This window comes from Echiichthys vipera (genome assembly GCF_963691815.1).
Source record: "Echiichthys vipera genome assembly, chromosome: 16".
Lineage (NCBI taxonomy): Eukaryota > Metazoa > Chordata > Actinopteri > Perciformes > Trachinidae > Echiichthys > Echiichthys vipera.
In genome coordinates, this window is record NC_139841.1 from 22923553 (window position 1) to 23153086 (window position 229534).

The 229534-nt window shown below is 39.9% G+C and overlaps 1 protein-coding gene across 1 annotated transcript; it reads right to left on the minus strand.

Moving 5' to 3' along the window:
- Positions 1-20302: 20302 nt before the first annotated feature.
- Positions 20303-121835, minus strand: lamc3 (laminin, gamma 3). Its single transcript, XM_083930420.1, has 28 exons — positions 121354-121835; positions 113965-114269; positions 94858-94988; positions 90506-90672; positions 79251-79439; positions 78098-78215; positions 73982-74080; positions 72997-73133; positions 71908-72027; positions 62534-62732; positions 50650-50759; positions 47935-48162; positions 36872-37060; positions 36321-36566; positions 34930-35083; positions 34702-34844; positions 34351-34529; positions 31438-31618; positions 30090-30334; positions 28836-28912; positions 28385-28519; positions 26230-26449; positions 25576-25722; positions 24668-24770; positions 23100-23302; positions 22625-22765; positions 22419-22518; positions 20303-21950 (listed from the first exon to the last, which is right to left on the minus strand). Exons 1-28 carry the CDS (start codon positions 121739-121741, stop codon positions 21688-21690), a joined length of 4917 nt encoding a protein of 1638 aa, XP_083786546.1. The 5' UTR covers positions 121742-121835; the 3' UTR covers positions 20303-21687.
- Positions 121836-229534: the final 107699 nt, after the last annotated feature.

Consider the following 229534-nt stretch of genomic DNA (forward strand, 5'->3'; position numbering starts at 1 on the left):
ACCCCTTTGTGGGACTAATAAAGGAACATCTTATCTTGAATATTTTCTGGTTTTTGGAGAAAACAAAACATTTGAGGACATCTACATTTTTAACAACGAATTGATTAATGAAGAAAATAAGTGACAGATCAATTATTGATAAATAATTTGGGCTTTTCAAAAAGAACATTACTATAACGTATACACTACTGTAGTGTCTAGATGTAGTATCTCTACATAATAATATAACTTATTTTGAAGGCGGAAGCATCCAAATTCCGGTATCAGAGACCGTGCAGCTCATGGTGCAACTATCCAATACTATCCCCATCGGTGGATGATGCTCTCGGAGTAAACTGGACGTTTCTTACTCACGCTCGCCATCACGTGGCAGGACAGGAGACTGCAGCGAGGGTGTGATTCAGACAATACCGACAGTACTGGACACACAGGACAAATCAGCCGCCAACAGAGGCTAATTCAGATGAATTAAAGGCATTTCAGCGTGCAGAAAACGCATTTCCAAACCATAAAAGTAAGGCAGTTATATAGCTCATGACCATTCTCCAACAAAATGTGACGATCGACTTTAAACATCTCTTTGAGCCTATTTTCCAAGCAGTAAATGTCTTGTGAACACTGTAATGTGATGCCATGCTCAGCAAAACTGAAATTCATCATCATATTGCATGCATCTATCCACATTATCTATGTCCAAACCATTTATTTGTCTGCTTATGCCTGGGTCTGAAATTATAAGACCCATGCTTCAGAAGAAGCTTTATGCCTCTCATAAAGACCCAATTGGCTCATACACCAAACAGGTTTAGGGATTCATTTTGTTTTCTGGATGGAGGGCGTTTAAACCTTTTTGGGGGTGATTTCATGACTACAGGACCATAAAAACCCTCCTGCCTGTTCACAAAGCATAGTCTACGGACTTCTACCGTAAAGTGCATAAAAGCCATTGATAGGCATATAAACAAAAGCTTCAATTTGGATAATTAGTCTTTTAATACCATGTGTTTTAATCATGATTAGCCAATAGCAGTTAAATATTGTCTCCTGTGTGTATTTAAGCCTTATTTATCTCAGCAAAAATGAAATGTAACACACTGCCAGTGACATGACAACATTACTCCTATGTAATTATGAATTATATATTACTTATTTTTGTTCTCTCCAAGCCATATATTATTTGGACGTGTTTGAAATGATTGATTGATTAGTTTGATGATGATGATGATGTCACACTGAAGTTGACCTTTAATCTTTTGGATATAAAAATGTCATCATTTCACTTCATCTCATCATTTTTATCCTCTTAGACATTTATGTGAATACTTTTCCCTTAGTAGTTCTTGAATTATGGCCAAAAACACATTTGGTGTTAATAGCCACTTGAGCCAAGTGTCAAATTTGTAGTAAATCCCTCGTGGGATATCATGATCCCGAAAATGGGATTGGCGTACTATAAAAAGACACGGGAATCTAATTTTTTTATAATATGGGACCTTAATACTTTTGTTTTTATTACAGATTTGCATAGGCCACTATGTTAGCAGGTATATGAAGGGTATGTCACCATAGTCAGAAAAATCAGTATAATGTATAATTGGCCTGTACTGTATTTGCACACATGTAAAAAGTCTGCTATAGGGGCTAAAGTTTAATAAGTTTGTTTTATATGTATGCATATTATTGTTATGTATGACCAGTTTTCTGCTCTGATCGTCTTGGGTATACTTACTGCCCAAATGTGAGTTTCATGAGTGTAACGGTCTGTGAATTCAAATGTACATCATGCTCTGCATCGTTTCGATATTTGTGTTCATAAATATCCTACAGCTTATAAAGAAGGTTTTCAAATATTGGTAAGTAATAATAAGTTATCTGTCCATTCCAATCCATTCAGCATCCTCTAAACTTCTGAATTGACATCATAAGGCATCATAATCGACCCACTAGGAGTTTAAATATCATCAATAACCCCCAAAACACTAAAATATTGTCCAAATCAGCCAAGCAATTGCTAAAATATTGTTCAGGCGATTATGCTAACTATTGTTAATAATGCAAATTATGCAGATTGCCCAAAATATGCACCATATGGGGACCCATACTGGACATTTCCAACATAACACTTTGGGGGTACTTATATACTGATAGTTCTGGGTTTGCAAGGGCTCTGTAGGCTGGCAAATACACTGTACACACAAAGTGTGGAACTGCAAAATACTTGATAGGCGATGTGATTTAATGTTGCTGTTGTTGCTGATGATTTTGTACAGTTTACAGTTGTACAGTCTTGTAATTGTGTTTTTATAATAGCGTTACATTTTTTTTAAACAGAAATGTTATTCTATCTACTGCCCACAGGCTACAAATGTAAATTAGTTGATGGCACAGCTAGAAAGCTGTGCACTGCCGTTGTCAAATAAAAATAAAAAATGCATAAATAAATAACTGCAGATAATGTATTCACAACAGGGGGAGGATAATCAGTAGGCTTTAAACACTAAACACACAAACAGAAGAAACCACTTCGTGATAAACAAAAGACACAAAAAGATGCTTCATGCATAACAACACATTATACGTTGTTATCATGAAATGATGTGTTGTCTGAGTGTGACTTTTAGCTTTTCTCAGTGTCATTAAGCATCCGCTGCACTAAAGATGTGTCTAGGGGCCCTTTTTTCCTAATGGGGCTTTCAGCTCCAGTGTCTCTGGGGGTGTCGTGTTCATTAATTGTTTAATAATGCAGATATCGTGTAAGCCTCTGAGAGTGCAACAGTGAGCTTTTCTCTCCTGTTAGCCGTTTTCAGATAAGCTTGACTTGCGGCTGCTAATTCACAGTTTCGGCATACATGTTATATTTTTTTAAGGCAACACATTTAGAAGTGCTGCAGTCTCACCTGATTCATTAAATGACAATGATTTACATATAGTAATTCAGGAGGAGCGATGTTAGAACCGCACGTACCAAGAGCACAATTCAAATTGCACATCTTCAAACACAGAGACAGGGTTTTTCTATAAACTGCTTTACTTCTGTGGATACTTGCGCAGAATATGAAGGTAGCTGAGGGCAAGGTCTTTATCAGGGGGCAGCACATCTCTGGATTTATTTATTCACAACAAAACAGACCCTGCTTTAGAAAAATATTGCACAATCAGAAGTCATATGTCTGTATGCAACACCTGTATGTGATTATGAAGACATTTTCCATTCACATCCCACCTTTTATACTGTCAGAGAACAGGCACAGAGTTGTATCTTGGCACCGTAGATGCACCAAAATATACAGAATTTACATAAATGACTAAACGTGTTTTGCATGTTTTATAGAGTGCACTTGAAAGCCAGGTTATTCACTTTACAACACTGCACTTAGTTTTTATCACAGGAGACATTTTCTATACTCACCATTCAGACGTATATGAAATCATCTCTCTATATAACAGCAAAAGAGATATATTATTAGACTCAACTATCTGCTATCTTTTTTTTTTTTACATTCATTAATTCAGTGCTTGATCATAAGGCTGCTGGTTTTAAATAAATCATGACACTGGCAAGACCACAGTCTGGTACTAAATTGAACCGACAGCAAAACACTTTCAAATTATAATGTGTTCCCCTCCCCGTGATTTTCAAGCTATCTAGGATAATATTTGGATGTGGATGTTCAGAAGTAGGTGGCCTGTGTTTTCTCCTTGAATGTTTTGTGGTACATGTTGCTGACAGTTGGACTTGTAGAAAAAGTCACTGTACCATTCTACGTATTCTTTATTTTTGATTTTTCTCTACTGAAAAAGAAAGGTTGATCTAAATGAGACTTGGTTTGCCCAAAAGTAAGATTTGCCAGTCGTCGACCAGTTAGATCTACTTGCTTTCTCCCAATGACACATGACTTCTAATCAGGATTCTAGTATGTAGCCTAGCGTGTTCACATTGGGAACAGTATGCACACTAACTACAGTAGAGTTGTGTGTAGATAGTGTGTTGTTGGACTTTATTCTCCTACAATGCACTTCACAATTCCACAGCTGTAGAAAAAACACAATAAATCAAGGTTGGTGCTGAGACAGCTCCAGACCGATTGATTGGCATAGCAGCTCTGTGAGGCTGTACTTAGCTAAATGACAGTGACAGACCGCACAACTCTTAAACAGCAGCAGCAGTGGGCTGCAGAATGCACAGACAGCTGTTACACTGAAAACACAACAAACAAGCTTTAATTATTGACCCTTTTATATAACATGCGTGAAAGACAGGCATGCATGCACAATGCCTAATTGGTTTCATAGATAAATATTAACGCTGCCCCTCAAAAAAATATGAGCCATTCTTTTGATGACTTCTGGAAAGGAACGGAGCCATGAGAGCCGGCTCCCATCAAAGAGCCGTAAATCCCATCACTAGTAGAGAGTCAGTAGAATGACAATGCTAGCATGCTGATGTACAGCAGGTATAATCTTTACCGTCACCAGCTCTTTAGCATCTTAGTAAGCTAAAGTTGGCAAATTAGCTTAAAAAACTAAAGTGTACTGTTTTAGTAAATTAAAGACTTTTTTATTGGATATTAAAATGTATATTTGAGATCAAAATGTTAAAGATTCAGCTCGAATAAATGTGCTTTGTGTGTGTGAATACCACAGACAAAGTAGGACATCAAGTATGTGGGGCTTATTACGTGGGGACTTGACTTGAGAACCAGAGGGTCACCAGTTCAAGTCACGTCCGGATCAAGTGCCTAGTGTGGACTGATAGCTGGAGAGGTGTCAGATCGTCTCCTGGGCACTGCCAAAGTGCCCTTAAGCAAGGCAAACCCCCAACTCAATTCATTTGTATAATTCCTATTTGTGCATGTGTGTATTTCAGACCCATTTTATTTGTAACAGTAGAAAAAAATAGTTTCCCCATTAGAAACTAATAAAGATATGCTTTCCTTCTTTATTTATTTATTTATTTCATAGAGAACTGGGTTGTTTCAGGTCTTTGTTCAGTTTAGGACTTAGATATTTCACTTGCCACATTTCACAGTGATGAGGTACACATGCCTCTTGTTGTTGTTCTCTGAAAGTCCCCTGAGATCCCCAGGTCAGCAGTGAACATCTGGTGGTTCAAAGAGTTAACAGAGTAACATGGGGTGGGGGCCACAGAGAAAGGGCTGCAGCAGTGGGCTTTTGTTTCAGTGCAAGAGCCCGTTTTGAAAGCTAATTGTCCTTGACAGGCATTTGGGGGTCTGCCGTTTGGTGTTACACAGGTTTAGGACAATCCGACTTAGTGAGCTGACAAAAGGAAATGAGGACCGGCTGCATGTATGACAGTAAAAATGAGTATCCAGGCACCTGTACTGAAGGAGATTTGAATTCAGAATCACTGGATGAAAAATGGGGTCATGAGCGAATTAGGTCAAAGGTTAAAGGGTAATTGCTTCCTTGGAGGGTGTCAAACTTCTCCTCAAAGTTGGATTCCTGTCGGTGAACAGAACACAGGGAAGTGAAAAGGTTTAATCAGAATCTAAAGAAAGTGAGAGGAAGGAATCTGGTGGAGGAAATGAGACGTGAATGGAAGGGGAGGGTTGTAACCACGCACAGAAGAGGCTAAACAGTATATAGCATTTAGACAAGAAGACCAAGACAAGCTGGTAAAGTGAAAACAAAATATGGCAACAAGACAATTTAGATAAGACAATAAATTAATCAAAGCAAAAATACAGAACCTGTGAACTGTGAATTTGTTATTTGGCAATTATACCTTCATCAGAGCATAAACAAAATACCCCAGTCAGGCATATCAAGTCTCAGTGACCCGCGGGCAATTTGATACAATTTATGTGTCTTTTTAGGGGGGTAAATACTGAGAGTCAAACACACCACATGGGGGCAGCATTGATTCACACTGCTGTTGCCTCACTGACAGTGAAGCCATTTATATATTACATGCAGTACATCATTTCAAAAGCAGAAGGTAAAGGGAAACAGTCACTAAAATCGCAACACATGTTAAAAGCCCAGCAACCAAAAGTCAGTAAAAAATAAACCATGATAACACAGAAGAAAACAGAAAAAAAACAGAAAACGATGTTGATCATACGTCCACCAACAACAACCTAAACTGAACTGAAGTAAGAAGATGGAGCTCGCCTCTCGCAAGAGCCGAGACCAACGCTGGCGAGGCCTTGTCGGAGGGATGCGCTACCTGGGGCTTAAGCGAATTGAGCTCCGCCATTTCTCTGGTATTTGAAAGCAGGCCTTATGTTTGTTTCCCTAATTGTCAGGTTAGGAGTAGTAATAATGTGGTTTCAGTTCAGAGTTCCCAGTCAGAAAAGTTGGAAATTCCCAGAGCCGAGCTCTCAATCCACCCTTGCTGCGCCCGGCATCAACAGTAGTTAAAGCTGTAGGAACACAGTGTTTATTCTCCCTTCTGTCTTATTTGTGTCTCATTAAATAATCATACACACCGTACTGTCCATCTCAAATCATCTGTGGACATGTTGCTACAGCGTTTGTGAGCACAACATACAGCATTATTCATTGTGTAACAAAACTACAGTTCATCATAGGGAGTATGAAGGCCAGCTGAGGCTGCAGTAGGCTTCCAGTCTCTTCAGCATAATACTTGATGGAGTAAAAGACTTAGTTCACTAAGTTTCCTGCTGAGCTGCTGAGCTTACAATGATTAATGTCAGAAAATACAGCTAAATTCTTTTCCAAATCACATCTGAAAATCCACATCAAGTCTACCACAATATTAGAGATTGAACAGAGGAGGAAAAACACCTACTCTTGCTGGCATGCACTGAACCCGTGTATTTAAAAGATTAGTTTCAACTTCACTTCAAGGGCCTCGATGATAATGTAGGCCACGTCCCCCTCACTTCTAAATAGCTTTTGATCTTCAAGCACAGCTTTCAAATTGATAACTAAAGGAAAACTGACTGGTCTAATTTCTCAACAGAGGTAGGGTAAATACAAAACAGATAATTAGGCTAATGTTCTTAATCTCACATCATTGATAATTAACAATCATTTTCATTAAGTTGTTCACTATCAGTAAACAACGCAGGAAATGAGCAAAGAGGCCTCACTGTTTGATTAGATGGCAATTAACTTCTAAACAATGACTGATGCACTGCGTTAAAGTGACTATCAGTGGTACCAATATTCATTAATTTATATATTTTGATTGGATTATGTTATCATTTTACAGCATGAAATTATGATAATCTAAGTTGTTATATTGTTGCCACTTATTAAACTGAGCTGACAGACTGAAATATTTCAACAACTATTGGACGAGTGGCCATAAAATGAATGAAACAGGTGAATTTAATGGATCCCAGTTTCTAAATTCTTTGGACTTTGGCAAAATTTAATTTTGTCTAACACTTTGGATCAAGATCAAATGCCTGGAGAACTGGCAATGCAACCAGCCCCAGCTTTATGTTTAGTGCTAATTAGCAAGCGCCGGCATGGAAAGGAATGCAAATTGAACTAAGATGGTGAATGTGGTTAACATTAAAACTACTAAACATCAGCAAGTGAGCACAGCCTCACTGAGCCATTAGTGTTGACTGATCCAACCTCTTAATTCTAACCATCCATCCATCCATCTGTCCATCCATCCATCCATCCATCCATATGTCCATCCATCCACTCTCTGACTGCTTGTTCATGTAATAGTAGCAATTGCAACAGCAGAGCAGCCCTGAAAACCCCACCGTCAGCTACTAAATAATTGTTTATTCTGCTTCACTCAAAATCATTTATCATGTCTCCATCTCTGCGTCAAAGAACTCATTTCAAATTTGTGGCAGAATGTGCTACATTCGACGTGTCTCCGTGGGTGTTCTTAACACACGGTAACAGTGGAAACGCCACCAAATATTTGATAAATGCAAGGCAATTTTTACTTTATCCAATTACACTCACACATTTATGAACATATTGAAAAATGAGGACCATATGTGAAGAAGCTGCAGCTGAACCCTGAGGTCTTCTTGTATGACTGAACCCTTCACCCTATCAAGCAAGTCAAATCAGCCACCCTCTGGAAGAATCTTATTTTATCCGCTTGCGTACGCAATCTGTGGGACACTTCCCAAAGCTTGTGAGTATCAAATTTAAGACTGACCTATAAATTGAGAGTTTTATTGTGTGCCTCAGCTCCTCGTGCAATAACCGCACTCCCATACAAAGCCTGTATTACTGCAGCCAGTGCCCTTAACTGAGGTCAGTCTTGTGATCCTTCTTACCATTCCTTGTGAATAAACCATCTTTTTGTCCAGTCGCTTCTTGAATTGCCTCCTTATCATGATGGAGCAGGTGTGTGTGCCTCAGTCACCTCAGGGGCAATGTTTTCAAGAACATGAGCTCCTGTTAGGGAGACCTGAGGCAAACTGGAATCAGGTGAGGAGTCGGTGAAGAAAATTGTGCCCAGAATAAATACACCAGGGCTGGGGACAGAGGCAAGTGACCCCTGTAGTTTAACAGTACACAGGGGCTAATTCGGCACCACTGCAGACAATACAACAACAACATTTCATGCTCAGATTAAACCTTCGACCTTGATTATTATTGATTATTTTGAATATACCATTAAGAAGTGAGCTGGCATAATTGCATGTGCTTGTATGAATTTATTCAAAAGTGGACAGGATGTAAAGCACACCAGAATGCCTTTCCAATGCATTCAAAAGAGAAAAAAGGTTAATGATGGCGGCGAAAACCTTGTTCTTATGCAGTTATTGTGAAGCTTGTTATTGTCAACAAGCATAGTCATACAAAGTGAAATAAGAGCTTTTATGTTGCTTTACCTATCTTATTATTCTTAGTGGACTATGCTGTATGTCCTCCATCCCACTCCATCTGAATCCAAACTTGAGGTAACTCAAATGATATCTCTTTATTGTTTCGCGCAGGTTGCTGCTAGCAGGTGCCGCGGGGACTCCACTGGCGTTGCTTAAAGAAGCAGTGTGTAGGATTTAGTGTCATCTAGTGGTTAGAAATTACAGCCAAGCGTATAGTAGAAGCTACAGTAGCCTTCAGGTACAGTCACGTTGCCTTTTTAATTCTCTTTTTTTCGCTTTTTTGGCGATGAGGGTTCCTTCTCCTGAGAAGCACGGATCGCTGAGCTCGTTCCTCAGTCTTCCACAGTCACTCTGGCTCTGAGCGAAAATATGTTTAGTCTTACCGGTACCACGTAGTGCTTTATGTCCCTCGTGGCCATTTATACATTTTTTTATGGACCGGAAGGAGCTTACCGTCCTATGTAAAACCAGATAATACATTATCCTCTCAGTAGGATAAGTCCGATTTTTGGCAGAGGTAATTGTACACCAATGAAGACTAATTTATGAATGAAGACGTTGATTTGAGGTAATAAATTACTTAAAACACAGTGTCCCTTTAAGTAGCCAGTAGCATGTGTGTTCAGTTCAGTTTCAACAGGGCTGTTAGAAATATTCTCGCACTTTATAGGTCTTGTTTAGAGCCACGATTTCAGTGTTTTTGAACTATTCATTTGACCACAGCTTACTGTAATCAGGGACGTATGCACGCCAGTAATGTGCAGTCAGGGGAGGCAGGTGAGGCTGTGCCTCCCCTGTCATCATGAGAGGAAAAAGAAAGGAAATAATAAAATAACACAATTATTAATATTTGTCCTCTGGACTATGATTTTGGTGTGGTTCTTAATGTATTTTGACCATTTTTATAGGGAAAATGGCAGAAAACTCAGTATTTCCTGCTTAAATAAACGGAGTCTCTTCGGAGACGAGAGGTGAGGCATGGACAGCCGAGCCTCCCTCCAGATTGCGCAATCACTCACAAACTGGATTGAGCGTGTGCAAATGCCGCGTGCTTGTTCCCATTTCTGTGTATGTTTCCAATATGATGGTTGAGGACACTTTTATGTATTAAAAGCATACGTCTTCTTTTCCATGGTGTTCAGTAATGTATTTTACGTGTGTGTGTAATATTTGCATCTTATTGATAAGACATAAATCCACAGGGGAAATGCTGCCTTGAGGCAGGCAGTACCTCTGCCTCAAGGAGGGCGGCGATAGTGAGCAGCCTGATAGCCTGCATCCAGCCAGGTTACAGTGAACTCTGACCTGTGTGCAAAAAGTAAACACAAGAAGTTTGCTGTGTGATGCTGTAGAGCTTAGCGACCAGCTGTAATTTCTCGCCCTGAAAATGGAGGATTTGATTTCTAAACTAAGACATTTTTCAAAGAAGAGCAAGAAGTCATTTACAAGTATAGGTAAGATATACTGCAATATACAGTGGCACTGGTGTTTTAAACTGGTTTTCAGCATCATATTCGCTCTTGTTCACTCCTATTCTCTCCTCCTATCCTATTGGCATCCAACTGTATGTTTGTAAATCTGACTTGTGAGTCAATGCCTCCCCAACCCCAACCCTCACTGCACGTCACTGATGCATGCGCTACATTCCTAAATGTTGCTAAGCTACGTAGCTGAATGATATCGAAACATATTACAGGAAAGGCAGCGACTTCCTGGTTGATCCAATCAGGAAAGGCAGCGACTTCCTGGTTGATCAATCAGGAAGTGTCAACAATGTCAGTGTCAACTAGGGGCAGGTTTCATAATAGAGCAGTTTGTCTAATTAAACCTATTTAAGGCCTGGTGCAAAAAAACATTCTAGTCTGTATGTTAAGGTCATATCTCCATGACAACACAAAGGGGGTGAACTTTTTTGGACCAGGCTAGTTTTATTTTATTGGAGGTTAAAGTTTATGAATAATTAGGGGCGTGGCCTATCTAGTGACAGCTAGCCTCTGACCTTAAGGTAAGAGGAAATGAGGCGGAGTTAAACAGACAAGATGGCGACTCCCATAGGCGAGTATGAGTGGATCAAGTTGAGAGAACGGACCTCGACAGAGACGCTACGTCCATTTTTTATACAGTTTATGGTACCACCAGTGGTACACATGCCACAGTTTGAGACTGGTAATGCACATGCACTGCTCAGGCGAGAAGTGTGGTCCGGCTCATATATCTTCAGCATGAATCATGAACTGAACTGTGAAAGACTTTTCACCCTAGACATGTAGCTAAGCCTTGAGAGTTTTTAGTGTGATATAATTTATGTAGATGTGTATATTTAAAGACCCATTTTTGGTAGATTCTCTTTTTTAAAACGAGTCAGCTGGAAACATTGAAAAGTCAGCCAGAGACACCATGGAGCTAGCATTAGTTTAATTAGCAATCTAGCTAGCGTTACAGCTAAAATCTGCTTCCTATTAGCATGAATTGGCTCCCTGCTCTACCAACACCTCAAATCATTATCATTTGCTATCTCATTTTCTTTACATGACACATAACAATACAATTAGCACATTCTGTGGTGACATCTTTGCTCGTTTACACTTTTGACTTATTGGAACAGTGTGCTCAACACTAAGCCTCTATACATTGACGGATTTGCAGATCTTGCACTCATTAAACACATTCAATAACGTCAAAAATATATTCTTATCAAGCTTAATACAAGGCTGCTGTTATTATTTGGCATGACAGGGGCAGTTACAGATCACAGGAAGCAGAGGATGGGCGAGGATGGATCCTTTGTTGACCAGACTCAGTAGTTGTCAGAAGACAACAATGGCTACCTGATTGGACAGGAGATTGGGTTTATAGAGCACTTATATCCGTGGAGAAGGACATATGCTGGGCTGGAGTGCAAAAATATGCAGCGTCTTGTCTCTTTTTCTCCCCCTCAGTGAATAATCTCCCCCCTCTCTTCCCACTCAGTAGTGAAGTCTGTTCCGGGAAGCTGAGTGGTTAGTGTCAGTGTCCAAGTGTCAGCGGTATACTTTCACTGTTTGAAGGTTGAGTGCATGTAGGGATTAGTGGGAAGAGGTGTTTGAAGTGGGTATTACCCTTTTTATTCACCTCATGTGTATCTTTTCTTTATTTGCCTGGAGTGTCCAAGCAGCTGGAGAGAGTGGCCTGTTGGGGCATAGCAGAGTGGAAGAGAAGAAGGCAATGTCAAAACTATTCATCCTGGCACCTTATTTCAACTGCATAATGAAATATACAAACAATTCAATTTCCACATTTGTAGTGTTTTGTATGTGCTGTATGAGAGGGTTTTATGTATTTGCTTTTAACTGGCATTATTGTTTTAACTTTTAACCCGTATTAGCCTGGGGCTGCCTCGTGGGAACAGCGGAAACAAGCTGCTAACAACACTCACATATTCTCAACTAAGTTAAAACTACTACTTTGTAAGCAAAATGTTATTGTTACTGTAACCGTTACACCCAACAGATATAGAGCAGCAGCGGCCATTTGTAATACTGTTTCTGGTGCATAGAAGTCCACAACACGCCTACACGTATGCCAATGCCAATAATTGACAGTGACTCCAAAAATTACAATACATACAAGAATGTTCTATTTAAAGTTGCAGTTGGCAACATCATATTCACTGAAACCGACACTAAGCTCCAATAGAACAACATAAATAGGGAAAAAAATTAGAAATTAGAAATTTTAGAAAGAAAAACGTGCACCGAGAGCTTGTTGTTTGTTTTGCAAAAAAACCTCATCCTGTCCACTCAGGGCAGGGCTGTGTGAGAGCTGACTGTCAGTCACAGTTCGTGCACACGCCACAGATCGCCCCTCCTCCCTCACGCATGTATCACAAGCCCACACCTCAAGCTAGGCATACGCTAAATGACGTTAGCAGTTGTAATCTATGAGTAAATTAGCCAGATTACCTCTGTGTAGTGTGTACTCCATGCCGTTTGATGAGAGAAGACACAGGCTCGTTAACAGGAATCTGGTGCACGTGCACTGACGAGCACTCGATCAGATCAGATCAGATCAGAAATACTTTAATAATCCCGGGGGAAATTATTTAACTGTGGGACAGAGTGGAATAGCTCTTTGGTATTGGGGGAGGGGCATGAGAGCTGTAAACATTCGATAATTGACTGAGTCAACTCTGCCAGACTTGCAGACTGCAGCTTTATTGCAGTTGTCAATGCAGTGGTCGTTTTAATCATACAGATGAAACACATAACCGTTATATTAAACATTGTGAAATCTTGCTTAAGGTTAAAAAAAGATCATGAATTGGCTTAAAATTAGTCAAGGACAAAACTACTTCATGGACGGAAATTGGTTAACTTAAAAATGTCACAGTTGACTTTCTGTTTCACACGGGACACAGACATATCTTGTGTGTGACCCATCACCCCAACCTAAATCCTGATGCGTAGTTTGCAGCACTAACTGCAAAGTGTGGCCATGACTCCTGCAACATGTTACAAAGAAGTTCGTCCTGCCTGAAACACATGAAAACAGCAAAAAAATGTAATTATTGCACTGGCACTTGTCTGCTTCTCGGTGATTTTCACATATAACTATGTCGCCTGTCAACAAACGTAAATATGGGACGCTATAAGCAGCTTGCACACTTGACCTATACAGCCATTTTTTGGACGAGGATGGTCTGAAATTCTAATATTCCTTCTGCTTTTAGCTCTGTTTTGGTCCCCACCAACTGTTTGACACTGATCAGGTAGTGTACAGTTGTTGTTTTTTTTTGCAGAAAACAACAAAAAAAAGCTGATGAAACTCTTGAGAGTGAACCAAAACAATGCTCTAAAAGAGGCACAAACACTTATACACAAATATTGATTATAGCTGCTTTTACAAAATGAACCAGTTGGGCTTTTGTCTCTTTAAGGCTCAGACCTTCACAGCTCTGCACAGGCAATGTTTTTTACCCGAGGGTGGAGTTATTGAGGCTATACAAGTTCCCCTGACAGCAATAGTCCAGCTAATAAACGTTAGATAATGTAAACTGCACTTACCTGTCCAGGAGAAAAACAACTTGGCTTCAGTTTTTATTCCCTCCGACTCTCTCAGGTTTCGTCCTCTCTCAACAAAACTTCAAAAGTGTATTGTTGTTTATGAGCTTACTCTGTCATTGACAATTTGCCAGGCCTTCTGGAGGTATTTGGGGACTCAAAACTGAATGCTGCACCATCATATTTTGCCTTACACACGACCAGTCCTTAGGATGGTTCACTCACGCTTTCTAAGGATGGTGATATTACAGTGCCCGAAAACTTCACTGCTCTTAGTATATAAAGCATATTTCGATTACAGTGTCAGTAAAAACTGTCCACAGATTATTTTTGATCAGTAAAAAACGGCATTCCTTTCATTGCCCTTGTTTTGACAGCCGTTCATTTGCATGGCTAGATATCACTTAAAAATAAAACATTTGTTTGAATGAACCCTTAAAAAGAAAAAAAATCCAGTCACGGTCCAGCCCTCAGTACAGCACTTTGAGCTCTCCTCAGGGTTTCTCATGACCTGCTGATGTCTTTGGATTCTGGAAATTGTGCCATTTTATTGTGTTTTACCGCTGTTGCCACCTTTCACACATTACTTTTTCCCCGCAGTGCCACAAGCATGTGTCATATTTTTCCTCTCATTTATAAGACAGATATATTTCTGTAAGAACTGAGAACACCACTCCTCATCATCATGTCACTGACTTTACACAGCTGTATAGCCTTATTTGCAACAGAATGATATTTAGAGAACATATCCTATTTTAATTGCCAAAAAGTTCCTATGACTAAAGTAGAGACTGCACTGTGTTTGGCAACTTACCTCTGCCCTCAAATGTAGATAACCATTTCTAGAAATCTTGGTGTCACGTTCCCATATCTCCTTTTTATGTTACTATCCTTAGACATTATTTCACTAAAGGCTTCATGCTGCAAATATTGAACATAGAATATTAGAGGTGTTACGATTCACCGAATGGCCCTATTATAAAGTTAGGAATCAGTTGACTGTCTATTCTGCACAGCATCTCCCCTCTGTGAGCGGAGTCCACTCCATTCTCATAAAAGGGAAACGTTGGCCTATAATGTTAGCGTAGCGTTAACCTTTGCTTGTGAGGAAGAACAGCATGGCCAACAGTGCACCATCAAATCTACAATCTCAACTTTAAAATTTAGATTCTATAAGAAGAAAGGAAAACTTGCCAAAAGTGTGGCCATTTGTGAGGTCTGAAGAACAGCGACAGTACGACAAATCTTGTGAGACGACCTGGTGAAAGCTGCGTGGGTGACAAGGATTATGTGAGTTCTAGTAATTTACAGCTAGCTCAAGCAACAACAGACAAGATAAAGACACAGATCTTAAGAACATTTTCTAAGTAAAGTATACACTTAAACTGACGTAAGGTAACTCAAATATGTTTTGCTGCAGCTGCTGCCCCCGAATCCACAGCAGGTTCTGTGGTGTCACTCCTGTCTGCTTCTACAAAGTGGCACTAACCATCATCTACTGTACGCAACACACTGACTATCGATGAGTACCTCATACAACCCCACTTCAAAATAGCCGAGCAGGTTCATGGCTGTTTACAGGTAAAGATGCAAACCTGCTTTCAATCATCAATCCTCATCACAGTCATTGGGACCCTTTAAACACATACTCCAAATCTACATACATATACATATGAATGTTGTAATTAGCCCACAACTATGCCTCATCTGCCCCCAGCAGGTGCTTGTGTTTTTACCTTTAAAACACATTTTTGAGCACAGAAGCTCCAACAGAGTTGGCTAAACCGTGACTAAATTACTAAAAAAAAAGCTGTGCCACCTCTGAGATTTCCTAAAGCTGCTATCACGCAAGTGAATCAAGTACAATTATATTTGCATGACTGCGTTCACAAATAACCCCTTTCCTTTGATATCCATGATATCCTTTTCATTTAGTGAAGTAACACCACAGAGCTGAAATGAATTTCATTTAAACTGATAAAACATCAAATGAGAAAATATGTGATAAGAGACAAAGAGCAGTGATATTTCTGTAATACAGACGCAAACTGCAAGGACTGTCTAGACATTATTATTTACCTTCTATCTGCCTGTATTAGTGGGTAATTATAACATAAAAACCTGCCACAATCTGATTCAGATTCACATTCAACTTGACAGCCCTCTAAGAGAATTTGTGTGCCTAAAAAAAGGTCAGCAAGTAGAGAAAATGTCATGTAATTGCCTTAAAAGATTCAATTTAATTAATTTGATGTGTGCTCCGTTGGGTTTAAAGACTTAGTTTTTCTTGTTTTATTTTGTTAATTAATTTTTAAGAAAAAAACTCCAGTCAAAACATTCCTTTATAACTGTAGGAAATACAAATGGATTTTTTCTTAGCTGAGTTTGTAAAAATCAGGACCTATATACATGCATTAAATGGAGATGTGTCAGAGGACAGGGGCCCTGATGATGAAGCGCCAAGCCAAGTCCATTTGAACTGAGCTGCTGCCACCCTGGCAAAATAACAAACCATCGTCTTTAAAGCAATACAAAGAGGATACTGCACGTGTGAGACGTCAGACTGAGCGGACTGGTGCACTATGCTCGCACCTCTAAGCCAACATGACCAAATATGGGTCACCTTTCTATCACAGGCTGGCTCTGTGCAGAGATGATCTCAGACTTTCTGGCACGATATTCACTTAGGTTGCCTTTATTGATTAGCCTGCCTTTGCTGTCACTCCTGTCTGAACTCACACATCTTCAGTCTCAGGTGATCGAGAGGATTTTGTTTTCTGTGTTTTTTCCTCCTGTGTGTCTGTGCTGCCATTCTCTCCTTTCCCCATCTACACACCTGCTCTGAATCAGCCTCATTGGTCATTCCTTGCTCCCAGTCAATCAGCTCCTTGCCAGATCTCCTGCCTTATCCCAGCATTCCCCTCACCTGAGTTCCTCCGCTCATCTCCCCACCATCTCCATCCCCCGGGCTGCGGTCAAATAGTCCAAAACAAATGGCCTCCTGTGTCTTTTACTAACAACTTTCTTTAACCCTCCTGTTGCCCTCAAATTTGACTAACACCATTTGGGGTCGATTTGACCGTTAAACAACTCGAAAATGATCATAATCAATTTGTTACTCAAGTTAAGTCGGGTACTTTATGTATTTATTTAACAAAATGAAATATATTACTGATCTTCAATTGCATCGAGGGATTTCCGTCTGTGTGTTTTAAAGTAAGATTATCAAATCGACCCAAAGGAACACCGGTGCGACAAGTACATGTACAATAAGAACAATAAAAATATACATATAATCGTGCCAATTTTAGTTTTTTATGAGTTATAGTAATTAGGAAAAGTCATAAATATAAAGCAAAAAAAAAAAAAAAAAAAAAGACATTATTTAGAGATTTTATACATTAAATGGGGTCAAATTGACCCTTAGGATAACAGGAGGGTTAATCTTGACGATAAATGTCATTAGTTCAAGGAGAAATATGAAGAAGAATTCCTAGGAACTTAGGAAAAGACCGAGTCCGATTGCATTTACACTCAGCTCCTTCATAATGTGATGGCAGATTTTATTGACGTAAATGTTCCAAACTACACTAAACTATGGACACACTTAACGCATGGAATTTCCTTATTATGGAGCGCTGAGCTGTAGTTTCTATTGTATGTAAGGTGTTATACAAATACAGTCTATTATTAGGTTGTCTGCCAATATGTATACACACAAATCCAAGTTAGTATTGTATGAAAGATAAGCGTACTGTAAAGTAGGCCTGTAAATCTACTGCATACATGTAGTAATATTGGATAAACGGATGCAGATTGGTGAAATAATGCACAATTAATGAGGAAAACATTAATTACACCCGCTGCTCCGCTGTATGCTTTTACGCTCCAGGAACAGTCACTTTAGTTCTATTTCACCTATCAAGTTTTTCAACAATTCTCAACAGGACTCTTGAATAAGACATACAACAGGACTTGAGGCATGAGATGTGATTTTAAATGAGGTTAAGATTATTTCATCATGCAAAATCCCTTCTCTTTATAGTTTCAACTTGAATGATTACACTTGTTGCAACACAGCATCAATGTTTAGTCTTTTCCCGCCACAGTCCAACTCCTTCATTAATTATATCATTAATGTAACAACTCAAATACACAGAATAATTATATTTAACAGAACAATATTCATGTTTTTTACACTTCTGTCACTTCGGTTCAAAGAGAACACGTATAGAAACATTTTAGCACAGATTTTGTGCAGCATATGTTTGTTACTCGTGGGTGAGCATGTGTTGAGCACAGATGCTCTCCATTATAACAGAAATTTAAGATTTTGTAGTACTTTGTAGCATTATGGCAATATGTAAGGGTTGTATGTGCTATACAAATAAAGTCTGATTGATTATGTACAAATCACAATGTGTTAATGACAAATGAAAAGTATTTATTTGCATATGTTTACATGATTTCAAAAGGTGAGTCACATGTACAGCACAAATCCCGGTATTTTGAACCTGTGCCGATATCTTTAAGTCTTTTGACATGTTTTTTTCCTCTTGTTATGAGCCTGTTTAATCCACGCTCCGCACTTACAGCATGCACACAGTCACATCCACTGTGTGATTGCTTGATCTTAAAGCGAATGAAAGGAATGAGGAAAAAAGCAGCTCTTGGATTCTATTTTTTTCTGACAGGGGGCATGGCAGGATTTGGGGTGGAAAATATATTTCAGGGGCACAGACACATTTAATTTCCTCTCCTGAAAACATTTGATGACTTGCTGTGAGGTGGGACGAGGGGCACAGTAAGGGGTGCGTCAGTAACTATCTTTGATGTTAAGAATTTGCACTTGTTTTCCCTGCTCAGAACACGTGCCTTCTGTGCTATTTTCTGTGGATTAACTAGCTTTTTGTGTTTATAACAGGTAATTTGACATTGATATGTTTTTCCTGGAAAAGGCACAATATTTTTCATTTTAGTAATCTATCCTCAGCACATTGCAGTGTGACTGCATTTTGACACACGGTGATGGGAATACGAAGGCAGATGCATCCTATTTCTGCTCATGTTGATTCCCTTTTATGGTCATGGGTTTTTTCACCGGGAGAAATAGAATTTTTATTGGCGGAAACAGACTTCAGGAAAGAGTTATACAAATAGAAAACTTTGTCAAAAGGATAGAGGAGGCAGTGTGCTACAAGGATTGATTCAAGAGATGCTATATTAGCTCTTCCATTAATGCATTTTACTACAATGTCTCCTTTTAACTGTTCATTCAACTCCTCAAAAAGTGTTGGTTCAATCAAAGCATAGCAACCACAACTAGTAGGAATAAGGCAGGTCTGTTAAAGTCTCACTTCAGGAAGCCGTTAAAGTATGTAAAACTACTCTTTGATTTTTGTTTTTCCCACATAAAGTAAAAAAATAAATAAAAAAAACTCAGAGAAGGCGCTGGAAGCATATCTACTCTTTCTCCTTCATTGAGAAATTCTGGATCTGGCTTTACCCTGCCCACGCCTGCCTACAGTATGCTTATTCTAGTTTGAGACTTTTTGGTGACTACATTGTAGCTTCTACCCGAGGCTGACTGGTAGGCTGGTAGCCGGATAGCTAAACATGGGAGAGATCCGGCCATAGGCCTACCTGTTTGAGCTGGCTTCAGACAGGAGGCAGCGGAGCTTCTTGGGCGAATTGTCGAGCCGCAGAGCCTTACAGGCGGCTGACTCACTGAGCCCTGCTGATTGATGGCCTGACACGGAGCCCGGGCTGCTCGCCCTCCACAACTATAGTTTTGGTGTTCACAAATATCAGATGTAAATGTTATCAGGTTAAAGCACATCTGCATACGAGACACACTTAATGCCAGGTGTAAATGTTCATTAGTTCACATCACTATATGCAGAAAACAATACAACAAGGTGTCAACAAAGATTTGATGTTGTAGACCCCATCAGGAAGAATCTTGCAGTATTCATTCAGTAAAAAGCATAAATCTTGTAATACGATAATGACTTCAAGGACGCCATTCTCTATCTCTATATTACCTCTCAACAGCCTTGAATCTGGGTTTAATTTAATTTTCATATGATAGTGACACTCATCTCTACTTAGCCGGCTGAAAATTGACTGAAAATTACTACTTTTAATTCCTTAAAATTTAGAGCTGCATTTTTCCACATAATGGATTTTTCCCCATAATGAATTTTCTCCTCTGTGATTATCTTGAACAGAGACACTGCTCTGTTTCACTGACCTTGTACAACATACAGCGCATCAGCATTAGATGTGTCAAAAAAAAAAATCAAATACTTTATACAAACTATTTAAGTAGAGTAAGCCTCTACAATGAATGTGTGAACCAATATCTGGCAGAGCATATTGTTGTGTTTAAAGTAATTATAGTTGTGCTATTGGAATTATTCAATTTTGAACTGGAAGTGTACCTCGAACGCGCATGCCCTATCTCCCCCAGTCCGGAAATTATTTTTATGATTATTTCAACACCATATGAACGCAGCACAAATGCCCTATCTTGCAATGTTAACGAAAGTGAAACGTAATTTGTGTTTCCACCTCGTGATTTAGATCCATGCCAAAATGTAATAGGTTCTTCCTCGGCCCATGCTACTCCTTTCCAACTAGTTTCAGGAAAATCAGGTCAGTAGCTTTTCTGTATCCTGCTGACAAACAGACAAACAAACCAGACAGAAAACTCCTAGGCGGAGGTTAAACAAGTTAACAACCTTCAAAAGTATTTTCAAAGGATTGAATACTTAATTTATTGTTTCTGTTTCATGAGAATTCTTTGAACCATCACCTGCAAACGAAAGCTTTTCATCAGTTTTGGGCAGCTCATTCATTTCCACTGTGCATGACACTGTTGTACAACAATGTCCATTAAAAATCAGAGACATTTTAATATGCAAAATGCCCCTTTCATGTATACTCTATTGTATAATGGTGTCTATGTGAAGGCCTTACATTCTTAAAACATAGTTAAAATTACTATAAGTAGACGTACATGTGTAACTGGGACACAAGGATGAGACCATTTGCTCATCTGATTCCTGATCAGTTATTCAGCTTTATAAAAACAGAAAAATGCGCATCTTTGATCATTTTGATAAACCATCACTTCATATGTCATATTCACAATACAAAGATTTTTCCCTTTTAAATTTTTGTCACCAGGAGCAGTGTGACCATGACCAAGTCCATGACCCCAAGACCAGGGAATTCCGACCATTTGATAGAGACATGGATAGAAAGAAAAACAGAGAGGTAGGCACCGTAACAATCCCAGACACAGGTTGGGTGCCATTGAAGCTTGACCTGAACCCCACTAAGGCCAAGGGGACTAATTGTTAATTAAGCCAAGCTGATGAAAAAGAGCTCAAGTGTAAATGGATGTGTCAGTCTGGAGGAGCACTCAGACACACCTCTTACCCCAACAAAGGAACATCAGCATTATTTTAAACTTGACAAGGCACTCCAGCAGTTCGGGATGTCTGGTTATTATTCATGGTGAAATTGAAGTTTGGATGTTGTTGGTAAAAAAAGAGAGTGGGAGAAAAAAAAATGAAGGAAAAAGAGATAAAGGAAGATTCAATATAATTCATGGGAGACAAGAGGAAAAGTCTTGGTGGCTTTTGGAACCCGTGTAAAACAGTGTATTGAGGTGGTAAAATAAATCGTACCTTGGGGCTAAAGGTGGGAAGACGAAAGAGTATGAAAGAATATAACTCACGTTTTGGAATCAGAATAAAAAAATGACCACAGCCCCTTTAATTAACAAAATCCTCCCAGACATTTCGGCTGTCTTATCAAATCCCTGTCATCTGCAGTATCTAGCCTTTACCTGCTCCTGTGGCCTGGGGGCAGGACTGAGGCAGGTTTAAAGCAATGTCCCTGAGACTGTCTCTCTCCTCCGTGATCTCCTGTAAATCCTGTTCAATGAGGGACATCTGGCTGTGTTGTTCCTTAGCGGCTGAATGCAGCTTCTGGATCTTCAAGCCCAGCGTCGGGCTCTCGACGCTCCCGCGAAGCATGCTCAGGCGGCGCGCAGTCTCGTCCAAGATCCGGTCAAAGCGCTCCAGCGGCACGTTCCCATCTGGTACGGACATGCAAGAGAAAGGAGACAGTGGTGTCAGAGGGTTTGTAGATCACAGTTTGTAAATGACATTCCTACATCAGTGATTCAAGTGGTGAATCAGCCATGACGACCTAATTACAGTGATGTGGTCATTATGCTCTCATATTCAGATGCATGACTTTGTAGTTAATTCTATAAATTGCACAGTAAATTATACAGGAACTAGGTTACAATGAATAGGTCAGATAATACGAGGTCAGGTCATACACAGCTGAATAACACTGAAATTTATCCACAAAGAAAATGCAGCAGTTATTCTTACATTAGCACAGAGATCAAATGCTGGGAAATATTTCCGTGTTAAATGAGGCATTAAAAAGCACATAACTCTTTAGTGATCTGACATTTAAGGTTTAATGAAAATTTATGAGTGCGGGTATGGAAGTCTAAAAAAGAGCCACAGTGATCTATAAGAGAGCGACTTACTTATCTTGCTGATAAGCTCGGTTAGTGTATCAGAATAGGCCTTTAACTGGAGCCTGGCTGCTTCCATGTCTTCCTTCACGCCGGTCAGAGACACTTCAGGCTGGAAATGAGAAGACACACTCTTGAGACGGTCTTCTAAGCTGCACACCGGAAGTACAGATCAATATGCATAGATTCTGCTGTTCAAATATGTCTGTGTTAGGTACCTCTGAAGTGATCTGGGAGTTGGCTGTGATAGTTTGCATCTCCTGCTCAGCCAGCTGTTGTAAAGCAGAGTCTATATGGGAGCTGAGGTGAGCAGATGCAGTCCTGGTATGCTTGGCCTGGGTCAGAATGGCTTTGGATTCCTGCACAAGAAGAAGAAAGAAAAAAATAAGTCCCAGAGGGGAAATTCAAATTTTCACTCTGTTATTATACACATTGCCCACAGGCCAAGAATATATTCGCATTCAAACGGACATACACATGCATTAAATGAAGAGATGTCAGAGTGAGGGAGCTGCCCATGGACAGATGCCCCAAGCATTTGGGAGTTCAGTGCCTTACTCAAGGGTAGCTCTGCTTTGTACATCATTTCATTGGGATCCATCCAAAATGTTATTGAGACATTTTCCAAAAAAAAAACAAAACTGTCAGCCTGGACCATTCTGTCACAAAGTGGTGGACCAACTGCACATCTACCTTTGCCACAGCATGCGCTGTTTGTTCTGCCTCCTTTGTGCTGTTCCTGGAGAGGCTAGAGTTTTCCAGAGCTGGTTTTAAAATGTTCTCAATCTGTGAAACCCTTTTCCTGACATCAGCTAGAACCTTTTCCTCCAGGGGTCTTTCCTTCTTCATTGCAGCCTTTGTCTGGGCCTGCCGACGGGGCCACTCTCTCACCATGTCTGAACGGAGAATAGGAAGAAAGCAGGTAGGCCGATCAAAAGCCCTGAAAACTTTCAACGGTTTCAAATTCAAAGTATTCTTTGATTAAATCATGTCATGACTAAATAAGCAATAATCTATTTTAAAGTTAGGAAAAATACATCCAGAGCATCAAATGTTGCTAAATCCTGATTGGTGCAAAGATTTATGGGACATATTATATATATTTCTGAGTCCTGCCCACTTTGAACCAGTGAGGTGTCATCACAAATACAGAAGTATTTCATGTTCATACCCTGTATTGCTGTTTATTCCACATCATAGTCTATATTTCATTCTGTATATACTCTGCACTCTGTCTAGTAAGAGGCTAAACTAAATTTCGTTGTCTCAGTCCCTGTGATGACAAAGTTGCATCTAATGTGGGATAAACAGTAATGTTCTAACTGGGGAAAATATTTGTATTTATAGGACCCTGTCATTCATCGTAAAAAAAGTCAAGATCGAGAAATTAGTTTTTTTTAGGGCCTTTAAGTCAGAATCAAGATTGCATTGAATTCTAAAAAAGTTTTTTTTAAGTACATCATTTTCTACTGGCTGGATTTTAAAGCCCCTTTCACACATGCACAGCAACCCTGATCTAGACATTACCCAGATGAGCTGTATGTGAGAATGCATGCAGTTTGCCCAAAACCAGAACATCCCAAACTTCCAAGGGTGAATAAGTAGAGGTGATTTATAGATGGCAACGGAAATGTCTAACTGGAGAGACAATAATATTTGAGGACTTTGTGAACTTCAAGAACTTCGCTGAAATCATCAGACAAAATCAAAGATAGGCGTGAGCCTCGGTTGTATATGACCAAATTACGACTTGGCCGCAGTGTAATCAGAGTCCTGTCCTGTCTCCAGAGTAAACAGAGTATTTCAGTGAGAACACATCTGACACAGAGCATCTCCGGTGTATGTCAACCTCGGAGAATGTCCGGACCTGATTTGTCGGACATTGTCCAGAGTTCATATGAGAAAACATTTTTATTTCCAATTTTTGTCCTCTGCTTGTTCCATGCTACTTTACTACTTCAATAAAAGTGTAGGGAAACAAAATCCCTTAAGATTCTGTTCACATATCATAAACAGCCAACCATGAAAACATTCCACTGCATTCAATACATGACAATAAGGTCAATATGTTACAAGGGCGATGACATATTTAATATAGCAATACTTCAGTGTGTAGCTCTTGTTTTCAGTCTCTGCACTTGACATTTCAATTTGAGTAGAATAATTCGGTTCAACAAAAACAACAATGCAAGACAGACAGTGAAGAGAGTAAAAAGAGACACAAGTTCGATAAATAATAAGATGGAAAGAAAGAGACTCACATTCTAGTTCTCTGTGCAGGGCGATGGCATCAGATTCCACCTCTTTCCCAGTCACCACGGATGATAAGGCCAAGACCTTTGCCCCTTGAGCCTGAACTTGCAGCTTGAAAAAGAGACACAGAGAAGGAAACGTGATCTCCGTGGAGCCAAGTGTATTCAAAGCTTGCAGAACAGATACTGAGGACAGTATTGAAACAGACTACAGCGATAACATACCGTGGAAATTCACACATCTCTGTCTGTTCTTTATGTGTGTAATTTGAGCATTACACTACAAACACGTTGTATATCCTGAACTTTATGCTACTGCAACCACATTTGGTGGACCTCTGTGGATATGATGTCTGAGTGGACATGACAAATTTGGTGCTATTTGGCCAATAGGTGGCGCTGTAGCAGCAGCATCTAACTATAAAAGAAGAAAATTGTTTGGCTGTGTGTGTATTAATGTTTGACTGTCCTTCGCATAGCTCAAGAACCGTTCATCCAATCGACTTAGCAGGCGTATTGCTGAGAACCCAAGGGAGAGCAGTGTCGAGTGTAATGTCAATTGTATGAGCGGTTCTTAAGAATGCAGCAGGCAGCGCTTTCATGAACCAAGCAATTGGCCTCTGAACGGGCACGCATTCTCAACAGTCACATGCTCAGAACATGCACACTCCCCGACAACACTGTGAGCAGCGACCGGCCTGATCTGAAAAGGCACTGCACTCGTTTCTTTCAAAACCACAAACCATGAAAATATGGCTGTGATAGAGGAAAGGTCAGAATTCATCCTCTGAAGGCCTTGAATGTCTGTATAAAAATGGATGTCAATACATCCATAGATCTGGAAGCTTGTCTATAGAAACCTTTGCATTAAGCATTAAAACTACACACAAACCACATGCTGTGGCAAATTTAGTCACCTCACTGATGACATCCTCCATCTTCAGTTTCTTATTGGCAGTATGTCTTAGGGGCTCCATCTCCTCCGTGATCTTACTGATGATACTGTCTTTGGTCTGAATTTGCCGGTCCAGTTGTTCTGTCTGTTTTTGCAGGTCCTCTCCCCGCTAAACAGGAAGCAGAAATACACAACTTTAATGCTTTCATTAAAACAATCTAGTTTTGCTTTCTCTCTCACTTAAGAAAAACATTCTGCCTTTAATCAGCCATGTACAGAGGACACATGAGCCTATTTATGTGTTATTTTACATAGGTTTGTCTTTTAAGAGATGCTGCAGTGGTTAATCACCCTCCTCTGGAACAACATGTACCCCCATGAGCAGCTAATCCTGCCAGAATCTTCTCTCATGTGCCTACTCAGTTTCCCCCTCTGCTTGCCAAATGTGAAATCAAGAAAAAAATGATGTAGACTTAACTGCTCACTCATCAAAAAAAGAGAGATACTTGTATCTCTATGTAAGCCTAGTTAAATGTCCCGGAATGGTTTCTTATATAATATATGCGACTATCAAACCGGCTCTAATTCAACTAAATGATTCACTCATGAGTTTATAATGTAACATAATAATGCTTCAAATTCCATTTTCCACCCCGCAGGTATGCTCCAAACTGACCTCTGTTGTATGGTTGGCTGGCTGTGTTTGGTTGAGCGTCGTTTGGTCAGACTCTGGTGGTAGGCTGGTATCTGTCGGAGCCAGCTGATGTAAGGATGATGTGATGTTACCCAGGACAAGCTTTAAACCAGCAGCTCCCACCTCCAGGTCCAGCTGTTTGGCTAGAGTTTCGTTCACCTGCGCTGTCAGTTCCCCCTTCTGCTGCTGCATTTGTGTTAATCTGAGATGGAAGAAGCACAGAAAGAAAGCAGAGAAAACGTTGTCAAACCTAACGTGCTGTTAAAGCCTTTCAAATAGCAGATGTCCTCTATTAATTAATTATGGTTAGGATGATTAAAAGAGATACTATGTCGCAGGCTCATGAGCTGAGATGAGAATTTCATATCTTTGGTGAGAAAAATGTTAAAAGCGTTGTGGTGGGCCACATTGAAATCAATCTAAATCTGGGACAATTCAGCTTGTTATAAATGAGCAAACAGCATTAAAAGATAAGGCAACATTGTGCGAAGCAAGCGTGAGGAATTCACAAAAATGCACAGTGCATTTGAATCATTGAAACTCCAAATGTTGAAATAGAAAACTTTTCAGCAACAAAAGTTTCAAAACAATTGGGACAGGGCGTTGCATCACCTCTTCTTTTAACAACACTCTGCAGGGGTTTGGGAACTGAGGATACCAATTTCTCTCATTTTCAAAGTGCAACGTTGTCCCATTCTTGCTTAATATAGGATTTCAGCTGCTCAAAAGTTTGGCGTCAACTTTGTTGCATTTTACATTTCATAATACACCAAACATTTTGAAAGTTGAAACTGCAGACCGGCCAGGTTAGCTCCTGGACTCTTTTATCACGGATCTATGCTGTTGTAATACGTGAATGTGGTTTGGCATTATCTCGCTGAAATTATCAAGGCATTAAGACTCATTTATACTCCCATTTCATGCATAAATAGAGACATACGCTATCAACGTTTTAATCGTCGCTGTCCTCGCGCTTTCATGCGTCCTTTTACATTGGAATTGACGTTGAGCAAAACATCCTCTAGAGGGTGTTGTTCGGATTCAAAAGTTACTCCAATAAAGTTTGAAAAAAGTTTATGACAGCAACAAACATGGCGGTGATGGAGGAGATAACGATCCTGCGTCGGAGGTAAAACGGATCCGCAAGCTTGCAGGATATGTGCAGAAATACGGACGAAGTGTACGGACAGACGGACATGTGATTGGACGAAGGCTTCGTCTGTATGTGTATCTAATGAAGAGCATGAATGAGCCTTTACCTGAAAAATACGTTGTCTACTCCAAGCTGGTGACTAAGACGTCTGTTCACGCTGCTACAGAATATAAAAGTTATGGTCGATTGTTCCTAAACATGAGTCATTTTAAGTGTTTGAACAAAGGTTTCTCAACTAAACTGCTAAAAATAGTGGTCTTATCTGAAGCCTGTGGCTGATTGAATACTTCTGTCATTTTTTCTGACTGGATAGCTGTCCTGTCTATACAATGCAGCTGATCTGCTTAAGTACCAACGCATGGGGACATATTTGTGGGAAATGCAATTTTATGCTGCCTATCTGTACATAAACCACTCAATTCACAATGTATGAAGTGACAGACAGACACACACACACACACACACACACACACACACACACACACACACACACTGTCATACAACAACGCTCCAAAGATTAACAGAACTCTCCTGAAGCAGGCAGACTTCTGTTAGAAGGGGGTAATCAATTTTGAGTTCCTCGCTTCTTGCTCTCATCATGGCCACCGGAGGACTTTTTGCATCATTCTGTCTAGCATTCGGGATAATCCTCAGAGCAATCACACGCTAGGAGATGCAGCGAGCGAGCGTGCAGCAAATCCAAGAAAGCAATATGCTTACATCGGAGAGAAGCTGTCCCCCTGTGGCTAAATGTCTTACTCCTAAACTCCAATGTGCTTTATAATGATTCTGTGAAGAAGAGGACCTTGAGCTGTAATGCAGGGATAGGTGCACTTTGTTACACACTGCAAAAGCACAATAATCTAGGGAGTCATGCAGCTTGTTGGGATTTTGCAATACAGGATGCTTTATGTGAATTGGAGACATTCTCTCTGCTTGTGCTTGTCTGGGTGGGCGTGTGTTTGGATTCGTTATTGTGCTCACTGCTCCGTTAGGTTCCTGATGTACTCCTCTGTGGAGTTGTCCTGCAGTAGATCCATCAGGAAACCGAAGGTCTGCTCTGAGGCTCTTACCGCCCTGCCGGCTATAGCCTCGATGTGGTCTGCCGTTTCTCTGTGACTACAAGCGATGAAAAAAAAGGGAAGACAGAAAAAGGGATTTAGTGAGTAACACAGAATAACAGCCCATTACAACTGCCCGAGGAGAGATGAAATGGATTTCAGCATCAACGACTTCCCCTGGCTCTCCAGTTAAGATTGCTGTAACTACCACATAATAATGCTGCATACTCTGAGCAGCCGAGGGCATCGATTCACTAGGGCCCGACTATAGTCAAAGTGACACAGAAGCTAAATGAAAGGAGGCAAGGAAAGATGAAAATACGCAAAATACTCGAGTGACCTTTTCTTATAATTACTCCATTGACCTCACTTACCTTTTCATTAGGGCAAGTGAGTCATTGACCATGATGTTCCATTTGTTGGGTCCTGACACCACCTCAAAGGGAATGATCTATGAAAAAGGTAGAGAGGGGAAGCAACATGCTGAGCAGGTCCAAGGGATAAAAAAGTCCCGGCTTGAAGAGACTTCAGACTGTTTTGACATGTTTAATTAAATCATGTGAACTTAGCACACTAGAGCTGAGTGGAGAGCTTTTCTTTAGATCCAGTGCTGTTTGCTTGGAGAATTTGGGATTTGTGTGAAAGCTGTTATTAAAATCTGGGCATGGATTTCTGAATATTTCAGATTTAAGTGTAGAGGTTCATTAGATTAGTTCTCGCCAAATTTAGATTGCTTTTCTGCACTGCAATCATGGGCAAGCCACAAAATCTCAGTCTGTGCTTTGCTTTAATGCTGCAAAAATAATGCAACGCATCAAGTGAAGATCTACACTTAAGTATATGCATTTAAAAAGGCTCAAAGCAGGGGCATATGGAGAAACATCCCTCTAAATAAATTAGCTGAAGTTTTGTCCAGATAAATGTAATGTGTATACAGCCAAATGCAGAATCCTTCCCCAAGTGACATTTAATTTGAGAAGATGCAAATAAAAATGGAAAACAACATCGCCAATTGACACCCTTGCATTTTTTCTTCATTTTGGGTGCTGGCTCTGCTTATTAATATAGAATTAAATTGCTGCTGCTTCAGGCTTACCCAAGTGATAAGGGCTACGGAGGTACAATATGTCTGCGCACACACACAGACACACACAATCAGAAATAGAGAGTTATATATATTGGCAAAACAAGCTCTCTCTCATCTCCCAGAACCTAAATAACACGCCAGCAGTAGCCGTAATAGATTTCTGCAAAGTGCCGCAGTGAGACAGCGAAAAGTTGTTAATTTTAGCGTCCATCAAACATCTTTTTTATTTTCCTTTGAAGGCAGGAATTTGCCTAGCAGAGGGAGGAGGGTGGTGGTGGAAGTGTGAGGGCTGGGTGAGAAATATTGTTTTGCTTTGGGGGATGTTTGCGGATCTATACAGAGCAGCTCCACCAAGAGCAGAAAACGGCAGTATCCCATAATAAGGACAAGAAAATCAATCACACACATGTTACATACAATATCCGCATGCTTGGGGACTGGACCACTTTCATTATAGCTACCTGGAGGTTTTTATGCAATCAAATACCTGGAATATAGAATAACTATGTGGAACATTAACACAATGTTGATGTTTGCTTACCATATTGTCCAGATCCAGTGTTGCCTGCTTTAGCTGTTTCTGAGATGCTCTGACCACGATCATAGTCTCTGTGAAGGTTTGACACACACCCTTGCTCCCTTCGTTCTTCCTCCTCTCCTTCCCCTCTTCCTCTGTCATGCTGACGCTGCAGTTCAAAGTCAATGTAATGCCATGCAGCTGAGCTAAGAGTGTGCCTGTGGAAGCTTCCAGCAAGGAAAATTGTTTTATGAAGGCCTCCCGTGCTTCTGAAAGAACACAAAGCAGATAAAACCACATTAAGTCCTTCACGGATTATTTAATCAAGACTATTATTCTTCTATCTCTTTACAGCTTGAATGCTGTATCTCCACACATCGCTCTCAGTTACTGTGTGGATTCATTCTCCTCCTTCCTGTCTGCCTGTTTATAGTTGGAAAAAACACAAAAAACAAATGGAATGCTGTTCACATGTTAACACTCTTGTCATTCACACTTTGTATGCAGTGGTGTTTCTAATCTGCAAAGCCTACGGGAGCTGAGTACAATTAGTATTATATGACTGGATGTTTAAATGCGTCATTTTCAGACTTCCTTTCCATGTCTCTTTGACTTTGTGTCATATAAAATGAAAGATAACAAGTGTATGTGAGCCCCAGTGTGTGCTGTCTAGCCTCTGTGTGCCCGCACAGTGAGCCTGTCGCTCCCACATACTCATTAAATCATTATTGGGCCACCCAGTGTTGTAAGGAGCATGGCTGGTAACTATATATGTGTGTGTATGTGTGTGTATGTTTGTGTTGGGAGGGGGGTTGTTAGACAACTGTTATCATGATTGCAACTATAATCATAATAAACCAGGGATTAGAGATGCACCGCCTGTCATATAAATAGGGATTAAGTTGGTCACACGGCGCCTTGTTCTATATTGTTATGATTTGTCTCCATTTGGCCTGTGCAGCTGAGCCTGTAAGCCCTTTCCCCTCCAAAGATAATGAGGATATATCAGCATTGTGTTAAAGTAATTGGGAGAGGTTTGTATTGTTGCCTGTTTCCTGATTTAATGCCTTTGTTGTGTTGTATCCATAACAGTGTCACACTGAGGAGACGCAGACAGAGCTACAGCATGTTTGCAGAACGCCGTGGGCGTTTCCGTATCAAATTTTTTCGCCATGCTTGCTGGTCTTGTATGTACTGATACGGCATACTATCATCTTACAGCCAAATGTGACACAATAGCCACAATGGCACATAAGCGAGCTTCACATTTTACATAGGGAGTGCTGCCAAGTGTCTCTTGCATGACCATGTAGGAAACATTAAAAGGAGTGACAGGCCAAGTGGAATTATCTTGGCTCCTGACTGCTGTTACCTTGGAAGGCCAGAAAATCCTCTAGAGCATTGGGTAGAGTATCCTCCCTCTGGTGATCATGCTCATAAAGCCTGGCCATGTGATACTTCAGCAGGTGGTGCTGCTTCCCAAATCTACCTCGGCAATCAAAGTGAGCCAGGAGCTTCTCCAAATCCTGCAGGCGAGTCCTCAGATTTTCTGCCTGTAATAGCACAGAGATTTATCACTGGCGGTGTCAATGAGAATACGGATTTTGCGAGACCAAAAAGAACACGGGGCTGCGAAAACAACAAAATATATATCCATCCTGATCTGTATTTATGTATTCAGACAAAGGGATTGAGATAGGACTTTGATTCTTGGTACACCGTGACATCAAAATGTAGTATTTCAACAAAGGCAATGAATAAATGAATATCAACAACTGGATAAAGACAGAACACGGTTTTCATATCCGCATCCACTCACACTGTAGCAAGTGGCCAAAGAAAAGCATTTCAGGAGATAACTGGATTAGACTTCTTCGAGAATGGAAGTCCAGGTCTGAAAATTGAATGAATGTGCTGTGACTACCACCACTTTGGTGACTTTGGAGGTTAATTGGTCCATACCTATAAAAATAGCCTCTAATCTTGCTGTGTTCACGCCTCTTTTTCGAATCAGGAGGAATATTGCACGTGTTGCACATGGGTTATGATGTATTCTGTGGTTGCGTGAATATCTGTGATTGTGTAACATTTTAGTTAGTAACCGAGGTGTTAATGAGCTCACATCTTCAGGCCAGTCATTTTAACACCAGATACAACATATTCTTTATAATTCTGCGCTCCACTGCCTTTGAACATTTACCTTATACCTTTCTTAATTTTGCTGTTATGCTGTTATTTAAAAAAAAAAAAAAATCTTTCCTGATCATCAATTTCTTGGTCTTTTTCAAACTTCCCCTCTTTGCAGCTGTTAGTCTTAAAGAGTAGAAAGATAGAGGTTGGGAGAGGCAGAAAATGAGAGCTGGGGGAGACTGAAGAGTAATTGAAGGTGTTCAGAGCGGTCAAGGCTTGGTATGTTCACTAAATTGCTAACACTGTGGAAATCACAGCATGCATTCACACAGGTACAAGGCTGTCCGGAGAGAACACTCAGCCACTTTAGCTGGAACAAGAATATGTACAGACAAAAGACAGAACATGTTGGTGGTATTGGATTGGCTTCAGGAGGAAAATCCAGGGACGAAGCACCTTTAGCATACAGACGTTGGCTTGCAGCAAATCTAAAGGGACAGAAAGAAGCTGCACAGGAGATCATTAGGGTAAATGTCTCTTTCTGTTTCACTGCACATCTACTGTTTACTTGCAATCTCTACAGATACAAAAGGAGCCATATGGCTGTCACGAGGGTCTACAAAGGCAGGATGTGCTTCGGGGGACTGTTCTATTTCAAGACCAAATTGCACCTCCTAATATAATAGCGAGAGCCAAAGACAGTGTGCAAAACATTTTTATGAATCTGTGCAGCAAACACACATTAATGTGAAAATGGAGAAAGATAATTCAAATAAAGATTCAAAGCAGGAGCATAAGTCCATTTACCCGCGTAATAGTGATAGTGACACTTGACTTGAATGCAGTATTTTGTAAAATGTTGCATTTCCCCCTCCTTACATATCAGCTGGAATTACTGTAATTTTACCCTACATCTATCTGACAGGTGTTTCTTGTGCCTTTGCATTCAAGGCTTACATCAGTGCTGAAAGTAATGCATCAATGAGTGGATCAGCAGAAAATGCGTATTTAATATCACTGTAAATTGAATATTGTTTTGAACCTTCGGCTCTGTAAACCTGTGAGGGCATTTTAGGTTTGGAAGCATGTTAATCAAATTTAGAAATAAATAATATAATAATAATAATCAGTGATGACATTTTCTTTTGCAATCCCAAAACATACTATAAGCTCAGAATGTGATACATTCCTACAGTCTCAGCACAGTTAGCTAGCACCACCTGTAACACAAAATAAAATGGCTATAATCACCATTCATATTAACAATGGATAACATGCATACTTGCATGTGAAAGGTGTTACGACTGATGAGCCTGCAGAGAATTGTTACCTTGCTCTGCAGCTCTCTTCAGCTGTCCAGAGCTTTTCAGCCTCTTTCAGCTTAGTGGTTTGGTTCACTCTCGCCACACTCGTTTAGCTGTTCTGGTTGCATCGGATGTTTTCAGCAAAGAAAACCTCTCAAAAAACCTTGCTCTATGCTCTGAACTTCTTAAAATACAAATGTTGTGATGTGTGGCTGTGGAGGCTTTGAAGTTGTTTTAGGCACCTTCTGCGAAATTGAGCTGAGCAACAAAAGTAGAGTAATGTAACTAAACATTTTTGTCGTTTACGTACTGTATGAAAGCAACTTGCTGTTGTCTGTATCTGCTGGATGTGTACATATGGTAACAAGTTCAACTTAAATCCTATATTGATATAATAAAGAAATTTGACTAAACCGGATTTTGATAGGCCTTGAATACTGATTATTATGAAACATTATCTTGGTCCCTACATGGATTACTTGTATGGCTATTGTATGTCATAGCTATGAAGTTATTACAACATTTCTGGAGGGAAATTAAACCTTAAACCTTAATCCTTTGCTGACATGGAGCCCTGGTGTCTCAGGACCTGGTGAAAATCCAGCCATGGATCATTGCCGAGATCCAAACAAACCGCCGCTCTGCAAAGTCTGCAAGACTTTTGTATTATGCACGGAGGAGAGGCAGTGTTTCTTTTTTCGCAATGGCAGACAGTTGACTCCATAATCACATGCATTTTCGTGTACAGATTTAACTTTCATGTGACGCCAAATAACTCCCTTGTCCCATAACACACTGATTTTAATCTAGTCACCCTACACACAAACAGTCACAAACAACCATAATCTCACCTGTTTCTTGATAAGACCATAGCAGACTGGACATTCCTCACACTGATGTGTTGCTCTGTTGTGGAAATAGTTCAACTCACATTTGTCACACTTATAACCCACGAAGCCCTGCCGACAGTGGCAGGTACCGTTACCGTGACACTGCATGGAAATGGAGCCCATGGGGTCACAGTTACAGGCTGGAAGAGGACAGAGGACAGGAGGATGAGAGCACATGAAAGACGAAGGGAGCAGAGGTAAACATTTACTGAGTTAAAATAGCCTTCATGTGTGATCTGTATTAGAGGCTGTGTTAGAGGATTGAAGGATGGCACACGGTGTAGTTGTGATGCCTGAAGTAAAGTCCTGTACCTCTGCAACCTCGTGACGAGAATCCAAAGAAGCCCACACGGCAAGAATCACACAGTCTCCCCTCCACTCCAGCACGACACACACACTGCCCTGTGATTGGCTGACATGCGCTGGATGACGAGCCAATTGGGTTACACTTGCACCTAAGGGAGGAAGATTCGGTTTGTAGACTCAGTTATTATATCTATTTCACAAATCCACCTCGAATTTCACAGGCGATCTCTATACCTCTCACATCCTACACCTGGTTGGAGGTTGAAGAAGCCAACTTCACAATAACTGCAATCCCGTCCGCTCACATGGTCAAGGCACTGACAATTTCCTGTCTGAGGGTGGCATTCATTTACATGCCCAGAGGTACCGCCAGGATTGCAGCTGCACGCTAGAGGAAAAACAATTTCATTTTTTAAAGCAAGGATGATATTACATTGGTAACCACTTAGATTCCAGCAATGTATCACCTTAGCATGGAGGACTTTTTTATTGATTTGATTCCAGAGGGCTTGAGGGAGAAATGGCAGACAATGACAGACAGCACCAGGGAGACTCGTGGATCTCTCCTTCACATTGTTCCGTATAAAAGTTCAACCCGGGGCAGACAGGTAGAACTTTAGTATTATAACAAAATCAGAGATTAACACTACATCTATTACTCTTTCAGTGTTTTATTCAATTAGACCTTTTTTAATTCTCCCAACCTTTTCTTAAAGGTATCAATGTGACTCACAGCCATTTGTTCACCCCATTTTCAGCTTTTGCCTTTCATGTCTCAAAAGTACTACACGTGTTGAATTTGAACTCCTGAATTTATGAGTAAAATCCATTTAAATGCACCATTTTCTGTGTCCCTTCAAAATCTAAACCCAAGGCCATGTAGTCTTTTAATGGAATTTGACTATTACATTACTTCCTATTGTGTGGTGAACAGAACAATCTGAATTCTAAAAGGCGCATTGATGGCATGTCATGCATGTCTTGAATAAGCTCTCAAGAACAGGTAAAAAAAAAAATGCTTTGCTTTGAATAAAGAAATTATAATAATAGTTCAGTTACTCTGTTGAAAGTTGTTAAAATCACAGCTACTCCTTATTCTTCATTGTTAAATCTTAACAATCTCATTTTACAGTTAATACTTGTATTTTGGGTGTCTAATAGAATATATTTACATGCTTTAACGCCCCAAAGATACATTATTTTTCTCATACTGTCTGTCTGAATATTCCTGTATTTACCCTGTGCCTGAAACTCTCCGTTTTAGCATCTATCTCATTCACCCTCCCGGAAAGCCCAGTCTGCTCTGACTGACTTGGGGAAAATTATGGTGCACCTTTAATTAGGTAGTTCTCTCTTGGACCGTAATTGGTCCAAGTAGTGATGTCACAACGTCATGCTTTATGTACACGATTTTAAGGGGAGCGTAGAGAAACTTTCCCCTTCAGCAGATGAATGTGAAAACAGCCTTCTAGTGTCAAACTTTGCACATACATCATTCTTCACAGTGAAGGTGAAACATTCAGGTGAACTCAGCACATGTTTAGAGAGGAATGGAGACAATCTCTCTCAATAAATAATTAATTGATTGACAAATGTTCCATCGCAGTCCCTTCCCAGTTACTCACACTTGCACTTCTGGCCAGCGGTCTTGTTCAGGGCATCACCGTAGAAACCCTGCTGGCAGCGCTGGCATTGGTCGCCCTCTGTGTGTCCCAGGCATTTCAGACATCGGCCAGTAATGTGGTCACATATTCCCACTGCGTTGAAGTCCACGTTGCCATTGCAGTCGCATCTCGCACAAGGCTGAGCTGCCCCGAATTGTCCCAGGGGGTCACCATAGTAACCATCTTCACACATCTGACAGCGCATCCCTACACAGGGGCAGAGGTGCAGGGATCGGGCAGGAATTAGAGAGATGAGCTGGACTTGAACACAGTTGGAAGTCATCCCCATGTCAGCTCAGACTGTTTTAATTAAATTTAAAAACCGACATCAGAAGTGCCTCCATCACAGGTGGCATTGATGAATGACATTCCCTGCAAATGAGCTTGCTTTAAAGCCAGTCTTTTCAGTATCAAGCTGGTGGAAATATTCTATCACTTTGTTGTTGACATGAAGCCCATTAATTATTGTGTGGTGCCAGAAATTATTTAACGTTGTTGGTGGTTCATCTCACCTGTCTGTCCTGTAGGGCAGTTGGTACAGACCACCTGTCCTGTCCCCGCAATTAAAGCACAGCTGGTACTGTCCGGGCAAGGGCAGGGCTGACAATCACCAGGCGTGCCAATCAAAGCGTTGCCGTAGTAACCATCCAGGCAGTGCTCACAGGTCATCCCAGTGGTGAAGTCTGAGCACTCACATACACCTGAAACAGACATGCACACCTGCTAAAATGCGTCATTGTTTTTTTTTACACTTTGGGTTTGACACAAATAGACCGCAGAGGGTGATGTTTTCTCCATCTCCAGCAGAGTGCGCTGTGTCTCTGACCACAACTGCAGCCAGTCCATGCAAATATTCCACTCCACAGGCAAAGCCGGTAAAAAAACATTCCCCACAGCCCACCACGGACAGCGGAAGACAACTAAATTCACCCTGACTATAATTGCTTTGGGAAATATAAGAGCCAAATGCAGTCTGAAAGACCTTCAAGAAGTAAAGCAATTCCCAAGCAAGTGGGAGAGATAACCAATTCTGTGATGTCCTTAAAAACAAACTGTTGTTTCGAAAGCCTTGGAAAAACAACTTGCAGCTTGAAAGCACTTTAAAGGATTCATTCATGTGCAACACTTGTCAATATACATACACACTTACATAAACCGAATCTCTTTATTGAGCAGATATTCAGCTTTCATCGCTCCATATTTTATATCCAGTAGGGTACAGACAGAGCTGAATGATATAACATGATAATCACAGAAAACATCCATAGCAGGGAAGAAACTGACATGTCTGATAGGACTGTATGACTGTGAAATAGCAAAAAGACTGAGAGTAAAACAACCCTGTCTCCTGCTGCAGTTCAGTGACCTGCAGTGGCTCTAACGTCACAGACTGAGATGATACGATGCACATACACCCTCCGAACCTCCCCCGTGCTGCTGAATTTGTGCAACGGCGACTTCTGAAATGAAACAGGGAAAATGTGACATAATACAATGCGACATTCTAATTTAATAAGTGACCGACTAAAGCTTACACAAAGTGTTGACATTCTTTAAGAACCGCAAAGGAAAAGCAGCTGCTGAGATGCTTACAAATTTTAATTCATCATAAGACCGCAATGAGCTGGCTTTCATCAAATTTGTATAAACATTTATGCAGTTTAAAATGTAACGAAATAATATCTGCTTTTGTTGCTGCAGGAAGATATTAAACATCTCTGCTGCACTGTTTGGTGTTTAATATTCACTGGGTGTCTGCATATCAGACGACTTACAATTATTTGAATGATTTTTAAATTTCAGAGCTTCTGAAATGACTTCGGCACGGGTTGATAACAATAATTGCGATGATTTTCTAGAGAACACCAATAAGATCTCGATGCATAGCAAATAATCTGCGGGTGTGAGATTTAACAGAGTCCTCATTAAAACCTCCCATCACTCCCTCATAGCCTACGGTGTGATTCACAGAGGAGCTCTTTGCTGTGCATTTTTAAATCAGCTCACACCACTGAATACTGGAGTAAAGAAATTCATGCCGCTAGTTATGGGGTCACTGCAGCTATTGCCTGCCATCACTAAATAAAGCCCTGTTAACTTCAGATCTGTAAGTCAAGTATATTAGATATGATATGGAAATAGCGGCTGCAAAAGCTGAAATGTTCACACTGCCATTTGGGTCAATAATTATCCGGTTGCCCGATGAAGTGTGGACTTCTGGGTAAAAATCATTAGTTCCTCGGTATGGTGAATAATGCATAACTTCCGAAGGATGTAATGCCAGTCATTTAAACAGAGTATTTAGCCATAATGATTGTTCCTTGCATAAAGTGAAAGTGAATCTTTCTTGAGTTTCACAAGGCATTACAATGACACTGATGGTGTGGGGTGTCAATCCCCAATGAGCCATAGCAAATTTAATGGCAGCAGAAATGTGCTGACTTTACTGAGTGTGAAGATGACTGAGCGTGATATGAGGCAGTAGAGCCACTGAGGTCCTCCTCAACACTATTATCATTCCATTGGCTCCGGTGAAAAGATAACGCCATGCATCACAAACTGTAGCTGAATGGCAGGCTTGCTCTTCACATGATAGTCCATACTCCTCGTCATGCTAATTATCATTACTTTGTAATGTCCCCGCAGAATCATTTTTATCAATGAATCAATGACTGCTCATTCAGCCGTAATGATTTGGGATTTCTGTGAAGTTCCCCAGTGGAGCTGCACACTTTGAATCCTTTGACAAATCCACACAATCCCCGCTATTCTGCTCTCGCCCTCTCACACTCACTGCACTTCAGTGCTCTGCTTTCTGCTTGAACTCGGCCTGTCTGTTTTGTGATGGCAAAGCAATATTTCTGTATGGGAAACAAGCGGTCTGGATTTTCTTTTCTGAAGAAGAGCCCTACATCATACACATATAACAAGAGCTCCTTTTCTACCAGTGCTCATTTTACCTGTACCTCATCCTTCCACTCAACATTGTACTCTACAGGCATACACACACACATCCAGGACTAATGCACTTCATTAAGGATGCCACTCGTGGAGAATAGGAATACATCAGAAAACGTCGTTGTATTATAGCCGCAGGGGCACTACAGAATGAATGAAAGATTGTCATCTTTACCATCAACCTTTTTCCACATCTCCCCTCATTGAATGTGTTTACACTTGTGCATCATTCAGTATTCCTCTCAAACAAAAGTGTAAAGAGCAGCTCTACCAAGGATAGTGGTTTTCCTTGTTTGCAGTAGCTTGTTGTGGCTTTTACACCAGACAGAGATAAAGGTAGGAAAGAAAATCTAAACAGAAATGGATTTTAAATAAGCATGTTTTTGTTTTGATGACGATAAGAGTCTGCCTCTTCTGTTATTACGTTCTTGCCCTCAAGATCTCATTTATTTACTGACCAAATTGAGTTTCTGAAGATCATTGCATGTCATTCTGCACCATCTTGGGAGGTCTCTCCCCCTGTGTGAGGTCTTTGATGACGTGTGAGCTCAGAATTACAAGTGAAACAAGTCACAAGTTCAGAGCAACATGTGGCAGCTAAAGTTGTTTGACTATTTAGGCTACTTTTTGTTGTTGCCCCGCAGTGACAAATGCCTTTCAAGTGGAAAGAAAGCAAAATTTCTCTAAACTAAGATGCACAACATGGATGGGATGTCACAGAAACATAAGCTTTTCAAGACCTCCACATTATCCAGGAGGCTTGTCCTCTTAGCCCTGTGGAACATTAAAAAGCTTCTGGCCAAGGAAATGTATTTACTAATGAATGCAGCTCTCTGTTTTAATGAAGGAGAGAAGGGAACCAAACAGAAAGAGAGAGACACAGAGAGAATGTGTCGGCAGCTCTGAGGCCTTGAGGGTAGAAGTTGGGGTAAATCTGCTGCGGGACTGTTTGATGGGGATGTTGCTCTCTAATTTAACACAGACATATTGCCAGTGCCTACTGCTGCTGCAGATGTGGCTCGTCAGTGGGATCTGAATGGTCGGACTGCTGCAGAGGAGAGAGGGAGGATGTTGAAGGCAAGAAGGAAGGGTTGTATATTCTGTCCACTTCCATACATAATGTACAAAATACGGATGACTGGGGAGATACGTTTTGTCATAGTAGGACTGTGGGAAATGAATGCATCAATTTCTATTTTGTGTACAGAGGCTGTCAGGCAAATTGTTATGTCCAAAGCCCCAAGGTATCAGGGAGGGGGACTCTAACAGCAGTGGTTGTAGCTCACGTCGTCTCGCTCTGGGTCACCTAGTTGTTATAGAGGAGTTGGATGAAGGATTCACTGTGTATTTTACTCCGATCTAATGTCAGTGTTTGAACATCCCTTTTATTCAGCTGATTTAACAATGAGACTTTCTCTGGCTTTCTCTCGCACTAGGTTTATCTTTCTACTCTTTTTAGCCAGGCTAGCGGATTGTAATGTCAGCTTGTCTGTCGGCCCACCAGTCTGATCCAGATTGAAATATGTCAACATCTAGCTGGATGAAGCCCTGAATTTGTCTGGACATTCATAGTCTCCAGATGATGAATCCTTTGGTGATCCGCTGGCTTTTCATCTAGTGGCACCTGTGAAATATCTCAATGGCAAAAACTTTGTACAGAGAAGAGGGTGCATCTTTATGACTTGGATGATCCCACAACTTTTCATCTAGTGTCATCATGAGGTTGACATTTGTGGTTTTGGTGAAATGATTCAACAACTACTGAATTGCCAAACAATCTAGGAGACATTTTTGTTACCAACATAATGAATACAAATGACTTCGATGATGCCCATGATCAGATCAAAATTTCACATTGTCCAATGTTAGTTTATGAAACACCGAAACACCCGCAAATTAATGAAAATCCAGTAGCCACAGATGTACAAATGTACATTATATATTATATATATGCCGAAGCACAGCCTCAAAGAGAGCATGACTGTAGGCTCTTTCTTAAATGTGTCTCTTGTGTAATACTTAATTGCGTGTGTCCCTTTAATTGTATCATTTTCTTTGCTTTTTGTAGCTTTCTGTGTAGAATACAGAAGGTAGTACAGTGTTCTTTTCTGGAGGTTTTCTTATCATATCTGCTGTTTTTAGACAGGGTAAAAGTAATCATTTGCATTCATTTTGGTGATGTACCAGGTTGGTTGTGCTATGTTTTACTTGTCTAAGCTAATTTCATCAAGGGGATGGTTGAAATCTTTTCAAATCAGTGATCTCTGACAGTGTGACTGCAGACCAAGGCAGGCAGACAGAGTGTGCATATTGTTTATCTTTCTGTTTATTTTGGTGTAAAATAAATGTGCTGGTTGTGAGGAGATAAGTGAAGCGTGCTGAATAGGATCAGCAGGAGAAATTACATAGTGAGATTCATTCTAACTGACTACATCTGTCTTTTTTGCTCTTTCTCACTTCCTTTTCCCCCTCACTGTCGCTCCTCATATCCCATCACGCTGATACGGGCCAGGCATCTCAGGGCTAAGCCTGTAACAAACGCAGCCCACCAGAGAGATTAGGGGGCAGAATAAGCCAGTGCTCGAGCCGGCTTCACTCTCTTTCAGTTTGTCAGCCTCAACTTTCTCCCATAGATTTCTCTAAATAATGACCTTAGAGAGCTGGAGATGGCATTTAAACAGGCATTTCGGAAATGCACGCCCTGGCTTACTCTGTCTCATTCTGAAGCAGCCCTTTGTTGGTAAACACTGACTCACAGTATCCTCCATTTTAACCTAGCAAAATGAGTATTGCAATGAGCAGTATGTTTGGTCATTTCTTCGTCCGTACCCTAATTGATGCAAGGAGACAGCTACTCTAGGTGATGGCCTTTATTAGGAACACTTCAATGTATTTTGCTGCAGGAGTCCCTGGCGGTCCGTTCCCCCTCACAAACCAAGAACAAAAAAAAAGCTTCTGTTTTCCTGACCTCCGCCACAAGACTGCAGTGGGTGTGACATTTAGCTATGCAAAACCATTGTGCATTATTCAGAAATTTGGCCCTGCACAAATGTCATAGTGAGAAACAAGCCTATGCTGTTATGAAACAGAACAGAGCAGGAGCAGAAAGACCTTATTTATTCTGGAGTTGCAGAGCCAATAAACATGCTGCATTCAGGTACTTGTGGTTAGCAGAATGCAGCTGGCCCTTCTTAATAGCCGCAAGATGATATGAGATATATTGGGGGAAAAAATTGTAAGTGAAGTCAATGCACTTTTAACCTAATTAATATGTGATTTCTCATTAATAATGTGTCGTTAATAAGGACAGGGGAAATTAATCAAATGATTCCCAGGGCTTGGTTACCTGGAAACCAGAAGAATCTGCAAGCTCATGTTTCATTTGCTCTGGCAGAAGCGTCTGTTGGTCCCCCCTCCATTTTGGACAGATTTCCAGCGGCATGTAACGTTTTCGGCCAGTCACTAATGCTTATCTAATATGGGGCGTGCTTAATGTGGTGACATGTACAGAAAGCCATAGAATGCTGCAGGGATGACGTATTTTTGTAGGCCGACCCGGAAGTTGCCGTTGCCCTGGGTTCCCTTGAAAACAAGTATTCTCTACAATAGCTTTTGTATCTACATTACATTATTAGGCCAGGATTGGATTATATCCTTTTGAAGACTTAAATTAGTATTTACACTGATATAAGAACATTTAACAACAATGTTCCCATGCTAAGATCAGCTAGTTAGCACTAAACACAAAGTACAGCCAAGGCAGATGGGAATGTCTGTACTAAATATCATGGCTATCCATCAAATACCTGAACCAAAGTGGTGGAACGGCCGATGGACAGACTTGAACCTTGAAACTTGAAATTATCTAGACATTAACAGACAGAGCTGTATGTGTGAACGCAAAAGTCTGATTGAGTCTTACCGGATCTCCACGTAAGCTTGATGACGTTAAGCTGTGTGCTGCATGTGTGGAAGAGAAACTCCGGACTATCTCCGTACCTGATTCTCATGACATGGTTCATATGTGAAAACAGCTTTGCATTCCCTTAAGTCACATAACCAAAAAGTTATGGTTCAAATCAAAGCAACAGAGGCTGAGATATCATGACTTTTAGCTTCAAAAACACTGCACTACGCGCGCACACACACACACACGCACACACACACACACACTTGCCAGCTTGACTAGATAGCATCTTTTTCAACAGACCCTCTATGTTTGGTAAATACCCACATCTTTCAAATTCCATGCCCCTGGTTTGTAACAGTGCTTAGCGCTTTGTGCTAAAAATGTGAAGTTCCCTCTCGAGCTTGAGTAAACGTCTTAGAATTGAGGAAGTTGTCTGCAGATGCCTGCAACAATTTTCACAGGAAAGCACTACTCCTCATGACTAGAAATTTGACTTGTCCCCTAATTATTTTGCAACTTTTCATTTTTCCTCAGGAGCAGAAAACAACATTGTTCTTCGAAGATGTAAGTGTGGTTCATAATGGAGGACTAACAAAGGTCTATTAGGAAGCAGGGCTAACAGAGGGGCTCTAATACAGCACCCTAATGCTCAATACTCAACAAAGACTACAGTGTCGGGAGCATCATGTGTTTCATTTGTTTAGGTGATTGATGAGCGCTCCCCTACAGTGTGGGCCGCAGAGAAAATTGAGTGTCTCCATTTTACCTATGCATTACAATCATCCCTTTTCTTCCTTAACACGCTCCCTCAAGCTTATAAATCATGGCTTCTCCACAATTTTATGGATGGTGTGAATGCAATTAACACATGCTGTTAATTGCATAGCGTACATACTGTATAGTAGCTTGTTCAAGCCAGTTCAACTACACAGATGTTTATATATATATATCTGAAGGACATATGTTGGACGTCATCAGCCCTGCAGCACAAGTACTCGGCAGAAATCGCAATTTGCTCCACAAATATTAACATTTCCAATCTGTTGTTTTTCGCGCTACTGCAAATACAACGGGCACGACTGAGAGAGTGTTAATAAATCATGATTATGAAGCACCATTGGCTGCAGTTTCCCTCAGCAGCCAGTGAATAAACGCCATCCCAGTTCTGTCTGGGCACACCCTGCGTGATGATACAAGTCGTTAGGTAATTATACAGCAATTAAGATTCTGATAGGAGAAACAGCAGGTTGGTACGCCCTCCTGGTGACAAATGATGAACAGGGTGTCTCTAATCAACTTACTTTGATAGTTCCCCTTGACCTGAACTTATAGATTTATGAAGAGCGTCTGCTGTTTGTTTGCTCTCCCCCCTTTTTTATTAAAGGCAAGCCAACTGGCTGTCAGAGGATGACATGCCATCATCCATTGGAAAAGGATAATTTTAACTAGCTTCCTGATTGTCACTTAATTCAATTCAACCCAAGAGATTCATGCCAAAGGACACAACACAAAAGAGTATTTTTGATGCATGACTCAAAGGACACTTCATGTTCCATATTTAACACGCATTGATCCAATATTTTTAAAACGTGTGCCTGTGTGTGTGTGTGTGTGTGTGTGTGTGTGTGTGTGTGTGTGTGTGTGTGTGTGTGTGTGTATAAGAAATCTGTGGAGGCTTGTCAGGTGTGAAATCTGTTGATATGCTAAATGCTGCTAAACTCCATCTTGCTTTGATGTCAGCTGTTACACTTGTGAGTTAAGAAATAATGACAATAATTTACTTTAAACAACTCTTTAAACTTTAATCTCTTCACTTTTTTGCTTTTGCATTCCGGTTGTTATTTTTGGCACTACATCAACATTAAATGACTTGACTTAACTTAATAACAGCATATGGAAAAAAAACAGAATGCTGGATACTATATATATACAAAGGAAATATGTAAGATGGCAAGAGATACAGGGAGTGGAAACTTGAGAGGAACCTGCACAGAAGGGAGTCAAGGACGCTAAAAACAAAGTCAAGGTGACAAGAGGAGAACAGGTGCAATCCTAGCTGAGAGGAAGAAGGAAGCCAGCGAGAGGCTGACTAGGGAGTCTGGGGAACAGGAAGAGTCAGAGAGAACAAGTGTGTGTGTGCGTGTGTGTGTGTGTGTGTGTGTGTGAGAGAGGGAGAGATAGAGAGAGATAAAGAGAGTCATCCTGATTGAGAAGAGACATAAGAGACAGGAAATCTGCAAGCAAATTAGACATCATTAGCCAAGAGGTGGCTAACAAGTCTAATTAGGGAGGAGGCAGGCAGGCAGTGATACCAGACTTGCTTCCAGACCTCAGACGTGCACAAACTCATATAAACACGCACGCACACATGCACGCACACAAACACACACACACACACACACACACACACACACACACACACACACACACACACACACACACACACACACACACACACACACACACACACACACACACACACACACACACACACACACACACACACACACACACACACACATACACTCGCAGCCAAAGCTTCAGGCATCTCCTAACTAGGTCAGATCTCTGATACTTTAAGTCTGAGGGTAGGGAGAGATAGAGAGGAAGAGAGATATTAAGGAAAGATAAAAGATAAAGGGTGGAACCTTGGATGGGAGAGTTGTCTGTTCTTGGTGCGATGGAGAGAATAGTTTAAAGCTGTGAGAATGAGATAGTGTAGAAAAGACTCGGGGAGAAAAAGAAAGAGCGTGTATATAGTAAATACTCCCAGATTGCACAGAGGCTGACTTGTTTACACACTCAACAGCTGCTGTTTAACTTCTGTCATTTACGGGACGATTCGTTAAGGATATGAATCTGAAAGAATACTGCAGCTGCTGTTATTATCGCCCATAAAAATGTCAGGTGTGTTAACACACTCCTAGTTTAGCTGTTATTATAAAGATTAGTTGTGTGAAATGAGGGTATTGCTGTATTAGTACAGCCATCAAGTTCTTAGTTTGAGTGATAGCTTGCCAATACACCTGAGGGATGACTGAGTTACATTCCCTTGAAGCGATGATGACTGAATGTCAACTCTGGGAAGACACAGAAAAATGCTTCAGTCGAACAGCCTTCATCTCTTTCTGTTCCCTCTGCTCTCTCAGAGGCACTGTGACAGAAAATATTGTCTCAACAACCTCTGATGATTCCTCATCTAATGTTACACTGACTGAGTGCTTCGTAAGAATGGCTTTGCTGCCTAACTATTAACCTGGATCAGTTTAATATTCTACAACATGCTTTTCTGTTAAACAATGAGCAAAGCTTGTCGCCACGGCCAATGGTAAAGGTATTAGCATCGAGCGCTGACTCATGGAAAGGTAGTTTTAAATTACTTCAGAAAAAAAAAATCAGTCTTATAATTATGATTAGATTTTTTCCTTTTACATACTGTTTGGAGCTACCACAAAGTAATAATCTAGAAGATTTTCATTATAATATACGTCTGTACAGTCACTATTTATTTGTATGATGATTGAGTTGGCCCATGGCCCACTGATGAAAGCTCTTTGCATTTGCGGTATCACAAACTAGTTGTGGTGAGATTCCCTTGGGATCAATCACAAGCAGTGCGGGGTTAGTGATTCAATTCCATCACACAGCAGTTGTTGCAAGTAAACTCTTACTATGGCCCAACATACAAAGAAAAGTCTGATGACTACACACTTGGAAAACAAGTGCAAATCCAAAGAAAAAGAAAAATATTCAACGGAAGAAGTAAAACTGCCAACTGACTGACGGCACACAGGCGACTCTGGTTGGATCTTTTCTAAGTGAGATCCCAGAACACACCTGCAATTACTGCTTATTGCCATAGGTGCTGCCAAAGTCAACATTCAAGATTGTTGTCTTTTGATGCACTAAAGAAAATGAAACATAATGATGCATCTAATTTACTTCCAATCTTAAAATAGTACTCCAGTGATAGTACTGAATACAGTAGTTTTGTACTTTCATGTAATTGGGGAACTTGCAAGAGACTGCAGATTGCAAAAATGATCAGAGTTGCTGCAGCAGAGTCTGAGAGATCCTAATATTGGTCAAGCTCCTACGCTTCCCAAAATTATGCCATACGGGACAGATGGGAAGTTCATATTTATATTCAAAACTGACCTATCCTGTCTTGTCAAACTCAGGTGAATCCCATAGGATTCCCGAAAAAATGTCATCTCCCACTGTACATGCCATGGAAAATGCTTCTCTCTTCCATTGTGGAATTTTTGAGAGCACCACAGAGTGGATAAGCGTGTTCACTCAGAAGACAGATTCAATAGTGGGCAGCAAATATAGTGCACTAAAGCAGTGTTTCCCCGCACATCTGCACCAATCAACAGACTGCATTGTTTCTAATTCCACCTTTTAGCATCGGATCAGTTTTCTAAGTACCTCAACAGAGGAGAAACGAAAAACACATTCTACAGCTGTTTTCACAGGTCTTTGAGGCACTCGCTGTGACTAGTCAATGAAATTGTAAAACTGGTAGAGTTCTCCTTTCAATATACAACGTCCCGCACTTCAGGCTTTTCTACGTGTGCCATTGAAACAGAAACAACGTTGATGGTTGTCAGTGAATTGGTGCTAACAGGATCATGCCTACAGATTTATCTTTATTTCAATAAAGTTGTTAACATACAAATATACTGTAAGTGTTTAACTTATTACCTGTCTCTGGATGACAGGTTCCATGCTGGTGGCAGTTGCATGGCACACATGCTGCGAGAGGCCCTCTGCCGGCATCTTCCCGAGTAAATCCTGGGGCGCACCGCTCGCAAAACTGGCCTGCAAAACCCGGGGGACACGAGCAAGATTCCACCCATGGGGCAGGAGAGTTGGCTGGACCAGAGGAGATGATAGCTGAGGTCATAGTTACTCCCGCAAGCTGCGATGTGTCTGGAGAGAAAGAAAGAGAAAAGATATGAAGAGCGTTTTGTCTTAAATCTGATGCTTATGAAAGGTAGGTATTAAACTTAATTGTTGCTTCAGAGACCTGTTGAAGTGTTTAGGGCACAAGTTTTTATTTTGGTGTATGTGTGAATGTGTGTGTGTGTGTGTGTGTGTGTGTGTCTGCCTGTCCGTCTGTCAGTCTGTCTGTCCCTGTTTGCATCTTGTGAAGCAGCAGGTTATTAGCATTTGTTGCAGTGTCGTCCCTCCCTGCCTGTCTCATTACAGGTTCTGGCCTGTGTTTACAGTTTACAGTCTGACACAAACACACACATACACACACACAGGCACACACAAGCACACAATAACAGATGAATCCACCCACGCATGCCTGAAAATGCCACACTTAATGCTCACTTGCACACACACACACACACACACACACACACAGACACAGACAGACACACACACACACACACACACACACACACACACACACACACACACATGCGCACGTCTGCGCCCACACATGTACACTCGTCATCCAGGGAATCTTTGATATAGCAAATTAATAAATCACTCCAGCATAGCAAGACAAGAAGAAAAGGAGACAGGAGACTCTGTGCAGGTATGTCAGACGTGCAGTTCCTGTGGGGTTTCGAGATCTCTCCCTCCTCTCATGAATAGTGATGGGGGCAGGCCATCCTGAACCGAATCCCTTTCACCCTAGACTCTCTAAACCACAGCCACAGAACACAAAATTACCTTTGTTCCTGGTCCAATACTGTATCTGCTCTCACTGAAGAAATGCGAGATGGATGGATACAATATGCTGTGCACGAATGACTACAGCTTTGTTGGATGAGAAATAAACCATGTGTGAATTGGTGGCTGCATAATGAGGTAAATCTGGGTGAAAGAACCAGAGGAGAGGATGGACCTCGACTTCTAACAAGTCATGATCCAGCCATTCCTTCAGCGGTGATGAAACCCAGTTCATTTGCACCTCTGAGGGATAATCAGTAGGCCTGTCCTATTCCCTCTCCATGACTTGCCTTAGCCTCCACCCTTTATTCTCCTCCACTATCTGAATTCCATTAGCTCATTCAATGGGGGGGAAATGTGCAATTAAAACAATATTCAGACACTGAGTCCTATATTTCAGTTAATTAAAACTTTTAATTCCAGGTAATGCTGCTCAAGTTCTTTCCATCAATCCTTACTATGAGAAACCGTGTCAGACAAGTCATAATTTCACGCCGATGTCAGCTGGGATCGGCTCCAGCCCCCCGCGACCCCGACAGGGACAAGCGGTTGAAGATGAATGAATGTATAGCTCACTATAGCCCTGCTCACTATGACAATTTAGGTCTCTTTAGGTACCTGTACATTAAGCCATTGATTTCTCTTGCAAGACTATGCTCGCTGTCAAAACTCAATTCCTGTGACTGCTGTCAAATTCCCTCTCTATAGTCGAAAGAAAGACAATTCTGTCATTAAAATAATACAATTCAATTACAAATACAATTAAAAGAGACTATCTGTGGTGCAGAGACACATTTAAAGACTAAAGAAGAATGTGAGAGGGAGAGAAGAGAATTGAGAAAACAGCTTTATGGGAATTTAAAGTTGGTTGCAAGGCCTACAGCAAAAAGGCACTTCTAACAGTGTTTGAGAAGGTGTTTGAAACCTAACACAAATCATTAACACAGATTCTCCCCTGTGATGTGCAGTAGATGCAGTGTAAACTGTGTGCTTGACTTTGTTTGCAGGTTCGCGTGGGAAAGAATTTGCATGACTGGGCTTCTGCACAAACTTCTGTGTCAGTCATTTTGCATGAGCAATTTCACGTGTAACTACACAAGAGTGTGTCACAACGCCTGCAATGAACAACTAATTAGATGGCATAAGTAAGTGTGAGGGAGATGTTGATTTTGGCCAGCTGTTCTATCTTCTTGGTGCTCTGATCATGTAATAACTCTAAGATCCTGCCTGTGCTTTGTAACTCAGACTATCCGACGGAGAGAGGGAGGAAGGACATGATAAAAATAAGAGGCGGATTTCGAGAACTAGTTACTAACTTTTGGGAATAAATGTCCTGTTTTTTTTTTTTTTTTTTTTTTGCTGAGCCAGATTTGGAACAGTTGAACTATTCCCTGAATACAAGCAGTGACATTGTTTGAGCAACTATCTTTGGTGCAGCTGCAGCTACTTTGTGCAGAGAATGTACTTTTAATTTCTCAAAATGTGAGGGTTCTGGAGTTTTTCTGTGGCAATTTTGCTGGTGTTATTTTTTAAATGGCCACGCATTCAACACATTTATCTGGAAAAAAATTGCTAATAATACATTGAGTATGTTAATACAATCTAAGTGCAGTGCACTATATATATATATATATATGAGACGCAGTAGTCAAGAGCAAAATAGAGCCTTAAATAATAGTGTTAATTGTGTTTTTAACACACACTGAGATAACGATAAGTAAAAACACTTACAATTCTGTCCTCCAGCATTGCTGATCCTGAGAGCTGTCAGGTTGTAGAGAAGTTGTTGGAACTCAAAGGCAGACAATGAAGGTTCAAATCTCATCTCACTTTCATGAAGCCTGTGAAATGAGAAGACAGAAAAAAACATCATTTACTGGGTGCTTGTGAAGTGCATTCAACTATTGAGCTGTGTGACAAAGTGGTGCAAATTTGTTTGTGGTTGATTTATCAACAACTGGAGTATCTTTTAGAGCAATCTCATTACTTATCTGTCCACAACTATGAAGATAAGAAATGCTGTTTCACACGTGCTTGACTTTTGATGGTAGGCTATATACGACACTACCCGCTGACACATGCAGTGTAAAGAAAAATTGAAATGTGCTGACTTCAACACATACTCAGGGTCTTGATCACTGAGCTTTGCCATCTGCTGAAGGATGTTCTGCAAAGCCAGGCTGCACAGCTAACATCTGCCTGTTTTACTCCAGGAATCATGCACTCTTCCATCTTGATGAGAGGTGCTGTGTCAGCTCCACACAGGCGATGTAGTGTTACAACATTTTCTACTAGTTTCGTGTGAGGTCCCAAAGGCGAGGAACAGCTGCGTGAAGGAACATATTCATATCATCTTTGTGTGCAGGTGTTGGAGACACAATTACAGGTAACATTTCCCAATAAATTGTATCTAACAATTAATAAGTATTTATAACTTTCTTAATTTCCAATAAGCCATTACTGTAAGTCTGCAGTTACAAATACAGGTGTTAATGAATGGATTTGAATCCAGGTGCTCTGCAGGTCTCTTACAGAGAGAGAAAGGGAAGGAGCCAAAGGGATTTTTCCCAAACAGGGTTTGCTATGCTGTTACACCGCTAGTGAGGCTTACATTTTTACAGACATTCACAGTACGCAAAGGAGGAACTCCAGACTTTTCCTTTAGCGTCACCATGAGGTTAGTACACCTCTAAACACTAAACTAAGGTGGTGAAAATGATAAATATTCTAAAACATCAGCGGGATATCGTTGTCATCGGTGGCATGCTGATGTTAGCATTTTGAGCTCAAAGCCTCACTGTGCCTAAGTGCCCAGGTATACTCAGTCAAAACTCGATCTTACAATGCATTTTCCGCATTGTTGGTTTCAGAAAGTTAACGGAACCCCACTCATCGAACGTTGGAAATTTGTTACCGGAGGGGTTTTCCAAAGCTATTTGACCTTCCACAAGCAGTTCTGTATTGGCCCTTATTCAAGTGAGGCCACATAGATTTGCTTGCATGGCTGTAGACTCTTAGTCTTGTTTAACTATTAATAAAGGCATTTGTTACAACTTATAAAACACACTTATAAAGGACACCTTATTTGAAAGTTGTACCCAATCATAATATATGAACCTTGTAGTCATAGGCAAAACCCCATAAAAGAAGTGCAAAACCTTCAGTTTGTTGACCATATCAGGCCAGTCAGGCCTTTTATGTGAGTGTTCGATGGCCTCTATTTTATTAGGTCAACTGTTCTCAGCACAACACTAACTCACTTTCAGATTTTTTTTTTTTTTGGTGCATGGCTTCAGTCTCAGCATTCACAGTTAAACTATGCACATCAGTGTTTGTGTGTGTGCATTCCTGGCTTGCCACACACACTCTCCATTAATGCAGCGGGTCCTTGTTCTTTGGCCTGACATGTAGGCACAGTAATAAAGAGAGGCAATTACAAACTGGGCCTCAAAGCCATGGTAATAGAGCTGGTCAGACAGAGATAAGCAGAGTGTGTATGAAAGTGAACAAACTCCCAGTCATGCTTTCCCTATGGAGCATCAGTGTCCCTTTTAATCAGCGCCAAGCAGAGCGCGGAGAGCCACACTGTAATTAAGCCTGCTCTGCTGAGGATGAGAGGAGATCATCAGGAGAGAAAAGCCCAAAAGAATACTGGACACACACACACACACACACACACACACACACACACCACACACACACCCTTAAAGAGAGCAGAGATAGGATACCAGGTGATAAAGACAGCAAGACATACTGTAATGTGTGAAGGATGGAGCAAGAGGAACAAAGAGATCATGAGGTACTGGAAAGATAAGTAAGCATGTAAGTGACTGTAAAATTGAAAAATACAAATGAGTTACTCAAATAGACCGTGTATGGGGACATGTTATTAGCATATTCTAATAGCATATTTTAATTGTGCCAATCTGCTTGTGTAAAAAACACATTTTAATTAGATTTTCTATTTACATCAAGAGAACATGTAAGACCTTGGACGCCTGCGTTCCGCCCACTGTTTAAGTCAAGTTATCAATGGCTCTGATCCTTATAAGCAAAAGTTAGTAATTGTGCCTGGTTATAACACCATTTTACATGTTGTTATGCCGTGACAAGCAACAAGCATTAATAAAAGTTTCTAATCCATTCTGAGGAAGAGATTGTAAAGAGTTCACTGAATAGTTGCCTGCCTTTTCCCCCTATTGTTAAATTGTTGAATTGTTGTATATTCATTTTTAGATTGCTTCGTCTATTTGTTTGTTTTTATATCTGTCTGTCATCATTATATGGGAAAACTACTGGACTGATTGACATGACACCTGGAAGACACCATCACATTTTGGAGCAGATCCGAATCATGGGACGGATACACAAATTATTTTTCACCTTCGATCACTTTGTTAGATAGGGTATTTCTAAATATATTCTTGTGGTGTTGCGTTATTTGGAAAAATGAGTTCCCCACTGGGGAACTTCACACTGCATTAACATTGTGACTTAGGCCATGCCAAGGCGGAGGTCTGCGCTCTTAAGTCTGCATATACAGTAGATAAGTAATAATTGTGGAATGCAATTATTCACATCAAATAATCAAACAGCCCTGGTTATCTCGGAAAAGATTATTGCAAATTCAAGTGATTTGTTTGTCAAGTAGGTTTTTGGTCTGGGACTCTAGGGGGTAAGTAAATCATTAATGAATCACAGGGTTAACACAGACACATAGTTATTCCCTGTTCCCTCTTACCTTGCTCAGTCACCTAAAGTATATTTTGGCAGCGAAAGAGCCTGCTTTCTGTTCAATATATTTGGCTGGCCCTGATCTCTGATCAAAGTCAGTGACTGTTGAAAACAGGATAGGAATGTGCTTGGTGCCAAATGGACCACATGTCTGAGCTACTACTAGGTATCTGCGGATTCCGGCAAATTGGCTCATACCTTTTGAAGGCATTCATGTGAGCAGTTTCTCAAACACTTGCCAGTGAATACAGTGAACAGCTGATCACTGTATGTATAATTTGTATCAGTCGATTGTAATATCCGACATCTGAGGGGTTCCTTATGTCATAAATACTGTGTTATGCTTACATGCTGCAGACATACACATACAGCTACAAGCCAGGCAATAAAACCTCCCCGCCTACTGGTTTCAAGGGAACAGAACGTGAATAGAGGGAACATCAGAGTGAGCCTTTCACCTCCTCCTCTCATCTATTCCCTGCACATGAATCCCAACAGTTCCATGGATTTTTTTTCCTTCATCTGATTTTGAAATCATTTTTGCACTAGGTAGGAACACATAGCCACTTAACTGGTTAACATATTTACAAGCTATGGATGCAGATGCTGTCAGGCAACATAAATGTGAAGTGTTTGTGTTTCTGCTCAAGGTTATTTATGCTTTCACAAGTGAAACACAAAAATTCCAATTTCCTAAACTTAATTATTTTTGACACATGTTGCATCAAATTGTTGCAAACAACACTGCCAGGTGGCCACTTGGATTGCTTGCACATTTTTTGCATGTGTTAGAGTGTGTGTGACAGAGAAAGGCAGAATGAAACAGAGGAGATATGAGGGAATAATATAGAGGATGTAGTGAAGTGCATCTGTGCGTGTACCTGAGAAGTGTAATGAGATCTGTGGAGAACTTCTCTAGAGAGGAACATTTAATGACAGTCTCTGTACCCCCAAGCTCCAGTGCATTTCAGAAAAGGATCCAAGGAGCTTCTTTAGCCAGGGCTTGTGGTGCTAAGGGCAAACTCATTACTAGTGCGCAGACACCAGAGATAGGCATGGAAATATTGGAATTGGACAGGAAGCTGTGTCCCAGTTCAGGGACCGGATCTTCCGATGAATCAAACAATGATGTGTCCTTCTTGACTTGAAGACCAGGCTGAACCTGTGCCTCTCCATGAAAAGATTATAATAAGATTACTCACAGGAACCAAAGTGTTAGGCCCAGTTCAGACCAAAGATTTGCAACGAGATGAGTTGAAACTTGAATGCAACTTGCAACTCTTCGTAACGTGCAGGTCTGCAACGTTCTGAAACCTTCCAGTTCACACCAGTGAGACGAGGCGAGACGATGCATCATCTCCATAGAAACGCCTCTATGTACTTCTGTTCTGACCTCTGATTTTTCAGGCTTTTTTTTCATAGCTGTATATAATTTCTAGCATTATAAAATTTAAATGAGGATGAAGATAGTGAAATACTTGCTACAGCTGCATTTCTAGTTGTGATCAAACGGCGAAAAAAATGTTTTATTTCCCTGATTCATTGCTTTGTTCTGGGTTACGGCGCTCGCTCTCCTTATTCATTGTATTGCTCGCTCAACCCACTCTCTCTCCATCTCTTTCTCTCTCTCTCTCTCTCTCACACACGCTCGTTGAGCCTCCATCCAAAACGGCCTTTTCCACCAACTGACAGCGACTTGACCAGCGGACTTTGCTAAGACTTAATTGGCTGTTGCAACAGGTGACGTGTCTTCTGTTCTAAAACTAGCTGCTGGCAATTTGACAAGCTGATTCACTGGCAACAACATCAGCCTGTTTAAGTCCAGACCAGACAGGTCAGTTAACAACGCTGCAACTTTCACCTGCACCTGCACCTGGTAAATAAAATGTAAAATTGTTACATTTTATATACAGTATAAGCCTGCACTCCATCAAACAGTTAACCGGTGCAAAACATATTGGGATTCTCAGGTCTGCAATGGATGTCCTCTAAATTTGCATTTTATGCAACATTTTGAGAAGCTGTATAAACCGGACATTCCTTGTCAGCCTAATATGGGTAGCTGGGCAGCTTCCACAACCCACAAACATGTGGGGCACTTGTTACTTTGCACAGCAGCTGGAGTTCCACGATATTATAAGATCAAAAAATCCATCTTGTCAGGCTTTAAGTAATGCATTTGTGTCATCAGTACCCTGTGAGGAGCTACTGGCAGCAACAGGCATAGTTTAAGTGTGTGTTACAACGCTGTTCGTTCAAAACAACTATGGCAGCTCCTAATGAGGTTAGCGTAGATGCAGCAATAGCAGCAATTACATAAGAACTGGAGAGTATTTCTTCATTGAAAGAAGAGCAAAGAATGGCACTAAAGGCTTTTCTCAATTGATCAAAATGTTTCTGATTTTCTCCCGACTGGCTTCAGTGAGAGATTGATATCATTCATCCAAATACCTGCCAGGTATTTTTTGAAAACACATGCCCTTTTCCAAACAGTCCCCAATGACAACTTCTGAGATCAGGCATGTTAGGTTAGGGAAGTGTCTGTAACAAATTTCATGGCAGTCCATCGTCAACGTCACGACAATTCTCCAAATAGTCTTGACAAAAATGGGGAACAAACTTATAACTAATGGATGAAAAAGTGTGCAAACTGACATTTACAAGCAGAATATCTGCATAAATAAACCATTTGCAGCGTAATGTGGGTTAAGCATAAGTGGGTTTTTTGTAAAGCACTTTGAGCTGAATTTTATGTTATGAAAGGTGCTCTTTACATAAAGTTTATTATTATTATTATTATTATGTACAGAGTCCAAGTGATATATTCCACACTAAAACCAGTCTACTGCAGCAAAAGACTGGAACAATCTGCAAAAAACACTAAAACTGGACAATTTTATCCTCAAGTCAGCTTTCAATGACACTATTATGAACATTCTCACTGATACACGCAGCTGTTTGCCGACCCACTAATATTCCCTAACCTTTGTCTGCTTGCTGCTTATTGTTATCCCATGCATATTATTGTTCTCTTGCTGCTACTGTTTTACTTTGCCTGTTTTGCCTTATTACTTGTGTATGCTACTCATGTTCTGTTGTTATATTGCTGTTGTCTACTAGATATTTGCCCGATGCTAGACTGCATGTCATTTATCTAATGCTTATTGTCGCATGTAATGCTTTGGTGTGACGGAAGTGGTGTCTGGAAATGTTTGGATGGGTCCTGCTGTCTTTTTTAACTTCCCTCAAGAGACTTTGCCTTTGCCAGGCTGCCACTAAAAATGTCGGGTTTGGTTAAGTAAAGGTTAAATAATATTTAAAAAAAAAACAGAGACAGGTTTATTCCATGATACTACCATCACCTTTCCAGCAACACACACTCTTTCCCATCACCTCATACTCCAGTTGAAGTGGGCATCTCTTGTTTTACCCACTGCACTAAAACCAATTTCATCAAGACTGACTCCCCCTTGTGAAATTCTGTTTTTCCACCACAGCCAACCGTACAAGTATATTGACTCCTGCCAATACTTCCAACAATTGTAGCTTGAGTCTAGACAACCAACTGCTGTGTGAGCCTGTCAAGGCAACCGCACCTGACCCTGCAGGTTTACACTTTTCCTCGCTGAGAATTCTGGACCAGTTTTTATTATTGCTTTAATCATCTTCCCCAACTAGCAAAGTACAACTCAGGGCGCACTCACACTGTCCATCCGTACCGTGCCCAAGCACGTTTCACGGCTAAAGTCTAGTTCATTTGACCAGTGTGAGCGCAACCGTACCAGGCCACAGCCCGTTTGGGAGAGGTGGGCTTTTGTAAAGCACGCTTGCACATGTACGAGCAATAGTGTGCACACGTGTATGAGCACAAGCATGAGGCCCACGGCTGTTCTGACATCATTTTATGTGCGCCTGTTCGGACATAGAAAAAAGAAGGCCGGACCATGCCTGGACATTTAAAACAATGGCGGTGAAAGGTTCACATTGGTGTGATGCGGAGGTGGAGTGTTTACTTCAGATTTGGTCAGATGACAATCACAAAGCCAAAAATGTTACCATGTTTTCTGCGCTGCTTTCCATCATGTGGCCAAAAGACAGCGCACTTTTGTAAACAAAGCGACACATGGCGATGACGTCAATCAATGCATGTGACGTGGTACGACGTGATGACGTATAGGCAGCAAGAAGCATTCACGCTGAGGCCCAGGTAGTGTGAGTACAAACTGGCCTGGGCCGCGGGGGGAGAGGGAGGAGGGACAAGTACCCTAAAGCAGGGGGCACAGTACGGATGGACAGTGTGAGTGTGCCCTCAGCCAGGCGGCTGTAACTTACTGCAGTCTTCTCAGTTTATTTTAAAAAACAACAACATATCACTCCTTTTTTTGGATTCCTTTCAAAAGCAGCCAGCTGCCCATTGTTATCAAGTGTGATCCCAGAAGTATGGAGGCTCTACGTGACTGTTTTAAGCTCATGGATTGAAAGACACCCTAAGCACACAGAGAGGACAATGCAGGGCTCCCTAGATGCATAACATGTCAATTTCCATGTGGACCCTTCAATGCCATTGATCGTGTTGCTGTTTTCTGCAGTTCTATTTTAACAAACCCTGTAAAACAAAGAAAAGGAAATCCCTAAAAATGAAGATGGCCTCCTGGGCTGGCTACAGGGAGGAAGTGAAGTCGGTCTGCGGGTGCTGAGGAGGAGAATTAAAAACAGAACACAGGGGCAGAATTGAAGACAAATTGCAACAAAACAGTGTGAAGGAGGTGCTAAGTGGGATGAGAAGGATTACTGGCTACAAGATGCTAGGCCAACTGGGGGAAGAGAACAAAAATAGAGTGAATGGCTTAAGTCTGTTTTTAACAGATTGAATGCAGAGACCGGGCCAGCTACACCCACTCCCCCACGCTGACGTGCCTAATGAGATTTCTCTACAACGATAGGATATATGATATGAGATGTGATTACACTCCTGCTTCCCCAAAGGCTATCACGGGGATCACCTCTGCAGCCCCAGCCCTCTGGATTGACCACTTTACCGTGAAGTCAGGGAGGAATTGAGGCCTGCAGGAGGTAGAGAGAAAACATGTTGCGAGGGCAATCAAGTGAAGTGTAATGTGAGATGAAAGAGCTGGTAGAAGATTCAAGCAGAAAAAAAGTGGTGGTGGAACAGTCCTCCATATAGGTGAGGGTCAATATCAACAACAAACTGGACTGGTCTGACAACACAGATGTTAAGAGCAGGCTGTTCCCTTTAGGAAGGAACGTCATGTTGTAGCGCAGTCAGCCAATCTTTTTGGTATGGCGGACACTACATCTTGACGAAAAAGGCTGATTTTGCCACTGGGTTGAAGACAATAGCTCAGCATAACTTGACATGTTTTCCATTCGGTTTTTAAACATCAATCACATGTAAGCTACAGTAGGTAACTTTGATAAAAATATGTTTTTGTCATATTTGCTGAAGCTGTCACTATGTCCTGACAGGAGCACACAAGACAGATAATCTGTGAAAAAATCAACCGCGTTCCTCTCCTTCCACCTGGTGCTCCTAATGGCATCGGTAAGGAAGAAGGAAAGCAACCAATCAGAGCCGAGGAGTCGTTAACGTAGTGTCAATGACTGCATGTGAACTTTGGTCAAATTTTAACAAATTAAATAATCTGTTTGATTCTGTTACTGCATTGCATATTTCTCTTGGCGAATGTTTATTAAAACAATTATTTATGTTTTTGTAGTGATATGAGGTGGTGTGTCTTATAGGTAACTCCTCTTTTCAACTACAGGAATCAGCTGCACCACGTCCACTGGTCAACTAAGAACTGACAAACAAACAACGAACAAAACCAAGAGTCACCCACCAGCCGACAGGCCAGAGCAAATTTTCTCATTTTACAGCTAAACAGTAACTGTTCTGAAAACATTTGAGGCAAGAAATATGCAATGCAGTAACAGAATTCTGATTTATATTTGATCAGCGCCGCCTAGTTTCGCAGTTTGCTCAGAGTTTACGAGCAGTCACTGATATTGCGTCAGAGACTCATTGACTCTGATTGGTTGGTTTCCTTTGGACGCGGTGAGATCTTGCAAATGCAATTAGGGGCTCTAGGATGAGGTAGAGGAACATGTTTCTTTCTGTCTCATGAGCAAATATAACAAAAACAAAAGTTATCTACCGAACCTTTAACCTAGAATTACAGCATATTGGGTCAGCTTGGAATAAGGTAAATAAACTAAAACAATTTCAGATGTCTCAACATGGATTTGTTTAGACAATGACATTAATATTCTCAGGGTCATATGCAGTAAAAATAAGATGCAAGCTGACAAAAAACCTCAGTCTGCTTTAGTCTCAGTTTGCAATTCAAGTAAATATATTGAATTTGTTTAATTAACTGCCTGCAACACATACAAACTATTACAACAGAAAACATGCACAGTAACGGCTACCAGTGATGTAAACGACATCAGGTCAGTGTGTGACAGAAACAGCCTGATTTTGATTGCTGCTCTCTTTGTTACAATATGTAACCTCTGATTGCTGCAGTATTTAAAGAGGTGTAGTTGCTCTAAAAACCACACCTAACAGCAACTTAATAATAATAAGATTTGTTAGGTCTCCTCACAAGCTACTGGTGAAAAAATAAAGCATTCATATGAAAATGCTCTGTGATTTTATATGTATATTCATATTTTTCTCTGCATATGCTACTTCAGTTTTATGAATGCGATCTGATTACTTTAATGTGCTTATACGTGTAGCTGGCATGGGAGGCTCCGGTATGCATTAGCGGGTGAAACCACTCAGACACTTAAAACTTCAACTGTTAACAGCAAAGTGCTGAGGTATGTCAGAGATGTTTAACTTTGTGAATAAATATGATACCAGAATATTAAATTCAAACAAAACTTTTCTAATAGATAAGAAACTCCCTGAGCCAAATCGTGGCATGAGGGCTGTAGTTACCCATGTTATACACATGGAGTGCATGCAGATGTCTGAACAGCCTGAAGGACACCCACTTTAACTACCTTTACCAACAAAAATGTACAGTTCTTATGATGAGACTGTGACTTCACACTTTTCTGTATCCACATTATGCACATTCCGTTGCAAAAATTGTGTTTAAACATATCCTGTGTACATACTTAGTCACAGTAAATATCTGGACAGGGTGACCTATGTTGCATTGATATTTTATTAGTTTCACTAATGCTCATACTTTCTTCATAATAATTTTCATATTTCTGACCATACAGGATTTTATTTCAAGTGGACTCAAGTGGAGTCAACTTTGAATGATGAAATATGACCACATTTTGGTATAATATTATTTCTGCATAAAATGTTACATTTCATTTGCTGGCTGTCTGTGGCTTCTCATATCCAATTTGGAGCCCTGGTGTTGGCAAATCAGGCTGGAAAGGGACCACTGACCGCACACTCCTACCTCCAGGCCACGGACCCACCCTACACTCCATACTCTGCATGCAGTCGTTATAATCCATTTAGCTCTCTTTTTCCTGCCATGGCCTGGTCATCCTTCCATCCGGACCCCCCTCCTCTGCCTCCAGGAGCCTACTAGTGGAGTGACCTCCCCACTCTCTCACACTCTTACTATATTTGTGGTCTGATGTGGAAGAATCCCGTATTTCTAATAATTACCTGTTTTAATCAATGTTAACGCCATGGCTCTGGAAGGTCAGTTCACCACTTTCATTAAGACTGAAATATCTTAACAACAACCTGATAGATTGCCATGGAGTTTGGTACAGACATGCATGGTCCCCAGAGGACAAGTCCTACAAGCTTTGGTGATTCATGATTTTATAACTAGAGACCATCAGCAGGTCAAAGCTTTCACTTATTCAGTGAAAAATCTCAATATCCAGTGGATGTCTGTACAAAATTTTGGTCCCCATGAAGCTTCAAGAAGGTTAACATTTGGGGTTTTGAGTGAAATGTCTCAACAACTACTGGATGGATTGCTATGAAATTTCATTACACACATTCACATCCCCCTAAGGATGAATTGCAATACCTTTGGTGATCCCTTCATGTTTCCTCCATCGCCATCACCAGTTTCAAATTTAAATTTGTCCAATACTTTTGCTTATGAACTATACCGGCAACGTATTAATTCCCATCAGCCTCAGCTTTGCGTTTAGTGCTAAAAAGCAAATGTTAGAATGCTAAGATGGTGGACATGATAAACATTATGCCTGCTTAACAACAGCATGTTACACTTGCATTGTCATTGTAAGCATGCGGCCTTTGGCATTTATCTCAAACAGCCACTACGTATGCACCATGAACAGTGTACCCTCTTGGTCTTGTTTAAAATTGTTGTCCTTTGTTCACGTCTATTCCATGATTATTTCAGGGTCATAATAAGTCAGATAAGTGTAAGTTTGAATGTTGCGCCCCCTTAGTATGATTTGTTTTGTACTTCTGTGCCATTTCACTGCTGCACACATTCCAAGTCACTCCGGTTAGACCATCTACTAAATATATAAAATAAAAAAATGGAAATGCATTGCTGCTGCTCTGTACCTGAGAGACAGCGCATTGGGGAGCTGGCTCATCACTACATTCATATCCCAACATGCTGCTGGGACTGTTACAGCGCAGTCAACTTAGGACATAGGTGTTCTGGATAGTGTGTACCCAGCGGACTCTATATATATTGTAACAAGGAACAAGTCAGGCAGCAGGGAGATGCACAGATGCAGAGGAAAATAAATCCCAACATCTTTTCTTATGCACACATACAGGGAAACACTTTGGTATTTTCCAGAGAGACTCAAGTTCAACATACAAAAAAATAAAAGAGCGTGCACAGACTAACAAACTGACAGCCCCATGCCTGCATCCCTGTACCTGACAATGAAGGAGTGCCGTGATGTGAGGCCGGGGTCATGGTCAAGCACGGCTCCGGGGGAAAGGTGAACAGACACGGTGACTCCAGAGCCTTGGAGGAGCAAGGTGACGTTGGTGGGGAGCAGCTCTGCCGTCTCAGAGGTGAATATGATGGAGAGGAGCTGGCCGTAGCTGAAGACGTGGTGACCCAGGAATTTCTCTAGTGGGCAGGCAGAGGTTAGATGGAGTTAGCTTTATCACTGAAATCTCTGCCAACTCTCTGTCATCTATGTAGTAAACACAGAGATGGATTGTTTTGTTTGTGAATGTATGCTGGGGAAGCTGATTTATTTTTGTGCAAAATTAGAAACATTCTGCCCGTTCCTATCTCGTTCAGTCTATGTGTGTGTGTGTGTGTGTGTGTGTGTGTGTGTGTGTACGTCAGGGCAGAGAGGTACACACTTTTTGAGCCGGCATGCAGCACTGCAGGAGTCTATGTCTAATTACGCACCCTCTCATCTTTGGCTCATTATAGCACATTAACAGGACTTCAAAGATCTAAGCCACCACTAGACATACCCCAACTCCATTACCAACCCCCCAAACTTGCTAAAGGAAAAAGTGGTACTTCTGATACATAAAAAATAGGCTGTCTTGTCGTCCTTCAATATGGAAATATGAAAAACACAAACAACACATGCTACTGTAGAACGTCTTGCACCAGTTATGCTCTAAAAATGTAAAATCATAGCAATTTTAGAAAAAAACAACACTTTGCTGCCATTCTCTACCAGCTCTGGGTGAGCGAGTGGGCAAAACTGACAGATTGCACGCTTGGTTGCCACCTTGTTTTTTAGCGTAATCGTGTGTGAAGTACATCCTGAGCTCTTCTGGGGGGTTGGAAGGGCTAGGGACTTGAGTGGGTGATTTTGCTTGTGAGGTACCTCTGCCGTCATTCAGAGCAATTCAACTGTCAGATCATTTAATATCTGCTCATCCGACAGTCCCTTTTTAACATCTCTGCCGGGACCTTCTGTATATCTACAGCCTACTCTCACCGTGTCATACGGCCACATTAATCAATATATTTACCTGGCCTGCGACACGTTTGCGGCCCTGTATCTTGACGTCCCCAAAATAAGGTCCCTGGGTTAGTCAGTAATGTTTTACTCAGTGATGTGTTAAAGTTATTAGTATAAGTAATAAGTTATTACTTAAGTTATTACTTTTTTAAGTACAAAGCGATTAAATTATTATTTCAATTAAGTCTAAACTGTTTTTTTCCTATTTAATCCTTTCATGTATTTCATGGTCTAATAAATAATGTTATTTGCTATACCAGTCACTTCATTTGGTTCATTATATTATTAAGTATTGCTGCTGTCTCTTTCCAGCTACTATTCCAGCTGCAGCAACATTGGCTTTTTGTTCAGCTCCAATATAAGGGACTTAAAGTTCAAGTGACACATTACAGTGTTTCTCTTCTTTCCAGCAAACTGAACACTTAAAAAATAAGAAACTCAGACTGAACTAACCGGTTAGCTTTTGAACAATTCAATTGTAATGACATGACAGTGTTATCTAGATTTATCGTTCAGCACTGTGGGGTCAGTATTTGTAGGAAATGAAAAACAGGTAGTGATGGAAGGGGAAATGCTTCAATTACTGTACATGACCAGTCAATAGCACTTACTGTTCTTCAGTCCAATAAGACATCATTCATGTGAATCTGACTTCAGGATCAATAGAAGTAGATTGTTACAGCCAATCAGGAGCATAGGAGCCGCTTTACAACCACCAATCATCACCAGTGAAGACAAAACACTCTCTCAAGTGAAATGAGCTACTACGTATTTCAGTGTAGTGTCAGAATCAATACATATTGATTACAAGAATAAGAAAGAAAAATCAGACAGTAAAGAAAGGAGGCCTAGATTAAATCCATCACCAATTAGACAGAAATGCCTTGAATGAGCCCTCTCACACCTAAACATCATAAAACAACCAATACGGGTGAGAGGTCTAACGATCAATATTCACTCCTGACTGAGTACAACAAGCCTACACTCACACCATTTCAAATTGCACTCAAATGCATAAATTACTCAAGTATTGAATAGAGTCTATTCAATACTACTATTCAAACACACTAAGGGCGCACTCACACTGTCCATCCGTACCGTGCCCAAACAGGTTCCACGGGTAAAGCCTAGTTTGTTTGACCAATGTGAGTGCAACCACACCGCGCCTAGCTGTGGCCAGCTGACGTTATTTTATGTGCGCCTGTTGGGACAATGCGCAGGCATTTAAAACAATGGCGGCGAAAGGTTTGCGTTGGTGTGAGGCAGAGGTGGAGTGTTTACTGCAGTTTTGGTCAGATGAAAATATTCAAAAACAGTCGACAAGACACACAAAAACTCTGAGGTCTATGGAAAGATTTGTAAAGAAAGCGACGCATCGCGATGACTTCAATCAATGCATGTGACGTGTTACGGCGTGATGACGTATAGGCAGGCAAGAAGCATTAGCGCGAGTCCCAAAAAGTATATGCTGTCTACAATTTTCATATGCACTATTTCAAAGTAGCTCCTAAAATGATTTTTACTAACATTATTGTTACAAGAGCTTGTACTGTGTCCCTTCAGCGCTACACAGCATATGGATTACATTTATTCATTTGACAAACGACAATTAAGGCGAATGATTAACAATCGCTGGGGTAGCGAGCAATGGTAGGCCTGACAAGGTAATATATATACGCCTTATCTTCAACCGACACCCTTTCGGTTATATAAGCTTGATATATACCAAAATAATGAAATTAAGTCATTCAAAAGTACATTTTTGCTGCAACATTTGCATGTTTTCAAAGAACTCTTCCTAGAGATCAACTTTCAACAAAATCAGTCAGTACAGTAAATAGTAAAGTTGGTGAATATGGAGAAGTTTTGTGTTTCCTAGCAAGTTATTGGGGGACATGTATTTTCTGACATTTTTAGTTTGCTACAAATTGTATTCCTTTTCTAAAACACACAGATGTCCTTCCAAGTGTTTAATTTTGCACATATTCTAGATAAGAACTAGTAACATTGGTAAGTATGTGAGTAAAAGTGTATAAGTGTCTTCTTGCTTAGCAAACGTTATATGGGGACACAGATTTTTTCAGACTTCGGCCAGCTCCCACAACACGCATCAGGTGCGAGGGGCCGTTTATCGCTGCTTGCAGCTTTAAGTTGGACAGATGTCCGTCCTCCACAGAGCTAGGTCAGTCTGACGTTCCTGCCTGTAATAGGTAAGGTTTTCGATGCCGCCGTACTCTACGGGGGAATTGTTGGGTCTATGTAAATCATAAATAAGTCATTGAGTGTGGTCTTTACCTAGTTTGTAAAGTGTCCTGAGATAACTTTGGTTATGATTTGGCACTATAAATAAAATGGAATTGAATTGAATTAAGTTGATTTATGTTTTATTTACACATAATCCTTGCACCCTCCACTACGAGGTGGTGTATACTTGCTGGTTTCTCGAGTCAGTCACTCAGACACACCGCATTCAATGCACTCAACAGAATAGCATACGACAGCAGATGAGCATTGTAGCATTAAGTTACTAAGTGAGAACAATCTCAGCAGAGCCACCATATTGGGGGAACAGAGAAGAGGCAATTACCTATATTTGGGGAATGACACACTGTAATAATGAGTAATATAAGAAACTCATGTTCACAGAAAATAAAAGTCAACAGATATTACTTTTAGAGTGATTAATAGGAAATATATACGGCACATTCCTTGCATAACGGTGGGTAATGAGCCCAGTAATACTGTTGTGTGACTAAGCTAATATTCTCTCCGAAAGTGCTCCCTTATGGTTGCGAGTGGTTATGTTTCAGATGTAGCTTGCTGGCCATTATTCTGCGGGGGTCTGGTTTACGTCAGTGTGGTTCCTGGGAGTTCTCTCTTTGTCTGCGAGGATAGAGGCACCGCAGAATAATTACTCATAACTGTAATAGAGCATCCAGGAATGGCCCCACTGTTGGGCCCCTCTCCAAAGCAATGAATCACTATAAAACACAATGAAAGGATTATTCATGTGTAAGTGTGATCTGCTGTCTGTGTATTGTCATGGATTTATATTCATTATTTTATCTCACTTGACAAATTGGGGAGAATTAAAAAGTTTTCGAAATTTCTAAATACCACAGCATGCCGACTGTGCACATGAGGATGTTTCTCTTCTCACAGTACTGAGATTCACAATCTTTTTTTAAGTAACATCCAGTGGTAAACAATTAGGCGATATGTTGATTAGTCACTCGATACACCCTGGACAGGACGCCAGTCTATCGCAGGGCACATAGAGACGAACAGAGACAGACAACCATTCACACCTACGGGCAATTTAGAGTCATCAGTTAACCTAACACATGTATGTCTTTGGACTGTGGGAGGAAACCAGAGAACCCGGAGAAAACCCACTCATACACGGGGAGAACATGCAAACCCCACACAGAAAGGCCTCAGCTGGGACGCGAACTTGGAACCTTCTTGCTCTGAAGCGACTGTGCTAACTACACCACCGTGTAGCCCAATCGTTAAGTTATTTAATAAAAAAATAGTTTGACATTTTTAATCTTTGCAGCCCTGGGTCAGTCCAAATATAGTATATGGTGCATGTTTTTCAATAAAAAGCTTAAAAAAATAAAGCTTCAACTTGTGCCACTTTACTTCCATTTTTTGTTTCTACGAGTCTGTCAGAATGATCTGAAGTTCGCTGACTGTGCTGCTCTTGACACTCTGCCAGGAACACATAAAGCCGCCATCACAACAAGTGATAGATCCTCCTATAACTTTTGGGGAATGGCGCGGGAGCTCACGATCAATCAGGGGGTTTAGACTTTGCTCCAACCAAATTAAATCAACTCAATTTCAATTAAATCACAGCTGCCTCACACAAACACAAGTCCTACTGAGGCCATAACATCGACCAGCATGCAGACAGTTTGAGGGCAAAGGTTGGATGGACAGACTTTAACTTTTAAACAGGTCCAACACTGTCAGGACACAGAGTCTAACACTCAACTGCACTGCCTGCAGGTGCAATTACGTGACCTGAAACCAAATAACATGAAGGAAGGAAGGGTCATTTATATTCAAGGGGAGTTTTAAAGCAATATACACCACATATGCATATGCGGACTGAGTCGCATACCCAGTGAATACATTTGTGCAGCCAAAAGTGATATATATATATATATATATATATATATGTACACACACATATATATTTCATTAGGTCCTTACAGCCATATTTCATATATATATTTATATATATATGAAATGGGACTTTCTGAAACAGACCATCCACGCAGTGATGGGTCAAGAGTGTTTGGAGGTGAAAATGGTAGGCAGGCTTTGAATTTCTCTCTTAAGCTCTGTTTTTTACTACTTCCGTTTGTTTTGTGTGTGTGTGCGACCAAGCACAACATCATGAATGAGAATGAAGAGGCTGCCTGAAAGATTCACTGTGTCAAGACAACAGAAGAAGCAGAGCTCTTGGAGAGATTGGGGAGGCAGTGGGATGCAGCGCATTTTCGTTCAGATGTGGTCAGACAACACTTCCTACGACAGAGTTTGTCTCAAACAGACTGAACTAATCTCCAATCCAGCCTCACTCAAGCACTCCTTCACCTTCTACATTAGTTGACTTTCACTTTTCTCTGTTTGTTCCCAGTTTTTGTTCTCTCTACTTCCTTTTTCTATCTCTCCACTCAATTTTCCGATCTCCCTTTCCCCATTTCCTCTCTGTTTTGTTTAAGTTTCTAGATGACAAGGCCACCAGACTTGGTTATATGCAGACCTGGGCGCAGGTAGTGCTCAGGTTGTGTGAGGCTGCAATTGCTGCTTGAATCAGAGTGACAGGTAGCCTGGAGCTGCTCTCATGAATTTTTGCTCTCCTTACTCATTCTTCCACTCCTCAACAAAGCCATATGCTGCTCTCGTGCCTTCCACTAGAGGGTGATTTTATTAATATTCTGTTTTTCCTTCTTTCTTTTCCTTTTCTCATCTCCATGCCGCTGCGGGCTTAGCAGGTTGGCTCGTGCAGCAGATATGAAAGGGATCAACATTGCAGGCTTCTCAACAGATGGCTGTAAGGACTCATGTTAGATGATGTCCCCTTCAGCATGAAATGCTGCTCAGCCAAGAGAGCCACAGTTACTGTCCAGCAGAATCAAGTGGTGACCACAGTTGTTGGGAAGCAGGTCAAAGCAACTGTTCAGGGAGGTACTTCATGTTTGTCTATGATAGTTCCTGGCAGCTGCGCTCAAGTGTTCAGTCTGTTGAGTCACTAGCGGGACTTGAACCCCGCCTGTGTCAACTGTCAAGCAGATGTCCAGGATCAGGGGGAGGAAGGCAAGTGCCCACATGCATAAACATTTACACATGTATTTATGACTTGGGCACTTGACATACTGGTATTTAAAGGAAAATAGGGGAGAGGAAGATTTGAGACGTTTACAGAAGATAAATATATCATACAGTGAAAAGAAGGAATTCTGATGTCCATAACATAACTCCTTTATCTCAGTCCATCGGAGCCTATATTGACTCTCGTTTTTGCCCGTCTCCGGTCACTCGGACAAATAGCGCCCCCTTCGCTGAGGCTCGGAAGCAGCTGCAAGATTGGCTAACTCCATTTCATCCAGTGCGGGCCTACAGTTGCTGTGCCACTATTGGCTGGTACAATGTTAACAGAACGTGACAGAAAGTCATTGTCAAAACCCTAAAAAAATTGTTCTGAACATTTATTCAGACTAAATAATTTTTTTATGGAAAAGCAATACTTTAATTTTCTACCCCTCAAAACACCCTGTGGGTTTTTAAAAAAATTTTTTTTTAAATATAGCTTGTAATAAAGATTCTTTCTTAATCAACCTTTTAGGAGGTTAGGGCTGTAAACTGAAAAAAAAAATCAGCATGTACCTGAATGGTGTAAACTGTAACTGCCTAGTATTAGTAGAAGATACCATAAAACCCATGTCCAAGTAAACTGGCGTTATTTGAAAATGCTCTTTTTGTTGCATTTAGGCCCTCTGCATGTAAATGCAGGGATTTTAGTTTGAAAAGGCTACCAAGCAAAAGAGCAACCACATTATGAAAATACTGTGGGACCCCTATATACAGAGGTTCGAATTAGACTTGTACCCTTTGCTGCATATCATCTCCCTCTCTCCCCTCTTTCACCAGAGACTGATGAGGTAAATGCTCTCTCTCCTTTATGATGCATTATGTAGGAAATGGTGGCTTGCCATTTCTGTCATAAGGCTTCACCTGCTCCCTTTTGCTGCTTCCCTCACTCTGTTGTCTCCTCCATTTGCAGCCTACTGTAAGCACCAAAAATTTGCATTACATAAAAAATGCATCGCATTTGAACTATTTGAACATTAAAAAACGTATCAGGGTTAATCATTTGCACAACTTATAAAGACTCTCCTGGAGCTATCAACAGCAATGATATCAAGTTTGGATGCTACAGTGTCACATGACAGGAGGCATAGGGCATCGCTTTCTGTCAATTTTACTTTTCTTTTGCGACTCTGGGTCACCCCATCTCTGTGTCCTAGGTGTGTCCTATCAAAGGTAATAAAAGTTTGGATATTATGGTGATTTAACTTAATTTAGTCCTTCCTCCAGAAGGACAGCTGCCAAAAAAGGACCGACTGGCTGTTGCTCTGGCAACTTTAGCCCGACAATGTGCGCGTCCTTTGTCCTGACTGAATTGGTCATTTCACAACTGGGGTAAATAAATGAAGAGGTGAATAAAGTGAAGGCATACTGTAAGTGTCACTTTGGACTGATTGTCATGAGGAATTCTGGAAACTCAAGTTAAATTATTTCATTTTATTTCATTTTCACGCCATCTCAAACTCTCCCTGTCTGGTTCAACAACTCCTTGTCAGGCACTTTTGAGAGAATATATGTGACGTCTTGTCCTCTGAAGTACAGGCAGATATTTCTGGAGCTGGTCGAGCTACGCATATCCAAAACACTCGTTCTGTCGGCAAATTCAATAAATAAAAAAAACCGGCTATGATTGAATCCTGTCCCTTGTGTGACAGCTGAAGCCCAAGACAAACTACGGTGACGAATACATTCACGGGAATCACAGAAATTGCATTTTGTATGTTCGACAGGGAGTTGTCACTCAGAATTATCTCATACTTTGGTGAAGAACACAGTGGAGGGATTTCAGCACAAATACACATTAAAAGTAAAAAGAGCCGAGACAGTGGCAAAGACAGAGAATTTCAGAGCTGCTTCCAAAGCCGCTGCCACTCTGGTCTAATCTTTAAAGTAACTGTACACATGCACAACTATGAAAAAAGCAAGAGAAAATGAGATCATTAATAGGGACGGCAAGGAAATAGATTTGTGCATTTATTATGTGGAGAAACAACATAAACAACCACTGGGCAAAGCAGATAAGCAGGCTGCCACAAAGCTGCTCTCGGCCAGTTGGGCCACTAATCTGTGTGTTGTGGCCTACAGAGACGTCACTATAGACCATTTGAAGAATATAGCAACTTTAAAAGACATTATGGGCATTTCTAATTACATATATGTATAGCACGCAAGTATTCCCTATGGACTAATGTACGTGCTCACAGCAGTCGAACACCCGTGACTTATGAATGCATTCATAATGACATTTTACAAATTATGCCTGACCACCAGGCTTTGTAACATCTCGCTGTAAGCATTTCATCTTTCTAAAAAAAGATGCCTCCAAATGGAGTCGTTCTCTGTGATCGCGGGTTCTGGGCATTAAACCTCCAGGATACGGAGTTAATGGGATTGCTCCTGTTTTGCTTCTGGCTGCATGGTGGCTGGGGGGGCTGCGAGTTGATGCCTAGAAACGACTTAGCGGAGACAAGAAGAAACCAAGCCAATTTTCACTTTGTTGCTTCTCCAGCATGGCCAAGACATCCAATTCCTTCAGGCCTTTGCTGCTGGGGCAGCTGATAGAAATGGGCCCTAAGTCCTGTAGCTGGGCCAGCTTATTCCCTTATCTTCTAATGGCTCTGATAACGGATTGGGGGAAATGGTGTCAGAATAACTGCTGCATAACCGCTGCCAAAGACCTTGATTAATCTCACTAAGGAACAACAGGAACAAGATATGGGTATTAAAGAAGCTCTACTAACACTATTATGATTTACATATTTTCTAGAAGAGCAACAGTCTTACTATCTAATAACAGTTATTATCTAATAACATTAATGCAAATAATACTGAAACAGCTTCTTGGGGACTGTAACCCACCCATTTGACCCAACCTGAGGTAACGATCTGTTCTCATGGATGAAAGTTCTATTATTTTCCGCTCAGACTCACCAGGGGCTTTGTAGAAGCCGATGTCTTCCTCGGTAAGAGGCAGCAGGTAGACTTCACCTTCCTTCCACAGCAGGGGGTACTCCTGCCCTCCAGAGAACTCTCCCAACCAGTCGTCCTGATCTGGAGATAAAAGACAACATTTCAAAACATGAATCATAACTATTCTCTGCATTAAAGAAAGTCTGAATATGTGTGTGTGTATATATATATATATATATATATATATATATATATATATATATATACTGTATATAGATAGATAGAAAGTAAAAACTAGTGATCACAAAGAGTTTAAACATTGGACTTCTTGAGGGAGATGTGTTCAGATCATTTTTCTATTAGTTTTTCTTTCTCTGTGATTAACAGAGAAAAAAAAAACACTGTACACGGTCATCCTAAGAACTCAACACACTGCGACTAAAACAAACGTGAAACGTGAAAATACAATGAACACAACCAAAGAGAGAAAACACAAGCAAATATTTAAATTAATAATATTTTCTATGAATCATTTTCAACATATGAATAATATATGAATCATGCAATCTGTCTTAACTGAAATAAATGTGTTAGCTTGTTTTCCAACACCATTGACAGGGATGATGCTTCAGTGCATTTTGTCTTTTTTTCTTTCACTATGCTGCAAATTAATTTATGTGTTTCTCACTTTGCCTTGAGTTTTATTTCCTTGCTGACTTTTGTCTAGATGCTGTACATCTGCTGTCAGATTGATAGAGACAATTTACCTTCTAATTAGTTTGTGTTTTGTTCATTTGTTTCTCAACTGCAAATGTGCCAGTTAGGCATGTGCTGTTTCACATGCCACATGTTAAAAAGGCCTCCTAAAAATAGAATAAAACAACATATCCAATACAGTTGATATACAGCAAGAGATATAGCAAGAAACAGTACAGCAAACACTCACCAATAATTAATAGCACAATAAAATAAACAGTAGTAAAGGGAAATGAAGAGGTTGCGGCTTCAGAGAGAACAAAATCAACATTGTTGGTCTTGCTAATTCTTGCGCGGTAACACCAACCCCAAAGCAACATACCTCATTAATGGCGGGTGAGTTTTCGACAATACCTTCAGTGAAGTCAGAAGTGATGTTGACAGCAGAATAGTGATTGGACGAGGAGCAGGCCAGCGAGTGGCCAAAGCAGAAGCAGGCTTGGCAGCCTGCTGGGTTTACTTGTTGTAGGTTGAAAAAGCCTGGCTTGCATCTGTTGGCACACACACACACACACACACAAATACCGTCACGCATAACAAAGTTATGAACTTCAGCATGCTGCACACGTGCCTCGTTGCAGCTATTTACCACCTCCTTGCTGTCATGTTGCTAATCTCTTTAAGTTGTTCTCGGTGCTGCAGTCGGGGTGCTGGTCGCTGCAAACCACAGTGTTATGGAAGAAGGGACCAAATAGAGCTGAGCTGCAAAGACCCTGAGCTCTGACCTACAGACACTAGCTGGCATATGGGTGGGACAGGAACACCGCTAAAAATCAGCCACTACACTAGTCACATTACACAGGAGAGGGGACTGTTCAACGAGCCGTGAAATCACCAAAAAAAGTCAACAAGCAGGGAGCACAGAATTATTCAATAGTTTGAGACCCGGGGCTGTGTGTATTGCTAATGTCACAGTGAGTTTATCCGTTTGATCCTATATCCCAGAGGAACAAAATACAAACAGACAGGGAGAAGCAGAGACTTGGTTATTGACCTGTTGTTCAGAAACATTCATGTTCACCGTCAAAATTAAGAACAGCCCCAAAACTTGGAGCGATTTCTAGGCAAATTTAATCTTCAGTATAATGCTGCACTGTAATGCACTTATATCTTAAACATTATATATTTAACAACACATATGTGTCCAATACTATTTAATCTAAGAGTGATCATGTCAATTGTCATTGTCAAAAATACTATATACTGTGCCTGTACAGGGATCTATAGTAAGTAAGGGCTTCAATTCTTCTATTGTGGAGGACTATAACAGTTGCCTTGGTAACCACAGGTCCTGTGCGCACGTATGTGACGCAAGCAACAAGCTTATAACAAAACACACCTGTCACAGCTCTGTCCCTCCACGTTTGGCTTGCAGTGACAACGTCCATCCAGAGGAGAGCAGTCATCCACACTCCCGCTGGGGTCACACTCACATGGCCTAGAAAACAAGTGACGGGAAAATGATAGATTTAAATCCACCAGACTTAACGGACACGTGTACATTGTTAAGAAAGAAGGAGCAATGATTTTAAAGACAAGGGCAATGATCTCCATAAGGATATTCTTTATTTATTTGCCCCTTCCATATCACAGATGGTCAGCTAACCTGAAAACAGTGGGGTGTCTTGCAGTTCCCTTCAACAACATGAATACTTGTCTCGGGACTTGAAGCTCAGTCTCCCTACTAAAAAGTCCATTCTGTGAAAGTGTTTTTTGTGATCACAAAATCATCACTGCTGTCATTCAAAAAAGCACAACAAGTGACCTTGTTATAAAACACCCACACTGAGATGCTTGATTTATTTCGCAATCCATCACAGACATGTAAAGGAGAAAGCACATGAGGTGTGTGGCTAGGCATTGACTTGGATGTAAAAAGGTGTTGATCACCTTCATTGATTGATTACTTTTGTTTGAAACTGTAACACATAATCTATTTTTTTAATGAGGCGCTATTACAAATAATTCAATTATCCCAAGGCAAGCCGTCTCTACTTGTTTCTGCTCCAGTGGTCTGAGTAATTCACACCTCAAGTGAACAGCCTGATGTTGCTGCATGAATGAGAGAAAGCAGCATTTGTGTGTGTGTGTGTGTGTGTGTGTGTGTGTGTGTATGCATGGTAACACGTGTGCATGCATCTATGTGCATTTCTAATAGAATTTTGTCTGTGAGAATACTCCTAAGTAAGGGTCAGCTCTAATATTACTGTGCACTTCTGAGTTATGAATTTGTTGTTTGCCAGATTCTGTGAACATTCAACAAAGGGAATAACTTTCAAGGGTTGTTAATCAATCACTTGCATTAACTGTTGTTAGCAGGCAGTGGAAACACAACAGTGGCATATTATAACTTGGTGAACACGGTAGCAGATAAACCGTTGCAGATGCATTGAAATGGTAGTTGATGAGGTGGGTGTACTACGAAGATGCACAGGTCACCGAGGAGAAAGTGGGTATATTCTCCTATATAGTCTGTGATTTTTTTTGGCTGATAGGTGGGTATACCATACCTGAGTATACCATCCACACACCACCTACATGGTCTATGGCAACAGCCTATTATGTGAAGACATGTACAACACCAGTACAGCAATGAAAACTTTGAAAGTCGTGTAGTGTGAACTTAGCTTAAGGGAAACTACAGAGTTGTTACACAGTCAGCTTTCAAGTCCCAAGAATAAATATAAAGGCGTTTGTCAAAATCTAAAACAAGATAGACAGCCAACTGTCTCTTGTCACAATATCCACTGTTACAGGTGTTGTAGAGAAATACTGTTAACACCAGTCATTGATATGCTGTTCAACACCATCACAGTTTAGCATTCTCTCTGCAGACAGACAGGGTCAGGGAGAGCTAGGATAGACTTCTTATGAATATAAATACTACAACATACTTCTCATATGCACACACACACACACACACACACACACACACACACACACACACACACACACACACACACACACACACACACACACACACACACACACACACACACACACACACACACACACACACACACACACACACACACACACGTATGCACCGTCATATACATTTAAATGCAGGCTCATTCGCATGCATATTTAGTGGGACAGCTCTCAGGTCAGAGAAAAGTTGCAATGTGTTTTTCATCATCAAAACGTATGCAGCGGGTCAGTGCATCTTCAAGCGGCAAGAAAGGACACAATACAAAAAAAAGACCACCCAGAGTGTGTGATTTTGCAAAGCTTCAGAGGTAAATCAGCCTCATATCTTATGAATGAAAGCGAGAAATCTTAAAATCAATTAATCCTGCTGAGCCCATTCTTGTAGCATACTGAAACAATTTAAATCAAGGCTAAAGGACAAATATAGAAAAACAATACTTCAGTAGATGCATTCATTTTGTTCTTATTTAGGGCGTCACCTATGTTAATGAGAACAATTATAATCAGCCATTAATCTGATAATTACGAGGTCCTTTTCCAATCAGTGATAAGCTTTTCTCTGCAAGAAAACACCAAACAATACATCTTTAAATAAATAGAACCACATACTGACTATTAAGCAGAACACTGGAATTAGCTTGTATTACTATGTTGAAATTAAAAATTACCTATAAATAACCTACCGATGAAAAGTTGCTAAGAATAAAAGAGAAAGGATTCTGTATGTTTGGGCCAATGAAACCATATTAACATGGGATAATGGTATGCAAACTACATTACACTAACCTTTCCAAGCTAAAGCATTATGCATTCAACTGTCTGTGGAGGAAAGCAGGGATGTTTTTGAGGCCAAGTTTGTCCTTGGGGTTGGCTACGGCTAAAGCGGTTCTCTAAAGTTTCTGAAGGAAGCAAGGCTGGATCCAGTCACCATGGTAACAGATGGAGGAGACCACATCGTCTCTGGCTATGTTTTTCAAACACATGGTCTTTTTCTCCTGCTCAGGACGGCTGGCTGACCAACAAAAGGGACCACGTGCAGGGAATTTTACACTTTCTAGGCTTGGGTGACACTGGATATTTGTCTTAACTTTTCAATTGGATTTTTTTTAAAACATTGAATTAGAGAGGAAATGGCATTGTTGAGAGGAAAGACACTAGATGAACAGAAGTATACCCTGAGTCTGCACTGCAAGAAATGCACATCCAACTTTATATAGTATATAGAAAATACATACGCCACAAGATCATGTCTAATGTCTTGGTTTAATTACTTTAAGTGTTTAATCACATGTAGTTCGGCTCCTCTCTGTCTTAACACAGGAACCTGCTGGACCTCTATACGTTAAGGGGAGACGAACTTAGTGTCAAAGTTACACAAACTTATAAAAAGATATATAAGATGTACAAGTTTTGAAGAAAAGTTTATAAGAACACACCCTTCACTTGTACAATTATTTATTTATATAAAAAAAATTGCTTTAAGTTACAATAGCTGACGTTTTTGGCCACTTGGGGGAGGATGTAAAGACTGACATACTATCGTCTTATAAAGCTGATATAGCAAACTTGTTAGCACATGGTTGCTTAATTACACATCAACCAGACATGCAACATTAACATTGATTTGTAGTCATGTATCAGGCAACTTGATGACTGAGTCCACTGTTATATCTTTGTTTAGCTTTAGTCCTGGTCTCCACCAACTCTTGAGCTAACTTATGGCTCTTTTTTAAGTATTCAAGAATGTTCACCAGCCGGTTGCTAAATGTGTCTGATATTCAGATCAGATTGTTTTCTGTGATCCAAGACAATATTATGGATTTTGATTCCTGAAATGCAGACAAACATTTAAGTTTGGAACCATAATGATTGATCCGATTGTGATAAAAAAAAAAATCAACACATTTAAGGTTATAAAAAATAAATAAAACCGTCCTACTGTCAAATAAGACATATGAAATGGACATGAACTCAAGTAAAGAGGTGATAATATTAATTAAAAAGTTCAATATATGTGTATGAAGACCAAAACAGGCAGAAGGCAGCGACGCAGCAGAATAAATATGATTGAAATATTTGTTGAAATCTTGATTAAACTGAATGTTGATGTTTTTCCCCAACAATCCATGTGGAAAATTACAGCACTCCGAGTTGGCTTGCTTTTTACAACGGTTGTTAGCAGTCTGATATTGTACGGCACATCCTGGTTCTCACTGATAAGAAGGTCACTAATTCACAGTGGTGTCACAGAGAAATGAGAACCCTCTTGTTTACGGCTGCTTTGTAGTTTGATAAATTCAGGCTTGGGGACGTTAGACGGTATGACTGCAAACGAGGAAGATTTATTAAACTCTGTGTCTGTGAGACCTGTTTATTTCTTTTAACCCCTTCTCTTTTTTAACAGACCTGCTCTTAACTTTTCTACAGGCATCTTTTCAATATTTGTTTTGTTTTTGTGACTTTTGTGTGTCAATATGTCTGTTTGTCATGTGTGTGTGGGTTAAGGACTATGCGTGTTGCTCACCTGCAGCCACCAGGGCCAAGCGAGTGAAAGCCAGCCCGACATGTGTCACACTTCTCCCCGGTCACGCCAACCCGACACACGCACCTTCCTTCTACATCGCACTGCAGACTCACTGAACCTGGGAGGGACAGCAGATGGATCAGCAGGAAGAAAAGAGAATGAAAATTGTACACAGGGAAAAAGAGGAAAAAAGGAAAACAGGGAGAAGTACGTATTTCCAAGTGAACACGGAAAAACCTTTACAAACCAAAAATGTTATTAATAAATGACATGCTATGGATCAATGTATCATTAATAATTGCTCATGATGGAGATAACGGAAACATGTTATTGAATTCTGCTCAGAAACCCAAGAGACGAGCTTGAAAGAGCAGGATATAACCTTGCAACACTGCTGTAGACAGACTGTAGCTTTAGTTAATGGAGAAAAAATATCTGCTGGGGTATTGTGGACATGAGAGTAAAGGAAGCCTGATGGACTCTGCTACAACCTTTCATCAATATAATGGGCTCCAACAACTCTGAGCAATCATCTTCCACTATCTCTGAATGTAGAGGAAAAGATTGCTGATGTATTCTTTCATTTCTTCCTCTCTTTACCCAGACAAAGGTGTAATTAAGAGCCCAAATATTTAATGTCCACCTAAAATTCCACTGTGTTTAACGAGCTCTGAGTCTCTCCATTGGTAACGTTCAGTGAGTCAACTGAATCAATTTACAAAAGCAGGGCAGAGTAAAGTCATGAATGTATTTAATGGTCATTTGGGAAGCTGAGGCGAGGATAAATCTGATGAGATGTGCAAGACATGAGACGAACAAGATTGTATGAATTATGAACCGCAAAAGACTCTTAGGCGAGTTTTAGCAGTTGGGGAGTCAATGGTCCAGAGTAATGTTATTAATGATTTAAAAACATTTGGCCATAAAATTTGCAACAATAAATCCTACGTATCCTCTTTGTCTGTAGCTAAATCTTGCTAATTGTGGTGCCTAATTGTGCCAATAAAGTATTCAAATTGAACTAGAATTACATTTTCCCATGCCAGAAAAAACAAAAATAGTGTGTAATGATATGATATGATATGCATGGATTATAATTTGTTTCTTTGAAGTTATTATCAAGCCAATTAAGGCTTTTGTATCAGCAGCTTACCATTAATATTGCAATTGCAGGGTAGGCAGGCTTCTTCAGCAGATTTCCTGAAGTGGTGCTCTCTGCAGCGCTCACAATGGGGCCCATCAGTGTTATCTCTGCAGCTCACGCAGCGCCCCCCACTGCTCGTGCTCCGGTACTGCTCCATGTCAAACACACACTCTTCTGACCTCCCACTGCAGTTACACTCTGCAGGCGAGGGAAAGGAAGCGAGAAAGAGAAAGAGCATGAGGTCAAGTGAGGAGAGACATGACGAAAGAGGAAAGAGCAATCACAGCGGAACAAGTGGGCAGAGGAGGCAACAAAGGTACAAAGATAGAAGACAGAAATAGAGGAGAGAGAAAAATGTGCTGGTATATGTGTGAGAGATTATGTGTTCTGGGATTGGATCATAATTTAGAGGCTCGCTGCTAATCTCATTTCACACAGGCCTAATGAGGAGCCAATCGGCTGTCAGGGGGCACTTAGATAACAGTAATTCATGTTTATACAAGAGCAAATTACTCAGCTGATAACACACCATCGCAGCTCTCATACCCCTCACATCAAATCCCTCCTTAGTTTACCAGTTACCCTGAGGGGGGATTTAGGTGAAATTGCCCATTTTATTATGAATCAAGCTCTCTGTTGTGCCGGCAATAACCATATGATTATTCCCTCCTGTTAATAAGGAGTCTCAGCAGTGTTCACCGTTATTCCAAAAATTACTTTTAGGTTACTCTCAAGCCCAACATGTCACAAACTTCTAAGGGATTTCATACTACTTTAAAAGTTCTTTGTTTCATTTGAGTTGAATTGTACATAATCATGAGAAAATGAGGGTTCACCATAACTTTAAACCTGCATTAATTGTTTTTTTTTGTTTTTTTTGCTACTACATGCTACAGTATAAACACACCATAGACCGGGATGTGTTGGCTCAGTGGTGGGATGAGGGGGTTAGCCTCAGAGGAACAAGACATGTCTCTCCCTTTGAAGTAGTGTAATTGAACTTTTTAAATGTTCACCTCTGCACTATTTTGTGTTTCATGCTGATATGTATGTCTGCAGTTCTAATTTGCATGTTTGAAATTTTGAACATTTTGTAATAGCATCGTGCTTAAATGTGCTACTCCAATGTGCATAAGAAGTTTCTTCTTCTTTCTTCTTAGCTGACTAGCTTAGAAGTTAGCCTATATTGAATCATGGCAGGTGCATAAAACCAGGACAGGACTTATGAAGTGCTGAATGTAGTCACCAAGCTAAGGTGCTAATGCTAAAGTTAATGTTGTTACTCCAAACTGTAGGCTGTTTGTTCATTAAACACAATGTTAAACATACAAACATACATCATGAATTCATGGCATCGAGAGTGAGGGAATCTCAGAAGTAACACTCACTGTTGCCTTAACCGGGAAGAGTGGAAACAAATTTTTCAGATCAAGGTTTGCAAGAAGAGACAGAAAGGGCCCTGAACTGAACATCTGCGCTGAGCACACCAGCCAAACAAAAAAGAAAACTTTGATACAACTTTAAGTCAAGAAAGTAAATGAAAAAAACTTTTGTTGACGAGTATAATAAATGAATATATTACTTTGTCTATGGGCAATACGTAATTCATTCATTTTTCAAGTAACTTGTCAAACACTGTTTGGGTTTATCTGGGCTCTTTGGCTTTAAAACAGCTGCCTTCTGCATCTGTAAACCATCCTGATGGGCAGCAAGAGTTATCCACATCAGTAAAGTTGGAGATGTAACACCAAAGCAATGAGATGAAAGATGCAAAAACACCTCCTACAGCTGAGGGGAACTGCAGACTCATGTGGTTCTCTGTAGATTTTTCACCACAGGCCATTCCCTTCACATTACACATGAAAACTTGTAAAACAAATATTGACTGATGCAGCTTTAAGCATATGTCCCCTAATTGTAGTCCTGATGGATGTAATGAAAAGATACCAAGGGAGTCTGTAGCCCTTGCACTACTAAAGCCCTATTCGGACAGGATTAGTTTAATTGGGGGACGTGAGGTAAAATAGTGTTACCTCAGGACATCTTCAATATAAATGGCTAGGTCGCACGGGATTAAGAAATCCCTTTATTCTACCAGAGGTGGGAGGGGCTACTCAATTTACACACAACGTCATCAACCTGTCGCCATGAAGCTTCCTGATATCACAAAATTAAGTAAACACAAAACTAAAGGACAGAATCGATTATCTTAAAAAAAAAAAAAAAGCCATAAAAGTGCTTTTTCAGGCGTCTCCATGCTCAAAAATATCTGAATACTACGCACTGAGAGGATATGATGGTACATCAACATATGTTTTACAGAGGGACTAGTTTTGCCTGAGGTATTTTTTCTACGTATCATGCTACGTTACAGAAAGTGAAAGTTACTTATATTACATTATTAAAATACATTCTCCAGAATAATTACTGACCGGCTGCATTCGGACAGGACTATAACATCTGGTAAAAATGATCGTACCCCAGGTTCCCACATTAAACTGATCCCATCCGAATAGGGCTTAAGAGTGGCCTGTTGAGACCCTTGTTATCACATCTGCAATCCCTCCACTCATGGGGCAACAGAATCTGACAAAAGCTGACACTCTACATAGAAAGTCGCTGCAGCATGACTCAGTTCTGTTTGGCACTGGTGAGCCACTAGCGCTCAAACACGACTAGGCGGCTCTACCTGTCAGCTCCCATCCACTCTGTCTTTTTCATGCCAGCTTGTGGTGCTGCCACTGCTGGTCAGGCTAGCTAATAGCCAAGTGGCAGTGCTGTCAACAGCCTTGGCCTCTGTTGCACTGCCTTTAGTGCGACATATTCATGGTGACTCTGACTATTTCTCATAAAATGTGATGTAATCCATAATGTATATTGTTCTACCAGGAGAATGTCTGATATTCTCATAAAGACAACATCAATTCTCTATCAATCTACTGACAAAACGTCAGGTCTTTCAAAAGCACGTCAAAGTGTCTTCATGTGTGAACCGAAGCGAGGAAAATGAGTTTGTTTAATTGTGGTCCTTCATCCACAAATGAGCTTCAGGGCAAATTGAACATCTGCTTTCCCATCCCTCTCAGCAAGTTCAAAAGTAGATGTTCTAATGCTTTAATTACTCACTGCACCTGTTTATTAAGCTTTTGTTTTAATGTTTATATTTGGTTATTTGGTTTGATTATCAGCACTGAGGAACAAGGTATGTGACATCATTTTTTGGGGGTAATTCCCAACTGTGGTTTATGACTCTGTATTATTTAATGATGCAACATTCTTTGATGTTGATGCCACATTGGCTTTGTCAAATTCTCGAATCATTACACATTATTATACTTAGGCTAAAATAAGTACTGTATGTTAAAATGCATGTTTGGTGCATCCAGGCAAAGAAGTGAACAATGAGTGTAGCAGAACAGTTTAAAGATGATGTATGTGGGATGAAGATTTGCCACAAGCAGTGCACACATACAGTATAGCAGAGGAAAACTGAGACAGAGCTAATCACTTAAAGATGTTTTTCAACATTTGCAAGACAAATACCTCTATAAAAGCTTCCACAGAACAATGTTTGGCCATCTTGACCACATTTAGGTCTGCCTGCCCACCCACAACCACCTCTTCCACATGCTCTCCTCAATCCTATCGTGGAGACCACACAGCCTGCACATCACAGCCACTGCGGAGGCTCCACACAAGTAAGGAGGAAGACTTACCTCCACTCTCAGTACAAATACAATAGTGCACAAAGGGCTTTTTCCTCTGATTGATTGAGCCACTTCCTTAAACACTATGCCTCACACATTTTTGGATGGGAAATCTACAGGATTACAATACAAAAACTTAAGAATACAACACTAAGGGGTATTTGGTGGTGACTTGCACCCTTCTCAGCCAAATCTATCTTTCTCAATTCCTTAGACCAAGGCACATGTGGTAGTTGTATTTCTTACCAGAGTGAACAGGTAAAGAAAATAAACTGTAATATGAATTTATACATAGCTTTACACAAGGTCTGGTGTGGTTTAAGGTTGATTTGTTTGTACACCAGAAAAGGTGTCCTGTATTGTCTCTGTGTGGAAAAGGGGACGGCTCAGTGCCTTTAGGGACTATGAGACAGAGGCGCTTACCTTTCTGGACAGGCCGGTCCTGCATCACTTCAGACTCCTGCTGAGGGCTTTCAAGGACTCCTGAATTTACATATCATGCCCATATAGGCTTGGACAGTGCCCTAATATTGCTCCTGGGGGCTTTATCTCATAAATATTAGCCTGGACACATAGTGAAAGCAATGTTCTTCTTCTGTATATAAAATACAGTCCCTGACAGTCCAGAATAAACTCTCACCGCAGTATGGTATAGTAGCACTCTGCAAAACCATTACAATCAAGTCATAGAAATGCAATATCAAGGTTGATTTAATCCTTTTGACAATCAGAATGGTGGTGGTTAACTCTTTCGTCATTATAATTATTATAAGATGCTCAGATGTAGTCTTTACTTCAGCTACTGTGATGCAAGACTTCCCACCAAACGGCACAACGGCATAGCAAAGATTATACAAATAAGTAAAACAAAATGTTGAACCAGGTTATGTCTATGTTTTATTCCCAGGCTGGAACATTAAGACCAAACTATGTTTTATGATTTTGTTATGAGGGCCAACAAAAAGTCTGGAATATTGGAAGTTTAATGGACAATGAAACCAGTTCCTGACTGGATTATAAAACTAAGCACTCTGCACCAGCCGTCTTTCAGCTGCAAGGCATGTTTTTTTGAGGCTAAAGGCTCCCCTGCATGAGAGGTGATGCAACTCACCATCGTATTGTCTCCTGCCCTTGATATGAATAATTTCTTAGTATTGTCGCAGAATGCACAGAGGGATCACAATCCCTGCAGCCACAATAACTTCTCATTTCTATATCTAATTTGCTGGATAAATGAGATGTCGGACTAGCCAAGAGAGCAGAACACCAGCAGTGATAAGAAACCAGTCTATGAGGAATCATGCTGCATAAATATCTGTACGACCTTTGGTGTACTGTTAGAGACAAATCAGACTTCTACCTAACCCACACAACACTGCTCCTGTTACCTTTGTGCGTAGTGTCGGTTAAGATATCAATGTCTGATAAGAGGTCTTACAAAAAAGCAGCATTTGCAAACAAGATATGCCCAGTTGCCTATCCCCATTGTTTACCCCACCAGAGGGCTCAAGTCTCTACTGTAAATTTAGGGCTGGGCAATATTGCCTAAATCTTCTTTAACGATTAAGGTAATTTCATATCTCAATAACAATACATATCATAAATATGATGTGATTTCTTGTAATTAAATAAATAAAGAGTCTGAGAAATAGCCACTTGGTAAAGCCTATATGTGAATGAAATACTTGACAAATGAAAAGTACCGAGTATTTTCTCATTTTTATTATTAATTTTGGTGCAAAATGTTCATAACTTGCAATGATCACAATGTAAAGCATCCGAAAATGATGTCAATTTTGCCGTAGATATTGCCATAACACAGTCTATTTGCTGTTTTTTACACATCACAATAGAAATATTATTCAAAAATAACTACATTTATAAACGGTATATAGACAGACATGTTTATATGGTTTTGATGATATTGATTAGAAAACTAAAATGACATTATTTTCAAACCATATTCCCTTAGGTATTTCAGATACACATTTTCGGAGAAGTTTGAGTCAATGTGGTGGATATTGAAAATTTAGTCAAAAATGATTGTGATTGTAGTAGCACATGTGCAACCGGATGTCTCGCCATATTATTATGTAAGAGTCCAAACAGCAACAGAGAAAGTGCTGCGCGAAAGTTGCATGCTGCCTGTTACTGCTCAAAATAATTTCCCCTATTAGTATTTCTGATTCTGATTCTGATTCAGAGTGACAAATAAGACAGGAACAATATGTAAGCAGTGTAAAAAGATATAGTGCCGACAGCACCGTAACACAATCACGTAACACGTAACACGTAACACAATCACGTAACACGTAACACGTAACACGTAACACGTAACACGTAACACGTAACACGTGAGCTAAACATAAACATTCTAAATGTGTCAAAGTTTGATTCCTGTTGCAGTGAATGTGAATGTTCAGAATAATTGCTGCTTATCAAATAAACGATCGATAACATGAAACAACTATTGATTAATGAATAACTTGATAATTTGCCTCCATACACTAGCTCAGTATCATAGTCATAGTCAGTTTTCTATTGTCCTTTATTACTAGCTAGCATATGAATTGACAAAGCAAAGCAAAAACAGAAGAAACCAAAACAAAAGTACAATCAGAGATTAAACCTGATTTTAAGATAAAATCTTCTACATATTTCACCATAGGAGTACTTCCAGGAGGCTTAGAGATGATACGTATCTGCAGCATTATGAGTGTACTATTGATATTCCAAAAAGAATGATCAGTCTCCCAGCTACAACTTTAGCCTTCAACCTCCAATCAGTGGCAAGAAAGGATTTAAAGTGTCTTCTTACGGGAACAGCCTCAGGCTAAACTGATGACAATATCAAACAAACAACAGAAATCACGAAGACGCGCAGAAACCTGCTCTGGCTACAAATGATTTCAGTCTCACAGGGCGAGAATCTTGATGATTATGACATTCCATTTCACCCCCGATACGCACACATAAACACACACACACACAACCAATCCTTCGCATATGTCTCCACACCTATTTTATGACCACAAAGCAAAAAAAAGCAAAAATAGGAATCTGCGGTCCAATATCAAGTTTTGATGAACAAACTCGACTGATAGTGAAATTCCCAACAAAATCACTCAGACATGTTCACATTAGATTGAAACAAATAGAACCCCTGAAGCTTACATTTACCACCTGCTACTACTATTTACACAATAGCAAAGATAGCTGTAATAAACACACATTGTCACCGCTGTTCATTGTTTCGCTCCTTGAAAGAAGTTCTAAAGCTGAAGCGGCCTGCTTAAAAAATATCCTAAAAGACTTTAACCAGACAATAACCCCAAATGACATGCAGCTTTATTTAGTGAGCAGGATACTGTCCATACTTTTACAATATTAGAGAGCCTGTTTTATCTAGAAAAGAGAATAAATGCATACAGAATAGAACAATGTGAAGGAACCATACTGCATACCTACTGAGGTAGGTGGGTATTATGTGATAGTGTGTAGGAAGACTACACTGATTTGCCTAATTGACCGAGCATTATACTCACATACTTAGTCAAGGGTCACCAGTGGGGTTACTTTAACGTGTTTGGTGCTTTTGCGCTACTATTTCAGGCATTCTGTTTGATCTACATTGTCAGTAACCTACCTACATTATTCCGTCTTGTTCCTGTTCATGCAGTACCTGTGAGAAATGTGAAGCTTGATTCATATCTTTTTATCACGCACATAACATACGTGTAACACTGTAATTGTCTCTGCCATCACCACCTACAACATGACAGCATATCATGTGCTATTACCTGCTTGTAGCCTGTGCAATTATATTCATATATGTTTCTTTTAAAACACTACGATGGGTGTAATTTTCTTATGCAATTATCCATCATGTGTATATACGCGTTAGTAAAATGTGCATATAAAGCTTTTTTTTTAAACTGTCTTGTTGCCTTTTTATTCGTCACTCATTCACTTCTTTCATTTGCTTATTTTGACTCTTGAGCTGCTACAAGTTAATTCCCCTGTTGTGGGATCAAAAGTATCTGATTTGCATTCATGTAAATATCCAAACACAAACTGCACTAACTGAGATTATCACACATCTAAAAAACTGTGTGCTGCAATTGGATTTCCCAGGATGTCAGTATGTGATATGAGGCTGCAAGTTATTTATTCAAAGTAAGTTAAGTATAGTAAGTTTCAATTCCTCACAGTCACAAGTCTGTTATAGTTTCCTTTTCCTGCTACACAATTATTTTGTTTATTTATTATAGTAGGATATTGTCAGCTTCTATCAGGGGCCATAGCAGTCCAACATAATTGTCCTGCACATGTTTTGACTTACCACCACCTTTCAAAACGTCTTGTTTGTGCCTGAATAAGTAGAGTCGGCGTGGCAGGTGCTGCCTCTTATTTGCATCATATACAGTACATAACTATATCTCTGTCAGGCGCTGAACTGGTTTTGAGTAAAAGGTTTGGAAGAATTGCTACTACGACAATTCAAGCACGTATAGTACTACTTTTTGTTCTGTGTACTTTATTGTATGTTTATCCACACTAATGAAGATCAACAAAATACGCAAATTAGCTTTGATTGTTTTGACTGAGGCTGTTGTTTCTCTTGGGCAGACTTGTCTTCTTTATGTTCCTGCATTCACTGTAGAAATGTGTGTCACGAACCAAAGTGTCAGAAATGGTAAATATTTTTGCAAAAAAGTATTACTAATTACTGATTTTCTCATTATATTATTTTTTCTAATTTATGATTAAGGGCCGCGTTATGAATCTAATAAACAAACAAAAAAAGATCCATAACAAAACATGTATGTGCAAACAGGTGCTACAGTAAACAAAGGCTGGTGGATACAAACACTATAGTTCATGTAAACAGCAAACAGAAACAGCACACGTATTAAATGTATTGAAGGTCAGCAAATTAATGCATGCTTTTAAAATAATGCCATACGTGACTTTCCTTTGCTCTTGAAAGTCAAAGATCATGTTCATTTGATTTAGCCTGCTTTATATATTATGAAAATGCACCTTATCCTCTCTACCTTGTTTCAGAGTAGTCTCAAATTGCATGCAGCAAAAGTCATCTCACACTGTAAAAGGTGCTGCTGCTGCTCCTCACACTTGATATCAGGTAGAAACAAATGGTCCTAGCACCCTCAAGCTTGTCATTAGCATGAAGACATATCTCCTGTAACTGGTAGAGGGGTGGGACCATCCCAACATAAAATGCCAAATGGGAAAAAGTGTAGTGCAGCTTTTAATCAATGCTAAATGTTTTATTATCCTTATTCTTGTTTCTTTAGTGGTTTAGGTGATACTTTGTTTCAGGGTGGCAGTGATATACCAGTATATCATATTTCATGGCATACTGTGAACCCATCGATGTTGTCTGTGGTCAAAACAATCATACTTAAAATAACTTTATGAGCGGGTTGAACTTTTGTTGTAATATTGCCATGCGGTTTAGCCACCAGCCACCAGCGTGAGCATGTAAGCTGGATGAACTATATATATAAATGTGGCTTCTACTGAATTAACATTTGTGTGTACGTACTGTGCTGCAAGTAGTTAATGCCCAAATGTGTGGCAGAAAAATAGCTTTATTACTATTACTGAGTATAATTCTGTGACATTGTGATTTACAATTACTTTCTGAGATATCCGCAGTGTCATCTGGTGTTTCCCATTGTATGTGATGATACTACATGATATGTTCTGAGACAGTTATCACACAGTGAACATCTCTTCGTTGCACAGTGATCACACTGTCTCGTGATCAACACCTTTCTTGTTGACATAATTGTCTAAAAAACTGTAACAGATTATGATCTTGTTCTGTCTTGCAAAATAAAAACTTAATTTCTGCTTTTAGACAACGCTTGTACGCTCGAATGTTTATATTTTACATTTTTAGTCTATTTAATTTCCTTGTTGCAAATTAGCTGATCACTATCACCAGCACATAAAACTGTACAAAGATAGTAATGGCTCCTGTTCCGGTGCCGGACAGTGATATATACAAAACTATGGCAAAATGAGTTTTGTGCGAGATAGAGATTAGTAATTATACTGTGCATTCATTATTATGTTTCCACATTATGTGTCTCTTTTATATAGTGTGTGTTTATTTATTATTAATATAACAAATTGATTAAGTTGGGTGCAGTACTCTATTCAAGACGCCATCTGCTCGGAACCAAGAGTAAGAGTAATTAAAACAAGCTTGCTGCTTAATAGAATTCAGCACACACACAAAAAAAAATACAATTTGTGAGCGACTCTCCTTTATGGTTTTTATCCCTCAGCCAATTACAATTCATCCTCAACAGCATTCAGTAAATGTGCAAAGTGTGATGAGGCAAAGCTGATAATACTCAAGCTAATTCATACATACTGAAGCTCTAAATGGGGGAAGCCTGCAAATATATGTGAATACAAACAATCATTGTGTATTCACACATATCCAAAGAAAACGGGAGCTGAAGGAGCAGCACACATCTTTTAAGAATACTTATAGCAATGTATTCAATTCAATTAAAAGTTAATTTCATTACTGTGTCTTTGCTTGAAACAGAGATGTGGTGGCAGACATGCACAGGCTTGTTAAAATGAGTCCTGAAGCGGCCGGGTTGGATTCTGGCCTGCGGCCCGTTGTTGCATGCTCCCTCTCTCTCTCTCTCTCCCATTTACACACACACACACACACACACACCGTACTGCAAGCGGGGCGACAGCCTTTCGTCAACACACTTTTACAGCGCCCAGAACTTTTTAAGCAGTGTTTTCTTTCATGTTACTTGTACATACAGGTATGTTGACATTGTGACTCATACGGGCCACCTTAAATCAAACTGCGACTATTCTGTATTTCTCTTCAGGAAGAATGGCGCACGGCTGTAAGACTGATCAGCTGATCACCGGCGATCAAAACCCATTCAGAGTGGTATGTCACCCCGGAGTCTCCAAATCCCTCTTTGGCCTTTTTTTTGTAATGGAAACACGGCGAGTGAACGGCCATTTGAAAGGATGGTTGAGTGGCCACATTTTACCTGAATGGAAACACCTTTTTTGTTACCAAGGATTTTCCGGAGATTCTCTTTATTCTCTTTCTTTGTCTATTTGTTGAAGTGCCTGGGTTATTTAAAAAAACAAAAACAATATGCTAGTACAGCAGTGGTATAGCCACAGCGGATATTCCATCAAATTCTAAACAATAACAAATATCAATATTTCAGAATAAATCAAGTATTAATCATTTGTTCTCTAATTTCCATTGTTGTTAAATGCTGTGTGAATGGTATGTAATAACATACCATTTAACTTCCATAATAAGAATCAGTGATTTTTGATTTCTACGAATACTTGATCGCTGGAAATCATTTTAAGATTTCTTTAAAGGTTGATGTAAGGTGGTGCACTGATGGATTTTATGGGACCTTTTGCTTGAACTTGTCTTGAACTGAACTCAACATTTCCCTTTGGAATTTGCAGTGGGCTGCAGTCTGTGGGCTTGTGACTGAGGAACAGAAGCAGGCTACTCACTCAAACACTCATTGGCAGAGTCCCCAGAGGCCCTGGCCCAGGGTCTGTCCTGGTAAAAGGGGTGACATCTCTGGCAGTCATCTCCCACTGTGTGATGTTGGCAGGAACATACCAGGCCCCGATGTTCCACCTCAACACACTCGCTGGCATGACCGTTACACTTACATCTGGGGGAAACACACATAGATTATGTAGAGGATGCAAGTACAACTTTTTACACACACACACACACACACACACACACACACAAACACACACACACACACACACACACACACACACACACACACACACACACACACACACACACACACACACACACACACACACACACACACACACACACACACACACACACACACACACACACACACACACACACACACACACTCTCCCTGCTTCTCCTCACTGACTCAAGTGTAGACTTTATTATGCACACAGTGAATGGAGTATAAGGCAGAGGAGGGGGGAAAGTGAGAAGGTATTTCCACCGTAAGGAGTTGTCACTTCCTATTATCTTTCACGGGCATAAACATGGCTTGAGATGAGGTGGGGTTTTCATTTCCCTTCAGCAACTGCACTCAACTGTGCACTCAGTGTTAATACGCTCACACTGTCCAAGAGCAACAGCAGCAAGCATGTATCAGAATCAGAATGGGTTTTATTGCAAAGTAGGTTTTCAGACACATGTAGAAATTGCCTTGGTGTTTGGTGCATTCAATAAATATATTAAAAGGAAATAAATACCATCAAACAGTCAAGAATATACTGCATATACCATTAACTATAAAGAAGATACCCTTACAATATTATAGAAATACTTTAACCCAATATGTCAAACAACTAGCTTTAGAATTGGAAATCTGTAGAGTTTTGTGGATGTAGAAAAATGTATTACCTTGAAGTATCTGTGAGTATAAGTGTGTGCACATTTGTGTTAACTGCTTACCTACATGCATGCTTTCTATCTCATTTTGTGCACATAATATTCAAAAAAGTGTATGTTTTATAACTTTCAAAAAGAAGATAAGTAAATAAACAGGAGTTAGTAGGTCTACTGTCATAACAAGATAACCAGTATCTGCTAATCTCCTTTCTCCCTGGTTTTGGAAAGCCTATCATTTCCTCCGAAGGATGGTGGCACAGTGGCAGCTACGCCCTCTTGGGTGTAATCTTTCCTGGCAGTGTTTTGTCAAGTGGCTGTGATAGGGGACGGGAACTCGTCACTGAGTGGCAGGCTCTGTCAAATTTAGCCAGCTGTCCCGGATCCAGACGTATGCTTGCCTGAGGCTCAGACCCAGTTATTTCTGTTGTCACTGAGACGACAATAACTCCAAAGTGCTTCCAATCCAAATATCGGATCATTCTGCTAGAGTAGACATGAGTTGCTCGGTTAAGTTATGAGGAAGGTAGTCTCCCATTGCCAGGCCATATTCCAGCATTCGAGTATTGTTTTTAAACAAACTGTTTAACTGCTTATTTAGCTGGCTACAGTACAGCATTGTAAAGTAGCTTCTATGTACTGGCTGCATGTGTTCACATTCTGGTATAGGTGAAAAAAAGGCTTTGGGCTGACAGACAATTGTTTTGGGTGGCACTTAGCCCCGGATGCAGAAACAGCACCCTTACGAAACAGATAGCGGAGATGGCAAAAGGGACCTGCCATACACTGCTGCATCAGGCATTATACCTGAGGTGACCTGAACTGTACAGGCAGCATATGTGCAGTTAAAAAAAATACAACGTTGAGTCCTCATGTAATAACAGAAAGCATTTTTCATATATCTGCACTGTTGACACCACAATTCTAGCACATTTACTGTATTTTTGTAGCAGTCAACCTTGGGTTATGGTTGCATTGATATTCTGTTTAAATCACAAGGAGTCTTTTAGAGCATCTGTGAGCAGCACTGGGCGACTTGGCAAGGTGTAGCACTGAGGTGTAAAGGCATGTGTACTCATACAGAAAGCACAAGGCTAACATGTTTTTCATGTGGGTCTCTCCCCCAGGTGTTGTGACATTGGTGGGCAATTTGCGCTGTCACTGCAGTGATCTTAAGTGTTTATGACATGTGTCAGATCAGATTTATATTCTGTCTGAAGGCTTCATCTCAACTACTTAATCGTCCACTTCTATCTGAAGTGCCAAAGTGGAGCCTGGTCCTTGGCACCACATCCTCTCTCATTATGTTGAGTAATAAACCCAAACAAGTACTAGCAGGATGGAAGATTATCTTAGTTTATTTTCATCCGATATCAACTTGACAGTGAGCAAGATGTTGTTTTTGTTAACAGCATTTCAGGACGAAGTGTTGATTGCTTGTCTTGCTTTGGACATAGTATCCATGTGTGACATAACCCCGTCAACCCTGAAAATGATTTTCATACACCACATGTGAGTGGTGAAAACTTTTATTTTGTAAACAAAAAAGAAAAGAAAAGAAGAAAAACAAGAGCAAAATGAGAGAACAGTAACAGTAACGATTGTGTCAGAAGAGAAGATTCAAACAATGTTTTCTAGGGCTGTAGGATTAAAAAATGGATAGAAAGTGTAGAGGCCTTTGCTTTGAATGACTTCAGCACACCTGCACCCACAGGACATTACTAGTCTCTCACACTGCTCTGGTTTGACCTTGGTCCATTCTTCTTGCAGTCTCTTCCACAGTTTAGTAACTGTAGTGGGTTTCTTAGTCAGTACTTTGTTGCCGAGGATTTTCCAGAGATTCTCTATGAGGTTGTTGTTTGTGTTCTGTCTTTCCCTAGCCTGATGCTGTCCATAATTTGTCCCATCAGACACAAATAAATTGAATTTTAGCAATGACTTTTCATTGTTTGGGGGATTGTTTCTGCAGCAGAAGTTGTGTGAAGCTACATGGCAGGCTGAATGTAAATGTTTATGTGAACCTCCTTCGGCAACATGCAATACCTTCACTACCATTGTCTTCCAATCAGTCTGCAGTTTTCATGTAAGACCATGCCCCCTGTCACACTGCAAAATGGGTTACACAGTTCCTTGAAGCTAAGATTATTGAAACAATTTGAAACAAACACAACAGCCAGCATAGTCCAAATCTAAACCCCATAGAGAATCTCTGGAAAATCCTTGGCAACAATGTAATGGCTAAGAAACCCACTACAGTTACTGAACTATGGAAGAGACTGCAAGAAGAATTGAGATCAAACCATTGTTTAAATATTCTCTTTTGACACAATGGTTACTGTTCTCTAAATTTTGCTCTGTGTTTTTTTCAACAAAATAAATGTTTTTGTTAAAGTTATTTGAAAATAAAAAAACATGCTAGTACAGCAGTGGTATAGCCATAGCTGCTATTCTATCAAAAGCTGAACAATAGAAAATAACAGTATTTCAGAATAAATCAAGTATTAATAATTTGTTCTCTAAATTTGATCACCAGTTTATATGCAGCTGAGATTCAAACGTAGGCCGGGATGTGTCACTAATGCGAAAGCCAATCAAAAGCTATAAAATTAATCTGAAGAGAGTGGACTTTGTCAATGCATAGAACGAAAAACACTGCAGATTTGTACCTGCTGCAACAGTGATGCTGGTATTGTTTGCTTTCATCCTGTGTTCACCTTGTGAGTGTGTGTGTCATCATGGCAAAATGTGGTCCTGGACACACCTGCTGTAGAGGAACTACCTCACAGGCGTATTTGAGTATTTTGCCAGATATATGTCTTTTGCCCTTTCGCTTTACGCACCTACCCTGATTTGACCTCACGGCTGGTGTGATCTCATTGCAAGATGATCTCTAGTATTGTATGTTTCACAGCAACTAACTATGTATTAGTGACTGCCAGCTACAAGCTAACAAACTAATGGAAAACATAAATAACATTAAATACACTTACCATTCTGATACGTCTGCTTTAGTCACCAATTTCAGTGAAAAACAGACTCCTCATATGACTAAAAACCATTACATTACCTTAACCAGTTGTTTCACAAGCCTTATTCTAACAGTATGTGAGATACAGGGCATAAACCCCGGGCTCAGGCCTGTGCTTTGTATTCCCACCCACCAAATCACCTCTACCTCCTCAGGCAGCAGTTGTATTTCCTTGAAAACATGTCTGGAAAAGCCAATTATTACTTTATAAATGCATTTTGTAAAATACAGGATTTGTGTTCCATTATGTGTGAGAAAGCTGGAAGCTCGTAATTCAAAATTATTTAAGCAAAAAAACACCACTAAGGAAAGACACACAAAGCTTTTGAGTTTTCATTAGTTTTGTGGCTCAGCCTCTCTAAAGTGATTATTTTTTTTACATTTCTGAAAGAGTGTTGGCTATGCAGTATTCTGGACGGCACATTTTCTGGTGTCTCTTACCTGCCCCCCACAGAGAAATCAGAGATGGCATAGAAGTACGAGCGCAACACTTTAGCGTCCTTGAAGAATTCGTCTCCAAAAGTGTTAAGTCTGTCCAAAGAGATGAGCAGGTCAGTGGCTGTCACCCATTCCTGGAAAAGAAAAAAAGGTAGGGAAGAAGGTAGAACCAACAGGGTGAAAGAGATGTTAGGAAATCACTTTTTGTTGTCATCCACTTTACTCAGTGTGTTGGCGGCTGCCACTCATGGGAGGTACAAGGAAGTAGACAGAAAGTTAGAAGGAAAAATAACACAAACTGGGCTTTAGTTGAGTGAGGCAAGAGGTGCAAGAATACAGCAAAAGTTGACAGCAAAGGAAAAATAGTTGAAATTGAGAGTTGGTGGATCAAGGAAAGGAGACAGGGGTGATGGTGTAACAGCAGGGGAGAGAGCAGATGTAATGGGGAAATAATGAGTGTGGTGAAGGAAACTGAACTAATGTCAGAAATAGGGGTGAAGACAGAAGGGGATTAATGGAGACAAAAGCCGAAATATGAAAAAAGAAAGAGAAAAACATGAGAGAAAAAAAAGACAACACTGCAGCACTACTTCAGCATAATGGATGCCGCGTGGCAAAGCTCCCATCCCTGATATGATTTAAGCTCCTCTGTTTGAGCCACTGCAAAGGTAAAGACAGGATGAAGCAAGAGTGGGAGAAGAAAGTGAAGAGGGATAACACAAACAGAAAAAAAAGCAAACTGGTAGTGCAACAGTGGGGTGGGAGATAAAAGTGAGGCCAGGTAAAGAGAGAATAAATGACATGAGGAATACCTTTCTTGTGAACAGAGACAACTTTAAAACAGAAAGTCGAATAGAAACTTTCTGTCCGTTGCTTGGCTGGTTAGGGACTCTGTGGCAGTCCTGAAAAAGCCTATAATGCTGTCCATTTTGAAGCTTCTCCCCCGAGGTATCTTTGAAGTATGGCAATGGGAGGGAAGTAGATGGTAACGGATGGGCCTCAGACTAAAAACATGTGTTATGAGTTCATTCGTTGATGCTTTTCTCTGACATTACAGCTTGTCTTTGTAGTGTTTAAGCCCATGGGATGCTGTAGCACCTACTAGATGGGACTGGGTTTTTCCTATTACTACTTATTAAGTAGTAAAAAGTACAAAATTGTGTATAAATAATCTACAGTATATAAATGACCTTGTTATCATTTGTAGTGTACCACAAGTGTACCATATATACCATACCATAGTTGGCAGGTAGTAGGTGTATCCTGGGCTAAAGGAGATGATAAAGGAAGTAATGAGGCACTTTTCCTTATCACTTAGACAATTCCACCAGCTCTTATCATGACTGCCACTTGAACACTTCCGGGTCATTTCACTCAGTTAAGCATAATACACTATTCGACCGCAGCCAAAGTCTTGTTTGGACGGATTTCCAAAGTCCTGTTTATGTTTTTGTAAAAGTTAAAGCTGCAACAACTGCATTTTCATGACATGATCACACTTAAAGCAACTTTCATGGATTATCCATCTCAAGTAAGTTTTAAATGTGTACAAGTTGAGTTTAATGCTGTAGAGAAGAGAGCAGACGTTATGCAGTTAGTTCAGGCTTGTAATGAAAAGACTTAAAAGCATGAGAACAGCAGGTATGGTCCTTTAAGGTACAGTGCCTCAGCAGAATCTATATGTACCTAATGAGCATTGAGACAATGTAACAACATTTTCAATTTTTAGCTTTTTAGTTTAACAAAAAAAAACAGTATTCTTCATTTAGCAAGTGTAAAAAGTGTCTTAATTGGGTTGCAGCAAGAAATTTAACAAGGATGACACTTCTGAGCCCTCTGAGGCTCTCTTCGCAGGTAGGCTACCTAATGTGATCTCTCCTAGCTTAAAATAACCTGAGCAGCACTGCAGTAAAAGTTTAGAATTAAGTTATCTTTAAAAAAACGACTTCTTAAGGGCTTTTTTTCTACTGTCAGCATGATCACCATCCTCCTGTTTCAAAGGAAAGGGTCTTGGGATTCAGACCACCTGCTTGGTCCATGCCTGCAGTCCCAGGAGACATACTGCTGGGGCATCAAGAGGTTATAGCCCCTTATTGGAACATCTGGTGTGAATGTGCTACACATGTGTTACTGGTTGATTCGGTTGTCTCTTTGCCTTGTCAGTAAAAAGAAGACTTTCTAGGGTAGAGTTAAGTGTCCTCAGCAATGTGCAATTAGTGACACAGCGCATAAAAATCTCTCACAGATCATTTTAAAGCGAGAAGACATTTGTTTTTCATTTTAACTTTTCCTAACATCTAAATTTTGACTTTTCTGTAGTTGTTAGTCATCCCACCTTCAGTGTTGCTTACCTTAAATGCCCTCTCACTTTACCCTATACCATGTTTCTTTATTTTTCATTCTCTCCCTCTGCCAGCCTTATCTTTGCACTCTCCAGCTCGAGTGCACTTTAGGATTTCCACACAGTTCTGTGCGTTAGCAGTCTATTGAGGGCTATAGAGCTGTTATTTTGTAGTAACCATAACTACAGTGTTGCAGAATTGAGTGCAGTTGGCTGGCGTGCTATTGTTCCGGCCCTTGCTTATCGACTTTGCCCCTGCTTGACATGTCTCTACTGGCTAATGGGGTTTGGAAGATACTGAATGACCCTGATGCACTGCAGTTGCTCATTCTATTTTTTTTACACTACCTGGAAATTATGTGATTTTCATCCATGCTTTATGAGAAGTGAGCTGTCAGGGTTGGAAAACGTAGCTGCAATGTAATAAAAAGGTTTGTTTCCATTAGGATTGACTACCCGGAGTGAGGCGGGTCTATCTCACCAAAACGCCCCTAATTTGCATGTGAGTCACTCAAGCGGCCGTTTGACCGGCCGTTATTTTACCCTGACCCAGAGCAGGGACGTTTTTCTCCCCTGAGAGAAGTCCGGTTGCTGATTGTATATAACTCTAAGCGAGATGTTATGTGTGGTAGTAAAGACGCCACAAAAACACAGCGAAGTAGAGAGTAGACACTTTGATCCAGCGGAGTAGTACAAAATTATTTGTGCGCGCGCATCTTTGCACTGGCTTGTTAAAATGAGTGCTGCAGCTGCCCGGTTGCTCCCTCTCTCTCTCTCCCATCTCTCTTACACGCACTCACGCACGCACCAACGCACGCACACATGCGCACAGACACACACAGACACACACACACACACACACACACACACACACACACACACACAGCAAGTGGGGTGTCAGCCTGTCTGTGTCAACACACCCTTTAACAGCGCATGGAATTTTTAAGGTGGAGAGTTTTCTTTCATGTAACTTGTACATAAGTTGACGTTTTGAATCATACGGCCTTAAATCAAACTGAAACTATTCTCTATGTCTCACTTGGAGAATGAACGACGCCACTGTAACAGTGATCAGCTGATTACCTGCCATCGAAATCGAAACCTATTCAGACTGAAACTTTCTGAGCGGCCAAATTTTACCCTTATGGAAACGCACCTAAACGAGGTAAGACGAGGTGGAGTAAGGTAGAGAAAAATGGAGGGGAAATAGATAATAATAATAATTAATGTTTAACTTTCCAATAGAGACAAGTGGTCAGAACAAAGCAAGAGAATACACAGTGAATAGGGAATGATATTCGCCCTGTCTGACTTGCTTACAAAGTACAAAGTTATCTTCAGCCGATCTACCTTGTCATACATGCTGTACTTGTCTAGTGCCAGGTTATGTAAGAGCCTGCTCTCCTGCCATGTGATGAGGAAAGTGCAGTGTTTATGTTATATACATTATTGCAACAGATGCTTTAGAATTTTCTGAAAAGTGGCAATTACACATATCTGCAGAGCGGTCCGCTCCACTGAACTTAAGCGAACAGTCGTCAGCTCTCTCTCTCTCTCTCTCTCCACTTTGAGGACAAGCAACTGCAACAGTGACAGCATGTCAATCACTCACAAAGTTATGACAACTGAATAAACAACAGCGTCGGTAGAGCACTTCAGCATTTCTTTATCATGACTAAAGTTTGCTTACTTTAGATGACAATAATGAATGTGAATCTGTTCTAAGTGCCCTCCACTTGGATATTTGTTGTATTTATGAAGTTGGTCTGTCTCTAAGAATAGAATAGAATAGAATAGACTGGCGTCCTGTCCTGGGTGTACCCGGCCTCACGCCCCATGTCAGCTGGGATCGGCTCCAGCCCCCAGCGACCCCGACAGGGACAAGCGGTTGAAGGTGAATGAATGAATGAGAATAGAATAGAAATACTTTATTGATCCCAAGCTGGGAAATTGCAGTGTAACAGCAACATTACACACAGACACATTAAAGCAGTAATATAAAAATACAGTATAAAAGATACCTAAAAATAAAATGTATAAACAAGCGGACTAATTGTAGAGCAAATGTAAACATATAATAATCTAAGGTGCAGTGGACAGATTGTATTGTTCTGAACAGTTTAAATGTTATTGTACAGTGTGATGGCATGTGGCAGGAAAGATTTCCTCTATCTGTCCCTTCAACGGCGTCTGTGTGAGAAGGTGCTCCGCTGTCTGACCACTGTGTGATGGAGAGGGTGTTGTTCATTGTCTATGATGGCTAACAGTTTGTTCAGCGTTCTCCTCTCCACCGCGGACTCAAAAGACTCCAGCCTGAGACCAAGTACAGAGCCAGCCTTCTTGATGATTTTGGTGAGTGAGTCTGTTGGTGTCACTGGCTCCGATGCTGCTGCCCCAGCCCACAGCAGCAAAGAAAATAGCAACAACCGAATGGTAGAAGACCTCCAACATCTTGCTGCACACGTTGAAGGATCTCAGCTTCCTCAGGGAAGAGTCTGCTCATCCCCTTCTTGTACACAGCCTCGGTGCTAGATTTCCAGTCCAGTCTGTTGTCGATCACCACTCTCAAGTATTTCTAGTCCTCCACCTCCTCCACCACGTCCCCCCTAATCCATAGTGGCTGTGAAGGCATCCTCTTCTTCCTGCCGAAGTCGATCACCATCTCTCTGGTTTTGCTGACGTTCAGCCTCAGGTGATTTTGTTCGGACCACTCTACAAAGTTGTCCACCAGTGTCCTGTACTCACCTTCATCCCCTCCCCTTACACACCCGACAACAGCTGAATCGTCAGAAAACTTCTGCAGGTGACTTGACTCAGTATTGTACTGAAAGTCACTGGTGTATAAGGTGAAGAGGAAGGGAGAAAGCACAGTTCCCTGTGGAGCTCCTGTATCACTGACCACCACATCAGACAGGACACTGCCCAGACGGACAAACTGTGACCCATGAGCAGAGGCTGAATGGTGTTAAAAGCACGGGTGAAATCAAAGAAAGTGATCCTCACAGTGCCTCCCCCACCATACAGATGCATATGGGCTCGTTGCAGCAGTTAGATGACAGCATCATCGACTCCTAAATGGGAAACAGCAGAGGTCACTGGTAATCCAGGGCTTGTTATTGGAGAAGCAGTGAGTCTGTGTCCACCTCTTCACTGTCCTGGTGTGCACAGGCTGCCTTCTCACAAGAGGGACATACTTTGGGGTCATCATGGCCATATTGTGGTCTATCCTGCCGAGGGGGGGAAGGGTTGTTGCATCATATGAGTCAATGGCATTAGCATATAATAAATCCAATGTTTTATTGTCTCTGGTGGGGCAGTCAACATACTGATGGAAATTATTTAAGGTGTTTTTTAGGGAGGTATGATTAAAATCACCTGTAATAACCATAAATGGATGTTCAGTTTGCAGTTTTGCAGTGGCGGAGCTGATAATGGATGTAGACAGTGATAACAATGGCGGACTCCCTCGGCAAATAATACGGAGGCATTCCCTCGGCCAGAAGTTCAATATCAGGGATACAGAGACGTTCCTTAACACAGACGTGTTCGGGATTGCACCAACTCTCACTCACATAAAGTGCAAGCCCACCACCCTTCTTCGTCCGACTTTTGGAACAGTCTCTGTCTCCATGAACGAAACAGTAACCGGGAACCTTGATGCAGGTTCGATGCAGTCCGGGATATGCGAGTGCAGCCAAATTTCACTGAAGCAAAATAAGCTACACTCACGGTACTCCCTCTGGGTCTTCACCAGCACTGAATGTTCATCCATCTTGTTCCCCAAAGACCTCGCATTTCCCATTATAATCTCTGGGACCGCTGGCTTATATCTTCTTCTTTTCTCCCTCTGTGTGTTTCCAGTCCTGCAGCCCCGGTGTCTCCTCTGTAAGAACTGAGGGACCACAGGTCTGTCTCCGGGCAGCAGCACAGGCTTACACAGCGCAATCAGCTGTTCACGCGTGTAAAAAATGCCCCCACTTCTACCGGCAAGGTTCTCTGTTACGAAAAAGTAAAAATAGTAACAATAACAAAACTTAGGCCAGCCATCGTCTCAACGCTTATGTACAGAATGTGATTAATTCGACAAAAGAAACGAAAAGACTGAACCAACAAATAGCAAAGTTAAAAAAAAAAAAAACACGACGGGAGCTGCTGTTACAAGCTATAAGAAGAAGAATAAAATAAAAAGGCTAGGGGAATATTTTTTTAAATGTGGTGAGATCTCAACTGAAATTCAATGTTTTTGATAAAAAACAAGGGAAGGACATAACGGACATGACCTGCTCTTTTGGTAAATTATTAAATGAGTGATTAGAACAAACCGAGGATCGTTAATGTTAAAATTCATGAGAAACAGTCCTCTACTAAAGAGGGCCATTTGAACGCTGGTACTGCAATGCTATTGTTTCCAACATCCAGCTTTCATTCTGCAACACACACACAGATGATAAGATGTTTTAAATGCGTTGTTAGCATTTTAAAGTTCTTACACACCATAATAGCAAATACTCTCCTCCATTTATCATAGGGTTTCGAGACCATTATCATATGGAAGAGTTATTAGTTATGCATGATAAAACAGTGCCAACTGTGTAAGGAAAAGCAGACATAGTTCCAAATATCATTTACCGCACTGAAAGGAAGCAGTTTCTTAGGGTTAATTAGTAGTCAGCCCATTACATACTATTTGTGCAAACCACAGCAAAAGCTTAATTAACTTTGATTCGTACTCCCTTGGAATTTGGGCTCACAATACTACAATGATGCTGACGTAGGGATAGGCTAAAGTGTTGGGAGTGGAAACGAGCCAGTCCTTTCCTTAAGACAATAACGGTCTAATGATCAAATGAGCAGGAACACATGCACACAGACATATATAAGGCTGCACACAGCAACGTTTTTGATGACAATAATCACAGTTTTCATTTCTGCTCAGGGGCTCATAACCTTCACCCTCACCTCTAAAGTATATCTTGTCCCTTTCCTCCCTCTCTGTCTTTACCTCTTTTTTCCTCTACATGATTGTGTCCTTCCCTTCTACGGTCTATAGTCTGTTTCCTTGAACTCTGAAACCTCTGGCTGCAGGCAGTGGCGGGAAAGAGAGTCCCCCATTCCAAAGTTAATAACTTTTTAATTTAATTGCTTAAGTTCACTGTGGCCTCAATATGTATTTTTCCCCTTTTACTCATTGTCATTCAGTGCTGGAGCTCCAATTTGCCACACGGCTTTCTAGAGAGAGAGAGAGAGAGAGAGAGAGAGAGAGAGAGAGAGAGAGAGAGAGAGAGAGAGAGGGTGGACTGGTGGCAGAAGAGACAGACAACCCGTTTTAATGGATGACTGAACAAATTAAATTAGAATTCAAAAAGCAGCTTTCATCTTCTGCGTGATTATTGAAAAAAGAGAGCTTTACAAACTTGACAACAGAGCTCCCTTTGAAGTAAGCCATTACTTTCGAGAAAACACCTAAATGCCGTGTTACAGGGTGAGTGTTGTTTATTGCAAATTAAACTGATTTGGCAATGAAGACACAACCCATGACTGGTCACTGGCATAACACAGAACACTGCTGTATATTTATGCAGATGTCATATACATGAGACAAAAACACCTGTGCATTTAAGTGTCACCAGATGGTTTTTCTTTTCAATGTAATTTTGTTTTGACCTCTCAAATTGACAAGGAGATATATTTTAACAGCAGCAGATGAAGCGTGTAAAACCTCTATGTTGAAACTATGCGCTACTCAGACTGAGGCACAAGCGTTAAATCTGCAAAGGGATTAAAATGCTAATAAAACAGACAGGATGCAATTCCTGTTTTAAGCCTCATGAAATATGCATGCTTCTCTATGACTCTATGAGCCATATGCAGAGGAAATGGCACACAGGGAGGAACAGGGATCATGTTATACTGTGTTGACGATCTGTATGTAAAGACTGGGATTTTAACCCCTGGCACAAATGGCCAATCTGTATCTCAGTGCAAGAAAAGCCATTATATAAAGAAGGGTCAATATGTCCACACTAGTAGCTGCCACTGAAGCAATATGTGTTTATTAGAGAAGTGGTATTTTTACAGAACCTAATTTAAAGGTATACTACGTAAAGTTTGCAAAAACACGGCATTCAGAGTCAGCCTCTCCACTCCCAGAGAGAGAGAAAGAATGAGAGAGACAGAGAGTGAGAGTAATAAATAATGATAAGAATCAAGACATTTTTCAGTACTATGTTCCCTTTGAAGGTCATGAAAATTTTTTTTTTTTATAATCCTCCAACACAGAATCTGAATAGCCTCAGACTACAATGGACTTACTCAACACTTTTATACTCATGCTACAATTGTGTGGCCTGTGCTGCAAAACTTCAGTCCACGTACAGTCCTGAAGCACTTGGGACAATTACAGTAATCACATGAACTGGATGGAAAAAACACATTCAGCCTGAGCAAAATCAGAGACTGGAGGTTTGTTTGTGTGATTACAATCACAACACTGGCATTTTTCCTACTTCTTTTCCGCTCGGGCAAGAGCTCTTTGAGGTTTGTTCATTCCCGGGAATAAAAGAGCTCAATCCCAGACACCTAACCGCAGAGAGCAGTGTATTGCAGACAAGAGAGAAGGTCAAGTCGTTATAGCAACAATATGAGGCCTTCACATTTGGCTCATCGAAAGTAGAAGTCTCATAAAAAGGTGCTAAATATTTGACACTTCTTAGGCTCCATTTACAACCATTATCCATACAAAACTTCAGCCAATATCACCTGTATGTACATAGCAATGTACTCATATCTACACAAGGTTTGAATGAATGAAGAGGCATATGAAGCTGAAGGACTTCTTTAGGGAGTGTGACTGACTCATACTAAAGATGGCAACAGTTGCACTTGATATGTGGACTAACATAAAAAAGACTAAGATTTACCAAAGACATATGGAGACTGTGACATAATTCAAGTATCATGATTGGGTTTTCTTGTTTTCCTGGAGGCAATATTTACCAGATTCACAAATGTAGTGTGCCCTGTTACTGTTTGCTAAATATTTCTCACTAAATGCGGAGAAGAGCTTAATCATGGGACAAATGAGAATTTTGACCAGCTGGTAGCACTAGAAATAGTCAGGGAATCATAAACTCAAAGAAGAAAGCTGGTATTGACAACATAGAAGAATTGCAGTAACTACGGAGGAACCTGTGCATCATGTTGACCCCTTACCCCCAACTGTTTAGGTGGGCTTCACCACTAATGCTCACTTAAGTTCGGCAGCAAAGGATCAGGTGGAGCGGGACCATATAACAGACTATATATATAGACACATATCTACTTCCTCCCACTTTACAAAGGTGAGGCCTTTATATCCTGGATTGGGTCGTTTGAGGACAGGACCATATTATTATGTTATTCCACAGTAGCAACCAATTGTGAGTCCAGCACAGCTATCAGTCATCAGTTTTTATAGCATCAAATAACTAATCAAAACCAAAGGGTATTAGAAAAATCAACACTTGTCTTGAACCACCGTAAGTATGATAAAACTACCTGTATTTGACATGTGCTTTGACTTTTTAGTTTGGCCCATACGCTAACATGGAACGAGGACAATGATTATGACCTTTACTGCAGCCAGCCACCAGGGGGGGATTGAGATGTTTTGGCTTCACTTTTTGGGAGCTGTCAAACTGTTCATCTTTATTTACAGGCTGTGGACAGGAACGACATGTCCAGGAAATCCCTGCAGCCAAAAATGCTGCATTCTAGAGCAGTGTATCTGGGATCAAGTGTACAGGTCTACATGGAAACATTCGTCTTGTTTGTTTCTGATATGCACTAATATATGTTTACGATCACCCTGGTGAAATACTGAAATCTATTTACACAACAGAAAAAATAAGCTGTTTTGATCTGTGCAAGGGATTCTATTTATTGTTCAAAACCAACAGCTGTTATATCGTTGCATGTACAGGACTTCACTCCCTGTAGCCTTCTGCTCCGTCCTTTTTATGCTGTCCATCTTATATTCAAGAAATTGTTGTGGAAATTGTATTTTCGAGTGCTGCTCTCCAACTCTCATATGGAGTTGCCCATTTTCTTCTTGTTTTTCAAGTATTTGTAGCTCAAGTGGGAACCAGTAGGTAACCATTAAAGAAGACAAGTAGGCCCCACCATGTTTGTTCTTTGATGTTTCACTGCATGGAAAATAATATTCTTTGTTTTTGCATCAAAGACGACAGCTGATGTGTTTTTGTCTTTGCTCACTAGAACCCATCTGTCCCATCACACTTAAAATAGCGGGGGAAAAGAGAGATTTAATGAAATAAATGGTGCAATTGATATGGTTTTTATTCTAATAGGAGAAGAAATACCAGTCAATTATGGGTCTTCTCATCTTGTTGTTTAAGAGGATAGCAGAGTGGGAAAGGTAGGGTGAAGGAGAAGCAGTGTTTGGCAGGTCTGTTGAGAGATTTGCCACCCAATCTATGTATTCTTGGCTTTTATTGATCCCCCACAGCTTTATAATCAGTGGGTCGATGCCATCCAGAGCATACTGAAATAAAGCCAACACCACCATTAGTAGCCAGGTTTTAATGTAACTAAGGCCTGCTTACTGAGAGAACAAACAACCACCAATATGTCTTTCTTTATATGGAAATAAACACATCTAAAAGGTTCAGCGGGTTAATGAGAAATAACAAGGTTTCCTGTGACAGATAAGGGGAGACAAGTTCCTTTTTATACACCAAATAGAAAATAAAGGAAAGACTTGGCTTGTATCTTTGTACATTGATTATAATTAACAGGAGAAATCACACGGTTAAGCATTTTTTAAAAAGTGGCATACCTGCAGACACAGCAACTCATTTAACAGTACGAATGAAAATGTCCTATTTTATTTAATTGAAAATTGCTGGTTAGAGTAAAATGCATTTCCTTCTATAATAAACAGCAAAAATAATGTTTGTGTTTACTTCAACTAAATTATGATGCAGTAGACTTAGTAGACACACCAAGTTGTTCAAAAATGTATTCTCTCGCTATGATTATTTAATGTGTAACAGCCGTTTCTGATAGGGGGTTTTGATAGTGATCTTAATTACTTTGCACACAGAATCATCAATTATTCAGCATCGTAATTCATGTAATCATATTTTACATTTGAGCTCGGGAAAGATCTGATGTCCTTAGATAGATTTTATTACATGATGTTTAGAATAGAATTAAGAAGAACTACCACCTTTTAAATAAAACAGAATTAGCAACAGGCGGATAACCAAGTTATTTTTCTACAGACTGAACACTGTTGGGCTTTCCCTGCACACCAATTAAAGTATTAATTCATTGATTTCTCCACCGTGCTGATCAGAGTGGTTCCAAATACGCAGAACAACAGGGATGATGACAGAGATGTTGACCGAGGAACAGACACCGAAATCAAAAGCGGCGGTTGCTGTTTCTCATTCAGAGAGTGAAAGCTGTGATGCTGTTAGCCCGGACAAGGGGAGACAGGGACAAGCTGGAGCTGCGGACCGACACACCTGGGAATCGAACTCTCCTAGATAAACAAACAGACTGAAGACTTTGCGGATGGGTCCTCTGAAGTGTAAACATTGAAAGCCGCTCAACAGACTGAGTCGTCAGGGTGTTTATTCGAACAGCATTGCCCATCTCAAAAGAACAAAAGGTCTGGTGTTTCTTTTAGATCCACTGAAAATTATCATTTGAAGTCAATGAAGTCTATTAAAATGTCTAACAGATATTAAGGTGCCTGTTTTTTTCTGTGAAAATGTTGTCAGATTTGTTTGGTACAATATATTTTATGCTAATGTATTGCCAAAGAGTAGTCCTACAATTGCAGTAGCAACTCCAACCACCAAGTCAAAAGTTCAGTGTTGGGGTCAACATGAACAGAATCCCTGTGAAAGTGTTTACATTTTTTGCAGGGTCAGTGCCCCCTTACGGTCGACTACAGAGTCTACAGATGTTAGCAGCTGTGCAAGACTGAATTTAGTGGTGCTTTGAACAACATGCTAACATCAACACGATGACATGCTCACCATTACAATGCCAGCATGCTGATGTTTAGCAGGTATATTGTTGACGATGCTGAGTGTCAATTTAGAATTTTAGCATGATAACATTTGGTAATTACCACTTTGAGTATAAGCTTTCTAATTCTGAGACAAAATGTTGGACCTGATGATGGTGCCAGGGAAAACTTAAAGGATCACTAGAGTTAATACAGTTCATCCTGAAGGGGACATGGACATATTCACTAAATTCCATGGTAGTCCATAACATAGCTGAGACTTAAGTTGAGATTTCACTTTAAAACAGTCTTTCCCAAAGTTAGGTCGCAGGCCCATTTTGATTAGGTTGCCAATCAATGCATAGCAATACTATACGATGTGAATCATTTTTCCTAATTACAATTTTGGTTTAAACTTTCTTTTTTGCTACACAAGTCAGAGTACACAGCTCAGATGCTGTGTGCAGGACAGTTTACCCCCTTCTTTCTCTCTCTTCCCCCTTGACCTGAGAAACGTGTTCACTCTCAGGCTGAGGTAACATTGAGTGTGACTTCTCTGTGATTCCTTCCCTCTTGGTCGCATGAATTCATGATGTATTTTTGTAAATTTGGGTCCTGGAGAGCTGCCAAATTTCTATTTTGGGTGTCAAGCTGAAAAAGTTTGGAAATCCCTGCTTGAAACCACAAGTGTCAACATCATGGTGTTGGTGCTAGATTAAAAGTCCTGGGATCCCTAAGGTCCTCCTGATACATCATCTATGAACTATTAATATCTGTGCAGATTTTGTGCAAATCCATCCAACAGTTGAAACGCTTATACCTATATTTCAGTCTGGACCAAAGTCCAACCAACATCCCGAAAGCAATGCCACTAGTGTGTATTAAATGCGTTTGCCATTTGTTGTGTGGAATATTAATCACATGTCAGTATATCAATATGCTAGGAATCTCTCATGTTGCACCTGGGGTGTGATAACACCTCAAAAGGAACAGTACAGAAATCAATGCTATTCTCAAGGCACCTAGCTCCATTACTACTAGTTTAATAATCCCATATTCACACCAAGTTTGACAAGAACTGAAGCCACATTCCTAAAAAAAACTTCACTAAAAAAGAACCTGCCGAGTGCTTCAGAGTGCAGCTCCAATCGGCCTATTTCACTTTAAAACATTTATGTTGCTATCAAAAGGTGAGACAATTAGAAATATGTCTCCTCTCAATAATTTCTATAGATCAAACAGGTTTCATCAGGAAGACGTCTATTCTCAAATATGTGGTGTCTGCTTATTATAGTTTCTGCTCCATCTACAACCACAGAGCCTGAAGAAAAAACTTTTGTCAGGATGCTTAAAACCTTTGACTGCTGCTGGAAGGCACAGTACAACACCTTATACCTAACAAAGTGATTGACTCTCATGATGAGACTGCACAAGAGAATAGTATAGAATAGACAAATAGCACAGAACACTGCACCTCACAAAGTGATTTACCCTTTATGAGCACACTGTATAACTTGCTGCTCAAAATGCCTTAAACCAAATATGCCCTCATCTTGTTTTACACTTTCCAGTGTACAGAATGTAATGGGATGAATTAAGTGTGTAGTGGGCAGAATTACATGCCACCTCCACTGAATTATGTGACAGCAGCAACATTTTTCCTTCGGCTTTTACTCTCTCTTTACTGCCTAGTTAAGGTTTGGGCAAGTTTGCTGATTTTTCTTTTTTTTTTTAAGCAAAAACGTCATAATAGCATAAAATGTGTTTCATCTTCCATGACTTGTAACTGAAACCAGGTCATTAAACATTATAAGGCAAATGTCCACCACCAGACTACAATACCTTTAATTCCTATCATGCTATAGTTAATTCTAGACTACCTGTTTCTACCCATTCCACCTTTACATAATCCTTACTCCTTTATTCATTAATCACACATAATCCTCTAATGGTGAGACTATGTATGTCTTTTGTTTGCTCTGTTCATGCATGGAGCATGTGTTTCCAACGCATAAACAGGCCCGGCTCGATCCAGTATGTCCTACAAACCTAGACTCCGGTTTGCTATTGTTCCAGCCTGCCAGAGTCCAGAATGATATAACAGATAGAGGGGCTGAAAGTGGTAGAAGACTAGTGTGAAGGGATTAATCATAAAAGGACAGTTTAATAATCTCTGAACTGGAAAACCAGGCTGCTGCTACCTTTTCTTGAAAGCATTATATAACTGCTCTCTTGCAAAAAATAATGTAGAACAGCCAGCTATAACTAAGCCACATAAATATGTTTTCCACTCACTCTCCTTTTTTTTTTTATTGTCCTAGCAAGACAGATAAGGGTAGCATCTCAGGACTTTCAGATCAGGAGCCAAACACAGCCCTGCGTGCAGATTCATCTTTTACGCGGCTGCATGTCGCCTTACTGACATTAACACAATGCACACAACCTGTAACAACGCTAAAGCTAATCCAGTGGTGCATTTCATTTCTATTTTCACTCGTAAATGCAAGAGTCCCTCACATTGCAGAGCTAAGGAGAAAATATCTTTATCCTGCTCCTCAGAGTGGCTTAGCTTGAGAGCTGATGTGGCTTCACTACTGCTGTCTTTCCAGCCTCCATCTTTTTCCCAGTTTAAAACGGGATCACTCTCGAGGAAAGCTGTCTCTTTCTACTCTGTGGGAGGTTTCAGAGATGTCACCCATTCAAAGTGCCGTGGTTGATTGGGGGTGGGGGTGTTTATGAGAAGACAGCATGTGTGTGTTAGGGAGGCAGGGTAGGGGATGTGTGCAGGCAAAGATGCCATATGTAGCCCTAAGGGCCCGTCAGCTACACCACACTTTTTAAATCATACATCTTAGGCAGGTTTAAGAGTGCAAATAAAACTGTAAAAATCAATAAATCCTTTATTCCTTTATTAAACTAAATATGATTTGTTTAAGGGAATGAATGAAATAAATATTCAAATGCACTCGCGATGGCAGACAAAAAGCTATCTATTTGCTCTTTGTCAGGCTCATTTTTGCTTCAGCAGTTTTTTATTGAACACTACATTCAGATATTTGAAACATATTTCAAAGCCGAGTTTCAAAACATTCAGTGAGCCGAGAGATATATTGGGATTGGGGTGTACTGTAGCTAAATCATCTCTAAATTGATTTATAACAGTCGTATACAGTAAACTGCAAATATACTGACAGGCGGAGCAACACACATCCTCCTCGAAGATTACCTCATTGTTACTTTATTAAGTTTTGGAAGGTAGCTTCTTTCTTTGGCAGCGGGTTATGGTTATGCAGGGATACACCACATATCCTCCACACATCCTCCAAAAGACACTCTTACTCTTCTTATTTAATGATGTGGAGGAGGACAGCTTCTTTTACAGAAGTGGTAGACTTACACTGCCAGAGCTATTTCCTCACAACATTTTAGTATAAAGGTCAGACAGGAGAGCATGTCTTAATTACTGTAGCTAACATGAGGGGGCAATGGCTGTGGACTGATCATCTCGGTATATAGTTCCAGAATTACGGAAGATTACTGTTTGAATATACATATCCACTACATGTTAAAAATGTCTTTACAGGAAATAAAAATAACAATAACAGATAGCACTACACTGTAAGGGACACTGGGAGGAAGCATAACACTCAGGCAGTGGGAGGCTGATATGCCCTGTCAAACAGGCTGTGGGGTGGTGGTGGGACGTCTACTAAAAAACTGTGACTTAGATTTGGAAAGGGTTCCATGCTTTATGCTGCTGCTGGTGTCATTTACATGTCATTTTACTGCATTATTGCTGTTGCCTCCTGTCTAATTTTAATTTTCTTTATACTTCACATTGTGAACTCTCTCACATTCCCTGGGCAATATTTTGCACATTTCAGCAGAAAACTCTGCAGATCTTTTATTTTTCAAACAGATCAATTGCACTTATTTTCCATTTTTCTTGACATTGGCGGTACTTGCTTTAAATTTATATCACCCTTAAATTGGTTTATTGGTAAATGGTAAATGGACTTGTACTTATAAAGCGCCTTTCTAATCTTCTGACTACTCAAGGCGCTTTCACAGTGTTTGTCACATTCACCCATTCATACAGACATTCACAAAGATAGCAGTGAACATCTACATACCATCTAATCTATTGAACCATTCACACCACATTTACACACCCATGCGCAGCACGGGGAGCAATTCTCGGTTCAGTGTTTTGCCCAAGGACACTTCGACATGTGGACCTGGGGAGGTGGATCGAACCGCCAATCTCACGAATGAAGGACGACCCACTCTGCCATTGAGCCACAGTCGCACCAACACACCAAGGCAAATTCCTTGTATGTGAAAACCTTCTTGGCAATAAACCTGATTGTGTTTTTCCCCCTTGACTTCATTTGAAATTGTACCACCTTTAAAATTATTTGTGTTCTTTCTGACTATATGGTCAGATATTAAGGTTGAACCAAAATAAATTTAATTTCAGCAGCTGTTTCAGAATAAATCTTCCTGTATACATCTGCATTTGATTGAGAATCTTCAGATTCTGCAGATTAATCCTCATCTAGTCATATTCACCAATTTAGATAGTGATTTCAAATACCAGTTTTCTTCCAAGATGGACAACGTTAATTTAATATCCTGATTCCTATCATCTCATTATGAATTGAGATATTATTACTGTATGTATCATCATGACATATTCTCCTTCAGAAGAAGGTCCTGTAGGAGGATCTCTGCTCTAATTAGATAACTTACTTGTCAGTAATTTGTTGTGACAAGGTTACTTTTAATGTATACTTGATTATAAATGACTATGAGTAATGCAGGAACCTGGATATACATTTATTCACACATGGCAGCTAAGGTTCTATAAATTTACTGGAGATCAAAATCAGAGAACAAAGTATTAATACTTGATTTATACTGAAATACTCTTATTTTGTATCGTTCAGAATTTGATAGAATATCCGTTGTGTCTAAACCTCTGCTGTCCTAGCATGTTTTTTTTAAATAAACAAGGCACTTCAACAAAAACCTTTATTTTGTGAAAAAAAGCAGTGAGCAAAATTAGAGAACACTTTCAGATACCTCCCAGTTATTGGTGTTAATGTGGCACTTGGTGACAATTTACTTAATTGTTTGACATGCCATATTTATCTGGCAGCTCTCCTGGTTACTTTGCAAGAAGGCAAGCCGTTCCTAGGATAATGAAACCCCGCGACAGCCGGTTGTCCAGATGAAGGCCAAAGGGATGATCCTCTCAGCCATTGCAAGAGAGGATGGTTGTTCCTAGTCTGTGATTTCAAGAATATTGAAACTTTACAGGGACACGGATTCATTTAACTCCCTCAAAAAGGCTGGTCGTCCTTGAGGTGCATGAGAAGGATGGAGGAGAGGATCATGCAAAGACTCAATGGGGAATCGGTTTAACACTGCAGCTGGAATTGCTTGCAGTTCAGTGCTGAACACGGCGAGGATCTGTCTCAGCACACAGTGTCTCGCCCTTTAAGACAATTTGGTCTGAAAGCCCATTCTGCAGTGACCAAACCATGTCAATTTATTTGTGCCTGATAGGAAACCTTTTTTTCGTCGTAGGACTGGGTAAAGACTGAACCCAAAGTGTGCAAAGAAGTCAGTTAAATTTGTGTCATGGTTTGGGGGATGTTTTCTGCAGGATGAGTTGGGCTACTTGTACAGCTACATGGCAGGGTGAATACAAACGTTTATGTGAACCTCCTACGGCAACATGCAATACCTTCACTCCAATTGTCTCCAAATCAGCTGCAATGTTCATGCAGTCACGCTGTAAAACAGGTTAAGCAGTTCCTTGAAGCTGAGAATATTGAAAAATTGTTCTCTAATTTTGCTCACTCAAAGGTTTTTGTAGGAGTGTCTTGGTTATTTAAAAAAGACATGCTAGTACAGCAGTGGTATAGCCACAGCGGATATATTTGATCAAATTCTGAACAGTAAAAACTAACTCAGAATCAATAAATATAAATATTTCAGAATAAATCAACTATTAATACTTTGTTCCCTAATTTCGACATTCACTGTATATATAAATGAAGAGAAAAGTATTTCATCAAAGTAGACATGCAGAGCAGATGCATGGATATATGCATGCATTCAGCCTTACAGCCCTGTCAAAGAGAAAGGAGTGGCTACAGTAAGTGCTTTATTTACTCATTTTTAGGCATGCTTTACTGTGCCCACCCTTCCCAGACTCTCCCCCAAGAGGCAGCCATTAATTCAGCACAGCGCTCTCAAAGCTTCATCAATGTTAATCAGAGCTAACATTAGATTCCCTTCAGCTGCTTTGAAAAAGGCTCAAAGGCAGGCATGTATGTGTGTATAGCTACGGTATGTTGGTTTGTGTAAAAGTGTACGCTTAAGGCGGTGGTCAGGAAACATTAGTTGCAAGGTGATGCTGTTAATAATAAAATAAGAATAATTTATTTTATTTATGGGCGCCTTTAACATCACTCAAGGTCACCTAACAGCAACCTATCTGTGTGATGAGAGCAGCACTTGTGTCTACAGGTAAATATAACCATTTTTGAATAAAGTTGTTCAACATCTAGCATCCGTTATGGATCGGAGGTTTTGAAATGTAATGCATCAAAACATTTGTATTTAAGTAACAATGTGTGTTAGTTGTGATCTGTCAGCAAAATATATTTAATTGGAGCAAATAAAAGCCATGTCAACCAAATAATATACAGATATAGAGAATAAAATATGCCCTCACCTGCAGCACCACACTTTGGTCAAAGTTGTATGCACTGGGACGTCCCTCCAGGGTGGAGAAAGCCACGTTTCCTCCAGTGAGGGGAGAAATATCACTAAACTCATCTGTACATAAAGCAGTCCTTTCATCATCTCCTGGGCGATTGAAAGCCTTAGCATCCTTCCCATAGGTCTTCTCACAAGAGGCGCTGTAATACTGGTAAGGCAACCAGGGCCCACCCTCCTCTGTGCGCTTGTAGATGGCGAAGCTCTCCGGCCGACTGGTGTAGAATTTCAATCGTATATAGGTTATCTCAAAAGCCTTCCCTGTGGACAACAGATATGATTAGCTTTGAATAGAATCATTGAAAGAATTACTGTTGGAACTAGATCCATTGTAGTTACACAGTTTGATCAGGGATGGTTATGTAAGAAACAAACACTGCGGGGTGATAGTTTAGGGCCCAGGAGCACAGGGGGAAAAAAAGACTTAATTGCATTATAGAAAGAAGGAAAACAATGGGGGATAGGCTTAATTTCCTGCGCTTCTCTGCAGGGTAAATGAATGTCATTCCTGCAGGAGTAGAAGAATACCCAGGATTATTTTCTCATTATCCGGATCTTAATGGGCCCCAGAAGTGAAACATAGGTCAAAGGGAAAGAGACAAAAACATATTTTTTTTCTTATAATAACTGCAGGAAAGAACAGGCCAATGAGTGCAATAGCACAGTGGAAATTTTCTTGCATTGTCAAATCATTGGTTAGAATAAAGTCTGATGCAACATTTGAGGTCTAACAGGAAAGCAACAGAACAATCAATAAAAAGGGGATTAGACAATCATTTAAAACATAATTAAACATATCGATTGAATGATACAGGTTATCTTTAGTGGTACATCAGTCATTTGTTGGCATGGGGAGAAACAAAGAGGAAGAGATACTTTGTAGATTTGTATTCCCCCCACAACACTGATTTGACTTCGAACTGTGCAAAAGGAAAATGGGATTTAGGGCACAATATCATCTAGAAAAGGATATGCAGCCAACGAGGAGATATACATAACCAAATTTCCATTTGAGTTGGTGTTGAGGGGGATTTAGCAGATCTGACTAAGTTGTGCTGAAATTGGTGTTGGATTGTAATTGAAGAAAGTTACTTCAGAAGATGCATAATAAGTGGATGAGTCACCAACGTAGGCCTAAGTTCTTGATTAAATGAGAGGAAAGGTAAGGTAAGACATTTTTGCATATCATTACATACTGCATCAGCTTTAATTAATAGGTGATTTTGAATCGTAATGTTTTTCTGCGTGGAAAATTGTGGGAAAGTGACTGATTTGCAAAATAGCTGTAATTTTCTTATTTGGTTTTGTCGGAAAAGTTGACATCTTCTTCCCTAATCTCAGAGCAAACAGAGAATCAATGCTTCCTTTTGATTGAGTGGTTGGTGTCATTTCCTCCCATTGTTTGCTCACTGTGCACACTTCAAACAATAATCTTGGAGCCATATCGGAAAAGCTTGCAGGGTAATACTTCTTGAATATGAACACACATTCAGAATCTGCCAAATGTTTACAGCTTTACAGGGGATTAACTGGGCAGACAAAAACTGAAGTCATATTGAGACCAGAGTGAGAAGTAACATGTTAAAACTCTCTTAACAGGCTTCTTCATTTCACTCTTGGGGATGTTTTTCGACATCATTAGCTACTAAGTCTCAGTCGCTCTGCACACTCATAGAGGGATGCCATCCACTGGTACTGCCATAATGACATCTGTTGCTTTCCTCTGCCAAGTCACATCAAGGCATCTCTGTCTCTTGTCTCTGCAACAATCTCTAATGGTATCTTTCCTTTAGGAGCCCTAGGATCATTTAGCTTTCATTTACTCCCTGCATGAGGTGAGCTCAGCCCTGCTGGGACTGAGGCAAAAACATAAAATGGGCAGAAGATGAAACGTTTGTTCAATATCCATGATAAAATGCAGACTAATTGCAAATGATATTTGTATGTTGTTATGCATAATGTTTAATGATTCGTGATTCATCCTCTTTCAGGAGTGCATACTTTATGTAGTCATTAGAGTTTATGTGGTCACAACAGAGGAGATTTTAGCAATTAAATCTCAACCAAGCAAAGTAACATATAACACAAAATATATAATTCACACATTTCTTTTCACAGTTTGGACAACTCAGTTTGAAGTAGAAGTCTCTCTTTGTTTTCCAAGCGACAGGTCTTCGAGCACTGAAGATTAATACACGTTTGGAAACCCAGTAAAACAGCCTGTCGTGACATAACAGTGTTGATCCAGAATCGTGTGGCAACACAAATCCAACCAAAGCTGTTCATGCTGCGTACAAGCACACTAATAAAATTACTATTTGGACACACGCTTGAAGAGCAAAGGCTGGGAGCTGCAGAAGTACAGGGTCTGACCCTACTCTAGTCATTAGTGACAACTTAACACAGCTGCTCATGTCTGCCCAGACTGAGACTAAACTCACCACAAGTACTGCACTCAGTGTTTACACTCCATTTACTCCAAGTCTGAGATTTTTTGTGATCAGCAAATACATGGGTGAGTAAACAATGAGTGGATTTACCTGGAATCATGCTGTGTTGCAAAGCTTATGAATGAAATAGAATAAGTAGCCTCTTTCAAAAAATTGTGTCTCATATGCATGCCAATAACCTGGCTTTGAGTGTCATGCCAACTGTGGCAGACTTTTATCATTGTTTTACATCCGAGACAGGATATTGCTTGTCTTTGACGACACTGAATGAGAACCAGCTGCAGGCATCAATGTGTGCTCTTAGAATGTGTGTGTTTGTCTGTATCTCACCGACTCTTTGTGGGAAAAAATCTGACCCCAATTCCTTACCAGCAAACCGCCCAGCCGCCGCCACCCCCCCCCTTCTTCCTCATTATGTTTTGTTTACTCCCCTTGAAGAAGCCCGACTCCCCTTCTTCTTTCTACTCTTCCACAGACCCACTCTGACCTGGCTGCAATATGTGTCCCAGCGTCCCACTGCTGTGTTTATCATCCCAGCATTTGCCTGTATTGCCTTCAGAGAAAGCTTGTTTTGTTTGGAGAGGCAAAGGAAAACAGTAATGTCGAAGACGCCCCCCACCAGCAACCCAGATGGATCACAGAGCTTTCATATGGACCAAAGGGAAGCCACACATCCCAATTTAGGGATATTCAATGACATAAAGTTGTGTATTATGAAAACAAAATCATCGAATATAGTACGATAATTCGTTCAGTCAGTATGACTAATTTTCATTTGTTTCGTTTCCATAAAGCAAAATTTAACTAGTTTTCAAGTATAAGTTGCCATAGTAACTGAGCTTAAAATGGGTTGAATTAACTTTACGAAACAGAATCAACTGAAAATGAGTCGGAAATAAAATAAGCCTGGCTTATTTGGTAAACTTATGGACCAGGCGCATCCAGGAAAAGAGGTTTAGGAGCAGAAGGAGCAAAGGTCAATTTAGTCAGAGGAAGACAGACGTGTGGGTGTTGGGACTGTTTGAAGAATAACAAACCTCCAGACAAGGCAGAACATAGCTCTGCAGCAGCAACAAGGAGGACTTTCGAAAATACCTATTCGGAGATTATAAACAACAAAGCCTCAAAACACAGCCAGACATCTACTTGCTATTGGAAATCAATTTTTTTTATTTGATGGAGGCACTTCGTGCTTTCAGAGTGGTATAACAGTTTGTCTATGGTCGAAGCTCTGACATTTTCTCTCATCATTTTGTCCCTGTCACTGGTGTCTATTTTTTTCTCGATTATAGGTAGTTATGGGGTCTATAAAATGTCAGACAAAAATTAAAAAATGTTGGTCTTTTCCCAAACACCCAAGATGATGTCCTTAAAAGTTTTATTTTGTCCAGTACTCAAGGATATTCAGTGTCCTGTCACGGAGAAATAAAGAGTTCCAGGGCACTCAGTGTCATGACTCAGCGTTACTAGGACACTTGAAGCAACTGAGCCATCATTTACGAAATTAGTTTCACCCGTTTCTCCTACTTTGACGAGGGAACATGTCTGCCTTTAAAAGGTTGTATTGCTAAAAGTCCAAACAAAGAACTTTTGTATAATGAACAGGTTATTCTAAACGTAGTAAAGTTGTAAACATCTCTCATCTCATCTCATCTTCAACCGCTTATCCCGGGTCGGGTCGCGGGGGCAGCAGCTTTAGCAGGGGACCCCAAACATCTCTTTCCCGGGCCACATTAACCGAAAAGGAAGTTGTAAACATAAACATTCTAAATGTGTCCAAGTTTGATTCCAGTTGCACTGAATGTTAATGACATTAGCTGACAGGAAGTTAACAAGGACCACCGCTGTTGCCTAGCAATAGAATTCCATTAAAAAGTCCCAAGCGAGAGAAAAGAAGAAATCTTGACCTTTGCGTATGTAATCAGTATTGTTATATTATTATTACCTTTTTTTTAAATAATAACGGACGTAGTGTCTTCTCATTTTATTTTTATGCCATGTTGTTTTAATATATTTTAAACCTTCTTATTGTATGTTTTAAGTTATTACTGATCTACATCTATCTGATGATGTTTTTAATTTTGAAGCACATTCAGTCTTTCCTGTCGATTAACTGTGAAATATGAGTAAATAAATACGCTTGATTTGATGCACACAGAGCAGAAAAGTCACTGCTGACTTCTCTTCATTTGTTAATAGACTTTGGACATTATCTTGATTATTATTTGCAGAGCCAGAGGAGAGTAAGCCAAAGAGAAGACCGATTAAACAACATGGGAAATGCTGATTGCAGCCTTTTACTGAGAATTAGTTAAATGAATAAGATGTAGTTTTTGCAAAAAAACAAACAAAAAAAAAAACATTAGTATTGACTTAGTATTCACTTAGTTCAATAATTAAGGGGAGAGCAATATTCTTCAAGGGGGCCCAAATTCCTGTGTACGCCCTTTCTAAGACCCTCCATTACACACACACATACAAACAGCTCAGCAAATAAATGAAGGAGGAAAAAGTAATTTCATAGAAAGGTTTGCAATAATTCTTTGTAACATTAATCGCCACAATTTAATTCAGTTAAAGTGACAAATGTGGTCTATTACTTTATTTCAGCAGTTTTTCACAGCATGGTAATGGGATAATGATGTTAATGGCTCAAGCTGGTCTCATAACATTTTGTGAAATTGGGAATGTCTTCAAATGCAAATATGTACGCAGTGTACAAAAAGCGAGTCAAATGCATTTGCTCAAAGAAAAAGAGTGTGTGAAGAAGGCAATCCTTACTAACACAGGGATAATGCAGTGTGGTAAAATTGGTGCATGGTTACATATTTGCGTTTTGCTGGTTCAGGTTCAGTTCCGAGTGAAATGAAGTTGAATTATTTGAAATTATGATTTTCACATTTTACCGTGACTAATCCTAACTCCAAACATTTTATCCTACCTGTTCTTACTGTAACCAAGCATTTACCCAGCCTGAACATATCTTCATACTTCAGCCTATAACCATAGTTGGTCCAGATATTATAACTCCAATGTTGGCAACTGTTAGTCAGGTTTTCAAGTGCTGAACAAAATCAAATCAAATTGAACTACTGCCTCAGAATCCTCTTCATGCTGGAGAAACGATATGTGTACATAAGTTGTGCCAACAACACATGCTGCAATTTGTCTTCAGGAGTTTGGCTTATTTTATTGAATCTCATAAGATATTGCAGTTATGATCCACTTATTTCCCCCGAATCATTAAGCCCTCCTTTCCACAGACTTAATCTGCAATGCATTTCTGCAATCTGTGCCTTCTACTGTATTATACGTTATGTCCATTAAAACCACTGCAAATGGAAAAGGCAAAAAAATAGGTACAATAGCTGCATATGTTCCTGAAAGGTTCTGGGCTACCAATTATGTGGCTGGTTTACACTAATCAGCATGGCAAGTTGTTTAGATGTTCCGCTGTAATGTGTTTCTTTTGGCAGCAAGTATTAACTACAGGCATTTGACTATGTTTCAAAAACCCCAAAAGCTAAATGTCGTGTCAAATGCATTTCTGAAGGATTTCTCTCCAAAAGTTCAGTGAAAACTTTCCCCAAAGTAAAGGGAACATTTGCCTAATTTCAAGTGACAGTAGACCTGCTGACCAAGTCCCTGGCTATGCAAAAATGACTCTGGCTGGGGGGAGGTTAATGAAATTTACCTCCCTGGAAACTAAGGGTATCTTTTGAATTCAAAATACAATTTATGTAAATGCCTTGCTAACTTCAGTTGGCCCTCTTCCCTTATCATAGGCTTATTCCTGCCCAACTTGAGACTTTTCTGCAGGTTATCAGGTACTTATTTCCTGGAATTTCTCAGAAAATATTAAGTGGCTTCTGTTTAATTTACAGTCAGTTGTACAGTATGTTTGCACAGTATATCCCTGGCATTAAAACAATGAATTGAGCCTGTGGTTAAAGATTAATGTTGAATTTGTTATGTTTTAAAAAGTTGAAATGTGAATTTCAAGCTAAAATAGTTATATAAAGGTTGATTTGTAGCCATGGCTTGATCCAAATTATGTTATGTCTATGAAGGCTATGTGTTGTGGCTGTATTCTAGTACAGTTAAATCATACCTTTAAAGCCCCATCAGCTTCAGATGTGACATTATTTTGGCAGACAGATCCGCATGGGTTAATCAGAAATACTGGGTGGTGATACGTGGGATGAATGACAGTAAACTTGGGCCAACACTAAACCATTAATCACTTACTATCCAGGCGTGTCAGAATCAAGTATGTGTCCTCCCCGGCTTCTATAAATCCAACCAAATTCTCAGACATGCCCTTGTGGCTATGTGCTCGCAAACACCAAATCTAATCCATGTCTGGGCCACAGATTTTTTTTTCTGAAGACAGCTCAGAGCTGCGACTGTGAGTAATACAAATCATGTGTTGTTATGCACAACTGTTTTGTATTACCGATTTCTCCATAAATGGGCCTGCAGTACACAAAGTAATGCATCAAAATACTTGCTTCGCAGAAAAGTGTAAAGGTGTTGAAATTCAACTCAACTGTGAGGTCACCTAGCATGCATTTATTTGAAATTCCATCACCAGACTCTTTAACACATGAAACCATCTTCATTCAGTTGAGCCCTAAATCTGTTACTGATATTCATAGTCCACTCTTGGACACAGCAAATGCAGTACATGTGAGAAGCTTTCTAGAACTTTTAAAATGAAATAGTTCATTCTATACAACATTATAGGGACAGAGACCATAATTTAACCCTGAACATACACATGCTTGACCTAGATCACTCAGCCTGGCCACAAACGACTCTGCAAGTTGAGGAAAAGTCAAACCGAAGAATTCTAGGGGTCAAACCGAACTAAGGATGTGCAGCTGTGCTCTTACCCAGGTGGAGCGTGAGGTTGACAGAATTGGGGTGCTGGATACCATAGTACATGGACTGACTCTGCCACCACGTGGACTCTTCATTCCTGTGGAAGTCTGAGAGGAGGCTGGCATTGTGGCTCAGGTCTGGATCTGATGCGTCACAGTAGTGGCATGAGCGCGTTGAGCCCGTCTGCATGCAGTAGTCCTCAGGTGGGGAACCGCACACATTTGATGTCACCACAGTGCGATTGAAGGCAACATTCTCAAACTTGGGCATGCAGCGGTTTGGGGCGCCCTCCTCATCAAAACAGCGATCCATTGCGGCCCAAACAAGAAGGTGGCAGTGTAGATGAAGAGAGAGTAGAAGGGCCAGGGGAAAAGAGCTCACAGCAAAGCATGTATCCATGATGTATCTAAAAGCAGTTCAAATTAACATTCACACTTCTCACACAAACGTTCACAGTCATACACTCTGATGCAAAGTTTCAAACTCATGAAAGCCCTGACTTGAGAGAAGTAATCCAACCACAGAAGATAAGTCCAGTCTGGGAGCTTTGTTTGACTACTCTCTCTGTTCGGTCACTAGTGAGCCTCCAACATATGTTCTCACTCTGTGGAGTGGAATGAAGTTTGTGCAGGAACTCCTCTCACCAGGGGCAGCAGGAGACAGACAGAGGAGGGACCGGGGTGGGGGCTGGAGGGTAGAACAATCCAAGAAACTTCTCCACCTGCTGGTCAACACAAGGATCACAACATTAGCTTCAGATGTAAAGCACACTTGGGTATGATAATCTCATTTGACAGGAAAAATACATTCTATAAAATCTTTAAATAATAGTGCTAGCGAGGATGTTGCACCGCTGGGCATTGGAGGAAGTAAGTACCACAGCACCTGCATATACCACTTACAGGAATGCACAATATCATCGATATGGTGATAAATGTACTTGGCAGTTGGCCCCTCAGCGGGATGTTCTGGTAAATGCTGACTGTAGTGATTCACCGTGCAGACTAGAGGTGCTAAAACTGTCTGGAATATTTCAGCAGGCACGGGTCATCTCCATAAAGGAATGTTGCTCATGGGAGTTCTGTGACCTAAAGGGACAATTTATTTATATAAATAGAGATGTGAGAGAGCTGCACTGCTTTTTCACCCAGACCCGCTCAAGGGCCAGCCACCTTGAAAAGTGAGAACTGGTTTGCATATTCCTGTAATTCATACAGATTGCTTCGGGTCCAATGACACTATCCACAGTGTTTGATAATTAGCTGAGATAAAAAGTGGTGAAACTGTGACTGGTAATTGTACGTCATCAACAATATGAACGGAAGTGGAAAAGCGATTAGGAAAGGTGGCAGTTAGGGTTAGGCATCAAAACAAATTAGTAAATGTGGTGATTTGGCTTTTTACTTCTGGGACATGAACGCCTGCCAGGACACGATCACCAGTCCCCCAGGTCCCCAAAGTCCTGTGTTTTGGGACCCATCCATCAACCCGAGCCAACCTCCCAATACAGAGTTTTCTACTGTATTTCTACTGTAATAAATACATGGATTATACATGAATTACAGTGAATTCCTCTTTGTAGTAATATGTACAAACAGGGAATGAGAACAGCCTGTCACCACTCATGTCCACATCTCCTCTTTGATAATTGGATCCCTATCTGCATGACCAACAGTTTTAATCAGCTGGTGATCAGCCAGACCAGTTTTGTCCAATCACATTTCTTTATTTGTCTTTGGGTGACAATGTGTGTATGCAGGACATACAGTATGTATATAATACGTAAAACAAAATACACAAGAAATGTTCAAATATATATGTATTATTTCAGAATACAGACACTCTGTAGTAAACCAGCCTGCTCTCACAGAAGGGTGAATGAATAGCACAACAATTTGTTAAGTAATTTCCCATGATATCACAAGGCTTTTTTATGCTTTTCACACGTTATTTTACTCAATGCCACCATGTTTTCAGCTGTAAACACATCCGTGTCAATATAACACACCCAGAAGTGAGAAGATGAGAAGACTATCAAGGTGGTTTTCCTGAGTGTGCTGGCTCCAAAAGTCTGTACAACTACAGTGTCAAAGTGAAATGACATTTCCCACAAGTGACACGTCCAACAAGTGATTGTGGAGTGCCACGACTAATCATATATAATGCTGTGCACTCTAATCCTCTTTCTATGAATGATTACTGTTGCTGAATCCCATTAGAAATCTGGCACAATCATCCCGAAAACCAATGAACATTAAAGTGACAGCGCAAATCAGCACTAGTACAATTTGAATGATAATTGGATCAATGTTGACAGGGGAGTGTTTGAAATGAAGAAGACGGAGAAATGGAAGAACAGCAAAAGAAAGTTCTATGAAGACAGATATAGACGGAGAGAGAGGCAGGTAGTGTGGACAGATGCATTTAGATGCTGTACATTTATGATCCCTGTGGGATTTACGGCAAAGTCTTCCCCATATCTCCCTGTGATTGCTTTGATTTATTGGGGCTCTATCAGTACTCAGGCAGGGACATTGTAAAAGGGACCACAGCAATTTGCAGTGAAATCCTTCTGCTGGCTTTGGATGAAAGCAAGCCTGGCATCAAATCTGTTTGTAATGGCTGATCCATATATGGATCTCCTTTATATGGATCAGCCATTACAAAATGAAGAATAATGAAGAATCTAATGCCTCAGCAAACAGACTTTTTATTCATCAAGCAAGTTCCTCATCGCACCACCTGTATGCCATGTGCAGTATGTGAGAACACAACTGTTGTATGGGATGACATTGTGTTTGAACAATATCCTGATGGAGAATTGTATGCGCTGAGCAAGGAAGGGAGGTATGGGGAAATGTTATTAAGCATCAGAAACTAGCAGTGCAGATTTTCTGGAGGGCAGCTGGAGATGAGTTGGCCTGTCCAGGTCTGTTGAATCAGGAGAGCACTGCAGAATTCATCTGCAGAGAGTAATGCTTTGGACATTACCTGTGACACCTCTGGGAATCAAATTCTTCAAAAAGAAAAATTCAGTCAACAGGCGGAGTCTTATTCTTGACTTCAAAATTGTGGCCAATATTTGGGTTGGCTGAATGAGCTCAGCATGGGGCCGGCCCAAACTAGAGGGAAAGGCTGCAAAGCACCTAAGGGAATACTATTGCCTGGGATCCCCTACTGTGTTTTGAGACGAGTCAACCTCTCGCTTTCCTGTGATACAGGGAAAGAAGATAGACCACACACTCTGAGCATGAGCTTGTCAAAAATCACTCTGCTGACTTCATACATATGAGTTTTCTTTGAAAGTCAGATGTCAAATAGCAGCTGCAGGATATAAATGCAGAAACATACATCTTATATACATACATACTGTAGCTGCACTTTTTCCTGACACAGTGGTGACACAGCTGGATCACCGAGGAGCTCATGGTTTTACTTTAGAAAACACTATTGTCATTTCCTTTTCAGAACAGAGAAGGCAGACATTATGATGAAGACTGATTCATCTCTGTGTTGGGCATTTAAGGAAACAAAATGTGTTTGCAGTCGTCCGCCTGGCTTGGGCCAGTTTGGCTATGATTTTTGTTTATCAGAGTAAAGCCAGCTCCTTTTGAATCCCTGCCTGAGCCGGTGATTAGTACAAAGTGCTTGACTGTCATGATGTTCTGGTACCAGTCTGTCTGCAACTGATAGTAATATGGGCAGAATATTAATTTCCAATACAGTTTTTAAATTACATTATTGTCTGTTTCAAATTTGAGACAGCATTCTTAGCATCCATCTGTTTGATCTGCTTTGACCCTTCGGTTTTATGCCATTTGTTTCCATTTGCACTCACATCTTTTTCCCCCAGCACCGTATCAACGTATCAACTCCACCTCCCCGATTCACAACTCCTTTAACCTGCGCATTTTACCTCTCATTCTGCCCCCCCTCCCTTTCAATGCCACAGATCCCTAAGCCCCTACATGTACCTACCCCTTTCACGCTGCAGATTGGTGCAGCTGTCTGTCAACATGTGAAGCTTGTTGCACTGAGACAAGCAGGTATGGCTTCCTTTTCATGATGACACAATGTCGTAGCGATGAGTTACGTTTTCAAACAGTGATTTGATGTCACAGCTGTCAGCGCTTCACTTAGCAATGCAGGAGGCAGCTGCCATATTCCCGCAGGGGGAGCCTTATCTGACAAACTAATGAGCGCTGCACAAAAAATTTCCTGCCATCACACACCGTTATGAAAGTCTTTTCGAGCCTGGGAAAAAAAACTGGATTACATTTATGAATAACAACTCTGTTTATACTCTTTAAAGTGTTATACACAAAGCTATAAATGCTCACATGCTCCTGACAAAAACAAGTGTTTGGACTCTCAAATATCAGATGGAATAATGCTCAGTTATGACTTGAAAGGTTCATTCTGGGTATTATGAGTGTTCTCAGAGAGTGTGTGTGTTACAGTTATTCTCATTTGCTTGAACACATCGGTCCATTCTGAGGGGATATTTTAAAAAGACCTAAACTAAAAGTTTCTGACCAAAATGCTACATTATATCTGCAAAAGGCTCTAACACTCAAAGCATTTTTAAGAAACAAAGGCAAATATTTGCATGAAACAACACTTGTGTTCAAATAAATGCAGTATTTTAAACAGTTATTACACAACATGGACAACAAAATTGCAGCGATCAACATGAACTGGTTCCACCTTAGTTTGATCTATATGCCTGTTTCTTTTTTGATTATTTACCCAGAGGCATGAATTGTATTATTTTCTCCAAAGATGATTTTACTAGAGATAACAAACCCTGCTGCATTCTATACATTTTACACATTTCTTTCACAATACCCTTTTGGAAATACTGTAAACTGTTTTCTTTCATTAATTGTGCCCATGAACTGCTGTTTCCATGTAAGACGTACAGTAACACATGAATTTATATGGTACAGCTTTTGTACTGCATTCTTTAATCACCAAAGAACCAATAACGAATTTCACCCAGACTAAAAAGAAGCTACTCAGAAAGTTATTTTTAAATTATTGTACCACGTCAGTCTTTTTGTCTTGACCACAATAGCCATATACCTGGTAACTACAGACAGAAAAGTTTAGTTCCCATCCTTTTCATCCTCAGAAATACTGAATACTGTGGATAAAATAAACATACGAGCAACCAATGAAAATGTATGAGTAGAAATATCTACAAAACAAAATAAAGGGGTAGAATACTCAGAACTTCATTTATAATTATGAAAAGAGTTTATACCATATGTGAATAGATGTTTTAACACAGTTGATTGCATGTTAACAGTTTTGAAAAAGGGTGCCAAAAATGCATAACACTAATAAATAATTTGCAAGTGAAGACTTCTGCTGTGCTGAGACGGTGATGATGAAGATCAAGTTGATCCCAGTGTCTTAGCATTCGAGAAAAAGTCTTAATGCAACACTTATAAAGTGTTAGTGGTTATAATAAGAATCCTTTTAAAAGTGCTGATGTGTTACTCTGTACAGTTGAAATTTTGCAACCAGTGTTTCTGTAGCTTTTCTCAACACTTGTATGCAGTGTTAAAGAGACCTCCACTGTGCTAATACTGTAGAGGTGTAAATGTATATAGCTCAAAAATCACATCCCTTAACAATCATGCAACCGTGCAAAAAAAAAAAACACAACACATTTTATTAATACATACACCACATACTGGTTTATTCTCACATTTTTGTGGTGCACAAGATCACCTGCAGAGTAAGTTAAACTGCCTGCAGACTAAAACACTAATGTAAATTAAGGGCCCACACCACACGACTGTTGTCAGTTCCGTCCTCGTTAGTGACAAGTTAAAATCGGCATGATCTACAGTGTTTTAGTATTTGTTGTTTGGAGCCAACAAATTAAACCACACACACATACCTGCATGATGATAAAGGTCAAAGACAGGAGTCAGCAGACACTGTGTTGAGACGGTATGGGAGAAAAAACAAAAAAACCTGTAACCAAACAATAGCAGACACACGTAGTCTGTTTGACTGTCTAGAGCTAGACTGCAGCTCTGATTACTATACGGATGTTGAAACATGTTTTATCAAATGACATAAGAAAAATAGTATGGTGAAGATAATGTATTCTGTGGTAAGGGGGGCGGGAGTAGGTAAACTTTTGCTTCTCCCGCTTTCCCTTTTGGACATGTGAATATTATGAAAATGCCCTTATCCTGTTTATAAGAAAACTGAATATGCGACCTGGATACTACTGCATGTATAAGATTTTTAAACTAAGATAATGTGTGATGATGACTGATCTAACTGACATGCCCGAAATAAACAAATAAATAAATGTACCTCATCTAGGTTGAGGTTTGATTCTATATCTCCAGCTCACCAGCTGGTGTATTTCAGCAATGGACCATCTTTAGCACTGATCCAACCAAAGTACCAGAGAGAGAAAGCTTGAATAAGCAGAAACTTCCACTTCATCAATTTTCAGAGCAACAAAGACTGCACTGTAACCTTTTCACAGTGAAAAATGTTCCCACTACAATAACATCACACAGTGTTCAGATAGCTCAGCTGGTAGAAAAATACCATTGCAGTCTAAAGATTGTGAGTTCAAATTGGCTTTTGATCGTTTGTGTTTCTCTTCTGTCAACCCTCAGAGGGCTGTTTCATAAGGTGCCTCGTAAAAAGGCTGTCTTGAATGATCAGACTGACACAACTAGACTGACTGGAGCCTGTGTTCGGGGGGTTGTCATTCCAAACTGGACAAAATTTCTCAAAAATTCTCTTCTTAAAGGAGATCTCTTAAAAAAATCAAACCATGCACTAAAACCCCGTAGTACAAAGGCAATCGAACCTGTATAATACCAGACACAGTTTAATAAAACTGTAAATTGAATTGAATTGAGGAACTTACAATACATTTAAAATACAGTAATATGGATCACATTCTAGTTAGTAATGCCTAATATCAGTTTCAAATACCAAAACTGTACAAAGTTGTTTTGCTCTGTTGTATTTGCCCAACATTATCTAGGTAATTTATTTTAATAGTCATATATACATTCCATTGTAGCTACTCATGGAGGATATGATATCTTCTCATATATGAATAGGTATGATGTGGACTGTGTGTCTGTGCTGCAAAGAAATGCTCCGGATAAAAGAAAAGAGCTGCATCTGCCAGTCAGGTTGTGCTCCAGTAGCCAGTGGGAATATTCACAACTCCCACATCAGGGTCACCACACCCAGCTGTTACTGGCCTTTACGGTCAGTTTACCACCATGAAACTACAGACCATGCAGGGCTTTAATCCACACTGTAATGTGCCAAATGACAGCAACATCAACATTACCAGGAGAGTGCATGCCTCTGGTCTGCATTCATCCACAAACAGGATTTATTTGCAGTAAAAAATAGCATCTTCACTGTCAACATTTGACTACAGTATGTGTAGAGTAAGAATAGCACATTTGCAGCCACAACTCCACCACACTAAATTAAATGTCTCGTCTTGTCACTTAAGCAAATGCAGAAAAACACACATTTTTCTTCTATCACTTTAATCCAGCTCTATGTTTCTCAAAAATGCCTAGTTCACTCCAAGATGATACATGAGTGTGTTAACATGGACATGAATATCCCATTTATGAGGCTTATTCTGGTCATGATAATGTTGAGGATATGGTGTTTACATGAGCAAATAGAAGTTATTTGTGTAGGTGCTGTTTTTACAGAAATAAACCAGCGACAGGAAGTATATAGTCTACATTTACTACCACTTCAAAACTTTACTGCTAATTTTTTCTCTGCTCTGATTGCCAACAACAGTTCAACCCCATACGAAACTACGTATCGAGCCAATCATGAAAGCTATTTTTTGCTGCTGCTGTAACGTCATATAGCTGAAGCCATGCCAGTGCAGGTGCTCAATAACTGTGCTAAGGTGTATACATGCAGTAGTATCCCGGTTTCTTTTGGAGTACTCCAGGTCGCATATTCTGTTTTCTCATAAACGGGATAAGGGCATTTCCAGGTTTCTGAAAATGGGATATGGCTATTTACATGATTAAACTCATAAATATATTGGATACTGAAACAACCCGATCATAAACGGGATATTCATGTCCATGTAAATGCACTCAATGACTCTGGTAACTTCATACAACAAACTACATTCTACAATTATAAGTTACTGTCCAGTTGTGGATGTCCATCCTTCTCTGTTCCATACTGGCTAACCTGCTGCTGTGAAATAATAAAACCTGGTGTTGGGCCATGGGTATACTTTAACAAAATGTGATGAACTAAAAGAGTGTCTAGAGTCCCATTGAATATGGCATGCTCATTATCCATTACTCCACAAACTTGAATACACTGCACCATCGAGCCTGTCATTTCAAAGACGGATCACCCATGATACGACCTTTACAAAGTATGACCTGTTAACAGAAGAAGTCCAGTATCACTGACTTTTAAAAATGACCTTATGTACAGTATAAGCCATTTAGATTGAAACTTACCAATCATCTGTTATCTCAGGTCTATACTATCCTCTTCCAGTACATTGCTTGCCAAATGGAACATTGCAGCATGAGCAGAGAAATGTATGCCGAACAACCCGGACAAAAGAGAAAAGAAGCACAAATAATTTAAAACTAAAGCTTTAACTAATGGATGAATGGACATTAAGTACGAGAACGGCGTTGTTTTGGCATCACACATAATGAATGTCTTTTACCAAGAGTACAGGGAATCAAAATTTGTTGACAGTTTAAGCACAATCACAATCATCTGTCATGTTCACTCTCAGCCAAAAAGTAAAAAAAAAAAAAGAAGATTTGATTTACAAAGAATTCATACATCAATATGATTTTTGATGTGGCCGTTCCAGTGAGTACAACACAGGAATCCTTTCAAGCTGTCACATTAAGTCCACGCTTCTGCTTCTTACCATGTGATGTGAACGTGAAAAAAACCCCAGCTGTAAGCCAAGTAAACAAATGTGGGGAATGCTAGGAAATGCTAAAAATTGACCATAATAACTGAGGCTTGATAAGAATTCCTTTAATGTTATTTTAAGAACTGGAACATGGGGGTGTATTTTTAATGTTTAGTGTTGGAGATACTTGTTAATTTGCTTTTTGGATTTGACTGGGGGTGACGGGGGTGATCCTTCGGGTGTGTAGGGATGAGCAGCGCTCGGATCAGCTTGATGGAGTGGTGGAACCCAGAGCGCTGTGGTGGATTCAAGTCACACAATTTCACACAGCCATTGTAACACAAATCAGAAAAGGACACAGTGTCATGCACTAGTGGACTTGGTGCCTCCATATTTGAAAAAAAAGCTGCAAAGGTTCTCTCTTGCATGCCCCTGGATACAATGTGATGAAGTGGTGCCCTTCCAGTGGAAAAAAACACGATGCAGTGTCATAGAGGCTGCCCTACATGCCCCAACGCTTGCAGCTGTGGCACTTTTTTTCATGTTTTTCCTACCTCTGCGCCTCAGGGCCCGCCACCTTTACAGGCACATCTTCATTTATACTATAAAGGGACCTTAATTTTTTTGTTAAAGGGGCAAAATAAGGTCGGTTGCACTACATTTGCAGGGCAGGTTTCAGGTTAATAAATGGATACGTGCAATGGATTACAATATTGGGTTTTAATTGGTCATCTCTATAAAAACACAGAGCAGATGGAGTTCAAACCGGCAACCTTCAGACCGTAAAACTCTACCAGCTGATCTATCTGCCTCTTTTTAACCAGATTTCAGTGTGGAAATGTTTCAGTGGGAAAAGGGTCTAGTCAACTCTCTCTCTCTCTCTGTTTTTTTTTATGGTTTAGCTGTGAGGATGATTCAATGGTGAAGGACATTGTGCTGGGTACCTGGAGAACTGGGATTGAATCCTGACTTCTGCCACGTAAGGTACTTTCCACAGGAGTGTGTTTGATGAATGTCTATGTGGTTTCATTTGTCCACTAAAAATTTCAAATGTTTGGCATTGATTTCAACTTGCAAATTTCCGAAATTACAACTTGTGATTTTTCCAACAAGCTAATTCATCAAGCCAGCTATCTTAGCAAGCCAGCTAGCTTGATGGGCCTTATAGTGGGATTAGAAGATCAGAAGTGCAATTTATAGTAATTTCCTGTATCTGCATCGCGCATGTTTCTCCACTGCCACGCCTCTTTGCAGCAGGTCCTGAGTGTATCGATTCCAGTTTTCCCTTTTTGTTTGAGATATGTTTCTGTCTTAGCAACAAACTTTTAAAAGATCTTCCGACACGTCAATTAGGGATGTGCGCTGTGTAAATACCTAATGTTAGCAAAATAACATATCAAGAAATTATGCATTCATAACTTTTCATCCATACACATGATGATCGCTATACTTTCAAACAAAGCTGTGCCCATTTAAGAGACTTGAAGTGAATACCATTTCACTCCACTAGCACAGCCTGAAATGTGCTATCTTTAGTATAGAGCATCTTTGTTCAACTGACTGCAGTTGATAGAGGGTCTGATCATGTAACTGTCACCTGTGTATTACATACGGGATTATACAGTAAACCTGCCTTATTAAGGCTTATAATGCATCATCTGTCTGCTTTTGTTGAAATGGGTTCATTTTAATGAATACCAATCCCTTAAAATATAAAGCCTTACAGCACACTTTCACTTTATGTGTAAAAGCTTCATTTGTACATTAAAGAGCGCAAATTCCATTTAAGATGCAAATTTGAGGTACTTAATGGATGAATTAATGAATTGAGGGTTTTAATTGTTATCTCCAAAGTTCAAGAGGCTTCTCCAACAATTTTATTCTGTCTTTTATTTCCAGCTAATCTAACCTCCCTTTATTTTTGGATTATCTGAATAATATAATACATTTTTAAGAGAAACAATACTATGAAAAGAACTAATCAAGAATCTCTACCAAACTTCTGCTGTTCCCTCATACTACACCAGACACTGTTTGAGCTAAACCTAATAAAAAGATGACATAATGCACAAAGTTTTCACTCAAAACTAAGCGATTTAACAAGTATTATTTTTCAGCTAGATCTTGAAAATAGACTCTGCCCACCTGTTTGATTTTTTGCCCTTATAAATAAATTTACTAACACGTCACTGAGTCCACTGAAACTCTTAATGTGCCTCTAATTGAATACTGATATCACTGATCGTAGAGTTTGAGAAAGATTAGTAATACAAAATGTATAGCCATAAACATAGGCTGCAATAGCACTGTGAGCTGTTGTACCTTAAATCTGAAAGTTCTGTATGTGGTTTCAGTGCAAAACCACCCACTGTCTTATTAAAATCCAGGACTCAGACCATATTGCCAGATGCAGTCTGAGTTTCTGTCTTGGGATAATGAACATTTTCAACCTATTATTCGGCTACCTTTGCAATTTGTGCAGTTTATGGCACAAAAAACAACTATTTATGATTTTTTTTCCCTCATTAACTGTCAGTCATTCCAGTTTTTTTTTACAGCACAACATTGCTCGGAAGCACATCTATGTAGTTAATAATCACACTGACGCTCTGTTACTTCAGCAATTTGAGATTTGGCTTGCTCCCCATTGTACAGAGTTTGACGGACGGCTGAAGGTGCGGGGAGACGGCAAGCCTCCACCAAAAGAAGAATGTGACTCCCTGTAACTCCAAACTCACTCTATACACATACACATTATTATACAGGTAATACTGCATTCAAGAATCTGTTTTGTTCGTTAGCTTCACTATGAGGATGAGACTTATCTGGAGAACTTGGGCTAATGTTGAACAAGTTGTTTATAGTCAGCAAATACTTTTCTATTGCTACTGCTGTTAAATAATACAGAATATGTGACATTTTTCAAGTAACTCACCGAACATGCTAGCGAATCTGAAATGACAGAAGATTGTGGACGTCAATGAGATAAAGGAGAAGTTGTGTTTAAAAACGATGACACAGGTTGACAATAACCAGCGTTATCTTTCATTTTAAATACACTACCTATCCTTTATATTTTGTGTGTCCTTTCTGACTCAAACAGTGCCTGGTCAGCTGGATGTATTTAATGAGCTATCTATAAGGCTTAAACCTCTGACTGGGCAGAATTTTAAGCTGGGTCATGGATGCAGAGCTCAATGGGATATATATTTAACTTATTCAGTCTAGTTTTGATTCACATGTTTGTACCTTCAACACTTTTGTTTTGTTCTTGTTTTTTTATAGTTATTTGACTAATGATTTAACAGGAATATTTTGTGGCTATCCAAATGTACACTGCAGAGGCCTTTTACCCTATTACTCTCTGACTACCCAATATAATTCAACCTACTTTGCTGCTCTATATAGTGTTAGTTCACACTGTATCTTCTTCCCAGGGTGATTTGTCAGCTTCCAAGGCTCATGAAAAAAAATTCGCCATTGCAGCACTGGGAACAGTGAAAAAACATATCGATTTAGAAACTGCTCTCCAAAAGCGTTTCGAAGTTTCATAAGAGCCGCAAACATGGTAATATGACACTTTTGCACTGGGGTGCCATCGAGGGGAGAATCATTTGAATGATTTAAGGTTCTGAGCCAGACAGGGGCCCTATAACAAACAAGGGATTGTAGATATTTATTGTGTCCCAGCTGTTGTCAAGCTATTGTCAGAGGCCCAGAATTTGCAGCTTTGCCCCTGCTTTTCCTTCTCCTTTTCTTTTTTTTTTTAAATGGACATCAGGGAAGGACACATTTTCTTATCCCTTTGTCCACTCGTCTTCTTGAAGCTTTTTATTTGTTACATCCCTGGGTTTAGTAATTAGTTGACTGTTGATTAAAAAAGGGCTTTAGAGAGAAAGGAGAGATCCGGCAATTACCCAGCATATTAATCCTCTTCAATGGCTTCATTAGAATGCTCCACGCACCCTGGTTTCAAGTTTTACATTTAAATTTGACTCTGAGATTTTTACACTGCAATTTGCACTTTTAATTTGTGCTTCCTATAATTGGACATAGCTGGTTTGTGCTTGAGTTGGTTTGTAAGTGGAGCCAATCTGCTCTTTTTGCGTGTGAATGACTGTGGGACCTCACAGGTTTGGAAAAGAGTGAAACAAACAACTTCTATGCGGCATACCAAGGCTCATTTTCCATATTCTTTATTTCCTCCCCTGCCTCAATATCCCTGTATTACTTCTCTTGAAAATAGCCCACCATTAGGGATATAAAGGCGTGTAGGAGTGCAAAGAAAAGTAAAGGATGGGGTAAGGGAGAAACTGAATTGTGGGTGGTTCATTTTCTATTCCATCATTTAAAGCTCCCTTGCAGACATTATTTATGACATACTAAAAACTCTGCTTGGAACAATGATTTGTGTTCGATTTGTGTAACCACTGTAACTCTTCTTTGGTCTGCATTGTGTTGTCGTGTGAGACACTGGACCGTCATTCACTTTGTTTTCTCTGTGGACTTTTATTGCCTAGTCAACAAACATGGAAACCCATAGGTCAGTCACGTTCAGTAGGCACATACATCTCTAGCTGGGGCACAATCCTTTCATAATGTACTGGCTCAGATTAATACATAATAAATGTGCATACAGTATGAGCAAAAATATGTATACTGTTATTATACTGGCAACAAAAAGCTCAAAGTTTAAAAGTCTTAAAATTACATCTGTTCCTTCTCCCCAGAATATACGAACATGCAAAAAATATTGTTATTTCACTGCACATTATACGCGCAATAAGACTCAAATGTGGCCTCAGATACAAAAACACTAAACAAGGTGAAAGCAACTGCCTTTCCTCTTCTTAAAAAATATTTCATCAGGACACTTTGGCACTTACAGCAGGAAAAAGCAAGAATTCAGATCATCATCATTATCAGCGTCATGCTTGAATGGTTACTTCAGGGCTGGCTCCAAAATTAGTCTTTCCCCATAGACCCCTATGTTAACATGCCCACCTTTACAACAGAATAAAAAAATATGATTGATGTGTTAACTCCATGCCAAACTGGGTCAAATTGCCTCCTAAATTACAATATGACCAGTTGCTGACTTGCAATATAGCATTTTAAGGCTCTTTTTTAAATGGTGTACGATCGTCCGATGCAGTCACTACACTTAAAACACACAAGGGATATATTGTATCACTTCCAGCAAACTTCCCAGAGAGAACGGTCAAATCAAAACAGCATCTATGATCGGTTTCAACCCAATATATTAGCTCAGCAAAACAAAAACCCAGATCCAAAAAAAACAAAAACACTGATCACACAGCACGATGTCTTTCGACATCGTCTCTGGAGTCAGAGCAGTTGTCACTGCTAATGTATGAAACTACCAATTACTTAAACTGTGCCAGAACACAGATCCAGATTGTTCCAGCCCACTATAACCCCTGGAAAAAAAATGTTCTTCCTCTCTGTTGCTAATTTCCCTATTCGTGCATCTCTTCCAAAATGTTATTGGACTGAAACAATCAGATTCTGATAGCAAAAATAATAATCCCGCAGAGTTTGTAATGCTCAAAATAATTTACAGCTGCAAAAGTGACCATAGATTGTATTGTAGCAACAGAGTAGGGTACGGCGGAGCCTATGACGTAAGCACATTTAACAAACTTGACACTAGTTTTGATTGGCCAGTAAATACTGTCTACGTAAATACCCAGCCCATGGCTCTGATTGGCTGATCGTCAGTCCCCCTACGGCGCTCATTGGCTCGTATGTGTTTTCAAATGAGAGAAACTGCAGTTTCACGTCAGGATGCCAGATGAGCAGATTCTAAAGTCTGGAACCAGGAAAGCAGATCAGTATTATTAAAGCTTCTTCAGGTATCCACGTACTAGGAATTGTCAGAAGACATAGAACACATGAAGCTGATTATCATACACTCCTGATTATCATACAGTCCTGCACCCATAATTAGTGGGTATGTGTATTGTGACAGATCAATATGATTCATTCATGTTTAAAAAGTACACCTAGGGATGTTTTGAGATGTTCTATACCTCATATGTGGCACTTTTCTTTTTCAAATCGGCATACCGTACATCCCCCTGGTGTTCTTTTATTCCAGCTCATCTTTCATGTTATCATTTAAAGTATTTGAGGTTCTTGTTTATGTTCCTATCTACCCACATGTATTATTTACACATACAGGCCCATACACACACTCAGGCGGGGAGACCAGGTCATTAATTTAATGGCTATTCCACCTTAGACAAATGGAAAAGGGGACTGTGGGTGCTTATGTTCAATCTTCGCAAATTTGACCTCAGTGGTACATGACTGCAGCCCGCCCACACATGCAGTTAATCCACACACACCATTACGCACACTCCTTACCTCCATTTTTTGCCCTTCTTCCTCCTTCTCTCATTATGCACATACGGTGCATCCGCATAAACAGGCACATGAACACACAAGGCACATACTCGCACACAAGGCTGCACCTTAAGGCTAACAGTGTCTGCCTAATGAAGTTAGTGATATATCCATTGGGTGCTCTGCTCATTTAAAAGTCAGTGGAGCGAGGAAAGGACGCAGGCTGGGAGGAAGTGAGGATGGTGAAAAGCTAGAGGCTACAAAGAAAAACTGCAACACAGGGATATGGGACATATGGATGGAGAAGAAGAGGCGGGGGGAATGTGAACAATAGGTGCAAATGACAACATTAATCCCACATCAGGGCTATCACTGAAGGGTGAGAATGTGTACATGTGTAAACAAGGCCACAGAGGGGCTGTGAATTATCTCACTGGGGCCAGTCCTGCCCAATGTTATTTTTCCGTATTCTATGAGTCTCAGCAGGTATTTTATTATCACACAAGCCGGAGAAACACAGAAAGTGAGAAGGGAAAATCATTTTACCTTGTACCGGCCTTATCCTAATGGACAGCCTTTCTGTAGGAATGCCTGAGGGTTAGAGTTTTGAAGCATAACTTAAAACACTGAAATGTACCATTTACATCTGCGTGGTGCGACCTAATGATCACCCCAAAGTAAGATGTAATGTATTACCAGTGGGAAGCATTAGTCCTAATGTCCAGGCGGTTGTTATTCCTTTCCATGTGTTGATATGCGCCGTCTGATTCCTATAGGCCTAGTTTATAATGACATTATAGTGAAGGCCATTTATCAGCTAATGGTTTTCATTATTGACCTCTCCAAGGCCCATCTCAGTGTGGTGGCTGTGATCACTCCCAAGGCTAAGCGCTGTGCTCTCCGTCTACTAATTTTCCTCTTTTCTTCATAAATGCCCTATTTTACTCACTCATTCCTCGTGGAATTTTGTTCTGTGTGATTGAAATGACAAGGTTTGGTCCAAGTGCATCTCCAGTCTCTCCTTTTGTCCCCTCCACCCACCCCCGCTCCCCACGCTTCATGAGAGAATGAGTGTGTGCACTTATGTGTTGAACTACTGTTTATTGGAACATGCAGGTGCATACTCCATGTCTAACTGTGTTTGCATGTAGGGTATGTGATAACTGACTCACTCTGTATTTTACTGAAATAAAACTACACTAACTTCCTTTCTGCACAGCTTCCAACTTTAACCTTAATAAATCTAATTGTATTTCCACCTTTATCCAATGCCAACTGACAGAAATATGCACTATATGCTGTTACTTTGTCATCTTTTCTGTATACGGCTCATGACTTCCCCTTGTGCACTGTGGTGGTGGTGTTGATGATGCTGAAATAATGTAAATACTCCCATTAATGGACTCCAGGGATTGTATATGACTTTTTCAAGTAAAAATTTATTTTGTACATGTGTTGAAGTGAAACTTTCAGAGATGTTTTAATTCTCATAGAAAACTGGCTCAATTCTCCAGCTGGATATGTCTTGTTTGTATGTAACATGAAAGGTAGAGGAGGTGGTGTATTGATTTATGTAAATAACTGCTTTACTGCATCTCTGCTGAACTCTTTTTTTTTCAGTGCCTAATGAACGTGACTGCATGCTCTGGATGTATGTGTGTACGTGCTCATATCACGGATATTTGTATTACCCCATTTCTAGCTCTGCATGTAGTGATTCTCTGGAGGAGAGTAGGACTTTATGATAAACATAGCTTAAAGAGCTCAGCTTTGAATGAAGCTCAGCCTACGGTATATCTTAACCAACCAGACAAAATATGAAACATTAAGCTGAATCTAAAACAGCAGATGTACATCTAATTTGTATGCCAGTGATCAGTTTGTGTCAGAAATACCAAACATTAAAAGTCAAGCAATACCTAAGAGAAATTTCAAACACTCTAATAATTAAAAATTTAATTCTGACTTTGAAAAAACACACAAAAACAGACACTCATAACCCATATCTAGAATCTATGCAGTTGCAGTTGTCTTTTAAGGTCCAAAATTGGGTACTGTGCTATTTAGTCTATACTTAAGTAATTATTTCCCCGATACAGTGATATAATGTTCATTTTCACACAGACGATGCTATCTTCTATGTCTTTGACTCAACAACAAAATTAGGGCTATCCCAGGTTACTGCATACGTCATAGTAAATATCTTGTTCATGAAGTTACATTTTTATAACAACAAAAAAGAGAAAATACATTACACACCTTACTGTGATGAAAAGCAAAGTATCCTGAAGTTAGTGGCGCTCATTGCTCTAAACTTTTCCTAAATGTTCTGTTATTTTTATACCTTTTCTGATTATTTTAATTAGCATTTGTACATCTGATACTTGTCTTGTGATTACCGCATCTTCTTTGTGCTCTTGTCTGTTCATAATTTATTCAGAGGTCTCTGATGTTGATCTCAGGGAGATTTCCTGAATAAAGCTTGATGAAAAATCTACAAGGAGACACCTTTTAACCTGGCAATCCACACCGAATAAGCATTTACGTCTGCTGAATGATGGCCTCTGAGATCTGTAAACAAGCATAGCTGTCTCCCAGAATTAAAATGGACTGTACTGATTGAGTGGTGCTGGGCTCCACTGAAAATGAACTGCTTTAACAGTCATGATATTGCAGTCTAATTAGATTTTGGACCAACATATTCTCCACATGTGGCGGCACAGTTGTGTGGTGGTTAGCACTGCTGCCTCACAGCAAGAGGGTTCCTGGCTTGAATCCTGGCCGGGGCCCTTCTATGTGGAGTTTGCATGTTCTACCGTGTCTGCGTGGGTTTTCTCTGGGTTCTCCGGCTTCCTCCCACAATCCAAAGACATACAGGTCAATTGATGACTCTAAATTGCCCGTAGGTGTTAATGTGAGTGTGAATGGTTGTCTGTCTCTGTCTGTCTCTTTGTGCCCTATGATATCCTGGCGTCCTGTCCAGGGTGTACCCCGCCTCAAGCCCAATGTTAGCTGGGATTGGCTCCATAATAATCTTACATCATATTGTAACTCAAGTGTTCTGAGAGACAACTACACTTCAGCACCTCCTCTTGGCTCTGTTTTCAGGCTTTAGGGGCTGCAGGAGGACATCTCCCCCTCCATCTAAAATTCTGAGTTTTTTTGCATTCTGTCTATCCAAGCTTTAATAACATGCAGGAATTCTTTCATTTATAGGGAAAGTTGAAAAATCATCTTTTACCCAAATATTTATCCGTTTCACTAGGCTGATTCTAGCTCCGCAGGCTTAGACTCACTGTCTTGTATCTGCCATAAGAGAGACCTATGAAATGCACAAATACATTTCAGAAGTACGGGTGAATATTTTCAATGTTTTGCTGTGAGCTCATTCATTTCATTTACATGGCATATTATGGCCAAGCTTAAAGGTTATCTTTTTTAAACCTGTATATGTCAGTATTATGTGGACCCACGTAGTCTGTGGGTGTCGTGGGTGTTTTAGATAGCGCAAACTTTGGATGAGTGTGTTTTGTAAAAGCACACTTGTGATGATCTAAGCACTTCTGTGGTTTGAATCATTAAGGATGCCGCAGTGTGCCGTATGAAAAAGGCATCCTGAACTCAATTGGAGGACAGTACATGCCTCAGCATATATCAGTGTTCATCCTCATACTTGGACACATTATTATATCCCCATGAACTTCACTTCATCGGTGTCTTCAATAAGTTATATATTTTTGTATTATAAACCTGACCCTGGTAAACACACCCTTTATGTTTCTGAAGCAAAACTATTATGGATTGACTGATCTTTTATGTCCTAGGGATTCAAGTAATCAGTCAATGTAGTCAAGAATAAACAAAGTTTGTGATAGTATCACCTTACTAAAGTCGTTAAATATATGCCATTAAGAGTTTTTAACTTCAACATGCCTATTTGACAGCAGAAAGATAACAGAAAATGAAAGGAGAGTTGGATGGGGAACGGCCCTTGCAGACAGCTATAGAAGTGCCCCCAAATATCAAACCATAATTAAACCTGTAAATTAAATCTGTAAATGATGGTTGTCCTGCCATGCCATGCCGATGTCCAACCATTTTTGACATGATATGGACATAACCTTCATCAAAAACTCTCATGTCTTCTCTGGCGAGCCCTTCTTCCGCTGACCTAATTTCAGTTCAAGTCAGGTTGTTTTATATAGCTCAATACCACAAAAAATTTAAAAGTGAAAAATGGAAAAAAAAACTCAGAGAAGTCTCTTCTAGGACAGACAGGAATTCAATAGATATTATGTGTACAGAATGTACCAAAATAGCAAAATTGCAACACGTAATTGACAATCTTGTCCTCACTTGAGCAAAGCAGTCACAGTGTCAGTGAAATTCTGGCACCGCTGCTGCTTCTCTCTCTTTTTTAAAAGCATTTTCTGGCTTTGATCTTTTGGTGGCAGCCGCCCAGCAAGATTTTGTCATGACATGATGAAGAGGACAACCTTCGCCACTGAAACTCATGCTGAGACAGCTCTTACCTTAAAACCCAGACTCAAGTAACCTCAACTTCACAAGTAGTAATAGATAGCCTTCAATGCCAAGTACAATGGTGAATTTAAAATGCTTTCACAGATTGAAGTTTTATGCAGAGACACAATTTCGTTTCAAGGGTTAGGGTGAAGGGAAAGCTTAAAATGGTGAAGGTCTAGAACAGGGATTAAAGTAGTCATACTAACTACTAATGACTCTGTCTACAACATGATGGGTCAACCGATAACCATTTACAACACTGTGCGGAGGAGGTAGAGAAACAAAGGACATGAAACGAGTTGAATCAGAGTTCGAGAGTAAAGCAGATTGAAATAGCACAGCTGGTTAAATGGCCCCAGCAAACAGAATGAGAAATGCACACTGATCTAATATTGATAGCATACTTTAAATCAAATATGAAGGCATGAGTACCCTCCTTTTCTTCCTACCTTGCTGAGATGCAACTATTTTTCATTGTGCATACAGCAGTCACACCCAGAAATGTGAGCAGTTGGCAGTTTGAACATAAGAACTATATCCGGATGTTTTATGATATTCCCATTGTCTTCATGTCATCTGGTTTATCATTGAGCCGTGGGGATGGGAGGCAAATTGCTTTGGATTCTTCATGGGTGCAACGTACTGAATCAACTATTTCAGCACATAGATTCACATAAGACCATTGCACTTTAGGTTGTAGCTATGTTGTGCAACTTCCTAATCTATATAATTAGTATCTGAAGTATAAACAAGTGTTGAGTTGGAGCATATAGGTGATCTGGGAGAGCCATCTGCATTTTTGGCTTCCCTCATTGTGGTCTGGCAGTGCCATGCATGACTTAGCTTAAGACAAACATCTCAAGTAAGCAGTACAATAGATGATTGGTCTTTCTCTCCTTCACTTAGTCATCCTACACTTGATTGGACAAATGCAACATTCACTGGGCTGTTACTGGTCGTTGCCTTCAGTTTTTACATAAACATGGCGTACTGTTCTGGACCCATACGATTTCTCCCTGCATCTTTTTCTTAATACAGTTCAGGTGAGAAATATGTAATACAATGACGTCTACAATGGCTCATTTTAATAGCTCTAAATAAGTTATTAGTAGCTATTACCTGTCTCATCGTCTTTATATTTGAAATAGTGTTGTGCCAGTGCACACTGAACAAGAGCTAGCTCACAAATCAGTTCACACAGATTAAAACGAACTAGTTCACGTATATACGTATATATTCAGAATTTTGAATTATGAACACATGTGATTTTGGGAGGCCAGTGAATAGACCATAACAAGTCTGCATGTAATGAATGAACTGGTTACAGTTCAGGATATGGTTTGGTTCAGATTTAGGAAGATTCAAGATTCAAGAAGCTTTATTTATCCTGAGGGAAATTATTGTGCAACAGTTTCAATACAAAGATGGGATCAGAGTTACAATAAGCATAAAACATAAATCAAATCAAAATAAAGCTAACATAAAATAAATCAAACAGTTAACTAAATGTGACAGAGTGCAACAGACATTGTGATTAAACGTAGGTATATACAATATACAACAATACGTCCCGTGCAGTTTAGCAGCATATTGAAGTACAAACTAAATAAGTGATAAGTGATAAGGAGCGATAAGTGATAACAGTGTTAAAAGTGTAGCAGGAACGGGGAAACAGTCCGACACTACAGGCCGGTTGCCGTAAAACCTCGGGTAGTGCAAAACAGTGCGTCAGCACTGTTAACTGTTGCGAGACTGAACGATGCTCACATTCCCATTCATTCGTTGGAACCAGAAACGTTTAGTTCACCATGAGCACGTTCAATGAACTCTTTTGCGTCCATGCACAACGCTGGGAATGCTGCACATATTCCATACTATTTATTAATTCCCTCAAATGGATTGCTGGTACCACCAAACCAAACTCCTAAAAGCCTCAAATCCGCCTTAACATGCAAAATGTGAGAACATTTTCCATGCGGGCTGCATTCCAATTGCAGCTCGGGTGTTATACATTTAAATGCCGACCATGAGGACTCGACCACATTTGCTGCAATTGGAATGCAGGCAGCATGGGCAGCACTGTACATTAATTGGATATCAGGGCTTTAAAATAAAGTGCATTATTACGGTTTTGAATAGTTCAACTGTTGTAAAGTTCAAATGAGAAAATTAAGTGCCATATGTCTCTGAATGATATATTGCTGGATAAGGATAATATATTCATTCCTCCCTGTCTTTTTTTTTCTTTTCCCCATCCCCGCTGTGTACGAGCGGGTAAAGGAGTGGAAGGCCAGCACACTTACCCAGGATTAAAGAAGCGCTGTGTGTCCTCACTGATATTGCTCTTTCACACACTAAGGCTTTATAGCATATTTTCACTGCTGCCCTGCACTCCCTCTAATGATTCCAATCCTAACATCTCTCCCTCTCTCTTTCTGCTCCACCACCAAGGCCTTACTGTCTCAGTTCAACAATCTCTGCCTTCCTTTTTAGTACACAATCTTCCTGTGTCATCCTTTATGTTTTCCTTTCCTCGTCTCCTTTTTATTTCCTTCATCTCTTCCGCAATTCTCTCCTCTCCCGCTGTAGCCCCCTACTGCTCCTCTGCTCTCAGGTTGACAGATAAAGGTGAAGATCTTCTTAAGAGTGCTTATTGGCTCTGCTTTTCTCTGTTTTTAGGGTTACAACTCTAACTATAAGTGTGGAATTTTCTTTTTCTTAGCTCTACTGTGGCATTTCTGATTGGAGTGGAGCAAGGAGGGAGATCTTTGCAGTGAGTGACCTTTGTGGATTTCTAAAGCTCATTATTCCTCATTGGACTCCATTGGGGCGCTGTGGGGAGTGGCGCAAGTCCAGTGACAGCTGCTGCTGGGCCAGTGCAGATTCTGGTGATTCTTTTTTTCTCTGAATAATTCTTGTTCTCAGTCTTCTCTCCTCCTCTACTTGTCCTTCTGACCCTCTTCAGTCATTTCACCAACTTTCTATTACCATCTTACTAAACCCTTTCAATGACTTTGTTCCATTCTTTCCTGCCTCTAAGCTTGGCTTAACTCAAAATTGCTTCAACAGAAATGTCATTATCACTCATTCCACTCACATTCATATTTGCTATTCAGATTTGTATGGTGTGCACCTTGATTGCATCTCGATCACCATTTAAACACAGAAGGCTTTGCAGAACTTTTTGTAATCCATTTTAAATTGAGACTGTCCGCCCCCAAAAAAACAATCCCAGAGGTTGTTTGTAAAATAAGCTTGTTATGACAAAGTTTATAGTGGCGGCATCCGGGGCGCGTTGGTCGTATGGGGTGGAAGACTTGTTGTTTACATTCCACATGTAAAAGCAAGCTGGACAGAGTTTACACTGTCGAGCGGGAAAATATTGTCTAGACACTGGTGATGATTTAGTTCACATTTCAATAACACAAGCCACTTCAGCTAACACATAGTTTACATGCCAGTGTTAAGGGTTGTTAAAATAACTGAAAACATGTGATAGTAATAGTAGAGAGCATTAATATTTGTTTTTCTAGAAGGATATCTCAAAGTTAGAGTTTCAGCGTTACAGAGAAAAGAGTGATGGGGCAGAAAAGGAGGAGCGGTTAGAAGATAATGGCCTGTACTGCGCCCAGAACTAATTCATGTTGTGACAACTTTGGTGATATATAATGCAGATGGCAACATTTGATTTTGCAGTGTGCTTTCAGTCTTGTGGAGGCTCCTGCATGCATACAGCATATCAACAAGGAATATATGATAAATAAGAGGTTGTGTACATCGTAAATAGGTCCCCAAATCTCCAACACAGGAGCTGGAACATTTGTCATGCGTGTGTTTTCAATCATGAATGACTGTAGATATGCATTATGAGTGTGCACGACATACAGATAGCCATCATAGGGTGGGGTGTTCTCTCTGAAATATGCATACTACATACCACTACTGTAGCTTGATACCCCTGATATTTGATCAAAATTAACTTAACTAGTTTGAGCACCTTTGATTACGATTTATTAAGATTTAAAGAAGACACCTTATTTTTTTTTTAAATATTTAAACCAAATTTTGATATCATTTGCCAAACCACATGTTGATTAAATAATATTTCAGCCATTTAAACAACTCTTAAGCTGTGATGATAAAAACGTCATTACCCAAAATGCTTTTAAGGGCAAACAAAAAATTCCAGTACAGCTTTTTCACAACAGACAAGCCACTGGTGATAAATCTTGAGCTTTTTTTTGGAAAAAAGGGAGTTGTATCACATGCAGGTATGTGTCATTTTACACCTGTATTCAGCATTTAAATGTCAGTGGTATTTTTATTATTAACCCTGTTTAGTTTAGTTTATTAGGATCCTACTAATAAAGCTGCTGCTATTAAACCCTGTGCTTAGACTACAGGTAAGCATTATTCACTTGCCAGTCTCACGCAACAGTTACACCCTTATTTCAACCAATTCAGATGCCTGCACCATCTTCGATGAGTTCTCATGGCCGCCTACAACCTGAAACATTTATCTACAGCCTGAAGCGACTTTTTCTTACTTTATGCATAAACTGTAACCCGCACACAACAATCTGTATATTTATTATTATATTTCACTGTCTGTCATTGTCTGAAAAAGAGAAATATAACATTCACAACTGAAATGTATGTAGCTCATTATGCATTTAATTAGCATTCAGAGCTTTCAAAACCCTCATTTTGCCTCTACTGTGAAATTGCTATACCGTATACCCCCAGCTAAGCTTGCAGGTATGTTATTAGTAAAGACAATTTGGCTTCACTTACATCACTTACATCATAGCTACTCGTATTTTAAAGATTAGAATAGAATTCGAGAGTGTTCACTCACGTACAATCTTGTTCAAATGACAGTTTCTGGCCTCATTACTAATACAGCCTGGGTTTGGCTGTTTTACACACGATGGTCATTAATGAGGAGAAAACTATCAGGTGGGTGACATTCTTTGATGTATGAGCGTGTGTTCGCTGCAGTCTAGGCACTGTTCACTGAAGATATGACGAAAATTCAAACCATTATTTAAACGCCATTCAACAGAGACATTTGCACGTGTATGTTAGCACACGCGCAAAAAGATGACCTTGGTAAACAGTCTCTATATATTCAGTGCTATATAAGGTCAACAGTTTTGTGCGATGGCGAATCATATTTCCAAAGTCTGTTTTGTCTATTCACATGAAGTGATCAAGGCGCTAGAGATTCAAAAGGTCAACATGACTAACGGAGGGAGGGGATCATAAATAAATAATATACGTTGTATTCAGAGGGTAAGTGTAGTCACTTTGGACAGACACTGCTGATAAAATTTTCATGTACCTCTTGGATCCTCATACCAGATGGTTGAGATGCGAGTTTTAATAAAGAAGCTGTTTCCAGTGGAATCAATAACGAACTCTCCACAAAACGCAGCATAGCACCTAGGGAAGGAGTCCCTCTGCAGTAACAGCAGCTCTCCTCCCTCCTCGACATGCTCGGCAGATTCTGGCATGTAAGTACAGCAGCTGTAATTGCAAGTCATTGAGATTCATTAGCCAGCTTCCTTCCACAACAACAGAAAATCCATACAGAAGTGCACCCCCCTCCAAAGACTGGATGAATGAATATGTTCAAATAGAGTTCATTCACAAATGAAATAGTCCCAACTGTCTTGTATGAAATTTAAGGCCAACTGACACATTCTTGAACATATTATTGTCAGCATTGATTGCGACGAGAGACTTGTAGGATTAGCCTAACATAAGTGAGACATTGTGGTAAACACAACACAATTAACACAGAGGCACCATTAACTTAACGGCGTGATGATGCTCAAGATCTCCAATTCTTTCTACCAGCTAATTTGTCTTGATTACAACAAGGCTGCACTTGGTGAAGATACAGTAACACTCCAAGCTATTCCTAGCATCAAAGGTGTGATATATGGGCTCTGTAGGTGTGAATGTTCATGGCTTTCTGGAAGCTAATGGTGTAGGGTGACAACATTAGCAGGGTCTATGAGATTTTGCTGTATCGTTTATAAAAAAAACCCAGAACAGTTCGATCTGAAGTGCAATTTTGAGATGGAAAAGATCTAATTGATCTACTTGACATAAACAGCTAATAGTAGGTGACAAATTATTCATCCATTTGTTCCTGGCAAATCCAATTTGTTTCTCATATTTGACCTTTAGAACTGACTGTCTACATTGTAATTTGCAAGCAGTCAAGTTGATTTGTGTGTTAGGCATCATCTGCATTTGTTGCTGCGGTAACAAGCTATGCACTTGCATGTATGGTGTCCAATACATGATTAAAAAAAGAAAGCTGCAGGCTAAAAAAAAGAATGGCGATGTGTCCTTTTGCGTATCTCTAACTGCACTCTGCATGTTATAGCGGTGTTAAAATGTTAGCATCCAAGTTGAAACGTATCTGAATAAAATGAAAGTGAATTTGATTTTTCTTTTCACTTTGATTGTTATCTGAATATGACAAAAATCACCAAAAAAAACAAACATTATCCTTGTTCTCCTTAAGCAATTCAGCATCTCCTTTTTTGCAAACTTGACAAACTTGACAAACACTCCAAATGATATTATTGACACAAGTCACAAAGAGTTAATGCTAAGAGGCTGGAACACAACAAACCATTAAATTAACAGTTTCACATTTGCCACATTTCCCCACTGTTGTAGAGACTGTTGTAATTGTGTATTCTGCACTGGCAGTGCAGACGGCGGTTGCCAGGAAATAAAGATCAGAGGGGACAAAGACTCAGAAGGGAAAACAAAAAAGGGTTGTGGAGATAGACAGAGCAGGCCAGGGAAAGTAGACAAAGAAATATGGAGATGAAGTGATAAAGTAAAAGTGAGTGTGAGAGAGAAAGAGACTGGTGATGAGAGAAGTGAATGGTAAATATAAGAGAGAAAGGCAGAGCTTGGATTAATGCGCACATGTGTCTGTTGTTCTTTATCGTACATATATACTCTTTCACATCTCTCTAATGGGCGAGTCATTTTGAAATGCAGTATAACAAACAGAAATTACATGGTGCTGCCGCTGATTACCTCTCGTAGTTGTGTACATTCAGGAGGCTGTTTGGGCTGTACTCTCTGTGCCTACTCTGTATGTCTCTAACTCTGATAAATTGCACTGTTTGGGCCTTTCTCTGCGCACTGGATCATATTTCATGCCATACGGCCCAGGAAGAAGAGAGGGAGGGCTAGAAAGAAAGGAGGAGGTCAAACAAGAGTATGAGTAGGAGAAGAAAGAGGAGGTTGAAGAGAAGACAGGAGGAGGATTTTGATCAGTTGTGTCCCTATAGTGAGAATTTTAGGGCTAAAGCCAATGATAGAGTAGCAGCTCCTCACCACGGGGGTCATTTGCTTACCCTGACATATTTCCTGGAAGTTACAATGCACATCCCATAGGTAATTGATACGCATATTAAGATAGTCCATAGGAATACCTCCCTAAAAAGCATATGTTTTATATGTATAGGTAATGTTTGCCTTGCTAAGTTCCAAATTAATATTCTTGAGCGAGTGAGTATTAGATGTGAACAGACTGTTGGCTGTGGCTTCCCCAGCCTTTCATTTGCAAGATGGCTTCTGATAGAACCATAGCTGCCATCAATGAAACCATCCAATTTGTATTCTTCTGACTAGAGCCACTAATTTTATTTTCATTAGCAAACAAAATGTCCATCACCCAATACGGCATATGTGAACTTAAGTCACTAAATGCAGAGTTAGCCCGCTTTTTCTGTTACAAATGGGCCGACTGGGCATACTGTATATACTGGCACACAAACACAAAGGCCTACTTGTGTAAGTGCATATATACACAAAGATAGCATGAGAAAAAGATAACCGGAAAAATCCCATTGAAGCAATGCCTTTAAAATGTTTGTTTTTTCTGTTTAGAATGTTTGTTTCAAAACAAGGCGCATGTATTTCCTGTCACCTGCATTTGTCAGTCTGCTACAGAGACTGGAGCATCTAATTGGCCATAAATGAACCGCATTAAGCTGGTTTAAGTCTTATTTATCAGGTAGATCTCAGTTTGTACATGTTAACAACAAATCCTCCATACACGCTAAAGTCAGTCACGGAGTCCCACAGGGTTCTGTCCTTGGACCGATTCTATTCTCCTTATATATGCTTCCCTTGGGAAATATTATAAAGAAGCACTCCATACATTTTAATTGTTATGCTGATGATACACAATTATATTTGTCGATCAAACCAGAAGAAACCGATTAGTTAGATGAACTTCAAATGTGCATTAAGGAAATAAAACTGAAGTTATTGTTCTTGGCCCCGAAGGCCTCCAAAACTCAAAAGCTAAAGATATTGTTACTCTGGATGATGTTGTGTTGTCCTCCAGCACCACAGTAAGGAATCTGGGTGTTATTTTTGATCATGATATGTCCTTTAATTCTCACATAAAATTTACGACAAGGACTGCATATTTTCACCTGCGTAATATTGCGAAACTTAGGAACATTGTGTCTCAGAAAGATGCAGAATAACTAGTCCATGCATTTGTTACTTCTAGGCTGAACTATTGCAACTCCTTATTACCGGGCTGCTCCAATAAGTCTGTGAAGAGTCTCCAGTTGGTCCAAAATGCTGCAGCTCTTGTACTAACTAAAACAAATGGAAGAGAACATGTTTCTCCTGTATTAGCTTCTTTGCACTGGCTACCTGTAAAATCTAGAATAGAATTTAAAATCCTTCTCTTTACCTACAAAGCTCTTATTGGTCAGGCTCCATTGTATCTTAAAGAGCTCATAGTACCGTATTACCCGACTAGATCGCTGCGCTCTGAGAATGCAGGGCTACTTGTCGTTCCTAGAGTCTCCAAAAATAGAATGGGAGGCAGAGCCTTCAGCTACCAAGCTCCTCTCCTATGGAACAAACTGCCAAGTGTTATTCGGGAGGCAGACTCTGTTCCATTATTTAAGAGTAAACTTTAAAACTTTCCTCTTTGATAAAACTTACAGCTAGGGCTTACGAGCCCTTAGCTATGTTGTTATTTTTAAGCTGATTTTGTCAAGACAGATGGCCGTCCTCCATAGAGCTGGGTCTGTCCAACATTCCTGCCTGTTATAGGGAAGGGTTTCGTTGCCACCGTACTCTATGGAGGAATTGTTGGGTCTATGTCAATCACAAATAAGTCATAAAGTGTGGTCTATACCTACTCTGTAAAGTGTCCTGAGATAAATTTTGTTATGATTTGGCACTGTAAATAAAATTGAATTGAATTGAATTGAATACTACCTTATGCATAACTGAGGCATGCTGTGCAGTCACTTAGACAAAAATGGCTGCTTATAATACACAGAGGAGGGGCAAGCAGGACTGCAGGCTCCACAATTCCAATGCTATGTCTTTTTGAATGTCTGAATATATAACTGATATAATTGACTGTACTGACAGGAAATAAAGAGAAAAGAACATGCATTTATATCTCCAATCCCTAATGCTCGATAAAGCACAATTTGACAGAGCATTTGTTAAATATAGCTGGATGAAAGCAGAATGAGAAGCAGTTAGAGAACGGAAGAAAATAGGTATGTAATTCTGATATTGCAGAGAGGAACTAGATAGGGTGGGTTTGAGGGAGGGTACTAGGAGATAGAGAGAAAAGGAAAAAAATAGTGGGAAAGATGCAAATGTCCTGCAACGATAAGCAGAGAGACAATCTCTGGCGACATATGGAGCAGCGTGGAGAAGGAGGTCCTTCAGCACAGGCCTTATCTGCCAAACGACTCCTCTTCAGCCTGATTGAATGACTAATCTCCTGTTCTGACAGCATAACAAGGCTGAAAGTACACCAAGACACAGAGCCTGGAGATGGAAGAAGCTGGCCAACCTGGGAACACTGCAGGCATTTAGCCTCAGGATGTAGGCAGAGAAATGAGAAGGAAAGTGAAGGGATGAAATGATTGTCAATATATAAAGGGAGTATAATGATGTGAATTACTATTCCAAATAAACTACATAGAAGCGAAAGAGCAAAGCAAGACAGGCAATATATACAGGTGAAATAGCATAACAATGCCACTTGGCTCAGGGGTGGTTGTGCAGATCCCTCTTCCTGTTAGAGTATGGATAAGTGAACATGAACATTGAGTCATTTGTCATGCAAATTTCCCCAAGGAGAGTCACCTGCGGCATGCCTGAACTCTCCCTTACCCACCACTGCCCGCCACTGATTTTCTCATTTAGACCTCCACAAGTAATTAGAGTTCATTATGAGTATTCCTGATGCAATTACTTTGCAAATGGAATCTAATTAAAAACCTGCAGTCAACTGCCTCCATTGTTTTTGCTTCATGATGTTCATACCTGTTATAATCAAGACTTTCAAATCATTGGTGGATAAACAAGTGGGAGAAGGATAACAAGCAGGATTCAGGATGCAAAACGATGCTCACTTTTTACAATTGTGATGGAAATTAGATCAAATGCTGACATCTACTAACTATGGTATAGAATAACTACTATTTGGACGTGTAAATTTCAATAAGATGTCAAATGTACTTCTCAATACCATCCATCACAGATTAAATGTTCATTGACTCCTATCTTGAAATAGGGATATTGAAAGTTACACTTTCATAGGTGTCGTTTCATTTTCTCTGGCAGCAATTATCAGTAACTGCAGGTGTGTTTTTGGATCGCCTGTGTGACATCAGGCAACCTGGCACCTTGGCCATTTACTTGCTACATAAAACACTACGCCACTTTACACACAAGTGAGTTGAAGAGTGAATATGTTGTGTTAGCTCCTCCTACTTTCTCTGGTGCACCAACTACTGCTGGGTGATGGAAAAACATTTCACTTACTGTGTGCAGCCTGTCATTTCTAACGGGACTTACGCCAAGGTCACCCAGTTTTTAATACTGCAAATGCAAGGGCTTTCATCAGTGGGCCAAAGGCTAAATCATCATGTGCCACCTAAGTTGGCGATAGTGACTTAATAGATATTTATTGAAATTAAAATCTTTGAAATTATTACTTTAAAGGTGTCATCCAGCAATTCAGTATCACACTTCCACAAATGACGACAGATTAAGAAAATAATGGCCAACACTGAAAGCAGCAAAGGCAACATCTCCTGACTTTTCGTCCCTAGAATAGATCAAGCTCCAAAAACGATTGATACAGTTCCTGTCATTTGTTTTCATTCATGTATTTAACATATATTTAACTAGGAAGTCACACTGGGATTAAAAATCAATTTTACTAGTGACAAAAACAAAAACAACAACAACAACAACAACAACAGATCATGAAAACATCACTGACAAGACAGCAAGTAAAGTATCTTTCCATCTTCAACTGCTTGTCCCTATCGGGGTCGCGGGGGACATCAGGCGTGAGGCGGGATACACCCAGACAGGTCGCCAGTCTATCGCAGGGCACATAGAGACAAGCAAAGACAACCACTCACACTCACACCTACGAGCAATTTAAAGTCACCAATTAACACGTGCATGTCTTTGGACTGTGGGGGGAAGTCAGAGAACCCAGAGAGAACCCCCGCAGACACGAGGAGAACACACAGAAAGGCCCCAGCCCGGATTCTAACCAGCAACCCTCTTGCTGTGAAGCGACAATGCTAACCACCACACTACCGTGCCGCCCGCAAGTAAAATATTTGTAAGTTAATTGAAGCAACTGCAGCTATCTGTAACCACTTCCTTTATTCTGAGTTTAAAAGCATTTCAAGAGATACAGGTTGGTTTTTACCAGACTCTGTACTGATAATAGAAAAAAATAGAATAGAAAATAGAAAATTTAACATTTTGATTGTTCTATTATAAAGATAAAAACTCTGGAAATTTGCCTTAAATAATCTTTTAAACTAAAATGTATCACTTGTGTAAACAGGAAAGGGATGGCGCCATTCTATATAAGGTACAGTGATGGGTCACATAATGAGAGTTAGTGAAGTACCTCAGGACTGAATGATACAGGGGGTCAAGTTTGGACAAAGTGGACAGTGAAGCAAACCTATGTGGTGACCAAAAGGCAATCTTGGTAAATGTTTTCTTGGTGCCATAGAAAAACAGAACTTGGCAAAGCCCAATTTTATTTGCAAGATAGTCAATATGATATTTAATTATTAGGCAATAATGCAACTCAAGTGTCTGGTATGGTTCAGTCAATGTATGCTAGGGAGTAGGTGTGGTTTTAGCTTGATTGACAGGGTGAGACTGACATGTGCACACATGAGGGTTGTGGTGTTTGACTCAATCAGGCCCAACAGGCTGCAGGTGGTTGGAATCAATTAACCCTGCAAGCTGCAGTAACACTGGGGGAAACAGCACAATGAAGAACAACACTGGGGGGAAAAGCACACTGAATAAGAACATTGGAGGAAGAGACTTTAAATTCTTAAAACTTTAAATACACTTTTAAAACTAAACAACTACACTCAAGAGCAAGCTGGCAGATCCAGTGAGAGTAACTGAAACGAGCAGGTCATTTTGGAGCGCGGACGAGGAGTGGCTCGGTGAGTCCTGAACCCAGCACAACCCCTCTCAGATGTAGGGAAGAGTCATACTCACCCCGGCAAGCTTGGGTCTCATTCTCAAGTTGGCTTGGCAACCCTTACACTGCTTATTTTTTTAATTTCTTTACCTCCAGTTTGTAAGACAGATTTCTGTCAAACAGTCTTAACCCCAACATTAGATAACCCCTAAACACTTTTGTTCCTTCTTTTTTATCAACTTCACAACTGCTATAAAGTACCATGGTATGTTATAGTCTTAGCATTTAAATCTTTTGTGCTCTACTGTATTTTTTCTTCTCTGTGTGTGTCTCTCTTGACCATGATCTGTATTGGTGTTTCATAACTGAAACAGCATGGCTTAATAGTATTTGCAACTAATACAGTAGTAACAACATGCAGTTCAACTGGTGCACAGACTGGCACAAGAGTGTGACAAAGGGACTTTTTGAAAACATTGCCAGTGGCATATTAAAGAGATGGCGGCATAAGAAATAAACCAAGTTCTCATCTAAATTCTACTATAAAATGCAGATGAATGACGTATGGTCTGAAAGGACGGTGACTCTGGGCTTACATCATGTTGCTCCCAGATCCTGATGCATAAGAGCAATGTTTCATCTGAGGCTTAAGATATTCCCTGTTGAGAGATAAGGAGCCATGTGGTGATGCATGTTTATAACCTTTGATTTGAGCATATTCTCATTCAGGAGCATTGCTACAAAGCCAGCCATGCAAGACACATTGACTTTCTGTGCGAGCATACAGCTCTTTGATATGACCAGACATGAATCATTAAAGGACTATTGATTTCTGGAAAGGAGCAACATTAAAAGATAATAAAAGTAGGCTTTTTATCGTATTCATAAAACAGATAAATGAAGCAAATATGTTTTAGTTATTTCTTTTAGTATTATCTTAAATATGTCTTCTGTTCCATTCAGTTGTATGCCCCTGTTTGATACAATTGAACAAAAAACAACCAATGCCAACAAAAAAAGTTAAGGATATATTCTAACTAGTTCTCTAAATCCTTAGTTTATTTTTTTAAAAACATTGACTCCATTTATCATTAACAACCACCTAAGTGCTTGTTAGCATTATTTCTCCCATCTTAGTTATTGCTACATCCAGACATGAGCTGGCCTGTCACTGTTCATGACAGGATCGCACACAAATAAACAGTTCACAGTGAAAATTAAGAGTAAATGATGACACTTAAAACCCTTTAAGTACATGATCAGAGAGATCACCTTGATCTGGCCATATATCTACATAAAGTATCAAAATTCACATTGCTGTGAGTAAAAATCCCAGGTCAATGCCCTGACAGAAAATGTCGAGATGCGTTAACACTTCTACATTCTCACATAGAGGACAGTGTTGCCTTTTGTAGTAAAGAAGCACTAGAATATAATAAATCCCACAGAAAGGTTTCTCGCTATGTTTGAAAAGCAGGCTATATTCTCAAAAAGGCTGTTTGAGACTGTGGGTCAGTAGGGGGAAAACCAGCTTTTCAAGGCTTCTGCCCAGGAACAAAATATTGGCTTGTGAAATGCTTTTAGACATTTTTTCGATATGATACGATAAAATGAAAATGGTGATGGAGTTGTGGGCCCAGTACAAATTGTGTCAGCAGCAATGCCTTTTAATGTAGAGCCTATGAATGTTCTCATTTTAATGTAGAGTATAGTAGGATCATTGCTATTTGTTCATTTTGCATACTCTACTTTCAATCTAGTTAGTTCGTTATCTTGTAATTTATGTGCAAAAGGTGGCAAATGCATAATTTAGTCCCTCTGAGTTGAGAGTTGACAGCAGTAGGAGGACAGATAATGTTGGGAACGATGTGTGGATGGTCTTCATTATGTGAAAGAATACCCAATTATGCGTCTTTGACACTATGACCGATTTTTTTTCTATCCTTTTTTTTTTGTTTACATACCTAATATGCAGTTTTATTATCCTCCATTTGTGCTATGACAAAGGGGTGTAATCAATCCATTTTTGGTGTGAATGGGTTAATTAAGATAAACTTGTATGATGATTATTTTACACAGAACTGTTTAGGTGATCAAACACACAAAATTATTATTATTAGTTACAACAAAGTCTAGAGAATAAGCAAATTCACTTGGATGAATACAAAAGGTAATTCTATCAGCTTTAGAGCAAAATTACTCATATTTGGCGTTTCGAAACATGTTCACAAGTCATAGTTTTAGTGCACTCTAAAGGTTAGCCTCCAGCTAGAGATTACACCCCCACTAACAAACTGAGTCATCTCCCATCGTTCATGAGTTGAAAGCAAGAGCCTGGTTGCCTCTGCCTCCTGCCTAGCCTCTGCTATGGAGCCAAGAACACGTGTTGCAACAATGAGTCCTGACTCCCACCTCTCCTATGAAAAAGATCCAAATTGCTAATGGGTTTTAAATCACCTCACTTACATTGTTTTATATAATCAGCTTTGTAATGCTCTGCGTGCATCTCAGGCATTATAAACACCGTCATCAGAAAGCAGATTTAACCCCAGCCTTTCTTGAGGCATCAACGGGCATGCTTATCATAATGCTCTTTTTCAACATTTTAGAGAGAATTTCCTTTGTTACAACACAAACATTATTAATTAGTTCCAGCAGGAATTGAATGTTAGAGTATTATTTAACACCAGACACGATTGTCAAACAAATGAGACTGTCCTCCTAAGAACAGTGAGCATCCCTTGTTTCATTAGATTCAAATGACAAAGTGGTTGAAGGAGTTCTGACTCTTGACCCTCGAGAGCAAAGAAGGAAGTCAAGTAACGTTGTTATAGAGTGTTTGCTAAAGGAGGAGGTCAAGGTGGATGGATGGGTTAACAAACATAAGACTTAAACAAGTGTGACCACTGTTTGTTTCCCTTGTCCTACCAACAGTCTGTATTTGCATTTTTAACCATCATCGCGGCCATAACTGAGATTTACACAAACAGGACTTCTAACAAGGGGACCAAGGCTCATGCAGCAGCGAAGATCAGAATTAAATGATAAATGCCGAGGTGTGCTTCCTTTGTTGAGGGCCCTGGATGAGATGCAGGCGCATATACAGCTGGTCTTATTTGTCAAAACGATCTAATTCACAACAACTTCAATAACCTTTTGCCCTATGTCACCTCGGTCTCTCGCCATTCTCCGTTCAAGTCAAACCCAGTCTTCATTTCTTTCTCTATCCATGGTGCTGAAAAATCTCAAGTCCCAAAACTTGCCTCCAGTCCAAACTCACTAGTCCACTACTACATACTTTGTCAGATGACTTGGTGTGAAGATTTGATTTGGTAAAACACATGAAGACCATTTTACAAATGAGTAAACCAACATTTGTTTCTTTGACATTCCCCTGACTACACAATTCAAACAAAAGCATGGTTTATGAAAATGTAATGTTAATTGAGATCTCTTAACAAAACAACCCAGTGCCCGTTTGATTGATATCCCCAGGTTGGAAACACACATAAGCATGAGAAAAATAGATAAAATGTAGATATCTGTTTTTGCAAATGAACTCTAAAGCCAAATGTTTTGATCTAAAGGCAATTGATGTAGCTGCAGAAAATCAGTTGAAGCAACACTCACTTCTGCAAACTCTGGATTTTTCCCAGCTGGAGGATTTATGAAAAACATTTTTTTTACCCAGCATAACTCAGCCAGTCCTTTTTCAAGGCAGTTTTACCTGGCTGCCTGTTAGGTTAAAGTAAGAAATTACCTTAAAAGTGTTTAAATGTAAATCTCATACCTAAAATTACTTGTTACTTGGTGTTCAAATTTGCCTACCTTCTTGGTGAAGAACTCTTCTCTAATAACGTGTGCAAGACTATTAAACAGACTATTAGACATAATTTGAGCCACATTTCCCAAATTGTACATCCCTGTGAACAGGGGATAGGGCCTGGCGTGTGATAAATACACTGATGGGGGAGATGGAGAAAGGGGGTGCACTTGATAATGAGGCATTGCTTTAGACAGCTCCTGGCATGGTGCACTTTAAAATTAAGAGAGAAAAGAGGAGGGTCGGGAAGTATGAAATGGAACATGACAAGACTGTTGGATCTCCACTTATTCTCTCCAGCTGAGCTGGAGTTTGATCGCAGCACTGGGACTAATTTCTTGGCAGTTTTTAGGCAGTCTGCTTTTGTAGGCGGGCAGAGGTTTAGATGGAATAACTTTAACATATTTCCCACCAGTCCCGGCGGTTGAGAATTGGGACAGTGGGGATTGCTAATTGAGTCAATTATAAGGGTATGTGTGAAGGACAGCTGAATGCTCATGTTTTACATGTAAATCTGCATCACATCAGAGAGGACTGTCTTACTCGTCTTATTATGTGTGTGCACTGTTGAAGTACTATCTGGGTGCCAAATTCCTCTGAGTTAACTTGGAGGTTAACCACAGGCGTCTAAGTCATCATTCATCTAGTCCAGGTAGTCAATAGATGATGCATTGGGCCAGTCTGACAATACTGAAGCTTTATGAAAGGTTTGAGATGAGATATTTCTCTCAGCCTACAGGGAACCTTAAGACGCTCACTAATGGATTATAATGAGTTTAATTTGCTCCAGGATGAATGATAATGCTGTAAGAGCACTGAGGCATGTCTTAAGCCTCCATTTTACCCATATCTAATACTGGGGAAGAAAAGAAGGGGAGAGGCATTAGAATACAGTCACTAGAAAAAAGTGGCCACACATGCACAAATATACATACACTATATATCTCTATCTCTATAAAAAAAAAAAATATACACTGCATATCATCACTGTCTAGTGGTGGATTGTTTCTTCCTAACAAAAAGAACTTTGGCAGATATGTCTTTAGATGCAAGCAGACTGACTTTTGCTACCCTGAAGCAATGCCTGAGCTCCCGTACTACTTCAGGATGCAGCATCTACTCCCTGGACATGAGCCTCCCCTTGAATACAGATCTGCTGGAGAATTAAAAGTTAAGTTAAAGAGACGGACTAAAAAAACGAAATGTGAAGATAATGCGATTACACAATTATTTATATATATATATATATATATATATATATCCCCAGTCCTTTGCTGCATGTCTTGAAGTCTCTCTTTACATATCTTTAAATAAAAAAGGATTTATTAAGCCTAACAAGGTATTTTTCTCACTTTCAGCAAAACATGTAGTAAACTGTTAATAACTGCCAATACATGAATAAAATGCACGTCTTAAGTACTTATGTCTAATCTAGCAATATCTCTTTTTACTTATTAATTAACGCTTATTAAAAGTACTTAATATAATGCAATGTTGTAAACAGGAAGAATACATTACTGTTGAATGCTGTCGATCTAAACTTCATATATGAGAGCATTTTCTGGGATGGGTTACTTTTTAGTAAGTACTAAATACATTTTTGTTTACCATGGAAACTTGCAACTGCAACATTATCATATCGTATATATCAGTGCAGAAGCCAAAAACAATCAGATTGTATCACATAAACTAATTTAATGGCAAGAACCTGTGCAGGAGATATCACAGTTAATCTACCTGGAAAAAAAGGTTAACAGGAATTTGTGTGCCTATGTGTGCAGCCAGATGGGTTTCACCTGGCACTTTTGTGGGCTTTTATCATCGGGGTGTAATGGGCCCCTGCAAAGCAAGAGCTGTTATCTCTGTGGGTTCACAGAGTGTAATCCTGTTTGGGTTTCGGAGCATGATTAGATATGGCAAACACGTAGATCTGTGAATACTGAACAAATGAAAGTGAAAAGAAACACCTCATACACTAAGTTTGCCTTTGTGATGGCTCTGTGAGGCGTATAACAGATATGAGGAAATGGACGCAGAGTGGGGCATGTATATTAATATCAGCTTGTCACCTGTAGCTTGTGAGGAACCTGTGGATTAGACTTCACCCTCTAACCTGTCTCCCCCACCAACTTGAGGGTGTAATTATGTCCCTCTTATCCTTCATATCACATGCGGAGACACGCCTACATTCATAAGACGTTTCAATAGTGTCAAGCTTTCAAGTGGGCAAACACAATGTGCTTTTCTGATCTAATTAATGCACCAATTAAGAAAAAGGAAAACTGGCTTCCCAAGGGCAGCTTTGCCCAGGCTTTGCTAATTAAATCTGGGAAACATGAGTGATATGCTACCTGATCAGATGTGACAGCTAGTTGCTTGGTGTGGACAGCTTTAATAGGTAGGACACACACAGGTATGCACATATATTCGGACACAATTAAACAAGCCGGTAGAACAGTAGTGGATGCTTCGGTGTGAAGTAAATTGCCGGGCCTGAAAATGAGTCCAGTTCTTTAGATCAGAATAATATTTCTTTTTGTATTCAAAGGTAGAAATTGTAATATTTTGCCAGTATTTTACAATGCCCAAAGGTCCACAAATAAAACTGCCGTCTCCTTCATAGACAGCAGAAGCCTCCGAAGCAGATGTCTGTCTGTTTGCTGCATAACACTGGGGGTGGTGACCCAAATGTTTCCACTTATTACATATCAGAAAAAAAAACATTTTGAAAGTGATTACAATTTATATGGCAAACATTTACTCATACCACTAACACTATGACTTGTTACTGTAAGTTCAACCTCCGTCTTTGCATCCACGTAACATACTGGGCAGTAATTGATAGTCTTTTCATTCCCACATAACTTCTAATTAAATGCCACAGCTATAGTCAAAGGGGCAATTAATGAATTATCTGTGCTGGAGAGTAGCAAAACAAGAACAATATTACAATGCAAAGACAATCTAATTAAAAGTCTGTTACTTCCCCCGTTGTACATTAACATCTCAAAGGGACTTTGTTATATACATTTCTCTGTCTTGTCTTGTATGTGGCTCACGGACTGGAATACAACCTGTGATGGACATGTCTGATCATTTTTGGGTACGTGTCAAATTTCTTCACTCGGAGCCATGGACCATGATGGGCATCCAGGGTCTCTGGTCAAGACAATAGTAAAAGCGATTTAAATAAATGTGAAAATGTTTTGTCCAATGCAGCCTTTGGTAGGGTCAAACTACAACAATTTATTCCACAAATGAAGTGGTGGCAATTCAGACGCTACGGAGACTCCATTCAAATCAGTTGCAGGTCTCACAATAGCCAGTTTACAATCCATAAACAGTCGAGTACAATGAAGCAAATATGAAATATTAATAGAGTGGTAATGAGGTCACTATGAAAGAGGTTATTTGAGGATACACACCCTGTAGCCAATTAAAGTTGAATATTCTCAAATTGGCCATGAAATAAATAAAGGCTTTTACCCATGTTAGCACTTTAGCGTGACAATGCACTCTTTCTCTTCCACAAAACAGATAATCAACGGCTCCACAGGTCTATAAACAGACAATTGTGTAAAGCTGATCTACATTTTACTATATAAATCCAGAGATTTAAGCAACTGTTTAGCTGAATTATTTGGTTCAAAGCTCACTTTGCTTTCGATCAACGATAAATTATGCACACATTCAACTTGCAACTGGCTATTAGATTGATTTGCTTCTTGATACATTTTGTCCATACTTTCCTTTTCCTGTTCTCCCCTGTCTGTCTCTGTTGCAAGCCTTTATCTTTCTTTCATCATTATTCTTTGTTGGTTCACACAAATACAATCTGACGTACTTTAAAATGCAACTATGGATGAACGAGGGGAGAAAAATCAACAATGATCCACTTTGTCCTTGCCCCTTACCCTCTCTCCTGTTGATCAATCTTCCCCCTGCCTCAAAAGAATATACAAAACCAAACCCAAAGCTAGTGGATTGTGTTTTTTTTCTAGCCTTAGCTGTAGATCCCGAAGACACACATAACAAGGTTGATTAACCTTGACCCCTGATCTTATACTGATGCATTTAAACCTTTGCTTTGTAGTAATGGCTGCTTTATGTTAACAATGACTTTCCCCTTTAAGCTCTTTATGGAATGAGGTCAAACTACAGTGTCAGGGGGATCAATATTGCAAACGTGTTTGTTTTTATGAAAGAATTCACACATGTACACACATTTGCCCTTAGGTACATTATTGGTGCCACATTGCACATATTCATAATTTCATAGACAAGAATAGTTTTCTCTCGACGGCAGTTGTACTGAACTCTCAACCTTCACATGAGTTCTATCTATGCTCGTTAACGGCACTGTTACCAGCATTTAAAAGTGTAAAATGTATTATTATTTCAATACAATTTTGTGGTTTAGTAGTTCTGTGAGGATGAAGTGAATCTGTGCTATTCTTTAAAGTTATATTTTTATTCGTAAATTTAGGCTGCTGACCAATACCAATCTTGACAGTGTTGAGTGCCAGAGTATTCAAAACAGAGCAACAGTAACTTTTAGCTGTGTTTTACAATCCACTTTTAATTAAGCTCCTTTGCTAAGGTATAAACTGCTCCCCCCAAAAAAAGATATGGTTTCAAATGAACTGTGTGAGCTTATTGTTCCAAGCTACCCAGTTAGCTTAGAGAGCTTTAACTGACCGCCACTAGTTAGCTTCCTTCCAGGGTTGCTATTGACTTAGCAGTTAGCAGCTACATCAGTTTACCACATCATTAAGCTTCTTTTTTTTGCAAAGACGCATGGATGAACTACTCTGTACCAGTTTTTGTTGTAATTGGGACTTACCCCCATAAGATGCTGCTTATGCAGTTGATACCTAGCAGCTGCAGTTTAATCCTGTATTTTTGTTTGATGTCTTACTCAGTCACGGTAATATAGTTCTTCCACTCGCATCTTTAATAGCATTGTACCCCAGGGCTGCATTTTGAGCCCCCTGCTGTGCCCTGTACACACATGAGTTTGTAGCCACTTTCGACTCCAGCACCATTGGCAAGACACAGTTGTGGTGGGCCTGACAACAGACCTACCTGAAAGAACAAGTGGATCTGACCCGCTGGTGTCAAGACCACCTACTCATGAACGTTAGCAACACGAACGATGATTTAGGACTTTGGGAAGAAGCAGGCAATAACTTATGCCTCCCTAATATCAACAGATGCTCGATGCAGAGGATGGACAGCATCATGTGCCCTGGTGTCTGTATTAACTAGGGCCTGAACTTGGGCAATTCCATGTGTCTTCTTAATACTGAGAAGTTTCCCTCCTGCACCATCGAGAGTTCTCTGACGGGGGAACATCATTGCCTGGTACGGAAACCAACCAGGACTGTTAGGCCCTTCAAAGAGTGGTACGCCCTGCTAAACTTGAATCACTGAACCTTGATCTTCAAAGTGTTTTTTTTAAGATCATTTTTTTGCAGTTTTCCAAGCCTTTATTATATAGGACAGACAGGAAATGGGGTGAGGTGGGGCATGCAGCAAAGGGCCGCAGGTCAGAGTCAAACCCGCGGCTGCTGCCTTAAGGACCTTCAGCCTCTTTACATGGGGCGACTGCTCTTACCACTATGTCACCGACCACCCCCAACTTCAAAGTTTTTTTTAAGCGCACTATGAGATAACAATAGGTATAATCATTGCACCATTTTCATCCTGTAATTCAAGTATTTATTTAAACACATATTGAATTTATGCTATATGGCCCGGGTTGCTTGAGAGCACTACACTGTGGTGTGGAGTCTCTTGTCTGCCTGGGCTGGGGGGGGGTGTCCCTGTGACGGCGCCCCCTGCAGTTATGGACTGTGATTCCTCTCGGTGTGTGCAGCCCCCAAAGGTAGATTCCTCCTCACCTCAGATCTCGGTGCCTTGCCATGTCTCCTCAGCAACAGCGTGTGCATGTGTGCGTGTATTTGTGCAGCTATGTGTGTGTGGTTGTGTGTGTGTGTGTATGTCTTTGTGTATATTTGTGGGGGTGGGAGGTTAGGGTTTTCATGGTATTTCATTTCACTGTAAAACGTATGAAAAGTGCCATATAAATTAAAATTTGATTTGATATACGGTGGCAGAATCTGCTGCTTCAGACCTACGTTTCGGGCGACCATTGCTTTATTCATGTGGTAGTATAATGTCTGACGTGCATAGTAACATTTCTCATTAATTTAAATGTATTACAATTGACAATGCTGTTAAGGCTATATTGGCACTGGAGGAGCCTCACATCCATAAATATTTGGTCAGATTACCTTCTCTATTGTAAGAAAATCAACATTTGCCTGTCTGAACCAGTAGATAGAGTACAATGTACAGATTATATTATGAAAATGATTCACCAAATACACACCTCCAGGAAATTTACAAATCAATAAAACCTCATTCATGTTTTTGGCAACTTGTCTTGAGGTCATCAGAGAGCCCCATGGAAGAAGATAGAAATACATTTTAAAGGTGCCCTCTGCTGCTAAAATACAGTTGCACTGATCTGCCTCTTTCCCCCACTGTTCCGCTCTGAAGTTTATTCACTCTGTGCTCCCACAAACCTGACTGGTGTCCCTGTGTTTTCATTACTACACACTGCATACACATCAGAGCCTGGACACTCAAAGTATGTGCACACACAATATGGAGCCCCATGTCAAAGACAGCTCAACTGACATTCAGCACTGCAGACTGCACTCATTCGCTCTCCAAAGACAACTGGAGTGTGTCGGGAATAAGATTTTCCTACCCACAATATTGTCTTTCTAATAGGATGATCGTGTAAGAGGTGAACCTGTTTTTTGCCAGAGTGTGCCCCTTATGGCCAGTTGTGCTCCCATCAGTCACGCTCGGATGGCTCCATCTACCTTTAGCAGGCTTGCCATGTGTGTCGTTTTGAAAAGGAGTTGAGCTGGCAGAGAGCCCGAATCTATAATGTGTCTATAATTCTGAAATGTTGCTTCTAGGAGGGTGTTCTTCTAACACTAGAGGAAAAATAAGGTCACCTTGGGCTAATATATAACTGTGAATGGCCTCTCCTGTCATATTTGGAAAGAGACATTTCAGTTTACCACCCTGGGGAGCTGGGGAGCAAGGAACTGAGATCTGGACCCCTTGTTCATTTGTAGTTTTTCAAACTAATGAATGTAGCCTTCCGTTATGTTCATTTCCAACATTTGCTGTTCAAAACAGTGAAAATGATTAAAGAAACAAATCCCCCAGAAAACCTATCTCTTGCATCAATGAATTCTCATAAATGTAGAGTGAATATCGTTCTTTAGCAAAGACTTCAGTTGACTCTTTGTTCAAGAACTACTTTGTGTGTAAAGGAAGAGTGAGAGCAGTGACCCTGGGCTTTGTCTGAACCCACATGGTACATTTTTCTTTAATTTCAATTTGTCATTCTTCAACTACTGGTGAATGTGCAGACTCTCAAAGGCTCAAACGCATACTATTTGTTCCCTTGCAGCAATTTGTCCTCGGTTGTTCTTGAGTATGTAGATTGATCTTGTTTAGTGTACATATATCAAAATTACTTGATTTATTACAGTAAATACTGTATTAATAAGGTCCCTGGATAGATTTAAGGTGCTTCCTATTTGATAACTGTCATGAATTAGTGGTGCATTTCAAAGCCCATGTAGAGGAGAAACTCTGTCATCAAATTAAAAACAGTCAATGGAAAAAGTATTGTGATTCATGAAAAGCTGTTGTTAAAAAGGTCCAGCTAATCTGTATCAATCTAAACTTATTGTATTTCAAATATTTTACGCTAGGAATCATATGTATTTTCAAAGCTGGGTGATTAATATTAATCCGTTAATCTTTGTCTTTGAAAAAAATAAAACACTCAAATAACTCACATTGTTAGTGTATAAAGTAAATATTTTCATATGTTGTGTTTATCAACAGAATCAATAAGGTAGAAAATGTATGGTGAGAGACAAACTACAAGGAAAAAAGATATTGGATGACGGCTAAATGCAGACACTGTTTTATTCAGGTGCAGCAAGCAAAATGCTATTTGAATTGAACCTCTGTGTGGATACTGTTTGTTATGCAGGCAATGTAAAGGAATGCAGCGTCACAGACCTTAGAAAGCCAGAACATGGACATGTTTTAATAGAATCAATGATGGATACTGGGAACAAAAAGTACTGTTCATACTAAAATTCCCCGTTTATCCACAGCTCTATTCCATGTTCTGTTTTAAATGAAAAGTGGGCAGTATCTTCCCCTCAAATGCGATGTGAACAAATACAAATTAAATTAAATTGTGGTAGAACTTCGTTCCTACCCTCACCTATGGTCATGAAAGCTGGGTCATGAACGAAAGAACGAGGTCGAAATGGGTACAAGCGGTCGAAATGGGTTTTCTCAGGAGGGCTGCTGGAGTCTCCCTTAGAGATAGTGTGAGAAGTTCAGCCATCCGTGAGGAACTCGGAGGAGAGCCGGGGAAGACCCAGGACTAGGTGGAGAAATGATATCTCCACACTGGCCTGGGAACGCCTCAGGATCCCCCAGTTAGAGCTGGTTAATGTGGCCCGGGAAAGGGAAGTTTGGGGTCCCCTGCTAAAGCTGCTGCCCCCGCGACCCAACCCCGGATAAGCGGTTGGAGATGAGATGTGGTAGAACGTTTAGATTGCATGTTTATATTTAAGTTTGGGAACATTTTCAATGATCTTAAGTCGATAAACACAGCTGGCTGTTTGTTGAAAGCTGGGCTAAAGTACTCCACTAGCAACATGAAACATCTGTTGTGTCCTTTTATAAGTTATTTTTGCTGTCTCTGTATATATTGTCAACTCGTTCATTTTTACAGTTGTCTGGAGAATTAGAGTTAAACAAACCCTGCCAACAGCACAAGTACAGTGCTTTTTTCTACCTGATTTATTCCCCATTATGACTCTATGCACTGACACTGAAGTGAACAAGCAAGTGGTTATGTTGGATAAAAACAGTGCTTTGCACAGAAACAGAAGGTTTACCCTCCCATTGCCATATTTTATTCCTGTGTAAAACCAGAGAATGGAACACAGACAGGGTAGATAAGATTGCTCTGTTAACTTTTATTTCTTGTTACAACCAACTACTGAACACAACGAACAAGTGAAAAAGATACCATTATAACACCATATAATAAAGCCTACATTCCTTCTAGATATAAAATACAGCTAACACTACATACCATATCATTCTAACACTCTCTGGTTCTATTAATTTCCCTTTTTATTTTAATGTAGCTAAGCTGTTAAAATGATTTTATTTCTGGCAATTCATCATGCAATTATAGTCCACTCTCAGGGACAAATAGTTTTAACATCTCAAGAGTTACTATACAAATTACACACTTCAACTAAGGAACATTTTTTTAAAAAACATCAAGGATCACTCTAAAATAATTGAAGTCTTAGAGTTGCGTGAATAACAACTAAGCACAGACAGAAAAACAGATTGACAGTATATATATAGTGCTGGCCTAATCATGGAAATTGGGAGCAGGTGAGTAAGTGGGTGGAGTTGGTGAAGTGATAGGAAAGGCAGGAAAGGGGCTACTGCAGGGTGGGAGGAAGTGGCTGGATCTGCAGTGACAGGAAGAGTTAGGGCAGAAACATGGTCATAGTGATAGAGAATCGTAATGTTAACATGATGTATAGTCCCACAAGGTAATTTCCTAATGATAGTAACCATAGTGCTACATTAGTGAGGAATACCCCACACATTTCCACCACAGTCATCTATGAAGGGCAGGTATGATACAGCACATCTAATGAGTAAAGCATGTAAAGAAATGGATGAAGATAAATACCGTGCGTGTGCATGTGTGTGTTTGTGTGTGTGTACCACAGTGGTGGTGGACAAGTTGGAAACAGAGGCTGACAGTGTCCTCATATGGTATGTTAATATATTCTAGGTCGAAGTGTGGTGCTCTCCTCATTAGTAGCCTCCTAGTGTGACATAGGTGCAAGGGTGGCTGCCATTCACCCTGCCTAATTATCCAAAGTGTGCACTGAAGAAACCCATTTTCTGTACAACCCGACTCCCCGAGAAAATTACACTTAAAGTACAGCATTTTCTGTGAAGGATTTGTTTCCCTAATGGCCTTTTAAACAGCTTAAAGAAGCATGCATACTTGATGTACCTGCAAAATATCCCAATGTTAGGTGATTTCTTTTATGTGTTAGGATAAAAAAATAATTCCACTGGTTTGTTTTTAATTTCGCTATTCTGTGTGCTATTGTTGGTGCAGGGAGCATGAAAGTTCAAACCATCAGGACCACACATGTTACAACATGAAGATATAAGTGGCTGGTCACTCACCAAGGCACAGACTTCTGCACCGGGTCTTCACACATCCATTTGTTTCCTGCTGTGGCTCGAAATTACAAGGTTTTCATCCATCACGTGTATCCGACACATTTTTTTCCAGGCTGTTGATACTTACTCAGCCCATCTCTGTTTTTTGTGACAAAACAGCACAGAGCAAAAATGACCCCAAATGTCACTTAAGTGTACATGCGCTATTTCTTTTTGTGGAAAACAAAGTTGTTATGCCTATGCTTCAATCATTTCAACAGGATAAGCCAAACATGACATGAATTCCCCCATCATGTGAAAAAAAAAAAAAAAAATGGCTTTACATAAGATCATGAGTAGCTGTGGGAATGACAATAATATTAAAGTGCATATATGTAGGCAGGAACAACAGACAAATGTCTGTTTGGCCGAGAAGAGTGTCTCATCTGTAACTTCTGGAAACCAATATTTAATTAATTAGATTATATTAGAGGCCTTTGTGTGTTTCGCCGTCTAGCGGTGCCGCCATTACTGCGGTGGCGTCTCACTCCAGTATGCGCATGCTTGAATGGGAGCTGTCATTATAAGCATACCTTTTCTACTTTTACCTGTACTTTTTATGCAGCATTACTTTTGACAACGATTTCTAGGAAGTCGAGAGAAACCTGTGCAATTATCTGCTACTCCAACAGCAGTGGGAAACTTCAACTTTGGAAAAAACTGAATGGGAACTACGCAAACCGTAACCTCATATAGAGTGCCCCTGTTTGAAGCCTTACGGTCTACACTGATTCCCTGGGCGGGCAGATGTTTACCAGAAGTGGGTCAAGAATATTAACAGAGGGGACTTTGTTACCAACTGCAACAGCGTGCTAAGTTTTCGTTAACACTAATAAATAGCACGCGGCTGCCTAGCTTAACACAGTAAAAAAGTAATGTCAGCTAACTAAGACTGCTTAGCTTGCTCAGGTTAGATGCCTCTAACAAGGCTAACCAGTAAATTAACATGTGGAGTTATTGTGAAATACAACGTAAGTTGCTCTGACTAGGGCATTCTAAGGACCACAATAAAAACGTCAAGTAGCTGATTTAATCAGTGATGGATGTAAATAATTACAAGCACTCTTAATGAGGTGAATGTTGTAGAACAGGCACACTTATGACATCTCCCATTCAATCGCGCATACTGGAAGGAGACGCCGAAGCAGCACTGTGCTTGTTCATTTCTTGTACTTCACCGGATTCATCTATATATGGCGCAACAACATCACACTACTTCATATGGAATGCTTAATGTTCATAAGGTACACTGATTGAAAAGAAAATTTAAAAATGGCACTTGGAACCAAAAATGGTTGCCAAACCCTGTTTTATAAAAATGATCAGTTCATTCCTACTATGACATGGGAGTGAAGTTGGAGGGAGGAAGTATTGTGTCCATGGTTAGGTAACAGATTTACAGGGAGGTGGTTAGATATCTATTATACAGAGTCTTATGAGAAAAATTCACCTTTCACATTGTAAAGTCATAACAAAAGTAACCAAAATACCCGTCAAGATGGCTGTCTTGGAAAGTTTGAAATTTGTAAGTTGAAATCAACATGAAATGTTAGAAGTTGAATTCATCCATACACATTCATTACACACTCGCACTCCCTCAGGTTGTCGTAATCTCCAGGTCTTCAATTCAGAAGTCGGTGTCTTTCCCCACTATACCATATTCCCAGCCGTTACCTAAAGAAGAGAGATCAGAAGATCAGATTGAGGCAGCAGGAACTTCACCTTCAGAGACAGTGTCAACAGACTTCAGACATGAATCATGTTGACACTGAAACCACTTCACACTGACACAAGTTCACACTGTAATGTATTCACACTGAGATGGATCCTTGCAGAGGCTAGGTGGCCCAGCTGGTAGGAAGAAAACTTTGCAGTTTGAAGGTTGTGGTTTCAAATTCCTCTTGAAGTGTTTATGTTTTCCTTCCGACAACCTTCAGAGGACTGTTTCATGAAGGTGTTTCTTATTGTGAAGATCTGGTCCTGAGTGAGTCATAAAACCCTAGAGGGCATTTTATCATATTGTATCTACCATAGGGGCATCCAAGAGGGAAGTGTTTTTTTTGTTTGTTTTTTTGTTTTTCAAACATGAGGGCACATGGCACCTGAGACCACCAGTGCTAGTAACAGTAAAATTGCAACAGAGATTGGTTGCAGACTGCTTAGTCTGTAAACCTCATAGTGGCTACTGTGCATCACATTACCTGAAACCCCACAATAAATAAAAAAATATATATTCAAGAAAAGAAAAGACATTCTTCAAATCTTGCTGTATGAAATGGCTCAAGTGGGGGAAATTGTTTGAGAGGTACAACATCATTAAATGTTGAGGCCCACAGCTTTAGATCCATACTCTGAGTATGTGCTGCATTATGTGAAGGCCTGCCTAGAGGTATTAAAAATAGTCTGTGAGAAAAAATATTGAGAGAAGAATTTTGACCATGCATAAAGTTTGATGGTCTCAAATTAATTTTATTCACTCCCTCATTTAATGGCCCATAACAAGTGGGCACTTTTGTTACCATCCATAACATTAGCATGTATCACTGGGTTAGACTCTTTTACTAAATGTGTGTGACAGCAATGGATTGCTCTCCATTGAGCAGAAATGCTCCCTAATGGATTTTTATGTTTTTTTATTTATATGAGTTGCAGGGGAGTGTACCTATGTTCCCCAGGTCCTATGTTTCGGGAACGTAAGACACCGATGTTTCCCACTTTTCACGGAAAGGGTTCCCCAGTCTGTTATTTTTTCCACAACCAGTGCTGAATTAAATCATTGGATATATAGGCTTATGCGACCGGGTGACATCGGGATGACCCCAGTTGCAGCATGTTTCTCCACAGAAAAAGTAGTGGCTCATGCATAAGTATATTTCAGCGATGTCCTGACATTTGATTATCATTTGACTGCATCACTGCTCATTATCCACCAATGATTGCGATGTGCTTTTCTGCAGAGAGAAGTAAAAATAACCCTAAACATGTGGATTGCCCAAGAAGATGCAGATAGTCTCCCGGCTGGTGATTTGCTTCTTAGAAGAATCAAACTTGTGTGTGCATTTTAGAGGAAAAGAGTCGGAGGTGGACCAATTGTGTGACACTACAGTTAAGAGCGTGAACTTGATGAGCTGTGATGGGCTTTAATTTAAATCTAATCAGGCAGTTGGATCGACAAAGGTCTTCAAATGCTGTTTGAATTCCACTGGTTTACCACCTTGTTCAGGTTCATTCAAGTGAATGGAATAGAGTGCTGTGACCATGTTCTTTAAGAAGAATCCTGAAGTAAATAAACATGTCAAAATATGCAGCGCATTCTGCTGTTTCAGTAGGGTAAGTAAAGGTATTATGTTTTTTTAATGTGAAATGGAAATGCAGATAGTACCTGCCAGTAAAACAGATGTATAGATCATGGGCGACATCCCACCTGGCAAAAAAGAACTGAAAGTTTAATCAAGCCAGTGCAGTGTGCTGGTGCAGAACTTCACGCCTCTGTCTTTTACCCGACTGAGCAGAGTGAGGGAAATGAAATCGGCAGGCTGGGATGTGGGCTGTCTGTAATCAGGTTTCACCGCCCTTCCTATCGACTGCTGGGTCAAGATCATATAAGCATGCTGCCATGTCTGCCCACCATCCTTCCTGTCTCTCCCACTTGCCCTCTCTCTCAATTTCAGTTTCTCTGTTTCCCTCTCTGGCGTGGTGCTTTGCTGTTTTCAACTGTCAATGTAAAAATATAATTCAATACAGGGATACAATTAACTGTATTTTGCTGCTTTATGACTACTGCATTTATTAATGAACAATGAGGTTTTTTTTCCTCTAAAATGTTGTGTTCATAACAAATGCATTCTCCACGACTGAATAGCATTCATGCACAATTTCATTGAGAGGGTCATCCGCCCTGATCCAGGCTATTTCCTTGTACAATGGAAACCTCAAAATGCTTTTTTTTTTCTATTGCAAGAGGCACCTACCAACAACAATTGAGTGCACGTGTGATAATATACCTAATGTGGCATTGTATGTTTGCATGGAGAGGTTTTATAGTGCACAGGAGATGACATAGAGTCAGCATGTAATGAGCCTTGATGAAACTTAATAGCAGTATTGTGAGATGGGGAGCGCTCCATTTCACTGTGATGGAAGAGCCTGTCTCTTAAAGATCCATTTGTGTCTCACCAAGGTCAGTATTCTGCCTTTAATGAGAGTAATCTCATGGAGGTGCTGTAAATACTTGAGCTGCCACCCATACTTCAATATACAAAAACATTAATAAAAGATATCGCTGTCGCACACGCACATGCCCACGCACACACACAGAACGGACACCAACAAATGGCAGCATACTTCTATGGGGTAACACCACAACACAATTTGTTAAACTGAAAGTACAGTTTGAAAGTTTGAAATGTGTTTTGAAAAACGTGTGTTTTGAATTTCACCAAGAGGATCGACAATCATGTCCTAGAAGTATTAAGCCAAACGTTAACTTTTTTCTAATCTTAACCAGTCATTTTCATGCCTGACCCTAACTGTCACCTTTTTTGGCCTAAAACAAGCCCCAGCGACTTCCTGGTTGATCAACACGGTAATGCCAAAAATTACAGTTTGCCGAGTGACCACTAGGGGCAGGTTTCATAATAGAGCAATTTCTCATTGACCCCCATGTTAAATAGGCCGTTTTCACAGCATATTTAAACCTTTTGAAGGCCAAACAGGCTATGGTAAAAAAAACTTTGATAGCGTTAAATACAGTGTCATATTTCATAAGATTGCATATGAACCTGTTGATTAAAATACGTTGGTATATTGCAGTCTTGTGAATTAATTGTTCACGGTATGGTTATCCTTCTATTCTTGAAAAAAACAATGAGCCTTACCTACAACTCACTGTGAATCACAGACGTGAAAAAAAGAGGTCAGAGCGAAGAATCAAGTCACTGACCCTATTTGCTACTGTTCAGTGTAAAAGTACCTGCCTGGGAGGGTATTGGACCACCAACATTAGTGGGATTCATCTCTGGGGAGGATGAATGTATGTACACAATTTCAATACAATCCATCTGATATTTGTTATTTTGTTTAAAAATCTATGTAATGTGAATAAATAGTTTTATACCATAGGCTCTTTCAGGGGATCCATTATTCTGAATTTTACTCACTTTATTCATTTGTTTGAATATATTCACGAAGAGCTCCACTTCATGGCTAACATTTTGTTTTCTCCAACTCACAGGTTTGCAAATTCATATCCAAATGGGAAATATTCTGATGAGCGTGTTGTGATTGAACTTGCGTTCATACACTACATCAGGGTCACAACTATCTCTAGGGCTCTGTTTATCTTTTTCCAGACAAAGTTTAATCAGCTTAGACAAACAAGGCTTCAATTTGTGGAATCACCTTTAATGATTCCTCACCTCAGAACATCATTGCCCTATCAATTAGTGATAGCTCACTGAATCTGCTCCTTTTCATCCAATAATGTCACAGGAGTCTTACAAAAAACTCTGTGTGCTACTGTATGTTCGGCATGGTATATGTGTTAATTACTTTACTCTCTGTTAGAAGTCACTTACAGAAGCACTTCTTAACCTCATGTTTCCTTTGGGAGAGCAATCAAGACAAGTCGCTAAAACATGATAGTATGGAAGAAGATAAGTTTTTAGTTTTTACATTTTTACTGAAGCAGAGATGCCAGGGTATTTTGTCCACTATTTTGTCCGAAAATAAATGCGCCACGTACCCAGTACAATCTTAATCCCACTACAAAGAGTGTGTGATGATATGTCTTTGAAAGTGATTTGAGAAAAGCTTGTTTATGTGCAGTCATTTCTCAGCCCAATTATCCTCGAAAATACTTCTGGCGTAGAAACGAACCCCCTATTAACCTTGTGCATCCATCTTGGAATACTATCGTATAAAACATTGGGATGGACAGTTTGTACTAAAATCATAAAAATTGTCCAACTCATGGCCATAAAAACCTATTCAACATAAGGGGGAACCATTTTCAATGCATGCTCTCTGCGATCCAACCCTGAAGAAGACATTTTTAGAAATTTAACAGCTACACTGAATATTTTAAAGCATTTTGAAACAAGAATCCTACATTGAATGAATTGTCTTTACTGTCTACATGATTTAACTAATGTTACATGAAAGAGTATGTTGTTATATATTCAGCATTATAAGGCCTACTCACATGCTTCCTGATCAGGGTAAGAATTTTCAGTTGATGAAATTATACCTGATCAGTCGTATATCCCAGTAATGCTTGAAAAGAACTGTGCCTTCACAAAAGGCATCCCAATACTGAGACTTCATGTGTTCAGTGGAATCAGCATGTGATTAAATGTAGAAGTGGACACTATATGTGAACAAAGATGAATACCAATTCTGTCATGGTTTCCAAGAACTCACCTGGGCTCTGTCTTTTAGTATTTGACTTTGATTGTACGGACCCACAGCAGTCGAGCAATAGCTTCTACAGGGTTGTGGCAACAACACTTGGACAAACCACACGCAGAACTGCAGTACTCTCGAAAAGGTAGTAATAATAAAATCAATTTCTCATTTATTTATGATAATTACATTTGCCTGTCATAGCATATCTTTCTTACTATAATTAGATGTTGAAAAAACACTAAATTAACCTACCTTGTAATTATAAAAAGTTACATTTTTAGTTGGGTCTTATTTAAAAATGCGTGCAAATTCTTACTGTGGAGGTTCTTACATTTATCACCAAGAAAAAAGCATATTTTCACGATTGTAGAAAGTGTTCTCTCACAGGGGGTTAGAGAAGGTTAGAGAAGAAGGCGAGAGACTGTAGTGTTGCAGAATAAATCTGCCAGTGCAGGGAAGATTTAATGGAGTAAATAAAGGAGCAGCTCTTGCCACCACTGAGGTGCCTTTGAGCAAGACCATGAACCCGTAACCCCTGCTCAGTGAGCGACACATCAGGCTGAATCTGTACTAGAGAGCTTCAACATGTTCCTGAAAAAGTAAATAAAAAGAGGAAAAAAAAGAACTGATCCCAGAAAACAGACCGACAAATAAAGGTTGAGTCTTATCTTCTATATATGGGATATGAAAAATTATAAAAGTTGAGTTGTTCTTAACACAAATGTAATAGTTCTAAATGGACAAATAGCAGTTTATTAGCAGGTAGGTCAATGAAACCCATCGGTCTTGGTCTGTTCCAATGATTGAGAAGATCAAGAAGTGTTAAGATTTGAAACTAGTAAGATCAGCTCAGAGTGTCACCATGGATGCAAAACCACTTAAAAAAAGACAGTTCTCACTCCTCCCAGACTGCCTACCTGTCACCTGAAGCGCCATCAAACCAGCTGTGACAAACTGACATGAGAGGCGTCTGGAAGCTGTCTTCCAGCCAGACAGCCCTGCCATCTTATCCTGCTCTGCCATGGCGTTCAGGAAACCAAGGGATTAAACTTAACATTGACTTCACAAGCAGAGTTCCAAACACGACTTTGCGTGATGAGAAAATCTCATGACAACTGATGTGTGTTTGTCGTAGCTGTGTATGTATCAGTAACATTGTGGGATCAAAACCATCACGAGTGTAATGACTTGTGCCAATAAACCACTATGTAGTCAATGAGCCTCACCTCCAAGATTATAACCATTTCACATCCTGAAGGACAAGTGACAAAACATCATTTACACGATCATACAATTATTTTGCATTGATCTTTTTAATGAGCCAATTGGCGGTTTCCACAGAACATAACTAATATGCAGTAATGTGGTGTAGTCTATCATGTAGTCTGATTTCATCCTATTTTTCTTTTTTATGGACAGGTTTGTGATCTTGAGTAGAAAACCAAATGCAGACATTGTAAGAACTCAATTGCTTTACTGTTAGCTAGTCTTTAATACATCTGCTTCTCCACAAATACAAAAAAAATGCCTGAAGATTTTCACAGACTGCAGTCCTCTCCTCAACTTCACTTTCAAACCTCAACTGAACTTTTTACCTCAGTGAAATCTCCTCTGCTTCACTAATGTGTTTTAGAGGATACCCGTTATACCTTACTATATATATTGTCATGTTTAACTAGCACTGCCCGTTTTACCTCAGTCCTGCTATAAGACATCTCTTCAGTATGAAAATCAATATTTATTTCACAAGAATTCCCTGCAACTGTGCTTTTAGTTTCTTTCTTACTTGCAGACTGCTTGTACCCTCAGTGACAACGCTGTCTACTGTGACTCATACAGTTCCCGGACACCCAAGACTGTTAAATCCTAAACAACCACATTTTGAACATGGCCTGTGTTGCAGGACATCCCCCCAGGGATCAGGGACACCCTCCGGCACTTTGTCCAACTTCTTGTCGTCTCCCATCTTCACTTCCTCTTCACACTTAGCTGGGCACCCAAAATACCTTAAAGCCTCTCAGAATTCATTGAACTTAAACAAATTATCCCCACTTCTCTCTCACTTCCTCCACTGGTTGCCTGGAGCTGGTTATATCAAATTTAAAAACCTTGGCGCTTGCACCCCGATAGCCTTGGCCTGAGTATTGCTGTCACTTGACAGTTATAGATCTCACCTCCGTGCTGTCACCCTGCACCGCCTCCTCTCATTCCTGAGCGATCGAGTCAAGTTCTCACCTCGTCAAAACAGCCATGTGGCTCCTTTACAGTGAAAATAGCTTCTGCCTTAAGCTGAAAATATATATCAAGAACTAACACATTTTAAATTTTCAAATGTTTTTTTAGACATGGTAGTGGTGTTGCTCTAGGGATAGTAATGGCTTTCAGTCAACAGTCCACCACTTTGGGACAGACTTAATATATCTACTGGATGTATGGCTATGAAATGTAGTTATGACATTAATGATCCTCAGAAAACAATTCCTAATGACTTTGTTGATGTTGACTTTTCCTTTAGTGCCATGTCATGAGGTTGGAATTTTGTCTTGACAACTATTGAATGATGAACGATGAAATTTGGTACAGACATTCATATCATCCTCAGGATGAATTGTAATCACTCGGTGCAATATCCCATCACCAGTTAATAATTTGAATGTATCCAATGCAACTTTAATTTAGTTAACACCCTAAACAAAGACGGTGACCATTGTAAACAATATAGATTTTACAGATAGTTAGCATTGTCATTAAGCATGCTAGCAGGTTGATCATTTGTATTTAGCTCAAAGCACCACAGTGCATAAATACAGCCTCACAAAGCTGATGTATGTGTGGACTCTTAGTCTTATATTAAGTTATATAAGTTTGGCATTTGGTAAGCTAGGACAATTTGAGCATTTTGTAAATGTGTTAATTGACTGCATTTTCTGTGATTAAAAAACAAGAATTGTGTTAATGGAATGGTCAACAAAATTTGAAATGTGATTACAGACTGGACGAAAGGATGTTAGCGTTTATAAAGAAACTAGGCTTGATTGATCTCTCGATACAGAGAGATGTTAAACTTTTAAAACATATCTCAGTGGAAAACTGATAAATCCTCTGAGAAGACAGGTTTTTGGGGATTGCGGCTTCACAGTCTTTTGTGTTAATAGCTTTCTAAAAAAACAAGCTCTTAATGTTGAATAATAGCATCCCTGGGATTTGACTAACAAAAGAAGTGCCATTTCTGCTAGATGCATTTTAAAGAGGCTTCTCCAGGGATATGGTTAAAAAAAAAAATCAAAAGATAGCAGAAAAAGGAATGATAATTTGACTGTGAATATTACAATTATAAATGCATTTATCTCTGAGCCTGCTGATAAAGTAAATTGAAAGTGCAATAAGGCACACTCATATAAGCACAGATGATTGCTCATTAGAGGTTGAAGTTCTTTCTGATGGACGTGTGTGATTGTAGTGTATCTGTCTTCTTATTTGAGTGAAATGCCCTGACTTAGTACTTTGTCAAACTTGGATGAAGTTATATCAGATGGTCTTTTGTCAGGTTTTGATGGATTTGCTCAACAAAGCACGCTTGCCATCACACTCAGTTTATGTTAAATGATCTCCTTCTAGGCTACATACAGTATAGATGAACAAAATTGATGCAGCATTTTATTTTGTTGCAGTGATTTGAAATAATAGTCCAGCACCTGATATTCTAAAATGTACGTTTGTTGTTTTTATTCCTAATTATAGGAATAATGCTTACCTGAGGGATATGTTAGCATACAAGAATAGTGTCAACATACTTAGATGTTGTGTAGTCTTAGATGCCTGTGAATACTCTCATTCGTCCAGGTTATTGGTTGTTTGTCTAGGAAGATGTTTCACCTCTCATCCAAGAGGCTTCATCAGTTCATTTTTGCATCTGGCTGGGACTGGTCCAAATGTCTGGTGTGGCGATCCAGTTATTTAACCTCTAGTGAGGTGCACAAGGCTGATGATGTCACTCCAAGAGCACAAAGGGTAGCATAATTTTGCACGCCCTCGCTCTGACTTAAATTTCTTTGGGGATCTAGTCTTAGATCTTTAGAACTATTTACCTCACCTGTCCTTTCCATGTTTGGTGTTTTTCTATATCTTGCATTGCACCAGTAATATGCCAATGAATAAATAAATAACTTGGGACATAGGGACAACAGGTTTTTATTCATCCACTCATGTTTCAAACCTGCTTTAAAGTCTTTTTGTTGTTTTCCAAAGCCTCTGCAAACAGTGGGTCTGGAATAATTCATATGGCAACTGAGATACATTTGGATGTAACACTTCCTCAGGCTGTTCACCATCCGCCATCCTACCTTTGTGTTCCAAAGAGTTTTCTGAGCATGCAGCTGGAGAGTGAGATATCCTGCCAAGTCATTGCCTCATTCTCCCATCCCTTTCTTGTAGTTTGCCTTGTTTTGGGTTCCAATGTTCACATCACCTTGTTTCTCTCCAAATCAATTATTTTCTTAGCTTTTCTCATTGTTGCAGAGGTACAATTTCTATTCTGTGCATATATATTTTTAAACACTGTTCTTCATTCATTCCTTAAGAGATGATAAGGGGTAGTACTGTAGTTCTTGGCATCCCAAAATAAATTAGCTCTTATTTATCAATTACCAGTCTAACTTGGGTCTAATTGCACTCACCATAAGGGGGAAAAACAAATCTTGTCTTTGGCGTTCTGCCTTTTGTCATCATGACAGTGTGTGTTCATGCTTTGTTTGGCTCAGTGTACTCCCATTGTAGCCAATCCAATCATCTTCAAGCAATAGATCAAAAGAGCCAATATGAATAGGGGCCCCCTGTTATTGAGTCATAAATTTAATACACATTTCCTCAGATTCCGTAGACGCTCTTAACAGGACCATGTATGTGATGCATCATGGATGTGACAATGCCAGTAAATCAATAAATGGCAGCCTCACAACTGGGTAGAGGAAGATAATGTATTTGTATGCACGCATGGCTACTATTACAACTCAGCACCATCCACGATTGCCACGATGCCATAGACTGTATGGGACTGTTAAGTTTGATTTACCACCCTTTCAAAATATTATTTCCAGGTCCAAATGTTCCGCTTAAGAAACAAACGGCTGAACCTGTGAACCTTTTTATAATCACTTTTTTCTTCAGTGAGACACCTTTTCAATGATGGGAAAGCAGTAAAAGGACAATTACATCACTTTTGTGTACACTCTGTTCAACAAATGGGGAACAAAGCCCTTTCATTGTAGAAATACAAGGCTTGGGCCCAGAAGTAGTACTTTGAAAGGGGGTTATGTTGCTCCACTTGATCACACTGTCAAAAGTGAAACCAAAATATCTGGCATAATGGCGTCGCCATGATGTGATTTTGCAACAAGAGTCGGTGCAGTAGGGATCCGGCAGTAGAGTCACATCATCGAAGCCCCATCCATACACCCACCCGACCAATAGTGAGTTGATCACAGCTGTCACATATTGTTTTGTATTGGTTCTATCAATGAACAACAATCACATCATGATGTTGTGCAGGAAGCTGTGGCATATGAAATGACAAATGTCAGATGTCAGATGATAACATAGGATTCACAGTTCAGTTGACTTCCACTCACAAGCGTGGATTCTCCCTTGCCAATCCCATGAGATTTACATGTCAATACATACATTCCATTTAATAAAGATTTCTCCCCGCCTTGATTCTTTGACACATCTTCCCTGTGAAAGGTCACAAGAGAGGACGAGAGGATGTCCATGATGGTTTGCATTTGATGTTTGAAGCGCTGTAATGATGCTCCCTCTACACAAGATCACATTCTCTGTCAAGGAGGACAGCCGTCTGTTTTAATGACTTGTTCAGACAGGATGCTTGTTCTAACAGGTAAATATTATTTGGGCTCCAAGACATTTGTGCTGGACACATGTTGCTTTTGTATTGATTAATATGGGGGGGGTCCTAGCTGAACTGGAAGCCTATTGTAAGACCCTATAACACAAGGAAATGTCCATCCTAATGGGCAGTTTAGATGCTTGGTGACACTGAGACTGAGACTCACAAGGCTCGCTGGGGAACAGAAGGGGGATGAGCGCAGCTATCGAGCAAGCCGCTCGCTAGCACTTTTTTCTCTTGGACCCTTCTGTTGTGTATGCATGACATTTTTACACTAATGTAGTTTGATTTGATTACAATGATCAAACAAGGACCTGTAGCATGAATCATACGTTTTATTTTATTTTCAAAGCAGTGTTGCTGTTTCTGAATTTTTGATTCTCCCACTTTAGGTCAGAAATATTCAGATTGCAGGGAGAGACCGACAGACAGCCCTTCTGCATAAATTGCCTCATCACAAGTCAAGATGGCGGCTACAAAAAAATCTAAGTGATGAGACTGGTGAAATAAGAATAATCATATCAAGTTAGTCGGCCATTAGTGGTCATTTACTCTCCTCTAGAAACCACAGGAAACATCTTCAACCTTTTCAACCAACAAATTTAATTTTGGGGTATAATTGAGGGGAGGAAAACAGCCAAATGTGTTTTTTAGTTTCTTGTAGGTCATGCTCCACCCCGCCCTGTGCCAGGCTAAGTAACTATCGTCTGTTTCAGAGGAAAGGATTTGCTGTTGTCCACCCCTCTCTCTCTCTCTCTCTCTCTCTCTCTCTCTGTTGCCCTAGCAATGCTGCACTGTTATTGATAAAGTTGATAAAGAAATGCTTGGGCATGCACCTGACAGATTAGACCTGAAATCCCTTAGGTGGGGAACAGCAGCAGCCAGACAGCATACACTAAGTCCCCTGACAATCAGCAGCACACAGAAAAGTTTGGCTCAAGTGCAGGGACTGGGAAGAATGTAATTTTCTGTAGATTTGTTTGCTATGGTTTGTCTTGTTTGTAATGGCTGCGTTTAGATAAGTATTTAAGGAAGATTCAGAAGTGGTGAGCAGAAAAATAAGAGCTTAGTTAGCTGAGAAAGCAAGTACTGACTGCAGACTCAAGTTCCCATCAGTCTAAAGATGACATCAATCTAAACAAACTGAAGTCCCCACCAATCTACGATGAAGACTTTTGGATGCAGTGCAAAGCCATGTGGTTATTAATGTACCTACAAACGCAGTGGATTTATAAAAGCTTTTCTTTAAGATGAGCATTTGTGGGGAATCATCTGCTGCAGTAGCAGTAGTAGAAACAATTGATGAGAATGTATAGCAGCCAACATTATTTATATTACATATCCCATAAGGATAAACATCTCTGTGCATTATGTGTAACAAATTGCCTTTTTTATTATGCTGACAGTTTAAACCAAAAGTACACTATTTAATTTAATGCATAATTGAATCAATACATAACATTAGCACAGAGATCTGAGTTATAGAGCTGCAGCTGTATTCAGAACTCTAGGTGTAAAATCTATTTAACTTTAGCTATCCTCAAAGCAATTTCAGTCAAAAGCAACTGGAGTTGGTTGTTTGTCTAGGAAGACATTTCACCTAACATCCAGGATGTTTCATCAGTTCATGTACGCATCTGACATGGCTGTCCCAGCAAATAACCAAGTCCAGTTGCTTTTGACTGAAATTGCTTTGAGGATAACGATGACCTGGAAAAATGCATGAACATTCACAGGCCTATTTAACTTTAGAAACTTGAACTGCCACCGAGCCTTGAGCAATAATGAATCCCTTGCTGTTGAGAATCCAATGTCCACCAATCTATAAATTAGATACTGCAGGTATATCACCTGTCAGTCGAGCTGCCCATTTGATGACATTGTTGATAATAATGGGTCTGAGGCAGAAAGATTTAAATTTATTAAATGACCATACAATTTTAGAAAATAGCATATTATTCTATTGAAGCACTAGGCCAACTCAAAAGTTGAAAAGAGAGGTGACTTTTTTCCTTTTCTTATGCATGCAGAGCTTTATCGAGCATTGTTGCTGTGCGTTAATGGCAGGAAGGTTCTCAGTGTGTTCTTAGCATTGGTGTCTCATGCCCACAGGGATTAAGAGGATGTGTTACTGCATATTAACACTGGTAATTAGCCTTTTTTGGTAATAATTTAAGACAGAAAAGGTTTGAAGAATTACCAAAGAATGAGTAAACCTGTCTCCTGAAATAGAAAATATATAATTCATAAACATAGTAATTTACTGTAGAAAAATATGTATTTGTATCTAAGTTCTATGCAGTACTTAACTTGAGGGAACATAAAAAGAACAGTAACAAACTAATTATAAGTTATTATCTGCCATTTAGCAGCCAAATAGAGTTCATAAGGAACAAGTTATTAGGAATGAAAGAAAGCATACCTTTAGTAGTCCCTCGAGGAGAAATTAAACAGTTTCACTCTGTAGTGTTTTGTACACATTACGCATGCACAGGCACACATGCATTAATTGAGATATTTCAGAGCGAGGGGGCTACTTGGACAGGGACGCTTCAGTTCCAAAGTAAAGTCTTCTCCGTCCACATAAGAAGTCAGTATGTGAATGCATATGTAATATACTGTTTAGGAACTGGTTCACTAACAGTCTATTCATTAAGAGCTATTTCCTGACATTTTTTCTTCTTGGTACAAACTCCAGGGGAGGTAATTGACAGAAAATAGTGCAGACCAATCCATCATACTAAGCTAAATATATCAAGGCTGTGAAATGATTTGTTGATCCAATCCCCTGCAGGTTACCAACATGGCTAACAAAGAGTATATAAGCTACGTGTGTCCACATGATTTGTTATCAAGCTGTTGACTTGTTACTGAGCTGTTGCATCCTCAACAAACCATACCCAAAACAGGCCTCTAGTACAAGATGCTTCATGCTTGATTCCTGATGGCTGCAGGGCAAGGGGCCAGGTGGAAGGCCGGGCTTTTGTGGCAAAGCAATGAGGTTGCAGCTGTTGTGTGGTCTGGCAGGAGGAGCCCAGGCTGTCTGCCTGTGGGTGCTGATTGACAGCTGGGTAAAATAGTGAACCCTGTCTTGAGCAGCCCTGCCATGTGATGGATGGAGGTGTGACCGGGGAGCACCGGAGCACACTTGGGTGCAGGGCATTAATCTGTTTTGACAGAGGAGGAGCTGGAGCTGATTCTACTGGCTAATGTTGACCAAGGAGCAGTTTTTAAGCTCAAGAGTATCAATTATTATCCCACAATTTTCTCTGTGACATTTCAAACTGTTTTCTTACGACTGTCTACATTACATATCACTGAGCTATTGTTAATACAGACAGGGGGGGCGTCATCTTATTCCCCTAATCTCCTTAACATGTAATTGAGCTGAAATAAGGAGGAGATTGGGTAGTTAGACACCATAAACCTTAGTTATTTTCTTTCAGTTTATCGTGAGGAACAAGCTGTTGGCAACGTTTATCATGTTACCATCATTCATCAAGGTATTTGTTCCATCCACCCATCCCAGTTGTCCATCAATCAGTTTAGCCATCCAGACAGACAGTTGTTTTCTGATTGTATGGAGGCTTTCAGGCTATTTATGAAATATTATTCCAGAAATAGGACTTGAATGAACACATAACCAGTATCGCAGGCAGTGACAGAACTTCTCTCGAGGCTTGTCATGAGTTTGAACTACTGTGCATTTCTAATTTGGTTGATTTCATTTTCTTGGCATTTGATTAAACGTTATATCTCAGACACAGTTTACCCGAGTGGCAACTGTAGACATAATTAGATGCATATATGAGCGCACGTGCTCCACACACACACACACACACACACACACACACACACACACACACACACACACACACACACACACCAGTTATAACAAGTTGATTCAAATGTGTACTTTTCTGTATAGTTTTAATATTTGTGTGGGAGTAGAGCACAATTTTTGTCCACTGTCTTGGGCAAATATTTTAATATTTGTATTAATATCAATGAATGAATAATAAATAATGTATTTCCTAAAGAGCTCAGAGGTGATTAGTTTAACCCCCCATAGTGTTTCTACATTGCAGAGCAAAGTTGAATAAAATCCCTGAATTTCAAAAAAGGTACTTTATTTCCTTAACAGGTGTCAAAATGCTTTAAATGTATCCATGTGATTGATTTGACAAAGCCACTCATCATAACAAATCCCCGAATCTGCTCTTTCCTGATCTTGTCAGCACAGACAGAAGGTCTCTCAGCAGGATCCGTTTCCAACAGTTCACCTGTCTCCTGAGTGGGATGGATGCACCTTGATCAGCATGCTCGGCAGATGGGGATTCCCCAGGTGCATTTAAAAAGAATATGAAGCAGATGAGTCATTTTTATCAATTTAAATTTTCTTCATCAGGAGCTTAATCATGTGAAAAAACACATTTAAACATAATCTCCTTACTATGTATTGCACATGCTAGCCAACATTGTTAGACCGACAGTGAATATGGGTTGCCACAGGTCATACTGAGTCTATGCTGTCATGTTGGGAAATGTGGCAGGTTAAACACATCTGATGTATTTTGAAGACAATACTCACATTTATATCCCATTAAAATAACATGAGGAAGGGTGTAATTATATTGTCCGTCAGAACTTAAGTGCTGGATGACCCTAAAATGTTCTCCAGCTAAATGAAAACAAATCTGAAAACATTATTTTTGATCCTCCAAAGTTTATCCCAATTTCACAAAAACATGTTGGCTCCCCGTCTACAAATGTCAAACCTGTAGTCAGAAAACTGACCTTTCACTTGGAAAAACAAATTACAAAAGTCCTTCAGTCACGTTTTCTATCTACTGAGGAGCATAAAAAAACAAACCCTAAATCAGGTCTTTTCTCTCTCGGCCTGATCTCAAGAGGGTCATACATGCCTTTATCTCAACTCAGTTAGACTATTGTAATTTGTTGTATTGGGGTAAAGCAAAAAAAAGGCTTTTAACAAATCACATCACTCCTGTTTCAGCCTCTCTTTACGGTTTTCCACTGCATTTTAAAATTGATTTTACTGACATTTTACTGATGACCTTAAGTGCTCTTCCTGGTTTAGCTCAAGGCTATGGAGGAAGGCATGGACACCAATCAAAGATGGCGGCGCATTAGGTGTATGAGGCATGAGGCAACCGGAGCTGGGGTGTTGGAGTGTTCCAGCAGATGACGCTACAATTAAAATGATGGTTTCTGCTCAGGTGCTGTTTGGGTGCTGCTTGGGCCGTTTCTTCTTTTTCTATGATAGTGCGCCACCTACTGAGCTTCATGGCAATTTCAGATCAGATGTTACTGTGCATGTGTTATTGCCATGAAAAGCTCAGGAGGTGGTGCACTATCATAGAAATAGAAGAAGAAACGGCCCAAGCAGCACCCAAACAGCACCTGAGCAGAAACCATCACTTTAATTGTCCATAGCCTTGGTTTGGCTCCTAGTTACTTTTCTCAGTGGCTGCTTGCCGGAATGAACTGGGGAACATTCTGTAAAAGTGCCCTCCTGGAAGCACTACGGTAGATCAAATATGTTAAAGTGCCCTCTAGGGTGCCATATAAGCTGCCTTACATGTTAGGAAATATATTTGATGAATTGGGACTCTGATCAGCTCTGAGTGCCTTTGTGAAACAGACAGATCCTGGTTCATTTTGTTTGACTTATTTGAGACAATAAGAGATGCCTTTATGAAACAGTGGGTTTCATAAAGATGGGTTGACAGAAGGAGAACACAAAAAAATGAAATGCAGGAGGGATTTATATCCACGACCTTTGAACTCTAAAGTTTTTTCCGAACTAGGTGAGCTATCTGGATCTAATTTGTAGCAATTATTGTGTATCTATCTCAATGTGAACAGGTCTCAGGTGTGAGCAGGCTTCAGATCTGATGAAGGTGAAGTTTCATCAGGTTCAGTCTTATCTTCTTTTTCTCTGTAGTTCTTCTCATCGATTGGCCGTGAAGATTAATTGATACGTGGAATCGAGACCTGGCTTTAAATCCTGACTGCAGGGCCTGAGGTATATCACACAGGACCATGTGTGATGAATGTGTGTTTGGTTTCATTTGCAAAACTTTGTGCATTGAATTCAAGTTCTGATTTTTTTTCTGAGTTATTTCAACTTGGGAATTAATACATTTTCACCTTCCCTCACTGACAAAGAAGAAACTAGTCCACATGACCCCAGCTGGTCTAATTAGCCAATCTTGACGGCTTTTTGTAATCACTTTACATTATGTGCTGTTGAACTGATATGGCAGGTGATAGAGGGACGGATCATGAAGGTCATAAAGGTTCATTACATACAGTAAATATGATTTAGTAAGACCTATTAATGAATCATGTGTATTCTTGGGTTTATTTTAATGAATACCGTATATTATATAATAGCACACACCAAGGCTAATGAGGTGCTGACCACTGGAAGACAAACTTGATGATTGAAAAGAAGTGTAGCACACTCAAGGCTCTGTATGCATTTCTCTTTTAATATAAATGATGTTTCGGCACTCAGCCCTTCTTTAACATAGGCATTTAAAATCACACAAACATGCGGTGATGTTATACATGTAACCCCTAAATGTGTACAGAGTAACATTAGGGTAACTAAACTTTAATTTTATCCCTTAAATGGCACATATTGTATAATTAAATGGGATGAAGTGGTGCTTTTTTGGTGGGAAAACCCTCCTGCAATTCAGTGCCATATAGGCCAGCCTGCATGCAAGAAAATGTTCTACATGCTGGTGCCCTGCCACATGCAGCTTCTGGCCTACTTTTTATTTAATTATTTCACTTCTGCAACTCAGACAGCCTAAGTCTGGCCACCGCCCCTATGCGCCAGAGCATACCCTCAGATGTTCAGGCAGGGCTCTGCTGGATGTACCTAAGTCCCAGCTCAAAACCAAAGGCGACCAGTCTTTTGTAGTCAGGGCTGCTCAGCTTTGAAACTCCCTGCTTAGATCTAAGGCTGCAGAATCAGTGACATCTTTTAAATCACTTCTTAAAACCTATTGTGACCAGCACACTGATTTATTTCCAACGTGTTTTATCTGTGTTGTTCTTATTGTTATTGCTTATGGATATTTCATATCCTCACCACAGGCATGCTGACCAACTAGCAGGAGTTGAGACCACAGCGATGAGCACATGATCGCTGCCATTTGTCTTTGGTCAGGATGAAGATTGATCTTATTTTACATTTGCTGGTTGTAGGCTGTAACAAAGAGTCAAATGCACGAAACATCATATAAAGCAATTTAAAAAAGCATTGCTCTATAACACTTAGAATAGATTTATTAAGTATGGAGTTATACAGGTAAAGAAGAAAGACAAATCATGTATGTAACAGCAGAAAGGGACATTCATTGCTCTTGATCAACGGATGAATTACAAAACCATCTCATGTCTGAATCAATGTGAGTCAAACATAACATACTCATGTTTCCCCCTAACCTATTACTGGCACATGTAGCTTTATGATCACTGCAGAAGTCCAATTATCAAATAAAATACCAAGAGCCTTGACTGTTCAGTGTGGCCTTTAGCCATCTTGACTATTGGGCACGGCATATAGATTCATGGTCTACAAGCATGACCTTTCATCGCCTTGAAACAAAATCAAAAATATGATATGATGTATTATTTAATGAATAACCAGCACGTATCGTCAGCAAAGTGAGCAGTTCAGTCGGTCAAAATTGTAATTCAACACTTATAATTTGATTTGCAATCAATATTTATTAAATACCCCCCCCCCCCCCCCACACACACACACACACACACACACACACACACACTACATGGAGGTGCTGTATATGTTTTTTAAGCAAGAATTGATTTAACAGCATAAGCCTGTTAATTGTGCCTACTCACTTCCACACCATATGTTCTCACACATAAAGAGAAGTAGTAAAAGTCTGGCTGCTTGTCCCTCACCTTGTTTCCCCCTCTAGCCTCCCACCTACTTTGTTTGTATGCTTCATCCCAGCAGGACTTTATGTCAAGCAGGAATGAACTTTACCCTTGCACAAGTTACAGCTCATTCACTGTTGTCCTATGACATTGGACCATGAGCCATCTGTGTCCGATGTGTGCACAGCAACAATTGGCTGCGTTTGAGACTGCTGAGCAGGATTTAACCCTCTTCATTTGTTCTGGAGTCCACTGTCTTACGGGTGTGAAAGCAGACAGCTGAATATTAAAATTGATGAGCCCACCGTCTATACAAATCTTGCTTAGTTTTGATTGATTTATGCACTACCCACACACTTCCTGTATACAGTATAAACCGCTGGGTCTCGTTAGTATTCCTGTCAGTGTTCCCCTTTGATGCCCTTTTGTGCAAGCAAACATGCAAGCTCCTTAGTAGCCATAGGAGAGAAATTCATATTTTTAGTTAAGGTGACCCTGTTTGTGCATCCGCTGAGTGTTATAGTGTGTCATAGACATACCTTATTTACGAGACAACAATCTTTGACACAAACACACCCACGACTGTATATCTGCAGCCAAACTACATAGTACAAGAAACAATATAGTAGCTTGTTAGTTGCAATGTCTCCTTTTGTATTCCAATTTGCAGCTGATCTGGTGGTGTAAGATTATATCCAAGTTTAAAGACACTTTTTTAATACAGGCAAACGGACAAAACACGTAAAAATATATTAATACAAACTATTAGGTCTCCTCCAATAATCCATTATTTCATTTCTTTTTTTTACCTCTTCACTTGTTTTTAAATGTGCCTCCTTTTAGCCGTTTTATTTTATTGAATCGTTTTACCGTAGCTTACTTGTTTTTTAGTATATTTGTTTTCAATGTATTGTTTTTTATTGCATTATGTAAAGTTTATTTAAGTGCCTTGAAAAACCCTATACAGAATACATGTATTATTATTGTTATTGATATTATTATTATTATTATTATTATTATTATTAAAATTAAAAAAACACACTTGATGAAAGCTCAAAGGATTCTCTCTCGACACAAACACACAAGGCCACCAAGCTTTTCGAATGAAATTAAGTTAAATATAAAATAAAAATATGGCTGCGGTGCTGCCCAGACAAAAAAGGGCTTGATGAAAACTGCATTCAAGTAAAAAAGAAGAAAGGAGGGGGAAGAAATGAGTGAGTGAGCGTGTCCTTTTAAGCTATATCAGATTGCACACAAAAACCCCACACACTGTTGGTGAAGATCTAATTCTTCCTGCTGCCAAAGCCATTAATCAGGAAATACTGTGTGATGAGGCTGTGAGGAAAGTTGATATAGTGCTGTTCTCTGACACAACAGTAGCCAGGGACATAAATGAGATGGCCCAGGATGTTTCATTTCACCTTTTAGAGGAGGAGAGAGCCACCAGCAGATATTTAATATTGTCTCAGAATGAAAACACAGATGTAACCAATGCTGCTCGTCTGCTTGTTTATATTCTGTTTCACAGTGAGGAGGATTTTGTGAAAAGGAAAATGTTATGGTCACCATCCCACTAGGGATTATGAAATGGCTCTCTCTAGCACATCTTTTTTTTGTCAAAAGTTATGTCAAAAGTTTGTAGACAGTTATTAATCATGTGTACTGTTCATGTATGGACGTAACTGAGTCATTTAAAGTGATAACCTGATGATGAAGAAATACCTTTTCACAATTCCTCTCTGATAACAGGTGTAATATTGGTATCCATCCCCATAATTACTCTCAAACACATGTGAAATTAACCAAGAACACATTCCTTGTTGCTTCATCTCCGCATTAAAGGCATCTGCAGTAATTTCCTGTGATGACTTTTGGTGCGTGATGTGATCGCTGTCTGGATTAGTTGTGCTATCTCTGATTCTAGTTGTTTTTCCCTTCATTATCATCTGTTTCCTCGAATAGATCAGAGCAGATTGGAGCCGGCCTTAATCTGAGCGATCTGCATTGCTAAGGCAGCTGCTGGCTGACCAAGAGGTTGGCACTGCCACCAAGTAATGACCACGACAGCTGGCACGGCACAGACTCACATCATACTGTCAGAGCCTTCTCATGGTGAAGAGCATTACTCTGGATGGTAAACTTTTCATTATTTTGACTGTGTAAGTGAATTGTGTAAAAGCATGATTTGTAGAATCACCCACGGGACAAAAACAAACTATTCTTCATTCCATTTGTCATCTTTTGTTTTTGCTCGCCATTCATTTAAATCACTCAATTTTTTTCTTATCATTTCCTGTGCTATCCTGCCGATTGTCTTCCTTTCCGCCAGTACAGATCCTTTCTTCCCGAGTGTGCAGTAGCAGATGCTCCCAGGGCAAAAAATCTGGATGTATTACAGAATCCAACAGATGCTGCTACGGTTTCCACCATACACTACCCTGAACCAAGCAGAACACATACACATTGGTGCATATACTGTACAGTATTTGTATCTACAAAGGTGCATTCACTCGAAGACTGCAATTAATGAAGACTGTAGTATCTGCAACACTTCCTCATACCTAAACGACAGACTAGGTCGATTGCCTCTCAAAACGGCTCCAAATGACTCCCAAGACGATATATATGATTGTTCTATTTGTCACTGTGAAACAGCTGCATGGTTGCAGTTGTAAACACATGGTTAACGTTTGGAAAGGAATTACTTAAGTTTAAATGACAAAACTACTTGGTAAGGCTTAGTAAAATATGTATATAGTGTAATAGCGGATTGGCTTAAATAAAGTCAAGAATGTAACTACGTCACAAGCGTAACAACGTCATCATGGACATACTTTCGAAACAAGCACCCAAAAAAGTCAACACTGTGTCCAGTGTGAAACGAAAAGTCAAACAGCAATCTCCCCGGTGAAAGTCCTGAGTTTGTTTGACTCATCCTCCACCATGACCTTCCACCTTATGCAGACTTTGGGGCTCACGCCCTTAATTACTACAGCCGAGGTCACCTTCTAAAAACAAGCTTAAATGTGGGTTGTTCCGATATGGGTTGTATTGAATTGATTCCTGCTGAAACCTCCCAATGATAAAATTCAGTCTTCATTTCAATTCTCCATTGACTCAGCATCTTTTTCTATATTCCTTTCTGCTTTTCATGCAGCTTAATGCCCCCTGCGGTGGTGGCTGCTTGATGTGGTGAAAATGCTTTGGTCTGGTCTTAATACTTAACCCCACGCAGCCATCGGACAACCTAGTCCAATGAAACAATATGTGAGAATCCTCCTTTTTTTTAAAGATTATTCTTTTGCCAGTTTTTCAAGCCTTTTATTAGATAGGACAGACAGGAAATGGGGTGAGAGAGACGGGGGGAGACAAGCAGCAAAGGCCTGCAAGTCAGAGATGAACCCGCCGCTGCTGCCTCGAGGACCTTCAGCCTCTTTACATGGCGCGACTGCTCTAACCACTCAGCCACCGGCCGCTCCTCCTTTTGTTTTTTTCTCTAAAAAAAAGAACACTTTGAGTAGTGAATTGTGTGACAGGCTGATTGGTTTATGCACATAAAACCCTCTTTTTCCCAGATGCTTTGCTAAACTCTTCGTAATACTAAGGGAGAATACACACTCACAAAATGGCCATTAAGTGCTACACTTACACACTAATGGGAAACAATAGCTCATCCATATTCATACGTTAATTACAGCTTTGAGGATGTAAAAGAATGGCTAGAAAAGACATAACAACAACCTCTTATTATACTATTTTAATGCCCTCTTTCCTACTCACTGACAGACTCCCTAAAACAGCAGTTAGTCGTTTTTGTACTCTCAAGGGTTTGCACCGCTCCGACTGAGACTGATCTGATTTATTCAATCCGAAAAATATTATGATGGAAGAATGGCATGCAGAGGCAGTATAGTTTGCCTCTGCATGCTGGAAATGCACTTTGCTTTATTAGGAACGATGGTTTGGAAAAAGTTTGTCTGAGAGGGTTATATTTGATGTATTGTGTTCAATCTACTGCATGTAACCAAAAACACAAGCTTTTTTCACAATGCAAAATAATGGCACCAGGAAATGAGAGATAACCCTTACAATATGTATTCTCCCACTCTCACAAACAAATCATGTGGGAAAAGGACATATAGTGCGTTTCAAGAACCTCTATCTAAAAAAAAAAAAATGCTGTTTCAATTTGATTCGTGTACAACAAAATATTGTTTTGTGAAAGTAATTTTCAACAGATGGCTGGATGTAATTTTTGGGCTGAAGCAATCAAAAAAGGCAAAACACAATTTAAGAAATGGATACAAGCAAAGGACTATTGCATGATGCTCAGACACATATGCCAGGGGCAAAACATTTTAAAGTGCTTCAGTGCGTTGAACACAAAAGCGGATGATATATGGCCCTCCACCGCAACAATATTATATGAAAATAACATTAATAAGAACCTTAGACTGTATAAAAAACTGGCGTAGCCTCTCTGTCACGGTCCGTTCTCTCATTTTGATCCAATCGTATTCAACTACGGGAGTCGCCTACTTGTCTGACTTTGACTCCGCCTCATTTCCTCTTAACAAATAAGGGCATTTGCTGCGTTCCAATAGTGGTTCAACATGCCCTCATTCACTCCCCCTCAGCACTTGCCCTCGGGGGAATCCCCACCGCCATCTTAAGTGTCGTTCCAATAGTCTGAAAAAAATGAAGTGAACTTGGTGAGATCGACCCTCAGAGGGCTGAGTGAACGAGTGAACAACGATGGTCACTCCAGAGGTGGATTTCACCCATAATGCACTGCAGTTATGCATTTTGGTGGAGAATGCATCCATGGGTAAGTGGCAGTAATGTGCGTAAAACTCTGTGATTACTGACCACTAAAGAAGAACAATATGCATAAATAAAGTAACTTTTTATCATCATTAAAAAACTTCCCTATCTGACATGGTTTTAAGTTTCAGTTTCCTATAAATAATATCTCATGTCTGTATTATAACATGTGTTCGCCTATTTAGCAAATAGTTTCTGAAGAAAATCTCATTGATAGCTTAATATTTTACTGAAAAATGACTATTTGCAGTTAATATTAAGTCTACTAATTTTAGTTTATACATCTATACTTGACTTGTGTGGTTTCTTCTCAGCATTGTCTGTAAACGCATGGAAAAAATGTTATTTGTATTCTAATTATCTAATAATGATGATAATGATGATACAGATCACAAACAAGTTTCGGAATCAAAGATGATGCAGCTGTTTACAAAGTGCCTTAGGTAAAAACATATTGCAATCATCCGTAGAAAACACCTCCATCTCATTAAAATGAGTCTAAAGCTATTTCTGGTTATTATTAAGAAGCAGTACAGCGCTAAACCTACATCTGGAGGTGGATCCATGATTGTTTGGGCTGAAGTGAACGAGGGCAAGTGCGCTCCATTTCATCTCCAGCTGGTGTGACGTGGGCTGTTACGTAAAAACCAAGGGCTGAGGGGAAGTGAAGGAGGACATGTTGAACAACTATTGAAACGCAGCAATTTATGTGAAATTGGGGGAGGGAGATACGTCCACCTAGCTGACGTAGACGAAGAGAGGGCCAGCGGCTAGCCGTGACCCTAATTATTCATAAATGTTTACCTCAAATAAAATAAAAACCAGCCTATATCCATTAGAGGTGGATACGATGTATCAGATGTATCACATTCATCCTGTATAAAGGGAGAGAGGAAAACAAGGGAGAATAAATGAGTAGAAAAGGAGAGGCACTCTCAGCAAGAGACTATTAACACCTGTAGAGTTTATGTGAACAGCTGTCTCAATGCAACCTCTGGGATCGCAGAATCATGCAGAGGAGTTCTGTCTGTAATATATGCACTGTTTCTCAAAGCACTGAATACAACCAGTAAAATAGGTGTGGGATGGTTTTCAGTCTGAGCACACATTCTTGAGTGCCATGCATTGATCTTTATTTGGCTTCATTTCTCTCATCTACATCATAGATTTCAATCTCAGTATGGTTGTTGTGAAGCTGGTTATCAGATATACTGATGGCATTAAAGCCCATTTTATCACAAATGCAGTTTTATGCCCACTCTCTGTCTGAAATACGAGTCGTTGAAGGCTGACAGTTATGGAGGGACTCGATTAAAACGTAATGCTATCACTCATTCACTCAAAGAATTATTTCATTGGAAATATTTTATAAATTATTAGCCCAAGGCCGTTGTACTGCATGAACCCGTAGTATATGTACATTCTTGCACCCATACTGCAGGTTAATTGGAGCTTTTCTATTTAGCCATCTACCTCCTGAAAACTATATTGACTTTCATCCACATGTAATTATTTTTCCTTGTATATAATCATCAGCCTTGGTGATCCCTTCATATGTTTAATTTTCACCTTTGAGAAACCGTATGAATCAAACCTGTCAAATCCCCTGCCGTTTACATATATTACTTGAGCACATTGCAAGCAAATTGTAAAATTGTACGCATTTAACGAAATAAAGTGCTTTGAATCAGAATCTCCGGCAGATCCATGTGTTTGTTTATTTCGGTCAGCAATGGATTGTCGTACTATATGATGGCTTTGCAGACAATCTTTTTTCCTAACCTGCCCTTCTTCCCCACAAACTCTCCCCAAGTACCACATCTCACTCTGACTCACCATCTGTGACTCACCAATTACAAATGGCCCCATAATCCTTATCTATCATATCCATTCATTCCAAACTGCCCCCAAGTGTTTTCCGATGTTTCTCTTTCTTCTTCCTCCAAGATGCTCTTTGTTCCCTCTCCGTCCTTTTCTGGTTATCTTTACGTATCCCTGTTCAGTTCAATATTTGCATTCCAATGTTATTGGAGTTAGTTCTGGAGCTTATAATATATGTTTTCATTGAAAAGTCTAAATTCATTGTTTTCCAAGTGCATGCACACATGCATCCCAAAATGTGTATTTGAGCCAAATAGGCAGAGTAGTCTGCGGCAATGTCTGCTCCTCCTTCCCCTGTGGAGGTTCAATCAGGTGTGACTCATGGTGAATAAAGGCTTGGAGGACAAGTGGAATTCACAGTGAGCCGTCATGCTGACAATCTTGTCATCTTCTTCTCCTATAATTATCTTCCCATGTCTGAGCAGGTCAGCAGAGATGCAGATGAAATGTGTAATGCTGCATACATGTCTCCCTTTCATGTCCAAGAAAGAATTTTAAAAAAGGAAGGATTTTGATCGCACCTTCATCTCACTTCACCTCAACTTTTAATCCTAAATTGCACATTTATTCTAATTCCTGACACGTACCAAGTCATTGTTGTTCACACAAGACTCTGGCCTCTGGTGCCACATTTTCCTACCATTAAAACTCATCCCTGTGAGATTATAATTACGCTTTATTCATCATAGCAGCTCGCAGGAGGTGCAAACAATCTGGTGTTTGGTCAGGACATCCTTGACTTTATAGCATTATTTTCTTCAGCTGGTTACCTCAGGAAAAGTTACATTACACAGTTAAACACTTTCATTTATGATCTGAACATGTAGAATTTGTCCCACAGGGCTAAAACTGGCTGCCAATTTCAATGAAGGTGAAATGTGCGAACACACCTGCAGTGGAATTTTCTGTAATGAGAAACTCAACAAGAGAGAAAGTGTCTTTTTAGGTTTTATTCACACCTGTGGGTGGATTCAATTTAAACATTAAGAAATGTACTTTACAGTCTGTTTTTACCCATTTAATGGGGTGCCACACTGGATCATTCAAGTTACAATGAGGTTAAAAAGTGATGTCTGCCCATACGCTGATGAACTCATGTTTATCTTAACTTGTACCTTGCACCTCTAAAGAGCTCAGCATGCTCTCACCTAGTATTTCTCTCTACTCATAGATTTCATGATACAGTCTAGGTAAGTAGCTTTAAGTGTAATAAAGCCTGATTAATAACTTGATACAGTAATACTTGAAGTGGTGAACCATATCTTTGCCAAAAACAGGGCTTGGTGTCAAAGAACACAGTTTTGTTAATACACTAAATATATAAATATTTCATGTGCTATATATATATATATATATATATATATATATATATATGAAATAGTCTTTGTATGGACAAAAATAAAGGCAAATAAATGTACTGTTTATCTTACATGATTATGTTTGCAGTCAGGATTCCAGATAGGTTAAACTTCCTGTTAGACCTCCTCTTAAAACTCAAAAAGAGACATTCAAAAAGACTAATTTAGCATTTAGAACGAGCAATGCTGCGTATACAACATTGTCAGCAGCCCCCAGAGTATAACAATCCATTGTGTTTAACCATGTTTCACAGCTGGAGTCTCTGAGACCCCAAAAAGAATGAATGTGCAGATTTCTGTAAAATGTTGGAGTGTGTAAATAATTTGCTATTTCAGTGCAGTGTGGTGAGGGTACAGCCAGCTCTGATCGTGATCATATATGAATACCACTCCCACATGATTTATAATGCAGTGAGAGTTTAATATTCTCCAGTGAAGGAGTGAAAGTGAAGAGGATGAAATATAGATGAAATATTTTATACAAAACTAAGGTGATGGAGCACTAATTAAACAGAAAATGCTGCGCTGAGGAGTTTTTGGAGTGGAAACACAGAAGTCTTATATACTTTGACATGAATGAGAGGCATATCCTTGCAACATGTCAATGTTTCTGAAGTGTAGATGATGAAGTAAGGTGGGTGGAGTGATATGATTATTAAAGCATCAAAATTCAACCAATATGGATAGGAATAACCATCCATATTGAAACAACATTTGCTCCTAAAGATACTCCTGACTCAAAGTAAAAATGACTGGTATGTTCACACATCATCTTTGTTACCCTGCATTTTCCCAATTTTCAGCAGTTGGAAGTGACTCAGTCAAAAAAAATTGCACTACTACATTTAGATTTGATACTTGTTACTGAATAAGGACTTCAGTGACCACATGACTCATTATCTGCAAACATTCAACTTCTACTTCCAACAATTCTCAAAGTCGAATGCAACTCTGGTACATAGTGCTGAACTTAAATCCTTCAATTATTTTTGACCTTTACAGGGTAATTTAAAAACTAAAGAGCGGCCATAACATTTTAAACACTTGATTACAGGAAATTCTCTCCCACTCATCAATTTGTTCAGTGGATTTGATATTGCCAACATTTAAGCTTTCACGAAACATCAGAAAAGACGCTCTTAGACCACTCAAAGATGGCACAGGAGTGATTCAGTAAAAAGGTCAATAACTGATTGTACTGCCTACTTCCCCCGCCATCTGACCAGCGGGGGTTCTCAATGTCTCTCTCTTTCTCTGTGTTTCTCTCACCTTTTACTTTCTTCCTTTCTTCTCTGCTCCCTAAGGTCTCTCTTTTTTCACACTCTGCCAGGCTGAACCTCACTCAGCTTTTACCCCCCATGTGCTTTGCTATAGAGATGTATTCATATGACGGCTTGTGATCTTATGATGAAATGAATCCTAAATGTCTTCACTCTGCGGATACCGGGAATAAAACTCTCTTTCAGTATCTCTCGTTTGGGGGATTCCTCTGCATTGGTGGGATGATAATGGCCCACAGCTGTGCATCGTCAGAGTATAATCATTAACTCAGAAATCAATTCTAAAACAGATGCCCTACCTGATAAGTCCTGACAAAGCTTTACTAATGTCTGCTACATATTGTCACTGTCAGTGCTGGATATATTCCAAGCTACTATTTTACAAGCCAGTAAATGCTGCATGATATGAGGAGATAATTTTTCTCTCCTTTTTATTTCATGAACAATGGTTCAATAAAACAGATGGGTAACAATCCCTTATGGGGACATTCATTTTTCAGATTCAGGCCTTCACCCCAAAGTTGTGTTCATGGATAAATAATATTATTCTGCGTTTGAAAGAATGTATTTCTTTGAGCCTTTCCAAAACATCTGTGTGACCTGACAAGTGTAAACTCCTCTGCAGCTCTGGAATATTTCAGAAGAGGTATAAAATACTTTACAAGTTAGGAAAGTGTAAAATAAAAAGATAAATGAAAATGCTATTGCTTTTGTCCAGTTTGTACATTACATATGTTGTGATGTTTGACAACCCATCCCAAAGTGACGGCTAGCTTACGCTACAGTTAAATCTAGCTTTATTCACGTGATCGACATTTTTTTCTCGTTCTTTCGCTTATCAGTTGATAAAGAGTTTTGGGATGAAAAAAACATCAGATGAGTTAACATTACATGTGCTGTGAAACATAGCTAAGTTAGCTAGCTAGCTAGTGGGCAAGCTGAGCGAGCAAAGGGGATGTACACTATATTGTGTGAGATGAGAGATGTAGTTCACTGAGCGAAATAACACAAAAATCTAAGTCGTACTACGACTTGCTCACTGCATAGTGTGACTTCCTTGAATTGCAAAATTTTCTTTTAAAGTGACAAACAGCATACATGAATTTCATAGCAAAAGTTCATATCGAGCAAAGAACATGGGAGTCCATGTGAGCTTGGCAAACCCAGATTTATTGATGGAAATTTTGTTATCACTTTACATTATCTCCAGTGTTGCAGTCAACATGTTGTTCAACGGACAACTGTCCGACGGATAGAGGGGTTGATCATATATCCACGGTTAAAACATGTTTTCTCTCAAAGGCTTGAGTTTTAAGCTTAATTTCCCTTCCGTCTGTCAGGATTATTTATGCATTTTCTTTATTATATAAGAGAAACAATCCCTTGAAGTGTACCAAATAGTATTAAAGCAGCCTCAGACAGTCTGAGTCTGCATATGTGATTTTACAAAGGCACTTGCCTTAGAATTGGAGCAGGTCCCTCAGAGCTGTCTACAGTGCAGCTTAACTATCAGTAGGTGTCAACTGCAGAGAAAAAAATGTCACACTGCAGGTTTGAAAAATATTACTTAACTTGACCCAAGTCTAACAGATAAAAGTAGATTAGAATGACCATTTACTGCAAAACCAAATTTAATCTGCTGCTATCTGCTATCCTAAAGACAGTATACAGAATTAAGGCCCAGCAGAAATTGTGTGTGAAAGAGATTGAAATTGTCGGCTACAAACCCCCCCCAAAAAAACAACAAAAAAAAAAAAAAACACAGTACGCGAGTTGGTTAACATCCTGCATTAATACGAACATTTAATATGATGCATAATAGGTCCACTGAATTTAGGAAACACTTAAGACATTATAGCTCATTTACATTATTTTTTCTAACAAAATCAAGAATTGGTATGTTCAGTATGTATATTAAGTATGGGAAACACTTTTAAGAACAAGCCAGTAAGCATTTAGTGTGATATTTAATTCAAGACATGGAAAACGGTTTCAAACATGACAAATGCATTTTGACTTTAATGGTCACTGGGAGCATTACCCAATTGGCATTGTAGAGTAAAGTACAATCTTTTACCACAAATATCAAAGCCAGCATCACATAAAATAGTCTCCTCACACACACACACACACACACACACACACGCTTTGTATTGGATACACAGTTATGTCAACCTTGCAGGATCTGAGGGGGTCAAGCCAAGGTTATCAACATTTGTCTTACATATTGATCAGAATGTGACACTGGGAAATGAGAGGTCAGAAGGTTTAAAACTAAATCAAAGGCAAATACTAACATTGGCAAAATGAGGGGAGTGTGTCTCTCCACCTGCTCCCCCTTCTGAGGGAGCAGTTAGCCAGTGTAAATTACGTTGAAATTTGTGAAGCAACATGGGCTGTGAGACCAATTAGGCTCAAGGCCGCAGGGCATCACTGAATATATGGTTTCTGCGCCTCTCAAGAGCATGTTTCAGCTGATAGAAAGCCAACAACAAGCTCATACACATTACCACACACAAACACAAATGTTTTATAACCCCACCTAAGAAACATTTTGTATGAATTGTAAGACAGGGGGTGATGCAGTGGTGATCTTTGTGCAGTCTGTTTTTCCACTAACAAGACTATCCTTTTTTTCTGCAGAGATTCATGCATTATTTTATAAAGAAACCATATTCCATGTTATTAATTCAACCGTAGCAACGCTTCACAGCTTGCGATATTGATCACAGGATATAAGGTCCAATTGCTTATTCAAGCACATTTCAGTGGGGTGAAATGCTTACCATCAGGGGGACTTGAGCTGCTTCCTCCAGTTGAAGTGCTGTATCACATGACAATGTATGTGTTAAGATTAATAGAAATGAGAAAACAAATACCCAACCTATATAAAGAACATTTAAGCATTTGACTGTAGTCGGTACAGTACAGCAGCTGCTGATTCTAATAGATGCGCTCTGCAGTATCTATGCCCGGGTCCGGCCCGTGTATTTCACAAGCCCCAACCACAGCGATTTCCTGGTTGATAAAATAAGGAAGTGCCAAAATTGCAGTTCACCAAGTGTCAACTAGGGGCATGTTCGGTAATAGATTTCTCATTGACCCCCATGTTAAACAGGCTGTTCTGTCTGTATGTTTAGGTTATATCTTCAACACTGAGGGGGGTGAGTTTTTTGGTACCAGGCTAGTTTGTATTCAATTGAAGGTTAAAATGTATGAATAATTAGGGGTGCGGCCTCTTGAGTGACAGCCAACCGCTGGCCCTCACTTCACCTTGGAGATGTGGTTTGTATCTCCCTCCCCCCAACATCACATCAATTCCCTTTCATGGTAAGAGTAAATGAGGCAGAGTCAAGATCTAACAAGGTGGCGACTTCCATAGGCAAGTACGATTGGATCAAGTTGAGAGAGCGGACCTTGATGTAGAGGCTATGTCCATTTTTTTATACAGTCTATGGTATTTCACCACACGGTAAACTCGGGAGCAGAGGATAATAGTGATCGCGTGGAATCTCAACAATGGCGCTCATCAGCACCACTGCTTCAGTATGGATATATGATAAACACCTATAGGAATGCATTGAAGTGCTTTAGACAAAGTAAAAAAAAGTTGTCGACTCATAATATTTATGTCAACGCATTTTCAGCATCGACTTCATCGATTATGATGACTAATCGCAACAGCCCTACATGGATGAGATGTGAGGATAAGTGTTTCTCAAATGAAAATCATTGGTCAATTGGCAGTCAGTCCTTGGATAATATGTTAACATCCTGCACAGCTGTTGTACATGTGTGTGTAATCACACATATATCCAAACGTATATTTATTATACACCTATTTTTAAATGTAATCCATTGGGTTTGAATAGTTATAGTGTTTTACAACAGGCTGCAGCTATTTAACAATGAGCCTTCTAGGTAGCCATGTTGTTTCATTAAAATTCATACACATAAAAACTGCCCTTGACTTTCACTCTCCTTTTTATTATTTCACAGTCCCATCAGATCTGCTGCAGCATCCAATTACTGAACAGATTTCAGCTCATCGCAGGCCAGATGATATCTTTTTAAATGATAAATGAAGCTTGTATGCTGCAGTGCTACACTATACACAGAACAGATCTTGTAACAACAAATAAACTCCATACAGGGATACCAAAATGCTTCCAGTGCATTTAAGAGTGTGATGTTTCAGGCATGCAGACTCTTCAACATGACGTCTGACAAAGACAGAGGACGATCATATAAACCATAAAGGTAAGACATTTAGAAACTAGACTTTCAGTGACTCACTACATCACAGCTGAACACACTGATAGGGATTACTATTATTAGTGTTGGACAGGTGGTTTAGAGAGGTCAACCTTCATAATTGTCTCAAGAACCACTCTGCTCCATTGAGTCCTACTGCGTTAATAACTTTGACCTTTTGTTAGGTGAGACTCATCCCTCCCAAGTTGAATAACCTCCATCCACACAGTTTTAGACTCTAACATTATGGATGGATGGGCTCAACAGCTAGAAGTATAGCTGCAATTTGAAATACTTCAACTGAACAACAACTAGATCAACAATGGGTTTAATAATATTGTATAAATTCCAACAAAATCATGCAGAGAATAATCACTTCAGTCTATGCCAAATCACAGAGGAAAACAGGGTTTGCTCATAACAAGTGATCTCTACTTAAAGGCTCTTTTTTAGCTTGCGAGGCCTACTACGGTAAGATGCCCCCTGCTAAGCAAACCTGAAAGAGTGGAGGTGTGCTTTATCTGCTAATCACAACACGATGGACCATTTTGTCATGAGACAACAAAAACGGAAAACTTGACATATTGCTGAACCTCTGTCAGATGATACTTTTTGAAGAAAAAGTTCTTCTTTAAAAAAAAAACAACATCTGACAAAGTTGACTGAAACTGATGCTTGTGAATTGCTTTTATCAAGAGGTTTCTACAACCGCAGCTGTGGAAGCAGTGACTAAAATTTCCCCCATTGAGTTGCAAACAATAGCAATAGCAAAACCAAATGTTTCCGCTTTAGTTACATTGTTCTCTGAGATGAATTAGACAATGCAAGCCCTGCAGTCAACTTGAAGAAATTGGACATTTGACACAAAAATGTGAGAATGTTGCCATTTCAATTTTGGGCTGTGTCAGGCTCCACTGACATACTGTGAACATCTGTGAAGCAAGAATGAAAGTCCATTTTGACTCACTTCCACCACAATATGGCACCAACCCATTTTTAAAAGTCTGCAGGCGAGAGAGTGGGCTATTGTGTGGAATACAGCTAATGCTTAACACACCCCATACGTATGTGAAGGATATTGTAATAAAAATATCATACATTTTTAAGATAAATGGGATCAATAAATATGTTTATGGAATAAGGGCTTGTGTTTGCCAGTCGCCTACAGAGTAAGAAACATAACTGTATGTAAATCATGCAAATATAAAGAATGATTTCTTACATTGTGTTTACACTGAGTATGTGTTAAAATAAAGCTGCGTAGTTTGTCCGTGTACAGCTTCTCTGGAAGAGGAACCCAACTGTTAAATTATATGATTAGCATTTAGCTGGAACACTCCACTCCGTGTTTTTCTGTAAATCATAATTATATTTGTCTTTAAAATACAGTATGGGGTGTAACACTAAGTGGAGTAATATAAAAGGTTGTTTTTACCACATTTTCACTTAAGAGCTACAATAAAATAAGAACCATTAAGTGAATAGTGTGCAAATGTGCTTCATTACTTAATTAAAAATGTATCAAGGTTCAACAATAGTGTGCATTAGAGCCATGAATCTTCACTGAGATCAAGCTTTATGATTCAGTATCTTTCACCAGTCTTCCATTCATTAGGACTGTGTGGTTGAAGATGAATCCGACCATGAGCTGTTTGTTAGAATTCATGAATATTTACTTCAGTTGGCATCAAATCAGAAAATAGATTTTCCACTACACTCTACACTGTATAATTTCTGTAGTTGATTAAGAATGTGCATGAGCGTATTATGACATAGACAACAGCATCTGCTGTCCCTTTCATCCTACTATCAAATGAGTGCTTTTACCATGCATTCTATTTCTCATTATGTGGTGACTCAACCATGGAGTTTCTGTGTGTTCACATTGTATGGTCCTGCGGGTCCTCATCCTTTCATTGCACACGTGCATCTAGGTATCTACGTGAACATTTATTTGTGTGTGCTTACTCCTTATTCACTCTCAGGCAGTCATTCTCTGTACATGTGGTTAGATGTGAGTAGAACTCATCAATCCGTAAAGATAAGACAGCTACCCTGAAGCAGTGGATTACAGCCAAATGAATCAGCCTGTGGTGGAAAACAGCACCAAGTACCCACTACCCCACTAACACTTTGTTCATGGCTCCTTTGCCAGCTGAGAATGAGTCATCTGGTATTGATGCTTGTGAACACCCCAGCCGAAGCTTTGTGGACAGCCACTGGACTGAGCTCCTCACATGAATCAGTCACAGCATCAGCAGCTATATACACATTCACCGTCCTCCACATGTTTCTATCTGTTATCCAGCCCAGCACCCCAAGGAATTATGTCCGTAAATCGACACATTGCAGACATCATGATTTGCATCCAATGCCAACGTTTTGTTCCAATGCAAGGTGGAAAGAGTGTAAAGGTCCTGGTATAGCTCCTCTGAGTTTCATGCAGGAGACCGGGCTGAGAACTTTCCCTAACCTTTATCATAAATCTATGTCCCTTTATCCTGATCAGGGGTGAAAGTGACAAATCACATGTACTCTTGTTATTCTAATGTCATTTTTGTATTTTCTTACCAAGTTTCTCAATACCAAGTAAGCAAATTTCGGACTTGTGGACTTGGCAAGTTCGACTAGGGACTCCAGGCTCCGGAGTAATTGGTGGTCAGGGCTACCCCAGGGCATCACATCTCTTAAGAAGTTAAAGCAAATTTTAAAATAGGCTGCATCTTGATACATTGACCAAAGATTCAAAGTTTGAACAACTATGTTCTCGCCTAAAAACATCTTAAATTTGCTTTTCGTGACGCAAATACAGTAGTATTTTGAAAATTATGACTCAAAGTTGTGTGTTTTCTCCCGCCCCATCTTCGCTGATCAGAGGTGACACAAGTCACCTCTGATGCTTCCTCGATAGTCTGAAGTCCACACAAGTCACCTCCGATGCATCCTCGATAAAATGGGCGAAGTAAGTCACATCCGGGCATTTGGGCTATACTGCAAATTGGAGGCTGCAGTCTTGCTAGAACACTTCCTTACGAGTCGTGTTCTATGGAGATTAGTCTAGAGAACTGCCTAATGTTTGTGAGCGTGTTAGTTTGGAACGACTTGAGAGTGCGGAAGCGCTTCCACGTCCGTTTGCTGGGCTGACGCTAAAAAGGAGTGTGTGAATGCCTTTGCTTTATGCTGCAGAAAGAATGAATGTTCGAGTTATAATATATTTTTTGTTTTAGATCTTCCGGGACCGTTACCGGGTTAATAGTCAGAGTTGTCAACCTGTTTTCCGGGCATCACATAACGTAATGACAGCATACAATCCAACATGGTCATCGGAAAGATCTAAGCCTTAGATTTATGCTGAAAAATAATTAATGCTCTAGCTATAATAGTTTTTATTTAAGATGGTTTTAAAGATGATCATGTAAACAGGAAACACCTTTGGCCACTCCGTTTTCAAAGGGTTAAGCTTACCGATTTTTTTCTTGCATTTTCATGATGAACCTATGAAATCTACAAAAAGCAATAGTATTTATAAGAACTTCACTTACATTTGAAAGAGTATTGTTTCCCTTCCGCCTTTTTCAAAAACCCCGCACAGCGTGTGAACGCAGAGAATTGTGGGTATTTTAGCCCGACGAGGATCCATCCGTGTATCCTTGAAAATGCTCTGCATTCTCAAAAAGGTTGTGAAAAAGGCAGTGTGTTCTCAACATTGTAACAGTGCTTGTCGAAGTTCTATCAGGTGGCGTCCTTAAAAGACGGCTGTTGAGAATTCTTCCTTTACACTGGAAAACAGCCTTGGACCGCACTCGGCGAGATGCGGACTATTGAATTGGAACAGTACTTGGGCTGCGACTGATGACGTTTCACAAGTCCACGGAAACACAAGAAAAGAGAACTACAGATTGAGAACGCAGATTGAGAAACATGTTACTTTACTTTTACTTAAGGTGGCCTATTTTTTTTTATCACATGTACACCTTTGGTAAATATACACGTACATTACAAGTTGTATCTGTTACTGAATAGAGACGTGAGAAAACTTTCCATACGCTGAGAAAAGATGACCCTAGAGTCATGACGCACTTTGTGAGAGTAACAAAATAACGGTGATAGTCAAGTCAATTAATTTCATTTATATAGCCCAATATCACATATTTGCCTCAAGGGTCTTAGATAAATTAGCAGCTGTCGAAGAGAAGAAGTTGCTATTGTGTGTGGCGACAGGACAGCAGAGCTCACCAGATCCATGTCTATAGGGCACAAAGTCTATTGTCCAGAGTGGTGAGCTGATGTTTACTGGAAAAGTTTGCAAACAGAGCAGAAATGAACAATAATGGATTAAAATGAAGGATCACACCCTTAACCAGAATCAGAATCAGAAATACTTTAATAATCCCAGGGGTAAATTGTTTTTGTTTCAAAGCAGTATATATATATATATATATAATATCAAAATGTCAATGGTAAAAAGATCCTACTAAGTAAGTACTGTCAAAAGTACTAGATGATGGTTATGGTCAACATTATAGTGGGCCTACGTCAGCATTGTGTTTTTAAAAAAGTTGCATGCATTCAGGGCTGCAACTAACAATTATTTTCATTGTTGTTTGATCTGCTGATTATTTTTGCAATTAAACCTGGGGCAGGCAGTTTGTTTTTGGAGATGGTTGGGCAAAAAGTACATAATAATCTTTGTACTATCATAGGCCATTTCAGTGGAAGAGAAAGACAGAGTTCCTATTGGCTCAGGACAAAGACAGGAAAAGGAGAGCTGTGAAGAGGTCTCACTCTGCTTCAAATCACGCTGGTGTTTCTTTTGATCTCTTAAACCAACTGCAGCTTTCATTCATTAGTTGTTTGGTCTATCAAAAGTCAGAAGATGTTGAAAAATGTCAAACGGTGTTTCCCAAAGCCCAAGATGACGTCCTCATTAATTACACATTGACAAACCACTGGTTTAATGCGCCACCTGGCACGTGACCAAATCAAACACACTCACTTGCTGTGACTGTGTCCAACATGCTAAATGCTTACTGAGGGTGCTCCCAGCGGCGACTTATACTTTCACTGAGGGACTTCTACCTTCAGTGAGGTATGTGAAGCCTCTGTGATGTTTGTGACTGTTGTTGGGCGATAACGCACGGGCAAGCCGAGCTGAGAAGTGAACCTGAAGCACACTCAGGAGGACTTGGCGCCTGTTTGTGACAGGTGAGCACAACAACAACAAACCTCATGCACGTGCTGCATGTGTAAAAAAAAAAAAGCTCTTTGTGTGTGTGTGTGTGTGTGTGTGTGTGTGTGTGTGTGTGTGTGTGTGTGTGTGTGTGTGTGTGTGTGTGTGTGTGTGTGTGTGTGTGTGTGTGTGTGTGTGTGTGTGTGTGTGTGTGTGTGTGTGTGTGTGTGTGTGTGTGTGGGTGCATGGTGTGTGTGTTGCAGCAACCTCTGTGGAAAGTTGTTGTATTAGGCTACATCTTTGTGCTGTCTAGTTGTGTTAATTTTTTATTATGCTGTCAATTCTATGTTGATCAACTAGTGTAACTTATATATAAATAAACTGATAAATGTACTGCGATGTTCTAAAGCCATATTCAATACTTGGCCTATAGTTGTCCAAGTATTGAATGACAGTGTTTTCGCATGTTGACATGTTGGCTTGAGACTGCACATTTTCTACTGACAGGCTATGTTAAAAACTTGAAAGACATGGGTGTTTACCTCCACCTCTAGCAGCAACATGAAACTTGCTTTTCACTACGCAAATTCAGGCAGTGGCCTAAAGACCTACAATCAAAGTGTTCAACACATGACCACATTGGTTTTACTCAAAACCAGAGTGGTGTTGTGTGAGATGCATGAAGTGTTGTGTGTGCATATGTGCATGGTAGAGTAAGCTATTTGGTTGAGTTACCTCTAAGCAAAGGGCTTTTAATGAGAAAGGTAAGAAGGAAAGGTGTGAAGCTGTAATGTGTTGCCGTTGACAATATGGGAGTCATTAAAGAGTTTGACGTGCGTGTGTTGCAGCAACCTCCGTGGGAAGTTGTTGTATTAGGCTACATCCTTGTGCTGTCTGGTTTCGTTATGTTTTTATTATGCTGTCAATTCTAATTTAATAATGTTTCTATGGCGGTCATCTTTGTTTAATCATCTGAGTTTTGTCCCTTTTTCTAATTAACTAGCAACACTGAGGAAGGCTGTTGTATATTTATTATTTATTTTCAGTGTTATGTGTGCGCAGGCTGCAAACTGCCTTAATTCAATGTATTGTTGTTTTGGGTATTAAGGCTAATGATGTTGATCAGCTAGTGTAACTGATATATAAATAAACTGATACTGTGATGTTCTAAAGCCATATTCAATATGTGGAGGTACTTGGCCTATAGTTGTCCAAGTATTGAATAACAGTGTTTTTGCATGTTGACAGCATCATTTACAGACGTTTATTATTTGTTTTGAAACAAATCTCTGAATTTACTCAACCTAGCTGGGTCTAACTTTTTGTGGGTCCTATGCAAAATCGTATTTTCTGTAATTAAATGAATCTTAACTAATGATGAAAAGTATGATTTCTTTCTTTGTAGGACAAAGACATGCAAATGTGAAAATTGCAATCATTTGTTTTGGTTAGAGAAGTACATAAAACTTTTCCTGATAGTGGGGATGAATCATTTCATTAAGAATCGTGCAGTCCTAATGGAAACAAACATATTCAATTTGAACCTTATCCTAACCATCTTGTGATTTTCCTTGATCATCAGATGATAAATTGGTCATCAAAGGCATTTTTCTGTGCAACATTTTACTAGTACAGTGTAGTAAAATATATAAAATATATAGATATATCTCTCCATCCCTGCCTCATGTTAAAGTGACCCTATTTTTGATCATATAGCACTAGAGCACAAGCGTGGGTCCCCATCTTGTTTGTTCATGAGCACATGGGTGATATGATAGACATTGCTGCCAATGGTTTCACACTATTCAACTGAGCTACAGGTGGTGGTAGCAAACATGTTTAGAAACACAGCAATGTGCCAGGAAAGCAAGGGGAAGACTGCAGAGAGGTAAATAGAAGTAAACAATGCAACATTGACATTCTTGTAATAGGTACTGCACTTGGATTTGCAATGTCCGGAGTAACAGGACCTACACAACTTGTATGAAAGGTGTCATACAGTTGTGTTAATGTTTCCATCTGCATAGCAGGAGGCAGGAAAAAACAGTACATACTGTACATACATAGCACTCCTCTACCAGTTTATCTACCTACTCACGTAAGGAACTGTGACACCTGGGGAATGCAATCATCTGATTTCTATAAGTAACATAATTTTAATCATGAATATAATGTCTGACATGGCTGGGTCTTTATGTAAATATCTGGCTTTTTAGAAGCACTTTGGGACACTGAGCGACTCCTCCTCCTGCATGAAATAACCCTGGGTGTAGTTTAGATTCACCACCATGTCTTGGGAAGAAAATAGAGCACCGACGTGGAACCCAAGAGGTCTCCGTAGTGGGGATTGATTGCTTTTAGCATACCTCATCTTGCTTTACCCTGTTCGCAATGTTAGAGAAAGTCAAGGGCTTTCAACAAGTCGAATAGGCATGGACTTTACAGCTTATATTTACACACAGAATTTTAAACACACCAAATGATATAAGCTGTTAATGAAAACAGCTTCTTTTGGAACCTGACTAGGCTACTTTGGAAAATCATGATGCTAAGTGTAGGTTTGCAGTTCTGTGGCCTTCAGGGGCATGATCTATTTCAACATCACAGAGAAAGATATTTTTCTCTTCCCCTGGTTTTACATTATAACGACTAATCTGATAGTTATGAAATACAAGTTTTTCAATAGAAATATTACTGCTATTTAATTGTCTTTTTAATATTCTATTGTCTTGAGCTTTAAATATAATTCAACTGACTAATGTGACAAATAACTAATGTTAAAAAAAACGAGATGAATAAATACGATAAATTGTAAGTATTAAGTGTAATATGCATTGATTATGCAAGTGTTTGGGCACAATGACTGATGAAATCAGGAGTATTCACGAGTATCTGAGTATCTCTTTTTTTCTAAAATATAATTCAGTTAAAAACTACTTCCTCATTTCAGTATGTTCTAATGGCAATGCATTTTCCTAGGCTGCGGTACTTTTTAAGCAGTTAATGTAAAGATGTTGTGGATGCCCTGCATTGCTTTCACCATTCGGTGATGCCTGTGAGTGAGCAGCGTTATAAGTGTCTAAAAGAAGAATTGTTTAATTTTTTATTTTTTTAGTGTGACAGAGTTAGTAAAAATAGAAGCTAATGTAAGTATGTGTTCGTAATGTTACCGGCAGCCGGGATAAGGTACAGGCAGACTTCGGAGAAGGACACATATGCTGTTTTGACATTGTGAAGTAAATAAATAAAGTCATGACCAGTGTCCACCCAGCCCCACACCGTAGTGGCATCGTACTGTCCGTTACCCTGTGAATCCCACCACTATTTACTCCAGCACTGCACTTTTAAATCTTATCTCACCAGGTTTCCACATTCACAAGTTTACTCTTCATGAGAAGTGGATCTACCTCTCAGCCTGTGAAACCCTTATGTCCTCTGCTCTGTAAAGCTCTGTAAATTCTGGCAAAATAGCCCTGATGATGGAATTAGGGATTATCTCAAACTGGGCTTGAGACAGCACATTTTCAACTGACGGGCTATGTTAAAAACTTGAAAGACATGGGTGTTTACCTCCACCTCTAGCCGCAACATTAAACTTGCTTTTCATTACGCAAATTCAGGCAGTAGCCTAAAGACCTACAATCAAAGTGTTCAACACATGACCACATTGTGGTGTTGTGTGAGATGTATGAAGTGTTGTGTGTGCATATGTGCATGGTAGAGTGAGCTATTTTGTTGAGTTACCTCTAAGCAAAGGGCTTTTAATGTGAAAGGTAAGAACGAAAGGTGTGAAGCTGTAATGTGTTGCTGTTGACAATATGGGGACATTAAAGAGTTTGACGTTTTGGTTCAGACAACTGAGCCTTTGTGTTATTACCAGACATGACAGAAATCATGGTACTGTTTGCAGCTGGAGACACCTACTGTAGTGGAAACTACCACAGGGGTGCTTTTTAGTATTTTGCCTGTACTAGTATTTAAGTCTGTGGCCAGATTTTGTCTCCGCAATACCGTGTAAACTATAGTCACGGAATGTCACAGATGTGTGTAGTTGAGATCAAAATGAAGGCAGAGTTTAAAGATTGGTGGGGTCTGAGCAAGGGCGCCGGAAGACAGTACAGTGGCAACTCTTAACCCTTGGTACAGTGGTAAAGTGTTCTTTATTTTAAAGTATATTTTTAAATTGTAATCCTGCCAATAATCCCATTTCTACTAAATGTGTGTCGCTTTTTTATCCTAATATTGTTATGGCGTTCCATGTATTGTTATGGGCGGCAGTAGCTCAGTCCATAGGTGACTCGGCTGGGAACCGGAGGGTCGCTGGCACTGAACCCCTAACTGCTCGGGGCGCCGGTCCACTGGCAGCCCCCTGGCTATAAAATCTCTCCATTAATTGCATGTACATAGGTCCTGTTTGTGCATGTGTGTGTATTTCGTGTGTGTGTAACATGAATTGTAATAATAGAGTGAAAAAATCGAATTTCCCGTTGTTGGATTAACAAAGTAATTCTTCTTCTTCTTCTTCTTCTTTTTCTTATTCCCCAAATCTGCCTCTGAGGCCCCAAATAACGGAGCAGGTAGAAAACAAAAAAGACAGTCCGAAGGAGATGGATGAGGGTGAGAGAAGAGAAGACAGAAGAGAGACAGTGAGCAAAAGAAAGAGAGTAAGAAATACTGAGCCAGTGACGCCATTATTACAGTCCCTTCCCTGACAGGTGCCATTCCATTCTCTAATAATGCTTCCCCACTGGGGGGTTATGGGTCATAGTAGGCTATGGCTCAATCACATAGCATCAGCTGTATATCTCCCCATGTTCATCGTATCTGTCCTCATCCCTATCTATCCATCCTGATTACACCTCTAATGGTTCCTCTTCACAGCAGCCACCAACTGTAATGGAATTATGCTTGAATGAACAGCCGTGTCTCTCCACTTCTCCCTTTTCCACCCTCCTTCTGTCTCTTTTCTCTCAACACACACACACACACACATATATACTCACTTCTTACAATTTTCATTTACAGAAAGCTTTGAACATTAAATACAATGCATCAAACACCACCGGGGTACACATGAAAAATAAAGGAAAGCATTACTGTCAAATGTTGAGATTGAGAGTATTTATTTTATATGCCTCAGTCAGAAGAGGGAATGGAACAAACACTGCAGAAGCTCCTCACATACAGTATATCCAGTGTGTGAAACACTCCATTCAATTCAATAGTAAAGATAGTTATTTTCTTTTACTTTGCCCTCCGTTTCTACAGGAAAATGCTTTTATAATCGCTCATATTTATCGTTAATGCTCGATTTTCAACCTCAACCCTCCGCCCCTCCTGTGTGTCTGTCTCTACCTCTCCAAGTCTGCATTGTGACACTGCAGTGTAGCCTCTCGCTCTCCTCAGGGAAAATCATCCTTCCATCGTCCAACCCCGCCAGCCTTATCAGTGACAGGGGAGAGATGAATAAGGGATCAAAAGAGCCTTTTCTCTCCCTTTTTTCACAGTCAGGTTATATTTACACTGGGTCCTAGTGGCTCAGCACAATGCCACACACACCAATTACACATGACAGGCTTTTTTTTTCCTTGGGCCTGGGGTGGTGCAGTTGTGTCATTATTGAAACCTTTCTACCAAACATGTTCAAGGGCAAACCAGTAACATACCTATGGGGTTAAGGTTTATTCCCCTAATAATGCCTAAAATTTGTTGTTTTTACTATAGCTTAATTACATTGGAGTTTAGAGTTGAGCTTTCCTTTTCAGGCATTCGTGGAATTTTGCAAAGTATGTTTCACAGCGTGTCTTTCCTCACTATGTTCCTCAAAGTGTGTTTTTACAATGCACTAAGGCCAGAATACATTAACATTAAATGATATAATTGACAGAAAGGTATCACTGAGCTACTGTTGGCCCATGTGAGACCAATTGCCACCTTGAACCAGAAATGGACAGCTTGTTTGCCGGTGCATTTCATCCATGGATTCTCTGTTGGTTCAAGCAAACCCTGCTGCTGCTGCAAAAAAAAAGAAAAATCCCCAAATCCCACAAATCATTTGAAGGGAAACAATAGTGAACAGCAGCAGGGAAACGAATGGTAATGACCCATGTTTCCTTCTTTTAAAGGATGACCAGACGCCTCTTCATTATTGTGTAAAGTCCATACGTTCACTGCAGCATCACAACCACATGTCCAAGCACTAAACATCTCATGAAGTACCCTCTGCCATTAAAATAGGATCAAGCTTAATAACTAATCCCTTATAAAACAGGCAATTTAGTTAAGCAAAACTAAATCAGGATGTATCTGAGTGTTTACCCAGCCCCCATTACAATGTACTAAAATCTTGGCTCTGATGTTGAGGACTGGCAATAACCCACCACTTAATGAGTAAGGCCTACTGCTGCTCCTGCCAGACGATAATCTTCTCTTGGCATAACCAAATCAAGCACAGAAATGTTCTTATCAGGAAGGAACAGCAGACATCCCCCCAAACACCCAACGGACCCCCAACTTAATTGATTTTCACCATCCCAAGGCGGCTCATTCCGTGCGTCAGACTATTCTATTTACTGGACTGCTTATTTGGGTGCCAGATTGTTTTTTTTGTCTGTTTTCCGCCCATTTGATTTGATGATGCCATTCAGGCCTAGATGGTGGTTGTTCAACAAATAACCCAGGCGTGGGCTTTCGTTCGTTTGTAATATTCACTTAATTTTCAAACAGGCCCTGTCAATGTTCTTCAAACGTACAATTAAATGGGCAAGTAGATTGCTTACAGAGTAATTCTCACGTCAAATTACTGTACAGTGAAATCATAATTAAATCTTTGTGCATGTAGACGTTCATTTTTTGTCCCCGTAGAAGAATTCCTACATATTCTTAACTGTGCAATCCAATTTGCAAACTTGCAAGTGGACTTGGCACTTAAAACAATGTTTTACTATGTTCCACAACTAATGTGTATTAATGTATTTAAAACCTTTCAGAAAAGAGGGTTAAATAGCTGATTTACAAAAGGTCTTGGAACATATACTTTGACCTTTGGCCTATTACAGTTAAACTAACGATATACACAAAGTATACACAGAATACAAGCTTAAGTGTGTTTTGACTTTTAACTACTTTGTCCGTTCAGTTAAGATGTAGCAGCCACTCTGATTGGAAATCCTTAGATCTAACATAACAAAGCTCGTCAGATATATTTTCCCAATTCTCGAAGGAGGCAGTTGGGTAATAGGTCCGTCATTTTTGAATACTGACAAGGATATCTGCTAGTGTAATTGGTTTCTAATTGTGTACTGAGAATAATTTTCACTGATCAGCAGTGTGTACTGTACTCACGAAAAACCTCTCAACAGTGACAAGGGATTGACTGACAAATTAGTTGGCATAATGAGGCAGCACTTAGTATATTGGACAATCATAGCATTAAAACATTACTTCAAAAGAATAGACATTCTAGTCAGTCTAGTCAGTCAAATTATACTTATTCATGTTTTATGGAGTTTTTAAGTTGCCATGTACAGTATGTAGTGCGATTATAGGAGGAATCCCATAATTCTGGCTTCATCGATTGTCTAGAAAGGCAAAGATTTTTTGTGATTTTCCTTATTTTTCTGACCATTAGTAATGGTTAGTTTCCCTATACTGTTATGCTTGTCACTGCAAACTCTCTGCCATAGCCCTGGGGACAGTCTCCTTCTCTATATAGAGGCCAAAGCAGCACCTGGAGGCAGCAGAGCTTTCTGGTGTTACAGGAATTCTCTCCTCTCTCAATATCACCAAAGTTCTGAAAACTTAATCGGTACTGTAAGACATGAAACTGTGTAGCAAAGCTTTAAAAAAAGCCTGCTATTGAGAAAAATACAGTTTTAACAGCAAATATGATAACTATCATTTTAATGACATTTATTGGTTTTGGGACCTCACAACAAATAATGCAACCTGGTATCTCGTTGTCCACAGTGGCCCATATTGTTAATTTAACTTTAAACAGGTGAGTGAAGATATTGGATAATTGTTTTTTCATCCGGCCGTACTTAATGTCTTCTTAGTTGATTGAGCTGCTCATTGGCTGCTCAAGCAAATGTGTCTTCTGGAAGTAATTTTTTATGTTTTGTAATTTCACCTCCCCATTTGTCAGATTGACACTACATTATAGCAATTTGGCTGTGCAACAGCCTTGTCAGCAGTAGACTAGCAGCTCCCTCAGTCCTTCACCACTCTTTCCCACTGTGGAAGAAAATGGATAAAAAGTGAGAGAACAGTAGGAAATAATTTGTATTATGTTGTTTTTTTATTTTTTATAAATAAATAACGGCCAAACAGGACCGGTAGTGATACATTTCCCTGGAACAACGGGTCCCGTTGAGTAATGAATGTGTGGAACAACCAGCAAGAGACCAAAATAACATTTTGTTGATTTTAGACATATATAATAACTTGTAACACCAACACAATAACTTGAAATTAGCTTTCAGACCTACCACATGCAAAAGATATTAGTGCAAAAACAAAATAAACAGACCAACCTATTTTTTATGTGTTGAGAAACCCAAAGTGAATGAAAATAATGCACATGTTATCAACAACTTACTGTAGCCTATCAGACTCACTTTCCCCATCCGCTCTGAGTCTCCTTACTATGAGAAAGAAACACAAGTTTTTTGACGTTGTTGGGGAGAAGTGTGCTCCTTGTTTAGCTCACAATGTAGCCCGCTTTGGAAAAGATGTGTCTGATGGCGTGGCGTGGTCGTGCATATAGCCTATGGCAAGACAACTGCAGCTAGGTTACAAGCTAACTAACGTGGGCTGCTGCTTAGTGTGCCCAGCCACTTCCTGTCCTTTCAAATTAAATTCAAATTCATCAAAAATTTGATGAGATGAGACAAGTGTTTCCAGACGAGGCGTTTCAGAGTGTCCTGAAAAGTTATGGCCGGTTCTTTGATTCGGGGAGACTGAGGTCTGAACTTCAGGTCCTTTATTCAAACCACGACTTGCAGGGCAACAGGGGAAAGCTGTGGGATTTTTGCGGTTGCAGAAAGACATGGAGTTGGACAATGCAATGCCTCAGCTGTACAAACTTTTGTCATTAGTAGCAAGAGTTGGAGCTACCTTGCAGGTGTAGAGAGGAGCTTCTCCTGTTTAAAGTGGCTCAAGTCATACACCCACAACACAATGGGCTAAGGCCATTTAAGCAGCCTAGCTCTGCTGGCCATTGAGAGCACACTGGTCAAGTCCGTGGAAAAGACGCCTAGTGGGTACGACAAGGTCACAGATCCTTTACTTGAAAAGAAACAAATGGTAGAATTTACATAGAAATAAACAAACACATTTATCACGTAGGCCGAAAAAATGAGCTTCACCTTCTTGGAAGACCAGCCGCTGCTCTGAAAACACTTTGTGAGAAACAGGCAACACAGTAAGAATATTATACAGAATATTTTTGGTATTTGATCAGATAGTTTCACAACTTGATTGAAATTCAGAGCTGTCATTGACACTGCCTCGGAGACACCTCTGCTCAGAGTGTGTTTTTTCCGGCCGCGGTGGAAACTCACAGATGCCATTAGGAGCACAGAGAGAGAGAGAGCTCTGGAAGCAGACAGTCAATTTTCTGACTCATTGTGATGTCAGGATATAGTGACAGTTTCAACAAATATGTAAAACAAGTGTAAAAATATATCCTCACAGTTGGTTTGTTTATTTATTACTAGGAATCCCCACTGGAATTAAGACATTCTGTCATCAAATGGAAAACTCTTCCTCCTTTTAGCTGTCTGTCAGCAGCTGAGTGGACAGCAGCTGCTAACCTGCCTTTACCAGGTGGCTGACTGACACATAGTCATCTCCATGGGAAGAAACCAACAGTGTTTATGTGGCCTATTGTTCATTGATTTTATTTACCGCCCACTGTAGCAAGAGAGATGAATCTGCCTGTCATGAAACAGACTTACTCTCACTGGAAGCTGATCAATCAAGGGAGATACCGTTAATATGTGTAAAACATATACATAGCGAAATATATGTGTGATATAAACAGCTTTCCATACTGGTTACACTTCTAATAAAGCATAAAGTAAGACAACCCTGGGGGTCTCTTTGACACAGGGGTTGGGATGGACTGCATCTGCCACATTCCTGGGTGAATATATAGACAAGCGCTGGATGCTGGGCTGATGGGGGCCAGTTGGAAAAATGTAACATTACCCTGGTGACAAACCCACTAAGAATAAAGAATTGTAGTTTGATTGTGCTGTTAATATAACGCGTGTGGAGCTTTACAGCATCGTTCAGCTCTTCTTCTTTTTTTCATCTTTGCTGTTTTGGTTTACTGTCACCTCTCTCCTAGTGTTGCCGGCCCAATCTGTCATATCAGGCGCTGGTGTGCAAGGAAAAAAACTCACCATTGTGCTCCTGGTCAGACAATCGGACTGAAGCTGGATTGCTAATCACTGCTCACTGTTTAACAGCAGACCATCACAACTGCAGAGGAAAAAAAATATCCCAAGGCTATTAACAGTTTAAAGTATCAGTGACTTGAGCAAAGGACTCTAATTAAAAATTAATAAAAAATAAAATGTTAATATGTAGCATTACACTAACTGAATGGAAATAAACATGCATTATACACATTAGACAAATTTGTAAGCTGGGGCAAGAAAGTAGGTTTTTAAGTTGGAAAAAGAGAGTAAAACTAAAGCAAAAATAGAAATAAGACTGTATTAAAATATAATTGAACAACTTTTTTTTGTGAGTACAGTACCCTCACCCAGTAGCTTATGCATATTTAAATCTGGCTGTGTTTTAAGATTGCTCAAAAAATGTCGATGTTCATCTTAATAACTGGTTGCCGTCTTACAGATATTCGACATATTTCCATCCATATTTGCGACCCACGCCTTTGGTACAAAGTCACAAAGGGATGACTGATGAAGCAGAAGCAGTCACTATGGATTTTGTCGTTTTCATCTGTCACAAGATCTTCTTGGGCTTGCGTCTATGTCTGAAGATACATTTTGCTTTCATTCGCTGTCGTGAAACGAAAAGTCACAGTTTTTGCAAGTAAGAAAGATGATATAAGACAGCATGTGCTCATTCTGTCCCTCTGAAGAAGCATTTAACAAGGGGACAAAGCTGTTTGTAACTTTACCTGTGATGAAATGAGCTGGTAAATGACAGTTTATGAGAGCCCCACACACACACACACACACACACACACACACACACACACACAGACACACACCACAATTTGCTCCTGATACTTGAAATGCATCTTGTATCTCCCTGGGCATCGTATTCCCATCTATATTTAGAATATTTTTTTCCTCTAAATGGCCTCCTAGAAATTCTTTTTTCAATTTTCAGTTGACATATTTTACTCGTCTGCAAGCAAAATTAAATCACCTGAATAAAAATTGCATGTACTAGAGCTACAAAATATTATTTATTTAACATGCAGAAATGACAATTTTAATTTATTTTTAATTCAGTTGACATCAGTCACATTCAACATACGTTCATCTTATCTCAGTCCTGTCAATTACAGTTCCACTCTAGTTGAGGGTGATTCATAGGTAATTTCTCACCAGCATTGACTGACCACTCTTCCATCCTGAAATGGATGTGCCCCTTGTTAAAGCTGCTTTGAAGAAAAGCATATCTTGCATGATGGAAAAGGTGTACCCACTTCCTCATCGGGTTCAGTGCTGTTATTCATTTTGCATTGCAGCAGTTTTAACCCCATAGGTCCAGTACCACAATGATAATACCTTACTACCTGACAGATACTTGTTTCTGCAGCTGTGGTTCTGTGTGCCTGAACAGCTGGTAAGTAGCTGTGCAGCCCCACAGGGAACAGTCCTGTCTCCTTTCATGTTCGCACTGTACACTGCCGACTTCAAATGCAACCTGGAGTCATCATGTCTTCTGCAGAATGCCTCAGATGACTCTGCAGTGTCAAAGCTGAGCAGTAGTCTCAGTACAGGGACTTGGTGGACAGCTTGGTTGAGTGATGTGATGTGAACTACAGCTCATCGTCAAAAACACAAAGAAGACAACAGACAGATACTGGCTATGGGAACGATGAACCCTTATTCTTAAGATCAGTACTGTTCTTCATGTGTGGCTTAACTCATTCAAGGCTACTATGGTGTCATCAGGCTAAAACATTCATTTATTCATTCAGCTTTTATTTATACTTGAGAAATCATTGAAGGGTGACCCTCATTTACAACAAAAAGAGTAAAAACAATCCAGTTTATTTACGACCAGCTAATTTAGCTCATTAAATGCAATTTAAGGATTGATTTGCTAATCCTGGATGAATATTGCATTACAGTCCGCCATATGTTAGGGCTTCATTGGTCTTTTAACAGTGAGAATCTTTTAGTTGAGTTGGTCTTTTTGCTCACAGTATCTCAAATTGAATTAATTTTGGTTCATTTTTTAGCATTCAAACTTGTGTTGCTTTATATATTTGATCATGTGTTAAATACCAAGTTACCAGGAATAGCTTCGTAAATAAAAACATTTTGACAACTGATGCGGCGTGTACATAAAGCACGGCAATTAACTTTTGAGCGTAAGACACGATGGTGAGTGAGAGATTCACAGTTCGTAATAAATCTCAGCACCCCGTGATATGCACTTTCCAGCATGTGAAGATAGGGAGCCGTGTTTAACACATCACCATCATTTATTTTCCCATGCAAGTAAATCCACTAATTGCAGCAATTCCGTTGTAAATGTTCACTATTTGAAATTACGGTGTGACCCAGCTGTTTGAGAGACTGTGGAGGTTGTGAGATTTTAAAATACCCGAGAGACGGTGTTAGCAGGAGGTAATGGGCATGATGTGAATGTTCTAACCAAATCCATCTCCACCGTTTTCTCTGCCTTCTTAATTATGGCATGTGCTTACACTTCAAAGCATGATGAAATACAGAAGAATATCATTTAACACAGGTGCACTAAATTAGTGGCACTACATCCAAGCAGCTTGACATGCTATCAGCTACAGAAGGAAAGGGGTGTTCTTTTTTTTATTTGGCAGTGTTGCGTTTATTGGTTTAGTCATTGCAACAAGAATACTCAATTGCATGTTACCAGAAGGGCATGACAATATATTAACCCGAACTAAGGCGTTAATTGGATCACTGCCAAGAGCTGGCACAGAGCCACTGTTGTATTCCTGTATCTTCATTGTGTCTTTGCATGTTTGAGACAAAACTGCATGCTCTTTTATTTTTAATAAATAGTCCTAATTGAAGAAAGAAATTCTCTTTTACATCGATTTTTTTTTTGTTGGTAAAAATATGTTAAATGTATAATTCAATTGGTTTTTGTAATGTACGTGTATAGAAAAACTAACTATGCCACTGTATGTATTGTAGGGTGTAATTATTGAGTTAGTTCATTCGATTTTTTTTGCCTTTCTTTCTGTTGCACCCCTTTTAGTAAAGCCTTTGTATTGATCCCTTCTTCTATCCATCCTTTCTTACTTGAATAGGCCGAGCTCTTTGATGTTTATTGTCTATATGTTGTTGGCTACAACTGGGAAGTCCTTTTAACCCATGGACAGACTACTAAAGGTATGCTTTCTAAAAAAAAAAGCTGAAGTTTTTGCTGGCATCAGGGTTAACTCCCTTTACTTTAATCAGGTAGCAAGCAAAGACATGAGGACTTGGCTTAGGTCCTGAGGAGTTATAGTATTTATTCTCCGACAAACCATACATACACTGCATTGCTACGTTCACAATGTTACAGCTAAGTTACTTTGTATCCTCCATCACACACACACACACACACACACACACACACACACGGCTGTTCTCACTGCCGCTGACTGTGTGAAACTCTCACACAGACAGATAGAGGACAGTTTGGAAATTATAGCAAAAGGTATCTCAGCATAGTTTGTTTTCTCTCTTCCGCCTTCCTTGGCTCTCTCTCTCTCTCTCGCTTTCTCTCTCGCTCGCTCTCTTTCACATTCTCTCTTGCACTCCGTCATGTTACACAAATGCAAATTAGTTATTCTGTAGCACACCGAGCGTAACCCTGAATGATCAGGAACCTGTGGCTGGAGCGTCATGTTTTGATAAATGAATGAATAGAGCTATATTTTTCTTATTTACGTATATAAATATTGAACCCCTTTTTTTTATCATGGTTTCCTAATCAACTTGTTTAGTTCCATAAACATGACCATCACTGCCTCAATCATACATCAGTGTCCACCCATGGACATTGAGGTAAAATAAAGTGAATTTGAACATATGTGAACACTGTGCAATATGTTCAGTATGAACATATTGTTGATAAAAGAAAAGATCTTGGAAGCATTCTGTTCCCAGGTTTGAGATCCTGCAAATTGGTCTGATTTGAACAAAGTTTTTAGGTGAAACAGTCACTTCAAATTTAGAAAGTCGTCACTGACACATTGATAGCATAGCTACAAACAAAGATCAACAGCATCCAGTCTGTTTGGTCATTGCCAGTTATCAATTATTCAACCAGTTGCTGTACTATTTGTTGGTATTGGTAGGCTATGGCCTATTGTTAGATGGACAATCAAGATATATTGAGAGGAGCCAATGCTTTTTAGAGAGCAGATCATTTCACCTTTGGCTTGTTCCCAAACTCTGTAATATAGGCATTTGCAGACCTTTTTTTTACCAGACATAGAGATGAAAGAGTTGGAGTCTCTTTCATCCATGTCCACTCAACCTACACACCCCACTTCTATCAAGATACCCTTTTCCTTGGGCTCTAGCCAGGAATGGATAGATTCAGTGGGTTGACATCTGTCCTGCCTAGTGCCATCAACTCCAATAGATCATTTGAACTGTGATATTACGATTATTATATATCATTTTCATTCTTCTCTTTGGTTCCATCTCTTCGGTTTGACCTGAAAGACACAGGCTGAGTGAAGGAGTAAAGTTTCATCTCCAGTCTTTGGTATTTTCACACACATTACTGCATAGAATTACAGGTGTGACTCTCTCACACACACTCCCAACTGATCTTTTCGGGGTCACACAGTGCATTAAGAGAAATTATCACAAAATTTCAAATTCAGATTGCACGCTGGACGTACAAATGATGTAAAAATGTCATTCCTCCTCCTCGATTTGAAATAGGTGTGGGGGATGTATTGAATATACCCTATAAAGTGGCTTGTTCTTCATGGGATGTATTAAATGACTATATCACGAACATTGAGTATATATTGTCATGTAATTATTTTTTTTAAGCCGCCTGTGTCGACCGTCAATCAAACTCCCCCACCCATCCAGCCCCCTCCCCCAGGCATGTGTGTGACGCGAGGCATGTGTTTGTTTCTGGAGGGCAGCACTAAACAAGAAAGAGTCCGGAAAGCGACATAAGCGCCAAAGCAAGTGTACACGGTGCTACTAGTGGTCGAAGAGGTGTCTGTACATCAACCCTTGTTCACTTAAATGCACAGTCTGGTCTTACCAGAGTCATCAGCCCAGAGGACACAGCATCCTGCTCAATGTCGCTATCAGTAACACCACTGTTGAGTCACGTTTCCCCGAAAATCATGATGTTTCAGACCATAATCCCTTCTTGAGTGATGATCTGTAGCTTTAGGTCATACATCGCCAGAGAGCATACATTGATGACGAGTTCGCTTTAGCCTAGCTCTTAACTCTCCTCTCTTCAAAGTCATGGTTTTCAGTCTCAACCGGGCCTGAAAGCACTTCCAGGATTGGTAGCCCCTGTTGTCTTGGTGAAAGTGAGAGAGGATTGCTATATGTGATGTCCGAAGTTCCTGCCGGTTGTTTAATATGAATGCAAGAGTTTTCTTCAAGAGTGAACAGACTTGAAACAAATGGGCAGAATTATCTTCATTCAACAGCAGTTAAAAGCCTAAGTGCGTGCAACAAAAACGTTTTTAAAGCAGACATATGTTGCAGGGACTACTGTATTCATCATGCTGAGATTGTTTGCATTAAAGGGTTAAATTGAGCATTTATGAAGTGCTTTAGTGGAGATTTCAAATTATCGAGATATATAGTGTATTGCAAAAGAGCATACAATTATGGAGATATTTGGCTATTTATAGGCTGTATGGCCCAGTCATAAAATTGAAGGCTGATTTTGAGAGAGTGGAAGGCAGGACACAGAATATCATTTTGCGACCAGTTTTCCCACACAGTGTATGAGGTCGACAGAGAATGTGCAAAGAATGTAATGAACCTCACTGGCTGTTGCATGCTGGTAGTAAACATCACTGAAGTGTTCTTAGGTAGACAACAACGATTGCATTATAAGATTTGTGCCACAAGCCAAAAACACATAAAAGACAATTCTAGTTATGTGAACCTATACTGTACCAGCACATTTGTCTTTCTCTCAAATACTTGGACGTATTTGTTATTTATTTAGAAGGGATGCATTTTCTTTTAAAACATAATGACCCTTTAGCATTGAGAATTCTAGCTATTTTGTGCATCTTTCACTCTGTAGAGCTCAAAGGATGAAAACTTAGTGAGGCGTGCTCTCTTAGCCAAGAGCTACCTACAGCTTCAGAATAATGATTTGTGCCTTGTTTGCAGTGTAAGATGAGGTGTCCTCCCACTTTTGCAAGATGTAAATTAACATCTAGCCACGATTGCATGTGTGGAATGCCACTATAAAAGGAAGCTCAGCACTTGATTTTGAACTGCAGAGTGAATTAATGGAGGGGGTTGGGCTTCACCACAGGTACATAAATGGCCTAGTAGGGGTTAAAGAGTCTTAATGGAATTATAAGACATTACAAGAACAAGTATTTTTGGATTACCACATGCCTACTTAATTCTCAATCCTCTAAAGAGGTACAGATTGGACTTAAAACCACTGTGGGAGTTTAGCCCAACATGAAATACTCCATTAAAGACTTTGCGTTCCTTGAGAGGGCAATAGGATCACGTACTTGCATGTTATTGGTAGGTAAGCTTCTTGGATGCCATGCAGTTTAACGGGAAGGAAAGCTGAGGAAGGGAGTAAAAAAACAGTGAAAAGAATTAAGTTGATTGCAAAAAGATAAGGCTGCAGGTTAACACGGCAAAGACGTGTTGGTGTCTTCCGCTTGTTTGTTTTTATAAGCCTTGTATCCATACTTGAACCTTTATTTTATGATGCGTGTGTTCCCAGTCCTCCTGCTGCTCTCATAGCTCCAAAAGAAAGGGTTCATTGGTGAGTTGAGCATTATACAGTATACTTTCAGGGGAGCCCGGGAGCATTGCCCGGGGGAGGCCCACGGATAATTACAAACCATTCACCAAACACAGCTCGGCGGCTCACGGAGACATCCTGACGGTGAGCCAAGAGGCAAACAGAACTCGAATGAGACAGAGACGACGAAAACGTGGAGTACATGAGTCATTCATCTTCACCTACAGGATTGGAAACATGGATGGAAGTTGCAAAAGTAACCAAGTAACACCTGACTCACAGAAAGGGGATGGAAGCCAGGAAGGAGAGGACAACGTCAGAGCTGAAAATAAGACCAATCCTATAAACATGTCAATTATCGTAGATAGAGAACATAATCATATTTAGTAGAGACAGACAGTTGGAGACAGTAACGAAGACAGAAAAAGAAGAGGATATTCCCATCATAAAGTGTTTGAAACACCCTCTTTATTTTCAAGCTCATAATTATTGCAATCACTCTTGAAATCATCATCAGGCATTACCACCACTTATGAAATTCCATCACCCAGATTTACATCTAATTACCCTCATTAGTTAATGTCACCACTATGAGTGTACAACCACACTCGGTGTACTCAATGGACCCTTGCTGCTCCATGTGTGGATGTGTGTTTGCAAGTGTGAGTATGTGTGCAGTGTTTGATAAAATAGCTTCACCCCACAGGGTTGATATTCTAAGTGAAAAGAAGGGAGAGGGCAGAGCGGCGAGCTGTGCAAAGAATCTGATGTATCAGTAACCTCAATCATGTTCCACACCTATGGCTAACCTCGGGCTAAGTTAGGGAATTAACAGAGCAGCCAAGGAGAGATGCAACACTGCCTTTGACTTTGCACTTCAGAGGTGCAAGCGCTTTGCCCCTCCTCTAGAGATTCTTGAGAAAGACTATCATTATACATTAATATCACAAGAGACTTCCCCCTCAGTCTGAACAGCCTCTGTTTGTGTCCCCTATTGATTTTTCACTGAATTATTTTGATGAGAGTATAGAGAACGACACTTTAATTACAGTTTATCATTATTTGGTGTCGTCTGGGTGTGCATTCATGTGTGTGGATTAGAGCTCAACTCATTCATCGATATATCGGTATTTATCGATATGGCTGTATATGTCTAACCTGACTCTCGCCAGATGAATTTCGTTCCACCTTGCTTAACTGATTCAGGAGGAGAGTGATTTCAGGAGGCTGGGCCTTATCAAAAATCCTTGCATATGATTGGATAAACCACTTGTCGGTGCTACTTCAACCACTCAGATCAATACCAATCCGTGACGCTGATGAGAGCAAAGCAGGGAAAAGCCAAACCGGGTCGGGAGGAGGGCGAAAACATCGTTTCCACCAACAAAAGCCTTCAGAGCCGTTCTCTGGTGTTCCTTTAAATTATTATTATTATTTTCTAATTTGATTAAGAACTTCTGAGTCAGTACATGCTTGTTATTGTCAATGTAGATGATGTGCTTATGTTTCACAGTATCTTGATATACGATATAATCATTATTCCATTCCACACCCATTACATTGAAAGACGATAAACTATCATATTGAATTATCGCCCAGCCCTACTATTATGTTAAATATTTTTTTATAGTTATTTTCTTTTAAGAAAACAGCCTTCTAAGAACATAAGTCATGTTGGTGCGAAGTCGGTGCACAATCCACATAGAAAAGGTCAATTTTTATTGCAGCTCAAAGATTCACGTTAAAAGGGTGAATTTCTCCCCTCTATATCAAGTATCCATTTCAAAAATCCCTTATCGGTGTCATGTGCAATTATACAATGGATTTACTTGTGCAAAGTGTGTACCTATACTGTAACTTCTGCTAGGTGTACACAGTTTCTTATACTTCATAATCCTCTCTGACAACGTATTATCCCATAACCAACACAGTGGCATTACTCATATTCTTTACCATACTTTTGTCCTCCACACATTTTTTTTGCAACCTCTTCGTTTTGTAAATTATAGGCTTGGCATTTCGGGAAGGGCAGTTTACCCTGTTGGTTCTTCACAGTTCTGTGCATTTGTCCTGCTGCTACTCCATGCGTGAAAATTCCAAAAAACACAGTCAAGGGGAAAAAAATAAAAAATCTCAGACGGCAACAATGAACCAAGAGCAGGGCTTAAGCAAAGCGTCACACAAAAACACACAAAAACACACAAAAACACACGCGCTTTTTGGATATCAGGACACATATAACAGTGAAGCCAATAAAAGGCTACATTGTTTGGGTTAATTGTTGAGATAAACAGCTCTTCCTGGGAGACTTCTCCTTTTTCTCTGAATGTCTTTGGCTGATCAGATTTCAGTGACATTCAATCATGGGGCCAGAACTGAGCACACACACCTGCAAGCACACACATTGTCAGACAAAGACCTGACCACCAGCTGGTGTGTGCTGGTTTTGCCTAAAATGGTTTATCCCACTGTATATTTGGCAGTGCTCTCTCTGTACCTTCTTCTTTATATATTAAAGTCATGGCTCATTCATTGTGTAAGAAATTGCTATATTATGATATTTCTCAAACAGCCGCAAGGATATAGACTAAATTCAATACCCCTGCAGTTTGTCAGCAAATGTGCAATGTTTGCACATTTCTTTTCTCTTCATCAAATAGGAGCCACGACCTCAGGGCGTAAAGACATTTGGAGTTAACTGTATTTTTTTGTTCCAGTAAGCACATGTCAATGTGTCCCGTTTTTACATAAGATATATGACATACTCCTTTAGATGTGTTCATGTATTCCTACAAAGGAATTCACGTGCCAACTTACAGATATGAGCCACGCTGTACAAAATAAAAAACACTATGCACTATAGCTGCATTTTTACATTTACATGTATGCATGCATCTACATATTGTTGCATATACTACTTGTATAATAAACATGCATTAACATGCAATCATATAAATAGATATGCACATTACAAAAACCTGGATGTATATATTTGATTGTTTATGCAATTATTTGTGCACTTATGCAGACATAATGATTATACAAATACAATAGGATATAAACGTGTATACATGTAGTGTGAACCATGTATAAGCTGTATTACATTGATAGCTAGAGGAATTTATTTTCTTTCCAACCATTTGTGTTATTCCTCAACAGACCTCTCATGTCCTTTGTTCAGGAAATCAATCACATTGTTAGATTTATGACTCTTTTTGTTGAAGGAATGAATGCCACTGCTTTTTGTGAAAATTTGCTAATGGGAAACTTGAAGGTACAGTGTGTATGATACGGTTGGATAATAAGTTTAAAACATTTTTAAACATTTTTACTAGCATACCAACCAGCTAGCCACAGCCTCTCCTGTTTTAGTTAACTGCTTGTACCTTGTGATGGAAGTAAGTCACTGTATTAAGTCTGCCCTCGTTCCAAAATGAGAGGACAAGAAGAAGAGCTGCCATGCACAGACGCAGCAGCCAGGACACCCAAATGGAGATTATGCGTTTAAGAGACTGTAGCAAAGGATGGGTCCCTGGAGAGTCTAGCTCCACCCAAGCAGAGATTACCACCTCAGCTGAGCATAAAGAGACCAACAGCCCAGCAGGGAAGAAACACAGCCAGCAGTACGGAGTTGGGTGTGAGGTCTACACGGAAGACAATGCGGCCTGCTAGCTCCACTTCTAAGGATGTTGTGGCTACAATTAGTAAATCGTTCCAGTCTTGCACAAGGTGAAATACTGCCCCCTATTTTGATGGAGCAGGGGGTTGGCACATCAAGAAACACAACTTGAAACCAAGTTTTCAGGAGTTTTAAAGAATACTTGTGCATTTTTATCATTGCGGTACATAATTCATAACTAGGTCACCCCTGCTGTTTAACAGGGTTCTGTGCGCTGAGATGAACAATTTTGTGTTCCAAGATGGGGTGTCATCTATGAATAACAATTCCACCTTAACAATATACCCTCAATCCACTGGTGGATGTCAGACCTGCTGACGATGTACGTTGTGTAGCAGTGACCATGTATTGCAATATCCCCTCCCTGTTGTGAGTGCAGGTTCATCACAGGGTTGAGTAATCTCGCACATGCCTTGGTCCCGCACCAATGATTTGACTAATCATCTGTCTATCAAACCACCTTAACTGAACAAAAGCATCATCACCCTTAAGGACCACATTATTGACAGTAATGACTTTGTGTATAAGTGAGGAGAGGGCACATTTGTGTGCGGCTGTGCTGCATCTCAGCGGGAACTGAACACACTGAAAACTGTCAAGGTGGGAATGGATTTGTGTTGGAACCTGTTGATTAGTTGATAGTTCAAACATAAAAGCTCTTATGCTAACCCAGCTGAGTTATTCAAGTGCAGTGTGACCCTTTATAATAAACAATGGTTAATTACACAGCACACATTTCCTGTTACAAGAGACAGGAACCAGCCTGGTGCGTTTTCTTACACTAGTATTCCTAATTCATTCATTATTATTCAGTCATGTGCTACTGTGCTAAGCCTTGCTTAGATACACAAGGTCAAGAGTGTAAAAGCATAATGTCCAACTACCGCTGGCCTCCCCTCAGAGAAACATGTAAATATAGGAAAGGGTTTACATTAGATTTTTGTGCAATCAATTATAATACAGAGACAAATACGTTTAATATTCTGTTTAATCTTTTTTTCAACTTGTGATGTTTATCTGCTTTAAACTCCCAAGCAGCCATTTAAAGGTCCTTACTCAAATTAGAAGTGCAGGATGATGCCACACCCTTTTTAGTCTTTGAGATAATCAGTACCCTTATCAGGTATGGTATAATAATGCACACACGGTGGCCAGATGATCTTTTTAATTTCTTGCAACCTTTTATAGATAAACACACGTTTTTGTTCCTGCAGGAGGATTTTTTCAGAAATCTGGTATCCGAGATTATGTTACATTCCACAGTAATGGGTTAATGCACTGTACACATCAAGCATACATTTCCCACAATCTGCTGCTGTTTGAGGTTGCAGTGGAATAGTAGGGTCCACGGTGCGGTGGAAGAGAAGTAGCAGGCGGGGTGGCAGTGGCACAGCAGTCGAGGGCAGGGCGGCACAGGGAAGGAATGCTGCCTTGGAGTGCGGCGTGCGTACCGAGGGGACGCGTTGATTGACAGTCCGAGCGGAGGCACGGAGCGCCCCGTGCGGCACACAAGCGGAGCACGCTAATCTCTCCCGTACCCGTCTTGTCAAAGGCATCTCTGTGAAACACCAGCCAGACCAGCCTGGCGCAAATAAAGGAGTCTCTATCCATTCCCTGGGCTCGGGATTTGGAGTCTTCCCACCGAATAAACGAGAAAAAGGAACTCTGCATCTCTGTGACCCTATCCCATACCGGCTTTACCTGTTCAGTCGCCACTGGACACACTGTGGACTAACCTGGCGTCTCAAAGTATTCTG

Excerpts from the sequence above, each read along its gene's own strand:
- lamc3 (XM_083930420.1), bottom strand. The coding sequence starts at position 121,741 with ATGGATACATGCTTTGCTGTGAGCTCTTTTCCCCTGGCCCTTCTACTC. Across the intron at positions 37,061-47,934 it reads AACCTGTCATCCAGAGACAG|GTGTATGTGAGTGCTCAGAC; the intron begins GTAATAAGTTAA and ends TGTCTGTTTCAG. Across the intron at positions 35,084-36,320 it reads CGCTGGCCAGAAGTGCAAGT|CGTGCAGCTGCAATCCTGGC; the intron begins GTGAGTAACTGG and ends TTTTTCCTCTAG.